Below are 226,256 nucleotides of genomic sequence, written 5' to 3'. Positions count from 1 at the left end.
ATCTAGGATGTGTTATCTTAGTGTTCACTTTGTTTTTTTGAGCAGTGAATATTATGTACTCAGATGCAGTCCACATACCCAGTGGTGCACATATCGATATGTACCCCTATTATGGTATATTCTGGTATAAAAAAAAAAACATATCCCATATGGGGCCCCGGGAGTCTGCAGGAAGGGGGCGTGTTTGGCCACCCCACAAAGCGGCGGCTCAATATATCTCTATGAGAGCTGGATTCGGTAGTCGCCGGCTATGCCATAGCGCTGCATTGAGGGTGTGTGTCGCCTGCCGCTTCGTGCGATGATTGACATGTGCTATTTTGATAGAGAGCCGAGGCCCCATACTGGAGATCCCTGGAGATCCCAGGACGGGACCAATTGCCCCATACAAGGGGAAAAATTCCTTCTTGTCTCCAAATTTTATAATTAGAATATATCAAACCCATCTCTTTAAAATCTTATACCGTGTAATTTATATTCTTCAAAAGAGGCATCCAGGACCCCATTGTTCAAATGATCTCTCAAGACACCTTTTTTGCTTATATAGTGCACATAGGCTATTATTAGAGAATGACGTAGAGGTTCTTGCGCATGCCTTGTGCATACCTGTTTTATCTGATGTGGCAGGCATGAGTTTTCAGCCATACTGATTCAATCACTGAAATTATTTTGCATTGCTGCCTACATTTTCCATGAATCCTCTGGCTTTGCAGAGAGGAGGAGAAGTCTCATCCCTGCAGCTGGTTTTCTTATTTAAACTGTGTTTTATTTAGAGAAATATTGCGATGAGGTGAAAGAGATTTGACCTATAATAACAATTGAGGCATTTATGAAGATTTTAAGTCTTAAAGCCCTTAGAATTTTTCAGCATTTTTTGCTGAAATTTTCAAAAAATAAAATAAAATAAATTATGTTTTTACAGTAATATAGTCCTAAAGTGGCATCTGTTTTATTTCAGCACATCTGCATCCATGCGTTTTATTACTGGAACTGGGTCATGGGATCACCAGTCCGACTCACAGAAAATGTTTATTGTGCCAATTGAATTGGTCCGTCCTGGGTCAGCTAAATTCTTGTGAACTAACTCCAGCTCTATCTGTATCTTGCTGCTATCTCTATGGGATCAGGATATATAGTAGTTGTACACCTTCCCTCCAGCTCTATCTGTACACTGCTGCTGTCTCTATGGGATCAGGATATATAGTAGTTATACACCTCCCCTCCAGCTCTATCTGTATACTGCTGCTATCTCTATGGGATCAGGATATATAGTAGTTATACACCTCCCCTCCAGCTCTATCTGTATACTGCTGCTATCTCTATGGGATCAGGATATATAGTAGTTATACACCCCCTCCAGCTCTATCTGTATACTGCTGCTATCTCTATGGGATCAGGATATATAGTAGTTGTACACCTTCCCTCCAGCTCTATCTGTACACTGCTGCTGTCTCTATGGGATCAGGATATATAGTAGTTATACACCTCCCCTCCAGCTCTATCTGTATACTGCTGCTATCTCTATGGGATCAGGATATATAGTAGTTATACACCTCCCCTCCAGCTCTATCTGTATACTGCTGCTATCTCTATGGGATCAGGATATATAGTAGTTATACACCCCCTCCAGCTCTATCTGTATACTGCTGCTATCTCTATGGGATCAGGATATATAGTAGTTGTACACCTTCCCTCCAGCTCTATCTGTATATTGCTGTTATCTCTATGGGATCAGGATATATAGTAGTTATACACCTGCCCTCCAGCTCTATCTGTATACTGCTGCTATCTCTATGGGATCAGGATATATAGTAGTTGTACACCTTCCCTCCAGCTCTATCTGTATACTGCTGCTATCTCTATGGGATCAGGATATATAGTAGTTATACACCTGCCCTCCAGCTCTATCTGTATATTGCTGCTATCTCTATGGGATCAGGATATATATTAGTTGTACACCTTCCCTCCAGCTCTATCTGTTTACTGCTGCTATCTCTATGGGATCAGGATATATAGTAGTTATACACCTGCCCTCCAGCTCTATCTGTATACTGCTGCTATCTCTATGGCATCAGGATATATAGTAGTTATACACCTCCCCTCCAGCTCTATCTGTATACTGCTGCTATCTCTATGGGATCAGGATATATAGTAGTTATACACCCCCTCCAGCTCTATCTGTACACTGCTGCTATTTCTATGGGATCAGGATATATGGTAGTTATACCCCTCCAGTAGGGCTGGGCGGTATACCGGTTCATACCGAATACCGAAATTTTTGGGCTGCACAATATGAATTTTTCCCATACCGCAATACCGGTTGGGCTCCTCCCCCTTGGGAATTAATTACATATGTCAACCGCAAGCACTGCCCTCCTCCTCTTTGTTGCGGGCCGACACCGGCGCTGGAACTCTATACTGTATGCCAGTGGTCTCCAACCTGCGGACCTCCAGATGTTGCAAAACTACAACTCCCAGCATGCCCGGACAGCCAACGCTGTCCGGGCATGCTGGGAGTTGTAGTTTTGCAACAGCTGGAGGTCCACAGGTTTGAGACCACTGCTGTACGCTGTATCCCTATGCCCGAGCTGCAAAAGATAAAGAAAATAAACTTTAACTTACCTACATCGGCCTTACGCTGGGGACGGGAACGTCGGACAGCCGTCAGCCTATCACTAGTGTTGCTCGCGAATATTCGTTTTTTTTTTCACAGTACACATCACAGTGATCATCCCTCTCTGCTTCCAGCTTGTGTGGTGTAAGAAGGCTCTAATACTACTGTGTGAGACTGGTGTGCGAATTTTCGCTTATGTTAATTTTTTTTATATGTTAATTTTCGCATACGCGAATTTTCGTATATGCGAAAATAAAACGGAATATTACGAATATGCGAATATTCGCGAATATATGACGAATATTCGTCGATATATTCGCAAATATTCGCGAATTCGAATATGGCCTATGCCGCTCAACACTACCTATCACCGGCCGGAGCGATGTCCCGCCCTGGCCAGTGATAGGCTGAGCCCACTGTCATGTAAGGAGCCGGCTTCTTATCTTTTGCAGCTCGGGCATAGGGATACAGTGTACAGCAGTGGTCTCAAACCTGCGGACCTCCAGATGTTTGTCCAGGCATGCTGGGAGTTGTAGTTTTGCAACATCTGGAGGTCCGCAGGTTGGAGACCACTGGCATACAGTATAGAGTTCTAGCGCTGGTGTCGGCCCGCAACAAAGAGGAGGAGGGCAGTGCTTGCGGGTGACATATGTGAGTAGTGCCCGGCTGGGCTGATAATTAATTGGGGGTGAGCAGAACAGCGCTGGCAGGTAACATGATTTGGTGGTGGTGGGGGGGGGGGGGAGCAGAACAGCGCTGGCGGGTAACATGATTTGGTGGTGGTGGTGGGGGGGGGGTGAGCAGAACAGCGCTGGCAGGTAACATGATTTGGTGGTGGTGGTGGGGGGGGGGGGGGAGCAGAACAGCGCTGGCGGGTAACATGATTTGGTGGTGGTGGTGGGGGGGTGAGCAGAACAGCGCTGGCAGGTAACATGATTTGGTGGTGGTGGTGGGGGGGGGGGGGGGTGAGCAGAACAGCGCTGGCGGGTAACATGATTTGGTGGTGGTGGTGGGGGGGGAGCAGAACAGCGCTGGCAGGTAACATGACTTGGTGGTGGTGGGGGGGGGGTGAGCAGAACAGCGCTGGCAGGTAACATGATTTGGTGGTGGTGGGGGGGGGGGTGAGCAGAACAGCGCTGGCAGGTAACATGATTTGGTGGTGGTGGGGGGGGGGGTGAGCAGAACAGCGCTGGCAGGTAACATGATTTGGTGGTGGTGGTGGGGGGGTGAGCAGAACAGCGCTGGCGGGTAACATGATTTGGTGGTGGTGGTGGTGGGGGGGTGAGCAGAACAGCGCTGGCAGGTAACATGATTTGGTGGTGGTGGTGGTGGGGGGGTGAGCAGAACAGCGCTGGCAGGTAACATGATTTGGTGGTGGTGGTGGTGGGGGGGTGAGCAGAACAGCGCTGGCAGGTAACATGATTCGGTGGTGGTGGTGGGGGGGGTGAGCAGAACAGCGCTGGCAGGTAACATGATTCGGTGGTGGTGGGGGGGGGGTGAGCAGAACAGCGCTGGCAGGTAACATGATTTGGTGGGGGGGGAGCAGAACAGCGCTCGAGGGTCACATGATTGGGGGGGGCTGGGGTGAAAGAAATACCGTTATATGCCGTGGAACCGCCATAAGTTACAAAAATACCGTGATACACATTTTTGGTCATACCGCCCAGCTCTACCCTCCAGCTCTATCTGTATACTGCTACTATCTCTATAGAATCAGGATATATAGTAGTTTTACACCTCCCCTCCAGCTCTATCTCTATACTGCTGCTATCTCTATGGGATCAGGATATATAGTAGTTATACACCTCCCCCCAGCTCTATCTGTATACTGCTGCTATCTATATGGGATCAGGATATATAGTAGTTATACTCCTCCCCTCCAAGCTCTATCTGTATACTGCTGCTACTATCTCTATATGATCATGATATATAGTAATTATACATCTCCCTCCCAGCTCTATCTGTATACTGCAGCTATCTCTATGGAATCAGACTATATAGTAGTTATACACCTCCCCTCCAGCTCTATCTGTATACTGCTGCTGCTCTTTATAGGATCCTGATATATAGCAGTTATGTGCCTCCATTGTGGCTATGTTCACATTCTTTTACTGAAATTACAAAGATCATTGTATTTTTTTTATAACAATTTTGGAAAGTCACAGCCAAAAAAACGTGTGAACATATGACTTCGAAAGACTTCTAAAAGCACAAGTGTGATTATGGGTCAATACACTTACAGCGCCATCCGTCTATGAATGGGATATCTGTAAGGATATAAGCGCGTCACTCACTGAGCGTCACCCCCCGCTCCCCGGATAGGGGTTTGTACATACCAGATGATGGCGGAGATCACAGGGGTCACCTCCTCATCTTCGCCCATCAGCTCCGTCTCGCTTCTTGCAGTCCCATGTCGTGCTGAGGCTGCAGGTCTGTTTACTGCATCTATGTGATGTCACAATTTACTGTAATATGAATAAACTGAGTGTAAGATCCTGCACTAACACCATGGTGGGGGGATTTATCATTGGTTTTACCCTTTTATTTATAGTGTTAAAGGGGTACTCCGCCCCAAGACATCTTATTCCCTATCCAATGGATAGTACGACACCCCTGCGGAACCTTGCGATCTCTGTGCAGCACCCGGAAAGCTGGGTATGGGCGGTGGGGATCGTGACATCACTGCCACCCCACCCCCCAGGTGATGTCACACCACGCCCCCTCAATGCAAGTCTATGGGAGGGGGCGTGGCATTCGCCACGCCCCCTCCCATACACTTGCATTGAGGGGGTGTGGCGTGATGGAACAAGGGGCACCCGCTCCAAGCATTCGGAATGTAGTGGAGTACCCCTTTAATTTGCCGCACTATTTGTCGCCGATGCTGTTTTAGATGCGACTTTTGCTCTGGATATGAATTTGTTATGTGCAACTTGTCGCGCAATTTGTCGCACGTACACATTACCACTACACAAATTAAACGTGTAAAAAATCGTTCATCTACATTACCCTTAATAACCCCCCTCCCCATAGCTTTATAAGGGGTCAAAGCTCCGTTTCCTGATACAGAGCTCCAAACCCCCTGCAGGGGCGGTTAAATGATGATACGTTTTTGCCTAGTTATATATTGTGTAACCATATCACATGGTCGTACCGGGACACAACTGCACACATGGCGGTCAACAACATACAAGAAATGTGCATTAGGCTTAAAGGGGTATTCCAGGCAAAAACTTTATTTATATATATCAACTGGCTCCGGAAAGTTAAACAGATTTGTAAATTACTTCTATTAAAAAATCTTAATCCTTCCAATAGTTATTAGCTTCTGAAGTTGAGTTGCTGTTTTCTGTCTAACTGCTTTCTGATGAAAGTCCCGGGAGCTGTCCAGCTCCTATGGGGATATTTTCCCATCATGCACAGCTCCCCGGACGTGACATCATCATTGACCAGTTAGACAGAAAACTTCAGAAGCTAATAACTATTGGAAGGATTAAGATTTTTTAATAGAAGTAATTTACAAATCTGTTTAACTTTCCGGAGCCAGTTGATATATATAAAAAAAGTTTTTGCCTGGAATACCCCTTTAACCTATAATTTCCAGCATTTCTTTCTTTATATTATACTCAGAATCTGAAAATTGTGCAACCATTCTAATTGTTACCATTCATCTAAAATAGTTTGCAAATAGTCTTTAATGAAAAAAAAAGTCTTCTGCCGTATTGTGTATGCAGCTTTCAGGCAGCCTAATGCTAATACATGTCTTAACCCAGTGTAGCCTAACCCTTTAGATTCCATCTTACTCTAATCCAATGTTTCCCAACTCCCAGAAAGACTTTACTTACTTTTTCTCCCTGCACTGTGGATGTTTACTCAATGTGCTCAGTAAAAGACACAAAAGGCTCAGCTGGGTGTGTGTTATTAGTTAGTTACATTGCTTTCTTGTTCAACATTTTAGAGAAACACAGTCAGACAATGTTATATTAGTAACCAATGCAAAAATTCCGGAGGGATTCCAAAGAGTTTGCTTACTTTTTCTCCCTGCACTGTGGATGTTTAAGCAAGGTGCTTGCTAAAAGACATAGATTGCACAACTGGATGTGTGTTATTAACTTAAAGGGGTTATCCAGGAAAAAAACTTTTTTTTTTTTTATATATCAACTGGCTCCAGAAAGTTAAACAGATTTGCAAATTACTTCTATTAAACAATCTTAATTCTTTCAGTACTTATGAGCTTCTGAAGTTAAGGTTGTTCTTTTCTGTTTAAGTGCTCTCTGATGACACGTGTCTCGGGAACCGCCCAGTTTAGAAGAGGTTTGCTATGGGGATTTTCTCCTAAACTGGGCGGTTCCCGAGACACGTGTCATCAGAGAGCACTTAGACAGAAAAGAACAACCTTAACTTCAGAAGCTCATAAGTACTGAAAGGATTAAGATTTTTTAATAGAAGTAATTTACAAATCTGTTTAACTTTCTGGAGCCAGTTGATATAAAAAATGTTTTCCCTGGATAACCCCTTTAACTGCTATACTTGTTTTAACGCTGCCAGTGTGTACTACATTCCGCTGCCTCCCTCTCCTCGCTGCAGGCTCCGGTCTGCTCCCTCCACACTGTCTCACCCAGCAACAGTGTCTGGTGCATCTAGCAGGGGCTGCACAAGGCCTGCCTCTTTAAGGGTTTGTGCGCATCTCTTACTCTATTCCCCCTCCAATCCATGACTGATGTCTCTTTTTTAGGGCGCTCCGACCTCGCCTTCTCACCTGAGCTACCAATTGGTTATCCATAGTAAAGGTTCCGTTGATTGTGCTGTTCTGCTGTATCCTGTGTTCCCAGACCTTTGCCTGTTTTGTGACACCGCCTCTTGCCTGACCCCATGATACCTTCCTCTCCTCGTACAGACTTCGGACTGCTGGACTACTTGCCTGTATCCTTGGTGCTTTGTACCAGGGTCCTCAGGCCTGCTTAGTGGAGACACATAGCTCTGCCTAGGAGCTGAATACACATAACGGGAGGAGTTTTTTTTCTATTAATTTTTTTCTTCAGAACTAATTACAAAGTCGCTTCACTTTTTTCATTTTAGGGGGGAAAACACACGATCAGGTTGCGTTGCGGTTGTATCGCAGTTTGTAACTGCATCCATGGAAGAATTTCATTGTGGTATTGGAAACTGCAACGCAACCTGTGCGTTTCCACCCTTAGTGGCATAGTAATAGCTGACTGCAAAAGCCCGTACACCCTTAAAGGGGTACTCCACTGCTCAGCGTTTGGAACAAACTGTCCCGAACGCTGGAGCGCTGGAGCCGCAGAGTACCCCTTTGAAGAATGACCATGGGACCATATATGGATCACCATATAAATTGTTATTAACCGGGAGATTATTCCATTTTAATGGTAATTATTTCCCCAATTTAGGCTAAGTTCACAAGGCATAACATTTCCAGAGGTATTTTATTTCATGTAATTTTTCCTTCGTAATTAGCAAAAGAAAAGAAAAAAGGTCATTTAGGAAATGTGCGTGTGAAATAAAATATGTCGGAATATTTTGCACAGTGAGAACTTAGCCTCATACGTTTTTTTTATAGGTATCAAAATAAATAAATAAATAAAAAAAACACCTGACTTAAAAATTTCTAAATTCCAACCACAGACTATTTTTGGTGATATATAGAGCGTATTTTAAGGTGTATGATTTCATTTATAAATGAAAAAAAAAATTATGTTTAAACAATATTCTGATTGAAAATACATAAATAAATAATAATAATAATAAAAAATAAAATAAATAAATAAATATAATAATAATAAGTATATATATATATATATATATATATATATATATATATATATATACACACATGATACATATCTATCTATATATATTTTGGCCCACAGTGTAAAACAACATATATCTCTATTTTTTTTTCTTTTACAAAATGACAGCTGTAAAATTGACTTTGAAATCTCGCAGAGACAAGTTATAAGCTTTGATCGAGACCTCCACTGATCAGGAGAACAGGCGAGGAGAGGTGCACTTCACTCCCCAGTTCTCAGCAATCTAGGTCTTCTCTGGACGGCCCCAGTGCAGAGAACGCTGAGAGCTGATTGCTGAGACCCGTTCCTTCTCCTGATCGGGGGATGGTGTTATTGGAGTCAAATCTTCCACGGAATGATCTCACAGTCAATACTTTTTACTCAAATTTCAAAAACTTCTTGTACCTCCCAACCAAAACTTTGGTATCTAGTCTGTCTCGGTCAAAACTTCATTATCTAGTCTCTCTCGATTAAAAATTGGTATCTCGTTTTTCTCAATCAAAACTTTGGTTTCTCGTCTCCCGCGATTAAAGCTCGACATGTCTCTGTTACTTGCCAAAAAGATTTTTTTTTCAATGACGCCCATTATAAGAAATGTTTTTTTTTTTGGCCTAATGCACACAATGTAATTACGGCTTTATTTAACCTCCAGGCCGCCATATACAACCCATAGAAGTCTACTTAATGCACATATTATGGCTTTGTAAACCCTCGTGGCCATCAAAGAAGTCTACTGGTTCCTCCTGTACCTCTGTATAGAATTGTGGTTGTTCCACAAAGTGCCGTATTGAGGAGCATAAGAATATTTTCATATGGAGCACTTTATGGCGGCACACTTATTTCGGGGCCATAGGGACTGAAAGGGGGTATTCCGGGTTTATACATCTTATCCACTATCCAAAGGATAGGGGTTAAGATTTATGATCGCAGGGGTCCCACCGTTGGGGACCCCCACAATCTCGGTGTAGCCCCCGACATTCTGTGTAGGGCGCTGCCTCCGAGACGGGGACATGACGTCACGGCCACGCCCCCTCCATTCATGTCTATGACAGGGGGCGTGGCATCATGTCCCTGTCTCAGAGGCAGCACCCGACACAGAATACTGGGGGCTGCACCGAGATTGTGGGGGTCCCCAGTGGTGGGACCCCTGTGTGTTCAAATGTTTTTATTGAATTTTTCAAGAATTTACAAATAACATAAATTACATATAACACAGGCCAATCCTCTATAGTGGATGAGATGTATAAACCCGGAATACCCCTTTAAGGTGCCTATGTACACAGTTCTGCTCTATGCATGTTGCCACCTGAGTGTATATGTTTTTCATACAAATTTATAGTAATTTTTCCAGACACATTTTTGAAGGACATTGAAAACAACTTCATGACGGAAACAGCATGGACCCCAATCTTCTGAGCCGCGTCTACTGGAGAAGCTTCACCGGTAGATGTCAGATACGTTATAATAGGTTATAACCATTGGTCTTATTGGGTGGTGACCCCCTCCATCCCAGACAAAAGACATCAGGTAAATACACACACAAAGAGACATGACTGTTTACTTCACAAAAACACATTAGGGTGAGGGGATTTTTCTGATGGTTTTTTTTTTTGTTCTTTTTTCCAGCAGCACAATAAAAAAACACAAAAAAACAACAAACAAAAACAAATAAAGACGACACACTTTTTTTTAAACCGAGAATTCAGATTATTTTTTTCTTCTCTTTTTCACGGTTTCTGCTGTAATTTTTTTTCACATTTTTGTAACATGCAAGCAGTTTTTTTTCAGAATTTTTTTCATTTTTTGTATATTTTTCAACCTTAAAACAACTTTTTTTTGTTTTTTTTTTTGTTTTTTTTGCAATTCACATTTTTTTTTCAACTGAGACGTTTTTAAACATCAAAAAATTTTCATACGGGAGGGAAGGGAGTAAAAGGGGAGGAGAGGAAGCGGAAGAATTGAACACCCTTGTCTTCTAGTTTAGGATGTACCGCAGGCTCCTCTGATTGGCGAGGGAGGAGCGGGAAGGCTTCATGTGCCACACGTCGTCTTCACCGGGGGAGTGCTTGGTATCCGCCCTCCCCCGGCTCACCAAGACTGTGGAGAGTTGGGTTTGGAGAGGGTTGGTCTCACTCTCTTAGAAGGTCAGCCATTTTTCTGAAGACATTTTGATGATCTTATTGGAGTCGAATCTTCCTGGCAATGATCTTAAAGTCAAGAATTTTTACCTCAATTTCAAACATTTTTTAATATCTTGCACTTTGGTATCTCGTCTCTTGGGAGCAATTATTTTGTACTGGGAGTAGTGGATTCCATGTTTTTCTTGGACAATACTGCATAAAGTCTATGTGACACCAGAGAAGCTTTGGATGGGGGGTCACATTTTTGTGGCTGACTCCTCCATACACTGTCATGGGTAGACAGCCCAACATACACCCCAGCTCTTGTCATGAAACACTGAACCCCTCCCTTCCTCCCACCCTGGGCTCTGCCGCTCCCTCTCTGCGCGATCCCCTCCTTAATACTCATTGCAATTTTCGATGATCCTCGCGACCAGAGACGCTCAATAAAATGAAACAAACATGCAAATTTCAAGGCCGCTAACGGAGAAAAAACATTTACAGCAAATCCAAAGACGAAAAAAGCCAATTAAGACACCCAGAGATCCAAGGGCACAACACACACAATGGGACCAGAGACGTTCATACAATATGGCTGCTGAGGGCGGCCATTTTGAAACTTGCTTCTCTACTGGACACTCTTATTTGAACATGCTTCTGTGTTCTCCAAACACATCATAGTAAATACACATTCATCACCTCTGTTCTCCAATTAACCTATACTAAAGAAGGAGGGAACACGGCCGGCGCCGAGCACCCCCGATAGAAGACACTGGTAACAAAAAAAAATTACAATAAAAAAATAAATAAAAATGATAAAAATAAAGAAAAATAAATATATAAGGCTTTGTAAGGAGAGGAACAAGTTCGGTTGTGATCTGCATATTAAAAAAATAAAAATAAAATCCATATACCACACACAAGAGGACGTTAACTTACCCCCCAGCTAGATCTAGAGGTCCCCTTAAAAAAAATAAAAATAAAAAACGAATAATAATAATTCAGTTGCCACGGTAGACATCAGACGATTCTCTGACACATCCCTGACATGAGACTGAATTGCTTGTTTCCTTAGATTTAATATATATATATATATTTTTAATTTAAATCTCTATATATTTATTTATATGAAATAATTCAATATTAAAGCTGAAGGCAGGACGGACCACATGTCACTGTGGTGTGTAAAAAACAAAACAAAAAAAAACACCCCAAAAACAATGAAATCTGCATAGATACAGTAAAGAAACCCTCTTCGTCTGCTGGGGCAGCCATTTTAATTTGTGACCTAAGCTACTCATGATGGCTGATGATGGCGGACAGGCGGGAGCAGCGGATGGGCTGGCTACCCTCTAGCGGATATATAAAGAAAAATTTTGAAAAAAAACTATCGGCTAACTACATTTGAGAAGTCACGGTCCGAACACAACACGCTGAGGTTTTTTGAGTTCAAAATGGCCGCCCCGGTTAAGTTCTTGGCCGGAGCTGTTGCGGTTCTTGCATGCACAGGAGAGGCTTAGCCTGTCCCTTTCTCCTCTCCTACTAGTGAAAAGGTTTAATTTTACTTTATTTTTTTTTTATTTTGTAATCGGGACAAAAAAGACTTGTAATATCCACAAGAGACGGGGGGGCTCGATTCATGCAAAAGGCGACGGAGTAGACGAACAGACGGAACGGAGGAAGAGCGCTGAAAGGGGCTGTGTGTGCTGCTGACATTTCATTGTAATATCTGCATTAAAGTTTGTACCACTCGGGAACGGGGAAACGATATGTGACGAGTGCCGTAAAGTAGATCTTGCTCATTGTAGCCCCCCCCCCCCCCACCCACTACATGTCTCTGTGCTATAACCTCAACACAGGTGACGGACATCTACACTATATGTTTGTGTGCACAACAAGCGTCGGGTCATTAAAAAAAAATAAAATCTTAATTATTAAATAAAAAATTTACATCACTCGAGCCCTGACCGGCGCACCACAATCCTCTTTTTTCTTTGATGCCCCGGACAGAACAGCTGTGAGGTCAGAGTACTTTATTGCTGTATGACGGGATGAGTATCTTACACGCACTCGCGCTGCCTGTTCATTTTTTGTTTTTTTTGCTGCTTACAGGGCCGGGGAGGGGGTGTAACATACACTAGTGGAGGGTCAGTGGAAGGAAAAATTGGAGATATCGCTGAACACAGTGAAAACAGGAACAAACTGTTTTTTTTTCCCCCAGAATAATTAGGATGAATTAGGAAAGCGACGAATGATCGGATTGTACGAAAATCGAAGACGATTGTTTCTTGCATATCTCAAGGGGGGTTCAAAGCTTTGCCCGTAGAGCAGTGCCATAGCCCGCCAATCTATTTGTTGGGACAGACTTTGTAGTATCAGACGCTGCCCGAGCTCCTCGCGGTGTATGTAAACTATTCCGGGAATCCATACAGGATGGCCCGAATACTGATTCATACAGGAGCAAACTAGAAAATCCTAAAAATGGGGGTTGTTATATAGGGGGCAAGGGATATATATATATACGAGTATATAGAGGAAGCAGACAAAGCCATTCTAATATACATGGCTGGCGGCTGCTGCTGGGACGGACGCAACATGGAGATCCCTGGGATAGGGATGATTCGCAGCTGCGCAGGTAAATGGGAGGATTTCCCGCACCGAGGATGGTTATGAAGGATGAGATGAAGGACGAGAGGCAGATCTCCTCGTCTTATTAGGAAAGAAGATGCGGCGATGCTTCCCCTGCCTATTGCTACGGCTGCAGAATACACAAGTACAACATAGTTTATTCGGAGCTCAGCCACGCGGTGTGTCACCTCAGGATGCTATTCACGTAGTATCCAGCCTTTTCCCCAGTCAGCGACCATCAACTAGAGGACACTGACTTCCCAAGATGGAAGCACGACTCACAGCTCACGTGCCCCACCTGCCCCCTTCGACACCGCCACCTAGCCCCCCCCCACTCATACATCACCACTTGATCGATAAGACAGAAGAGATATGAGCATAACACACAAAGACAGACAAACACACTCAGCCACCGGTCAAGAGAAAACGGACAATTCAAAGCGCCAGGTCGGACCCCTCTGTCCACTCTCCACACGTTCAGGGGTCCCCATGCAACACGTCCAGCAACGTCAAATACAAGTACGTTTTTTTTGTTTGTTTTTGACAGACAGGATAACAAAGAATAAAAATGACAAAAAAATAAAATAAAACAAAAAACGGGAAACAGACACAGAGGAGGAAAAAGAAATCCGGGAATTTTTGGCCCTTTTTTTCGCCCCCCAACTCCTGTGGGTGACAGGTTATAATTTGGCTTTAGGTTGACGTCAGTTAACACTGCTGAGGGGTAGAGTGACTCCAGAAATACGCGCCCCCGTAAGACTGAATTAGCTGATGGTAACCTAACTCCTGAGTGAAACCCACAGAGGCGAAAACGGGTCGGCCGCACTCACAGCTTCCTGATCTGTGCGTAAATTCCAATACTTATCGTGTACGTTAATATTGTATCTCTTTTTGTTTTTTTGTTTGTTTCTTTTTGTAATTCACTATTTTCTTTATCTTTCCTTTTTACTCTGCTTTGTGCATTTGTTTATTATTTCAGAAACCCAATGTCCCCCCGATAGAGGAGGCGAGAACGACACCCAGCACCACACAACAGATTATGATCATAATCTTCTTCTACATACCCAACGCCATCAGAATCGGAGGAAAAGCGAAGAGAACGGGAAAATGTGGCGGATGAAGAAGAGGAGGAAGAGACGTAAAAAGAGGTAAAAAATGGATAAGGGCAAAGGGAGAGGAGGAGGAGGGGAGAGCGGTGGGATAGAAAAGAAAGATGGATAAAGAATGGGGGAAAAGGGTAGAGAGAGGAGGGAATGGGTGTAAGGGAGAGATGGAAGAAGGCAGAGAAAAAAGAAGAGAAAATGGAAGAGAAATAAGGAAAATGTAGAGGGAAAAAGAAGACAAGAAATGGTGAAGGGAAAAGAAAGAAGGTAAAGGTAGAGAGAGAAAAAAGTAAGAAAAAGGTTGACAGAAAGGAAGAAATGAAATGGTGGAGGGAAAGGGAGTAAGTCAAGGGAAGAGGGAAAAAGTAAGGAAAAGAAACAAAAATGTAAAGGGAACAGAGGAAAGGAAAAGGTAGAAGGGCAGATAAAGGCATGGGGAGGGGGCAATGGGGGCAATTCAGGGATGGAACATAGAGAAACAAAAGATGCATCAATGGAAGGAAAGGGAAGGAAAGAGGAAGTCGTTGGGGGAAGGAGGAACAGCGGGAGGAGGGTGAAGGGTTGAAGGAGGCAAAAACACAAGCAAGGAGCGAAAAGTGCAAAAGTCAAGGGTTAGATGAAGAGTTCGGTACGGAGAGAAAAGGAAGATCAGAAGGAAAGAGACAAAGGGGAAAGATGTGGAGGAAGAAGAAGAAGGGAGAGAACAGAGAGAAGAAATCGTCAGCAGTGTTATAAAGACAGGGACAGACAATACAGAGCAGTAATACATTACAGTGGTCCCTCAGGTTACAATATTCATTGGTTCTCGGACGACCATTGTATGTTGAAACCATTGTATGTTGAGACCAGAACTCTATGGAAACCTGGTAATTGGTTCTAAAGGCACCAAAAATAAGGAAAAAAGTAGATAACTAATATAGATAAAGCAAATCCTTACATATAAAAGTAAGAAAGATCTGCTGGGAGCTGTAATCACTGTCTGTCAGTGTTTTCAGAGCAGGGAGCCTCCAGCTGTTGCAAAACTACAACTCCCAGCATGCCCGGACAGCCAAAGGCTGTCCGGGCATGATGGGAGTTGTATTTTGCAACAGCTGAGGGCACCCTGCTTGGGAAACACTGGTTTATGTAGAGGACAGGATCTTCTTCGGGTTCCTGTACAGTAGGGGCAATGTCCTAAAAAAGTAACATGAAGTCGCCCTCACCTGGTGTCCTAAGGGGCAGGTAACCCTGGTACAGGTAAAGAGTACAGAACATGTAATACCTCCCTGTACTGTAGGGGGCGCTACCAGACACCAGTCAGTGCATACACTTCAGTAATACAGGTAAAGAGTACAGAACATGTAATACCTCCCTGTACTGTAGGGGGCGCTACCAGACACCAGTCAGTGCATACACTTTAGTAATACAGGTAAAGAGTACAGAACATGTAATACCTCCCTGTACTGTAGGGGGCGCTACCAGACACCAGTCAGTGCATACACTTCAGTATTACAGGTAAAGAGTACAGAGCATGTAATACCTCCCTGTACTGTAGGGGGCGCTATCAGACACCAGTCAGTGCATGCACTTCAGGAATACTGGGGTTTTACCAGTAAAATGCCCATTCTGATTGGTCAGTTCTTCCAGCCATTGACGCGTTTCACAGATCTGGACTGTCTGTAGCATTGGATGTTGAGTCTGGTTTCAAGTTACATTGGTCCAGAAAAGACCATTGTATGTTGAAACTATTGTATGTTGAGGCCATTGTAAGTTGAGGGATCACTGTATATCAGTCCCCCCTGTGCTGCGGTCCGCTCTATATACTACACGTATGTGAGTCTGTCTGGGTCAATGCTCTTCTACCAGTCTGTCCGGTGATCAGTACAGGTCCAGTCAGATACTCACCCTCCGTGCTTTGCTCTGATATTTCACAGCTTTCTTGGTATCAGACACTGCTCGCTCCACATAGTCCACAGAGTGCTCCACATTATACTCAATGCGATCTATCATCTCCCCCTGGGAATGGACAAAACACCAGCAGGTTATTTGGCGTCCATGCTTTATAGGCTTGGCCCAGTGTGTGACCATGGGCTGGGCCCCCTCACCTGGCTCTCCACCAGCATAGCCATGTCTACAAACATGTCATGCAGCTCCCGGATGCTGGTCTCCAACTTGATGATCTCATTGTGTCGTGTTTCGATCTCGTTCAGGGCTTGTTTGGTCATCTGAGAGTCCATCTTGATCTGTATGAGGGGGAAAAAAAAGGTTGACACTTGGGCTTGAAGATACATTTCATGTTCCTCATGCTTTTTTTTTTAGGTGTTTACATCATCTGTGAATATGGCCAGCTTCCCGCTCTCCAGCATGTCTTCCAGCTCCTCGTTGGTTGTGGTTCTTCCAGCTGCCGGGAGAAAATAAAGAAGGGGGTCAGGACAATTCTCCTAAAACGACTCCTCCCTATCAATTCCAGAATACGTACTGATCTCCAGCTGTCGCTGGATACGGTCCTTGCAGCGGTCTCTGTATTTAGATTGCGTTGCGTTGTATTCTGTCATCACTTCCACAAATTTACGGGACAGAGTAGAATGCTGTGGAGGAGAAAGAACAGAGTGAGAGCCGAACAAGTAAACGGGTAGATGAGACGGATGAGTGAAACGCATGGGAACTGAAGGAAGGAACAGGGAGGATGATTACGGTGCCCATGATCTGCCATACGATGGTCTAAAGAACCCTTATGGGGTTATAACTATACTATGGTTGGGTTGCGTTTGCGTTTTAGCCTTCCGACTGTTAGGAGGACTCCTGATGTGGTGCATTCGTTGAATTTCTTGTGCTCCTATATACCCCATTTTCTGTTCCTCTGGTCGTAATCTTGTATTCGTCACCCACCTGTTTGAGCCGTGTGGCGGGGTCGGAGTATCGTGATGTCATGACTCTGCCCCCCGTGTGACGTCACCCCCCGCCCCCGCTATGCAAGTCTATGGGAGGGGGCGTGACGGCCGTCATGCCCCCTCCCATAGACTTGCATAGTGGGGGCAGGGGGTGACATGCCCGCCTCCCATAGACTTGCATAGCGGGGAGTGATGTCACACGGGGGCGGAGTCGTGACATCACGATACTGCGGCCCCGTGGTCGCCACCCGGCTGTTGGTGAGCTGGCACCGCGGCATGCAGCTCAAACAGGTGGGTGGCGAATACAAGATTGCGGGGGTCCTCAGCGGCGGGACATCTTATCCCCTATCCTTTGGATAGGGGATAAGATATCTCAGGGCCGGAGTACTCCTTTAAAGAGATACTCCGCCCCTAGACATCTTATCCCCTATACAAAGGATAGAGGATAAAATGTCTGACAGCGGGGTTCGGCCGCTGGGACCCCCTGCAATCTCCAGGCCACCACCCCAGCACTATGAACATTAAGTTCAGAGCGCAGGGTTTAGGGTGGTCGTAGTCGTGACATCACACGACGCCCCTTCCATTCATGTCTATGGGAGCGGAGGTGACGTAGGGGTGAAGGCCCAGAGATCACGGGGGTCCCCAGCGGCCAGACCCCTCGCGATCAGACATCTTATCCCCTTTCCCTTGGATAGGGAATATTATGTCTAGGGGCGGAGTGCCCCTATACTGGGCAGAGCAGCTGTCTTTCCTCTGTCTGACCATCACAGAGTCCACAGGATCCACTCAGTGACCATAACTGGATGTAATGTAGGATGAGACATTTCCCAGGTGGATTCCCATTAGCCCAGGCGCCTCCACTATTCTGCTCCTCGGGGCCCCCTACCTGTGTTTTCCGGATGCGCAGGTCGGCTGAGGAGCGGTTCATTCCCTCTTCCTGTTCGATGCTCTGCTCGATGGCTGTAAGGAAGGAGGGAGATCAGGCACAGGGCGCTAGTTATGAAAAAACATTGTGCAGATGTGGAATACACTAGAATGCCGAGAACCCACCTTTCAACTTGGAGCGCACTTTGTTGGCCGTTTTCTTGATGTCGGCCGTGAGATCCTCCAGCTCTTGCTTGGTTTCTAGAGAATGGAGACAAAGAGAAGGAAGTTATATCTAATAGACCACGTGCTCCAATTTCTCAATATTTTCTCTGCTTGTCGTTAAGAGGGTTATGCAAGATTAGAAAAACAGAGCTGGTTTATTTTGCAAACAGCGCCACACTGTCCTCAGGTTGTGTGTGGTATTACAACTTGGCTCTATTTACTCCATTGGAACTGAGCTGCAATACCATACACAATCTGAGGAGAGGGGTGGCGCTGTTTTTGGAACAAATTAACTTTATTTTTCAATTAATAGATAACACCTTTGGGGTACGGTAGCGTATTTGATGCGGCTGCGTATTTTCCTTCACACTGAAGCCAATGAGTAGCAAAATACGCAGCAGCAACAAATACACTATGTGGGACCGTACCCTTAGTGAGTGGACTGCATATGTTTGCACTGATACATTGTAACAAACATACGAGGCCCGGAGAGAGATCGGCATTGCTGAGGTGTTTAGCTCACCACACAGGACTGTGCTGTGCACTGATACACTGTAACAAATTATCAGCGCAGGTGAGGGGTTTGGATGTATGAAAGCCTCTTTAGGCCGGGTTCACATTCACCTAGCGATCCACCATAGTTTTCATGCAGTGTGGTAAGATGATCGCATCCACGAGTCTAGTGCCGTGCATCACATCAATTTATGGCGCACCAGACGGGAAGCAGTGGATATATATATATGAAGAAAAGGATAAAACATACACTCCCTGGCCACTTTAATAGCTGTACCTATCTAGTCTCGGGTCGGATCCCTTTATACTTTCTATAAGGTAATGGACATGCTCCTCAGAGATTTTGCTCCATACAGACATGATGACATCACACAGTTCCTCCATATGGACATGATGACATCACACAGTTCCTCCATATAGACATGATGACATCACACAGTTCCTCCATATAGACATGATGACATCACACAGTTCCTCTATACGGACATGATGACATCACACAGTTCCTCTATACGGACATGATGACATCACACAGTTGCTGTAGATTTGTCGGATCCATGATGAGAATCTCCGGTTCCACCACATCCCAGTGTCGATCTATTGGATGAGATCTGGTGACTGTGGAGGCCATTGGAGACATGTGACCTCATTGTTCTGTATGAGATGATGTCATGTGACCTCATTGTCCTGTATGAGATGATGTCATGTGACCTCATTGTCCTGTATGAGATGATGTCATGTGACCTCATTGTTCTGTATGAGATGATGTCATGTGACCTCATTGTCCTGTATGAGATGATGTCATGTGACCTCATTGTCCTGTAGGAGATGATGTCATGTGACCTCATTGTCCTGTAGGAGATGATGTCATGTGACCTCATTGTCCTGTATGAGATGATGTCATGTGACCTCATTGTCCTGTATGAGATGATGTCATGTGATCTCATTGTTCTGTATGAGATGATGTCATGTGACCTCATTGTCCTGTATGAGATGATGTCATGTGACCTCATTGTTCTGTATGAGATGATGCCATGTGATCTCATTGTCCTGTATGAGATGATGTCATGTGACCTCGTTGTCCTGTATGAGATGATGTCATGTGACCTCATTGTTCTGTATGAGATGATGCCATGTGACCTCATTGTCCTGTATGAGATGATGTCATGTGACCTCGTTGTCCTGTATGAGATGATGTCATGTGACCTCATTGTCCTGTATGAGATGATGTCATGTGATCTCATTGTCCTGTATGAGATTATGTCATGTGATCTCATTGTCCTGTATGAGATGATGTCATGTGATCTCATTGTCCTGTATGAGATGATGTCATGTGACCTCATTGTCCTGTATGAGATGATGTCATGTGATCTCATTGTTCTGTATGAGATGATGTCATGTGACCTCATTGTCCTGTATGAGATGATGTCATGTGACCTCATTGTTCTGTATGAGATGATGCCATGTGACCTCATTGTCCTGTATGAGATGATGTCATGTGACCTCGTTGTCCTGTATGAGATGATGTCATGTGACCTCATTGTTCTGTATGAGATGATGCCATGTGACCTCATTGTCCTGTATGAGATGATGTCATGTGACCTCATTGTCCTGTATGAGATGATGTCATGTGACCTCATTGTTCTGTATGAGATGATGCCATGTGACCTCATTGTCCTGTATGAGATGATGTCATGTGACCTCGTTGTCCTGTATGAGATGATGTCATGTGACCTCATTGTTCTGTATGAGATGATGCCATGTGACCTCATTGTCCTGTATGAGATGATGTCATGTGACCTCATTGTCCTGTATGAGATGATGTCATGTGATCTCATTGTCCTGTATGAGATGATGTCATGTGATCTCATTGTCCTGTATGAGATGATGTCATGTGATCTCATTGTTCTGTATGAGATGATGCCATGTGACCTCATTGTTCTGTATGAGATTATGTCATGTGACCTCATTGTCCTGTATGAGATGATGTCATGTGATCTCATTGTCCTGTATGAGATGATGTCATGTGATCTCATTGTCCTGTATGAGATGATGTCATGTGATCTCATTGTCCTGTATGAGATGATGTCATGTGATCTCATTGTCCTGTATGAGATGATGTCATGTGATCTCATTGTCCTGTATCAGATGATGTCATGTGATCTCATTGTCCTGTATCAGATGATGTCATGTGACATGGGGCATTATCCTGTAGGAAGTATCATCAGAAGATACAGGGTCCGCTGTGGTCATAAAGGGACGGACATGGTCAGTAACAATACTCAGGCAGGCTGACCCGCTGATACAAGGCAGGAGGGATCCAGGATTTATGTTGTTTATACCATATTCTGACCCTGTCATCTGATGTCACAGCTGGAATGGAGACTTCTCAGACCAGACAAGGTTCTTCCAGTCTCCAATGTGCAGTTTTGGTTCCTGTGTGAATTGTCGCCTCAGTTTCCTGTTCTTAGCTGACAGGAGGGGCCCCCGGTGTGGTCTTCGGCTGCTGTAGCCCATCTGCTTCAAGGTTGGGCATGTTGTGCGGTCAGAGATGGTTTTCTGCAGACCCTGGTTGTAACCAGTGGTTATTCTAGTTACTGTTGCCTTTCTGTCATCTCAAACCAGTCTCCCCATTCTCCTCTGATATTAACAAGGCATTTTTGTTTACATGTCTGCCACTCATTAGATATTTTCTCATTTTCGGACCGTTCTCTGTAAACCCTAGAGATATTTGTGCATGAAAATCCCAGAAATCTTCAGACCGGCCCGTCTGGCACCAACAACCATGCCACATTCACAGTCACTTAAATCCTCTTTCTTCCTAACTCTGATGCTCAGTTTGAACTTCAGCAAGTTGTATTGACCCCATCTACATGCCTAAATGCACTGAGCTGCAACCATGTCTGATTGGCTATCTGTGTTAACGAGCAATGGAACCAGTGTACCTAATAAAGTGGCCAGTGAGGGTTTATTGTAGAGGGAGCGAATACAAAAATAAAAAAACCTCCCCATTAGGACTCATAAGTGGGTTGTATAACTACTACAAATAACAGCGGTATACAGATAGAGATGGAGGGGAGATGTATAACTACTATATATCCTGATCCCATAGAGATAGCAGCAGTGTACAGATAGAGCTGGAGGGGAGGTGTACAACTACTATATATCCTGATCCCATAGAGATAACAGCAATATACAGATAGAGCTGGAGGGGAGGTGTACAACTACTATATATCCTGATCCCATAGAGATAGCAGCAGTATACAGATAGAGCTGGAGGGGAGGTGTATAACTACTATATATCCTGATCCCATAGAGATAGCAGCAGTATACAGATAGAGCTGGAGGGGAGGTGTATAACTACTATATATCCTGATCCCATAGAGATAGCAGCAGTATACAGATAGAGATGGAAGGGAGATGTATAACTACTATATATCCTGATCCCATAGAGATAGCAGCAGTGTACAGATAGAGCTGGAGGGGAGGTGTACAACTACTATATATCCTGATCCCATAGAGATAGCAGCAGTATACAGATAGCAATAGAGGGGAGGTGTATAACTACTATATATCCTGATCCCATAGAGATAGCAGCAGCAGTATACAGATAGAGATGGAGGGGAGATGTATAACTACTATATATCCTGATCCCATAGAGATAGCAGCAGTATACAGATAGAGATGGAGGGGAGATGTATAACTACTATATATCCTAGACCCATAGAGATAGCAGCAGTATACAGACAGAGCTGTAGGGGAGGTGTATAACTACTATATATCATGATCCCTTAGAGATAGCAGCAGTATACAGATAGAGCTGGAGGGGAGATGTATAACTACTATATATCCTGATCCCATAGAGATAGCAGCAGTATACAGATAGAGCTGGAGGGGAGGTGTATAACTACTATATATCATGATCCCATAGAGATAGCAGCAGTATACAGATAGAGCTGGAGGGGAGGTGTATATCTACTATATACCCTGATCTCATAGAGATAGCAGCAGTAGTATACAGATAGAGCTGGAGGGAAGGTGTATAACTACTATATATCCTGATCCCATAGAGATAGCAGCAGTATACAGATAGAGCTGGAGGGGGGGGTCTATAACTACTATATATCATGATCCCTTAGAGATAGCAGCAGTATACAGATAGAGCAGGAGAAGAGGTGTATAACTACTATATATCCTGATCCCTTAGAGATAGCAGCAGTATACAGATAGAGCAGGAGAAGAGGTGTATAACTACTATATATCCTGATCCCATAGAGATAGCAGCAGTATACAGATAGAGCTGGAGGGGAGGTGTATAACTACTATATATCCTGATCCTATAGAGATAGCAGCAGTATACAGATAGAGCTGGAGGGGAGGTGTATAACTACTATATATCCTGATCCTATAGAGATAGCAGAAGTATACAGATAGAGCTGGGAGAAGGGGTGTATAACTACTATATATCCTGATTCCATAGAGATAGCAGCAGTATACAGATAGAGCTGGAGGGGAGGGGAGAAGTATACCTACTATATATCCTGATCCCATAGAGATAGCAGCAGTATACAGATAGAGCTGGAGGGGAGGTGTATAACAACTATATATCCTGGTCCCATAGAGATAGCAGCAGCAGTATACAGATAGAGCTGGAGCGGAGGTGTATAACTACTATATATCCTGATCCTATAGAGATAGCAGCAGCAGTATACAGATAGAGCAGGAGGGGAGGTGTATAACTACTATATATCCTGATCCCATAGAGATAGCAGCAGTATACAGATAGAGCTGGAGGAGAGGTGTATAACTACTATATATCCTGATCCCATAGAGATAGCAGCAGCAGTATACAGATAGAGCTGGAGGGGAGGTGTATAACTACTATATATCCTGATCCCATAGAAATAACGGCAGATAAGTCAGACTGGCAATCACATGACCAAGTTACAGTAATGAAACGTTCAGATGCTGGAATAAAGCAAAATGGTGCTGTATGAATTGTGATTGCGTATGATATGGGGAACCTGGAAGGCTTCTTTAACAAGGAAAGAGAAGGGCCAGCGCGCCTTTGTGCATGTAGATCCGTGCATGGGCAAGGGGGGGAGCCACCCCATCAGAAAAAGTGCAACTTGAAGAAAAGGATCCAGCATGATTATCTTTAGTTAGTATCCTCTACATTGGTCATAAATGTAGAAGTCCCATACATACAGAGCGCTTGACGTGTTTCGACCTATGCGCTCCTAATCATAAGCAAATGATTAACACCGCATAGGTCAAAACACGTCAAGCGCTCTGTAAGTGGATATATGTGGTAATAAGTGGAATTGTGTATACATGATAAGAAAGGATTGAAGTCTTATTATCACCGCACTCAAGGGTCCCTGTGACATCACTGAGCAGCTCATGCACAGGGACAGGAAGTGTTGCCATAGGGACATAAGAGGTTGTACTTACTCTCATCAGGGTTGGGTGCTGCCAAAATGGCGCTATGCTGTTTCTTCACTTGTTCCACATCCTCTGAGAGCTTCTCGATGCATCCCCGGATCTCCTCCACCTGTGGAGGGAAAGGACAAGGCTCCATATATCAGAGTTCAGGGGAACAGGGGCCGCGTGCGCCGAGGGACGCGGATATTACCGGGAAAGTGCTCAGGGGATGAAATCTCTTTATTTACTCGACTTAAACAGTAATGACTTCCATTTGTCATACGGCAGCAACCGGTGACGTCCACAGCACCCGGAGCACAGCCGTCTGCGCGCGACACCAGAGCTGATTACTCCGCGCGCTGATTACCACACAATTAGGAGGAAACCGCCGGCGGTCATGGGTTGCTGCCGCTACTGAGGAAAATGGAGGCAGCATGCAAGGGAAGTCCTATAACTCCTGTTAAGTGTTTTTTATGGCGATTTCGATTCTGGGTAATTGTTCCTATAATGGGAAAATCCGCGTAAAATCCGACCTCACCTGCTCGAAGAATTCGTCCATAAAGTGGTCCCGGTCCACGTGTACGATCTCCTCATCGTCATCGCTATCTTTAGCCTGTGAGGTAGAAAATCAGAAACGGTGTTATACGCAACACAACGCCCACACGCACTGAGGCGAACGACTTCTGCTCCCCTGAATTGCGCCACAACACGTCTAATGTACGTGAATGGTTGGACACATTTCTACCCGCAAGTGGCTGTGAGGATGGACTCGGGGATGGGACCGCAGCCACTTGCTGGTTGCAACGTGACCCCATTCACCATTACTAGCGCGATTCAGGGAGCGCGGGATGGCAATGTTTGGCTGCGCAAAATCTGCGTCGTGGCCAAAGTCGCCGTTATAGCCCTGGCCTTACAGATACTGGCTCACTAAGCAATAGATCAGCACAATACATGGGGCAACTACAATTCCCTCGCTCACTAGTGTATATTGTAGTAGAATCGACTTGAGATTAGGCCCCGCCCCTTCTACACTAAATCCGCAAATATCGTACATTTTTGCACAAACTCTATAGACCAGTGTTTCCCAACCAGGGGGCCTCCAGCTGTTGCAAAACTACAACTCCCAGCATGCCCGGACAGCCTTTGGCTGTCCGGGCATGCTGGGAGTTGTAGTTTTGCGACAGCTGGAGGCACCCTGGTTGGGTAACACTGCGATAGACCATCATCTGCATGAATGTTGTCACACACATGAAGTACATATGGTTGTGAATGGTGGTGTGGATTCACACACGGTCTCCATGACAACGCTGCACATCACACGGATCACTGTCTCAGTGGTGCAGCCTCAGGCTCATAACAATGATCACACACACACACAGTCTCCATGACAACGCTGCACCTCACACGGATCACTGTCTCAGTGGTGCAGCCTCAGGCTCATAACAATGATCACACACACACAGTCTCCATGACAACACTGCACTTCACACGGATCACTGTCTCAGTGGTGCAGCCTCAGGCAGGCTCATAACAATGATCACACACACACAGTCTCCATGACAACACTGCACTTCACACGGATCCCTGTTTCAGTAGTGCAGCCTCAGGCTTATAACAATGATCACACACACACACACAGTCTCCATGACAACACTGCACCTCACACGGATCACTGTCTCAGTGGTGCAGCCTCAGGCTCATAACAATGATCACACGGTCTCCATGACAACACTGTGAATGACAGGGATCACTGTCTCAGTGGTGCAGCCTCAGGCTCATAACAATGATCACACACGCAAACAGTCTCCATGACAACACCGCACCTGACAGAGATCCCTGTCTCAGTAGTGCAGCCTCAGGCTCATAACAATGATCACACAAAATGGATTCCACCAGATGAGGAAGCATATGAGTATTTTAAAAGGTAAGCACATCCCTTTCGCAACCTCCATTATTGATAATATTCACTTAAAATGGCTCCATGTAGACTGAGAGGAAGAGTAGGCCTGGACACCCATAGCAACCAGTCAGCGTCCATTGTCCCACTGTGGGATAGAGACATTGGGGAGATTTATCAAAACCAGTGGAAAAGTTGCTAAGTTGCCCATAACAACCAATCAGATCGCTTCTTTCATTTCTGAAAAGGCCTCTGCAAAATGAAAGCAGCGATCTGATTGGTTGCTATGGGCAACTCAGTAACTTTTCCTCTGTACTGGTTTTGATGAATCTCCCCCAGAAAGCTGCAATCTGATTGGCTCATGTCTCTGTGGAGATTTGTCGCCGATTATCACGTCCCCATACGTATAACCGGAGACATGACCTCTAACATAACCCAGCTTCGTTACCACTCTGTCGCCATTACTCAGGGAGCCCCAGTGCTGTGTCAGGTGGTACATTAGAAGGACGCAGCGTCCGCCATAAATCAAAACTTGTTTTACTATGGCAGTGTTTCCCCACCAAAGTGCCTCCAGCTGTTACAAAACTTCAACTCCCAGCATGCCTGGAAAGCCTTTCGCTGTCCAGGCATGCTGGGGGTTGTAGTTTTGCAACGGTTCTCCGGTTCTGAGAAGGCAGAGTGACAACCAACAAACCTGTCTAGGTATTCAGCAATCAAGGAGAGCTAAAGGCGGCCATATTGGTTTTACCCAGCTTTTTTACAGTCCTGACTGACTAAATGTAAACTAATTAATCACGGAGTATGTGGGAATATTCGAAAAAAGAAAAAAGCTTCAATTCGCCCAACAATCCAATAATCCAACTTCAGGGAACGTATAACTCTCCGAGAGAACTTTATTGTCCAAAAAACAAGCGCTTTCCGAGCTCTTACGGCTCCTTCCTCAGGTTACAGGACTTCTGCCATATAGACAAAAAAACTTCCAATACAGTGATCCCCCGACCTACGATGGCCCCGACATACAATATATATACAGTGACCCCCCGACCTACGATGGCCCCGACATACCATATATATACAGTGACCCCCCGACCTACGATGGCCCTGACATACCATATATATACAGTGACCCCCCCGACCTACCATGGCCCCGACATACCATATATATACAGTGACCCCCGACCTACGATGGCCCCGACATACCATATATATATACAGTGACCCCCGACCTACGATGGCCCCGACATACCATATATATACAGTGACCCCCCGACCTACGATGGCCCCGACATACCATATATATACAGTGACCCCCCCGACCTACCATATATATACAGTGACCCCCCGACCTACGATGGCCCCAACATACCATATATTTACAGTGACCCCCCGACCTACGATGGCCCCGACATACCATAAATATACAGTGACCCCCCCGACCTACGATGGCCCCGACATACCATATATATACAGAGACCCCCCGACCTACGATGGCCCCAACATTCCATATATTTACAGTGACCCCCCGACCTACGATGGCCCGACATACCATATATATACAGAGACCCCCGACCTACGATGGCCCCAACATTCCATATATTTACAGTGACCCCCCGACCTACAATGGCCCCGACATACCATATATATACAGTGACCCCCCGACCTACAATGGCCCCGACATACCATATATTTACAGTGACCCCCCGACCTACGATGGCCCCAACATTCCATATATTTACAGTGACCCCCCGACCTACGATGGCCCCGACATACCATATATATACAGTGACCCCCCGACCTACGATGGCCCCGCCATACCATATATATACAGTGACCCCCCGACCTACGATGGCCCCGCCATACCATATATATACAGTGACCCCCCGACCTACGATGGCCCCAACATTCCATATATTTACAGTGACCCCCCGACCTACGATGGCACCGACATACCATATATATACAGTGACCCCCCGACCTACGATGGCCCCGACATACCATATATATACAGTGACCCCCGACCTACGATGGCCCCGACATACCATATATATACAGTGACCCCCACCGACCTACGATGGCCCCGACATACCATATATATACAGTGACCCCCCGACCTACGATGGCCCCGACATACCATATATATATATACAGTGACCCCCCGACCTACGATGGCCCCGACATACCATATATATACAGTGACCCCCCGACCTACGATGGCCCCGACAAACCATATATATATATACAGTGACCCCCGACCTACGATGGCCTCGACATACCATATATATATATACAGTGACCCCCGACCTACGATGGCCCCGACATACCATATATATACAGTGACCCCCCCCCCGACCTACGATGGCCCCGACATACGATATATATACAGTGACCCCCGACCTACGATGGCCCCGACATACCATATATATACAGTGACCCCCGACCTACGATGGCCCCGACATACCATATATATATACAGTGACCCCCTGACCTACGATGGCCCCGACATACCATATATATACAGTGACCCCTGACCTACGATGGCCCCGACATACCATATATACACAGTGACCCCCCGACCTACAATGGCCCCGACATACCATATATATACAGTGACCCCCCCGACATACGATGGCCCCGACATAAGATATATATACAGTGACCCCCCCGACCTACGATGGCCCCGACATACCATATATATACAGTGACCCCCCCCGACCTACGATGGCCCCGACATACGATCATTTCAGCATACGATCACTCTCAGAGTCCATCACATGGTGAAGGCAGCATCAACATACGATGCTTTTGTATGTCGGGGCCATCGCATAAACGGCTATCCGACAGCGCAGACTGCTTCACCTGCCACCGGATAGCCGTTTATGGTGCCACATGTGCTCCGGTGATGTCTCTTACCTGTCCTCGGGGCTCCGGCGCGTCCTCTTCGGGATCCTCTGCATCGTCTGCGCTCTCCATCGTCGTCATCATGTCGCAGCGCACGCCGTCCCGTCATCCGAAAGGAGCGGCGTGCGTAGCGACGTGATGGCGGCGACGGAGAGCGCGGATGCCGGGGAAGCAGAGGCCTTGCCGGAGCGTCGGGGACACCCCGGGGACGCGGCGACAGAGATGGATGGTGACATCCAGGGCAGCGGTGACGAGCGGTGACGGTCCGTAGCGGTGGGGACAGGTGAGTACAACTTCTTCTAACAGTGGTCTTCAACCTGCGGACCTTTAGATGTTGTAAAACTACATCACCCAGCATGCCCGGACAGCCAACGGCTGTCCGGGCATGCTGGGTGTTGTAGTTTTGCAGCATGTGGAGGTCCGCCGGTTGTAGACCACTGTCCTATACTTTACATTGCACGGATCCCTCAACATACGATGGTTTCAACAAACGATGGTCCATTTGGGACGGATTACCATCGTATGTTGAGGGACCACTGTATATGAAAAAGCGTTGGGATTAATATAATTGAAGTACCACCTTTAAAAAAACCATAGAAACATACAAATGTGTACAATAGCATTCAATATTAGTAAGTAATATAAGTAAGGAAGGAGCCATAAGAGCGCGTAAAGCGCTTGTCTTGTGGACAATAAAGTTCTCTTGGAGAGTTATACTTACCCTGAAGTTGGATTATTGGATTGCTGCGCAAATTGGAGCTTTTTTCTTTTTTTAATATTCCCACATACTCCACTGGCTTGGACGACATGTCTGGCCACATATAGCTCCTACGCTGCACATCCTGGCATGATGTGTTCTCCCCGGAGTGGGATTGATCTATCCTTCATAGTGTTGTAGCTTATCCACAAGCCCACCAGGTGACCACCCTGTTGCTGTACTGATAAGTAGAATAAGTTGAGCCGAAAAACGTTTTACCCCATGAAGCGCTCTGTGCTATTTTTTGTGCTTTATAATCACAGAGTAAATACACACTGCTCAAAAAACAAAGTGAACACTAAGATAACACATCCTAGATCTGACTGAACCAATCGTATGAAATACTTTCCTCTTTACATAGTTGAATGTGACAACAAAATCACAAAAAATATCAATAGAAATTAAATGTATGAACCCCTGGAGGTCTGGATATGGAGTCGCACTCAAAATCACAGTGGAAAACCGCACTACAGGCCGATCCAACTTTATGTAATGTCCTTAATACAAGTCCCAATGAGGCTCAGTAGTGTGTGTGGCCTCCACGTGCCCGTATGACCTCCCTACAATGCCTGGGCATGATCCTGATGAGGTGGAGGATGGTCTCCTGAGGGATGTCCTCTCAGACCTGGACTAAAGCATCCGCCAACTCCTGGACAGTCTGTGGTGGATGGAGCGAGACGTCCCAGATGTGCTCAATCGGATTCAGGGGAACGGGCGGCCAGTCCATAGCATCAATGCCTTCCTCTTGTAGGAACTGCTGACACACTCCAGACACATGAGGTCTAGCATTGTCTTGTATTAGGAGGAACCCAGGACCAACCGCACCAGCATATGGTCTCTCAAGGGGTCTGAGGATCTCATCTCGGTACCTAATGGCAGTCAGGCTACCTCTGGCAAGTACATGGAGGGCTGTGCGGCCCCCAAAGAAATGCCACCCCACACCATTACTGACCCACTGCCAAACCGGTCATACTGAAGGATTTTGCAGGCAGCAGAACATTCTCCACGGCGTCTCCAGACTGTCACATGTGCTCAGTGTGAACCTGCTTTCATCTGTGAAGAGCACAGGGCACCAGTGGTGAATTTGCCAATCTTGGTGTTCTCTGGCAAATGCCAAACGTCCTGCACGGTGTTGGGCTGTAAGCACAACCCCCACCTGTGGACGTCGGGCCCTCATACCACCCTCATGGAGTCTGTTTCTGACCGTTTGAGTGGACACATGCACATGGAGGTCATTTTGCAGGGCTCTGGCAGTGCTCCTCCTGCTCATCCTTGCACAAAGGCGGAGGTAGCGGTCCTGCTGCTGAGTTGTTGCCCTCCTACGGCCTCCTCCATGTCTCCTGATGTACTGGCCGGTCTCCTGGTACTCTGGACACTACACTGACACACAGCAAACCTTCTTGCCACAGCTTGCATTAATGTGCCATCCTGGATGAGCTGCACTACCTGAGCCACTTGTGTGGGTTGTAGACTCTGTCTCATGCTACCACTAGAGTGAAAGCACCGCCAGCATTCAAAAGTGACCAAAACATCAGCCAGGAAGCATAGGAACTGAGAAGTGGTCTGTGGTCACCACCTGCAGAACCACTCCTTTATTGGGGGTGTCTTGGTAATTGCCTATAATTTCCACCTGTTGTCTGTTCCATGTGAATTGATTGTCAATCAGTGTTCTTCCTGAGTGGACAGTGGGATCTCACACAAGTGTCAGTGATTTGGAGTTACATTGTGGTGTTTAGGTGTTCCCTTGTGTAGTAATAAATATAGCTATAACGCACCCTATAACAGCGGTCTCCAAACTGTGGACCCCCAGATGTTGCAGAACTAAAATTCCCAGCATGCTGGGAGTTGTAGTTGTGCAATGGATTAAAGAGCGTAATAAAAAAAAAAAAGACTTAATGAAAACAACGGCTTTCCGGGTATGCTGGGAGTTGTAGTGTTGCAACATCTGGAGGTCAACAGTTTGGAGACCACTGCGCTTCACCACTGGCTGTCTGGGTATGCTGGGAGTTGTAGTTGTGCGATAGATTAACGTCCATAGTAAAAAAAAATAAAAAAAAACTTTGATTGTTTAAAGACCATAGTAAAACAATGGCTGCCGGGGCATGTTGGGAGTTGTAGTTGTGTGATGGATTAAGGACCATTGTAAAATAAAACCTCTGTTTAAAGATTGTAAAAAAAACAATGGCTGTCCTGGCATGCTGAGAGTTGTAGTTCTGCAACATCTGGAGGTCCACCAGCATTATCCAGCGGTTGCAAAACTACAACTCCCAGCATGCCTAGAACACTTTGGGAGTTGTCCGGGCATGTTGGGAGTTGTTTTGCAACATCTTGAGGTCCAAAGTTTAGAAATCACTGCGTTACACTATAGGTTGTTGGCGATCGGGGCATGCTGGGAGTTGTAGTTTTGCGACATCCGCATGTATTGCATACACCGAGCGGGGCGAAGGATCAAACGGAGACATACGAGAGGGACATAAAGGGTTAACCCGGCCCGGACGGGGAGGGTATATTTAGTAACCCTGCTGATGCATCATAGGAGGAGACCACAGTCATCCCGACAAGGTCACCCGGACCTCGTGTAACACGAGCCTGCAAGAAGGAAGACGGCGAAAACAGGCGCAGAACGACGATAGGAGCAGACATGGGGGGCGAAACGGCTTCGACAGGAACAATACGGCGTCACGTGAAGTACAATGAATGTTACGTAAAAAAAAAAAAATATCCCAAAAATCAAAAGCGATGCTCAGAGTGTAATACCGTCCTCACCCTGAAGGTGTCACTGTTCTTTACCACTACAGACCTATAAGTCAGTGTTCGCCAAACAGCGCGGCTTCAGCAGTTGCAACAGCTGGAGGCACCCCTGGTTGGGAAACATTGACTTATACTATATACTACTAAATAGTCCAACATCCCCTGAGTTGTAGTTTTGCAACAGCTGGAGGCACCCTGGTTGGGAAACACTGACCTATACTATATACTACTATATAGTCCAACATGCTGGGAGTTGTAGTTTTCATTTGGGGCAGCTGCTGAGCCACAGGCTTTATCAGGGCATGCTGGGAGTTGTAGTTTTGCAAGTGTAATACCGTCCACATCCTGAAGGTGTCACTGTTCTTTACCAATACAGACCTAAGAATCAGTGTTCGCCAAACAGTGCAGCTCCAGCTGTTGCAAAACTAAAACTCCCAGCATGCCCGGACAGCCAATGGCTGTCCGGGCATGCTGGGAGTTGTAGTTTTGCAACAGCTGGAGGCACCCCTGGTTGGGAAACATTGACTTATACTATATTCTACTATATAGTCCAAAATTCTGGGAGTTGTAGTTTTGCGTGTGTAATACCGTCCACATCCTGAAGGTGTCACTGCTCTTTACCACTACAGACCTAAGAATCAGTGTTCGCCAAACAGCGTGGCTCCAGCTGTTGCAAAACTACAACTTCCAGCATGCTTCCAGAAGGTCGGAGTTGGTAGTTTTGTCATCCCGAAATGGTCACCCGAGCCTCATGTAACAAAAGCCTACAAGAATGAAGGCGGCGAAAAAACAGGCACGGACAAGGGGGCGGAATGGTTGCGACAGGAACGATTCGGGATCACGCTATTAGCACAATGAATGTTACATTAACAAAAAACGATCCCAAAAATCGAAACCGATGCTCAGAGTGTAATACCGTCCTCACCCTGAAGGTGTCACTGTTCTTTAGCACTACAGGCCTATAAGTCAGTGTTCGCCAAACAGCGCAGCTCCAGCTGTTGCAAAACTACAACTCCCAGCATGCCCGGACAGCCGTTGGCTGTCCGGGCATGCTGGGAGTTGTAGTTTTGCAACAATGGTTGAAAAATAGGCGCTTGATGTGCCGCTGTCTTAGGGTGCATGCACACCACGTTTTTGCTATACAGTTCCCTATACAGTTTCAAGGTAAAAACCGTATGGAAAACCGTTCGCATTGACTTAACATTTTAAACCGTATGTCAAACGCATCATCCGGTTTAGTCCATTTTGCGTCTTATGCGGTTTTGTCAGTTTTTTTTTTACCTGTACCTAAAACCGTAGACTACCACGTTTTTTGGTCCGGGTGAAAAACTGTATTAGGCGGCATTCACACCACGTTTTTGCAATACAGTTCCCGTAAAACTTTTAAATGTGAAAACCGTGCGGAACCGTATTGAAACCCGTATGCATTGACTCTCCGTTGAAAACCGTACGCCAAATGATGCATCCGTTTTGCATCCTGTACGGTTTTGTCAGTTTTTCTTCCCTTACCCAATACCGTAGCCTACCACGTTTTTTTGGTCCGGGTGAAAAACTGTATTAAACCATATACGTTTTTTATTTTTTTAACATGGGAGTCAATGGGAACCGTACAGAACTGTATGTGCGCACGGTTCCATCAGGTTTTCACTAGGGATCGACCGATATCGGTTTTTTAAGGCCGATAACGATAATCGGTGGAGGTTAGGGCCGATAGCCGATAACTTATACCGATATTCCGGTATAAGTTATCGGCTATTTATCCCCCCTCCCCCCCCCCCCCCCACCGCTGCAGATCATTGATTTAAAGCGGGCGCTTTAAATCAATGAACTGCAGCGGCTTTTGCGATGCCATAGACCGCCGCCGCCATCCGCTTCTCTCCCCCTACCTGTACGGGGGTCCTCCTGATTCCTATCATCGCCACCGCCCCCCACACCGCACCGCTCCGCGCCCCCCTACCGCCCCACCACACCGCCCCGGCCCCTTTGCCTCCCCCATCTGCGGTTTTACAATTACCTGTTCCCGGGGTCCACTCTACATCTGGCTCCGGTGGCGTCCTCCTGATCTGTCACTGTGGGCAATGACGGTGACGTCGCGTCACGTCACTCGTCATTGCGCACAGCGTAACGCAGGACGCAGCAGGAGCCAGAAGTAGCATTGACCCCGGGAACAGGTAATTATAAAACCGGGGATGGGGGAGGCAATGGGGCCGGTTACGGTACGGTGGGGGCGGGGCATTATCGGCATATCGGCAAGGTAATTGCTGATAATGCCCAAAATCGTGATTATCGGCCGATAATATCGGTCAAACCGATAATCGGTCGATCCCTAGTTTTCATCATACGGTTTTTGACTTTGCAGTTTTTTTTCTTGGAATTTCAATCAAACAAGTGAAACTTTATTCATAATGGAGTGAAAAGTTCAAAACGTATATGTTTTTTTTCTTAAAAAACGGACGCAACCGGACATCATTTTTCAAACCGTATACGGGTTGAAATTTGTCCACATGTTTTGATACAGTTTAGTCAGGTTTTGAGGAATCAGTTTTTCATCAAATACCTGATACAGGAACTGAATTGCAAAAACGTGGTGTGAATGCACCCTAAGGGGTTCAAGGTCATCTTGGAAGCCACTGTAGGGTGACACAATTCTGAACACCCGTCTGGGTGTTGTAGGGTTAATAATTCAGCAGATTCACGTTCAATCCCATGAAGGAGGGGGGGGGGGGGGGGAGAGTTACGACGGGTTTTGCCATACGTTATATTCTTATTCATATGCTGAACAATGGCCGCCCCCGACCTCCCGTAATATGGGGGGAGGACGCAGTACGGCCTCTATACGGTGTCAGGTGGTGTAGACTGTAATCAGAACGAGCGGCAGGAGGTGAAGGAACAAAGAGCCGCTCACATCTCGGAGGGAGCCCGGCCGCCACGCTCGTGCGTACTCACTCCGACTCATTCACGGCATCAATGGCCGCGGCACGTGACTCAGCCATCCCACCAGAAATGTCACCGTCTGCCCCCCCAGTCATTCCCCGCCCCCCCCCCCCCCCCCCCGCTATTCATCACTGGTGTATAATGTAAGCGGACGGCCATGATGTCATCGCTGCACACTTGTGTGTATCTAATCCTAGAACGTCTGATATTGTCTGCTGTATCTAAGCCTATGGTGTCCGACACTGTCTGCTAAGCTGCTGTATCTAAGCCTTTCATATTTGATACAGTCTGTTAGGCTACTGTATATAAGCCTAACATGCATGATACAGTCTGTGGTATCTAATCTTATCATGTCTGATACTCTCTGCTGTATCTAAACCTATTATGTGTAATACTGTCTGCTGAGTTGCTGTATCTAATTCTTGTTCGATGAGATTCTGCATCTAATCCTAACATGTGTGATACAGTCTGCGGTATCTAATTCTAACATGTCTGATACTGTCTGCTGTATCTAAACCTGTTTATATTTGATACAGTCTGATGTATCTAAGCCTATCATGTCCGATACTATCTGCTAAGCTGCTGTATCTAAGCCTAACATATTTGATACAGTCTGATAGGCTTCTGTATATAAGCCTAATATGCGCACTGTGATACAGTCTGCGGTATCTAAGCCTATCATGTCTGATACTCTCTGTTGTATCAAATCTCATCATGTTTGATACTGTCTGCTGTATCTAAATCTATCATGTGTGATACTGTCTGCTGAGCTGCTGTATCTAAGCCCATCGTGTGTGTGATACCGTCTGTGGTATCTAATCTTATGTCTGCTACTGTCTGCTGTATCTAATCTTATCATGCTTTATTCTGTTTTCTGTATCGAAACCTATCATGTGTGATACTGTCTGTGGAGCTGCTGTATCTAATCCTATCATATGTGAAACTGTCCGATGAGATTCTATATCTAAACCTATCCCATTTGATACTATCTGCAGTATCCAAATTATATGATGTCTGATACTGTCTGCTAAACTGCTGTACCTAAGCCTATCATGTGTGATACAGTCTGCTGGACTGTCGTATCTAAGCCTATCATGTGTGATACAGTCTGCTGGACTGTCGTATCTAAGCCTATCATGTGATATTGTCTGATGAGATTCTGCATCTAATCCTATCATATCTAATACTGTCTGCTGCATCTAATCCTATTATGTTTGATACCATCTGCTGAATCTAAGCCTATTATGTGTAACACTGTTGGCTGTATCTAATTCTTTCATGTCTGATACTGTCGGCTGTATCTAAGCATCTATTATATGTGATACTGTCTGCTAAACTACTGTGTCTATCCTGTCAGATAGTCTGATGAGCTACTGCATTTAATACTATGTGTGATACTGTCTGCTGTATCTAATCTTATCATGTGTGATACTTTCCGTTGAACTGTGTATCTAATCTCATCTTAAGTGATACTGTATGCTGAGCTGCGGTATCTAATTCTATCATGTGTGATACTAACGAGCTGCTGTATCTAGGTCTTTCTTGTATGATGTTGTCTACTGAGTCATGTATCTAATCCTGTCCTGTTTCATGTTACTACCTAATATACAGTTTATTCCACTTCTGTTCCCCCTCTAATAAACAGTATATATGGTGGTCGGGGATCGCCATATTTCCTTAAGGTACCTATTGTATATGGATATCCTGTTTCCGAAGGCAGTTATCCCTTCCAAGAAAAGCTGGGTAAGATATCAGAAATCCAGCAAAGAGTTAAATCTCCAGCCGACCACAGCTGCTAGGGATGTTGGTTCTCTTATCGGGCTTAGCTTTTTATGGGATGAAATGTAGGTTGGTAGTGGGGACTTTCATCACCTTCCTGGGCTAGTATAGTACAGTAGCCCAGATCAGCACAGGTACTGAAGACAGCTCCTCACTTGGCTTTATAACTAGGTTAGAGTCACTCTGTGCTATGAGGAACTGACACCACTGATGGGAGCTTCATTCCTGAAGACTGTGGCCTCAAAAAGGGGACACACACACATTGTGACCCATTTCTGGGGTGGTTGGTAGTAAGCCACCTGTATAGTCAGCCACAATGACTGTATAGTTACTGTCGGACAAGCAGATATTGTTTTGTGCCAGTGTGACTAAGGCTGTATATTTTCTATATACTGTTTTTGGACAGAAGAAGCCCTGAATAGGATCTGTGTCACTGACTCTGGCTGCTGTTTACTGCCATTTGCTTAGCTCTACAGAGCTATACTCCTACAATATATATATATATATATATATATATATATATATATATCTCAGGATCTCTAGTTCTCCTGTATCTCTGAGCAAAGATTGGTGTATACCACGCTCATAAAGTTCCTCATGTATTAAATTATTTCTTCTTGGAAAGCTTCAGCTCATAAACTTTTGAAGGTGAAATAGCAGAAATATCCAAACGTATCAGGCAAACAGCGACTGGGGGGGTAAGTTGGAAGCAACAAAAAGATATACAGACCCAATGTGCAGTAACCCTTCAGCCCCCAGTGCAGACAAATGAATGTGGGACCCCCAATGCTGAAAGCTAAATGTGGCTTTTCTAGTGCCAAAAGCTGAATGTGCGGCCTCTAGTGACAACAGCTGAATGTGAGGCCTCTAGTAACGACAGCTGAATGTGAGGCCTCTAGTGACGACAGCTAAATGTGAAGCCTCTAGTAACAACAGCTGTGTGAAGCCTTAAATGACAACAGCTGAATGTGAGGCTTCTAGTGACAACAGCTATGTGAGGCCTCAAATGACAACAGCTGAATGTGAGTCTTCTAGTGACGACAGCTGAATGTGAGGCCTCTAGTGACGAAAGCTGAATGTGAAGCCTATAATGACGACAGCTGAATGTGAGGCCTCTAGTGACAACAGCTGAATGTGAGGCCTCTAGTGACAACAGCTGAATGTGAGGCCTCTAGAGACGACAGCTGAATGTGAGGCCTCTAGTGACAACAGATGAATGTGAGGCCTCTAGTGACAACAGCTGAATGTGAGGCCTCTAGAGACGACAGCTGAATGTGAGGCCTCTAGTGACAACAGATGAATGTGAGGCCTCTAGTGACAACAGCTGAATGTGAGGCCTCTAGAGACGACAGCTGAATGTGAGGCCTCTAGAGACGACAGCTGAATGTGAAGCCTATAATGACGAAAGCTGAATGTGAGGCGTCTAGTGACGACAGCTGAATGTGAAGCCTCTAATGACGACAGCTGAATGTGAGGCCTATAATGACGACAGCTGAATGTGAAGCCTATAATGACGACAGCTGAATGTGAGGCATCTAGTGACGACAGCTGAATGTGAGGCGCCTAGTGATGACAGCTGAATGTGAGGCCTCTAGAGACGACAGCTGACTGTGAAGCCTCTAGTGACGACAGCTGAACGTGAGGCTTCTAGTGACGACAGCTAAATGTGAGGTCTCTAGTGATGACAGCTGAATGTGAGGCCTCTAGTGACGACAGCTGAATGTGAGGCCTCTAGTGACAACAGCTGAATTTGAGGCCTCTAGTTACAACAGCTGAATGTGAGGCCTCTAGTGACGACAGCTGAATGTGGGGCTCCATCAGTGACCCCCTCCCCAACATCGTTTCCTGCGCTTAGCTGCAGACAGAAGAACCTAAACCCTTAGATGAGCACATTTACCCCCTCGGATGCAGCAGAGCCCGGTTCGCTCACACACATATGGTGGACTACATAAAGCAATGGGGATTTCTGATGCTGTCACATCGGATCTTCAGACCCGGGGTGGCCCTGGAACTTGTGGCCTCATTACACTTGTGTGAAACTGGTTGATATCGGCCTTTGTGATTACCTGCTGACACCTGAAGGAACAAAGACAATTCTCCAAGGTTGTCACCAACCCTACCTGAAACTGACAGCATCCGCCATCTTAACTAGGTAGTCTGTGGTGAGTGATGGATGACGAGTCTTAGAAACCCTAGAAGATCCTCAGAAGTTTCCATAAACCTCATTCAGCAGTTTCTGGCCTCACCAGCTCCTATTATAACTGTAATAAACATGATCGGCTGTAGGTACCTGGAGACGTCTCCTGTAAGTTCTCCCCATCAGGCCTCCAGCAGTCGCACTTCCTTAAGCCGCACATTATGCCCTGTGATCGATGGAATGCGTCTCGTCATGACTGGTGCATTAGAAAACGTAAATATTTCATCAGTCTCCGGAGCCCCCGCTAATGGGTTATATTAACAAGAGCGAGGACGGCGAGTAATGTCACGTATGCACTGAGTACACCTGCACAGCGACTACAACACCGTGCTGCCGGATCCCCATAATATCCAACAGATTGCGCATTACACAACACATTCAGAAAGTTCTCACACCCAATCACTATATAAAATGTATACAGAAAGTCTTCACATCCAATCACTATATACAATGTATACAGAAAGTCTTCAACGCATTCATTAAGAATATCTTTGTACTTTGCTTTATTCAGCTTTTCCTCAACCCTGACCAGTCTCCCTGTCATCCAGCATGATGCTGTCCCCACCATGATCACTGTAGGGATAATATTGGGCAGGTGATGGGCAGTGCCTGGTTTCCCCCAGACATGATGATGCCCCCCCCCCATGATCACTGTAGGGATGGTATTGGGCAGGTAATGGGCAGTACCTGGTTTCCCCCAGACATGATGCTGCCCCCACCATGATCACTGTAGGGATGGTATTGGGCAGGTGATGGGCAGTGCCTGGTTTCCCCCAGACATGTTGCTGCCCCCACCATGATCACTGTAGGGATGGTATTGGGCAGGTGATTGGCAGGGCCTGGTTTCCACCAGGACATGATGCTACCCCCACCATGATCACTGTAGGGATGGTATTGGGCAGGTGATGGGCAATGCCTGGTTTCCTCCAGACATGATGCTGCCCCCCCATGATCACTGTAGGGATGGTATTGGGCAGGTGATGGACAGTGCCTGGTTTCCTCCAGACATGATGCTGCCCCCCCATGATCACTGTAGGGATGGTATTGGGCAGGTGATGGGCAGTGCCTGGTTTCCCCCAGACATGTTGCTGCCCCCACCATGATCACTGTAGGGATGGTATTGGGCAGGTGATTGGCAGGGCCTGGTTTCCACCAGGACATGATGCTACCCCCACCATGATCACTGTAGGGATGGTATTGGGCAGGTGATGGGCAATGCCTGGTTTCCTCCAGACATGATGCTGCCCCCCCATGATCACTGTAGGGATGGTATTGGGCAGGTGATGGACAGTGCCTGGTTTCCTCCAGACATGATGCTGCCCCCCCATGATCACTGTAGGGATGGTATTGGGCAGGTGATGGGCAGTGCCTGGTTTCCTCCAGACATGATGCTGCCCCCGCCATGATCACTGTAGGGATGGTATTGGGCAGGTGATGGGCAGTACCTGGTTTCCCCCAGACATGATGTTGCTCCCACCATGATCACTGTAGGGATGGTATTGGGCAGGTGATGGGCAGTGCCTGGTTTTCTCCAGACATGATGCTGCCCCCACCATGATCACTGTAGAGATGGTATTGGGCAGGTGATGGGCAGTGCCTGGTTTCCCCTAGACATGATGCTGCCCCCACCATGATCACTGTAGGAATGGTATTGGGCAGGTGATGGGCAGTTCCTGGTTTCCCCCAGACATGATGCTGCCCCCACCATGATCACTGTAGGGATGGTATTGGGCAGGTGATGGGCAGTACCTGGTTTCCTCCAGACATGATGCTGCCCCCACCATGATCACTGTAGGGATGGTATTGGGCAGGTGATGGGCAGTGCCTGGTTTCCCCCAGACATGATGCTGCCCCCACCATGATCACTGTAGGGATGGTATTGGGCATGTGATGGGCAGTACCTGGTTTCCTCCAGACATGATGCTGCCCCCACCATGATCACTGTAGGGATGGTATTGGGCAGGTGATGGGCAGTGCCTGGTTTCTTCCAGACAGATGGCTGTGTTGGGGTCTACTATTTCCTCGTTCACATCTCAGTATGAAAAGACCAGCAAAACATCTGCAGACAGAAGTAGCTGTGGTGGTAAGTCAAAGCTTGACTGATACCCCCTCCGATCATTAATTACAGCTGGATGAAGTGTACGTCAGTGGCTTGCCACTCAATCAAAGGTTTTGCAAGAGAAGGGCTTTATTATAGGTCTATGGAGCCACATGCTTCTCCCTGTTACATATAAGGATCAGAGGGGGTCTTAATACTGAGACCCCGACCTATCGAAATCTTTGACATCTCTGTCGACATGTGAAAAGTTTATTAAATGACAGTAACGCTTTAAACTAGAAGCTTTCAACTCAACAATTTTGTGTTTTTTATTTTTTGTTACTCTCTAGAGATGAGTGAACTTTCAGTAATTCGATTTGTCACGAACTTCTCGGCTCGGCGGTTGCTGACTTTATCCTGCATAAATTAGTTCAGCTTTCAGGTGCTCCGGTGAGCTGGAAAAGGTGTATACAGTCCTAAGAGAGAGTCTCCTGAAAGCTGAACTAATTTATGCAGGATAAAGTCAGAAACCGCCGAGAAGTACATGACGAATCGAATTACTGTAAGTTCGCTCATCTCTATTACTCTCCCTCACATCAAGCTTTGACTTTTGACCACAGCTGCTTCTGTCTGCAGCTGTTATGTCAGTCTATGCACAATGAGAGTCCCCTACCAGGCGTTCACCAACAAACATTACCCCGTGCAGCTCTGTCAGCTATGACATTTCACTACCTGTACAATATATATATATATTTATATATATATATATATATATATATATATATATATATATATATATAAACAAAAAATGCAGCAGCACTCCGTGATGGATGGAAAAAGAGGAGTTAGGCTTTTTTCATCAAATGCAAATACACGACGTTTCGACCGTCTCACATGGTCTTTGTCAATCCAGTCAGTAGATCCTTGTACATTATATATAATAACCCAGCGTTGATAGATTCTGATCCAGTCAGTAGATCCTTGTACATTATATATAATATGCAGTTAATAGATCCCTGTATATTATATATAATAACCCAGCTCCATAGACTCTGATCCAGTCCCTAGATCCCTGCACATTATGTCAGCTCTACCATTACGCAGAGATAATTCTATGAAAGAAAGCGAAGACCACTTAGAATAACAATGGGGAGTGTAGACCCCCGGGGCAGATCAGGGCCGGACAGATGGAGGGGCTCGTCTCTGCGCCCGCCCGCTACCATGCTCCTTTGTTTCTCTCTCGCCGGTGCTGTCCTCTCCTTTCTGCTCTTGTGTCATATCTGCATTCTGTCGGAGTATTCGTGTCCTCCAACGTGTGCACTGCACCAGGCTGAGAGCGAGAGAGGAATACCACCGGTGATCAGACTGATGATGTATGAGGAAAAAACAATAGAGAGAGGGAGAAGAGTCGGAGAAAGGAAGGAAAATCAGCCATCGACAAGGATGGACGGAGCGCGGGAAAGAAAAATGGTGACCGGTAGGAAGGACAGGTGACACCAGAGGAGCGGCCTCCATCACTCGGCAGCCCTGTGGTCACCGCTCGTCCTTCATTGTCCTTCTGTCCGGCATTAGCACAGATCTTCCCGTCCTGCCTTAGTGTGCATTCAACTGAGTCTCCAACCGGAACCCCCCCTCCCAAGGCATCCATCACTCCTAAAGGTCAAGGGGTCAGGCATGCTCTGCTTAATGCTGCGTTAATGACCCACAACCTCTGAGTGAATCAATACCTCTGCGGTTGTCATGCCAAAGGGGTGGGGGGTGATAGGTCCCCAGTGAACATCCACAGCTGATCAGTAATCGATACACACGGGTGGGGGGCGGTTATTACACCGTCACATCATGTCCGTGCACAGAGATTGCTTTAGCCGATGCTATCAATGACTTTTTTCCCCCTTTATTGATCTGTACGGTTCCTCTGAAGTAGACATCTGCTCCACCTGGCCAGGGATACGAGGGTCACTACTGATCTGATGTCACCAACCCCCATTGCCCCGATGGCTCTCTCTTTATGGAAATGACTCGAAATAGATTAACGGGCAAAAACCTTCTCTATATGTCCAGGGCAAAAGGCCATAAAAAGGGCTGGACGACTGCGACGGTCAAAACGTACTCCACACTTGGCGGTATGGCGGTCTGACGGTGTTAGATGATGTACATTTAGGATCTATTCACATGGTGCTGCCGATATTAGGGATTGACAGATTATCGGTTTGGCCGATATTATCGGCCGATATTCATGATTTTGGACGTTATCAGTATCGGCAATTACCTTGCTGATAATTCGATAATGATCCGGAAGAAATGGAACATTTAAATGGTAAAACCCCTCCCAGTATTACTGAAGTGTATGCACTGAATTCCTGTAATACCTCCCCTACAGTACAGGGAGGTATTACATGTTCTGTATGCTTTACCTGTATTACTGAAGTGTATGCACTGACTGGTGTCTGGTAGCGCCCCATACAGTATAGGGAGGTATTACATGTTCTGTATGCTTTACCTGTATTACTGAAGTGTATGCACTGACTGGTGTCTGGTAGCGCCCCATACAGTATAGGGAGGTATTACATGTTCTGTACTCTTTACCTGTATTACTGAAGTGTATGCACTGACTGGTGTCTGGTAGCGCCCCCTACAGTACAGGGAGGTATTACATGTTCTGTACTCTTTACCTGTATTACTGAAGTGTATGCACTGACTGGTGTCTGGTAGCGCCCCCTACAGTACAGGGAGTTATTACATGTTTTGAACTCTTTACCTGTATTACTGAAGTGTATGCACTGACTAATGTCTGGTAGCGCCTCCTACAGTACAGGGAGGTATTACATGTTCTGTACTCTTTACCTGTTCCAGGGTTAGCTGCTCCTTTGGACACCAGGTGAAGGCGGCTCCATGTTACTTTTTTAGGACACTGTTTACTGTACAGGACCCTGAAGACGTTCCTGTCCTCTACATAGACAGTGATTACAGCTCCCAGCAGATATTTATTACTTTTATATGTAAGGACTTGATTTATCTATATTAGTTATCTACTTATTTTTCTTTAATCCTCGCTTTTTCCTAATTTTGGATGACATTTTGGTGGCTTCAGAACCAATTACCAGGTTTCCATAGAGTTATGTTCTCAACATACAATGGTCGTCCTGGAACCAATAAATATTGTAACTTGAGGGACCACTATATACACAATCTCCAGAATTTCTGAGTCTCTGGTAGGAATGGAGTGGAGGTTATATGTGTGAAGTATACTGCCACTCCAGTCATATGCACACAATTGCTAAGTCTCTTGTAAGAATTGAGCAGAGAATCCACATGTGCACTGCTTCCATTCGTATACACATGAATGTACTGGAGGTCACACGTCCACAGCTTCAATTCATTGGCACAATTTCGATAAGTTCTGAGTTTCTCGTAGAAATAGAGCAGAGGTCACACGAGTGCACTGCTTCCATTCACATGCATACATTGCACACATTATCTTTGGAAGGAATGGAATGGAGGTCACATGTGTGCATATACACATAGGGAGAGATTTATCAAAACCTGTCCAGAGGTTGGCACTGCTTCCATTCATGTCAATATGATCTCAGGAAGAGTTTTAATTCTCCCGTAGGAATGGGGCAGAGGTCACACTGCTCTCATTTATATACACACAATCTCAAGATGTTCTAATTCTCCTGTAGGGATGAGGTGGAGGTCACAAGTGTGCACTGCTTCCATTCATATATACACATAATCTCGAGAAGTTCTGAGACACCTGAAGGAGTGGAGAGGCGGTCGTACGTGTGCACTGCTTCTACTCATGTTCACACAGCCAACTTGAGAACAAAGAGTCTACTGTTGGAATGGAGAGAGGGTCACACATGGGCACTGGTGCTCCATTCACATCCACACAATCTCGAGAACAGGGGTTGTGAGTCTACCTTCAGAATGGAGCGGAAGTAGCATGTGTGCACTGCCAATCCTTTTATATCCACATGATCTTGAGAACATGAGTTCTGAGTCTCTTGTAGGAATGGAGCAGAGGTTAAAGGGGTATTCCGGCCACAGACATCTTATAAAATGTGGCTGATTGGGGGGGTGCCGCTGGGACCCCCTGCAATCTCTGTGCAGCACTCGCACTCTATGCCGGGCTGCTGGTCCAGACTCGGAAACTTCTGTGCTTTCGGGACTGAAGATGTAACGTCACGCCCCCTCGTAACGTCACACCCCCTCATAACGTCACACCATTCCCCCTCCATTCATATCTATGGGAGGGGGCGTGGTGTGACGTCACGTCTCCAGTCCCGGAAACATAGAGGTTTTCAAGACTGGAGCAGCAGCCTGGCATAGAATGCGGGTGCTGCACAGGGATTGCAAGGGTTGCCACTGGCAGACCCCCCCCTCCCCCCCCCCCCGATCCTCCAACGGATAGGGGATAAGATGTATAGATAGATGCACGTGCACTGCCATTCCATTCATATACACACACAATCTGGAAAACAGGGGCTCTGAGGAGAGATTACGTGTATACTGCCCTCCATTCATATCCCCACAATCGTGAGAAAAGGGGTTCTGAAACTCCTGTCAAATAAAGTGGAGGCCACACATGTGCACTGCCCTCCATTCATATCCACCTCCCACACAATCTCCAAAAACCTTCTATATCCACGAAGGATCCAAACTGCTAAAAATAACAACGATCACATATATAATACAAAAATACATAAAGTTTTGTAATCTATAATGTCAGATGATAATCATGAAGCTGTCACGTCTTCTCTTCTCATGTCTGAGGCGTAACGGTAATCAACATGGCGGCCTCTCAGCTTTCCGTCATGTTATCCAGGTGCGCTTAAGATCCAGCACGCAGTCCATGGCGAGTCGATGCACATGATAGCTAAAGCCATGAGGTTTTTGTGGCTTACGTAACGCACAATAAGCGCTGAATGTGGCCTCCACTTATGTAATTTCATTGCGGCTGTTCAGAAAAGTCACATTAATTTTACGCTCTGTGACTCCGGGCGCGGGAGGAAGAATGGAGCTGGTGGAATAGATTTCGCCAGCCTTCCATTAGTGCGTGACGTTCAATTAATTAGCGAAACACCTTCATTTACCACCACCCGTTCCCCCCCTCCCCCCCCACATGTTGTAGTACGTCCTGGGAGGGCGCTAAGACTTGTGCCGTGAGCTGCTACTTCAGACTAAGACATTCGGGGCCCGGACCATCACATGACAATGATTTACCGTGCCTGTAATCCCACCGCGGTGACCTCTATCCTAGACGCAGCCTGCCGAAGAGACCCTGGTTATCAGACCGCTGCCAGCTGCAGAGACCACACGTCCCCTAAATACCACAATTACCGCTCGCCTCACCATCACCTGACATTAATCTTAGTACAGAAGACGTGAAATCACCGGCCAGCCTCAATACAGGTGGAGAGAGACGGCAAATCCATAAACACTGCACGTATACTTATATCTAATATGAAAAAAGATAATAGTAGCAGCATAATGCCAGCAACGATACACGTTGGTACCACGGCATCTATCAATCATTGGCTCAACAAGATGACATCAAGGGAATAAGGGAAAACAATTCAAAATGGCCGCCAAGTCAGCCATGTTATTTATGTTTCTCAACATACTAAAGGGTAACATAAAACAATTCCCAATACACAAAGGCCGAACGTAAAGCTTCTGGGCACCAAAAAACTGTATAAGGGCCCAAATCTCTGAAACCAATCACATGGATACAATGTACACAAATCACACAACCAATCAGCCTCCTGTATACAAATCACACAGCCAATCAGCCTCCTGTATACAAATCACACAACCAATCAGCCTCCTGTATACAAATCACACAACCAATCAGCCTCCTGTACACAAATCACACAGCCAATCAGCCTCCTGTATACAAATCACACAGCCAATCAGCCTCCTGTATACAAATCACACAGCCAATCAGCCTCCTGTATACAAATCACACAGCCAATCAACCTCCTGTATACAAATCACACAGCCAATCAGCCGCCTGTACACAAATCACACAGCCAATCAGCCGCTTGTGTACAAATCACACAGCCAATCAGCCTCCTGTACACAAATCACACAGCCAATCAGCCTCCTGTACACAAATCACACAGCCAATCAGCCTCCAGTACACAAATCACACAGCCAATCAGCCTCCTGTATACAAATCACACAGCCAATCAGCCTCCTGTATACAAATCACACAGCCAATCAGCCTCCTGTATACAAATCACACAGCCAATCAGCCTCCTGTATACAAATCACACAGCCAATCAGCCGCCTGTACACAAATCACACAGCCAATCAGCCGCCTGTACACAAATCACACAACCAATCAGCCTCCTGTACACAAATCACACAGCCAATCAGCCGCCTGTACACAAATCACACAGCCAATCAGACGCCTGTATACAAATCACACAGCCAATCAGCCGCCTGTATACAAATCACACAGCCAATCAGACGCCTGTATACAAATCACACAGCCAATCAGCCTCCTGTACACAAATCACACAGCCAATCAGCCTCCTGTACACAAATCACACAGCCAATCAGACGCCTGTACACAAATCACACAGCCAATCAGCCTCCTCTACACAAATCACACAGCCAATCAGCCTCCTGTATACAAATCGCACAGCCAATCAGCCTCCTGTATACAAATCACACAGCCAATCAGCCGCTTGTGTACAAATCACACAGCCAATCAGCCTCCTGTATACAAATCACAGCCAATCAGCCTCCTGTACACAAATCACACAGCCAATCAGCCGCCTGTACACAAATCACACAGCCAATCAGCCTCCTGTATACAAATCACACAGCCAATCAGCCTCCTGTATACAAATCACACAGCCAATCAGCCTCCTGTACATAAATCACACAGCCAATAAGCCTCCTGTACACAAATCACACAGCCAATCAGCCTCCTGTATACAAATCACACAGCCAATAAGCCTACTGTACAGAAATCACACAGCCAATAAGCCTTCTGTACACAAATCACACAGCCAATCAGCCTCCTGTATACAAATCACACAGCCAATCAGCCGCCTGTACACAAATCACACAGCCAATCAACCGCCTGTACACAAATCACACAGCCAATCAACCGCCTGTACACAAATCACACAGCCAATCAGCCGCCTGTACACAAATCACACAACCAATCAGCCGCCTGTATACAAATCACACAGCCAATCAGCCTTCTGTATACAAATCACACAGCCAGTCGCCTGTATACAAAGCACACAGCCAATCAGCCTCCTGTACACAAATCACACAGCCAATCAGCCTCCTGTACACAAATCACACAGCCAATCAGCCTCCTGTACACAAATCACACAGCCAATCAGCCTTCTGTATACAAATCACACAACCAATCAGCCTCCTGTATACAAATGACACAGCCAATCAGCCGCTTGTGTACAAATCACACAGCCAATCAGCCTCCTTTATACAAATGACACAGCCAATCAGCCGCTTGTGTACAAATCACACAGCCAATCAGCCTCCTGTACACAAATCACACAGCCAATCAGCCTCCTTTATACAAATCACACAGCCAATCAGCCTCCTGTACACAAATCACACAGCCAATCAGCCTCCTGTACACAAATCACACAGCCAATCAGCCTCCTGTATACAAATCACACAGCCAATCAGCCTCCTGTACACAAATCACACTGCCAATCAGCCTCCTGTATACAAATCACACAGCCAATCAGCCTCCTGTATACAAATCACACAGCCAATCAGCCTCCTGTACACAAATCACACAGCCAATCAGCCTTCTGTATACAAATCACACAGCCAATCAGCCTCCTGTACACAAATCACACAGCCAATCAGCCTTCTGTATACAAATCACACAGCCAATCAGCCTCCTGTACACAAATCACACTGCCAATCAGCTGCCTGTACACAAATCACACAGCCAATAAGCCTCCTGTACACAAATCACACAGCCAATAAGCCTCCTGTACACAAATCACACAGCCAATCAGCCTTCTGTATACAAATCACACAGCCAATCAGCCTCCTGTACACAAATCACACAGCCAATAAGCCTCCTGTACACAAATCACACAGCCAATAAGCCTCCTGTACACAAATCACACAGCCAATAAGCCTCCTGTACACAAATCACATAGCAGTAATGTGGCTGCAGTTAGCGGTAGTCGCCCAGGGTGGTTCAGTGACCCTAGTTGTATCTCGTCCTCCATGTGGCGGTGCACTTGTTTGGTGATTATGGGAATAAATATCCTTTCTGCAGCAATGGGGAAAAGCTGCAGTGAAACTCAATCTATGTCAGCTGGACACCATTTTATACTGCAATACGGATGACATCATGAGTCCCAGGGTGACTTCATGCTAAATTTACCAGATGGAGGATAACAGAGCTAAAACACTCGCTCATGGGGGCGGTATATATCCTGACGGGGTCCAGGAAGAATATTCTGCGATGGTTCAAAAGACTGGACCTGGAAGTACAGGCCGCTCCGCTCTATAATGTCAGTGACTCTCTCCGTCTATATAGGTTTCAGTGACCCTGTCTCAGTCTATATAGGTGTCAGTGACCCTGTCTCAGTCTATATAGGTGTCAGTGACCCTGTCTCAGTCTATATAGGTGTCAATGACTCTCTCCCTCTATATAGGTGTCAGTGACTCTCTCCCTCTATATAGGTGTCAGTGACCCTGCCTCAGTCTATATAGATGTCAGTGACTCTGTCTCAGTCTATATAGGTGTCAGTGACTCTGTCTCAGTCTATATAGGTGTCAGTGACTCTGTCTCAGTCTATATAGGTGTCAGTGACTCTCTCCCTCTATATAGGTGTCAGTGACCCTGCCTCAGTCTATATAGGTGTCAGTGACTCTGTCTCAGTCTATATAGGTGTCAGTGACTTTGTATCAGTCTATATAGGTGTCAGTGACCCTGTCTCAGTCTATATAGGTGTCAGTGACTCTGTCTCCGTCTATTTAGGTGTCAGTGACCCTGTCTCAGTCTATAGAGGTGTCAGTTACCCTGTCTCAGTCTATATAGGTGTCAGTGACTCTCTCCCTCTATATAGGTGTCAGTGACTCTCTCCCTCTATATAGGTGTCAGTGACCCTGCCTCAGTCTATATAGGTGTCAGTGACTCTGTCTCAGTCTATATAGGTGTCAGTGACCCTGTCTCAGTCTATATAGGTGTCAGTGACTCTGTCTCAGTCTATATAGGTGTCAGTGACTCTGTCTCAGTCTATATAGGTGTCAGTGACTCTCTCCCTCTATATAGGTGTCAGTGACCCTGCCTCAGTCTATATAGGTGTCAGTGACTCTGTCTCAGTCTATATAGGTGTCAGTGACTTTGTATCAGTCTATATAGGTGTCAGTGACCCTGTCTCAGTCTATATAGGTGTCAGTGACTCTGTATCAGTCTATATAGGTGTCAGTGACTCTGTATCAGTCTATATAGGTGTCAGTGACTGTCTCTGTCTATATAGGTGTCAGTGACCCTGTCTCAGTCTATATAGGTGTCAGTGACTCTCTCCCTCTATATAGGTGTCAGTGACTCTCTCCCTCTATATAGGTGTCAGTGACTCTCTCCCTCTATATAGGTGTCAGTGACTCTCTCCCTCTATATAGGTGTCAGTGACTCTCTCCCTCTATATAGGTGTCAGTGACTCTCTCCCTCTATATAGGTGTCAGTGACTCTCTCCCTCTATATAGGTGTCAGTGACTCTTTCCATCTACAGTGGGGCAAAAAAGTATTTAATCAGCCACCAATTGTGAAAATTCTCCCACTTAAAAAGATGAGAGGTTGTAATTTTCATCATAGGTTATAACCTCAACTATGAGAGACAGAATGAGAAAAAAAATCCATAAAATCACATTGTCTGATTTTTAAAGAATTTATTTGCAAATTATGGTGGAAAATAAGTATTTGGTCACCTACAAATAAACAAGATTTCTGCCTCTCACAGACCTATAACTTCTTCTTTCAGAGTCTCCTCTGTCCTCCACTCGTTACCTGTATTAATGGCTCCTGTTTGAACTTATCAGTATAAAAGACACCTGTCCACAACCTCAAACAGTCACATTCCAAACTCCACTATGGCCAAGACCAAAGAGCTGTCGAAGGACACCAGAAACAAGGCTGGGAAGACTGAATCTGCAACAGGCAAGCAGCTTGGTGTGAAGAAATCAACTGTGGGAGCAATTATTAGAAAATGGAAGACATACAAGACCACTGATAATCTCCCTTCATCTGGGGCTCCACGCAAGATCTCACCCCGTGGTGTCAAAATGATCATAAGAACGGTGAGAAAAAATCCCAGAACCACACAAGGGGGCCTAGTGAATTACCCGCAGAGAGCCCCCCAAAGTAACAAAGGCTACCATCAGTAACACACTACGCCGCCAGGAACTCAAATCATGCAGTGCCAGACGTGTCCCCCTGCTTAAGCCAGTACATGTCCGGGCCCGTCTGAAGTTTGCTATAGAGGATTCGGATGATCCAGAAGAGGATTGGCAGAATGTCATATGGTCAGATGAAACCAAAGTAGAACTTATCGGGTAAAACTAAACACGTCGCATTTGGAGGAGAAAGAATGTTGAGTTGCATCCAAAGAACACCTTACCTACTGTGAATCATGGGGGTGGAAACATCATGCTTTGGGGCTGTTTTTCAGCAAAGGGACCAGGACAACTGATCCGTGTAAAGGAAACAATGATAGGTGTCAGTGACTCTCTCCATCTATACAGGTATCAGTGACTCTCTCCATCCATATAGGTGTCAGTGACTCAGTTTCATCTATATAGGTGTCAGTGACTCAGTTTAATCTATATAGGAGTCAGTGACTCTCTCCATCTATATAGGTGCCAGTGACTCTCTCCATCTATATAGGTGCCAGTGACTCTCTCTCCATCTATATAGGTGCCAGTGACTCTCTCTCCATCTACATAGGTGCCAGTGACTCTCTCCATCTATATAGGTGCCAGTTACTCTCTGCATCTATATAGGTGCCAGTGACTCTCTCCATCTATATAGGTGCCAGTGACTCTCTCTCCGTCTATATAGGTGCCAGTGACTCTCTCCATCTACATAGGTGTCAGTGACTCTCTCCATCTATATAGGTGTCAGTGACTCTCTCCATCTACATAGGTGTCAGTGACTCTCTCAATCCTATATAGGTGTCAGTGACTCCCTCCATCTATATAGGTGTCTGTGACTCTCTCCATCTATATAGGCGTAAGTGACTCTTTCCATCTATATAGGTGCCAGTGACTTCCATCTATATAGAAATTGTTCTTTAAAAAACCTGCTGCTCTATAGTCTATACAGGTGTCATTGGGGGAGATTTAAAACCTGTCCATAGGAAAAATTGCTGAGTTGCCCATAGCAACCAATCAGATGTATTCTTTCATTTTTAACAAGGCCTCTGAAAAATGGGCAACTCAGCAACTTTTTCTCTGGACAGGTTTTGATAAATGTCCCCAATTGACACTAAAGGAGTCACAGACTCTATTGGTCTAAACAGGTGTCATTGAATCTATACATTTTATACAGGTGTCAGAGTCTCTATATGTTCTTTACAGGTGTCAGTTATACTCTGCAGACTGTGCAGGTGTCAGTGACTCTCTACAGGTTATACAGAGGTCAGTGATTCTACACATTCTTTACAAGTGTCAGTGATTTATTACATTATATACATGTATCAGTAATGATATATAATCTGTACAGTTGTCAGTGACTCTACAGTCTATACAGGTGCCAGTAACTCTCTTCAGACTGTACAGGTATCAGTACCGCTTTACAATCTATACAGGAATGAGTAACCCTATACAATCTATACAGGTGTCAGTGACTCTATACGATCTGTAAAGGTGAAGTGACTCTATACAGTCTGTACAGGTGTCAGTGACTCTCTACAGTCTGTACAGGTGTCAGTAACTCTAAATCTGTTCAGTTATCAGTGACTTTCTCACATTGATACAAGTGTCAGTGACTCTCTCCAAACTGTACAGGTATCAGTAATGCTGTCCAATCTGTACAGGAGTCAGTGAATCTTGATATTTTATACTTCCCTGATATTTTATACAAGGGTCAGTAACTCTATACAGTCTATACAGGTGTCAGTAACTCTCTACAATCTATACAGGTATCAATAGCACTATACAATCTGTACAGATGTTAGTCACTCTCTATAGTCTATACAGGTATCAATAGCACATTACAATCTGTACAGATGTTAGTCACTCTCTATAGTCTATTCAGGTGTCAGTAACTCTATACAGTCTATACAGGTGTTAGTCACTCTATACAGTCTATACAGGTGTCAATAGCACTATACAATCTGTACAGGTGTTAGTCACTCTATACAGTCTATACAGGTGTCAATAGCACTATACAATCTGTACAGGTGTTAGTCACTCTCTACAGTCTATACAGGTATCAATAGCACTATACAATCTGTACAGGTGTTAGTCACTCTATACAGTCTATACAGGTGTCAATAGCACTATACAATCTGTACAGGTGTTAGTCACTCTATACAGTCTATACAGGTGTCAATAGCACTATACAATCTGTACAGGTGTTAGTCACTCTCTACAGTCTATACAGGTATCAATAGCACTATACAATCTGTACAGGTGTTAGTCACTCTCTACAGTCTATTCAGGTGTCAGTAACTCTATACAGTCTATACAGGTGTCAGTAACTCTATACAGTCTATACAGGTGTCAGTAACTCTATACAGTCTATACAGGTATCAATAGCACTATACAATCTGTACAGGTGTTAGTCACTCTCTACAGTCTATTCAGGTGTCAGTAACTCTATACAGTCTATACAGGTGTCAGTAACTCTATACAGTCTATACAGGTGTCAATAGCACTATACAATCTGTACAGGTGTTAGTCACTCTCTATAGTCTATACAGGTATCAATAGCACATTACAATCTGTACAGGTGTTAGTCACTCTCTATAGTCTATACAGGTATCAATAGCACATTACAATCTGTACAGGTGTTAGTCACTCTCTATAGTCTATACAGGTATCAATAGCACATTACAATCTGTACAGGTGTTAGTCACTCTCTACAGTCTATACAGGTATTAATAGCACTATACAATCTGTACAGGTGTTAGTCACTCTCTACAGTCTATACAGGTATTAATAGCACTATACAATCTGTACAGGTGTTAGTCACTCTCTACAGTCTATACAGGTATCAATAGCACTATACAATCTGTACAGGTGTTAGTCACTCTCTACAGTCTATACAGGTATCAATAGCACTATACAATCTGTACAGGTGTCAGTAACTCTATACAGTCTATACAGGTATCAATAGCACATTACAATCTGTACAGGTGTTAGTCACTCTCTACAGTCTATACAGGTATCAATAGCACATTACAATCTGTACAGGTGTTAGTCACTCTACAGTCTATACAGGTATCAATAGCACTATACAATCTGTACAGATGTTAGTCACTCTCTACAGTCTATACAGGTATTAATAGCACTATACAATCTGTACAGGTGTTAGTCACTCTCTACAGTCTATACAGGTATCAATAGCACTATACAATCTGTACAGGTGTTAGTCACTCTCTACAGTCTATACAGGTATCAATAGCACTATACAATCTGTACAGGTGTTAGTCACTCTCTACAGTCTATACAGGTATCAATAGCACATTACAATCTATACAGGTGTTAGTCACTCTCTACAGTCTATACAGGTATCAATAGCACTATACAATCTGTACAGGTGTTAGTCACTCTCTACAGTCTATACAGGTATCAATAGCACATTACAATCTGTACAGGTGTTAGTCACTCTCTACAGTCTATTCAGGTGTCAGTAACTCTATACAGTCTATACAGGTATCAATAGCACTATACAATCTGTGCAGGTGTTAGTCACTCTCTACAGTCTATACAGGTAACAATAGCACTATACAATCTGTACAGATGTTAGTCACTCTCTACAGTCTATACAGGTGTCAATAGCACTATACAATCTGTACAGATGTTAGTCACTCTCTACAGTCTATTCAGGTGTCAGTAACTCTATACAGTCTATACAGGTATCAATAGCACTATACAATCTGTGCAGGTGTTAGTCACTCTCTACAGTCTATACAGGTAACAATAGCACTATACAATCTGTACAGATGTTAGTCACTCTCTACAGTCTATACAGGTGTCAATAGCACTATACAATCTGTACAGATGTTAGTCACTCTCTACAGTCTATACAGGTGTCAATAGCACATTACAATCTGTACAGATGTTAGTCACTCTCTACAGTCTATACAGGTATTAGAGACGCTATTCAATCTGTCCAGGTGTCAGTGACTCTTCACAGTCTATACAGGTATCAGTGACTCCTTTCAGCATACACAGGTGTCAATAACACTATACAGCAAATAAATATGTCAGTGACTATGAAATCTGTACATGTGTCAGTGACTCTCTACAGTAATACAGTATATGCCATAAGTGACTCCACCTCTCACATTATATATACAGTATATCCCATAAGTGACTCCACCCCTCACATTATATATACAGTATATCCCATAAGTGACTCCACTCCTCACATTATATACAGTATCTCCCATAAGTGACTCCACCCCTCACATTATATATACAGTATATCCCATAAGTGACTCCACCCCTCACATTATATACAGTATATCCCATAAGTGACTCCACCTCTCACATTATATATATACAGTATATCCCATAAGTGACTCCACCCCTCACATTATATATACAGTATATCCCATAAGTGACTCCACCCCTCATATTATATATACAGTATATCCCATAAGTGACTCCACTCCTCACATTATATACAGTATATCCCATAAGTGACTCCACCCCTCACATTATATATACAGTATATCCCATAAGTGAGTCCACCCCTCACATTATATATACAGTATATCCCATAAGTGACTCCACCCCTCACATTATATATACAGTATATCCCATAAGTGACTCCACCCCTCACATTATATATACAGTATATCCCATAAGTGACTCCACCCCTCACACTATATATACAGTATATCCCATAAGTGACTCCACCCCTCACATTATATATACAGTATATCCCATAAGTGACTCCACCCCTCACATTATATATACAGTATATCCCATAAGTGACTCCACCCCTCACATTATATATACAGTATATCCCATAAGTGACTCCACCCCTCACATTATATATACAGTATATCCCATAAGTGAGTCCACCCCTCACATTATATATACAGTATATCCCATAATTGACTCCACCCCTCACATTATATATACAGTATATCCCATAAGTGACTCCACCCCTCACATTATATATACAGTATATCCCATAAGTGACTCCACCCCTCACATTATATATACAGTATATCCCATAAGTGACTCCACCCCTCACATTATATATACAGTATATCCCATAAGTGACTCCACTCCTCACATTATATATACAGTATATCCCATAAGTGACTCCACCCCTCACATTATATATACAGTATATACCATAAGTGAGTCCACCCCTCACATTATATATACAGTATATCCCATAAGTGACTCCACCCCTCACATTATATTCAGTATCTCCCATAAGTGACTCCACCCCTCACATTATATATTCAGTATATCCCATAAGTGAGTCCACCCCTCACATTATATATACAGTATATCCCATAAGTGACTCCACCCCTCACATTATATATACAGTATATCCCATAAGTGACTCCACCCCTCACATTATATATACAGTATATCCCATAAGTGACTCCACCCCTCACATTATATCTAGTATATGCCATAAGTGACTCCACCCCTCACATTATATATACAGTATATTCCAAAAGTGACTCCACCCCTCACAGTATATACAGTATATCCCATAAGTGAGTCCACCCCTCACATTATATATACAGTATATCCCATAAGTGAGTCCACCCCTCACATTATATATACAGTATATCCCATAAGTGGCTCCACCCCTCACATTATATATACAGTATATCCCATAAGTGACTCCACCCCTCACATTATATATACAGTATATCCCATAAGTGACTCCACCCCTCACACTATATATACAGTATATCCCATAAGTGACTCCACCCCTCACATTATATATACAGTATATCCCATAAGTGACTCCACCCCTCACATTATATATACAGTATATCCCATAAGTGACTCCACCCCTCACATTATATATACAGTATATCCCATAAGTGACTCCACCCCTCACATTATATATACAGTATATCCCATAAATGAGTCCACCCCTCACATTATATATACAGTATATACCATAAGTGAGTCCACCCCTCACATTATATATACAGTATATCCCATAAGTGACTCCACCCCTCACATTATATATACAGTATATCCCATAAGTGACTCCACCCCTCACATTATATATACAGTATATCCCATAAGTGACTCCACCCCTCACATTATATATTCAGTATATCCCATAAGTGAGTCCACCCCTCACATTATATATACAGTATATCCCATAAGTGAGTCCACCCCTCACATTATATATACAGTATATCCCATAAGTGACTCCACCCCTCACATTATATATACAGTATATCCCATAAGTGACTCCACCCCTCACATTATATCTAGTATATGCCATAAGTGACTCCACCCCTCACATTATATATACAGTATATTCCAAAAGTGACTCCACCCCTCACATTATATACAGTATCTCCCATAAGTGAGTCCACCCCTCACATTATATATACCGTATATCCCATAAGTGACTCCACCCCTCACATTATATATACAGTATCTTCCATAAGTGAGTCCACCCCTCACATTATATACAGTATCTCCCATAAGTGACTCCACCCCTCACATTATATATACAGTATATCCCATAAGTGACTCCACCCCTCACATTGTATACAGTATATCCCATAAGTGAGTCCACCCCTCACATTATATATACAGTATCTCCCATTAGTGAGTCCACCCCTCACATTATATATACAGTATATCCCATAAGTGACTCCACCCCTCACATTATATACAGTATCTCCCATAAGTGACTCCACCCCTCACATTATATATACAGTATATCCCATAAGTGACTCCACCCCTCACATTATATATACAGTATATCCCATAAGTGAGTCCGTCCCTCACATTATATATACAGTATCTCCCATAAGTGACTCCACCCCTCACATTATATATACAGTATATCCCATAAGTGAGTCCGTCCCTCACATTATATATACAGTATCTCCCATAAGTGACTCCACCCCTCACATTATATACAGTATCTCCCATAAGTGACTCCACCCCTCACATTATATATACAGTATATCCCATAAGTGGCTCCACCCCTCACAGTATATACAATATATCCCATAAGTGACTCCACCCCTCACATTATATATACAGTATATCCCATAAGAGAGTCCACCCCTCACATTATATACAGTATATCCCATAAGTGACTCCACCCCTCACATTATATATACAGTATATCCCATAAGTGACTCCACCCCTCACATTATATACAGTATATCCCATAAGTGAGTCCGTCCCTCACATTATATATACAGTATCTCCCATAAGTGACTCCACCCCTCACATTATATATACGGTTTATCCCATAAGTGGCTCCACCCCTCACATTATATATACAGTATATCCCATAAGAGAGTCCACCCCTCACATTATATATACAGTATATCCCATAAGTGAGTCCGTCCCTCACATTATATATACAGTATCTCCCATAAGTGACTCCACCCCTCACATTATATATACAGTTTATCCCATAAGTGGCTCCACCCCTCACATTATTTATACAGTATATCCCATAAGAGAGTCCACCCCTCACATTATATACAGTATATCCCATAAGTGACTCCACCCCTCACATTATATATACAGTATATCCCATAAGTGACTCCACCCCTCACATTATATACAGTATATCCCATAAGTGACTCCACCCCTCACATTATATACAGTATATCCCATAAGTGACTCCACCCCTCACATTATATATACAGTATATCCCATAAGAGAGTCCACCCCTCACATTATATATACAGTATCTCCCATAAGTGACTCCACCCCTCACATTATATATACAGTATCTCCCATAAGTGACTCCACCCCTCACATTATATACACAGTATATCCCATAAGTGATTCCTCCCCTCACATTATATATACAGTATATCCCATAAGTGACTCCACCCCTCACATAATATATACAGTATCTCCCATAAGTGACTCCACCCCTCACATTATATATACAGTATATCCCATAAGTGAGTCCACCCCTCACATTATATACAGTATATCCCATAAGTGACTCCACTCCTCACATTATATATACAGTATATCCCATAAGTGACTCCACCCCTCACATTATATACAGTATATCCCATAAGTGACTCCACCCCTCACATTATATATACAGTATATCCCATAAGTGACTCCACCCCTCACATTATATATACAGTATCTCCCATAAGTGAGTCCACCCCTCACATTATATATACAGAATTAATGGTCAGGGCCTTCCAGTGCGTATGAAACGTAAGCCTACCTAATAACAAACAATAAGATAACATGACTACTCACCTAAACCTGTAACCGAGGATGCAAGAGACATAAATCTACTTCACCTAACATGCGGCTAGATTTGTGCCCAGGCCTCCGCTGGAGGGTACACCTTTAAGAGGGCAAAACAGCATACCTAGGGAAGTAATTTGTATACCCTTTACATAAGATAAGGACATCAGCTGCCAACCAGGCACTCCGTCCATGGCCCAAAACCCCCTCAAAGAATACCTTAGTAGCACTGAGGCCAACCCTGTCACTTCATTTATCGTACCAGATCCCATAGCTACCCCATAAACACTGCATGCATGTCCACACATAAACATAAACTCCCCATAGTAAGGAACCCGAACGACGTGAGATATGGAACATTACAGGAGTGCGGTACTTACTTGACGGAATATGTGTTGAATCAGTCACTATATGCGTGGAAGGAACAACTGAAACATGTCCCGCGTGTGAATATGTCACCGGCAGATAAGAAAGTTAGTGACAAACATGGCAGTCATGTCCTGAAAACGTGTCAGAAACATACGACTATGCAGTGCATCCCAGCTGAAAGCGTGATAGGCATAACAGGTATACAACTGCCTATGTGTAGTGAAGCCATTGCTCTAAAACGTGTCAGTAACACTAGCCAAGCGGTAAATCCCACCTGAGGATGTGTCAGGCATACCAGGTATATACCCCCTATGTGTCCTGTTGCAATTGCCTTGGAAAACGTGTCCCAGACAATAGCCCAGATAATGTACTCCCCTACGGACGTGGCAGGCAGGCTGAGATTACCCACAACCTGTAAGTATGACATGACCCACGGGTTGTATAATGGCATAAGTGCATGATGCCTAATGACCGTTATGTTAAAGCTTAAGTAACTAAATGTCTGTAACAATGGTAAACTAACCCGTTAAGTCCGAACGCTGAAATAAACCATAACCAACGCTGAATCATTATTCGCCAAACCTGCTAAGGTAATGTGACCTGCGATAGTAACGTGAGCCCAACAATGACTCTGAAACTACGTATGCTTAAGGATAAAAGAGTCAGACACATCAACTATGCAATGCACCCCACCCGGAACCATGATCGGCATCACAGGTATATAAGCGTCCGTGTGCCGTGGCACTATTGCTCTGAAGCTGTGTCAGCAGCAATAACCAAGCAGTGTATCCCACCTGCAAAATGTGACAGGCATGACAGGTATACAACCGCCTATGTGTTGTGAGACTATTGTTCTGAAAGCGTGTCGGCCACAATAACTGAGTGGTGTATCCCACCTGAGAACGTGACAGGCATCCCGGATATACCACCACCTATGTGTATGCGATACTACTGCTCTGAAACATATCAGCAGCAATAAGTGAGTAGTGTATACCACCTGAAAACGTGACAGGCATAACGGACGGGTATACAACAAGGTGTGTGTTGTGCTGCTATTGTTATGAGAACAGTCAGAAGTCGAGCCGGGCACACTCTGCATAACAGGCCATTATGAGAGATATACCATAATGGACAATAAATGTCTCATAAGTTTTAAAATCCAAGATAAACAACCTGCCCATGATAAGCTAAATACCAAGACCGTGAACAGTGACCATATCTAATTCAATAGAGTAGCACGTAATGATAACATAAGCATGGAGACCACGCCGTGTAATCTACCGTACCCTTTCCAACAAGTAAAAATGCCAAACCAACAAATACTATATTAACACAACATGCCATGATAACCCAACCCTCTGGAACAACATGTCATATCAACATAATTGCTATAGGCCACCCAAAGCTATGGTCCCGTATTCTGCGTAACACCAAAGTCTACTGAAAGCGTACAAGAAAAACTAAAATAATGCGTACTGAGAAACGTGTAGAGAAAATCTATAGGACCTGTTAACGTCACCTGAGTGTAGAAATAAACTATGGTAACACATGCGAAGCAACAAGAGCTGAGGCACCAATACTATGGTAACGTACCAACATCAAACTAGTAACTTTCAGAAGAATAACCACCGTACATGCTACAGTAACATCCGCATGCTAACCATGCTATAGTGTCGTATGGGTAGTACCAATGTTCAAGAAACGTGTCGTAGAACCGCTATAGCAGCAGCCACACTGCTGTTGTAATAAGCGTAGAGACGATATCACATGTACACATGTATGCAGAGACAATGCTACAGTAACAATGCTTAGTATACCATGCATAACCACAGTTACCATAGGCACATATGCTTACCACCGCATGCAACCATAAGCAGGTTATACTATATTCCGACAATCGTATTGCAGCATATGGAAGCCACGTGCGTGCTGTGCCATATAGACGGATCGTGTTAATCGTATGGGACATGTTGTTATGGCGTGTTGAACCGTATGAACACGTAATCGTATTATATCGTATGAAAAACAGAAGCCTGTACAACGTATGGACACATAAGCGTGTTATGTCCTATGGTAACGGGAGCGTTTTACACCATATAGAACATCCAAACACTGTATGCAAAATACATGAGCATACTATACAGTGCAGAAATGAGTGTGTAGACTGTATGGAAAATACGAGCGTGTAATACAGTATGGAAATACAAACATTTTATACTGTATGAAAAATACAACCTGTATGGAAAATACAAGCGTGTTGTACTGTAAGGAAAATACAAGCGTGTTATACTGTAAGGAAAATACAAGCGTGTTATACTGTATGAAAATCCAAGTGTGCTCTACTATATGAAAATATAAGCGTGTTCTACTGTATGAAAATACAAACGTGTTCAACTGTATGAAAATACAAACGTGTTCTACTGTATGAAAATACAAACGTGTTCTACTGTATGAAAATACAAACGTGTTCTACTGTATGAAAATCCAAGTGTGCTCTACTATATGAAAATATAAGCGTGTTCTACTGTATGAAAATACAAACGTGTTCTACTGTATGAAAATCCAAGCGTGTTCTACTGTATGAAAATACAAGCGTGTACCACTGTATGAAAATACAAACGTGTTCAACTGTATGAAAATACAAACCTGTTCTACTGTATGAAAATCCAAACGTGTTCTACTGTATGAAAATACAAACGTGTTCTACTGTATGAAAATACAAACGTGTTCTACTGTATGAAAATACAAACGTGTTCTACTGTATGAAAATACAAACGTGTTCTACTGTATGAAAATCCAACCGTGTTCTACTGTATGAAAATACAAACGTGTTCTACTGTATTTAAATCCAAGCGTGTTCTACTGTATGAAAATACAAACGTGTTCTACTGTATGAAAATACAAACGTGTTCTACTGTATTTAAATCCAAGCGTGTTCTACTGTATGAAAATCCAAGCGTGTTCTACTGTATGAAAATACAAACGTGTTCTACTGTATGAAAATACAAACGTGTTCTACTGTATGAAAATCCAAACGTGTTCTACTGTATGAAAATCCAAACGTGTTCTACTGTATGAAAATACAAGCGTGTTCTACTGTATGAAAATACAAGCGTGTTCTACTGTATGAAAATCCAAGCGTGTTCTACTGTATGAAAATCCAAGCGTGTTCTACTGTATGAAAATCCAAGCGTGTTCTACTGTATGAAAATACAAACGTGTACTACTGTATGAAAATCCAAGCGTGTTCTACTGTATGAAAATCCAACCGTGTTCTACTGTATGAAAATCCAACCGTGTTCTACTGTATGAAAATACAAACGTGTACTACTGTATGAAAATCCAAGCGTGTTCTACTGTATGAAAATCCAAGCGTGTTCTACTGTATGAAAATACAAACGTGTTCTACTGTATGAAAATCCAACCGTGTTCTACTGTATGAAAATACAAACGTGTTCTACTGTATGAAAATCCAAACGTGTTCTACTGTATGAAAATCCAAGCGTGTTCTACTGTATGAAAATCCAAGCGTGTTCTACTGTATGAAAATCCAACCGTGTTCTACTGTATGAAAATACAAACGTGTACTACTGTATGAAAATCCAAGCGTGTTCTACTGTATGAAAATCCAAGCGTGTTCTACTGTATGAAAATACAAACGTGTTCTACTGTATGAAAATACAAACGTGTTCTACTGTATGAAAATACAAACGTGTTCTACTGTATGAAAATACAAACGTGTTCTACTGTATGAAAATTCAAGCGTGTTCTACTGTATGAAAATCCAAACGTGTTCTACTGTATGAAAATCCAAACGTGTTCTACTGTAAGAAACACAGGCGTGTTGTACTGTATGAAAATACTATAGAAAATACAAGCGTGTGATACTGTATGGAAAAACGAGCGCGTATACTGTATGGAAAATATATGCATGTAAACTGTATGGAAAATGCAAACATACTCTACTGTATGGAGATACAAGCTTGTAATGCTGTATGAATATACAGGCATGTATACTGTATGAAAACACGATCGTGTATACTGTTATAAAAACAAGTGTGTATACTGTATGAACCGCAAGTGTGTAAGCCTATATGGAAACACTAGCGTGTATACTTAATGCAAATACCAGCGTGTATACTGTATGAAAATGCATGCGTGAATGCTGTATGAAAACAGGCATGTATACAAAACTACAATCGCGTGTACTGTATGAAAATACCAGTGTTACATTATAAACATTAACGCATTATAAACATTAACGCGACCCTAAAAAAGAACCGTATAAAACAACCGAATGAACAAATGCTAACCTGAAAGTATATACCTCGTTGTACCCAAGGGGCGGGACAAGCTCAGTAACAGATTTGCTGCTGACCTCAGAAGCGCTTATGCATACCGGAGCGTGGTACCAAAGGGGCGGGGCAAGCATCCTACATGCCCCAGATTATGCTATCCCTCCGAGCCACAAACCACCACCCGTATTTGAACGCTCCCGACAGAGGGACACAGCATAGTCGGCCCTGTACTGCCACAATAAGATGCTACAGGTCCTGTGCATCAAGTAAGCTGCCCCTCCCGCGCCCCGCTGGTGTGACCAGCCGACAGAAATTTGTGCCAAGAGCCCAATCTGTTACTGCTACGTGGCCTTCCGGTACCGTGAAAAAAGAACTCCCGTCAAACTGCAGCGATGTCGTCCCGAGACAGCGCCTCTCCACCGGTTGTCTCACTGGGAGTCCCGAATGCCGCCAACGGCCACGCAGGACCCCAGGTGGGTGAAGACTGTGCTGCAGATGGGCTGAGCGTAGACTGTACAGCAGACGGGAGTGCTCGCTCCGAGATCGGCTCCCCGCCTGCCTCCGATACCCCTTACCCGGCTTCTAGTGCACAGTACGGCCCCCTTAACAGGAAGGCCCTGTGAACCGCCACACTGCTTCCTCAATATCAATGGCCGGAACAGGAAAAACACAGTCTGCTTTGCGGGCGGCAGACCCAACACCCCCTCACATTATATACAGTATATCCCATAAGTGACTCCACCCCTCACATTATATATACAGTATATCCCATAAGTGAGTCCACCCCTCACATTATATATACAGTATATCCCATAAGTGAGTCCACCCCTCACATTATATATACAGTATATCCCATAAGTGACTCCACCCCTCACATTATATATAGTATATCCCATAAGTGAGTCCACCCCTCACATTATATATACAGTATATCCCATAAGTGACTCCACCCCTTACATTATATACAGTATATCCCATAAGTGACTCCACCCCTCACATTATATATACAGTATATCCCATAAGTGACTCCACCCCTCACATTATATATAGTATATCCCATAAGTGACTCCACCCCTCACATTATATATACAGTATATCCCATAAGTGACTCCACCCCTCACATTATATACAGTATATCCCATAAGTGACTCCACCCCTCACATTATATACAGTATATCCCATAAGTGACTCCACCCCTCACATTATATATACAGTATATCCCATAAGTGACTCCACCCCTCACATTATATATACAGTATATCCCATAAGTGACTCCACCCCTCACATTATATATACAGTATATCCCATAAGTGACTCCACCCCTCACATTATATACAGTAAATCCCATAAGTGATTCCACCCCTCACATTATGTATACAGTATCTCCCATAAGTGAGTCCACCCCTCACATTATATATACAGTATATCCCATAAGTAACTCCACCCCTCACATTATATATACAGTATATCCCCTAAGTGACTCCACCCCTCACATTATATATACAGTATATCCCATAAGTGAGTCCACCCCTCACATTATATATACAGTATATCCCATAAGTGACTCCACCCCTCACATTATATATACAGTATCTCCCATAAGTGACTCTACCCCTCACATTATATATACAGTATCTCCCATAAGTGACTCCACCCCTCACATTATATATACAGTATATTCCATAAGTGAGTCTACCCCTCACATTATATATACAGTATATCACATAAGTGACTCCACCCCTCACATTATATACACAGTATATCCCATAAGTGACTCCACCCCTCACATTATATATACAGTATATCCTATAAGTGACTCCACCCCTCACATTATATATACAGTATATCTCATAAGTGAGTCCACCCTTCACATTATATATACAGTATATCCCATAAGTGACTCCACCCCTCACATTATATATACAGTATCCCATAAGTGAGTCCACCCCTCACATTATATATACAGTATATCTCATAAGTGAGTCCACCCCTCACATTATATATACAGTATCTCCCATAAGTGACTCCACCCCTCACATTATATATACAGTATCTCCCATAAGTGGGTCCACCCCTCACATTATATATACAGTATATCCTATAAGTGACTCCACCCCTCACATTATATATACAGTATATCTCATAAGTGAGTCCACCCCTCACATTATATATACAGTATATCCCATAAGTGACTCCACCCCTCACATTATATATACAGTATCTCCCATAAGTGAGTCCACCCCTCACATTATATATACAGTATATCCCATAAGTGACTCCACCACTCACATTATATACAGTATCTCCCATAAGTGAGTCCACCCCTCACATTATATATACAGTAAATACCATAAGTAACTCCACCCCTCACATTATATATACAGTATATACCATAAGTGAGTCCACCCCTCACATTATATATACAGTATCTCCCATAAGAGAGTCCACCCCTCACATTATATATACAGTATATCCCATAAGTGACTCCACCCCTCACATTATATATACAGTATATCTCATAAGTGACTCCACCCCTCACATTATATACAGTATATCCCATAAGTGACTCCACCCCTCACATTATATATACAGTATCTCCCATAAGAGAGTCCACCCCTCACATTATATATACAGTATCTCCCATAAGTGACTTCACCCCTCACATTATATATACAGTAAATACCATAAGTAACTCCACCCCTCACATTATATATACAGTATATACCATAAGTGAGTCCACCCCTCACATTATATATACAGTATCTCCCATAAGAGAGTCCACCCCTCACATTATATATACAGTATATCCCATAAGTGACTCCACCCCTCACATTATATATACAGTATCTCCCATAAGTGACTTCACCCCTCACATTATACACAGTATATCCCATAAGTGACTCCACCCCTCACATTATATATACAGTATCTCCCATAAGAGAGTCCACCCCTCACATTATATATACAGTATATCCCATAAGTGACTCCACCCCTCACATTATATACAGTATCTCCCATAAGTGACTCCACCCCTCACATTATATACACAGTATCTCCCATAAGTGAGTCCACCCCTCACATTATATATACAGTATATCCCATAAGTGAGTCCACCCCTCACATTATATATACAGTATATCCCATAAGTGACTCCACCCCTAACATTATATATACAGTATATCCCATAAGTGACTCCACCCCTCACATTATATATATACAGTATATCTCATAAGTGACTCCTCCCCTCACATTATATACAGTATATCCCATAAGTGACTCCACCCCTCACATTATATATACAGTATCTCCCATAAGTGACTCCACCCCTCACATTATATATACAGTATCTCCCATAAGTGAGTCCACCCCTAACATTATATATACAGTATAAACCATAAGTGACTCCACCCCTCACATTATATATACAGTATATCTCATAAGTGACTCCTCCCCTCACATTATATATACAGTATATCTCATAAGTGACTCCTCCCCTCACATTATATACAGTATATCCCATAAGTGACTCCACCCCTCACATTATATATACAGTATATCCCATAAGTGACTCCACCCCTCACATTATATATACAGTATATCTCATAAGTGACTCCACCCCTCACATTATATATACAGTATCTCCCATAAGTGAGTCCACCCCTCACATTATATATACAGTATATCCCATAAGTGACTCCACCCCTCACATTATATATAGTATATCCCATAAGTGACTCCACCCCTAACATTATATATACAGTATATTCCACAAGTGACTCCACCCCTCACATTATATATACAGTATATCCCCTAAGTGACTCCACCCCTCACATTATATATACAGTATCTCCCATAAGTGAGTCCACTCCTCACATTATATATACATTATATCCCATAAGTGACTCCACCCCTCACATTATATACAGTATATCCCATAAGTGACTCCACCCCTCACATTATATATACAGTATATACCATAATTGACTCCACCCCTCACATTATATACAGTATATCCCATAAGTGACTCCACCCCTCACATTATATATACAGTATATCCCATAAGTGACTCCACCCCTCACATTATATATACAGTATATCTCATAAGTGAGTCCACCCCTCACATTATACACAGTATATCCCATAAGTGACTCCACCCTTCACATTATATATACAGTATATTCCCTAAGTGACTCCACCCCTCACATTATACACAGTATATCCCATAAGGGACTCAACCCCTCACATTATATATACAGTATCTCCCATAAGTGAGTCCACCCCTCACATTATATATACAGTATATCCCATAAGTGACTCCACCCCTCACATTATATACAGTATCTTCCATAAGTGACTCCACCCCTCACATTATATATACAGTATATCCCATAAGTGACTCCACCCCTCACATTATATATACAGTATATCCCATAAGTGACTCCACCCCTCACATTATATATACAGTATATCTCATAAGTGAGTCCACCCCTCACATTATACACAGTATATCCCATAAGTGACTCCACCCTTCACATTATATATACAGTATATCCCATAAGTGACTCCACCCCTCACATCATATACAGTATCTCCCATAAGTGAGTCCACCCCTCACATTATATATACAGTATATTCCATAAGTGACTCCACCCCTCACATTATATATACAGTATCTCCCATAAGTGACTCCACCCCTCACATTATATATACAGTATATCCCATAAGTGACTCCACCCCTCACATTATATATACAGTATATCCCATAAGTGACTCCACCCCTCACATTATATATACAGTATATCCCACAAGTGACTCCACCCCTCACATTATATATACAGTATATCCCATAAGTGACTCCACCCCTCACATTATATATACAGTATATCCCATAAGTGAGTCCACCCCTCACATTATATATACAGTATATCCCATAAGTGAGTCCACTCCTCACATTATATATACAGTATCTCCCGTAAGTGAGTCCACCCCTCACATTATATATACAGTATCTCCCATAAGTGAGTCCACCCCTCACATTATATATACAGTATATCCCATAAGTGACTCCACCGCTCACATTATATACAGTATATCCCATAAGTGAGTCCACCCCTCACATTATATATACAGTATATCCCATAAGTGAGTCCACCCCTCACATTATATATACAGTATATCCCATAAATGACTCCACCCCCCACATTATATATACAGTATCTCCCATAAGTGACTCCACCCCTCACATTATATATACAGTATATCCCATAAGTAACTCCACCCCTCACATTATATATACAGTATCTCCCATAAGTGAGTCCACCCCTCACATTATATATACAGTATATCCCATAATTGACTCCACCCCTCACATTATATATACAGTATCTCCCGTAAGTGAGTCCACCCCTCAAATTATATATACAGTATATCCTATAAGTGACTCCACCCCTCACATTATATATACAGTATCTCCCATAAGTGAGTCCACCCCTCACATTATATATACAGTATATCCCATAATTGACTCCACCCCTCACATTATATATACAGTATTTCCCATAAGTGACTCCACCCCTCACATTATATATACAGTATCTCCCATAAGTGACTCCACCCCTCACATTATATATACAGTATATCCCCTAAGTGACTCCACCCCTCACATTATATATACAGTATCTCCCATAAGTGAGTCCACCCCTCACATTATATACAGTATATCCCATAAGTGAGTCCACCCCTCACATTATATACAGTATATACCATAAGTGACTCCACCCCTCACATTATATATACAGTATATCCCCTAAGTGACTCCACCCCTCACATTATATATACAGTATATCCCATAGGTGACTCCACCCCTCACATTATATATACAGTATCTCCCATAAGTGAGTCCACCCCTCACATTATATATACAGTATATCCCATAAGTGACTCCACCCCTCACAGTATATACAGTATATCCCATAAGTGAGTCCACCCCTCACATTATATACAGTATATCCCATAAGTGAGTCCACCCCTCACATTATATACAGTATATACCATAAGTGACTCCACCCCTCACATTATATATACAGTATATCCCCTAAGTGACTCCACCCCTCACATTATATATACAGTATATCCCATAGGTGACTCCACCCCTCACATTATATATACAGTATCTCCCATAAGTGAGTCCACCCCTCACATTATATATACAGTATATCCCATAAGTGACTCCACCCCTCACAGTATATACAGTATATCCCATAAGTGAGTCCACCCCTCACATTATATACAGTATATCCCATAAGTGAGTCCACCCCTCACATTATATATACAGTATCTCCCATAAGTGACTCCACCCCTCACATTATATATACAGTATATCCCATAAGTGAGTCCACCCCTCACATTATATATACAGTATATCCCATAAGTGACTCCACCCCTCACATTATATATACAGTATATCCCATAAGAGAGTCCACCCCTCACACTTTATATACAGTATCTCCCATAAGTGACTCCACCCCTCATATTATATATACAGTATCTCCCATAAGTGAGTCCACCCCTCACATTATATACAGTATATCCCATAAATGACTCCACCCCTCATATTATATATACAGTATCTCCCATAAGTGAGTCCACCCCTCACATTATATACAGTATATCCCATAAGTGACTCCACCCCTCACATTATATATACAGTATATCTCATAAGTGAGTCCACCCCTCACATTATATATACAGTATATCCCATAAGTGACTCCACCCCTCACATTATATACAGTATATCCCATAAGTGACTCCACCCCTCACATTATATATACAGTATATCCCATAAGTGACTCCCCCCCTCACATTATATATACAGTATCTCCCATAAGTGACTCCACCCCTCACATTATATACAGTATATCCCATAAGTGAGTCCACCCCTCACATTATATACAGTATATCCCATAAGTGACTCCACCCCTCACATTATATACAGTATATCCCATAAGTGAGTCCACCCCTCACATTATATATACAGTATCTCCCATAAGTGACTCCACCCCTCACATTATATATACAGTATCTCCCATAAGTGACTCCACCCCTCACATTATATATACAGTATATCTCATAAGTGAGTCCACCCCTCACATTATATATACAGTATATCCCATAAGTGACTCCACCCCTCACATTATATACAGTATATCCCATAAGTGACTCCACCCCTCACATTATATATACAGTATATCCCATAAGTGACTCCACCCCTCACATTATATATACAGTATATCCCATAAGTGACTCCACCCCTCACATTATATATACAGTATCTCCCATAAGTGAGTCCACCCCTCACATTATATATACAGTATATCCCATAAGTGAGTCCACCCCTCACATTATATATACAGTATATCCCATAAGTGAGTCCACCCCTCATATTATATACAGTATATCCCATAAGTGACTCCACTCCTCACATTATATATACAGTATCTCCCATAAGTGAGTCCACCCCTCACATTATATATACAGTATCTTCCATAAGTGAGTCCACCCCTCACATTATATACAGTATATCCCATAAGTGAGTCCACCCCTCACATTATATATACAGTATATCCCCTAAGTGAGTCCACCCCTCACATTATATATACAGTATATCCCCTAAGTGAGTCCACCCCTCACATTATATATACAGTATATCCCCTAAGTGACTCCACCCCTCACATTATATATACAGTATATCCCATAAGTGAGTCCACCCCTCACATTATATATACAGTATATCCCCTAAGTGACTCCACCCCTCACATTATATATACAGTATCTCCCATAAGTGAGTCCACCCCTCACATTATATATACAGTATCTCCCATAAGTGACTCCACCCCTCACATTATATATACAGTATATCCCATAAGTGACTCCACCCCTCACATTATATATACAGTATCTCCCATAAGTGAGTCCACCCCTCACATTATATACAGTATATCCCATAAGTGAGTCCACCCCTCACATTATATATACAGTATCTCCCATAAGTGACTCCACCCCTCACATTATATATACAGTATCTCCCATAAGTGAGTCCACCCCTCACATTATATATACAGTATATCCCATAAGTGACTCCACCCCTCACATTATATATACAGTATATCCCATAAGAGAGTCCACCCCTCACATTATATATACAGTATATCCCATAAGAGAGTCCACCCCTCACACTATATATACAGTATCTCCCATAAGTGACTCCACCCCTCATATTATATATACAGTATCTCCCATAAGTGAGTCCACCCCTCACATTATATACAGTATATCCCATAAGTGAGTCCACCCCTCACATTATATATACAGTATATCTCATAAGTGAGTCCACCCCTCACATTATATATACAGTATATCCCATAAGTGACTCCACCCCTCACATTATATACAGTATATCCCATAAGTGACTCCACCCCTCACATTATATATACAGTATATCCCATAAGTGACTCCACCCCTCACATTATATATACAGTATATCCCATAAGTGACTCCCCCCCTCACATTATATATACAGTATCTCCCATAAGTGATTCCACCCCTCACATTATATATACAGTATATCCCCTAAGTGACTCCACCCCTCACATTATATATACAGTATCTCCCATAAGTGAGTCCACCCCTCACATTATATATACAGTATATCCCATAAGTGACTCCACCCCTCACATTATATATACAGTATCTCCCATAAGTGAATCCACCCCTTACATTATATATACAGTATCTTCCATAAGTGAGTCCACCCCTCACATTATATATACAGTATATCCCATAAGTGACTCCACTCCTCACATTATATACAGTATATCCCATAAGTGAGTCCACCCCTCACATTATATATACAGTATCTCCCATAAGTGACTCCACCCCTCACATTATATACAGTATCTCCCATAAGTGAGTCCCCCCTCACATTATATATACAGTATATCCCATAAGTGAATCCACCCCTCACATTATATATACAGTATATCCCATAAGTGACTCCACCCCTCACATTATATATACAGTATATCCCATAAGTGACTCCACCCCTCACATTATATACAGTATCCCCCATAAATGTGAATAAGCCCTTTCCATAATAAAAGACTAAAGGGGTACTCCACTGGAAAAAAAAATGTTTACCAAATGGTGCCAGAAACTGAAATAGATTTGTAAATGACTTTTATTTAAAAATCATAATACTTATCAGCTGCTGTATTTTCCACAGTAAGTTTATTTCTTTTTTTAATTTACTTTCAGTCTTACCACGGTGCTCTCTGCTGACACCTCTGTCCATATCAGGAACTGTCCAGAGTAGGAGCAAATCCCCATAGCAAACCTATCCTGTTCCGGGCAGTTTCTAAAATGGACAGAGGTGTCAGCAGAGAGCACTGTGGTCAGACAGAAAGGAAATTAAAAAAGAAATGAATTTCCTGTGGAGCATACAGCAGCTGATAAGTATTGGATTGGATTAAGATTTTTAAATAGAAGTAATTTACAAATCTATTAAATTTGTAAAAACGTAAAAGCAAGGTAATTTCCCAAGATGCAACGCATTTCGCTGCGGGAAAGCAGCTTCATCAGGCATCAGATGCCTGATGAAACTGCTTTTCCGCACCGAAACGCGTTGCATCTTGGGAAATAAACTATCTTGCTTTTACCTGATCTCCTTCCATTTGTATCCTGCGTCACGTGGACCGGCGTTCTCCCTGAAGTCAGACCGATGGATCACCATTGCCATGCCGGAAGGCTGCAGATAGCTTACCCTTTGATGTTTTTACCATTATTGTGTATGTGACTACATAACCACCTTTAGTGAGCGGCTTTCTTATTTTATCTTTACATTGAGGATCCCTCTTTTATTACACCAAGAAGCGTAAATACTACATCACCATTACTATAAATACTACAAATACTACATCACCATTACTATAAATACTACATCACCATTACTGTAAATACTACATCACCATTACTATAAATAGTACATCACCATTACTGTAAATACTACATCACCATTACTGTAAATACTACATCACCATTACTATAAATAGTACATCACCATTACTGTAAATACTACATCACCATTACTGTAAATACTACATCACCATTACTACATCACCATTACGGTAAATACATCACCATTACTATAAATAGGACATCACCATTACTGTAAATACTACATCACCATTACTACATCACCATTACTGTAAATACATCACCATTACTATAAATACTACATCACCATTACTGTAAATACTACATCACCATTACTACATCACCATTACTGTAAATACATCACCATTACTATAAATAGGACATCACCATTACTGTATATACTACATCACCATTACTATAAATACTACATCACCATTACTGTAAATACTACATCATTATTACTATAAATACTACATCACCATTACTGTAAATACTACATCACCATTACTATAAATGCTACATCACCATTACTGTAAATACTACATCACCATTACTATAAATACTACATCACCATTACTATAAATACTACATCACCATTATTGTAAATACTACATCACCATTACTATAAATACTACATCAGCATTACTATAAATACTACATTACCATTACTGTAAATACTAAATCCCCATTACTGTAAATACTACATCACCATTACTATAAATACTACATTACCATTACTATACATACACTACATCATCATTACTATAAATACTACATCACGATTACTGTAAATACGACATCATTGTTATTATAAATACAACATCACTATTACTGTAAATACTACATCACCATTACTATAAATACTACATCACCATTACTATAAATACTACATCACCATTACTGTAAATACTACATCACTATTACTTCAAATACTACATCACCATTACTGTAAATACTACATCACCATTACTATAAATACTACATCACTATTACTATAAATACTACATCACTATTACTATAAATACTACATCACCATTACTGTAAATACTACATCACAATTACTAAAAATACTACATCACCATTACTGTAAATACTACATCACTATTACTATAAATACAACATCACCATTACTATAAATACTACATCACCATTACTGTAATTACTAAATCACTATTACTATAAATACTACATCACCATTACTATAAATACTACATCACTATTACTATAAATACTACATCACCATTACTATAAATACTACATCACCATTACTATAAATACTACATTACCATTACTGTAAATACTACATCACCATTACTATAAATACTACATCACCATTACTATAAATACTACATCACCATTACTGTAAATACTACATCACCATTACTATAAATACTACCTCACCATTACTGTAAATACTACATCACCATTACTGTAAATACTACATCACAATTACTAAAAATACTACATCACCATTACTGTAAATACAACATCACCATTACTATAAATACAACATCACCATTACTATAAATACTACATCACCATTACTATAAATACTACATCACCATTACTGTAATTACTACATCACCATTACTATAAATACTACATCACCATTACTATAAATACTACATCACCATTACTATAAATACTACATCACCATTACTATAAATACTACATCACCATTACTATAAATACTACATCACCATTACTATAAATACTACATTACCATTACTGTAAATACTACATCACCATTACTATAAATACTACATCACCATTACTGTAAATACTACATCACCATTACTATAAATACTACATCACCATTACTATAAATACTACATTACCATTACTGTAAATACTACATCACCATTACTATAAATTCTACATTACCATTACTATATATACACTACATCATCATTACTATAAATACTACATCGCAATTACTGTAAATACGACATCACCGTTACTATAAATACAACATCGCCATTACTGTAAATACTACATCACCATTACTATAAATACTACATCACCATTACTATAAATACTACATCACCATTACTGTAAATACTACATCACTATTACTTCAAATACTACATCACCATTACTGTAAATACTACATCACCATTACTATAAATACTACATCACTATTACTATAAATACTACATCACCATTAATGTAAATACTACATCACTATCACTACAAAAACTACATAACCATTACTGTAAATACTACATCACTATTACTATAAATACTACATCACCATTGCTATAAATACTACATCACCATTACTGTAATTACTACATCACTATTACTAGAAATACTACATCACCATTACTATAAATACTACATCACCATTACTAGAAATACTACATCACTATTACTATAAATACTACATTACCATTGCTGTAAATACTACATCATCATTACTATAAATACTACATTACCATTACTATATATACACTACATCATCATAACTATAAATACTACATCACCATTACTATAAATACAACATTGCTATTACTGTAAATACTACATCACCATTACTATAAATACTACATCACCATTACTGTAAATACTACATCACCATTACTATAAATACTACATCACCATTACTGTAAATACTACATCACCATTACTGCAAATACTACATCACCATTACTGTAAATCCTACATCACCATTACTGTAAATACTACATCACCATTACTATAAATACTACATCACCATTACTGTAAATACTACATCACCATTACTATAAATACTACATCACCATTACTATAAATACTACATCACCATTACTATAAATACTACATCACCATTACTATAAATACTACATTACCATTACTGTAAATACTACATCACCATTACTATAAATACTACATCACCATTACTATAAATTCTACATTACCATTACTATATATACACTACATCATCATTACTATAAATACTACATTGCAATTACTGTAAATACTACATCACCATTACTGTAAATACTACATCACTATTACTATAAATACTACATCACCATTGCTATAAATACTACATCACTATTACTATAAATACTACATCACCATTACTATAAATACTACATCACCATTACTATAAATACTACATCACTATTACTATAAATACTACATTACCATTGCTGTAAATACTACATCATCATTACTATAAAAACTACATCACCATTACTATAAATACTACATCACCATTACTGTAAATACTACATCACCATTACTGTAAATACTACATCACCATTACTATTACTACATCACTTTTACTACAAATACGACATCACGATTACTGTAAATACTACATCACCATTACTATAAATACTACATCACTATTACTATAAATACTACATTACCATTACTGTAAATACTATAATCACCATTACTATATATACTACATCATCATTACTGTTAACCACTTAAGGACTCAGGGCGTACATGTACACCATACGTTTCTCCGGTCCCCGCCGCTTACCGGGCAAATAAGGGGGATTGGGGTTGTCCAAGACACCCCCGATCCCCCTGAAGGGATAGGAGTGAGGAGTGCCACCCCTCCTATCCCTTCTATTGGTCAGTCAGAAGCAACCGACCAATAGCAGATCGGGGGCTGGGGGGGGTTAACCTCTTAAGGACCCATGACGTATGCGTACGTCATGAGTCCCGGTCCTGCGATATAACGCGGGGTCACACGGTGACCCCGCATCATATCGCGGCGGGCCCGGCGTCATGGTGAAGCCAGGACCCGCCTCTAATAGCGCGCACTGATCGCTGTGCCGCGCACTATTAACCCTTTAGCCGCGCGCTCAAAGCTGAGCCGCGCAGCAAAAACGAAAGTAAAAGTGCCCGGCATTCCTATGGAGATGGATCAATCAGTGTAAAAGATCAGTACATGCAATGTTATAGCCCCCTATAGGAGCTGTAATATTGCATAAGAAAAGTGTAAAAAAAATCATTAACCCTTTCAATTATCCCTTCCCCTAATAAAAGTTTGAATCACCCGGCATTTCCAAAAATAAAAAAAACCATTATGTAAATAATAATAAAAATAAACATATGTGGTATCGCTGCGTGCGGAAATGTCCGAATTATAAAAATATACCACTTTTTAAACCCGCTCGTTCAATGGCGTACGCGCTAACAAATTCCAAAGTCCAAAATAGCGCCTTTTTGATCACTTTTTTTACCACAAAAAAGTGAATAAAAAGTGATTAAAAAGTCTGATCAGAACAAAAATGGTACTGCTAAAAACTTCAGATGACGGCGCAAAAAATGAGTCCTCAAAGCGCCCTGAACACAGAAAAATAAAAAAGTTATAGGGGTCAAAAGATTACCATTTTAAACGTATAAATTCTCCTGCATGTATTCATGATTTTTTCAGAAGTGATACAAATTCAAACCTATACAAGTAGGGGATCATTTTAACCGTATGGACCTACAGAATAAAGATAAGGTATCATTTTTGACTAAAAATGTACTGCGTAAAAACAGAAGCCCCCAAAACTTACAAAATAGTGTTTTTTCATCAATTTTGTCGCACATTGATTTTTTTTCCCGTTTCACCGTAGATTTTTGGGTAAAATGACTAATGTCATTACAAAGTAGAATTAGTGACGCAAAAATTAAGCCATTATATATAATTTTAGGTGAAAATTTTTAAGAGTTATGATTTTTTAAAGTTAAGGAGGAAAAATTGAAAATGAAAAAACGGAAAAAGCCCGGGTCCTTAAGGGGTTAAAGTTCGGTTCCACGCTCTGCCCACCCACTGTAGTCCTGGCAGAGCAGAGGCAGCGTGGTGTGACCGGCGCCAGAGGTCACTTACCGGCGGCGGGTGGCGATGACGTGCGGCTCCCTGGTGCGGCAATCCTACGGAAGCCGGTGAGTTGTTGCCTAGCAACATCTGGAGGGCTACAGTTTGGAGACCACTATACAGTGGTTTCTAAACTGTAGCCCTCCAGATGTTGAAAAACTACAACTCCCAGCATGCCCAGACGGCTGTTTGCTGTTTGGGCATGCTGTGATTTGTAGTTTTGCAACATCTGGAGGGTCACAGTTTAGAGATCACTGTGCGGTGGTTTCTAAACCGTGGCCCTCTAAATCTTGCAAAACTACAACTCCCAGCATGCATGAACAGCAAATGGCTGTCTCGACATGCTGGGAGTTGTAGCTGCGTACCTCCAGCTGTTGAATAACTACATCTCCCAGCATGCCCTTCGGCGATCAGTACATGCTGGGGGTTGTAGTTTTGCAGCAGCTGGGAGGCCCACTGGTTGGATACTGAGTTAGGTAACAAAATCTAACTGAAATTTTTCCAACCACCGTGCCTCCAGCTGTTACAAAAGTACAACTCCCAGCATGCACGGTCTGTCAGTACGGGAAACTTGCCGCAAACCCGCCCGTGTAAATGTACCCTAAAAACACTACACTAACACATAAGAAAGGGTAAAACACTACATATACACCCCCTTACACTGTCCCCTCCCCCCCCCAATAAAAATGAAAAACATTTCGTACCGCAGTGTTTCCAAAACGGAGCCTCCAGCTGTTGCAAAACTAAAACTCCCAGCATGTACTGACAGACCGTGCATGCTGGGGGTTGTAGTTTTGCAGCAGCTGGAGGCCCACTGGTTGGATAATGAGTTAGCTAACAGAAGCTAACTGAAGTTTTTCCAACCAGCGTGCCTCCAGCTGTTCCAAAAGTACAACTCCCAGCATGCACGGTCTGTCAGTACATGCTGGGAGTTGTAGTTTTGCAACAGCTGGAGGTTTGCCCCCCCACCCCATGTGAATGTACAGGGTACATTCACAAGGGCAGGTTTACAGTGAGTTTCCTGCTTCAAGTTTGAGCTGCGGTAAATTTTCCACTGCAGCGCAAACTCCTAGTGGGAAACTCGCCATAAACCCACCCTTGTAAATGTACACTAAAAACACTACACTACACTAACACATAATAAAGGGTAAAACACAACATATACACCCACTTACACTGCCCCCCCCCCTCCCAATAAAAATGAAAAACTTATCGTACGGCAGTGTTTCCAAAACGGAGCCTCCAGCTGTTGCAAAGCAACAACTCTCAGCATTTTCGGACAGCCACTGACTGTCCAGGCATCCTGGGAGTTTAGCAATAGCTTGAGGCACCCTGTTTGGGAATCACTGGTGTAGAATACCCCTATGCAATGCCTAATTTAGTCCTCAATGAGCATGGCGCTCTCTCACTTCGGAGCCCTGTCGTATTTCAAGGAAACAGTTTAGGGCCACATATGGGGTATTTCCTTACTCGGGAGCAATTGCGTTACACATTTTGTTTTGTTTTTCTCCTTTTACCCCTTATGAAAAGGAAAAGTTGGGAGTCTACACCAGCATGTTAGTGTAAAAAAAGAAAACATTTTACACTAACATGCTGGTGTTGCCCCAAAAAAGACCACCAAAATTTGTAACGCAGTTTCTCCTGAGTACGGATATACCCCATATGTGGGCGTAAAATGCTCTGCGGGCACGCACACAACAAGGCTCAGGAGTGAGAGCACACTATGTACATTTGAGGCCTAAATTGGTGATTTGCACAGGGGTGGCTGATTTTATAGCGGTTCTGACATAAACGCAAAAAAATACATACCCACGTGTGACCCCATTTTGGAAACTACACCCCTCATGGAACGTAACAAGGGGTATAGTGAGCCTTAACACCCCACAGGTGTTTGATGAATTTTCGTTAAAGTTGTATGGGAAAATGAAAAAAAAATGTTTTAACTTAAATACTGGTGTTACCCTAAATTTTTCATTTTCACAAGGGAAAACAGGAAAAAAAAGTAAGAACATACCCCATATGTGGATGTAAAGTGCTCTGCGGGCGAACTACAATGCTCAGAAGAGGAGGAGCGCCATTGGGCTTCTGGAGAGAAAATGTGTCCGGAATTGAAGGCCTTGTGTGTTTACAAAGCCCCCATAGTGCCAGCACAATGGACCCCCCCCCCCCCCACATGTGACTCCATTTTGGAAACTACACCACTCAAATAATGTAATAAGGGGTACAGTGAGCATTTACGCCCCACTGGTGTCTGATTTTTGGAACAGTGGTCCGTGAAAATTTATTTTGTCAAACACCTGTGGGGTGTTAAGGCTCACTGTACCCCCTTGTAATGCTCCTTGAGGGGTGTCCCTTCCAAAATAGTATGCCATGTGTTTTTTTTTTTTTTGTTTTTTTTTGCTGTTCTGGCACCATAGGGGCTTTCTAAATGCGACATGCCCCCCAAAAACCATTTCAGCATAATTTGCTTTCCAAAAGCCAAATGTGATTTCTCTTCTGAGCATAGTAGTGCGCCCAAAGTGCACTTGACGTCCATACATGGGGTATTTCTATACTCAGAAGAGATGGGATTACAATTTTTTTTTTTTTTTGGGGGGGGGGGGGGTATTTTCTCCTATTACCCTTGTAAAAGTGTAAAATTTGGGGAAAAAGCTGCATTTTAGTAAAAAAAAAAAAAAAAAAAAAAAATATATATATATATATATATATATATATATTAATTTACACATCCATCTATACCGAAGAGTCGTCAAACACCTGTGGGGTGTTAAGGCTCACTGTACCCCTTGAGTGGTGTAGTTTACAAAATAGAGTGCCATGTTGGGATTTTTTTTTGCTGTTCTGGCACGATAGGGGCTTGCTAAATGTGACATGCCCCCCAAAAACCATCTCAGAAAAACTCACTCTCCAAAATCCCATTGTCGCTCCTTCCATTCTGAGCCCTCTAGTGCACCCACAGAACACTTGACATTCACATACGAGGTATTTCCTTACTCAAGAGAAATTGAATTACAAATTTTAGGGTGATTTCTCTCCTTTTACCCCTTGTAAAAATTCTAAAACTGGGTCTACAAGAACATGCGAGTGTAAAAAATGAGGATTTAGAATTTTCTCCTTCACTTTGCTGCTATTCCTGTGAAACATCTAAAGGGTTAACAAATCTTCTGAATGTCATTTTGAATACTTTGAGGGGTGCAGTTTTTATAATGGGGTCATTTATGGGGTATTTCTAATATGAAGACCCTTCAAATCCACTTCAAACTGAACTGGTCCCTGAAAAATTCAGATTTTGAAAATGTTGTGAAAAATGTGAAAATTGCTGCTGAACTTTGAAGCCCTCTGGTGTCTTCCAAAAGTAAAAACTCATCAATTTTATGATGCAAACATAAAGTAGACATATTGTATATGTGAATTAATATATAATTTATTTGGTATGTCTATTTTCCTTATATGCAGAGAGTTTCAAATAAAAAAAAAAATGTCCTTAAGGTGAAAATGGGCTGAGTCCTTAAGGGGTTAATACATCACCATTACTATAAATACTACATCACCATTACTGTAAATCACCATTACTACAAATACTACATCAACATTACTATAAATACTACATCAACATTACTATAAATACTACATCACCATTACTGTTAATACTACATCACCATTACTGTAAATACTACATCTCCATTACTGTAAATACTACATCTCCATTACTGTAAATACTACATCACCATTCCTGTTATTACTACATCACTATTCCTGTTAATACTACATCACCATTCCTGTTATTACTACATCACCATTCCTGTTATTACTACATCACCGTTACCGTTAATACTACATCACCATTACTATAAATACTACATCACCATTACTGTTATTACCAAGCCACCATTACTGTTAATACTACATCACCATTACTGTATTTACTACATCACCATTACTGTAAATACTACATCACCATTACTATATTGCCATTACTGTTATTACTTTATCACCATTAATGTTATTACTACAACAGTATTACTGTTAATACTATATCACATTTCTGTTAATACTACTTCAACATTACTGTTATTACCAAGTCACCATTACTGTTATTACTATATCACCATTCCTGTTATTACTACATCACCATTCCTGTTATTACTACATTACCATTCCTGTTAATACTACATCACCATTACTGTTAACACTACATCACCATTACTGTAAATACTACATCACCTTTACTGTAAATACTACATCACCATTACTATAAATACTATATCACCCTTACTGTAAATAATACATCACCATTACTGTTATTACTATGCCAGTATTACTGTTAATACTATGTCACATTCCTATTAATAGAACTTCAACATTACTGTTATTAGTACGCCACCATTACTGTTAATACTATGTCACATTACTGCTAATACTATTTCACCATTACTGTTAATACTATGTCACATTACTGCTAATACTATTTCAACATTACTGTTATTACTACTTATACATTACTGTTATTACTAGTTTACCATTACTGTTTTGTACTATGTAACCATTACTGTTATTAGTACATCACCATTACTGTTATTAGTACGTCACCATTACTGTTATTACTACATCACCATTACTGTTATTAGTACGTCACCATTACTGTTATTAGTACGTCACCATTACTGTTATTAGTACGTCACCATTACGTCACCATTACTGTTAAACTACATCATTATTACTGTAATTACTACTTCACCATTACTGTTATTACTATGTAACCATTTCCGTTATTACTATGTCACCATTACTGTTATTAGGACATCCCCATTACTGTTAATACTACGCCATCATTTCTAACAATACTACAAAATACAGAAAAGAGGGAAGGCACACCTATAATGCGCTGTCCTGACCTGACTATCCGCCGGGATACACAAAGGAGGACTCCTAGGACGAGTGTGGGCAGGACCTGCACATACGAAGGTGAAGTATCATATAACTAGCAAACAACAAGAGGTGTAGTGCACTCACAGCTCGGTCCGTGATCAGCTGCTAACAAAGCCGGTCCAAGGTAACGGGATCACGCAGTGTTCCACGGAGCGCTCGGAGGCGATGCCGACATTTCGCGCATACAGACGAGCTTCGTCCGGCCTCTCCCTAATAATACTACATCACCATTATGGTAACTACTACATCACCATTACTGTTATTACTACATTAACATTACTATTATTACTACTTCACCATACAGTTACAGGGGTGTGGAAATTTAAAAAAAAACTACTTGTCCAAGGGACTAAAGCGGAACACAATCTACTTGTCCCTCAAGAAAATCTACTTGTCCTGGTAGATAAAATAATTTCAACAAAATAGTCTGATCCCCCCCACTAGACCACCAGGGATGGATATAAGATCCTTTAGACACTGCTGACAGCGGTGATCTAATGGTTTAATAGGCGATCGCAGTATGCCAGGATATTAGCGGCCGGAGAGCTGTAGCTAGATCCTCTTACCCCCGAGGGAAGCCCAGAAAAGTCTAGATATAACTTTTTGATCACCTTATAAAAAATTTCTAATATGAAGTGACCAAAAATGAGCAATTCTGGACTATTATTTACATTTACACCGTTCACCGTACGGTTTAATTAACATCATATTTTAATAGTCCGGACATTTCCACATGCAGCGATACCACTTATGTTTATTTTTGTACATTATTTTTATTTAAAGAAAATTGGAAACTTTTATTAGGAAAGGGGCTTATTCACATATATACGCACTTTTTAAAATATTGTAATCACTATTTTTCAGTCTCAATAGGAACTTATGTGTTACTGGGGGGGGGGGGGGTGTTCTGCTTCTCCAGTTTATATGGTGCATTTTGTGTCAGAAAATGCTGGAAGTTGCATTTAGTTAGTAGATAACTACAACTCCCAGCATGCCCTGATACAGCCTATGGTTGTGTGGGTGTTGCAGCATGTTGCACTGTATAGTACAGTTAAGGTTATTGTGTAACATGCTGGGAGTTGTAGTTTTGGTTTGTGTCAGCTGCAGAGCCATAGTCTGTGCCAAGGAATACTGGGAATTACAGTTAGTAACTACAACTCCCAGCATGCCCTGATGCAGCCTATAGCTCTGCAGCTGACCCGAACCAAAACTACAACTCCCAGCATGTTGCACTTTATAGTTCTACAGTTTAGGTTATTGTCCAACATGCTGGGAGTTGTAGTTTTGGTTCGGGCGTGTTTGTCTGCATCCGTGGGGCTCTTGGTCGTCGGGTGAGTATGAAGGGGGGGATTCTGGGGGTGCAATTTAGTGCGGGGGCCACTAAAAATAAATAAAATTAGATGGCACAACTGCCCTAATGCCCGACGTGACAGTCCGCTCCTATACAAAACATTCATGCATACACATCATACATACACCAGCCACTGCCCCCATATCATACATACACACACACACCCACCACTGCCCCCCACATCATACATTACATACACACATACACACACCCGCCGCTGCCCACCCCACATCATACATTACATACACATCACACATACACACATACACCCACACCATACATATCCACCAGTGTTTCCCAACCAGGGTGCCTCCAGCTGTTGCAAAACTACAACTCCCAGCATGCCCAGGGCTGGAGGCACCGTGGTTGGGAAACACTGATATACACCATACATATGCACACATCATACATACACCTGCCGCTGCCCCCCCATCATACATTACACACACACACATCACACATACACTCACACCCTACATATACAACCACCCTTCCTGCCGCCGCCTGTATTCTCGGTCTCCTCACCTGAGCCGCCATGAGTGGACACCAGAGCTGTAGTCCCGGCCGGTGTGAGGTGAGATTTCCGTCCTCCCCCTCCCCCTCCCCCGCTCTGTGTTTTCCCCGTGCAAACAAGCAACCGCCCCGTGGTGGATTAGGTCCTGTCTAGACAGAGCAGGGGAGGGGGAGGGATAGAGCAGGGGGAGGGGGAGCTGTGTGTGGGGGATGGAGCTGTGTGTGGGGGATGGAGCAGTGTGCGGGGGATGGAGCTGTGTGTGGGGGATGGAGCTGTCTACATCCTCTCTCTCACCCTGCTGTGTCTTCTGAGCTCCGTCCATCCTCCGGGAGGGGAGATAAGGGGGGGCTCTGCAGTCAGCTGGAGGCCGCCGCCCCCTCCATACACTCTGAGCGCCGGTGTGAGGTACAGACTGCGCCTCACACCGACATTAAAGAAAAATAAGGGGGAAGTCTGTCTGTCCCTGCCCGATACAGGGCTAAATCTATAAACAATTCACCTGCCCGAAGCCCAAAACTACTTGTCCCGGGCGTCGGGCTATAGGATTTCCACATCCCTGCAGTTATTACTATGTTACCATTACTGTTATTACTATGGCACCATTACTATTAATACTATAGTACCATACATCTATTATTACTATTATGTGATTATTACTGTTAATACTACACCACTATAACTATTAATACAACATCACCATTATGGTTAATACTACATTACCATATTTGTTATTACTACTGTTCCCATTATCATTACGTCACCATTACTGTAAATACTATTTCTACATTGCTGTTAATACTACGTGATAATTACAGTTATTAATAAGTCATCATTACTGTTAATACTACAACAATATTACCGTAAAAACCTAGGCCGCCATTACTGTACATACTACATTTCCATTGCTGTTAAAACTACATCACCGTAACTGTTACAACATGTCATTACTACTGTTAATACATCAACATTACCATTATTACTATGTCATCAATACTGTTAATACTACATCACTATTACTGTTATTACTGTTTACGTTTCAATTAATACAATATCACCAATAACGTTATTACTACAGCGCCATTATCGTTAATATTATGTCACCATTACCAGATAATACATCACCTTTACTGTAAATATTACGCATATTGCTGTTAATACTATGCCACCATTACTGCAAATACTATCTCAGCATCACCATTATTACTTTGTCACCATTACTATTAATAATAAATCATCATTACTGTTAATAACATATAACTATTACCATTAATACTACATCACTATTACCATTAATAACATATAACTATTAGGAAAAACACTTGGATGGCCGGCACTTCTAAAAAACTTCAATTTATTGAAGGTAAAAAACAGGAGACAAAAGCATAAAAGCAAACTTCCATGTAGCATAGAATAGCAAGATTACATATATAACTATTACCATTAATACAACATCACTTTTACTGTAAATACTATGTCCCTGTCACGATGCCGGCTGGCAGGTAGTGGATCCTCTGTGCCAGAGAGGGATTGGCGTGGACCGTGCTAGTGGATCGGTTCTAAGCCACTACTGGTTTTCACCAGAGCCCGCCGCAAAGCGGGATGGTCTTGCTGCGGCGGTAGTGACCAGGTCGTATCCACTAGCAACGGCTCACCTCTCTGGCTGCTGAAGATAGGCGCGGTACAAGGGAGTAGGCAGAAGCAAGGTCGGACGTAGCAGAAGGTCGGGGCAGGCAGCAAGGATCGTAGTCAGGGGCAACGGCAGAAGGTCTGGAAACACAGGCAAGGAACACACAAGGAACGCTTTCACTGGCACTAAGGCAACAAGATCCGGCAAGGGAGTGCAAGGGAAGTGAGGTAATATAGGGAAGTGCACAGGTGAAAACCCTAATAGGAACCACTGCGCCAATCAGCGGCGCAGTGGCCCTTTAAATCGCAGAGACCCGGCGCGCGCGCGCCCTAGGGAGCGGGGCCGCGCGCGCCGGGACAGAACAGACGGGGAGCGAGTCAGGTAGGGGAGCCGGGGTGCGCATCGCGAGCGGGCGCTACCCGCATCGCGAATCGCATCCCGGCTGGCAGCAGGATCGCAGCGCCCCGGGTCAGAGGACGTGACCGGAGCGCTGCAGCGGAGGGAGTGAAGCGAGCGCTCCGGGGAGGAGCGGGGACCCGGAGCGCTCGGCGTAACAGTACCCCCCCCCTTGGGTCTCCCCCTCTTCTTGGAGCCTGAGAACCTGAGGAGCAGACTTTTGTCAAGGATGTTGTCCTCAGGTTCCCAGGATCTCTCTTCAGGACCACAACCCTCCCAGTCTACTAAAAAAAAATTTTTCCCTCTGACCTTTTTGGCAGCCAAAATTTCCTTGACCGAGAAGACGTCCGAGGAGCCGGAAACAGGAGTGGGAGGAACAGATTTGGGAGAAAAACGGTTGAGGATGAGTGGTTTGAGAAGAGAGACGTGAAAGGCATTAGGGATACGAAGAGAAGGAGGAAGAAGAAGTTTATAAGAGACAGGATTAATTTGACACAAAATTTTGAAAGGACCAAGATAGCGTGGTCCCAACTTGTAGCTAGGGACACGGAAGCGGACATATTTAGCGGAGAGCCATACCTTGTCTCCAGGGGAAAAAACGGGGGGAGCTCTTCTTTTCTTATCCGCGAACCTCTTCATGCGTGAAGAAGCCTGTAAGAGAGAATTTTGGGTCTCTCTCCATATAATGGAAAGGTCACGAGAAATTTCATCCACAGCGGGCAGACCAGAGGGCAAGGGGGTAGGGAGGGGGGGAAGAGGGTGACGGCCGTACACCACGAAAAATGGGGATTTGGAGGAAGATTCAGAGACCCTGAAGTTATACGAAAATTCGGCCCATGGAAGGAGATCTGCCCAGTCATCCTGGCGGGAGGAAACAAAATGTCGCAAATAATCACCCAGGATCTGGTTAATTCTTTCTACTTGTCCATTGGACTGGGGATGATATGCAGAGGAAAAATTTAATTTAATCTTGAGTTGTTTACAGAGAGCCCTCCAGAATTTAGACACGAATTGGACCCCTCTATCCGAGACAATCTGCGTAGGCAACCCGTGAAGACGAAAAATGTGTACAAAAAATTGTTTAGCCAACTGAGGCGCAGAAGGAAGACCAGGAAGAGGGATGAAATGTGCCATTTTGGAGAATCGATCAACGACCACCCAAATAACGGTGTTGCCACGGGAAGGGGGTAAATCAGTAATAAAATCCATACCAATCAGAGACCAAGGCTGTTCGGGGACAGGCAGAGGATGAAGAAAACCAGCGGGCTTCTGGCGAGGAGTCTTATCCCGGGCACAGATAGTGCAGGCTCGCACAAAGTCCCCAACATCCGTCTCCAGAGTCGGCCACCAATAGAAGCGGGAGATGAGTTGCACAGATTTCTTGATGCCCGCATGACCTGCGAGATGGGAGGAGTGACCCCATTTGAGGATTCCGAGGCGTTGGCGTGGAGAAACAAAGGTCTTTCCTGGAGGAGTCTGCCTGATGGAGGCAGGAGAAGTGGAGATCAGGCAGTCAGGTGGAATGATGTGTTGCGGAGGGAGATCAACTTCCGAGGCATCCGAGGAACGAGAGAGAGCATCGGCCCTAATGTTCTTATCGGCAGGACGAAAGTGAATCTCAAAATTAAATCGGGCAAAGAACAGAGACCACCGGGCCTGGCGAGGATTCAGCCGTTGGGCCGACTGGAGGTAGGAGAGGTTCTTGTGGTCGGTGTAGATAATAACAGGAAATCTTGATCCCTCCAGCAGATGCCTCCATTCCTCAAGTGCTAATTTAATGGCTAGAAGCTCTCGATCCCCGATGGAGTAGTTCCTCTCCGCTGGAGAGAAGGTCCTAGAGAAAAAACCACAAGTGACAGCATGCCCGGAAGGATTTTTTTGTAGAAGAACAGCTCCAGCTCCTACTGAGGAGGCATCAACCTCCAATAGGAAGGGTTTGGAAGGGTCAGGTCTGGAGAGCACGGGAGCCGAAGAAAAGGCAGACTTGAGTCGTTTAAAGGAGTCTTCTGCTTGAGGAGGCCAGGACTTGGGATCAGCATTTTTCTTGGTTAAAGCCACGATAGGAGCCACAATGGTAGAAAAATGTGGAATAAATTGCCTGTAATAATTGGCGAACCCCAAAAAGCGTTGGATAGCACGGAGTCCGGAGGGGCGTGGCCAATTTAAGACGGCAGAGAGTTTGTCTGGATCCATCTGTAGTCCCTGGCCAGAGACCAAATATCCTAGAAAAGGAAGAGATTGGCATTCAAACAGACATTTCTCAATTTTGGCATAGAGTTGGTTGTCACGAAGTCTCTGAAGAACCATACGGACATGCTGGCGGTGTTCTTCTAGATTGGCAGAAAAAATTAGGATATCGTCCAGATATACCACAACACAGGAGTATAACAGATCACGAAAAATTTCATTGACAAAGTCTTGGAAGACGGCAGGGGCATTGCACAGTCCAAAGGGCATGACCAGATACTCAAAGTGTCCATCTCTGGTGTTAAATGCCGTTTTCCACTCGTCCCCCTCTCTGATGCGGATGAGGTTATAGGCGCCTCTTAAGTCCAATTTAGTGAAGATGTGGGCACCTTGGAGGCGATCAAAGAGTTCAGAGATGAGGGGTAAGGGGTAGCGGTTCTTAACCGTGATTTTATTAAGACCGCGGTAGTCAATGCAAGGACGTAGGGAGCCATCTTTTTTGGACACAAAGAAAAATCCGGCTCCGGCAGGAGAGGAGGATTTACGGATAAAGCCCTTTTTTAGATTCTCCTGGACGTATTCGGACATGGCAAGAGTCTCTGGGGCAGAGAGAGGATAAATTCTGCCCCGGGGTGGAGTAGTACCCGGGAGGAGGTCGATAGGGCAATCATAAGGCCTGTGAGGAGGTAGAGTCTCAGCTTGTTTTTTGCAGAAAACATCCGCGAAGTCCATATAGGCCTTAGGGAGACCGGTTACTGGAGGAACCACAGAGTTACGGCAAGGGTTACTGGGAACCGGTTTTAGACAGTTCTTGGAACAAGAGGACCCCCAACTCTTGATCTCCCCAGTGGACCAATCCAGGGTTGGGGAATGAAGTTGAAGCCAGGGAAGTCCAAGGAGAATCTCCGAGGTGCAATTGGGGAGGACCAAAAGTTCAATCCTCTCATGATGAGATCCGATGCTCATAAGAAGGGGCTCCGTGCGGAAACGTATGGTACAGTCCAATCTTTCATTATTTACACAATTGATGTAGAGGGGTCTGGCGAGACTGGTCACTGGGATGTTGAACCTGTTGACGAGAGAGGCCAAAATAAAATTTCCTGCAGATCCAGAGTCCAAGAAGGCCACTGTAGAGAAGGAGAAGGCAGAGGCAGACATCCGCACAGGCACAGTAAGACGTGGAGAAGCAGAGTAGACATCAAGGACTGTCTCACCTTTGTGCGGAGTCAGCGTACGTCTTTCCAGGCGGGGAGGACGGATAGGACAATCCCTCAGGAAGTGTTCGGTACTAGCACAGTACAGGCAGAGGTTCTCCATACGGCGTCGTGTCCTCTCTTGAGGTGTCAGGCGAGACCGGTCGACCTGCATAGCCTCCACGGCGGGAGGCACAGGAACAGATTGCAGGGGACCAGAGGAGAGAGGAGCCGAGGAGACGAAACGCCTCGTGCGAACAGAGTCCATATCTTGGCGGAGTTCCTGACGCCTTTCAGAAAAACGCATGTCAATGCGAGTGGCTAGGTGAATAAGTTCATGTAGATTAGCAGGAATTTCTCGTGCGGCCAGAACATCTTTAATGTTGCTGGATAGGCCTTTTTTGAAGGTCGCGCAGAGGGCCTCATTATTCCAGGACAATTCTGAAGCAAGTGTACGGAATTGTACGGCATACTCGCCAACGGAAGAATTACCCTGGACCAGGTTCAACAGGGCAGTCTCAGCAGAAGAGGCTCGGGCAGGTTCCTCAAAGACACTTCGGATTTCCGAGAAGAAGGAGTGTACAGAGGCAGTGACGGGGTCATTGCGGTCCCAGAGCGGTGTGGCCCATGACAGGGCTTTTCCGGACAGAAGACTGACTACGAAAGCCACCTTAGACCTTTCAGTGGGAAACAGGTCCGACATCATCTCCAGATGCAGGGAACATTGGGAAAGAAAGCCACGGCAAAACTTAGAGTCCCCATCAAATTTATCCGGCAAGGATAAGCGTATCCCAGGAGCGGCCACTCGCTGCGGAGGAGGTGCAGGAGCTGGCGGAGGAGATGACTGCTGAAGCTGTGGTAGCAACTGTTGTAGCATAACGGTCAGTTGAGACAGCTGTTGGCCTTGTTGCGCTATCTGTTGTGACTGCTGGGCGACCACCGTGGTGAGGTCAGCGACAACTGGCAGAGGAACTTCAGCGGGATCCATGGCCGGATCTACTGTCACGATGCCGGCTGGCAGGTAGTGGATCCTCTGTGCCAGAGAGGGATTGGCGTGGACCGTGCTAGTGGATCGGTTCTAAGCCACTACTGGTTTTCACCAGAGCCCGCCGCAAAGCGGGATGGTCTTGCTGCGGCGGTAGTGACCAGGTCGTATCCACTAGCAACGGCTCACCTCTCTGGCTGCTGAAGATAGGCGCGGTACAAGGGAGTAGGCAGAAGCAAGGTCGGACGTAGCAGAAGGTCGGGGCAGGCAGCAAGGATCGTAGTCAGGGGCAACGGCAGAAGGTCTGGAAACACAGGCAAGGAACACACAAGGAACGCTTTCACTGGCACTAAGGCAACAAGATCCGGCAAGGGAGTGCAAGGGAAGTGAGGTAATATAGGGAAGTGCACAGGTGAAAACCCTAATAGGAACCACTGCGCCAATCAGCGGCGCAGTGGCCCTTTAAATCGCAGAGACCCGGCGCGCGCGCGCCCTAGGGAGCGGGGCCGCGCGCGCCGGGACAGAACAGACGGGGAGCGAGTCAGGTAGGGGAGCCGGGGTGCGCATCGCGAGCGGGCGCTACCCGCATCGCGAATCGCATCCCGGCTGGCAGCAGGATCGCAGCGCCCCGGGTCAGAGGACGTGACCGGAGCGCTGCAGCGGAGGGAGTGAAGCGAGCGCTCCGGGGAGGAGCGGGGACCCGGAGCGCTCGGCGTAACAGTCCCCATTGCTGTTAATATTATACCATCATTACTGCAAATACTATCTCAGCATTACCTTTATTATTATGTCACCATTACTGTTAATACTACATCACCATTAATCCTATCTCACGATTACCATTAATACTACTTCATTATTACTGTTAGTACTATGTAATCACTACTGTTAACACTGGGTCATTGCTTTAATTGTACATCACCATTACAATTAATACTACGTCACCATTACTTTTAATAATACATCACCATTACCATTAATATTATGTCCCCATTACTTTTAATACTACATCCTCATTACAGTTAATTACCATTACTGTTATTACTATGTCACAATTACTTTTAATACTAAATAACCATTACAACAGATTACTATGTATACAGTGTTATTACCATGTTACCATTATTGTTACTTTTATGTCCCCATTACTGTTAATACTACAACAACATTTAATACAATACCCCTATTACCTTATTGCTCTGTCACCATTACTTTCAATACTATGTCAGCATCACTCAATAATTCAATGGTAACGGATAGACAAATTTATTACAAGTATGGCTTCACAACCTAATTCCAAAAAGTCATACAACCAGATCTCATGTATATAGACAGGTGCATATAGAACCAATCCAATCATAAAACCAAATCTCATGTATATAGGCAGGTGTATACAGAACCAATCATACAAGATCTCATGTATATAGGCAGATATATACACAACCAATCCAATCATACAACCAGATCTCATGTATATAGACGGGCATATACAAAAGCAATCCAATCATACAACCAGATCACATGTATATAGACTGTTATAAACAGAACCAATCCAATCATACAACCAGATCTACACACACATCCAGAGCGTACTACACACACGTCCAGAGCGCACTACACACACGTCCAGAGCCCACTACACACACGTCCAGAGCCCACTACACACACGTCCAGAGCCCACTACACACACGTCCAGAGCCCACTACACACACGTACAGAGGACACTACACATACGTACAGAGAACACTGCACACATGTACAGAGGAAACACTACACACATGTAAAGAGGAAACACTACACACATGTAAAGAGGAAACACTACACACATGTAAAGAGGAAACACTACACACATGTAAAGAGGAAACACTACACACATGTAAAGAGGAAACACTACACACATGTAAAGAGGAAACACTACACACACATAAAGAGGAAACACTACACACACGTCCAGAGGATACTACACACACGTACAGAGCACACTACACACATGTAAAGAGGAAACACTACACACGTCCAGAGCACACTACACACACGTCCAGAGCACACTACACACACGTACAGAGCACACTACACACACGTACAGAGCACACTACACACATGTACAGAGCACACTACACACACGTACAGAGCACACTACACACATGTACAGAGCCCACTACACACACGTACAGAGGACACTACACACACGTACAGAGGACACTACACACATGTAAAGAGGAAACACTACACACATGTACAGAGCACACGACACACATGTATAGAGGACACTACACACATGTACAGAGCGCACTACACACATGTACAGAGCACACTACACACATGTAAATAGGAAACACTACACACATGTACAGAGCATATATATAGACAGGTGTATATAGAACCAATACCGTCATACAACCAGATCTCCTGTATATAGACAGGTGTATACAGAACCAATCTAATCATAAAACCAAATCTCATGTATATAGGCAGGTGTATACAGAACCAATCATACAAGATCTCATGTATATAGGCAGATATATACACAAACAATCCAATCATACAACCAGATCTCATGTATATAGACGGGCATATACAAAAGCAATCCAATCATACAACCAGATCACATGTATATAGACTGTTATAAACAGAACCAATCCAATCATACAACCAGATCTACACACACGTCCAGAGCGTACTATACACACGTCCAGAGCGCACTACACACACGTCCAGAGCCCACTACACACACGTCCAGAGCCCACTACACACACGTCCAGAGCACACTACACACACGTACAGAGGACACTACACATGTACAGAGAACACTGCACACATGTACAGAGGAAACACTACACACATGTAAAGAGGAAACACTACACACACGTAAAGAGGAAACACTACACACACGTCCAAAGGACACTACACACACGTCCAGAGCACACTACACACATGTAAAGAGGAAACACTACACACATGTAAAGAGGAAACACTACACACACGTAAAGAGGAAACACTACACACACGTAAAGAGGAAACACTACACACACGTAAAGAGGAAACACTACACACACGTCCAGAGCACACTACACACACGTCCAGAGCGCACTACACACACGTCCAGAGCACACTACACACACATCCAGAGCACACTACACACACGTACAGAGCACACTACACACACGTACAGAGCCCACTACACACACGTACAGAGCACACTACACACACGTGCAGAGAGCACTACAGACATGTACAGAGAGCACTACAGACATGTACAGAGAGCACTAAACACATGTACAGAGAGCACTACACACATGTACTACGGCCTGGAGTCATCGATCTCCCTCTGGGATATGTGCTCCACAGCTGCCGGTCTGGCACACACACACATGAATGACCCAGAGTTATGAATGAAGGGAAGTAATGAATGAAGCCACGAGTACAAAAATAACCACACCAAAGTAGTGACCAAACAATGATACACTACATAGTCCAAGATACAGCACCACAAGCGGGCACACACACAGCAGTTACCTGTAGCAGCAGTGGGCACAAATACAGCAGTCATGTGTAGCAGGGGATGGGCACACAAGCAACAGTTACACATAGAGGGCAGGTGGTACACATGCAGCAGTCACACATAGCAGGCAGTGGGTACACAAGCAACAGTTACCCATAGTGGGCAGGGGGTACACAGGCAGCAGTCACACATAGCAGGCGGTGGGCATACAGGCAGCAGTCACACATAGCAGGCGGTGGGCATACAGACAGAAGTCACACATAGTGTGCAGGGAGTACACAGGCAGCAGTCACACATAGCAGGCGGTGGGCATACAGACAGAAGTCACACATAGTGTGCAGGGAGTACACAGCCAGCAGTCACACATAGCGGGCGGTGGGCACACAGGCAGCAGTCACACATAGCAGGTGGTGGGCACACACACACCAGTCACACATAGCGGGCACACATGCATCATTAAAATGTAGTGGGCGGTGGGCCAAGAAACAGTTTCACACGTAGCGGGCAGTGGGCACACAGGTAATGGTTACACCAAATGGTTGGTGTGCACATAGACATCAGTCACGCATAAAGGGTGGCAGGCACAGGCAGCGGACTAACGTAGCCGCCATACGTAGCAGGTGGTGGACACACACACAGTGGTCGCTTGTAGCAGGTGGTGGGCCCACAGGCAGCAGTCACTTGTAGCAGGCAGTGGGCACACAGCAGTAACATAATACAGGCAGTGGGCACACAAGCAGAAGTCAAACTTAGCAGGCAATGGGCACAAAAACAGTGGTCACACAGCGGGTGGCGAGCTCACAGGCAACAATCACACATAGCAGGTGGTCGGCACACAGGCAGCGATCACATGTAGCAGGTGGTGGGCATACATGCAGTGGTCACACATAGCGGGTGGTAGACACACAGGAAGTGTTCACACATAGCGGGTTCACAGACAGCAGTCACTTGTAGCGAGTGGCAGACACACACAGTGGTCACACGTAATGGGTGGCGGGCACACAGGCAGCGGTCCCTCTAGCAGGCACACATACAGCTTTCACACATAGCAGGTACATAGGCATGAGTTACATGTAGCAGTGGACACACAGTGGTGGTCACATGTTGCAAGTGGCGGGCACACAGTGGCCATATGTAGCGGGTGGTGGGCACACAGGCGGCGGTCACACATACAGTAGTAACATGTAACGGGTACACACACACAAAAGTCACTTGAAGCGGGTGGCGGGCACACACAGTGGTTACACAAAGTAGGCGGTGGGCACGCACACAGCTGTCACACATTGCCGACGATAGGAACACAACCATCGGTCACATATAATGTGGTCACTCATAGCTGGTACACACAGCAGTCACATTAGTGGGCGGTGGGCAACAATCCACAACGGTAACACGTAGTGGCCAATGGGTACATGTAGAGGGACGTGGGCACAGTAGTCACACACAGTGGTCACACATAGCGGGCAGTTGGCACACACACAATAGTCATAAGTCACACATAGTGGGTACACAGGCATCAGTCCCATGTAAGTGGTCACACGTAGCCAGAAGTGGGTACTCACATCGGTCACAAGTAGCAGGCGGCGGGCACACAGTGGTCACATGTAGCCAGAAATGGGCACTCACATCGGTCACAACTAGCAGGCGGCGGGCACACAGTGGTCACATGTAGCCAGAAATGGGCACTCACATCAGTCACAACTAGCAGGCAGCTGGTACACACACCACGGTCACACATAGTGCACGGTGCGCATACACAGAAGTCACACATAGCGGGCACACAAACAGTGGTCACTCGCAGTGGGCACACACCCAGCATTCACACATAGTGGGCACACAGTGGTCACAGATAGCGGGTGGTGGGCACACACAATGCAGTCATACGTAGCAGGCACACACACAGTAATCACATAGCAGGCGGGAGGCACACTGGAAGCGGTCAAACATAGCGCCCGATGGCCACACACACAGCGATTACACATAAAAGGCGGCGGGCCTACACACACAGGCCACAAGTAGCGGGCACACACAGTTATCACAAATAGCGGGCGGTAGGTACACACAGCAGTCACACGTAGCGGTCACACACACAGCAGTCACATGCAGCAGGCCGTGGGCACACAAACAACGGTCACAAGTAGAGGGCGGCGGGCACACACAGTGGTACACGAAGCTGGTGGTGGGCACTCACAGTGCTCACACTTTGTGGGAGGTGGGCACACATGCACAGCGATCACACTTTGCAGGCAAAGGGCACACACATCAGTCACGTGCAGACGGCACACACACACTGGTCACACATAATGGGCAGTGGGCACACACAGAGTGGTCATGCGTAGCAGGAGGCAAGCACACACACAGCGTCACACATAGTTGGAGGCGGGCACACACACACAGCCATTTCACATAGCAGGCAGTGGGCAGACAGCGGTCGCGCATAGCGAGCACACACACATAGCAGTCACACGTAGTGAGCATACACACAGTGCTCAAACGTTGCGGGCACACACAGACAGCGGTCACAAGTAGCGGCCATGGACAGTGGTCACACGTTGCAGGTGGATGGCACGCAGAACGATCAAACGTAGTGGTTGGTGGCCACTCAGCAGTCACATGTAGCGGGCGTTGGGCACACATCGGTCACAAGTAGTGGGCGGGCACACACACAGCTGTCACACATTGTCACACTTAGCGGGTGGTGGGCACACACAGCATACGCACATAGGGGGCAGTGGGAAAATAGCGGGCGTTGGGCACACATCGGTCAAAAGTAGTGGGCGGGCACACACACAGCTGTCACACATTGTGGATACACACACAGCGGTCACACGTAGCAGGTAGTGAGCACACACACAGCGGTCACACGGGTGGTGGGCACACACAGCGGTCACACAGGCGGTGGGCACAAACAGCGGTCACACGGGCGGTGGGCACACACAGCGGTCACACTGGCGGTGGGCACACACAGCGGTCACACGGGCGGTGGACAGACACAGCGCTCAAACGGGTGGGTGGTGGGCACACATACAGCGGTCACATGGGTGGAGGGCACACACAGCGGTCACACGGGTAGATGGTGGGCACACACAGCGGTCACACGGGTGGATGGTGGGCACACACAGCGGTCACACGGGTGGATGGTGGGCACACACAGCGGTCACATGGGTGGATGGTGGGCACACACAGCAGTCACACAGGCAGTGGGCACACAGGTCACACGGGTGGATGGTGGGCACACACACAGCGGTCACATGGGCAGTGGGCACACACAGCAGTCACACGGGTGGATGGTGGGGACACACACAGTAGTCACACGGGTGGATGGTGGGTACACACAGCGGTCACACGGGTGGATGGTGGGCACACACAGCGGTCACACAGGGTTAGAGGGCTTACACACAGCGGTCACAGGGGTGGTGGGCACACACACAGCAGTCACAGGGTTAGTGGGCACACACACACACACAGCGGTCACAGCATTGGTGGGCACACACAGCGGTCACAGCGTTGGTGGGCACACACAGCGGTCACAGGGTTGGTGGGCACACACACAGCAGTCACAGGGTTGGTGGGCACACACACAGCGGTCACAGGGTTGTTGGGCACACACACAGCGGTCACAGGGTTGGTGGGCACACACAGCAGTCACAGGGTTGGTGGGCACACAGTGGTCACAGGGTTGGTGGGCACACACAGCGATCACAGGGTTGGTGGGCACACACACAGCGGTCACACACAGCAGGCGGTGGGCACACACACAGCAGTCACAGGGTTGGTGGACAAACACAGTGGTCACATGGTTGGTGGGCACACACAGTGGTCACAGGGTTGGTGGGCACACACAGCGGTCACAGGGTTGGTGGGCACACACAGTGGTCACAGGGTTGGTGGGCACACACATACAGGTCACAGGGTTGGTGGGCACACACAGCGGTCACAGGGTTGATGGGCACACACATACAGGTCACAGGGTTGGTGGGCACACACAGCGGTCACAGGATTGGTGGGCACACACATACAGGTCACAGGGTTGGTGGGCACACACAGCGGTCACAGGGTTGGTGGGCACACACATACAGGTCACAGGGTTGGTGGGCGCACACACACAGCGGTCACAGGGTTGGTGGGCACACACAGCGGTCACAGGGTTGGTGGGCACACACACAGCGGTCACAGGGTTGGTGGGCACACACAGCGGTCACAGGGTTGGTGGGCACACACAGTGGACACAGGGTTGCTGGGCACACAGTGGTCACAGGGTTAGTGGGCACACACAGCGGTCACAGGGTTGGTGGGCACACACAGTGGACACAGGGTTGGTGGGCTCACACAGTGGTCACAGGGTTGGTGGGCACACACATACAGGTCACAGGGTTGGTGGGTACACACAGTGGTCACAGGGTTGGTGGGCTCACACAGTGGTCACAGGGTTGGTGGGCACACACAGTGGTCACAGGCTTGGTGGGCACACACAGTGGTCACAGGCTTGGTGGGCACACACACAGCGGTCACAGGGTTGATGGGCACACACACAGCGGTCACAGGGTTGGTGGGCACACACAGTGGTCACAGGGTTGGTGGGCACACACATACAGGTCACAGGGTTGGTGGGCACACACATACAGGTCACAGGGTTGGTGGGCACACACACAGTGGTCACAGGGTTGGTGGGCACACACAGTGGTCACAGGGTTGGTGGGCACACACATACAGGTCACAGGGTTGGTGGGCACACACATACAGGTCACAGGGTTGGTGGGCACACACACAGCGGTCACAGGGTTTGTGGGCACACATACAGGTCACAGGCTTGGTGGGCACACACATACAGGTCACAGGGTTGGTGGGCACACACACAGTGGTCACAGGGTTGGTGGGCACACACAGTGGTCACAGGGTTGGTGGGCACACACAGTGGACACAGGGTTGGTGGGCACACACAGTGGTCACAGGGTTGGTGGGCACACACATACAGGTCACAGGGTTGGTGGGCACACACAGTGGTCACAGGGTTGGTGGGCACACACAGTGGTCACAGGGTTGGTGGGCACACACAGTGGTCACAGGGTTGGTGGGCACACACACATACAGGTCACAGGGTTGGTGGGCACACACATACAGGTCACAGGGTTGGTGGGCACACACAGTGGTCACAGGGTTGGTGGGCACACACAGTGGTCACAGGGTTGGTGGGCACACACATACAGGTCACAGGGTTGGTGGGCACACACAGCGGTCACAGGGTTGGTGGGCACACACATACAGGTCACAGGGTTGGTGGGCCCACACAGCGGTCACAGGGTTGGTGGGCACACACATACAGGTCACAGGGTTGGTGGGCACACACAGTGGTCACAGGGTTGGTGGGCACACACACAGCGGTCACAGGGTTGGTGGGCACACACATACAGGTCACAGGGTTGGTGGGCACACACATACAGGTCACAGGGTTGGTGGGCAAACACAGGTCACAGGGTTGGTGGGCACACACACAGTGGTCACAGGGTTGGTGGGCACACATATACAGGTCACAGGGTTGGTGGGCACACACACAGTGGTCACAGGGTTGGTGGGCACACACAGTGGTCACAGGGTTGGTGGGCACACACAGTGGACACAGGGTTGGTGGGCACACACAGTGGTCACAGGGTTGGTGGGCACACACATACAGGTCACAGGGTTGGTGGGCACACACAGTGGTCACAGGGTTGGTGGGCACACACAGTGGTCACAGGGTTGGTGGGCACACACAGTGGTCACAGGGTTGGTGGGCACACACAGTGGTCACAGGGTTGGTGGGCACACACACATACAGGTCACAGGGTTGGTGGGCACACACATACAGGTCACAGGGTTGGTGGGCACACACAGTGGTCACAGGGTTGGTGGGCACACACAGCGGTCACAGGGTTGGTGGGCACACACAGCGGTCACAGGGTTGGTGGGCACACACAGTGGTCACAGGGTTGGTGGGCACACACAGCGGTCACAGGGTTGGTAGGCACACACATACAGGTCACAGGGTTGGTGGGCACACACACAGCGGTCACAGGGTTGGTGGGCACACACATACAGGTCACAGGGTTGGTGGGCACACACAGTGGTCACACACAGCGGGCGGTGGGCGCAGGATCCTGCACTGCTCGGCTCATAAATCAGTCAGACACAGACCCGCAATGCACCCTCCTCACCCACTCCCTCTCCGCCCTCCACTCCTCCTCCCCCCACCCCTCCCCCCGGGGGGCACAGATCGGGGTACGGGGGGTACAGCTTACACTCCTCAGCTCCTGGGTCCGGTCCTTCATGCTTCTTCCTTCCTGCGGGGATGAGATGTGACGAGTCCTCTCCTGTCAGGCTGCTCCCCCCTCTGCTGCAGAGTCCGGGGGGGGGGGGGGGTGATGCCGGGGACGGTGCGGGATACACGGGAGTCCGGGGACCGCGGAGCCGCAGGGGGGGAGGGGGCAGACCACAGCACCGGGCGGCGGGGGCAGCGGGAGATGCTCGGCGGGGAGGACGCAGCGGCTGCTCTCGGCTGCTCTGGTGCTGATGCTGCTGCAGACGAGGATGCGGGAGAAAGAGACAGAGCGGAGGTCCAGTGCGCAGGCGCCGAGTGCAGGGGCCCCGGGGGATCACGGGAGTTGTAGTCTCACCTGCCCCAGCATCTGCAAAGCATATGGCCAGGAATAGATCTCTGGGAGCTATGTATATCCAGGAGGAGGATAAATATATATATATATATATATATATATATATATATATATATACACATGCACAGGGGGGATAATTATAGGCACGATCAGCGCCCACACCCTGTACTGTCTACAGCAGGGGGCGCTATGGGGGGCAACACATCAGCACCCACCAGCCTCCTCAGAGAGAGGTCACCAGGGGGATCAGCACCCACCAGCCTCCTCAGAGAGAGGTCACCAGGGGGGATCAGCACCCACCAGCCTCCTCAGAGAGAGGTCACCAGGGGGGATCAGCACCCACCAGCCTCCTCAGAGAGAGGTCACCAGGGGGGGGGGGGGGGGGGATCAGCACCCACCAGCCTCCTCAGAGGTCACCAGGGGGGGATCAGCACCCACCAGCCTCCTCAGAGAGAGGTCACCAGGGGGGATCAGCACCCACCAGCCTCCTCAGAGAGAGGTCACCAGGGGGGGGGGGGGATCAGCACCCACCAGCCTCCTCAGAGAGAGGTCACCAGGGGGGGATCAGCACCCACCAGCCTCCTCAGAGAGAGGTCACCAGGGGGATCAGCACCCAACAGCCTCCTCAGAGAGAGGTCACCAGGGGGGATCAGCACCCACCAGCCTCCTCAGAGAGAGGTCACCAGGGGGGGGGATCAGCACCCACCAGCCTCCTCAGAGAGAGGTCACCAGGGGGGGATCAGCACCCACCAGCCTCCTGATATAGAGGTCACCTGGGGGATCAGCACCCAATAGCCTCCTTAGATGGAGGTCACCTGGTGGATCAGTACCCACCAGCCTCCTCAGATGGAGGTCACCTGGGGGGGGATCAGCACCCACCAGCCTCCTAATATAGAGGTCACCTGGGGGATCAGCACCCAATAGCCTCCTCAGATAGAGGTCACCTGGGGGGGGGGGGGATCAGCACCCACCAGCCTCCTAAAAAAGAGGTCACCTGGGGATCAGCACCCACCAGCCTCAAACAGAGGTCATCAGGGGGATCAGCACCCACAGGCCTCCTCAGATAGAGGTCACCAAGGGGATCAGCACCAACCAGCCTCCTGAAACAGAGGTCACCATGGGGATCGGCACCCACCAGCCTCCTGAGATGGAGGTCACCGGAGGGATCACACAAGAACTACACTTATGAAATCACCAGACACCGAGATCACTAGATATAAGATCACTAGATATTAACTAAATATGAGATCACTATGTATAAAATCATTAGATATGGAGATGACCAGATACGAGGTCACTAGATACAGTGGGTATAATAAGTATTGGACGTCACTAAATATATTTCCAGGTGCTACTGACTTGAAATTTCCCCAGATGTTTGTAACAACCCAAGTAACTCCTACATACAAAGAAACCAAAACTAATAAGATCAGAGATTATGTTGTATGTATAATAACATGAAATGACACAGGAAAAAAGTACTGAATGGGGTTTTCCACCATAAGGTGATTTTGTTACTTACCTGCCAGAACTGGGTATTTTCTTTTGGATTTTGTTCTCCAAACTTTACATCCCACAGTTCCATTCTTGAAAGTTTGAGATCATTTTCCTTCCTCCCACACATCAGCCACCCCACCCATTGAAACACAGTGTTTTCTAACCAGGGGGCCTACAGCTGTTGCAAAATTGAAGCAGGATAGGCTCCCTCTGATCACCTGACTAGTGATGTCAGGTCTCGACGCACTGCAACCTGAAAAATCCCGAGACATGAGTAATTTTGTAAAAATAAATATTGGGGTAATAATCACAGAAGAATTGTGAGACCACCATCACACACAGGTACAGACAATATATTATGTACTGCACTAACTTTAAAGCCCCTGTAGCATGGTCAAATAAAAATAAAAATCCTGAAATACCCCTTTAAACACATGAATAAAGGGAGGTGCAAAAGGGCCTGGAAAACCAAGACAACAGCTGAAATCTATCAGTAATTAAAAAGCAATCCAAGGCCTTGTCAGTGCAGTCCCAACTGATGGCTACAAAAAGGTCTCATTGCAAAGGAGTAACACAAGACTCTCATGATGGGGAAAAGCAAAGAGCCTTCTCCAGATCTTCACAACCTAATTGTAAAACAGAACAATGGCGTTGGTTACAGGTGCATTTCTAAGCTTCTGAATGTCCCAGTGAGCTCTGTTGGAAAGACAAATCATTTCACCATAAATTTGCCCCAACCAGGTGAGGAGTGAGAAGAATAATCAGAAGAGTTGTCCAAGAGCCGAGGACATGTGTGGAGAGCTTAAAAAAGACCTGGAGTTAGTAGGTACTGTGATTTTATTAAGAGGCAACGCACTATGGTCATAGCCCATTGCCTCTTGGTAAAGCCACAGTATGTGGTGAAACATCGAGGGGGGGCTTGTGCATTGCTTTTATTATGCATTTATTAATATGTAATGATTGAAAAAATTTATTTTTTTGTGACCACCTACGTGGTTATTTTTGTAGCCCTAAATATGGAGATCACTGCCTATAAGATCACAAAATATTTGAACAGTAGATATGAAGAACAATAGACATAAAATCACTAGATGCAGAGATTACTGGCTATAAAATCACTACATATATCACCAGTTTACTACATATGATGATCATTAGATATGGGGATCACTCTATATAACATTACTAGAAATTAAATCACTAGCTATGGAGATCACTGGATACAAGAACATTGGATATGGAGATCACTAGATATTAGACCACCAGATATGGAGATCCCTATAAGATACTGCAATTGAATTCAGCTAGATACAGGGATCACTAGATACAGAAATCGCCATATATAAAGCTCACTAGAACCGAAGATCGCTAGATACAGAGATCACTAGAATTGAAGATCACTTGATATGGGGATCATTAGATAGGAGATTACTAGCTATGGAGACAATAAAACATGTCTGAGAAAAGTGGTTGTCTATGGGGGTGGTCTTCTCAAAGACAATGGCCAATATGCAAAGTGTATGGTGAACTGAAAATCTGTCACATAAAATTTGCTCTGGATAAAGGGGGTGGTCTTCTCAAAAAGGTGGGTTCAATGTATATCAACAGATATAATAAGATGACTAGATTCAAAGATTACTAGATATGGAGATCACTAGATATAGAGGTTACTAAATATAGAGATCACTAGATATGGTGATCACCAAATGTTAGATCAGTAGATATGGAGATCACAAGACACATAAAACATTGGATATGGAGATCACTAGATATGGGATAACTCTTGCTCTATAAGATGTAGGGTGAGAGTTCTTTGGACTGTAGTTTGAAAAAGCTCTCAAGGTGGTTGAAGGTCATCTATGAATAAGATCCACTACATGTGACTGCACCAGGTTATTATAGGACGCAGTGTGCGTAGAATGCTCCAGACCTGCCAGATCTGCACATGAAGAACCTGCACTGCGGGAACAAACATTGTCCTTTAATATTAGTGTAAGCTTGTACTAGGGCTGGGCGGTATGACCAAATATGTGTATCACGGCATTTTTGTAACTTATGGAGGTTCCACGGTATATAACGGTATTCCCCCCCCCCCCCAATTGATTATCAGCCCAGTGCTGCGCTGTCCCCATCGTGGTAAATACTCACATATCACCTGCAATCGCTGCCCTCCTCGTCCTTCTGTTTGTTGCGGGCCGCCGGCGCTGACACTCTATACTGTACGCTGTATCCCCATGCTTGGGCTGCAAAAGATAAACAAAAACTTTAACGCACGTTCCTACGTCGGCCTCACGCTCTTCCTGGGGACGGGAGCGTCGGAGAGCCGTCAACCTATCACCGGCCGCAGTGATGTTCCGCCTCAGCCGGTGATAGGCTGAGCTCACTGTCATGTAAGAAGCCAGCCGGCATCAACGGCCGAGGCGGAACATTGTTGTGGCCGGTGATAGGCTGACTGCTGTCCAATGTTCCAGTCCCCAGGAAGCTGGTCCGGACCGACGGTGAAGGTGAGTTAAAGTTAAATTTTGTTTATCTTTTGCAGCCCGGGCATAGGGATATAGCGTACAGTATAGAGTGTCAGTGGCGGCGGCACACAACAAACAGAAGGACGAGAAGGGAAGCGCTTGCGGGTGATATGTGAGTATTTACCCAGATGGGGACAGCGCAGCGCTGGGCTGATAATTAATTGGGAGGGGGGGGGGGGGGGGAAACAGCACTTGCGGGTCACATATGACCAGTTCCCCGATGTGGGGACAGATGCTGGGTTGATAATTCATTAATTGCAGAGAGGGAGGGGCCAAACCGGTATTGCGGTATGGGGAAAAATTCATATAGTACAGTACAAAACTTTCAGTATTCAGTATGAACCGGTATACCGCCCAGCCCTAGCTTGTACGCCACAAGTAGTCTGACCACTTGTGACTCGGTAACAGGGCCACCCCTGAATGTGCACGCTTTGAGACAGGACAGTCCTATGACTTAGGTAAATTTATTTTTGGGGAAAATGGGAGAAACTGAATACAGATGCCATAATGTCTGTACTGTAGTCCAGACTGATAACATAAGGTTGTCTAGACTAGGTAGAATTGTATGTTCATGATGGTCTGAAAAGTGCAGGATACAAGTCATATAATTGCCAGAGATAACGCTGCTCCTCATGCACACATCCTGGACAGCTTATGCCGAAATGACCGACGCAATATGATGTCCAGGTGCACCTTCATGGGGGAGTCAGGTGATAGTTGTATGTCCATTTGTAGTGTTTCCCAAACAGGTGCCTCCAGAAAAACCACAACTCTATGTCCCGACAGCCTATGACTCCTCCGATTCATATTGGGGGTCGCACTATTAGGTTATTTTTTCTGTGGTCTCACTGGTGACATTGCAACAGATTGTCCTAAATGATTTTAAAGGAAAAGCGCAAAATATGACAATCGTTATCTGGCTATGGTGCAGCATCACATCTACAAGTCTCTACAATGGTGATACTGCTTGAATGCAGCCACAGCCGGACAATGTGAGGGCTACATAAGGACTACATATTCATGCAGTGGCGCCAACTAAAGAGGATACCCGCACAGGATGCGGCAGACTGATTAATGTTTCTTGTATATTGTATGGACTGAGTCACGTTACTTTCTTGTTACCCGTGAGTCAACGCCATCGATCTGATTCATTTAATGGGAATGTGCTGATAAAGCGTTCGCTCAGCCTGACGTGATAAAGCTGAACGTGACGGGTCCTCTGCCACTCGTCATTATTGTAAATCACTGGAAATGGATTGGGGGAGGAGGAGGCCAACGGGCATATGCAGCAATACATTCTCCGCTCATGTACTGATAGAAGAAATTTTCCACCCGGGAACGTGGGTCCTGGTTGACCCTGTGGGTCATTTCAGAAGTCGCATAATGATCTTTACTGGATATTTTTGTTTTGTGGCCCCTGAGCTCTCTACATATCTCTTTACAATGCAGAGTCCAGGATATAGTCAGATGTGGAGAGAGCTGTCATCACCGTTCACAGCCGACACGCAGAAAGCCCGGCCTATGATCCTATACTATAAGACCTGCCATTGGCTGCAGAACAACCTCATCACCAGCATTAGCATCCCTCTCCTATCACAGCTTTCAGCACAGCCAGAGGTGGACACCCCCTTTAAATCAGCAGCAGCTTCAGCTGTCATCTCCTCCATGCTGTCAGCACAGTACATAGAGGGACAAGACTGACCTCTAGTGTTAGCACAGTAAACTGCAAGATCCCCCACAGAAGGGAAAGAGAAACATTGTATCACTAAGAATCTGCACTGGATCAGGATTAAACTAAAGCACAGACTGGGTCTTAGCTACTATAAATATCCTCAGGGTTTATTCACACTAGTACAGCTATGAATATTAAAATACCCCTGCAAATGATTTTCCATGGTTTTACTGTTCATAGTTTTGGTATTTAAAAACATTTCTCCCAAACTGTATCACATATTCTATATACTGCTTGAAGGGTTTATGCCCCAGGTGCACTATCTTGGACTTATTAACATTAAATGTCAGTGTCCAGAGTTCTGACCATTGCTCTAGTTTACCCAAATCCTTTTCCATTTGGCGTATCCCTCCAGGAACATCAACCCTGTTACAAATCTTTGTGTCATCAGCAAAAAAGACCAATACCTTACCATCGAGGCCTATCACTGATGAAGATATGAAGCAAAATCAGTCCCAGTACAGACCCCTGAGGTACCCATTGCTAACAAGACCTTGCTCTGAATATTCTCCATTGACTACAACCCTCCGTTGTCTGTCACTCAGCCAATGCCTAATCCATTTAACAATATGGGAGGCCAAGCTTAAAGGGGTATTCCAGGCCAAAACTTTTTTTTATATATCAACTGGCTCCGGAAAGTTAAACGGATTTGTAAATTACTTCTATTAAAAAATCTTAATCCTTCCAATAGTTATTAGCTTCTGAAGTTGAGTTGATGTTTTCTGTCTAACTGCTCTCTGATGACTCACGTCCCGGGAGCTGTGCATTTCCTATGGGGATATTCTCCCATCATGCACAGCTCCCGGGACGTGACATCATCATTGAGCAGTTAGACAGAAAACTTCATAAGCTAATAACTATTGGAAGGATTAAGATTTTTAATAGAAGTAATTTACAAATCTGTTTAACTTTCCGGAGACAGTTGATATATATAAAAAAAAGGTTTTGCCTGGAATACCCCTTTAAAAAGACTGCAATTTATTCATAAGTCTTCTATGTGGGACATCCATTGTCCTTGTGATCAAATTCCACAGGTTTTAAAGTCTGGGGATTGAACTGGTCATGAAAGGTTCTTGATTCAGTGGTCCTCCATCCACACCTTGAACGACCTGGCTGTGTGGCATGGAGCATTGACCTGCTGGACAAAAAAAAATATTCTTATAGTATGGAAACATGGTCTGAGCAGAAGGAAACAGTTCTTCTAGGATAACCTTGCATTTGGCTAGATCTGCCCGACTCCAGCCTTGCTAAAGCAGCCCTATGTCATCACAGGTCCTTTGCCAAAGTTTACAGTGGGTGCAAGACACTGTGGCTTGTAGGCCCCTCCAGGTCTCTGTCTAAGAATGAGACGACTAAGTGTTGGGCAAAGCTGAAAATTTAACTCGTCAGAGGATGAATTTACTCCATTCCTAATGATCTTTTGCAAACTTCAGAATGGCTCTTCTCTCTAGTTATTTTTAATTAAAATAACCTTTTAGGTACTAATTGCACTGTTTTGACATTCAGCTGGTTCTGTTGCAAGAGGATAGTGATGACCACAGCAGTGGTTTTCACACTTTTTTTTGGAATGTAACAGACACTGGGAATGGAATGGCTGCTATAAATGTAGAGATGCTGATGCTGCTAAGTAAAATTAGGAGTGGTCTCTATTTTTCTTTAGACCTGTATGCTTTGGATTACTTTTCTGCCCATATCGGTAAATTGCAGAATATAGAGCCAATGTTATTGTATGGAGCTGTTCAATAAGTCCAATATTCTTTATGAAGGTCTTCCTGCATATTTACAGTCATGGCCGTAAATGTTGCCACCCCTGAAATTTTTCTAGAAAATTAACCCCTTAAGGACCGGGGGTTTTTCCATTTTCGTTTTTTGCTCCTTGCCTTTAAAAAATCATAACTCTCTCAATTTTGCACCTAAAAATCCATATGATGGCTTATTTTTTGCACCACCAATTCTACTTTGTAATGACGTCAGTCATTTTGCCATTTTGGAAAAAAAAAATCATTGTGCGACAAAATTGAAAAAAAAAACGCCATTTGGTAACTTTTGGGGGCTTCCGTTTCTACGTAGTAATTGTTCGGTAAAAATGACACCTTATCTTTATTCTGTAGGTCCAAACGATTAAAATGATACCCTACTTATATAGGTTTGATTTAACTACATGCAGGAAAATTAATACGTTTTAAATTGTCATCTTCTGACCCCTATAACTTTTTTATTTTTCGTGTATGGGGCGGTATGAAGGCTCATTTTTTGCGCCGTGATCTGAAGTTTTTAACGGTACCATTTTTGCATTGATAGGACTTATTGATTGCTTTTTATTCATTTTTAAATTATATAAAAAGTGACCAAAAATGCACTATTTTGGACTTTGGAATTTTTTTGCATGCACGCCATTGACCGAGCGGTTTAATTAATTATATATTTTATAATTCGGACATTTCCGCACGCGGTGATACCACATATGTTTATTTTTATTTACACTGGGTTTTTTTTATGGGAAAAGGGGGGTGATTCAAACTTTTAATAGGGGAGGGGTTAAATGATATTCATTCACTTTTTTTTTGCAGTGTTGTAGGTCCCATAGGGACCTATAACACTGCACACACTGATCATCATTGATCACTGGTTTCTCATAGGAAACCAGTGATCGACGATTCTGCCGCATGAAGGCTCATGCCTGGATCTCAGGCACTGAGTAGTCATTTGGCGATCGGACAGCGAGGAGGCAGGTAGGGGCCCTCCCGCTGTTCTGTAAGCTGTTCGGGATGCCGCAATTTAGCCGCGGCTATCCCGAACAGCCCACTGAGTTAACCGGCAGCTTTCACTTTCGGTTTTAGCCGCGCGGCTCAGCTCTGAGCGCGCGGCTAAAGGGTTAATAGCGCGTGGCGCCGCGCGCTATTAGCAGCGGGCCCCGGCTTCACTATTACGCTGGGCCCGCCGTGATATGATGCGGGGTTACCGTGTAACCCGCATTATATCAGGGGAGCAGGACCAAGGACGTACCAGTACGTCCTTGGTCCTTAAGGGGTTAAGTATTGATCACAGAAAAGGATTGCAGTAACAGGTTTTGCTATACACACGTTTATTCCCTGTGTGTATATAGCAAAAAAAGCTAAATTGGACATAATGTCACACCAAACTCCAAAAATGGGCTGGACAAAATTATTGGCACCCTTTCAAAATTGTGGAAAAATAAAGATTGTTTCAAGTATGTGATGCTCCTTTAAACTCACCTGGGGCAAGTAGCAGGTGTGGGCAATATAAAAATCACACCTGAAAGCAGATAAAAAAGAGAAAAGTTCACTTAGTCTTTGCATTGTGTGTCTGTGTGTGCCACACTAACCATGGAGAACAGAAAGAGGAGACGAGCACTGTGTGAGGGCTTGAGAACAAAAATTGTGGAAAAATATCAATAATCTCAAGGTACAAGTCCATCTCCAGAGATCTAATTTGCCTTTGTCCACAGTGCGCAACATTATCAAGAAGTTTGCAACATTTGGCACTGTAGCTAATCTCTCTGGGCATGGACGGAAGAGAAAAATTGATGAAAGGTGTCAAGGATAGTCTGGATGGTGGATAAGTAGCCCCAAACAAGTTCCAAAGATATTCAAGTTGTCCTTGAATATCTTTGGAACTTGTTTGGGGCTGAAATGAAACACTATGGCAGGAGACCCAGGAGGACCCCACTGCTGACTCAGACATGGAAAAGCAAGACTACATTAAGCCAAAATCCTTCTGGGAAAACATCTTGTGGACAGATGAGACCAAGATAGAGCTTTTTGGAAAAGCATATCATTCTACTGTTTACGGAAAATGGAATGAGGCCTACAAAGAAAAGAACACAGTACCTACAGTGAAATATGGTGGAGGGTCAATGATGGTTTGGGGTTTTGCTGCCTCTGGCACTGGGTGCCCTGAATGTGTGCAAGGAACAAAAGAGAAAAAGGGGATACGCGCCCCTAGTGTAATATGTCAAGGTTAAAAAACAATGCTATGATAAGTGATTTTACACTCACCATTTAGGGTTGTGCTGAGAGCACAACACCTCAGTAGACGTCTGATTTTATGAAGCTCTGATCTGCAGCCACAGCTTGTCCGGAATCAGGGGCACTGGCCCGGTGGAAAATGCTTGGAAAAGTAAAATTCAAGGTCTCAGGCGCTGAACAGATTGTAGTAGATAAGTCAGGACTCAAAGTTATTGTCCAAGAGAATAATTTATTAGCACAAACGTAACGTGTTTCCGGCCAGAATGGACCCTTCGTCAGACAGGTGCAATGTGTGCAAGGCACCATGAAATCTGAGGATTACCAATGGATTTTGAGTCGTATTGTACAGCCCAGTGTCAGAAAGCTGGGTTTGCGTCTGAGATCTTGGGTCTTCCAGCAGGACAATGACCCTGAACATACATCAAAAAGCACCCAGAAATAGATGGCAACAAAGTGCTGGAGAGTTCTGAAGTGGCAGCAATGAGTCCAGATCTAAATCCCATTGAACACCTGTGGAGGTGACAGCTTCCGTTCTCCGATCAGAACAGAACCCTGCACCCGCTGCTCACAAATCATTAATTTCTCGACGTGGGGAGGATGTGCAGCACTGCGGCTCACAGGAGGAGAAGAAGAGCCGTGCCTGAAGGGAACATATGATTACTAGAGCCTCCATTGTACAGTTATCCCACAATAAAGTTCTCCTTTCGCTATAACATTGCATTATCACTTCAATATAATATTGTATATCACTTGCATAGATCATCATTACAATCGCACATAGAAAATGTTATTCTATTCCAACTCCTTCTTGGTACATTATTCTTTTTTCTATATTCGGTAATATCACATCTATAACAACCAAAACTATAAAAATATTATGTGGTGTCCTGGTACCGTATTGCATCCAGTACCTAGTGTAGAGGTCCCCAAAGTCAGAGTTACTACGTTCAAGTAGGGTTCCTCAGGTGGGACAGCCGCTAGTCGCCTCTCCTTAAGTTTAACTTGTATATTAATAAATGTATATATTAGTAATTCTATTATATAGGAATGTATAGTACTTACCTTGTTCATCGTCGCAGGACCTTCGGTCATGTGACCAGGCTAGTAACCTCTATGGTATGTTGCAGGGCCGTAGGAGGTCCTTGGGTCACGTGTTACCCAGCATTCTCTGTAATGGTGATTGACATCCGTATGGACCAATTAGCTTTAGTCCAGCCCCTGCCCATATAAGGGAGCTGCGTCCAATTATCGCTCTCTTGGGTTGCTGCTCTCGTGGATGCTGGACTAACAGGACAGTGTGCTACGCAACTTTCAACGACACGCTAGACCTCAAAACCTACGGCCTCAGCAGAACCAAAAATCGTGAGTCTTATACTAATTCCTGCTAATACTAGCCTGACTACTGGACCGCAACTAATTCTCCAAATCCAGTGGAGCAGAGCAATAGTCTAGAGACTCTTAAAGCTAAAGTCCCAACCATTGTCAATCTCCAAAAGGAAGCTGTATTGATGAGAGTCTGTTATGTTGATGAAGTGTACAGAAAATCTTCAGTAAAGTTAACGCTGTTTACAGAAGCTTTCCGGTTGTGGACAATCCATTATTACTATCTACTTAAACTCAGTAACATCAACCTCGCTATTGTTCCTGGGAAGGGCGGCGGTAGGAAAAGCTTTATTGAGGAGCACTCACCCTGGCGTCACAAATAGCAAGGGTTAACAAACACCCTTTATTACCTGCACAGCTACACTCCCCATACCCTACACCCCCCCAAGCTACCACATAGCTTTTTGGCGTCTTACGAACAGGATACGGGTGTGTGCCTCCAGTTGTTGCCACCAAGTAAAGTGTACTCCCCCTAGGTGAAAGACTTTATTAAATGTAATGTGAATCTCCTGCAAAATACGGGACAGTGCTGCTGGTACGGTGTGCAGAAAGTGCGCAAGAAAAGTAAGGGGGAGGCGAAAAATACTGCAGAGACGCAATTTGCAGCGTTAAGGGCACAGCTAGTCCTTCCCGCACGCGCAATCCTGAAACTCTGCCCACCGAAGGCTAAACTAAAGTCCTGGTTGCACGATATTCAACTCCCGATCGTCGCACTCAAGTTGCAGATCAACACACTCAATTTCCAGATCGATGTTTTCAAGTTCGAGATCTACGCACTCAAGTTCCAGATCAGAGAACAGCTATGTCTCTTAAAGGGACTGACGTTCCCGAGCTCCCTTTAAAAGGGACAATCCCATTTGCCAAGATGTCGGATCCCACAGTGGCGGTACCACTTCCGGGACCTGCTCCACCACCGGACCCTGCTCCAGTGCCTGTCCCAGCGTCACCTGCACCCTCCACCCCCTAGTGGTGATGCTCCAGTGGTTTCCTCAGGGGAACCAGTACAGCCAGCAGGGCAGTCGCTGCTCTGACCTCCAGGGCACCTGCGGCTACTCCTTTATTTTTGGGGAACCCTGTTCTCCCACATTATAGCGGGGATCCGTTTACGCTGAGGGACTTCAAAGAGAAGGTATACAGCCTCTTCGCTTTTTATGCTTTCTCCCCTCATCTACAGGTGCAGTTACTTACTGGACAGTTGCAGGGACCTGCATTGGAGGAAGTACGCACATGGCCACCAGCCGACAAGGCTACAGTGGAGAAGATTTTTGAGGGGCTCTATCAAGTGTTCAAGTCTCACTCCCCCTCTGAGGTACATTTAAGATTGTACAGGCGACAACAGAAACCAGGTGAGACTCTTCGGGCCTATGCTGTGGCCCTGCAGAATGCATTAGAAGCGGTACAAAAGCTAGACGGCATCACTCTCGATCAGGGTAACCGGGTGTTGATGGACAGGTTCATAGACGGGGCCCAGAATAAGTGGGATAAGGCCCCACTCAGGATGCTGGCAGCTCAAAACCCCGATATGGCTTTTCCCGCCTTTAAGAGACTGACCATTAAGGTAACTGAATCCGGCCCGAAGCCGAAGAAGTTAGCTCCCTTTCTACTGACCCTTTGGGGGCCCCGGCCCCGTCCATAGCTACACCCCAACCTGCTGCCATGTCACCTCCCTCTAGTCCCTAGGCCAATGACTTCCAATACATCTGGCAAGACATTGACCAGTTAACTAAAGCTGTGAAAGAAATGGTGGGGAGGACCAATTCCCCGTCCTCCAAAGTGACTGCCCCTCATCCTGCCAGGCCGCCTAATCCCCCCCCCCCCGTGCAGCCCCCTGGGATTCAACGGCCTGTTTGTAGCCCTTGCAACAAGACTGGGCACTGGAAGAGCCAATGTTGGGCTTTAAAAGGGCATCCCCTGGGGGTCAAGGACAACACCCTGGGAGTAATCACAGAAGGTCCGGAATCAACCAGCACCAAAACAGGACTCTAACAGGACTATGTATGTTGCCCCTTGCCCTTATGTACAAATAGTAGTAGAAGGGGTTAAATTGCAAGCTTTAATTGACACTGGGTCCCAGGTGTCTACTATTCCTCGAGGGGTGTTTTACAAGTATTGGGGTCCTGAAATGTTGTGTAAGCCTCATGACGTAGATTTTCATGTAATGGCAGGGAACGGGAAACCAGTACCCAAGCATGGCTACTGGGAGCCCACAGTGCAAGTGGGGGAACCATGTTTTTAGGGGACAAGGTGTTATTGCAGATGAGTTTATTCTGGGAATGAACATCATGAGACACTGTTTTCATGACATAGTTAACTCTTTACAAGCTTCTATTCCCTACATGTCACCCTCTGGCCAGAAAGCCACGCAACACCACCTCAGGACACTCCAAGCTGAACGAAAGTTTGTCAATCCTCGCGGAGAGATCTGCCGGTTGAGAATTCAAGACATGCGGGCCGTCGCGCTGCAGCCACAGACAGAAACTATTATCTGGTGTCGAGCCCGACCAGGGGTGAAGAATCAAGAGTACCAGGCACTCCTGTAACCCATACAATTGGAAGACTACCCTTTGGTATATGCCGCAAGAAGCCTTGTCACTGTGCGGAATGGGAGAGTTCCGGTTCGAGTGGTCAACCTCTCTCCGGCTGTCACAAGACTGGCCAAGTATACCCCTGTTGCTCAGCTGCATCTGGACCCACGAGATGTGATGTCTAAACCTCAAGTGGCCAGACAGTGGACTGCTCAGATTGCCCCGGGGGCCGACAAGGACCGGAAGGACCCCTGGTGGACTCAGTTGCAGATAGGAGACGACCAAACTCCCCCGGACCAGGTTGGAGTCATTCGGGTGGCTAAACAGTTTCAAGAAGCCTTCAGCAAACACCCCACCGACTTTGGCAGGACTACGATGATCCAGCATTGGATTATAACTGGGGATAGTCCCCCCATCAAGGAGAGGCACCGGCCGGTTGCTCCTGCAATGTACCAGACTGTAAAAAAATTGCTGCAGGAAATGAAGGAAGCTGATGTAATCCGAGAGGCCACTCTTTTAGTCCTTGTTAAGAAAAAGGATGGAACTATCCGATTCTGTGTGGACTACAGGAAGTAAAATGACATCACCCATAAGGATGCATACCCTTTTCCTAGAATAGAAGAGTCCCACACCACTCTGGGATCCGCAGCTTACTTTTCTACACTGGACCTGACGAGTGGGTACTGGCAAGTCCCTATGGCCAAAGAGGATCAAGAAAAGACGGCATTTGTGACCCCGATGGGGCTCTTCGAGTTCAAGAGTATGCCATTTGGGCTTTCAAAGCCCCGGCTACCTTTCAGCAGTTGATGGAGAGATGCCTTGGGCACTTGAATTTTCAGAGTGTCCTTCTCTATCTGGATGACATCATCGTCTACTCTCGGACATACAAAGAGCATCTTGAACATCTCAGAGAAGTCTTCCAAGTCCTGATACAGCATGGCCTGAAAAAGCCCTCCAAATGCCACTTGCTGAAGCCCAAGGTTCACTATCTGGGGCATGTCGTCAGTGCTGAAGGTGTGCAACCCGATCTCGATAAAGTGAGTGCCGTGAAAGAGTGGCCTACGTCCAGAACTGTACGTGAAGTTCAAAGTTTCCTGGGGTTTGCCGGTTATTACAGACGGTTCATTCCTCATTTCACCCAGATTGCCGGGCCTCTGCCTACACTGTTATGGGGAATTGCCAAGGAGAACTATAATGGGAGAATCCCTATACAGTGGGGTGAAGACCAAGAAGTGGCTTTTCGGGCTCTGAAGCATCTCCTTACTGAGCCTCCTATCCTAGCCTACCCCGACTACAGCCAGCCATTCCGGTTATACACTGATGCCAGCTTTGAAGGATTGGGGGCTATTCTGTCGCAAGTGCAAGACGGTAAGGAGAGAGTCATTGCCTATGCTAGCCGACATCTTCGGGGGTGCCGAGAAGAATGATGCTAACTACAGTTCTTTTAAACTCAAACTCCTTTCTCTGGTCTGGGCAGTCACCGAGAAATTCAAGGACTATTTGGCAGCTACACCCTTCACGGTCTACACCAACAACAATCCATTGGCGCATCTGAACACTGCCAAGTTGGGGGCCATTGAGCAATGCTGGGCTTCCCGATTGGCCAACTATGATTTCAATATCAAATACCTCAGTGGAAAGAGTAATGTTAATGCAGATGTGCTCTCCTGTATTGCCCCTGGTGAGGAGCCCCCCATGGAGGATGTATGGGAAGATGTGGAGATGCTGCCTTTTTATCAGAGGTTCGGGAGCCAGAACACTCTAGCCACTCAAGAAGGTGATGACCCTGGGCCTCCTAACGTACCCAAAGACTTGTACACTTGGAGGACTCTGCAAGACGAGAGTAGGGTCATGGGAGACCTCTTGGACTACTTACTGCAAAAGAGAGTACTGACAAGGCTCTGCAAGGCGCAAAAGGACTTGGAATTGAAGCGGTTGTGGCGGCAAAGGAATCGTCTGTTCCTTCACAAAGGACTGCTATGTCGAAATCCCTTGGACCCAGTGTTTGGAGAAGGCCTGCATCAGATCTTGGTGCCGCGAAGGGATACCGCCATGGTTCTCAATGCTTATCACGACCAGTCGGGACACTTTGGTGTCCACAAGACCGAGGTCACTATCCGAAGAAGGTTCTACTAGGTAGGGATGCGTGGAGATAGAGAAGTGGTGTGCCAAATGCACTCTGTAATGTCACCAAGAATTCTCGCAAGGACGCAAGAGCTCCGTTGCATCCCATTCATACTGATAGGCCTATTCAACTGGTTGCCCTGGATCACGTGAAGTTAGCCCCAACGCGCTCAGGATACACCTATGCCTTGACTATGGTGGATCATTACTCCAAGTGAGTAGTTGTTGTGCCTGTCAAGGATCTTACTGCCAGGAAGGCCGCCCAGGTCTTCTACAGCCATTGGATCCAACCCCCTCGGGTGTCCTGAATCAGTCCTGACTGATCGAGGGACTGTGTTTGAAGCTCAACTGTTCCATGAACTCTGTCAGTTTCATGATTGTAGGAAGCTCAGGACCACTGCATATCACCCCCAAGGGAATGGGCTGTGCGAGAGAATTAATCAGGTGTTTATTCACATGCTAAGGGCAGCATCTGTTTTGAAGCACGAAGAGTGGCCTAGACTACTGCCTGAACTGTTGGAAATTTATAATAATACTGTCCACTGTTCCACCGGGTACACTCCATTCTTTTTGATGATGGGCCGACACGGTCAACTGCCTAAAGATAGAGCCTTCGGCTTGCACCTTTCAACAACTCTCCATTGGCCTCTCAAGATTGGGTCTCTGAGCACCAAAGAAGGATTGAAGAAGCCAAAGATATTGTAGAGAAGATGGGCAAGGCTCAGTACAGACAGCAAAACGACTACAACCGGCATGCATCCGCTGCAACTTGGGGATAGAGTCTGGCTCTGAAAGTTTGCTCGGTCGCATAAACTGGGGGAGACGGAGCCTTACACTATTACGGCCCTGCCATACCCCGACACGGGCGTTTATGAGGTACGGAAGGAGGGGTTCCAGCCACAGGTAGTCCACCGAAATAGACTAAAGCTGTGCAGGAAAGAAGACTTACCTGAGCCACCTCCTCCAGCACCCTCAGAGGCAAGGTCAACAAGAGAGCATGTTCCGGGAGAGGGAATCCACCCCACAATGGATGTTCCACTGTTCTCCTCCGCATCCTGCCATGTTCTTTGGGGTACAGTGCCGTCTGCAGTACAACCACCTTTGATCTCTTCGCCTGGCCCAGAGTGTCCTCCAGTAACAGCTCCAAGTAATCCCGTTCTTCTACCAAGTACTCCAGGACTTCCCTCACCAAGCCTAATGGATCCCGCCAGTCCTGTGGAGAGTATGACTCCTGTTGCACATTCACCAGAGGGTCCCACCGGGATTGAAGTTGTCAGAGAATTGTCCTTCGGAGAAGTCCCTGAGATTCAGGAAGTGGTGTTGCGTCAGTCTCAAAGGTCCACTCAAGGGAAACTGCCCTTAAAGGGGTACTCCGGTGAAAACCTTTTTTCTTTTAAATCAACTGGTGGCAGAAAGTTAAACATATTTGTAAATTGCTTCTATTAAAAAATCTTAATCCTTCCTGTACTTATTAGCTGCTGAATGCTAGAGGAAATTCCTTTCTTTTTGGAACTCTGATGACATCACGAACACAGTGCTCTCTGCTAACATCTCTGTCCATTTTTAGCAACCATGCATAGCAGATGCATAGCAGATGCATGCTATGTGCAGCATGGTGGCTCAGTGGTTAGCACTGCTGCCTTTCAGTGCTGGGACTTGGGTTCAAATCCCACTAAGGACAACAATAAATAAAGCGTTATTCTTATAATAATGTCAGCAGAGAGAACTGTGGTCGTGATGTCATCAGAGAGCATTCCAAAAAGAAAAGAACTTCCTCTGTAGTATTCAGCAGCTAATAAGTACAGGAAGGTTAAAGATTTTTTAATAGAAGTAATTTACAAATATATTTAACTTTCTGCCACCAGTTGATTTAAAAGAAAAAAGGTTTTCACCGGAGTACCCCTTTAAGATATCAAGACTGACCTACCTCACACAGTACTAAACACATAGTACTTCACAAAACAATCACTTAAGTGTACTTACTTCACTTAAATTTAGTACACCAAACAAAAATGGATCACACACTAAAGTAAGTGCCTTGGGAATTGTAGCTAATGTTATTTTTCCAATTCCTGCCACTGTCATGTACACTAATTCTCTGTTCTTATACGTGTGCGCGATGTTCTGCCTGGCCAGTAGATACTCTTGCTAGCTTAAAGGTAATGCACGTACTTAAAAGGTAACCTAGATAAGGTTTATCTGTTGTGTTCTAGGGATAGGAGCGTGTAGCCAATAGACCCTAGTAGCCACCCTTATTGGTAGAAAGCCTCGGGCAAGCCAATATACTTCCAGTGTACTAAACAGGTAGCTAATATGGCACAAATGTATAGTGAGATTTCAATTGTCTAGGGAGCTAGAGAAAAGAAAATGCTAAGGAGGATGTATCTCATGTGACTAATATCATCCTGTTACTAAATTAATGAACTAACCAACCTTGTTCGTGAGTTTACCCAAACCAATTTATGTACACCAAAAATAAATGTTAAGTAGGTTTTATAGGTTGTACCAGACCTTCACTTCTTTCCCTGTGTCTTAGGGGACTGACGACGAGGCCGACTTATCTTTAAGTAAGGAGGTTTGTGGTGTCCCGGTACCGTATTGCATCCAGTACCTAGTGTAGAGGTCCCCAAAGTCAGTAACTACGTTCAGGTAGGGTTCCTCAGGTGGGACAGCCCCTAGTCACCTCTCCTTAAGTTTAACTTGTATATTAATAAGTGTATATATTAGTAATTCTATCTATATTATATAGGAAAGTATAGTTCTTACCTTGTTCAGCGTCACAGGACCTTCGGTCATGTGACCAAGCTAGTAACCTCTATGGTATGTTGCAGGACCTTAGGAGGTCCTTGGGTCACGTGTTACCCAGCATTCTCTGTAATGGTGATTGACATCCGTATGGACCAATTAGCTTTGGTCTAGCCCCTGCCCATATAAGGAAGCTGCGTCCAATTATCGCTCTCTTGGGTTGCTGCTCTCGTGGATGCCGAACTAACAGGACGGGGTGCCACGCAACTTTCAACGACACGCTAGGCCTCAAACCCTACGGCCTCAGCTGAACCAAAAATCGTGAGTCTTATACTAATTCCTGCGAATACTAGCCTGACTACTGGACCGCAACTAATTCTCCAAATTCAGTGGAGCAGAGCAATAGTCTAGAGACTCTTAAAGCTAAAGTCCCAACCATTGTCAATCTCCAAAAGGAAGCTGTATTGATGAGAGACTGTTATGTTGATGAAGTGTACAGAAAATCTTCAGTAAAGTTAACACTGTTTACAAGAAGCTTTCCGATTGTGGACAATCCATTATTACTATCTACTTAAACTCAGTATCATCTACCTCCCTATTGTTCCTGGGAAGGGCGGTGTGAGGTGTTTTTTTGCACCCCCGTAGATCCATGCGTCCGCTCCTCCCCCAGCTCTCCGAACATTTCCAAAGCTAGAGCTCGGGGAGGGCAGAGCAGGGGGGGGGGGGGGGAGGTTTACGCCCCCTCCCTGAGCTCAGCTGGATGCAGATCTCTACGGCACGCCCCCTCCCTGAGGACATAGATCGCCACGGCAGGTCCCCTTCCTCATCTCTCCTCCCTGAGGACATAGAGCAGTGCTCCCAATGAGCTCTATGTGTAAAGGGGGACATACTGCACGGGCTAAATGTCCCCCTTTAGCCCGTGCAGTATGTCCCCCTTTACACATAGAGCTCATTGGGAGCACTGCTCTATGTCCTCAGGGAGGGGAGATGAGGGAGGGGACCTGCCGTGGAGATTTACATCCTCAGCTCGGGGAGATGAGGGAGGGACCTGCCGTGGCGATCTATGTCCTCAGGGAGGGGGCGTGCCATAGAGATCTGCGTCCAGCCGAGCTCAGGGAGGGGGCCTGGACCTTCTCTCTCCCCTTGCTCTGCCCTCCCCCAGTTCTAGCTTCGGAAATGTTCGGAGAGCTGGGGGAGGAGCGGACGCATGGATCTACGGGGGCGCAAAAAACCACCTCACACCGGCAGTAAGAAAAGCTATTGAGGAGCACTCACCCTGGCCTCACGAACAGCAAGGGTTAACAAACACTCTTTATTACCTGCACAGCTACACTCCCCATACCCTACACCCCCCCCCCCCCCCCCCCCAAGCTACCACAATTATAATATTCAATCACTACAGGAAAAAAAATAGTCAGAAATTACATTTGTTTTTTTCCACCAAAAGTAGACCAGTGTGCACAAAGTCTTATGCACCCCATCGAGGTACAGATAAAGACATGCCGCCCCCCCCCCCCCCAAAAAAGAAACAAAAAAAAAACAAGACCAATCCCTAACAGCTGAGCGTGCTTCATACCCATGGGTCCCATTTGCTGTTCGCACCCAAGGCTAATGCTAGACAGTCAGTTTGGTTGATGTCTGGCAATAACCCATTAGACGCTGCAATAAAAGTTGATCATAGCTTCTAAAACAGATTAAAAAAAACTAGTGCTGTTAGTTCAGGGAGCTAATGGAAACCACTGTTGCAAAATTGCAGGGTCTTGATCAGCTAAGAGGACAGGCTTCAGCAGCCTGTAGTAATGCCGATAACATTGATCAATGCTGTGCTATGGCACAGCATCATTCATTGTATGTAAGCGAAATATTCCATGTAGAAGTTCCCCATGGGCAATTTAAAAAAATAAATAAAATGTCAATGAAATGTTAATAGATTTGAAGCCAAGCTAAAGGCGCCCAATAGGGTACTAGAGCCTCCATTGTACAGTTTTCCCCGATATAATGTTAATGAAACTGTATAGCCAATGGCATGAAGATAAAAAAAAATATTTGTCCAGAATTGCTTACTTTAGGTCACTTCATATACCAGATTTTTTTTTTTTTTTAAAGCAATCAAAAACTCCCATCAAAACAAAAAGCTGTACCCATAAAAACTACAGACCACGGCAAAAAAAATTATATATATCTTTAAAATAAATAATGGCCCACTTATCAGAGAGTTAGACAGAAGAGGAAGACATTCTGAAGCACTCCTTTTTATTGAAAAAATAACTTTTTTAAAGTGGTAAAACATCCCATATAAAACTGGGTATTGTTGTAATCATTTAGACCTACAAAATTAACATAAAGTGTCATTTGGACCGAAGAGTGCACTGCGTATAAACTGGAGCCAAGTTTTTTAGTTATTTTTTTTAATTCCACCCTAACTAAAGTTATTTTCTTTGTGGTTTCTCAATACATTTTATGGTAAAATGCATAAAGTCATTACCAAGTACAATAAGGCCTCATAAGTCTGTAAGCGTTATGGCTATTAGAAGGCGAGGTGGAAAAAAAACTAAAGGGCAAAAATCTCTTCGTCCTTAAAGGGGGTTCTCCCACAGAAATTTTTTTTTCTAATCAACTGGTACCAGAAAGTTACAGATTTGTAAATTACTTCTATTATTTTATTTTTTTTAATCCTTCCAGTACTTATTAGCTATTGAATATTACAGAGGAAATGTTTTCTTTTTGGAACACGTAGCTCTCTGCTGACATCTGTCCATTTTAAGAACTGTCCAGAGGAGAAAATCCCCATAGCAAACATATGCTGCTCTGGACAGTTCCTAAAATGGACAGAGATGTCAGCAGAGAGCACTGTAGTCATGACATCAGCAGAGAGCTGTGTTTCAAAAAGAAAACCATTTCCTCTGTAGTATTCAGCAGCTAATAAGTACTGGAAGGATTAAGATTTTTCTCAATAGAAGTAATTTACAAACCTGAGACTTTCTGGCACCAGTCAATTTAAAAAATAAAAATAAGTTTTCCATGGTAGTACCCCTTTAAGGAGTGTTATCCAACCAGGGTGCTTTCAGCTGTTACAACTACAACTCCCAGCATGCCCAGACAGCCAAAGGCTGTCCAGGCATGCTGAGAGTCGTAGTTTTGTAACAGCTGGAGGCAACCTGGTTGGTAAACACTGGAGTAAAAAGTAGAAAAATGGTTAAAACAAAACCTCAGTAATCAGATCAACCTGCAGATAAAGGTAACGTGTCATTTATATCCTAAAGTGCGCCATAGAAACAAAACCCCTTCAAACTGCAAAGTTGTATTTCATCAATTGTAAATGTGCAGAGCTTGTGACATCATGAGGTAAAATTGGTGGCACAAAAAATAAGGAAGGGGTTAAAACACTAAAATAAGACATCAGAAGGTTTTCAGAACCTTTAAAAGTTAATGTTATGTACCCAAAAAGGCGCCAATATAAGACTAAACAGAACTCCTGTAGATACCAATCCCTCATACAGATCTGCTGACAGGAAAATCAAAGAAAGGCTCTCGGAAAGGCAAAAAAAAAGTTTAGTTAAGGGTTAACCTGTCCCTTGATGACATGAATGTAATCGATAATCGAGAACAGGAGTAATAAACCCCAAAAAATCGCGCCTCCAGCTCCCACCACCTCACCCTGCATCCCTATACACACTCCCGCGCAGTAGGAGCGCGCGCTACCTTATATACCCGGGACCTCCCATCCGCCAGTATCCCAACATGCCCCGCGCCGCCCCGCCCCTCCTGCCCGTCTCCGGTCTCCTCTATGGCGTTTCTTGCCGCAGGAAGGGTGCAGTAGGCGTGGCCGGGGCGGAGCATGCGCAGTGTGAGTGGAAGTGGAGGAAAGTTGTGAGAAGTGGGTTTTTAGGGGAATTTTTTGGAAGACTGAACGAAAACCGGGCGGAATAATGAGGGACCGGACCAAGGAGCTAAACACGGTGAGTGCTATGGGGGGGGGGGGGGGGGGGGGGGGACTACAAGTGACAGCAAGCCAAGACAGCCCCCCATGACTGCCTGGACTGATCAACAGGCCAGTAGCCTTACTAAAGTGTCTGAGAACTACATGTCCCAGCATAGCCTTCTCTGGTGTTATAGGACTACATGTCCCAGCATAGCCTTCTCTGGTGTTATAGGACTACATGTCCCAGCATAGCCTTCTCTGGTGTTATAGGACTACATGTCCCAGCATAGCCTTCTCTGGTGTTATAGGACTACATGTCCCAGCATAACCTTCTCTGGTGTTATAGGACTACATGTCCCAGCATAGCCTTCTCTGGTGTTATAGGACTACATGTCCCAGCATAACCTTCTCTGGTGTTATAGGACTACATGTCCCAGCATAACCTTCTCTGGTGTTATAGGACTACATGTCCCAGCATAGTCTTCTCTGGTGTTATAGGACTACATGTCCCAGCATAGTCTTCTCTGGTGTTATAGGACTACATGTCTCAGCATAGTCTTCTCTGGTGTTATAGGACTACATGTCCCAGCATAACCTTCTCTGGTGTTATAGGACTACATGTCCCAGCATAGCCTTCTCTGGTGTTATAGGACTACATGTCCCAGCATAGCCTTCTCTGGTGTTATAGGACTACATGTCCCAGCATAGTCTTCTCTGGTGTTATAGGACTACATGTCCCAGCATAGCCTTCTCTGGTGTTATAGGACTACATGTCCCAGCATAGCCTTCTCTGGTGTTATAGGACTACATGTCTCAGCATAGTCTTCTCTGGTGTTATAGGACTACATGTCCCAGCATAGCCTTCTCTGGTGTTATAGGACTACATGTCCCAGCATAGCCTTCTCTGGTGTTATAGGACTACATGTCTCAGCATAGTCTTCTCTGGTGTTATAGGACTACATGTCTCAGCATAGCCTTCTCTGGTGTTATAGGACTACATGTCTCAGCATAGCCTTCTCTGGTGTTATAGGACTACATGTCCCAGCATAGCCTTCTCTGGTGTTATAGGACTACATGTCCCAGCATAGCCTTCTCTGGTGTTATAGGACTACATGTCCCAGCATAGCCTTCTCTGGTGTTATAGGACTACATGTCCCAGCATAACCTTCTCTGGTGTTATAGGACTACATGTCCCAGCATAGCCTTCTCTGGTGTTATAGGACTACATGTCCCAGCATAGCCTTCTCTGGTGTTATAGGACTACATGTCCCAGCATAACCTTCTCTGGTGTTATAGGACTACATGTCCCAGCATAGCCTTCTCTGGTGTTATAGGACTACATGTCCCAGCATAACCTTCTCTGGTGTTATAGGACTACATGTCCCAGCATAACCTTCTCTGGTGTTATAGGACTACATGTCCCAGCATAGTCTTCTCTGGTGTTATAGGACTACATGTCCCAGCATAGTCTTCTCTGGTGTTATAGGACTACATGTCTCAGCATAGTCTTCTCTGGTGTTATAGGACTACATGTCCCAGCATAACCTTCTCTGGTGTTATAGGACTACATGTCCCAGCATAGCCTTCTCTGGTGTTATAGGACTACATGTCCCAGCATAGCCTTCTCTGGTGTTATAGGACTACATGTCCCAGCATAGTCTTCTCTGGTGTTATAGGACTACATGTCCCAGCATAGCCTTCTCTGGTGTTATAGGACTACATGTCCCAGCATAGCCTTCTCTGGTGTTATAGGACTACATGTCTCAGCATAGTCTTCTCTGGTGTTATAGGACTACATGTCCCAGCATAGCCTTCTCTGGTGTTATAGGACTACATGTCCCAGCATAGCCTTCTCTGGTGTTATAGGACTACATGTCTCAGCATAGTCTTCTCTGGTGTTATAGGACTACATGTCTCAGCATAGCCTTCTCTGGTGTTATAGGACTACATGTCTCAGCATAGCCTTCTCTGGTGTTATAGGACTACATGTCCCAGCATAGCCTTCTCTGGTGTTATAGGACTACATGTCCCAGCATAGCCTTCTCTGGTGTTATAGGACTACATGTCCCAGCATAGCCTTCTCTGGTGTTATAGGACTACATGTCCCAGCATAGCCTTCTCTGGTGTTATAGGACTACATGTCTCAGCATAGTCTTCTCTGGTGTTATAGGACTACATGTCCCAGCATAGTCTTCTCTGGTGTTATAGGACTACATGTCCCAGCATAGCCTTCTCTGGTGTTATAGGACTACATGTCCCAGCATAGCCTTCTCTGGTGTTATAGGACTACATGTCCCAGCATAGCCTTCTCTGGTGTTATAGGACTACATGTCCCAGCATAGTCTTCTCTGGTGTTATAGGACTACATGTCCCAGCATAGTCTTCTCTGGTGTTATAGGACTACATGTCCCAGCATAGCCTTCTCTGGTGTTATAGGACTACATGTCCCAGCATAGCCTTCTCTGGTGTTATAGGACTACATGTCCCAGCATAGCCTTCTCTGGTGTTATAGGACTACATGTCCCAGCATAGCCTTCTCTGGTGTTATAGGACTACATGTCCCAGCATAGCCTTCTCTGGTGTTATAGGACTACATGTCCCAGCATAGCCTTCTCTGGTGATTATAGGACTACATGTCCCAGCATAGCCTTCTCTGGTGTTATAGGACTACATGTCCCAGCATAGCCTTCTCTGGTGTTATAGGACTACATGTCCCAGCATAGCCTTCTCTGGTGTTATAGGACTACATGTCCCAGCATAGCCTTCTCTGGTGTTATAGGACTACATGTCCCAGCATAGCCTTCTCTGGTGTTATAGGACTACATGTCCCAGCATAGCCTTCTCTGGTGTTATAGGACTACATGTCCCAGCATAGTCTTCTCTGGTGTTATAGGACTACATGTCCCAGCATAGTCTTCTCTGGTGTTATAGGACTACATGTCCCAGCATAGTCTTCTCTGGTGTTATAGGACTACATGTCCCAGCATAGCCTTCTCTGGTGTTATAGGACTACATGTCCCAGTGCAGTGGAGTATGGACTATAAAATAGTGGGCGAAGCCTGCAGAAAGCACCAAGCAGTGCCCATAGTGTCCTGTAGTAGAGAGGGCACCACTGGGGGGGGGGGGGTTTAGTGGTTATTGCTGAGGTTTCAGCCCCCCAGCCCTTGTGTTTGTTGTTTTCCCCGTTTTTGGCCACATTGACCCCTCTCTTTGTTTCAGGGGGACAGTGACTCAGAGGGTGATGAGCAAAAAGTCTTCATCCCGATTACGAATGGCGGCAGCGATGAATCTGAGACTGACTACCAGTTCTTCAAGATGGTAACGTGGGCTGCAGTCCTTCCTGTTATATACTGACCAGCAGGGGGCGCCTGTCCTGTCCTCACTCATACATTGCCTTTCATTGTCTGTGTCTTGTCAGACTCGTGAGATCCGGGAAGCGATGGTCATCCTTAGTAACAAAGTAACCGAGCTGGAAGTGAGTCAGGTGAAGATCCTCAGCCAATCGCTGCCCGACGAGAGTAAGTGACCAACCAGACCACTGCTATGACAACTACTGACTACAGTGACCATCCGGACCGCAGCTATGACAACCACTGACTACAGGGACCCACCAGACCGTACCTATGGCGACCACTGACTACAATGACTAACCGGACCACAGCTGTGACGACCACTGACTACAGTGACCAACCGGACCGCAGCTATGACAACCACTGACTACAGTGACCAACCGGACCGCAGCTATGACAACCACTGACTACAGGGACCAACCGGACCGCAGCTATGACAACCACTGACTACAGTGACCAACCGGACCGCAGCTATGACAACCACTGACTACAGGGACCAACCGGACCGCAGCTATGACAACCACTGACTACAGGGACCCACCAGACCGTACCTATGGCGACCACTGACTACAGTAAACAACTGGACCACTGACTACAGTGACCAACCGGACCGCAGCTATGACAACCACTGACTACAGTGACCAACCGGACCGCAGCTATGACAACCACTGACTACAGTGACCAACCGGACCGCAGCTATGACAACCACTGACTACAGGGACCAACCGGACCGCAGCTATGACAACCACTGACTACAGGGACCCACCAGACCGTACCTATGACGACCACTGACTACAATGACTAACCGGACCACAGCTATGATGACCACTGACTACAATGACTAACTGGACTACGGCTATGACGACCACTGACTACAATGACTAACTGGACTACGGCTATGATGACCACTGACTACAATGACTAACCGGATCACAGCTATGATGACCACTGACTGCAATGACTAAGGCTGGGTTCACACCACGTTTTTGCCTGCGGTCGGGAAACCGCTTACGGCCGAAAACTAAGCCGACCGGAGGCTGCGGTTCACTCCGGTCGGCTCATAGACTTGCATTAAATACGGTTCCCGAATACGGCTGAGTGCGGGCGCCGCGATTAAGCCCAGCCCCCCTCCTCCCAACCGTATACGGGAACCGTATTTAAGAAAACGTGGTGTGAACCCAGCCTAACAGGGCCACTGATCATCTAAACATCTGGTTCTCTGTTGTGACGTCTGTTCTCAGATTCGAAGAAGGATTTACAGTCTCTGCGGGAGGAGATCAAACGCTTAGCAAAGGAAATCCGCACCAAACTAAAGTGTGAGTGCACTACAGGGGACATTGTTGGTGGGGCCCATGGGGGTTAGGGGAGGTTCTTTAGAACCCATTTTTAGTGCCCATGGGGTTTGGCTTAAGGAAACACACCAGATTTTTTTTTTTTTTTTTTATTTCTTTTGCACACTCTGAATCCCTAGTCCTGTATCGCCATCTATTTCTTTCCAGCACGGCAGCATCCACATGCTTCATTACTGTAACTGGGTCATGATATCACTGGTGTGGCTCAGTGCTAAGTATTTTACAGGAAGTGGTCAGCTGACTTCCTATGAACTACAGAATGAAATCATCGACTCTGTGGTCGTTAAGGGGTTAAAAGTGCAATGTCTTATCACAGATCACAGCCTGAAGACTTCAGATCTTCATAAAAACACCTTAATTGTGATTCTATGTCAATTCACTTTTACCTCATCACAATATGAGTAAAAATAATTAGCATTAAAACTGCAACTAATGTGAACTGACCCCAACCCACTTATGACTCTAATCAGTCAAGAAACTCTATCTTATTCTCTTATAATAGCCTATGCTGTACTATGTAAGCAAAAAACAATCTTCCTGGAGTGGTTCTCTAAAGGGGTACTCCGGTGAAAACCTGTTTTCTTTTAAATCAACTGGTGCCAGAAAATTAAACAGATTTGTAAATTACTTCTATTAAAAAATCTTAATCCTTCCTGTACTTATTAGCTGCTGAATACTACAGAAGAAATTCTCTTCTTTTTGGATTTCTCTCTGATGACATCACGAGCACAGTGCTCTTTGCTGACGTCATTATAATAACTCTTTATTTATTGTTAACCTTAGTGGGATTTGAGTGCTAACCACTGAGCCACCATGCTGCCCTTAGAATACATCTGATATTCATGGTTGCTAAAATGAACAGAGATGTCAGCAGAGAGCACTCTGCTCGTGATGTCATCAGTGTTCCAAAAAGAAAGTAATTTCCTCTGAAGTATTAAGCAGCTAATAAGTACTGGAAGGATAAAGATTTTTTAATAGAAGTCATTTACAAATATGTTTAACTTTCTGGCACCAGTTGATTTAAAAGAAAAAAGGTTTTCACCGGAGTACCCCTTTAAGGAATGGTCCTTGAGGCAGGTAAGGGGGTTAGAGCTGGTAATTTGGGCTCCCAACGGTCTGAGCTTAATGGGGTACTCCCCTGCTTAGCGTTTGGAACAAACTGTTCCGAACGCTGGAGCCGGGAGCTCGTGATGTCATAGCCCCGGCCCTCCTGATGTCACTCCCCACCCCCTCAATGCAAGTCTATGGGAGGGGGCTTGAAGCCCCCTCCCATAGACTTGCATTGAGGGGGCGGGGCATTAAGTAATTAGGCCGGGGCTATGACATCACGAGCTCCCGGCTCCAGCGTTCGGAACAGTTTGTTCCAAACGCTGAGCAGCGGAGTACCCCTTTTAAAGGGCATATCCGATTAGGCAATAGGGGCCAATGGGGAGGTCAGGGTCGGTGGTTGGGTCCGGCTCTCACCGTGGTTCCTGTTTTTATTACAGTAATTGAGATTAAGGACGAGGATGAAGAGGTGAAGGGGTCGGTCCACCTGCGGATGAAGAGGACTCAGGTATATTAGTAATGAAATCTACTTGGAGCTCTGGTTTGGGTGGGAGAAAGGTACCTGCTCCCTAAATCTCCTTCATATAACAATCTCAGTATGTACCCCAAGGGGAGTTTCATCTTTGTCCTGTGTCTCCTCTGCAGCATTCGGTTCTCTCCAAGCAATTCATCGAAATCCTAAACCGGTGTAACCTGCTACAGACTGAGTACAGAGAGAAGAACGTGAAGAGGATCAAGCGGCAGCTCCAGATCAGTGAGTGATAGTGTCCAGTGGGGGTAGTAGTAGTTATGGCTGAATATTCGTGTTAAGATGCTCGGGGACTGGTGTGAGGGGTCGACAACACCAAAAATGTTTTCTTTGTTTCACAGCCGGACAAAATGTCACTGACGAAAAGTTTGATGAGATGCTGGAGAGTGGACAGACAGACGTGTTTACCTGCAATGTAAGAGGGGATGCGGCACTGGAGCGGGTGGCGGTGGAGGATTTGGGCACTAAAGGGGGTGTTGGGGATTGGCAGAGGATGTGGGCACTAGGGGGGAGTGATTGGTGGAGGATGTGGGCACTGGGCAGGCGGGGTTGGGGATTGGCGGAGGATGTGGGCATTAGGGGGACAGGGTTGATGATTGACGGAGGATGTGGGCACTGGGGGTGTTGGTGATTGGCGGAGGATGTGGGCACTGGGGGTGTTGGTGATTGGCGGAGGATGTGGGCACTGGGGGTGTTGGTGATTGGCGGAGGATGTGGGCACTGGGGGTGTTGGTGATTGGCGGAGGATGTGGGCACTGGGGGTGTTGGTGATTGGCGGAGGATGTGGGCACTAGGGGAGGGTGATTGGTGGAGGATGTGGGCACTAGGGGAGGGTGATTGACGGAGAATTTGGGCACTAGAGGGGAGGGTGATTGGTGGAGGATATGGCCACTGGGGGGGGGGGGGGTGGAGGATGTGGGCACAGGGGGGAGGGGTTGGTGATTGGCGGAGAATGCAGGCCCAAGCAGGGGGGTGTTGGTGATTGGTGGAGAATCCAAGCACTAGGTGGGTTTTAGTGGAGGATGTGGGTTCTTGAGGAGGTGTAGGCCCAAGTGGGGGTGTTAGTGATTGCTGAAGGATACGGGTGCTAGAGGGAGTATTGGTGATTGGTGGAAGATGTGGGCACTAGAGGGGGTGTTAATGATTGGAGAAGGATACGGGGCTAGAAGGATGCAGGGGCTAGTGACGGGTGTTGGTGATAATATAGAGTATGATGGGGAGAGCGGGAGTTGTTTGGTGTTAAATGGCATGTAGTTCACTGGACGTTGCGGTGCGTCTTGTTTGGGGGGGTATTTCATAGAAAAGGCGGTGTGACCAGCGAGCTTCTCTCCACAGATCCTGAAGGACACACAGATCACTAAACAAGCTCTGAACGAGATTGAAGCTCGACACGAGGAGATCCTGAAACTTGAGAAGAGCATCATAGAGCTTCACGATATGTTCATGTATCTCGCCATGGAGGTGGAGGCACAGGTGATGCGCGCATCCATATATGTGGCTAAAAACCAGGACAGAGGCACGACACCTATGGGGAGGTGGGATAGGGCCAGCTTGGTGCCAGCTGTCCAAGTGTCCTTCTTGGGGGAAGGTTCAATATAGGGATATGTCGGCAGTTCCGTGGAATCTGCAGTGGTGCATGAGGTTGGGTAAAACCACAGGTAGAAGAAAGATGATACCCGGCACTCACCAGTAATGCACAGTGAAGATTTATTATGCCACAGTGTAGTCCTTATACTCCAGTATGGCATACTAAATCTTCACTGTGCATTACTGGTGAGTGCCGGGTATCATCTTTCTTCTTGGGGGAAGGTTCCTCCGCATTTGACATTGTCCCGACTTCTCTCTATCTCAGGGGGAGACAATAGACAGCATCGAGAAGAACATTTTACATTCCACAGATTACGTGGAAAAAGCAAAGAAACAGCTGGACCAGGCGGTGGATAACCGGCAAAAGGCCCGAAAGGTGAGAGAACGGGCCTAACCCCTTTGTCATACCTTGAGTCACCGACGCGTTTTACTCATTCGTTCCTTCTCCCTGCAGAAGAAGCTCTACATCGCCATCTGCTTGTCCATTTCCATCATCGTCATCGCCCTCATCATCACTGTGTCCCTCACGACCTGAAAAGGTGATGAACAGATGATGGCCTCTTCACTGCCCCCATATATCTCTGACAGCAATACCGTCCTGAGCCCTGCAGCCAACACCGGTGAAAAGGCTCTTTACCAGTTGACTGGTCCCTCTTCTGAATACAGGACCAGTGGATTAGGGCTGGAGGGGGGTGAGGAGGATAACCCTAACCCCGTCACTGTGTGCGTGTTCTCCATGTGTGCCTTATACTTTACTATATAGATGTCATATAGCGTTATCTGCGCGAGGGATGCTGCCTCCATCACTGTTTGTACATAGACACGATCGCCCGGCTCCGACTTGCTGCATTTTATCTCATTGTCTGGAGCTCGGGTCCCTGAACTGCCCCCCATCCCTGCTGGTGCCTGGGCCTCTATGACGGTCTCTGAAATCATGTGTTTTGTTTTAGTTTTTTTTTTGTTTTCCTGTGTAATTGTGATATGAATGGGAAATTTACAATGGATGTTGTCGGGAGGTCTCCTTACAATGGAGGGAGTCAGGTGTCGTCCTCCTACATCAGCTATACGTGTTCGCTCACACACTGCTTTATGTTTTTCCTAAGATTTAATATAATTTGTATGATTATGACTTGGTGGCACTTTTTAATGTTATTTTACTTGTTAACCCAGTGTTTTCAAACCAGTTTGCTTCCGGTTGTTGCAAAACGGCAACTCCCAGCATGCCCGGACAGCCGAAGGCTGAGAGTTGTCATTTGCAATGGCTGGTGGCATACTGGTTGGAAAACACTGGGTTAAAGGGGTATCAGCTGGCTCCAGAAAGTTAAACAGATTTGTAAATTACTTCTATAACAAAAATCTTAAAGGGGTACTCCACTGGAAAACCTTTTATTTTTTTTTAAATCAACTGCCCAAATTTCCTGACCTGGACAGAGGTGTCAGCAGAGAGCACTGTGGTCAGACTGAAAAAGAGCAGCAACTTCAGCAGCTGATAAGTACTGTTAGGATTAAAAGGGGTACTCCACTGGAAAACATTTTTTAATTTTTTTTGTTTTTTTAATCAACTGGTGCCAGAAAGTTAAACAGATTTGTTAAATGACTTCTATTAAAAAAAATCTTAATCCTTCCAGTACTTGTCAGCTGCTCTATGATCTACAGGAAGTTCTTTTCTTTTTGAATTTCCTTTCTGTCTGACCACAGTGCTCTCTGCGGACACCTCTGTCCATTTTAGGAACTGTCCAGAGTTGGAGCAAATCCCCATAGAAAACCTATTCTGTCCTGGACTGTTCCTAAAATGGACAGAGGTGTCAGCAGAGAGCACTGTGGTCAGACAGAAAGGAAATTCAAAAAGAAAAGAACTTCCTGTGGATCATACTGCAGCTAAGTACTGGAAGGATTAGGGTTTTTTTTTAATAGAAGTCATTTGCAAATCTATTTAACTTTCTGGTGCTAATTGATTTAAAAAAAAAAAAAAAAATGTTTTCCAGTGGAGTACCCCTTAATCCTACCAGTACTTAGCAGCTGCTGAAGTTGCTGTTCTTTTTCAGTCTGACCACAGTGCTATCTGCTGACACCTCTGTCCATGTCAGGAAATGTCCAGCAGAGTCGGAGAGGTTTGCTATGGGGATTTGGGCAGTTCCTGAGACAGACAGAGGTGCCAGCAGAGAGCACTGTGGTCAGACTAAAAAAGAACAGCAACTTAAGCAGCTGGTAAGTACTGGTAGGATTAAGATTTTTTAATAGAAGTAATTTACAAATCCGTTTAACTTTCTTGAGCCAGTAACTATTAGAGTTCGACACATCCCTTACAGCACTGATGCCAGAATGCACTGCATTGTGGGTAATGTAGTGTTCTATACCTTCCACTACTGTACGTTGCGCTTGGTATTAACACTATACTTCCCACCGCCAGCTCTTACATAGACTTGGAACCAACAGAATTCTGAATGCAGCTCCGGCGGTGCCCAGACCATCTGCAGTCTGCTGTGCACTCCTACCGACCGTAGACCGCGGCAAACCACATCACCAGCGAGGAGATTGCACTTTGTCATGACCCCACAGATAGCGAGAGGTGAGACGAGGGCTCCGGGCCCATGGCTGCCTTCACGGTTAATGCTGGACTTGTCACGTGTCTGTGCAGCGTGGCCCTCGTACTGACCGCGCTCCGCTCAGTGTTCTTTTTTTATATATATGTAAAGTTCTTGTATTAAATAAACTATTAATAAAATTTAAATCGAAGTCTTGTCTGCCGTGAAGTAGCATTTCAAGATGGCGGGTTATGGTAAGTGCACGAGACAACTTCACTTATACAAGAGAAATCTAGAACGCGTGGGCCATCTGGTCAAATACACACTCGCTGGCCACTTTATTAGGCACACCTGTTCCATTGCTCGTTATCACAAAAAGCTAATCAGCCAATCACACGGCAGGAGATCAATGCATTTAGGCATGTAGACTTGGTCAAGACGACTTAAAGTTAAAAGAGAGCATCCGAACAGAGAAAAAAGGGGATTTAAGTGACTTTGAACTTGACATAGTTGTTGGTGCCAGACGGGCTGGTCAGGGGATTTTTTGTTTTTTCTTCACCCACCACCATCTCTAGAGTTTACAGAAAATGGTGAGAGAAAAAAAGAAAATGTTAAGAGAAGCAGCTGTAGTGTGGATGAAAACGTCTTGTTGATGTCAGAGGAGAATGGGTAGACTGGTTTGAGATGACCAAAAGGGTAGCAGTAGCTCAAATAACCACTGGTTACAACCAAGGTCTGAAGAATACCATCTCTGACCGCACAACATGTTGAACCTTGAAGCAGATGGGCTACAGCAGCAGGAGACCACACCGGGGGCCACTCATGTCAGCTAAGAACAGGAAACTGAGGCTAAAAGGGACCAAAATTGGACAATGGAAGAATGTTGTCTGAGTCTTCATTCCAGCTGTGACATCAGATGACAGGGTCAGAATATGGTGTAAACAACATAAAGCCTGGATCCCTCCTGCCTTGGGACATTTTCTGGGCACTTTGGGCCCTTTAATATTAATATAGATCCCACACCCTGCCTGAGTATTGTTACTGACCATGTCCGTCCCTTTATGACCACAGTGGACCCCGTATCTTCTGATGATACTTCCAGCAGGATAATGCCCCATGTCACATGACATCATCTCATACAGGACAATGAGGTCACATGACAATCTCCTACAGGACAATGAGGTCACATGACATCTCATACAGAACAATGAGGTCACATGACATCATCTCATACAGGATAATGAGGTCACATGACATCATCTCATACAGGACAATGAGGTCACATGACATCTCATACAGGACAATGAGGTCACATGACTCCAATGGCTTCCACAGTCACCAGATCTCATCCAATAGATCACCGCTGAGATGTGGTGGAACCGGAGATTCTCATCATGGATCCGACAAATCTGCAGCAACTGTGTGATGTCATCATGTCCGTATAGAGGAACTGTGTGATGTCATCATGTCCGTATAGAGGAACTGTGTGATGTCATCATGTCCGTATAGAGGAACTGTGTGATGTCATCATGTCTGTATAGAGGAACTGTGTGATGTCATCATGTCCGTATAGAGGAACTGTGTGATGTCATCATGTCTATATGGAGGAACTGTGTGATGTCATCATGTCCATATGGAGAAACTGTGTGATGTCATCATGTCCATATGATGGAACTGTGTGATGTCATCATGTCCATATGGAGGAACTGTGTGATGTCATCATGTCCATTGGGAGGAACTGTGTGATGTCATCATGTCCATATGGAGGAACTGTGTAATGTCATGTCCATATGGAGGAACTGTGTGATGTCATCATGTCCATATGGAGGAATTGTGTGATGTCATCATGTCCATATGGAGGAACTGTGTGATGTCATCATGTCCATATAGAGGAACTGTGTGATGTCATCATGTCCATATGGAGGAACTGTGTGATGTCATCATGTCCATATGGAGGAACTGTGTGATGTCATCATGTCCATATGGAGGAACTGTGTGATGTCATCATGTCTATATGGAGGAACTGTGTGATGTCATCGTGTCTTCATGGAGGAACTGTGTGATGTCATCATGTCCATATGGAGGAACTGTGTGATGTCATCATGTCCATATGGAGGAACTGTGTGATGTCATCATGTCCATATGGAGGAACTGTGTGATGTCATCATGTCTATATGGAGGAACTGTGTGATGTCATCATGTCCATATGGAGGAACTGTGTGATGTCATCGTGTCTATATGGAGGAACTGTGTGATGTCATCGTGTCTTCATGGAGGAACTGTGTGATGTCATCGTGTCTATATGGAGGAACTGTGTGATGTCATCGTGTCTTCATGGAGGAACTGTGTGATGTCATCATGTCTATATGGAGGAACTGTGTGATGTCATCGTGTCCATATGGAGGAACTGTTTGGTGTCATCATGTCCATATGGAAGAACTGTGTGATGTCATCGTGTCCATATGGAGGAACTGTGTGATGTCATCGTGTCCATATGGAGGAACTGTGTGATGTCATCGTGTCCATATGGAGGAACTGTGTGATGTCATCGTGTCCATATGGAGGAACTGTGTGATGTCATCGTGTCCATATGGAGGAACTGTGTGATGTCATCATGTCTATATGGAGGAACTGTGTGATGTCATCATGTCTATATGGAGGAACTGTTTGGTGTCATCGTGTCTATATGGAGGAACTGTGTGATGTCATCATGTCCATATGGAGGAGCTGTGTGATGTCATCATGTCTATATGGAGGGACTGTGTGATGTCATCATCAAGTGTACGTCCTTCGATACCTCATGAATATGCAGGAACAAAAACTCCCTAAATACATTATCCACAGAAAACAAATGTCAGTAAGGCTCTGTTCACACGGTGGAATTTCTGTGCTTCTGCTTCCATTCCTTTCTGCCAAGCTGGCAGCTGATTTTTTTGCAGTTTTGCAGATTCTGTGCGGAATTTATGCAGAATTTCTTACACTTAACCCACAGATTCCCGACAGAATTCAGAGCGCCATTGATTTCAATGAATTCTGAAAAAACTATAAACAGGTTCAATGTTTTTTTCAGAATCCGGAATGTAGAATTTCCACAATGATCGATCTGCCGTGTGGATGGGACAGTGGGGATTCCATTCTCCATAATAACTTCATGTAGAAACATTTCCACGCTGAATCTTTCCTCTGGATTCTGCATGGAAATTCTGTGAACATAGCCTCATGTCATTATAACGTCTTACGCTTTTTTAGAGAAATATTGCCACAACGAGAAGTGATAGAATTATGAATTTGTCTGTATTTTTTGCACACTTTTTTTTTTACAACAATTTTCCAGAATTGCTGCAAAAATTATGGAGATTTATCATTGAATTTAGAGCTGCTTTGTTCTTATATTTGTCGCATGCACGCTTGTCACATGACAAGCCAGCTTGTCGTAATAGACACCAGGTCACAGGTCCTGCCACTGGGCTACTTCAGGGCTACTGTATTTTTCGCCCTATAGGACGCTCCGGCATATAAGATGCATCCAATTTTAAATGAGGAAAATCTAGAATACAATATAAAGTATAGGTCACAGTCATCTTCAACCAGCGGACCTCCAGATATTAAAAAACTACAACTCCCAGCATGCCCGGACAGCCGTTGGCTGTCCGGGCATGCTGGGAGTTGTAGTTTTGCAACATTTGGAAGTCCGCAGGTTGAAGACCACTGGATAGGAGGTAATACAGTGACCCCCCGACCTACGATGGCCCTGACATACCATATATATACAGTGACCCCCCGACCTACGATGGCCCTGACATACCATATATATACAGTGACCCCCCGACCTACGATGGCCCCGACATACGATCATTTCAGCATACGATCACTCTCAGAGGACATCACATGGTGAAGGCAGCATCAACCTACGATGCTTTTGTATGTCGGGGCCATCGCATAAACGGCTATCCTGCAGCGCAGACTGCTTCAGCTACCACCGGATAACCGTTTACGGTGCCCCGTGTGGTCCGCTGACGATCACTTACCTGTCCCCGGCGCTCCGGCGCGTCCTCTTCGGGATCCCCTGCATCGTTGGCGCTCTCCATCGTCGTCATCACGTCGCTGTCCCGTCATCCAATAGGAGCGGCGTGCGTAGCGACGTGATGGCGGTGACGGAGAGCGAGGATGCCGGGGAAGCAGAGGCCTTGCTGGAGCGTCGGGGACACGGCGGCAGAGATGGACAGCGACATCCAGGGCAGCGGTGACGGTCCGGAGCAGCGGGGACAGGTGAGTACAACTTCCTCTAACAGTGGTCTACAACCTGCGGACCTCCAGTTGTTGCAAAACTACAACACCCAGCATGCCCGGACAGCCATTGGCTGTCTGGGCATGCTGGGTGTTGTAGTTTTGCAACATCTGGAGGTCCGCAGGTTGTAGACCACTGTCCTATACTTTACATTGCAGGGATCCCTCAACAACCCCCAACGATGGTTTCAACAAACGATGGTCCGTTTACCATCGTATGTTGAGGGACCACTGTACTCACCTGTCCCCGCCGCTCCGGACCCGTCACCACTTGTCACCGCTGCCCTGGATGTCGCCCTCCATTGCTGTCGCCGCGTCCCCGGGGTGTCCCCGTCGCTCTGGAACGTCTCTGCTGCCCGGTATCCTCGCTCTCCGTTGCCGCCATCACGTCGCTATGCGCGCCGCTCCTATTGGATGACGGGACGGCGTGTGCGACAACGTGATGACGACGAAGGAGAGCGCCGGCCATGCAGGGGATCCCGGCACAGAGCAGACACCGAGGAGGTAGGTAAGGTCCCTCCCGGTGCAGCCGGGTTAGTGTCACTTTCGCTTCAGACGCGGCGGTCAGCTTTGATCGCAGCGTCTGAAGGGTTAATACAGGGCATCATTGCAATCGGTGATGTCCTGTATTAGCCGTGGGTCCCGGCCATTGATGGCTGCAGGGACCGCAGCGATAGGTGTGTATTCGCCGAATACTTCCCCCCCAGTTTTGGGGAAGAAAAAGTGCGTCTTATATGGCGAAAAATACGATCATTTGGCATACGGTCAGAGACAGCACCATTCAACCTGAAGTTTGTGCCCCCTCCCATTAATTATGGCATGACTGGTCGGCACCAACTGACCAATCACTGCTCCTGGCGAGAAATAAATGACTTCAAAACTCACTTTCTAAAGACAACAATGATAAATGTCCCTCAATGTCTTACAGACAAATACAGTGATTTGCAAAATTGCTGTAAAACAGAGAAAGAAAGGAAAGACAGCAAAAATGCAACATGATAAAACAACCCCAGGGAGCTGTATAAATATGATATATGCTGATCCTGTAGACATAGCAGCAGTATACAGATAGAGCTGGAGCTGAGGTGTATAACTACTATATATTCTGATCCCATAGACATAGCAGCAGTATACAGATAGAGCTGGGGGGGGGAGAGGTATTTAACTACTATATATTCTGAATCTAAAGATATATATACAGATAGCGCTGGAGGGTAGGTATATAACTTAGAAAAATAGGAAGGGAAGGAGTCCAGTGCAGCAACTTCAAACATGAGTATGGCTGGGTGCTACTGGCCGAAACGCGTCACCTCCATGCCTGTCCTGTGTACATGATACAATAAACCGCATATCTGTTTGAAGTTGCTGCGCTGGACTCCTTCCTTTCCCTTTTTGCCTGTTGGTGAGATCCGCACCGTCCATGCCGCACCAGGTCAACGCCGGGGGAGCTGATCCTACCTAAAAAAAAAAATTTATATATATATATATATATATATATATATATATATATATATGAGAAACACCAAGGATGCAGGTTTGGGTGCTGGCACCATAACTACAATATTTTTAAGAGTGCTGCAATTATTTTTCTATTGGTATATATATATATATATATACTAATCACAAAGATTATTATTAAGTATTAAGACAGGGCTTGCATAAAAAGTTGGAGCAAATTTGTCATAAATATATAAGAATGTGACGTGCACGGAACCTTAGAGGTCCTTTACCCTGCATGCGGCTGCTGCAGGGAGATCGCAGGGGGTCCCAGCAGTGCCCCCCCGCGATCAGACATCTTATCCCCTATCCTATGGATAGAGGATAAAAAATTACAACCTGTCCCACTAAAAAAAAAAAAAATAAGCACTCACACGTCTATGTCGACAAAAGGAATGCGGGGATATAAAAAACAAAAAGAAAGCGTAGAAAACTGTTTGGGTGATGAGGCACAAGTTGGCATGGTCACTAAGGGGTTAAACGGGAAGGGTGGCGGCATTATTAAAGGAGAACTCCAGAGAATATATTTGTTTTTATCCCTTAGGCCCAGGCAGCAGGATTTACAATAATAAACATTAACTTACCTTCTGCTGCTCCCCCGATATTCCGGCAGACCGGGCATAAGAAATAGAAAAAAACTAAATGCTTTCACTGGGGTTCTCCTTTAATGTACGCGTAATTGTAAAACGATAATGGATGAGCTATTACCTTTGTGTGTTCCTGCAAGTTTGACTAATTCTGTCTGATCTGTAAGGACTGGTGATGCAGCGGTTGCTATGGTTACGGTGACTTCCTGCAAGATCCACTAGTCCCGTCTGATCTGTGAGGATTGGTGATGTAGCTGTTGCTATGGTTACAGCGACTTCCTGCAAAGTCAACTAGTCCTGTCTGCGCTGTAAGAACTTGTGATAAGGTGATCGCTATGGTTACAGCGACTTCCTGCAGGATGGACTACGGAGATTTATCAAAACTTGTGCCCATAGCAACAAGAAGCGATCTGATTGGTTGCTATGGGCAACAAGGCAAGTTTTCCTCTGCACAGGTTTTAATAAATCTCCCCCTACATGCTGTAACAGTTGCTATGGTTACAGTGACTTCCCGCAGAGTCAACTAGTCCTGTCTATGTTGTATGGACTGGTGATACAGCAGTTGTTATGGTTACAGTGACTGGTGACAGATCTGTATGGACTGGTGATACAGCAGTTGCTATGGTTACAGTGACTGGTGACAGATCTGTATGGACTGGTGATACAGCAGTTGTTATGGTTACAGTGACTGGTGACAGATCTGTATGGACTGGTGATACAGCAGTTGCTATGGTTACAGTGACCTCCTGCAGGATGGAATAGTCGTGTCTGCTCTGTATGGACCAGTGATGTAGCAGTTGCTATGGTTACAGTGACCTCCTGCAGGATGGAATAGTCGTGTCTGCTCTGTATGGACCGGTGATGTAGCAGTTGCTATGGTTACAGTGACCTCCTGCAGGATGGAATAGTCGTGTCTGCTCTGTATGGACCGGTGATGTAGCAGTTGCTATGGTTACAGTGACCTCCTGCAGGATGGAATAGTCGTGTCTGCTCTGTATGGACCGGTGATGTAGCAGTTGCTATGGTTACAGTGACATCCTGCAGGATGGACTAGTCGTGTCTGCTCTGTATGGACCAGTGATGTAGCAGTTGCTATGGTTACAGTGACCTCCTGCAGGATGGACTAGTCGTGTCTGCTCTGTATGGACCGGTGATGTAGCAGTTGCTATGGTTACAGTGACCTCCTGCAGGATGGACTAGTCGTGTCTGCTCTGTATGGACCAGTGATGTAGCAGTTGCTATGGTTACAGTGACCTCCTGCAGGATGGAATAGTCGTGTCTGCTCTGTATGGACCAGTGATGTAGCAGTTGCTATGGTTACAGTGACCTCCTGCAGGATGGAATAGTCGTGTCTGCTCTGTATGGACCGGTGATGTAGCAGTTGCTATGGTTACAGTGACCTCATGCAGGATGGAATAGTCGTGTCTGCTCTGTATGGACCAGTGATGTAGCAGTTGCTATGGTTACAGTGACCTCCTGCAGGATGGAATAGTCGTGTCTGCTCTGTATGGACCAGTGATGTAGCAGTTGCTATGGTTACAGTGACCTCCTGCAGGATGGAATAGTCGTGTCTGCTCTGTATGGACCAGTGATGTAGCAGTTGCTATGGTTACAGTGACCTCCTGCAGGATGGACTAGTCGTGTCTGCTCTGTATGGACCGGTGATGTAGCAGTTGCTATGGTTACAGTGACCTCCTGCAGGATGGACTAGTCGTGTCTGCTCTGTATGGACTGGTGATGTAGCAGTTGCTATGGTTACAGTGACCTCCTGCAGGATGGAATAGTCGTGTCTGCTCTGTATGGACCAGTGATGTAGCAGTTGCTATGGTTACAGTGACCTCCTGCAGGATGGACTAGTCGTGTCTGCTCTGTATGGACCAGTGATGTAGCAGTTGCTATGGTTACAGTGACCTCCTGCAGGATGGAATAGTCGTGTCTGCTCTGTATGGACCAGTGATGTAGCAGTTGCTATGGTTACAGTGACCTCCTGCAGGATGGAATAGTCGTGTCTGCTCTGTATGGTCCGGTGATGTAGCAGTTGCTATGGTTACAGTGACCTCCTGCAGGATGGAATAGTCGTGTCTGCTCTGTATGGTCCGGTGATGTAGCAGTTGCTATGGTTACAGTGACCTCCTGCAGGATGGAATAGTCGTGTCTGCTCTGTATGGACCAGTGATGTAGCAGTTGCTATGGTTACAGTGACCTCCTGCAGGATGGAATAGTCGTGTCTGCTCTGTATGGACCAGTGATGTAGCAGTTGCTATGGTTACAGTGACCTCCTGCAGGATGGAATAGTCGTGTCTGCTCTGTATGGACCAGTGATGTAGCAGTTGCTATGGTTACAGTGACCTCCTGCAGGATGGAATAGTCGTGTCTGCTCTGTATGGACCAGTGATGTAGCAGTTGCTATGGTTACAGTGACCTCCTGCAGGATGGAATAGTCGTGTCTGCTCTGTATGGACCAGTGATGTAGCAGTTGCTATGGTTACAGTGACCTCCTGCAGGATGGACTAGTCGTGTCTGCTCTGTATGGACTGGTGATGTAGCAGTTGCTATGGTTACAGTGACCTCCTGCAGGATGGAATAGTCGTGTCTGCTCTGTATGGACTGGTGATGTAGCAGTTGCTATGGTTACAGTGACCTCCTGCAGGATGGACTAGTCGTGTCTGCTCTGTATGGACTGGTGATGTAGCAGTTGCTATGGTTACAGTGACCTCCTGCAGGATGGACTAGTCGTGTCTGCTCTGTATGGACTGGTGATGTAGCAGTTGCTATGGTTACAGTGACCTCCTGCAGGATGGACTAGTCGTGTCTGCTCTGTATGGACTGGTGATGTAGCAGTTGCTATGGTTACAGTGACCTCCTGCAGGATGGAATAGTCGTGTCTGCTCTGTATGGACTGGTGATGTAGCAGTTGCTATGGTTACAGTGACCTCATGCAGGATGGAATAGTCGTGTCTGATCTGTATGGACTGGTGATGTCTGGGGCTCTCAGTGGATGTACAGAGCAGACATGACCAATCAATCATGATGTGATCAAAATCTAAAGCCCCCTAAATTAACCTTCTGTGGCTCAGGCTATGTGCCAGTCAGCAGACGTGGGGGGCGCTCTCACCCTATTCCTATATCCATGGCCTCCTGGATCTCCCCCATAATGATAATTCTCCTCACGTAGGTTAATGAAGGCAATATCTTTATTATTTTACGGAAAAAAATACTTATTCTCATTCCAATCACATGACTTCCGCGTATCATGGGGCTCTGCGTGTGCAAATCTCTGCTTCACATTCCTCTTCAGGCCCACAGGGTGTTTTATGAACCCCCCCGCAGACACACAGCCATGTAAACACCAATTTTGCTAAATGGCCACTGACCTCACATGGCAATAATTCTCATTTACGCATGTCTTGGCTTTCCCAGAAAATACATTGTATACCTGGGACTTGTTGACGTAATGGGGTTTGGTGGGAAATTCATCTGTTAGTAGACGCTTTGAGGCAGCCATCTTGGGACATGTACCTATCAAACACCCACAAGTCACTTCCTTTTAAATTAGGAAGAGTAGTAAGGTGCAGAGTCCCTCCAAACTATTAGAATGAGGGTTAATGTAACAAAGATGGCCGCCTCCTGTGTTGGAGACAGTCACATAGTGTCGCTCGTTTGGATGGAGAACATTCAGCTGGATGTGGGTGATGGTTCTATCACCTCCATGTTTCCCTCAGCTACTTTTTCTAAGAAGGAGACCAGAGGATCAAAGAGAGGCTGAGACTCTACAGAGGCTGGATGAAGGGTCAAGGTGGTGATTCCCTCCTCTTCCTCTTTTTCTTTGACCTTGGCCTCCTTGGCATGTGTCCTCTGATGCTTTCGAAGGTCAGAGGGGACATGGAAGCCCTTGCCACACTGCTGGCACGTATGGGGGCGCACGTCACTGTGTATCCTTTGGTGCTTTTTCAGTCCGGACTTGTCCACAAAGCCCTTGTAGCATTGGTCACAATGAAAGGGCCTGAGTTCTGGATGGGTCCTCTGATGGTTTCTCAGGTCCATCACGCTTTGGAACGTTAGTGAGCACTTGTCACATGTGGTGGACTCTTCCTTCTTCTTGTTGGTTTCCTGTTCGGGCTTCATGTGGGTACGCTCGTGTTTCCGGAGACTCGAGGACACGATGAACGTCTTCCCACACTCCTCGCACTTGAAAGGTCTTTCTCCGCTGTGGGAACGTTGGTGTTTGCTAAGTCCAGAGCGTTCGGCGAAGCCTTTGCCGCACTCTATGCACTGAAAAGGCCGCTCCGTGCTGTGCGACAACCGGTGCCTCTTCAAGTCCCAAGATGCTACAAACGTCTTGTCGCAGTCCAGGCATCGGAAGGGCCTTTCGCCTGTGTGGATACGCTGGTGCATGGCCAGATCAGCTGGCTGCCGGAATGGTTTGCCACACTTGTCGCATCGATACGGCTTGACGCCCTGGTGAGCTCGCTGGTGCCGCCGAAAACTAGATGGGTCGGAGAACATACGGCCGCACTGGGGGCACAGGAAAGGCTTCTCCCCAGAGTGTGTGCGTTGGTGGCTCTGATAGGAAGACAGCTGGGTAAAGTCTTTGTTGCATATGGGGCACTTGTACGGTTTCTCGGTGGCGTGGATTCGCTGGTGACAAGTGAGAGAGGATGCACGGGAGAACGCCTTGCCACAATCGGAACACAGGAAAGGCTTCTCCCCTGTGTGGCTTCGTTCATGATTTTTTAGGTCCTTCAGCTCGCTATAGGACTTCTGGCACAGCTGGCACTGATAGGGACGCAGCCCGGCATGGCTCCGCCTGTGCTTGCGAAAAACTGATGGGTCTGCAAACCCTTTCCCACAGTCAGGGCATGAAAACGGGCGTTCGCCAGTGTGCAGCCGCTCGTGAATTCGTAACTTTGAGGGAGTAGCGTAGGCTTTTCCACACTGACTGCACTGAAAAGGGAGCTGCCCGGTGTGTGTGGCCATGTGTACCCGCAGGCATATCGGCTGCATGAAGGAGCGGCCGCACTCTTTACAAATGAATGGCTTCTCCCCCGTGTGGCTGCGCACATGGCTCTTCAGCAATGAGGCAGTCTTATAGGACTTGTCGCAGTACACACACTGGTGGCGCTGTTCGATCTTTAGTCCAGGAGTCTTGGGTGTTGCAGGTGCAGAATCATCTGCCGGGAGGTGTGCAAGGCAGTGGCGCTTAGCACGGGGCAGGTTGGGGAACGTTTTACAGCAGGTTAAACAGCGGAAGCGTCGGCCACACTGCACGAATCCTGGAGAGTCCTGAGGCTCCTGCTCGATGGAGACCTCGATCTCTCCTACAGGCTCCTCCTGCTCTGAAGACATCATGGAAGGGCCTGGAAAATAAAAAAACAAAAAACATTAAGGATTAATTGTAGAACCGGCCTGACCCAAGATTAACTGTAAAACTGCCCTAATACCAACTCAAGATCAAGTCTAGAACTGCCTTAATATCATTAATTCTAGACTCCTTAAAATACATTCTAGAATCATCATAATCCTAACCAAGGATCAGTTCTAGAACCACCTAATCATAAACAGGATGAATTCTCAAACCATCCAGAATTTGGCCGCATGTTAATTGTAAATTACCCTAATCCTAACCTGGGATCATATCTAAAACCACCCTAACCTTGGATTAATTCTAGAATCACCCTAATCCGTATAATCTAGAACCAGCCTATCCAATGATTAATTCTAGAACCACTTTACCCCTAATCAGCCATAAATTCTAGCACCATTCTTAGCCAGGATCAATACCAAAACAAGTTTAGTCCAGAAGAATCATCTTAATTGTAACCTGCCATCAATTCTAGAACCATTTTAAATCTAACCTGAGGTCACGTTTAGAACCCCACCCCAAACCTGAAAACAAATATTAACAATATAGAATTATCCTAAACCCAAATCAATTCTCCTGCCAAAATGAGGATAAATTCTCAAACCAGACTAGCCTAGAACAATTCTAAACCCACCATAACCCAGGATTAGATTATAGTTAGGGTGGCTCTAGAACTAACATTAATTCATACCTTACCATACATACTTAAAATAAATTCTAGAATCATCCTAATCTTAACCAGGGAAGAATTCTAGAATTACCCCAATCATAACCCAGCACGATTTCTAAAACCACCCTAAATTAAACCCTGGATCAATTTTAAACCCCCCCTAAACCAGGATTAATTAAAAAGCTACCCTATTCCATGATTTAGAACTAGCCTAGCCAAGCATCAATTCTAAAACCACCCTTATTTTAATCAGGAATTAATTATGAAACCACCCTAATCCACTGTTAGTTATAAAGCCAGCCTAACCTAGGATCAATTCCGGAACTAGTTTAGCCCAAGATCAATTCTAGAATAACCCTAATCCAATGCAAATTCCAGAACTTTACTAATCCTAACTGGGAATAGAGCCACCCCAATACGAACCTGGGAACAACCATCCTAATCCATCATGTATTCTACAACCAGCCTAGGCCCGGATCAATACTAGGACCACCCTAACCCTAATTAATCAATTCTAGAAAAAGCCTTACACAGGATCAATTCTAGAAACACTCTAATCACAAACCAGGAGCCATTTTAGAACCAGTCTGACTGAAGAGTAATTCTAAAGTCACCTTGATTCATCATGAATTCTACAACCAGCCTAGGCCAGGATCAATACTAGAGCCACCCTAATCCTAGCATGAGAAGAATTATAGATCCATCCTAACCCCAGATTAATTCTAGAAAAAGCATAACTAATTCTAGAACCAGCCTAATTCTAACCCATGAGCAATTCTAGAACCAGCCCAACTGAAGAGCAATTCTAGAACCAGCCTAATTCTAACCAATGAGCAATTCTAGAACCAGCCTAACTGAAGAGCAATTCTAGAACCAGCCTAATTCTAACCAATGAGCAATTCTAGAACCAGCCTAACTGAAGAGCAATTCTAGAACCAGCCTAACTGAAGAGCAATTCTAGAACCAGCCTAATTCTAACCAATGAGCAATTCTAGAACCAGCCTAACTGAAGAGCAATTCTAGAACCATCCTAATTCTAACCAATGAGCAATTCTAGAACCAGCCTAATTCTAACCAATGCGCAATTCTAGAACCAGCCTAACTGAAGAGCAATTCTAGAACCAGCCTAATTCTAACCAATGGGCAATTCTAGAACCAGCCTAATTCTAACCAATGCGCAATTCTAGAACCAGCCTAATTCTAAGCAATGCGCAATTCTAGAACCAGCCTAACTGAAGAGCCATTCTACAGACACCCTGATCCATTGTTAATTCTTAAACCAGGCTAGTATCAATACTATAGCCATCCTAATCTTAATTCCAGATTAATTCTAGATCCATCCTAATCCTAACTTAAGATCAATTTTAGAACCACCCTAACGGAAGAGCAAATTTAGAACCAGCCTAACAGAAGAGTAATTGGAGAACCAGCCCAATTGAAGAGCAATTCAAGAGCCATCCTGATCCATCGTTAATTCATGAACCAGCCTGGGACACCCTAATCCTAACCCCCTCTGATTCTAGAACCACCCTTATAGTTTCTAGAAAAAGGTCCTACCCAGAGTCAATTCTAGAAACACACTAATTCTAACCCATGAGCCATTCTAGAACCAACCTAAACCATGATTAATTCTAGATCCAGCCTAACTGAAAAGCAATTCTAGAGCCACCATGATCCATCATTAATTCTTGAACCAGCCTAGGCCAGGATCAATTCTAGAGCCACCTTAATCCTACATCATTTTAGAACCATCCTGATCCTAACTCACGATCAATTTGAAAACGATCCTAATCCAGTGGCTTCCAAACAGTGCGTCTCCAGCTGTTGCAAAACTACAACTTCCAGCATGCCCGGACAGCCAACGGCTGTCCGGGCATGCTGGGAGTTGTAGTTTTGCAACAGCTGGAGACACACTCGTTTGGAAAACACTGCCCTAATCCATCAATAATTTTAGGACCAGCCTATTCCAGGATCAGTTCTATATATATATATATATATATATATATCTTATATATTATATACACAGTTTCGATGACCTCCCTCGGTCGGCGCAGGGGATGCCTCGGCTCGCACCGCCATGTCTTCCGATAAACCGGCATCTACCTATTACACCAGATTGTCAAACTGATGTAATTCCCCCGTATACTGTATATAAATACATATATGTGCAGTCTGTATACATGGTATATACACAGTACATAGGGTTAGAATACACAAAACACTGCTGTGTATACACCAGTATCTGACGTCACAGCAGGGCTGTACACAGGGAAGACACACAGGGCACCTACCTGAGGGCAGATAAAAGGGGAGCCCACCCTCTGCGCCCCACAGCTATCAGCAGCAGACAAAGATGAACATAACCGGACCTAGGACCCTGGGGGCTGAGGGAGGAGCAGATGCCGGAAGTGCACAGTGCTTCAATATAAAGCTTCCCCCTGCGAGACCTGTGAAGTCGGATCGGAGACGCACAGTGCAACCTACATGAGAAGCCGAGGACATGGCGACCACCCCGGCCTCAGTATCCCCCGGCCCCGCTTTTACCGCGTACACTGAGCGCCCGTCACCCGAGCGGAACTCTTTACAGCGTCTACTGTTTACGAGGGGAAGACACGAATACGGCGCACAGGGAGACTCTGCCCCTCCCCTCTCACCAGATTGGACCGTCCGCATAACCACGCCCTGACGTCGCCCAGCAGCCAATCCAGCGCCAGGCTGCTCCATTCTTGTTGGCTGCCGCTCCGCCATCTTTGGAGCTGGAAGCCTTTCAGCCACCATATTAGAGACGGGCACCGGAATGAGAGGAACCGAAATAAGCAGAGAATGCTGGGGAGGAAGGTAATGCTCAGTGCACACTTCCTGTTTCCTAGCAACAAAAGGAAGTGTTTGTTGTGAAGGGAGATGATATAAATGATCTGGGGCTGATTCCTCGGGCTGTGCCCCTCACCCGCAGGCCCCGGGCGTCTCATACAGGGAGAGGAGCGGGGCCCCCGGATGTCATAAGGGCCCCACAAACCGGCCGCGTCCTACAAGCTTACACACTCACTGGCCCCTCACATACAGGCACTGGGGCCCCACACATCCCCGGAGCCGGCACCGCTGTAACCGGACCCATGGTGAGTGACGTCATAACTGGACTAATATAGGATGGATCCCATCATTATAACTGGACGGATCAGATGATTATAACTGGACTATTATAGGATCAGATTATATAACGACTATTATAGGATCAGTATAACTGGACTATTATAGGATCAGATCATATAACGACTATTATAGGATCAGATCATATAACGACTATTATACGATCAGTATAACTGGACTATTATAGGATCGGATCATATAACTGGACTATTATAGGATCGGATCAGTATAAATGGACTATTATAGGATCAGATCATATAAATGGACTATTATAGGATCGGATCAGTATAACTGGACTATTATAGGATCGGATCAGTATAACTGGACTATTATAGGATCAGATCAGTATAAATGGACTATTATATGATCAGTATAACTGGACTATTATAGGATCAGATCAGTATAAATGGACTATTATATGATCAGTATAACTGGACTATTATAGGATCAGATCATATAACTGGACTATTATAGGATCAGATCATATAACTGGACTATTATAGGATCAGATCATATAACTGGACTATTATAGGATCAGATCAGTATAAATGGACTATTATAGGATCGGATCAGATCATATAACTGGACTATTATAGGATCAGATCATATAACTGGACTATTATAGGATCAGATCAGTATAAATGGACTATTATATGATCAGTATAACTGGACTATTATAGGATCAGATCAGTATAACTGGACTATTATAGGATCGGATCAGTATAACTGGACTATTATAGGATCGGATCAGTATAACTGGACTATTATAGGATCGGATCATATAACTGGACTATTATAGGATCAGATCAGTATAACTGGACTATTATAGGATCAGATCATATAACTGGACTCTTATAGGATCAGATCATATAACGAGACTATTATAGGATCAGATCATATAACGAGACTATTATAGGATCAGATCATATAACTGAACTATTATAGGATCAGATCATATAACTGAACTATTATAGAATCAGATCATATAACTGGACTATTATAGGATCAGATCATATAACTGAACTATTATAGGATCAGATCATATAACTGAACTATTATAGGATCAGATCATATAACTGGACTATTATAGGATCAGATCATATAACTGGACTATTATAGGATCAGATCATATAACTGGACTATTATAGGATCAGATCATATAACTGGACTATTATAGGATCAGATCATATAACTGGACTATTATAGGATCAGATCATATAACTGGACTATTATAGGATCAGATCATATAACTGGACTATTATAGGATCAGATCATATAACTGGACTATTATAGGATCAGATCATATAACTGGACTATTATAGGATCAGATCATATAACTGGACTATTATAGGATCAGATCAGTATAAATGGACTATTATATGATCAGATCATATAACTGGACTATCATAGGATCAGATCATATAACTGGACTATTATAGGATCAGATCAGTATAACTGGACTATTATAGGATCAGATCAGTATAACTGGACTATTATAGGATCGGATCAGTATAACTGGACTATTATAGGATCGGATCAGTATAACTGGACTATTATAGGATCGGATCAGTATAACTGGACTATTATAGGATCAGATCAGTATAACTGGACTATTATAGGATCGGATCAGTATAACTGGACTATTATAGGATCGGATCAGTATAACTGGACTATTATAGGATCGGATCAGTATAACTGGACTATTATAGGATCAGATCATATAACTGGACTATTATAGGATCAGATCAGTATAACTGGACTATTATAGGATCAGATCATATAACTGGACTCTTATAGGATCAGATCATATAACGAGACTATTATAGGATCAGATCATATAACGAGACTATTATAGGATCAGATCATATAACGAGACTATTATAGGATCAGATCATATAACTGAACTATTATAGGATCAGATCATATAACTGAACTATTATAGGATCAGATCATATAACTGGACTATTATAGAATCAGATCATATAACTGGACTATTATAGGATCAGATCATATAACTGGACTATTATAGGATCAGATCATATAACTGGACTATTATAGGATCAGATCATATAACTGGACTATTATAGGATCAGATCATATAACTGGACTATTATAGGATCAGATCATATAACTGGACTATTATAGGATCAGATCATATAACTGGACTATTATAGGATCAGATCAGTATAAATGGACTATTATATGATCAGATCATATAACTGGACTATCATAGGATCAGATCATATAACTGGACTATTATAGGATCAGATCATATAACTGGACTATTATAGGATCAGATCATATAACTGGACTATTATAGGATCAGATCATATAACTGGACTATTATAGGATCAGATCATATAACTGGACTATTATAGGATCAGATCATATAACTGGACTATTATAGGATCAGATCATATAACTGGACTATTATAGGATCAGATCATATAACTGGACTATTATAGGATCAGATCATATAACTGGACTATTATAGGATCAGATCATATAACTGGACTATTATAGGATCAGATCATATAACTGGACTATTATAGGATCAGATCATATAACTGGACTATTATAGGATCAGATCAGTATAAATGGACTATTATATGATCAGATCATATAACTGGACTATCATAGGATCAGATCATATAACTGGACTATTATAGGATCAGATCATATAACTGGACTATTATAGGATCAGATCAGTATAACTGGACTATTGTAGGATCGGATCAGTATAACGGGACTATTGTAGGATCGGATCAGTATAACTGGACTATTATAGGATCAGATGATTATAACTGGACTATTATAGGATCAGATGAGTATAACTGGACTATTATAGGATCAGATCATATAACTGGACTATTATAGGATCGGATGAGTATAACTGGACTATTATAGGATCATTATAACTGGACTATTATAGGATCGGATCAGTATAACTGGACTATTATAGGATTGGATCAGTATAACTGGACTATTATAGGATTGGATCAGTATAACTGGACTATTATAGGATCGGATCAGTATGATTGGACTATTATAGGATCGGATCAGTATGATTGGACTATTATAGGATCGGATCAGTATAACGGGACTATTATAGGATCGGATCAGTATAACGGGACTATTATAGGATCGGATCAGTATAACGGGACTATTATAGGATCGGATCAGTATAACGGGACTATTATAGGATCGGATCAGTATAACGGGACTATTATAGGATCGGATCAGTATAACGGGACTATTAGTGAAGGCCATTGTGTTATGCTTGATCAGACTTGTTGTTCGCTTTTTATTTAGTATTTTCTGGGATGTATTTTAGCATTTGGTTCACGTGCAGGATAAATATCATATTCCATGGCAACCCTACGAGTATATAGTATATAGACAGTGTCCTGGCCATATGTACTTGGTGCCCACCTCTGAAGGTCCCTTATGGTAAAGAGAGAATGCCAGCGCTGGGGGCGGGGCCAGAGGGAAGGTTGGTTGTGATGTCACTGACATGGGAGCAGATACTAGTGCAGTGTTTCCCAACCAGGGTTCCTCCAGCTGTTGCGAAACTACAACTCTGTCCGGGCATGCTGGGAGTTGTAGTTTCGCAACAGCTGAAGGCATCCTGGTTGGGAAACACTGCACTAGAGGCTGTGTTGCCTGTTCTTTTTAAAGTAGAATGTACGATTGGTGACAATTAATTAAATCCCACAATAATTAGATGATTTGACTTCTCATATGATGGGTGGGATCAGTAGATCTGCGGAGGGGTCACCAGCGTGTCCATTGCCTTAGTGGTGTCTTGGACTTTTGTAGGGGAGACTTGGGAGGCCTCCATATATATTAGATGTGTTGTCTCCAGACTGTGGACCTCCAGATGTTGCAATAACGGTGCAGTTCCACAATTTGGAGACCACATTAGCTGATCGGCCAGTCCCACTGCTGACACATCTAATATCTAAGGGGACCTTTAGGGTCTGTCCACAAATTAAAGGGGCACTCTGGTCGGGCTGGGCGGAATACCGGTTCTTACCGAAATTTTTGTGCTGCACGATATGAATTTTTCCCGTACTGCAATACTGTTGGGCCCCTCCCCCTTGGGAATGAATGAATTATCAGCTCTCCCCCCAAAATCATGTTACCCGCCAGCGCTGTTCTGCTCCCCCCCGTAATTATCAGCCCAGCGGGGTACTACTCACATGCGTCACCCGCAAGCACAGCCTCCTCCTCTTTGTTGCAGGGCGCTGGAACTCCACTGTACACCAGTGGTCTCCAACCTGCGGACCTGCAGATGTTGCAAAACTACAACTCCCAGCATGCCCGGACAGCCAACGGCTGTCCGGGCATGCTGGGAGTTGTAGTTTTGCAACAGCTGGAGGTCTGCAGGTTTGAGACCACTGCTGTACGCTGTATCCCTATGCCCGGGCTGCAAAAAATAAACAAAATAAACTTTAACTTACCTACGTCGGCCTCACGCTGTTCCTGGGGACTGGAACGTCGGAGAGCCGTCAGCCTATCGCCGGCCGCAGTGATGTCCCGCCCCGGCCAGTGATAGGTTAAACGATAGGTTAAAGAAGCCGGCTTCTTACATGACAGTGGGCTCAGCCTATCACTGGCAAGGGGGGAACATCGCTTGGAGAATTTAGATTCTACAACTTTCTGGCCACAAATCAATGAATCCCTAATCTCCTCGGTGCGGGGAGGTGTTCCCGTCCTCCCCTTGGGCTCACGTTACATAATGTTCTCTTGTGAGGCCACTCTTGTCTGTCAGTATCCACCGCCTGAGGGCAGGAGAATTCCGGAGCCAGGAATGTGTCGTGAGAACGTGAGAAGGCACTGAGTGATCTCCACCGAGGCCTCGGGCCAAGAAGAATCTCCTCGTGACTCCATTGACAGATCCTTCACAGGTGGTTTAGGAGAAATATTTACTTGTCTACATCAGCTGGAGGTAGAAGAACGGCGGTCAGCCGGCTCGTGTTGGAGGACCACCATGTGTAGAAGGATGTTACAAAGCTGTATTGGGATGGGCTTGTTGTGCCGGCAGATAGGTAGAAAAATACTCAAGGATTGCGGCCAGTAGCAAATTTCTTTTGGGTGACTACGCGGCTTCTGGGGTCTGACCAGCCCTGACTTTACCGATGTCTCGAGTGACCAATAGACCAGGTCTATTGAGTGGACATTGGCCCAATGTTTTTGAAGATTTTCTCCCTCATTACAAATGATGGGTATATTGGACTATAGGGCTGTCAGAAAAAATCGATTCTGTCAAATATCGTGATATTCCATTAGACAATACTAGTATCGATTCAAAATATGTTCGAATCAATCTTTTATAAACTGGCACTCTGACGTCAGCGCCGCTCGTCCGCAGCGCTGCCCAGCTCATCAATTTTCCTCCCCTCCCTCCACCTATTGGGGGGATAGGTTAAACTTAAGCCACCATATACTTTTAGGTTTCTTTCACACTGCCATTGTGCCCCGCCTGAAAATGGCAGTTATCGGGACGGGCCACAATGGGCAACAACGGGTCCCGATGGATCCCATTGACTATAATTGGGTCCGTCGGGCGCCGTTGTTTTCTATCGGGAGTAGCGGGAAAAAAAGACGTTGCATGCTGTTATTTTTCTCCTGCTATTCTTCCCTCCTTTTTCTAACGTCTGTTGCCTGCCGGGTCACAACGGGGCCTTAGATAGCTGTTGAGTGAGCTGTAGCTGGGGAATTCTGAATGGGGAGGGGAGCTGCTGCCAGATCCAGCTTCTGATATCCAGCAGGCCCAGTCATTCTCTTTTCTGAAATGTGTCCTGAGGCCTAATCAAATCCTAACCCCAGGGCCGTAGCCGAGGGGAAAAAAAACCCTATAAGGCTTCCCTTTTAAAAAATTTTTTTTTAAATTAAGGTCGCATTAAAGATCCCCAAAACAAACAAACGATAAAAACAGTGGAGTGCACGTATCTTGTCGTAGCTACAGGGACTACCATGTCATATAAATGTGAGCGGCGCTGCAGTACACCGTATTAACACTGACACAGTGATGTTCAAATATAACTAGCTTGCCTACCGCGAAATGTTTTGCCATAACAACGGCGTTGTCAAGAGGATGTTGAGGAAATAGCCTCTTGACAATGCCGTTGTGACGGCGAAACATGTCGAGGGAGGCATGCTAGATATATTTTAACATCAATGACCCTGATTTACTAAGTGTTGAGTAGTTTTCTGTGGGGTTTTCCTCAGCTCAAATTCGCCACATTTTCTGTGGAAACCGTAGTAAATCTGTTGGGTTTTTATGAAAATGTCGGGAACACGCCCCTTTACCCGATGGCCACGCCCCTTTACTTGACGGCCACGCCCCCTTTTTTGGGGGGGGGGGGGTCTCAGTAAAATGGAGAGTTTGTCGGGTTTTTCTCAATTCTGGCGCAAAATCTGTAGCAAAGAATCTGGCGCACAACCCGACAAAACATGCCGGGTTTGCAATGGTAAATGAGGGCCACTGTGTCAGAGTGTTAATACGGTGTACTGCAGCGCCGCTCGCATTTATTTAACAGGGTAGTCCTTGTAACTTACGACAAGATACGTGCACTCTGCCACTCCACTGTATTTATAGTTTGTTTGTTTTTGGGGAGCTTTTATTTGACCTTAATAAAAGTTAAATTTTAAGGGAAGCCTAATAGGGTTTTTGTTTTTTTACCCTGGGCTACGGCCCTGGGGTTAGGACTTGATTGCATAAGGGCCCATGCCCCGTGGGGCATCTCTTGCTTGTTTTCTGAGGCCCCATACACATTAGGAACCTTTCACACTACAGGTATCGTCCTGCTTTTTACTGCCGTTATCGTACAATAACGGATGAAATAAAAACGGAAGCAATAACTGGTAATAATGGACGATAACTGACGACCATCATCCGTTGTTTTTAATGGGTTTTTTCATAAATAAACCTGAAGTGGTTCATCTGTTATCATCCGTTATTACCAGTTACATCAGTTTTGTGTTTTGTTTTTTTTTAAACCTTTTTTGTAAAGCTGTACTTTACAAAAACTGATATTAATAAACCTGACAATAACTGATAACGGGTGTCTTTTTTGAACATCCGGTTCCCATAGACTTCAATGTTAAATTTTAACGTCCGTTTTTTCACCTTTTTTGCCGGACCAAAAATTAGTGCATGCAGCGTCTTTTGTGCTGGCAAAAATAACTGACATTAGTTAAAACGGACATAACTGATACAAAAGGATGGTCAAAAAATCACATTGACATGAACTTTTTGCCGGGAGTAATAACGGAGGTTTTTTTTACAGGATGATACCTGTAGTGTGTAGGGGCCTTAGTTGGTTGGCCAATCTTTTTGAAGTCGGGAGGTTTTACCAACATTAGTCTAATGTATATTTAACTATGCAGGTGTGGACCCAGCTGTGTAGTCCTCGGCTCTCCAGTATAGGATGTGTACTCAGATCAGCTGAACGTGTCGTCTCTCCGGTGAATCACCTACAGCAGTCACCTCTTCACATCCTCTTGTCCCCTCCAGTTGTTTACTGTGAATGGTTCCTTGAGTCAGTCTGTTGACATGGAACCTTCATAGTAGGGTGCGACGTGAAAGAGGAGTTTCAGGAAAAAGTAAAACTGGCCATATACATCAAAGTCAACCAAACCTGGTATCTTCACTGACCATCTATCCCAGTGTTTCCCAACCAGGATGCCTCCAGGTGTTGCAAAACAAGTTTTGCAACATCTGGAGGCACCCTGGTTGGGAAACACTGATCTATCCTGTATGGGGCCTCGTAACTCTGCTACCCTGACATTTACCATTTGGGGAAAAAGGGTCCGGTATGTTTGATTCTCACATGCCCAATCCTTTTTTTTATTTATTTTTTTATTACCTGCCCTATATCACGCACGCAGGGGCTAGGCAGCCGTCGAAATTGAAATGCGAAGTCAGTGTTTCCAAACCAGAGTGCCTCCAGTTGTTGCAAAACCACAACTTCTAGCATGCTGGGAGTTTGAGTTTTGCAACTGCTGGCTGGAGGAACCCTGGTTGGGGAAACACTGTCCTAAGTAATAATAGGGGTGCGGGGGAAACATAAAATAAATATCTGATGCTCACCTAACCCTGGTCCCTGTAGGTCTGCCGAAGATCCTGTTCGTCTCCTTGTGGTCCCCCTGTCTTTGTGCTCACAACAACCAGCTGGTTCCTGGACCTTTCCCAATCAGTGGCCGCAGTGTCATGTCTCAGGCCAGTGATTGGCTGAGCATGAAGGCCCTGTAACTCCCATAAGACATGGGGGCAGACATGAAATTGGGGGATAAAATGGGGGGGGGGGGGGTCTTGTACATGAAATTGGAGGATTACACAATTAGTTTATTATCACAATATTTACCTTCGTTATTGCAATCCCACATTTTGACAAAATTGTGCAGCCCTACTGTGCACCGAGAGGTGATCAGATGTTCTCTATACGCTTTTATTGACCATCATGTGTATTCTACTTTGAGCCTCACTAAGTCATCACTTTGTCGCACCTAAAAGACTGTAGAGGAGATGAAAACATTAAGAGGAGTCTGCCCATTGTTAGAGATTACTTTTCCCTCGTAAAGTGAGTGGCTTCCCCATCCTGCCCTTGTTTTCCTGCATGCCAGTTCTTGAAGGCGATTTACTTTGGTACAGCTGGCTACACGTTCACTAGGAATGCAGGTGCCTTCACGCCAGATTCTATACCTTGGGTGTGTCTTTTCCTCCATGAGGTGATGTGTTCCCACTAGCAGTAGAGAACTTTGATTCATTGGGATGTATAGATTGGGTGGGGTCCAGACTTACTGCATTAATCCAGTAATCTCAAAGATCACAGAAAATGTGCAGATGGGAAATCGCATGGGGAACAAACTTGCGGGAGAGAACTTGGAGGAATATAGTAGCTGAATCCATTACCTGTGGGTATGAAGTATCTGAAATGGTAGGGAAACAAAGAATTTCCTAATATTCCCTGCCGCTGGTCAGGCTTTACTATAGTGACCCTGTTTAGAGATTAACCCATCAAAGCCAATTTTTTCTACAGTACTATTAAAGGGATTTGCCTGTGAAAGGCGTTCATCCTCTCTCTCCTCAGGGTAGGGAATGGGGGTCTGAATTGATGAGGGTCTAACGGATAAGACCTCAATCGATCAAGAGTACCTCCACTTTGCGTAGAGGGACAATTGCACATGTGCTCTGCCACTTCCCTTGGCTCTATGGGCAGGAGGAATATAAAGTAGTTCAGAACTCCTACTCCAGTTCACCAGTTCATTTTTCACAGAGTAGTTCCAACACCAATGACAAAAATACATCTAAAATAGTGCCCATGGTGCTAGTTTTGTGAACAGTGTATTTATCTGTAAACTCAGTTTTCCTTTTTAGTTCCTTTAGTAAACATTTATAACGAATATGTTGAATCGTGACCTTTTTTATTTTTTAATCTTTACAGGATGAAGATTTAGGAAGTGCCAGTGACCAGACTCTGCCTGGACATGAAAGATATGCCTTTGCCTTGAGACGACACCACAGTTCGACGTGATCTCTTGAAAATGTAGCTTGAGCCTGCTGATCCCTTGCTTTGGAAGACCTTATACATTCCAGAATGAACATGGATGATGGGAATGACCAAAGCTATGGTTCCTCAAACCAGAATCTGAACTATGACCAGAGTCATATGTCTTTCTCGCATTCGACAGAGTTAGAAAGTCACCAGGAAAGCCACAAGGAAGAAAGACCATATAAATGTAATTTGTGTGATAAGAGTTACCGGCATGCCGGCAGCTTAGTCAACCATAAGAAGACTCATCAAATTGGACTCTACACCTGTCTGATCTGTCAGAAAGAGTACTCTAACCCCATGGGCTTGAAAAGTCACTTGCGCATTCACTCCGAGGAGAAACGCTTTAAGTGTGAACAGTGCGGAGAAGCTTTTCGGATGTCACAGCAGCTATACAATCATCGCAAGTCTTTACATGGATATTATTCTACAACCAATGGTGAAAAAATTACAAGAAACTCAAAGTTTGAAGTGCAATCCCCAGTATTAGTGGAAAGCAGTAATTTAATGAGTAACTTGGAGAATTATATTGCTGAATCCATGTTGCCCGTGGACTTCCCTCAGATTGTCTCAAAATACTACCCAGATGAAAAGGCAGAAGATGAGGACCCCACAAAAGAGGATGTTGAAGGACATGAAACATTTAAAGATGAGAAAGATCAGACAAATGACAGTAACATTGAGGAGTATCGCTACAAGTGTACTCAGTGCGGGAAAGCTTATAAACATGCGGGAAGCCTAGCCAACCACAGACAGAGTCATATGGTTGGCATATACCAGTGTGCCGTCTGTTACAAGGAATTCTCTAACCTTATGGCAATGAAAAACCATTGTCGTCTCCATTCAGACTCTAGAGCACGACGCAGTTGTAAATCACCTCGATCCTCTGGAAGGAGTTCTGGTGTCCATAGACCTGAACAACAGCAGTTTTCTGAAGATAGATCTGATCTACCACAGATAAAAGTGTTACAGTCAATGGAGAAGGAACTCGATTCCCCTAGTTTACCTGAATTATCAAAGACTATCAAATCTGAAGATGATGATGAAGCCGTCCTTATACCTCACACCCATCAACAAGACGAGCATGCCTCTTCAATAAGTCCTCCTACCAAGCCTAACAATATTTTGACTGATAATCCATTTAGTTCAGATTCAGTGGTTGAGAATATAATGGAAGATGAAGCAAAGGAAAAGGCAAATGACTTTTTAGCTGAACAACCAGAATATGATGATTCACATGAAGACGAAACAAAGTCTGGAGATAGACCTTATAAGTGTCAGGAGTGTGGAAAGACCTACAGGCATGCAGGGAGCCTTATAAATCACAAAAAAACTCACCAAACAGGTGTGTACAGTTGTTCCTTGTGTTCAAAACAAATGTTCAATATGGCTGCCTTAAAAAACCATGTTCGTGCTCATTTCAAATGTAAAGCAGGGAAGAGGCTGGGAGAAAGCTACTTCTCTTCTCTTGGCCTGTCTGATGAACTCTATCAAAACCAAGAAGACTCTTATCAATATGGAGTTGGTGATAAGGTTTCTTATAATGAAAGTGACTTTCTACAACATCAGTTACTTCACCAGAAGCAAGAAATACAAGAAATGTCTAATGATAAACTAGTTGAGAATGTTCCTGAGGCTGGCACATGGCAAGAGACTCCTCAAGGTGGTAGTGATGACTCTGCTTATTCCAGTGGTCCTGGTTTTCCAGATGTCAAGATAGAAATGGACAACCTAGCCCTTCAGCAGTGGAATCAAGATGATTCCTTAGCAACCCCACATAAAGTTAAGCTTGAAAATGGAGATGATGATGTCCAAAATGCTGAAACAACTAGTTTTGAGCAATCTTGTCCTGAACCAGTTGCTTGCCAAGATCCTGAATCTACTGAAATGGAAGAACACCAACAAGTAACAGATGATCGGCCACATAAGTGTGACCTCTGCGGCAGAACGTATAGGCACAAAAGTAGCTTAATTAATCATAAGCTAACTCACAAGACTGGAGTGTACCAGTGCTCGCTCTGTCCAAAGCAATACTCTAATTTAATGGCCCTAAGAAATCATGTCCGTTTCCACAGTAGATCATATGCAGGAAGGAGAGGTATAGCATCTAGACGAAGTCGACAGTTTTTTCGGAACAAGCCTCGATTTTTGCAAAACCGGAACAGCCACTCCCTGGCTGACACTACAAAGTTAAGTAATGAAATACCCCATGAAACAACCACCAGTAATGGAGGTGTTGAACGTTTGGATGAGTCCCAAAATTGTTGCACGTGTGGAAAGTCATTTGACTGTTCAGAGCATTTTCAAACACACAGAATGAGCTGTCCAAGCGCAATAACAGTATCTCCTGCAAATACACTCACAAATGTTCAGTGTGAAATTTCTATATCAACAAGTACAGAAAAAGATCTTTCCAAAGTAAAGGAACCTGTAGAACCACAAGAGAAGGTTGTAGAAAGCTCCGAAAACTACGGAAAGAGAGTGTATGAATGTGACCTTTGCAACAAGTCATATAGACATTCGGGAAGCCTAATCAATCACAAAAGAACACACCAAACCGGTGACTACATGTGCCCTTATTGCTCCAAACATGTTCTTAACATGGCTGCCTTAAAAAATCATATTCGAATTCACCACAAAGCTAAGAAAGGACAACAGGGAGAATTGCATGTTGATCATGCTCTTCTTTATTCAGATGTTTCTTATCCACCTGCTGGTAAAGGCCTATACAGTTGTGTCAGCTGTGAAGAAATGTTTCAGACTGAAAGTGATTTGGTGGCACACCAAATGTTGCATATTTCCTTGGAGGGAAATCAGTGGGATTACGAGGGCCCCAGAACCAGCTCACCAGAAATGAATAAAGAAACATTGTTTAGAGGTATTGGGGACTCTGACTGGGACCATTCCAATAACCGGGATTACCAAGATGACCATAAACACCTTAACTCGGAAGATGAAGAAAAACCCTCTGAATACACATGTGTAGAATGTGGGGAAGTGTATGACCATTTAGATGATTTAACTGACCATAAGCGTAGCCATCAGGCGGGTATATACCAGTGCTCATTTTGCCCCAAAGAATACCCAAACCTTCTTGCTCTGAGAAGTCATTTTGAGACCCACACAAAGCCTCAAACTCTCAGGAATACAAGCTTAGATGGCTCTGAAGGGAAGGGATTTGTGGACAACACTCTCCTGGTGGATAACCATTATGACTGTGGTCATTGCGGCCTGATTTTTTCTAATGAAGGTGACTTCCATCAACATCAGGTGGCACACGAGAAACAGGTAATAGATGAATCCCTTCCAGGACTTCATAGTGAAGAACAAGTGCCAGAATTCTTCTCAATGCATTCCTCAGAAAAAGAACTATTAAGTAGAATAAAAAGTGAGATAGAGGAAACGGAGCACAGTGAAGCCAATGATGGCGGTTCCCTACTCTCCCACATCTGTGGGTTCTGTGGCAAAACCTATGATGATCTAGAAAGCTTGCAGGTTCACAGCTTTAGTCACAGTAATGAAGAAGCTTCTGCAGATGAAAACCTCCATCATGAAACAGATCTAGAGGAGAATCCTCAACAGCATAGTTCAATATTAAAGCAAGGTGAAGGTTCTGGATCAACCGGTAAAAATGAAGGAAGTCCAGAGAGCCGGCCTTATACGTGCAAGCAATGTGGTAAGACGTATCGTCATGGTGGAAGTTTGGTAAATCATAAAAAGACTCACTTGGTTGGCAACTTCCAGTGTGTTGCTTGTTCTAGACGTTATCATAACCTGGCAGCCTATAGAACCCACTTCAGACATCACCCAAAGTGTAGGCAGCCAGCAGCTTTCAACAATCAGCATGAGCGACTAGCTTTACAAGACAGTATATACCCTAGTGGAGATGAGAAACCATTGACTTTTTCTATATCTTCCAGTGACCCTGTGCCTCATGGCTCTGATGGTCAACCCGATGACTTTAACAAAATTGAAGATTTCACATCTAAAGAAGCTTGTCTCACTTCTCAATATTACAGCCAAATGACGAAGAATAAAAATTCAAGGAGAAGGTTTTCTAGACAAATTGGCAGGGTTCGCAAAGTCCAGACAAGCAAACCGACTTCTTTAGGTTCTAAGAGTTGTGCTCTTGATATATCTGATGTGGAAGTTAAAAAGGTTCAGGTCTGTGAGTTCTGTGGTAAGACGTTTGGGGTAAAAGAACTAGCACTTCATCTTTCTGGTCATTGTGGCGGTCACTCAGCTAAGGTTAGTGGCACCCTAATTGAACGTAAAGAAGAGGTTCAGAATATTCCAATCTTGCCTGACTCCGCTTTGTCACAAAATGAACGAGAGACTGGATTTTATTGGCGCCCTTTTCGTTGTGAAGTGTGTGGCAGGTCCTATAGGCATGCAGGGAGTCTTATTAACCATAAACAGACTCATAAGACTGGAATATTTCGCTGTTCAATCTGCCAGAAACGTTTCTTCAATCTAATGGCGATGAAGAATCACAACCGCATCCATTTTGAGCTGAAGAGGCACAAGTGCCTAGATTGCGGTAAAGCTTTCCGGCTGCGGAAACAACTAGATACTCACCAAAGAATACACCGGCAAAGGACCTCAGCCAGAAAGCTAGGAAGGCGCAACCGTAAAAGTAGATACAGAAGATTTGCTCAAGGGCGTCATCAAAAGTCACTAATGCAAGTGTCAAGTGATGGTTCTTCTTTAGATGATAAAAGCTCTGATTGTCGAGTAAAAAAGGAAAAGGATCCAGATGCTCGTCCATACCAGTGTGAGGAGTGTGGAAGATCCTACAGACATGCTGGAAGCCTGTTTAATCATAAGAAAAGCCACAAAACGGGTCAGTACCATTGTTCAATCTGTGACAAAACCTATTCCAATCTAATGGCCCTAAAGAACCATCAGCGCACCCACTATGAAGCCAAAAGACATTCTTGTTCTCAGTGCGGCAAGACCTTTAAGTGGAAGAGACAACTTTTGAGGCACCAACTTGTTCATGTTCAAGAAGGGTCCCAGCTTGACTCTCAAGTACCCTTCAGAATGGAGGAAGTAAAGATCATAGACGGTCACCAACAGGGGAACTCCACTGTTGCTCGTGAAGCATCCATCACTAATAAGGAGGATATCTCCAGTGGTGCAAATATGATCATCCGTGACAGTAGTGAATCTACTTCCCAGCCCCAACCTGTATGTGTAACTTGTGGAATATCATTTACAAATTATGAGGAGTTGGCGCACCATGCATGCAGAAGAAACAGCATAGATACATTGGCCTCAGAGGGCACTGGCACAGGAGAGTCTACACAGTTTGAACACAAAGATGATCGACCCCATCGATGTGACATATGCAACCGTACTTATCGCCATGCTAGCAGTTTGCACACTCACAAGAGCACACACAAACGAGGAAATTACAAGTGCTCTATTTGTCACAAAGAGTTTCTCAACCCCATCTCAATGAAGGCCCATCTGCGTACTCACAAAGTTCAAAAGCGCTTTCAGTGTGGGGATTGCGGGCAAACCTTTCGGTCTTCCCAGCAGCTGATAAGTCACAAAACAGTCCACACTGGAGATAAACCCTTACTCTGTACAATCTGTAACCGAGGGTTCAGCTGTCAAGTAACCCTTAGACATCACCAACGGACTCATAAACCATTGTCTTCTCCTGCTCGGTCTTCCTCAATAGTTTTACCATCACAGACTCCAAACAGTGGAAAAATTGCATCCCAATCCGGTGAGAAGTTTCACAAAGACCAAGCGGGCCAAGGTGATCGTAAATACAAATGCAAGCAATGCAGCCGTTCTTACCTCCATGCTGCCAGCTTGTTTAACCACCAGAAAACTCATAACATCGGGGTCTACAAGTGCCCAAACTGCTTCAAGGTATACTCCAACCTACTCGCCTTTAAGAATCACCTCCGCATCCACAGATACAGCTGCAAGGAGTGTGGAAAAGCCTTCCGTAACTCTACTGACTTGGCAACACATTCAAAGATCCACGAAGAAGGATCCTTCACTTGTTCTCTCTGCGATAAACATTTTCTTTGCCGTTCCAGTCTCAAACGACATCAGCAGATCCACAGTAACCAGGCCAGCGATATCTTAGACCCTCAGCCCGTGTCTCATAATTTTATGGTTGAAGTAACATGACTGTTGTGATGGTGCTCGCAGTCACCACGTGTAGCATGAAGCCTACACACCAAATAATGACAAGACTTTTATGGATTCCAATTTTTTAAAATTATTCTAGCAACCTCAGCAGTGTGCCATTAACCCTCCACGAGCCTGTCCAGATGTAGATAATAACTTAATTATGGGCAGGCCTACAGAACTGACATGGTACAGGCTCCTATTCTGTTACGTTGCCTTTTTATTTTTCACACACAGGACGAAGAGGGGTTACTTTTCCCTTTTACAAATGCACTTCTGTTGGAATATAATGGTGCTTTAATCAAACTCTTGACACCGGGGTGTCTATTACAGCAACGTGATGTTGCAGCTAGCCCTGTAGCTAGATTATCTGTTTTACTTCCTCCGCACCATTCCAGGGGAGGAGATTAGGAATGGATAGGACTGAGGTATGTTCTAAGCAATTTGGGGTGGGCTACATGTTGGGGCTCGAAACGGGTTTACACATCTGCCAAGCTGTTATCTTCCCTCGAAGCCCAGCACTGTCTAGCAGATGGGCCTTATTAATTTATATTGTACAGGGTTCCTTGAACCTGCACGCGGACCGTGTTGAATGGGGAATATACAGATAAAATAATTTAGAAATGTTCTGTTTGTGTTGTCTTTATTTTGGAAGTGACAAGACCTATAGAATCACTTTCATTTGGGGTCCCTGGCCTCCACTTTGAAGGGGTTGTCCCGCAAAATGTATTTTACTACTGGGCCCATACTGCCTACTAAAACCTTAAAAACTTTCCCTCGCCTGCCTTACTCCGCTCAGCCACTCAATGGCCACAGTGGTGTCTCGCCTCAGCAAGTGATTAGCAGCTCTGGGGAAAGCTGAGTTACCGGCCACAGCCGGAGTGCCCTAATTCCGGAGGCTACAAGGAAGCGAGGAAAGTCAATGAAAGTTTGTTCTATTAGGCAATCTGGGCACCGTAGTAAAATAAAAAATATTCACCTGACAACCTCTTTATAGAAGCACTCCATGAATTTATTTGTGTTTTATAGTGCTTATAGGTTATTAGAGAATAATGTAGAGGTTCTTTGTGTATGCCTTGTGCTTACCTGTTTTACCATATGTGGCAGGCATTGGGTTTCAGCCATGTTCACACTGAACATGAAATTGCAGAAAGTGTGTTGTCAGTTCACAATATGTGCAGTTTTTATGCATTTACTTATTTAGGATACATTTACACGTTAAAGGAGTAGTCCAGTAGTGAACAAGTGGTGAACAACTTATCCCCTCTCCTAAGGATAGGGGATAAGTTGCAGATCGCGGGGGGTCTGACCGCTGGGGCCCCCCGCGATCTCCTGTACGGGGCCCCGGCAGCCTGCGCGAAGGGGGCGTGTTGACCCCCGCACGAAGCGGCGGCCGACACGCCCCCTCAATACAACTCTATGGCAGAGCCGGAGCACTGCCTTCGGCAATCTCCGGCTCTGCCATAGCGATGTATTGAGGGGGCGTGTCGACACCCGATATCTGGCCGGAGAGCCTGGCCCCCGTACAGAGAGATCGCAGGGGGCCCCAGCGGTCGGACTTCCCGCAATCTCAAACTTATCCCCTATCCTTAGGATAGGGGATATGTTTTTCACCACTGGACTACCCCTTTAAGATACTCCTAACAGGAAATCCACAGAGTTTTGTTATAATTCACTTTAATGGGTCCATGGAAAATCCATGATAGTGGCAGATTTGAAGATTGCCGAAGGACCCATTAAAGTGAGTGTTCCTGAAACACGAATTATCGTGAAAGTGAATTGTTTAGATAAATATTGCCATGGTGAAAGTGACTTTACCTATAATCACAAATGAGGTGTTATATGACCATTTAAATCCTTAAAGGGGTACTCCGGCCCTAGACATCTTATCCCCTATGCAAAGTATAGGGGATAAGATGTCTGATCGCGGGGGTCCCGCCGCTGGGGATTCCCTGCAATCTCTCATGCAGCACCCCTATAATCAGCCTCACTGAGCGAAGACCACTCTGTGTCTGACTTGCGATCCTGGGGCCGGAGTATCGTGACGTCACCACTGACAAAGTTGTATTAGGGCTTCTTATTTGCAGGACGAGTTGTACTTTTCATTGGCGTACTTTATTTTATCATATGATGTATTATGGAGCCACTTTTGCATATAAACTTTTTGATCACTTTTTTTTCATTTATTTTTTATTTTTTTTGGCGCTTACACCTTTTTACCGAGCAGCATCAGGAACATCATTATTTAATAGACAATTACGCTTGTGGCGATACTAAATGTTTTTCTTTTTTTACAGTGTTGTCTTTGAACAATGAGAAAAGGGGGGGGGGGGTGATTTTTTAAATATATTAAACTTTATTTATTTTTACACATTTTTCAGCCCCCCCCAGGGGCCTATCATAAGCCATCATTAGATGGCCTACATAGATCTGTTTTCAGTGATTGATTGATTAGGGCTGCCTAAGGCAGCCTTAAGCTATAGTCTATCCACGAAGCATCAGGAAGGACGGGTAAGTCCCCGTTCTGCCGTGACCCATCTGCAGCCGTGATTACATTCCGGAGCTGCAGATGGGTCCCCTAGACCCCAGGGATTACCGGCATTTAATGTTGATCACGGCATTTTACCATTTCAATGACCTCTCCGATGTCAATCATTACAAGCAGATGTCAGCCGCTCATAGCAGCGGGGATCTGCCGTTATGACGCGTACCCGACCCACGGGCCTACGTCCTGTTCATCTCCCCCATCCCATGATGTACTGATCGGGAAGGCGTTAAGGCTATGTTGACATGTTGCATTTTTACAGCATTTTGTAGTTGTTTTTTTAATATATTTTTTTCTGTTTTCCCACTTTTTAAATAAACATATGGTACCGGCGCGTGCTTAAATGTCCAATCTATTAAAATATAGGGTTAGCTTTACCGCATGGTCGATGACGTACATGTAAAAAAAAAAATACCAAATTCCCAAATTGTGCATTTTTGGTCACTTCATATACGAAGCGATCAAAAGGTCCCATCAAAATAGAATGGTACTGATAAATACCTACCGTATATATACTCGAGTATAAGCAGAGTTTTTCAGCACGATTTTTCGTGCTGAAAACGCCCCCCTCGGCTTATACTCGAGTGAACTATCCACCTGTCAATCCCTTCATCAGTGGTCTTCAACCTGCAGATCTCAAGATATTGCAAAACTACAACTCCCAGCAAGCCCGCACAGCCAACGGCTGTCCGGGCATGCTGGGTGTTGTAGTTTTGAAACCTCTGGAGGTCCGCAGGTTGAAGACCACTGCGGCCTTCGTCATCATCCAGCCCCCCCTTTTGTTTTGTACTCTCCTCCCCTCGGCGGGAAGTTAGGGTGAGCTGGTCCGGGCCATCTATGCTGCAGGGACCGTCCGGTGTGGATGGTTAGTCGGTGTGGCTGTCCATTTTCACCGGGGGGCTTCTTCTTCGCTCATCGAGCCCGGCCCTGGAGTAGTGACGTTGCTTTGACGACGCACAGGGATGTTCATGCGCAACGTCCCTGTGCGTCGTCGTCAAGGCAACGTGACTAGTCCGGGCCCGAAGCGCGGAGAAGAGTCCCACCCCCCCCGGTTAAAATGGACAGCCCGCAATGACGAACCATCCCCACCGGACGGTCCATGCAGCATAGATGGTTCGGACCAGCTCACCCTAACTTCCCGCCGAGGGGAGGTGAGTACAAAACAAAAGGGGGGCTGGATGATGACGAAGGCCGCAGTGGTCTTCAACCTGCGGACCTCCAGAGGTTTCAAAACTACAACACCCAGCATACTGGGAGTTGTAGTTTTGCAACATCTGGAGGTCCGCAGGTTAAAGACCACTGATGAAGGGATTGACAGGCGGTGATGATGAAGGGGGGGGATGATGACATGGGGGCGATGATGTATTTCCCACCCTAGGCTTATAGTCGAGTCAATAACTTTTCCTGGGTTTTTGGATAAAATAAGGGGCCTCGGCTTATATTCAGTGGGCTTATACTCTAGTATATACGGTACATAAATTAGGTGACACATAAGGTGTAATTTTTACCGAAAAGTGCACTGCATAAAAACTAGCCCCGAAAAGTTACAAAATGTTTTTTTCCAATTTCGCCTAATAAGTTTATTTTTATTTTTTTTTCACCGCAGATTGTTCTAAAGTAAGTGATGTCATTACAAAGTACAACTGGTGATGTTATAAACAAGTCCTTATAGGGGGACTGTAGGGGCAAAATTGAAAAGCGAAAAAACGAAAGAATGCAAAAAAACTAAAAATTGGCCTGTTCCTGCCAAAATGGGCTTGGTCCTCAAGGGGTTAACGTGTCGCCCTGCTGGTTCAGGGCCTGTATAGATCGTGCTTTAGTTTAATGCAGTAAACAGCGTTCTACCACACACACAGATGAACAGAGTCATCGTAAAGATCTCATAGTCTATGGAAATGTAAACCCTGTATGATGTTTAGAAGTCATGGTGGGAGTTGTGGGGTGACGTTCTAGTGTAGTATTTATCGGTCTCTCCAATGCCCATTGGCCCCGGCCTCTCTACCATTATTGCATTTTCTAAGAACCATAAATCACAGGACTGAGAATATTTTGTCGATGTAAATTTTTATTAAATACAGCTATAAAATATACCCAAACAAGTCAGGCAGTTGGCAGATCACTGCATGATGAAACAATGCCCCAAAGTGCCTGAAATAATACTCAGAAATCGATACTAGAGATGAGCGAACTTACAGTAAATTCGATTTGTCACGAACTTCCCGGCTCGGCAGTTGATGACTTTTCCTGCATAAATTAGTTCAGCTTTCCGGTGCTCCGGTGGGCTGGAAAAGGTGGATACATTCCTAGGAAACAGTCTCCTAGGACTGTATCCACCTTTTCCAGCCCAAGGGAGCACATGCCTCACACCCCTGATGATGTGACTGGTGTCACGAAACATGTAGGGGAGGCAGTGTGTGTATGGTTTTAATATACAGCAGAGTGTCTTCAGCACAGGTCCTGTAGCACTGCAGGCACGGGACAGTATCTTATCTGTATCACCAAACAGAATAACACAAACAGATGGTTGACAACGAACTTACAGTAAATTCGATTCGTCACAAACTTTTCGGCTCAGCAGTTGATAACTTATCCTGCATAAATTAATTCAGCTCTCAGGAGGTCCGGTGGGCTGGAAAAGATGGATACAGTCCTAGGACTGTATCCACCTTTTCCAGCCCACCGGAGCACCTGAAAGCTGAACTAATTTATGCAGGATAAGTCATCAATTACCGCACCGAGAAGTTCGTGACGAATTAAATCTATATCTAGTTGACAAGATCTGCTGGGTTTTTAAACCTTTTTTGTTATACCCCAATATTTTAACATGAATATATAATAAAAGTGAAGTTTTAGGGAGGGTGCTTTTTGTAGGGTCCTTGTACCCCTACCTGGAGTGCAACTCTAGGTCTGGGGTTTAGTTGTAGTTTTATGGAGGACCATGTGACACACGTCCCTCTGCTTCCTCCGTAACGTTGCGCAGGGGAGGAGGTGGAGTGATGTGTATGTCACATGGTCCTCCATAGGACAACGTGATGCGGACGGGAGAACGGGGCAGCGGAGCGGCAGCACCCGACAGAGAACAGCTGCAGGTGAGCTGTCTACAAGGGTGGAGCTGCTGCCACCGCCCAACATCTGCCCACTGCTGCCTTGCTCCTAGCGCACCGCCGGGACAGGTCTATTCTCTGCTGCTCATTTCTGTACCCGACTGAGATGAGCAGCAGAGAATATACATTTCCCGGCGGAGTACTGATTGCACTAGGAGCAGAGCAGTGGCGGAGACATGTCGGCTTAATTCATTCACTACCGCCATCATCATTCACTACCGCCATTGACGGCAGACAACGAATCGGGCGATTATTCGATAACTGGATTCGTCGACAACGAATCCCGTTATTGATTTTAATCAATTACATGGCTTAATCGTTGCAGCCCTAATACCATGTATGTGCAAGAAATAAAGCCAGATTAATCAAGAATCTGTACCAAGGAAGCACTTGTGACTCCTGAGTGATCAGTTACCTCAACACTTCATATCCTGACGTGTTTCAAGTCCCCTGATGAAATAATAGGATTCATCAGGGGACTTGAACAGGATCATGCATCAAAGATCTTAAATACCAAAGGAAACATGCAGGTAACATGACATACTGAGGCAACGAGAGATACCATACAAAATAGTGGTAAATACTACAATCCTAGAAAGGACCACTGACCATCTGACATTCTACAGTGAAATCTATTTTCTAAGAACTGGCACAAAAGTCATAGTCACAGAGTAATAATCTGTCTTTGCCTGTTCTGTGACCTAAAGATCCTTAAACCTAGATGGGGCAGTATTGTCGAATATTTTAATGTATTTATCTTGAACAATTGCTCTCCCACTTTGGGACCTACATTCGTGTGACGATAGCTAGAGTGTGGACGGTGCTCTTAAAGAGTACTTCCAGTGATTGTCCTGGCAGCAGGATACAGTCATGGCCGTAAATGTTGGCACCCCTGAAATTTTTCACCGAAAAGGATTGCAGTAACACATGTTTTGCTATACACATGTTTATTCCCTTTGTGTGTATTGGAACTAAACCGAAAAAGGGAGGAAAAAAGATAATTGGACATAATGTCACCAAACTCCAAAAATGGTCTGGACAAAATTATTGGCCCCTTTCAAAATTGTGGAAAAATAAGATTGTTTCTAGCATGTGATGTTCCTTTATACTCACCTGGGGCAAGTAACAGGTGGGGGCAATATAAAAATCCCACCTGAAAGCAGATAAAAAGGAGAGAAGTTCACTTAGTCTCTGCATTGTGTGTCTGTGTGCGCCACACTAAGCATGGACAACAGAAAGAGGAGAAGAGAACTGTCTGAGGACTTGGGAACCAAAATTGTGGAAAAATATCAACAATCTCAAGGTTATAAGTCCATCTCCAGAGATCTAGATTTGCCTTTGTCCACAGTGCGCAACATTATCAAGAAGTTTACAACCCATGGCAATGTAGCTAATCTCCCTCAGGTTCACTGACAGTTCTGGTCTGGACGTCCAGTCGGGTGACTGTGCCGCCGCGGAAGCACAGTCACCTGACAGGACGTCCAGACCAGAACTGTCAGTGAACCTGAGGAAAGCATTAGCGAATGCCGAAATATGTTGTCCTGATTATCTTAACAATATTCATTGTCTTGTGCTGCTCGTGTCTTGCCTTGTCGCTTAATAATCTGTGCAGTGCCTCCCAAACTGTTTATTTATTTATTTTTTAACTCTACTGCCCTCCTGCCATTGTATTCAGGAGATGGATTTGCAAGAAGTCCAATAGACTTGCATAGGACTTCTGGCAATTACGTCTCATAATCGCGATTGTCTCTGGGCTCCAAAGTTGCAGCAAAATGTAAGCATATCCTGCCAATAGTGACAATGTTGTGCAGCTTTTGGCCAATGCATGTGGGCTCAATTTCATCTGGATTGGCAGCCGCAATGGTAGAAGGTTCCTAGCTGCAGTATTAACTCCTAAGGATTTTGTTGTCCCGTTGCTGCTATATGGGCGAGTAATCTCCATGTGTATTTGAATAAGACTTATAAAACGTAAACTTTATAAAGAGAAAGCTGCCATAACTTAAAATATTTGTTGACTAAAGGCTAATTTGGCAAATTTGCCCAACTCTGCCATGCCCATTCAGGCTTGGCCGAATATTCATGCATTTTAGATATGTTTAAAAATTAAGACTTTAAAGGAAAACTGTCACCAAGTTCACCCACACTAAACACAATACACTGGGTTATAGTGTGGGTGAACAGGAGTCCGTACATGGGTCACTTACTTTTTTTTTTAATGCTTTCTTGTTGAGTTGTCATCCGCTAAAGTTCTGCGATTTGCCCTTCACTTGCACTCTGAAGGTGGGTCTCCCACCAGCAGCCTTGCTTTGGGTCCCGGAGGAAGGGGCCTTAGTCTGCCCACCCCCTTGTTCGCATATTAATTTCCCTCCTGAGCGCAGCGCGTCGGGAGAGCGCTCAGCAGTGTAACTACGCATGCGACGGTCCCTTGCTACACCCGGCAGAACCTCTTTCTGAAGTCTTGCTACTTCCGACTTCTGGGTATAGTAAGGGACCGGTGCATGCACATTTACACTGCACAGAGTGCTCCCCCGACGTGCTGCGCTCAGGGGCAAAATGGATATGCGAACAAAGGGGGGGGGGGGGCTAAGGACCCTTCCCCCCCCCTGGGACCCAAAGCAAGGCTGCCGGCGGGGGACCCACCTTCAGAGTGTAAGTGAAGGGCAAATAGCAGAACTTTAGTGGATGCCAAGAAAGCATACGAAAGTAAGTGACCCATGTATGGACTTCTGTTCACCCACACTATAACCCTGTGCATTGGTTTTAGGGTGGGTGAACTTGAGGACAGTTTCCTGCCAGGAGAGAGGGTGGAGCTGAATAGACAACACCACACTGACTATGAGAGAACTACACAACTTTCTGTCTGGAGAGAAGATGGAGCCTGGGAGCTGCTGAGATATTCCTATACGGACAATGAGAGGACTACAAAACTTGCTCTCAGGAGAGAGGATGGAGCCTGGGCGCTGAGGAGACAACACCACAGTGACAATATGAGGACTACATAGCTTCCTGTCAGGAGAGAGGGAAAAGCTGAGGAGCTGCTGAGACAACAAAAACACACAACAGAAGTGCTATACAACTTCCTGTGTGGACAGAGGGAGGAGCCAGGGAGCTGCTGCGACAACACACTATGCGAGAACTACACCACATTCTGTCATGGCGCAAACATGCTGAAGCTAGTAACACACTATATTACTAAGTTATATATTTTGGGGTGATACCAGAATATTCCTTCAATCACGTCCTAGTTATTTTTCGGTATAGTCTCTAGGAATGGAGCCGGCATCTGACTTATTGGCCCAGAATTTTCAGTTTGTGACACAAATAGATCTGATTTTTTTTTCTGACAGATCGCAACCAATAACAACTCAGCTTTTTTTTTTTTATCAGACTGGTTTGAGAATCAAAAAATTTCCTGTGGTTGGTAACGATCTGTCGGAGACCAAAATCAGACCAGTTTATAAATCTGGGTCATTGTTTATAGATGACTAGAGACCAGAAGAAGTTTCAATGCCATACGGATCCGATCATATCTCCTACATGTTGTAACCTGTTCTCATTGTGTTCCCTACCGAGCGTTCTCTGGCACCGAATCGGAAAATTAATAAAGGGTTTCGAAAAGCACAATTATACTTAAGGTCACAAGAACTAGACAAAAATCAGCGACCAACAGAACAGTGGAGAATAAATACACATGACATATTGGATAGAGCCGACACTTCTATCCAAATTCTCATCATGGAGGTGCAGCCCACAAATCTGCAGCAAGTGCGAGATGCCGTCATGTCCATATGGGCCAAAATCTCTTAGGAATGTTTCCAGCACCTTGTAGAAAGTATAAAGAGTGTCCAACCCGGGATTAGAGAGGCGTACCTAATAAAGTGCCCAGTGAGTGTACATGTACAGCAAGAACAAGGTGGAAAAGGCTTCTGTGCTGGCCACTTCCCAATGTACATTGAGAAATGAAATACACTGGGGAGAGAGGAAATAGTCCTAATAGATGATTAACAAATATCCACTGTGACAAAGTCACAATATGCCCTAAGGTTACAAGCATCAAAGACAAATGTCTTCAAAAAGAAACATCCCCACTCAACCAACTCAGCTCAAATACCACACGTCTCGTACCCCAAATATTGAGGGTCTCCGTGTTTTCTCCGATGTGTTTTCCCATCTCATATATGCAGGTTTATCAGGGAACCATAAAGCCGTAACAGACCAATAGTTCCTAAAATAGTGTCAGACAAAGCGTAAAGAAATCCTAACAAAATGATGTAATAATGACTCCCCATCACTTTCCTGTGCTGTCCACCATTCCAGGTGTCACCACTAGAGGTCACAGGAAGACCAGGGAGTTCCCAAGGGAAGGAATGTCGGCAATAGCTGGTGTGAAAATCCTGGCATACTCGGTAATGGCTCTGGGCTGCGTTATGTGGAATCTGACATTTCTAAAGAATCTGCGGCCTTTAAATCAACAAAGGATAAAAGTCTTAGATTGAGTTGAGGAGCCCAAACCTAGGAGGCTAAATACCCCAGAGCAGTAACATGGACATAAGGCCAGAGACTGGAACAAGCCTAAGAAGAAATGACAGAAAATCATCATTATGTTTACATTTTTTTTATTTTAATAGTTTTGTATATGTTGCTCTCTCTATAATATTGTAAATTTCGCATTGAACCCTTCCTATAGGTTGATAGTTTCAGTTTATGTTGTGTTTGCTGGGGGCAGGGTCAGCAGACATCTCAATAAAGGGGTAATCCAGGATTAGAAAAAAAATGCTACTTTCTTCCAAATACTGTGCCACACCTGTCCTCAGGCTTTGCAGAGCAGGGATAGTACATTTCCTGGCCTTCTAGGCACAGAGCGTGGAGAGTACATGTCCTGGACACAGCAGGGAGAAGACATGTCCTAGTCTTATAGGCACAGAGCAGGGAGAGGACATGTCTTGGTCTGCTACACAGAGCGGGGAGAGGACATGTCCTAGTCTCCTGGACACAGAGCAGGGAGAATACATGTCCTGGTCATCTAGGCACAGAGTGGGGAGAGGACATGTCCTGGTCCCATAGACACAGAGCGGGGAGAGGACATGTCCTGCTCTTCTAGACAGAGAGCGGGGAGAGGACATTTCATGGTCTCATAGACACACAGCGGGGAGAGGACATGTTCTGGTCTCATAGACACAGAGCGGGGAGAGGACATGTCCTGGTCTCATGGACACAGAACGGGGAGAGGACATGTCCTGGTCTCCTGGACACAGAGCGAGGAGAAGACATGTCCTGGTCTCATAGACACAGAGCAGGGAGAGGACATGTCCTGGTCTCATAGACACAGAGCGGGGAGAGGACATGTCCTGGTCTCATAGACACAGAGCGGGGAGAGGACATGTCCTGGTCTCATGGACACAGAGTGAGGAGAAGACATGTCCTGGACTCCTGGACACAGAGTGGGAAGAGGACATGTCCTGGACACAGAGCAGGGCGAGAACATGTCCTGGTCTCAGACACAGAGTGGGGAGAGGACATGTCCTGGTCTTATAGATACAGAGCGGGGAGAGGACATGTCCTGGTCTCATAGACACAGAACAAGGAGAGGAAATGTCCTGGTCTCATAGACACAGAGCGAGGAGAGGACATGTCCTGGTCTCATAGACACAGATCAGGGCGAGGACATGTCCTGGTCTTATAGACACAGAGCGGGGAGAGGACATGTCCTGGTCTTCTAGACACAGAGCGGGGAGAGAACATGTCCTGGTCTCATAGACACAGAGCGGGGAGAGGACATGTCCTGGTCTTCTAGGCACAGAGTGGGGAGAGGACATGTCCTGGTCTCATAGACACAGAGCGGGGAGAGGACATGTCCTGGTCTCATAGACACAGAGCAGGGAGAGGACATGTCCTGGTCTCATGGACACAGAGCGGGGAGAGGACATGTCCTGGTCTCATGGACACAGAGCGGGGAGAGGACATGTCCTGGTCTCCTGGACACAGAGCGGGGAGAGGACATGTCCTGGTCTTATAGGCACAGAGCAGGGAGAGGACATGTCCTGGTCTCAGACACAGATCAGGGAAAGGACATGTCCTGGTCTTATAGACACAGTAGGGAGAGGACATGTCCTGGTCTCATGGACACAGTAGGGAGAGGACATGTCCTGGTCAGACACAGAGCAGGGAGAGAACATACATTTCTGTCAATGTCGACTAATTCGGTGCCTGATGCACACGGAATGTCTGCTTGGAATTTCTCCGGATATTCTGCTATGTGAATGGGCCCTAATTGTCAGGTTAGGATTTTTCTTCTTTGATAAGATCTTCAGTCATTGTCTACCAATGTTTCCTTCCATCAGTCACATCATGTGAAGCATCAGCAGAATATACATCAAACCTAGAGAACAGCTGAAAACGGGTTTAATGGGTTTTACAGCTTCAATAAGGAATTCATCTGTAACAAGTTCTCACGGTTTTCAATATCACTGCTTGCTGTCTGTCAGCAAAGAACCTTGTTTAGGTCATTTCATATTAAAGGTGGGATTCAGGAATAGGGAAAAAACTGTTTAAAAAATTTCCAAAAACACCACAGTGTGTCATACAAGTGCAGAGAGGAAAGAGGGTACTGCCCGACAGCGGGTTATTGTAGCACGGAGGCTTTTGAATGTTTTAGACGTGGGTGAGAATCTTATGTGCTGTGGTAGGTAGTTACAGAGTAAGGGAAACCAAAGGGGAAATGTTTCTATTTGAGGAGATCGTCATAAAGACATGTAGAGATTTATAGGCCATTTATGCTCCACTGGGAATTTTGAAGAGAAAGGATATGCTAAGCAGCTCTGTCACACCACCTTTCCATGGATCTTTCCCTTAACACCTTAAGGACCTAGAGCGTACAGATACGCCCTGGCTCCCTGGTACTTAAGGACCCAGGGTGTACCTGTACCATGGGAATTTCGGTCCCCGCAGCACTCCAGGCGGGGACAGGAACGGGATGCCTGCTGATATCATTCAGCAGGCATTCCATGACAACTTTGAGGGGGGTCCCGAGATCCCCCCATGTTGACGATTTGCAGCGATTCCAGTCATATGAGTCACGTGTGACCCAATGACGCGGAATTAGAAGGCGATTGGTGGTGTACTATACACCGCCAATCACCTCCTGTTGTTGGGGGGATGTGGCGATCCTGTCACCTGCCCAGGAGCGCTGCTATTGGTTGGACGATCATCTGACCAATAGCAGCCAGCAGAGGAGGGGTTAATGTCCCGTTCTCTCAGCTCTCCTCGCCCACCGAGCTCAGTGAGTGGGCAGAGCTGAGAGAAAGAGCCAGGGACCCCTTTGCCAAGATCTGTGCCCCTCAGGGCTGAAGAATAGCTGTGTAGTGCAGGGTGAGCTTCATTGTACAGGGACAGGTAGGAGGTGAAAAATAAAAGTAAAAAAAAAAATTTTTTTTTTTTGGCCACAGCGTTTTTTTAAAATAACGGTGTGTGATTTCTAACCACACACCGTTTTATATATAAGTACACCAAGCACATACACTACACACTTCTCCACCTACCCCTCAAAACCCCCCCCCCGCCACCGTAGAAAAAAGGTGATGGCCCGCCGGGCATTTTCGGTGTAGGTGGCATACGCTTTACTTTTCTCCAACTCCGAATCTGCCAGTGAGGACGAGGAAGGTTCTACTTTTTTGTGGTCTTCCTCGACCTCCTCATCAACTAGTTCTGATGATGAGTCCTCCAGAAGGCGAGGCCACCCCTACCCCCATGATAATGACCCAGTGGCCGACACTAGTACGAGCGTCCATGCCGCTCGTAATAGGAGTCCGACCCCAAGACAAGTGTACCGGAGCTCCCTTCCGGTGAACCTGTCTGGAGACCCCCAGAGGCTTATCAGTCACGGATTCCTGAGTTTGTTGGCAACTCAGGAATCCGGATTGACACGGCCGGATACACTGAAATAGACTATTTTAGTTATTTTTTCAGTGACGACTTTGTCAATCTAATGGTGGAGCAACTCCCAACAGTTCATTGACCACCACCCAACAGTTCATTGACCACCACCCTGATTCGTTTTTGGCTAGGTCCAATGAATGGTACGCCATCAATGCAGACAAAATGAGGACATTTTGGGGCCTCGTGCTGGCCTTGATCCTAGTAAAAAAATCAAGTGTCAGGCAGTACTGGAGCGGGGACGTCCTCTACCAGACCCCATTCTACAGTATGGCCATAGCACGGAAGTGGTTCAAGGCCATTCAGAAATACTTGCCTATGAGTGATCCTGCCTATGACCGGCTTTACAAAGTGAGGCCGGTCATAGATCACTTTGGGGCCAAATTTTTGGAGGCCTATGTACCGCTCAGGGAGCTCTCGATAAATGAGTCTCATCAGTTTTAAGGGGAGACTCCTCTTCCGCCAGTATATTCCCTCGAAGCGGGCGCGGTATGGCGTGAAGCTCTACAAACTTTGTGAGAGTACCTCTGGGTACACTTGCAAGTTTAGAGTGTATGAGGGACAGGATTCCCACATTGAACCCCTAGAATGTCCCCTTACTCTGGGTGTTAGCGGGAAAATCATTTGGGACCTTGTGCACCCATTGCTGGATAAGGGTTACCACGTGTACATGGACAACTTTTATACCAGCATCCCTCTATTCACATCCCTTGCTGCCAGATCCACGTCCACTTGTGGGACTGTGCGGAAGAACCAGAGAGGCCTCCCTCTAAATTTACTCCAGACACCTATGCCCAAGGGTGAGTCCCGTGCCCTTACCCATGAAAACCACTGTACCCCACTGTAGTAACTTAGTGTACCCCATGTAACACTCCTTGAGGGGGGGGGGGGGTCCTGCTGTGGTGGATTGGAGACCACAGAGAAGAATGTTACAATAGTCCAGGTAGGAGATGATTAGATTATACACCAGAACTTTTTTTTTGTCAGTGGTTAAGGAAAGTGCGGATGTTGAAAGGGGTACTCCAGCCCCAAGACCTCTTATCCCCTATAGGGTATAAGATGTCTGATCGCGGGGGTCCCGCCTCTGGGGTTCCCCACAATCCAGCATGCAGCAGCCACCTATGAGCACTGCATGCACCCACCTTCCTACCATCAACCTTCCCGTAACAAAATACACAGACTCTATTGTTGGGTGAAAGGGCCACAGCGGCCATTTTATTAAATAACACCAAACATTACTTGAAAATAACCATCATCATAAATAACAGTGCAAAATTAGTGCAAAACATATTTTTATCTCATTCCAAAAGGAGGGGGAATTAGAGGCAACATGACATTCTGATCTCCTACTTTGCCCTGGGTCGTCCATAAACTTAACCCCAGGACACCACCTTCAGAGACCTTCTCCTCCCTTTGGGACCATGCCCGCAGGGGTTTTCCAAGCCTAGCTGGGTACCGCCCCAGTTACACAATACCATCACCACACCTCCTTCTCCTTCAATACCTCCTCTTCCCCCTCCATCTTCAGCCGCCGTGACAATTACAAACCCCAAACCTTAGGGCGGGCGGACAAACTTCTCCTCTGCTCCGGATTGGCTTTTCCCGCCACACTTGCCCCTTATAACACCTCCTCCTTGGGCCGCCCCTTCACCTTCCCCTGACCCCTCCACCTCTCACTGACCTCCCCTTGTCTCACCATTAACCCTCTCCTTGCTTCCCTTACTCCCTCTGTCATGCCGGCCTTCCACTCCCATGCTATCCACTCCTGTCCTCTCTGGAAGCGCTGGAGGCTCCAAGTCTTATGCTTCCCGACCATGGGGACGGAGTATCGTGATGTCATGACTCCGCCCCCGTGTGACATTACGCCCCGCCCGCTCAATGCAAGTCCATGGGAGGAGGCGTGGCGGCCGTCACGCCCCCTCCCATAAACTTGCATTGAGGGGGCAGGGCATGGGGCGGAGTTGTGATGTCACTATACTCCGTCCCTGTGTCAGGAAGCATAAGACTTGGAGCCATCATGCCCCCTCCCATAGACTTGCATTGAGGGGTGGGGCATGACATCACACGGGGCGGAGTCCTGACATCAAGATACTCCGTCCCCATGATCGGGAGGCATAAGACTTGGAGCCGTCACGCCCCCTCCCATAGACTTGCATTGAGGGGGAGGAGTCATGATGTCACAATACTCTGTCCCCATAGTCGGGAGGCATAAGACTTGGAGCCCCTACGCTTCCTGCAGTGCTCACAGGTGAGTGCTGCATGCTAGATTGCGGGGAACCCCAGCGATCAGACACCTTTGAATAGGGGATAAGATGTCTTGGGGCTGGAGTACCCCTTTAAGTCACGGCCTGGATGTCCGGATTGAAAGATGCGGGTGAAATGTCTGACTAGTCTTGTGGGACTGGGGAAAGGGTGTAGTCAGTGACTGCAATGAATAGATTTAGGAGGGGGATCAGCGAGTTGGTGTAAAGATCATGAATTCAGTTTTCTCCGTATTGTGTTTCGGATAGTTGGAGGAGAAGGAGCCTAGAGCCGATAGTCTGGAATCCTGGATAGAAAAAAGGAAACATTTAGGCCCCATACAATAACGTGCGTTATCTTTGTCTTGTATATGGGTGACAGATCCTGTGCCACAACCACTGATGGTTCCCAGTGCCACCCAGCATTCCACACAGCCCAAATGGCATATATATGCTGGTTATGTTAACCCTAGATGAACAGAACTATAGTACCTATCCTATAGCGGGGGCACAGAGCTACTAGATCCCCTTACCGCCCCATCAGCGACCTCGTAGTTTTATGGTTTACATAACACATAAGCTTAGTTGAGGTCAGAGCATCTTCCCGGCTCCTGCATAGTAACATCATATCACCGCACAACACTTGTGGTTTGGCGGTATTCATGACTGAACAGAGGGCACTGAGCCAACTCCTCTGGGACATCCTGGCACCAGTTATTTTAGGTTTCTTACAGTCAGTGACAGATCCAGTACTGGAAGAGCCCCATGAAGACGACCCTGCGCACGACCAAGGGCTGACACCTGATGTTCTGGACCCCCCGCTCCTCTGAACCAAACATGGCGGCTGACTGCATTATTCGTACTATTAAAATTCTCATTTTGTTGGAGTTGTCTGAGATTTGTGGTATAACTGTCCAGTTATACATTATAAATGGGGCAGAGGCTTCTGGGAAACTGTCCTTCAAATCTGCTTCAGAGGTTCCACTACAGAACTTCCATAGTGTGCACGGCTGCAAGCGGATTCCACTTAAAATTAAAGGGGTATTCCATGAAAAAAAAAATTCTACATAAACTGGCTCCAGAAAGTTAAACAGATTTGTAAATTACTTCTATTAAAAAATCTTAAACCTTCCAGTACTTATCAGCTGCTGAAGTTGAGTTGTTTTTTGTCTGACCATGGTGCTCTCTGCTAACACCTCTGTTTGTCTCAGGAACTGTCCAGAGTAGGAGTGAATCCCCATAGCAAATCCCCATAGCAACTTTTAGTTTATTTCAGAAAGGACGACGCGTTTCAGCACTTAAATGGGCACTCTCATTAAAACAAATTTTTGCTAATATACTCCTTACAGTAAATAAAAAATCTTTCTTATGTACTTTGTTTTCTATGTTTTGTGTTTAAAATAGTTGCCACTAGGTTTCTCCCTACTTGTCCAGAGCACATTTTCCCCCATCTTTTGCACAGACTTTGGACTCCTGCTGGCCTGGCAGAAGTCCAAAATCAGGAAATGCAGTCTGGAGTGCTGAGGGAAGGGGAGTGCAGCCTTAGCCAATCATAGATCATCTCACCCTGAACTGCTCTGGGCTGTGTGTGTAGCAGAGTGAGGGAGGAAGTTCTCCCCTGTATGGCTTCAGATGATGTCACGCCTGCTGGGTAACGCCTCTTCCCAGTCTGTGGAGCTCACTGAGAGTGAGCAGAAAATACAGAGGAATATGAAGGTAGAAAACTAACAAATAATAAAAAATAAAGGCCGGGGTGGTTTATTATGGTGGGGGCAGTGACCTGGGAGTATTATACAATATAACAAGATCATGAGAGGTACTCTTTAACTCATGCCTTCTTCAGGCCCCAAAAAAGGTACCCCAGAAAGGGGAGTATACAGAGTGGGGTACTGGTCCAGAGGTCCTGTGGTCTCAGCGTGCTGCCACGGCAGCACGCTGATACCACAGGACCTCCGGACCAGTACCCCACTCTGTATACTCCACTTTCTGTTTTTTTCTCTCCCGATACTCTCATGTAATAGACTGGACTCTTCTGGTGGTAAGAATGGCGCTCTGTGCAGCGAGGCCCCTGGGAGAATTCCTGTACGGAGACCCTGGACGGCGGACGCTGATCGTTCCAGGATTCCTTCATGTATCTGGTTTACTGGATCCTCCTCACAAGGTTCACACTGCAGACAAGTTCCACCCCAGGCAGTGACCTAGTATCAGGGTTCACTATGACAAACCATCCTTCCAGCCGGTGACCATTTTATAGGAGGGCAGGGAACATCAATATTACCACCTCCACCCTCTCAGATACTTTCTCATCCCTCAGTAACACCCAGTCCTATATTCCAGCTTGGTGAGGAACACGCTGCATTTATTGTTTCTGATGATTTATGCAATTCTAACGGGACTGGGCAGCAGACCATTATAATAGGACTTACAGGCAGAAAGCTTAAAGAGTACCTGTCACCAAATAACACTTTTAATACAGTGTTCCTTGTGTAATTAGCAGACACTTTCCCATTCACTTGCTTTTAAAATTATCAACATAAATATGTTTAAAATATAATAGAAAAAACGGCCACTAGGTGGCTCTGGTGTGGTCCCTGCTGCAATTAATACAGTGAGTTTGGTCTCCTCCTGGCCTGGCAGGAGACCAAACTCAGGAAGTGTTTCTCTGCACTGAGCTTGATTGACAGCTGCAAATAGCCTCACTGAAACATGCACAGAGCCTCACTGAAACATGCATAGAGCCTCACTGAAACATGCACAGAGCCTCACTGAAACATGGACAGAGCCTCACTGAAAGATGCATAGAGCCTCACTTAAAGATACATAGAGCCTCAGTGAAACATGCATAGAGCCTCACTAAAAGATGCATAGAGCCTCACTGAAAGATGCATAGAGCCTCACTGAAAGATGCATAGAGCCTCACTGAAACATCCACAGTGCCTGAGGTCTTCTATTCATCACAGCACTGTAACAACGTGTGGGCGGAAGTGGTCCCCCAGCACTGATGTCATACCTGCTGGGAAACGCCCACTTTCTCCTGCTGGGAGATTGCACGTGAGCAAGAATAAAGGTAACATACAGAGCTCTTTAAAGCTCTGATTTTTTTTTATGGGTGGGAGGGGTGTTAGGAGTAGTTAAGGAACATAGCCTGAGTTAGTTTAGAAAAGTTTATTTGGCGACAGGTACTTTTTAATGAATGGAGTCACTAGATGACTCTGGTCAGACCACTAAATATATGTCACCCGCTGCTGTCCTCTTTAGTATATGTCAGCATCATGTTCTTGGCAGGAACAAATAGCGGCACTAAGTTCTTATAGGGTATAGTTCTGAGACAAGTACAGGGTGGAAGTGAGCACCGGGGAGCAGAGGTTGGACCTTATGTGACAACCCCTCTAATTTGTATGGTGTTGTGTATTAGATATGAACTCTGGAATACGTCAATCTTTACTGTTCTTTTCCAGGGATGAAGCCTTAATGTGGATTTCAGGCCCAGAGAGAGCAATGATGGCGGATCTGCTGGCACTGACTATTCCATGATAACAGACCAATCTGAATGGGGCACTCCTCCCTCTCCAAGACAAGACAGAAGTGGGTGCTTAAATGGGTACTCCACTGCCCCAGCGTCAGGAACATTTTGTTCCGAACGCTGGGTGCAGGCTGTGGGGCCGTGATTCCATGGCCACGCCTCCTCAATGCAAGTCTATTGGAGGGGGCATGACAGCTGCCATGGCATCACGACCCTGCAGCCCACACCCAGTTCTGGACGCTGGGGCAGTGGAGTACGCCTTTAAAGTTTAGACAGACTTACTGTATATTCATACATTCGCTTACGCTCAAGCACAGGCCATTGAATATATATAAAAGACAGACGATCGTCTCAGAGGAAACACCATCAAAGAAAACCATACACCACTTCACAGCCAGGAGGCAACATTTACACAACAGACAGTCGGGAGACAACCTGAAGCTTCTCTATAGGAACAAAGATCTTATCACGTCTGTTCCCATCACAAGATCATGTAGATTGTGACTATGAAAGACACCGGATGAAACCTCCTGGAACATTAGTATGTATGTAGTATGTACATTGGTCCCTCAAGTTACAATATTAATCAGGTCCAGGATGACCATTGTAGGTTAAAACTATTGTATGTTGAGGCTAGAGTTGAGCGAACTTACAGTAAATTGGCTTGTAGTGAACCTCGCAGCTCAGCTGTTGATTACTTTAGTCTGCGTAAATTAGTTCAGCTTTCCAAGGGCTCCAGTTGCCTGGAAAAGGTGGATACAGATCTAGGAGACCTAAGACTGTCATACCAGACTTTTCCAGGCATCCAGAGCCCTTGGAAAGCTGAACTAATTTACGCAGACTAAAGTAATCAACAGCCGAGCTGTGAGGTTCGTTACGAGCCAATTTACTAATTCGCTCAACTCTACTTGAGACCATAACTCTATGGAAACCTGGCAATTGGTTCTGAAGCCAACAAAAGGTCATCCAAAAATAGGGAAAAAAAAGTGAGGATTAAAAGGAAAATAAGTAGATAACTAATATATAAAGCAAGTCCTTACATATAAAAGTAATAAAGATCTGCTGGGAGCTGTAATCACTGTCTATGTAGAGGACAGGAACGTCTTCAGGGTCCTGTACAGTACACAAAATGTACTAAAAAGGTAACATGGATCCTCCCTCACCTGGTGTCCTAAGGGGCAGCTAACCCAAATGATGAATTACTGACTAAAGTTGAAATCACACACAGGACCGTGTGATTTTCAGAAAGTTGTAAAAATGACAGTGGAGAAGATGCTCCAAACTTTGGCGCAAAAAGACACTGCGCCAAAGTATTGCGCCAAAGTTACATTAAAAAAGACACATAAATCCTTTGATAAATACCCCCCAAAGACCAGGAAGCTACTAGTATATTATAATATAACATAAAGGTGGAATCAAATAAAGGGGGTGAAGCTAACATGATCATTAAGTCCATTCGGATGTAAGGTTCTGAGCCGATAGATCCAGCGGATCTCCAATTGTGCCAATTGAATTTTCCAATTCCCTCCTCTTTGCCCAATAAATACACGGTCAATACCTCTAACTAGGAATCCGTCAGGGTCACTATTGTGGTGTGTTTTAAAATGGCGGGGTACTGTGGTCAGCTGAGTAAGATCAGTTTCATGTTTGGCAGCCAGGATTCTGAGCACATGTTCCCTCACTCTCTTTTTGAATTCTCTCGTGGTCATGCCCACATATATGAGGCCTCACGGGCATGTGGCATGATATATAATGCCGATTGTATCGCAAGATATAGTGTTTAAATGTTCTAGATCTGTCTGAATTTGTAAATGTGTCGGCATTGCAGATGTTTGGACACGCAACACACTTATTGCAGGGTCGACAAATTGTTGTCTGTTTATTGGCTACTTTGTAGTGACTGCGTACCAAAGTGTCACGGAGATTGGGTGCTCTCCTAAAAGTGATGGAGGGATTTTCAGGAAGATGTAATTTTAACAACGGATCCATGGTAAGGAGTTTTCAATACTTGGATAAGATTTTATACAATTCATGTGTTTGTCCATGATAGGTAGTAATTAACCTAACCTGATTGTCCGTTTGGGTCCGAGGTTTTGATTGTAGTAAGACTCCTCTTTTTGCATGTTTGGCCCACAAATATGTGCGGCAAATCCATTGTTCTCGGTATCCTCTGTCTCTGAACCGATCCATTAGTTCCATTGCTCTGGTCTCAAACGCCGAATCTGTAGAACACACACATCTGAGTCTCAGGAATTGCCCCATTGGAATACCCTTAATGAGACTCTGTGGGTGTGAGGACCGTGCATGAAGCAGAGAATTTGTGGATGTGGATTTGCGAAAGAGATCCGATTGAACGAATCCATCATTATCAACAGAAAAAGATACATCCAAGAAATCCATGTCCTACCCACCTTGAATGTAAATTTGATGTTTTGATCATTGTCATTCAGACTATTCATGAAGGTAATTAGTTCTTCCAAACTCCCTTTCCATACAAATATCACGTCATCTATAAAATGCCCCCACATTTGGACCCTGTCAATAAGATGCACGGGGTCAGTGAGAAAAATGGATCGCTCCCATGCCCCTAAAAACAAGTTTGCATATGCTGGCGCACATGTTGCACCCATTGCGGTGCCTTGTAGTTGTAAATAATATTTTTCTTTAAATAGGAAAAAATTATGTTTCAATGCAAACTCAAGTAAGATTAATATAAACTCACCTTGATTGGGTTCCAGTTCAGACATATACAAAAATTACTGTACTGCACGGAGTCCATCTTCATGACGTATGGATGTGTACAATGATTCAACGTCAGCTGTAACTATAAGCATATCGGGGTCCAGTTGTAGGGATTCCATCCGCCGAAGTACATCAGTAGTATCTTTAATAAAAGATGGTATAGTTTCAACTATTGATTTCAAACGATGGTCAATAAATTTACATAAATGCTCACACAAGCTGTTTCGTCCCGACACAATGGGCCTACCTGGTGGTGTGGAGGCTTCTTTATGAACTTTGGGCAATAGATAAAGCGTAGCAATGGTCGAATTCTCAATAATTAATGATGCCCTCTGTTTCGATGTAATCAATCCTGTGGTGGCCTGTAATAGAATACATGAGAGTTCCTCTTTAAATTATTTAGTGGATTGTATGTCAATTTTTTGTAACATTTTTCGTCCCTTAGTTGTCTGAACACTTCTTTTTCGTATAGCGTAGTGGGCCAGACGACAATATTGCCGCCCTTATCTGAGGGCTTAATCACAATATTTTCCAGTTTTTTCAATTGGACAATAGCTTCTTGTTCCTCTTTTGAACAATTGTGATTAAACACTTTGGGGGGCAATTGCTCTAATTTGGCAGATACTAGTTGGACAAAGAGATCAACATTAGGAATAGTGGATAAAGGGGGAAACTTACAGGATTTAGGGAGCAGCGTGCTTGGGAACCAGTTGTCCATAATGGGTTCCTGTTCCTCCTGTAAATCCTGTAAGGCCTGAAGGGCTACCATCTCATTACGTGATGTACAAAAAGAGGAGTCTGACTGGTTGTGATAGATTTCCTTGAAATTAAGCTTTCTGGCAAAGAGGTGGAGATCCTTAATGATACCAAAGTGGTCAGAGCTGGACATAGGGGAGAAAGATAAACCTAAGCTCCTAAATTTTCAACTGTGCATTTGTAAGTTCAATATCAGACAGGTTAATTACCTTCATAGTATTGCGTTGATGATCATACTGATGGGATCTATCAGCCCTTCTCCTAGTGGTCGGTCCGCCATAGGGTTCCTGCATCCTCCTATGTGTTTGTCGTCTAGATCAGCGTTTCCCAACCAGGGTGCCTCCAGATGTTGCAAAACTACAACTCCCAGGATGCCTGGACAGCCAAAGGCTGTCCAGGCATGCTGGGAGTTGTAGTTTTGCAACACCTGGAGGCACCCTGGTTGGGAAACACTGGTCTAGATGATCGAGGTGCAGATTATCTGCTAGAGGGGGTGTCTTGTGATGTCTGTGATGTCAAGGACGCACTTCTTGATCTGACCTCTCTATTCGTTAGTTCGAATGACATGTTCTGTACTCTTTACCTGTATTACAGAAGTGTATGCACTGACTGGTGTCTGGTAGCGCCCCGTACAGTACAGGGAGGTATTACATGTTCTGTACTCTACCTGTATTACTGAAGTGTATGCACTCACTGGTAGCGCCCCCTACAGTACAGGGAGGTATTACATGTTCTGTACTCTTTACCTGTATTACTGAAGTGTATGCACTGAATTCCAGTCTGGTAGCACCCCCTACAGTACAGGGAGGTATTACATGTTCTGTACTCTTTACCTGTATTACTGAAGTGTATGCACTGACTGGTGTCTGGTAGCGCCTCTTACAGTACAGGGAGGTATAACATGTTCTGTACTCTGGTAACAGGTGTGGAATGGTGCGGATACATCCAGTGGATAGCAACATTAAAGAACAAAAGATTCCAGCACGGCGCTTTCCCTCACAACGCTGGGCTTTATTGTTTATAATCCAATGACACATCAGACAGGGAACACGGTGACACGTTTCGGTCCGATGTGTCATTGTATTATAAACAATAAAGCCCAGCGTTGTGAGGGAAAGCGCCGTGCTGGAATCTTTTGTTCTTTCATGTTCTGTACCAGGGTTAGCTGCTCCTTTGGATACCAGGTGAGGGCGGCTCCATTACTTTTTTAGGACATTGGGGGAGATTTATCAAAACCTATCCAGAGGAACAGTTGCTGTGTTGCCCATAGCAACCAATCAGATCGCTTCTTTCATTTCTCAGAGGCCTTTTCAAAAATGAAAGCAGCGATCTGATTGGTTGCTATGGGCAACTCTGCCACTTTCCCTCTGGACAGGTTGATACCTAGTGATTACATCTCCCAGCAGATCTTTATTCCTTTACATATAAAAGTACTTAAAGGGGGACTCCGGTGGAAGACAAATGCTTTCAAATCAACTGATCTCAGAAGGAATTTACAAATGTGTTTTTAGCTTTCTATTTAATTATCCTAACTATTCCACTACCTAGCTGCTATATGCTCTAAAGGAAGTTGTGTAGTTCTTTCCAGTCTGACCACAGTGCTCTCTAACTTTTGTTTGTGTCAGGAACTGTCCAGAGTAAAAGCAAATCCCCATAGCAAACCTCTCCTGCTCTGGAAAGTTCCTGACATTGACAGAGGTGGCAGCAGAGAGCACTGTGGTCAGACTGGAAATAACTACACAACTTCCTGTGGAGCATACAGCAGCTGATAACCCTTCCAGTACTTAAGATTTTTATATAAAAGTAAATTTACAAATCTGTTTAACTTTCTGGCACCCGTTGGTATGAAAAACCATTTGTCCTCCACCAGCGTACCCCTTTACTAATAAAGATATAGTGCCCACAGATTCCACAGCGCAGTACGCTCAATCTGGTCCCTGTACCCATTGGGGCTCACTATCTAAAATTATCTTAATCGCAACCTTTGTAACCTGCTAAATGAAACGTACATGTGCGGGAAACTGCCCTAAGACATAATGACGACAATTTCCAGGCCATTAAACTGACTGATCCTGCCGGCCTTACATGTTGGCAACATACTGGGGGAGATTTATCAAAACCTGTGCAGAGGAAGAGTGGTGCAGTTGCCCATAGCAACCAATCAGATCGCTTCTTTCATTTTCCACAGGCCTCTTTAGAGGCCTGTGGAAAAAGAAAGAAGCGATCTGATTGGTTGCTATGGGCAACTACACCACGTGCGCCTACACACCGGCCAAGTTACTCAGGTCCCTTATTTCCTATATTTGGGGAGGGAAGGGCACAGAGATGGCGCAGGCTATGGGCATCTAAGTTACTGATGTTTCCCAAGAAGACGCTGCAGGGGGGAATTTTTACAGCTTTATAGGGCAATAAACATCCATATGGGGGGGGGGGGGGGTTGCATTTATGGAGAGAATGGGGCAGCATAGTCTACGGGTGCATGGCATAAGGCTATGTTCACATGGCAGAATTTCCCCCGCAAAGTTCCACAAAATTTAGTGCCCATTATCCTCAATGGGGATTTCACTGTCCCATTTCCCATTCACACAGCGGAATTCTAATTCCAAAGGTCAAAATGTAAATTTTATTTATTTATTTTAAGTCATCTGGTGCCAGAAAGTTACAGATATGCAAGTTATGTAAAAGTTATATAAAAATCTTAATCCTTCCAGTACTTAGCTGCTATATGAAACAGAGTATGAAGGAAAAAGGAGGAGAAAAAAAAATAAAAAATAAACCACAACAACATGGCGCTCACTGGTGTAGTTTTTTTTTTTTTTTGTTTTTTTTTAGAAAAATGGATGATGAAAATACCTGCCCCCAACACCCAAGCCCACCCGCAGGAACTCTGGCCAGAACTACACAAATTTGTGATTGTGGACCTGAGGAAGGCACGAGTGAGTGCCGAAACGCGTTGTCCTGTTTTACCTTTTGACTTCTTTTTCTAATAGAAGTTAGCCCTGCGTAAGTGCTGGCTCATACCTCTGTTTCATTTGACCCCCGTCGCCACACAGTAGCGCTCAAAAAAAAAAAAAAAAAATTTCACTCTTCATACTGGTATGATCCAGAGGAAGTTGTAAAGTACTGGAACACCCCCTCCACCGGACTACCCCTTTAGCATTCACTTTGCTCCCAGAAGTAGTTTTGGGGCACCGAAGATTCTATCCAGCACACAGTGCTGTGCTGTGGGAAAAAAAAATAAATAAAAATAAAAAAGGGGCCGCCGCAGTTATCCTCTGTATCTACCTCTGACCAGTTGCTTCTAAAACACAACCTAGCACACCGAGACGTGTGTAAAGAGATGGTGCTCCACTGTATGAGGTTCTCAGCCCATTAAATCACATGAAAAGTTAAGAATCCAATCTTTATTCAATGGATGCCAGCATGTTCACTGAGTGGTTACAGCTGTTTCGTGCGTAGCACGAAACAGCTGTAACCACTCAGTGAACATGCTGGCATCCTGGCCAGAAGCAGCCAAATTACTGTACAATGACTTGAATAAAGATTTTGACTCTGCTTTCAAATATATAAAGACTTTGACTCTGCTTTCGAATAGATCAGGATTTATAGGACTATGGCTTTAAGATGCTTTCAACAAAAGGGCACCACACATAAGATTTTAAAAATTTTATAAAAAAGTCTATTAAACAATATAAAACCTTCTAAGTTACAGCAGATGTAAAAATATTATAAATTATTAGTATCTAAACAGCCTGGTTATTGCAGATAGGTACGGGCTCAGCTCTATCAGTCGCACAGTCCCTAGAGTTGCGGGAAGATTAGTGATGACCAAGCCAAGAACCACCAATGCCAAGAACAACAAATAAAGTCTCAATCCAGGGTTAAGTCCTCACAGATGGTCAGATACAAGTCACCTGGTCCAGGTTTAGTGTAGAGTTTCATGTACCCTCCATTGTTCCTAGTTGCAAAAACCAGAAACAGCAGTCACTCCTAGCTATATGGGGCTAGTGACCCAATTGTGAGCCATGCAGATCTGTACAAATGATGAGAATTGCAGGAGTCTACACAATATCCATTTCATTGTGACTTGCCCATTTGGACCAAAGACTTTTTAGAACCCAAATTTACCCGATTTGGGAGTTGAACTACAGTTCTGGAAGTTTATATAGAAGAAGAATCATAAAGGAGATCCAATACAGGATCTAAACCTTAGAACTTTCTGCTACAAGAGGAACAACTGCTGAAGATGCTCCAGGGTTAGATAAGACGCTCTTCCAAAAAGATGGTCATTGCAAGGTGTTGGAATTTGACAACTTTCCTCTTGGGGGGGGGGGGGGGGGGGGGGGGTCAGGGTCAGTAGACTTCATCCTCTCATGTGTGTTGTACTGGTAACCTGGGGCCAGTGGTACCTTATATAAATCATGGTACTACCACAGTGATTTCAGCAGTCAGTCATTGGAATGGGAAGAGATCCTCACCATTGGCCCCTCCACCCCTGGACCTTGGCTTCTTCATAGCATAGAAATGGTCTAACTGCTCGATTGGCCAGTCAACATCTGAAGCCCCAGCACAAAAGGAAGCAAAATATGTAAGTCGTGTCCTCACCGAGGTAGGCATGTCTAAGTAGAATTGTCTTAAGAAGGGTTGGTTGAGGATGATGTCATCTGAGTAGGCCTCTGAGGAGTACTACACGGAGCTCTCTACGACAAGGATCAGCAGGTCCCTTTCGGTTAGGCTGAGCCACTCATAATAACTCTTACACACCAGGTACCCAGCCACCTTCTTCTTCATGGTGGTGGAAGGACTTGTAATAGAAGGAGCAGAGATATCTCCCCTACCCAGGAGTGTGGCCAGGTTGGAGCTGATGGCTCTGGAATTATTCTCAGCGATTTCCAGTAGGCGAAGAAGCTCCCAAGCTTTATGGTTGAGATCATTCTGCCAGAGATGGACTAGAGCCAACCATTCACTCAGAGACGAGAAGGCCTGAAGGCCATCATCCAGACGCTTCCAAGGAGATGATGGGAGGTCGTTGTTAGCCAGGGTCGGTATACCGTCTATCTTCACTTGTGGAAGGGCAGCTCCATTGTCTGAGAATGGAGGCCCCTGGTGACTGAGCTGTAAAGGAGACAGAAGAGAAGTTACTGGAGGAGACAGATTATTTTAAGAAGATGAAATCAGCGCCTGGAAACATGACACACAGGTTGGTGGCGGAGCGGACAGACAAGCTAAAAATACTGTGTCAACAAAAACGAGAGCCGGAACAAGGATTCAGAAGAATAGAGAAGATTCACTGTATGGGGCAAAGTTAACGGGGTATGAAGGTTTATTCACACGTCGCAACAGGACCACAATGTGTGAATAGACACTTTACACTCCAGTCACAGCGAGAGCTGCAATCACAATACTGCTGGCCTTCCAACTCTATTCTGTGTAAAGAACAATCTCATCTTTTATCAGGGTTTTTCTTTAACAGCAAAGTGTCAGATCACGGGGGATCCAACCATTGGGACTTCCCGTGATCTCCTGTACGGGACCCTGACTCCTCCCAAATGGAGTGTCGACCACAGCACACAGCGATGGCCGAAACGTCCCCTCAATGCAGCTCTATGGAAGAGCCAGAGCGCTCCACTCAGGAATCTCCCGCTCTCAGAGCTGCATGGAGGGGGCGTGTCGGCCATCGCTTCGGGTAGTGGTCAACATGCTCCATTTAGAAAGAATGGGGGCCCTGTACAGGAGATCATGGGGTTCCAGCAGTCAGACCCTCCGCAATCTGACACCTATCCTCAGAAAAGGTAATATGTTTTTATATCCCGGAGTACTACTTTAAAAGGGGTACTCCATCCCTAGGACATCTTATCCCCTATCCAAAAGGATAGGCAATAAGAGGTCTGATCGTGGGGTTCTCGCTGCTAGGGACCCCTGCGATCTCTGCTGCGGCACCCCAGACATCCGGTGCATGGAGCAAAGTTTTCTCCATGCCAGATGACTGGAGATGCAGGGTGGAGGCTCGTGATTTCACGGCCATGCCCCCTTAATGCAAGTCTTTGGAGGGGACATGACGGTTGTCACACCCCCTCCCATGGACTTGCATTGAGGGGGCGTGGCTGCGAAATCACAAGCAGGGAACGCCTCTGGCGCTGCAACCGACACTAAACAAATGCAGGAAGGAGCAGGGAGATCTCCAGTAGCGGGACCCCCGCGATCATACATCTTATCCCCTATCCTTTGGATAGGGTATAAGATGTCTACGGGCAGAGTAGCCCTTTAAGTTTAATTGTCACCAAGCTGAGGATCATCACTGAAGAGGTTGAACTTTCTAGGAACTGAATTACAGGCTGTGGAGACCCAGAACAATGCGCCAGACAGGATGTTGCACCTTTTGTAGTCACTGGTTCCTCAACGTGGAGGGAAACCTTTCCATCCCAAGTGAAGGTGCTGCTCAGGAGCAGGCGAGTCAGTCGTGTAGCTTTCCAAATCCCCACCCATGTCCCCAGATGCCACTTACATAGTCCTCCACCAGTCTGCCAGCCTGAGTCTTTGCCATGGAGACCAGTAGTAGCGCCTGCCGCTTGGCCTCCTTCCCATCTTGCTCTTGCGAGAGGCTCAGAATTCCAGCCAGATGTTCTGCTGACAAGAAAAGGAGATTGGCATCACATGAGAAGGAAACGGCAGCCGAGAAGCGGCCCCAGACAGATCCTACACTTCAAGGAACAACAGGGAGAGTCCCTTTAAAAAGAAGCGAGACACAATAAATAATTCACTGTACAGCCAAGCCTGTGCCGAGGAGGAAGAGCGGCATAAATAAGGAGGCGCTGACAGACAATGGCCCCATTATTGTGCAGATTCCTCAGAAGTATCACCCACAACCAACCACTGGTATCAGCCCCCCCTCCATTCCTTCCATCAAGAAGAACCAGTTCCTCCAAATAGATGGATAACAAACAAGAGAATGCAGAGAAATAACATGTGTGGGGGGGGGGGGGGGTACAAGAGAACAGAAAGGGGCAACAAAACACATGGAATAATAGGACAGTGCCACCTACAGGTCAGAAAATACTCCATAGTGAAGTCCTTCACGGCATAATACAGTCCAAGGGCAATGTTGAAGAGCTGCCGTTCGTAAACCCATTAGTAGGCCCCGTACTAAACTTTTACCAGAGGCTGTCATTGTCTGTCCCTGATCTGATACGGTCTACTGCAGGGGCAGTCATGGAGAAGTCCGTGTTACCAGTGGGGACCACGGGGGGGTTTGCAGTCTTGGAGAAGTCCATGTTGCCAGGGGAGACCACGGGGCAGTATTGGAGAAGTCAGTGTTACTAGTGAGAACCACAGGGGGCAGTATTTGAGAAGTCAGTGTTACTAGTAGTGTTGAGCGGCATAGGCCATATTCGAATTCGCGAATATATGGATGAATATTCGTCATATATTCGCAAATATTCGCGTTTATTTTCGCATATGCAAATATTGGCGTATGCGAAAATTAACATATGTGAAAATTTGCATATACGAAAACCTGTGCAAGCAAAAATTCGTCTATGCAAAAATTAGCATATGCAAATTTTCGCATATGCGAAAATTCGCACACCAGTCTCACACAGTAGTATTAGAGCCTTCTTTACACCACACAAGCTGGAAGCAGAGAGGGATGATCACTGAAAAAAAAAAGCTAATATTCGTAATTATGAATATAAAGTGCTATATTCGCGAATATGCGATATTCACGAATAAAATTCGTATTGTGAATATTCGCGAGCAACACTAGTTACTAGTGAGGACCACAGGGGGACAGTGTTTCTGGTGAAGACCACACTGGCGCAGTAGTGGAGGGGTTTCTGTAACTAGGGGAGACAACAGGGGCAGTATTTAAAGGAGGTCACAGTTACTAGTGGAAACTACAGGGGGCAGTATTGGGTTCTCTTACATATTGAATAATGACCTTTTAGAGTCATTACAGAGTAAAGTTTAATTGTTTGCAGGTGATTTATACCTAAACCATGACAAGGGGGGGGGGGCCCTCCTCTGAGTTAGTGGTCTCCAAACTGTGAACCTCAAGCAACATCTGGAACAGTGAGACTATGGAAATCTCTGCCACCTGATGGAGGATTTTTTACTGTAAGAGCAGTGACACTATGGAGATCTTGAATACATGATGATGTGATGGAGGATTTTTTACTGTAAGAGCAGTGACACTATGGAGATCTATCCACATGATGCTGTGATTGTTGATTCACCGTATCTTAATCCCCACATCGGGAGTAAATCGGAGTTACAGTAAAGTAACCCGTGGCGCTCTGCTCTTACCGTAAAGCTCATTCACGTTTATGGGATTTACGGAAACAATGAGGATCATCCACTCTGCGGTTGTTGGTAATCCCGTCTGCCACAACAGGCCGGACGGGGTCGTGGGGGGGGACAGGGGGGGGTTGTTGGCCAGTGCTGGTCCCAGAGAGGACATTTATCATGTGTGGTGTGCCCTGTGGATGCTTCGTATTCTATAGGGCACCACAACTGTTACGTGTAGGGCACCACAACTGTTACGCGTAGGGCACCACAACCTATAAGGCACACCCATACTACTAGATTACGCACCCCGCAAAATACTGACACCCCAGCACCAGGGAGAAGCTTTAGTATTAGTGTATATACGGGACTGTTATACGGTCTCTACATGCGGATCCAGATCTACATTCCATGCATAGCGCTCGTCCGCCTCTGCTATTCCAAGCGCGTGTCTCCACACACCCCCTCGGATACCAGCAGGTCAATGTCAGGCCCTATCTACAGCACCACCTCAGGGCATGCTGGTACTTCTAGTCCCACAACTGGAGTCATGTCCAGTGTTATATGCAGCATCATACATAGCAGTGGTCTCCAAACTGCACCTCCAGCTGTTGCAAAACTACAACTTCCAGCATGCCCGGACAGCCAACGGCTGTCCGGGCATGCTGGTAGTTGTAGTTTTGCAACAGCTGGAGGAACAGTGTCCCAGAGCAAGACTGGTGTATACATGGGCTTCAATTCAATCTATTGTTCTGTTATCAGGGGTACTGGCCCTTTAAGACAGCCATGTTATAACCCTGGCATTAAAAACTGGTTACGGTCAGATATAAACATGCTGAGAGTTGTAGTTCTACAACACTATATTACACTCCTGTATCTGGCTGGGAGTTGTAGTCAGTTCACACGTACTGTCACAGTCAGGCATAAGTTGCAGTAGAAGTGTTGTAGTGAGCCGGTGTCTGGCCATGTTGGGAGTAGTAGTTGTCCCACATTCTACTTTTAGATATACATCGCAGTTAAAGAGTTCTCGCGATTAGGAGTCTGGTAATGCTGAGAGTTGTAGTCATAAAAGTGTTATGGTGGACAAGTATCTTGTCACGTTGGGAGTTGTAGTCAGTTCACAATGTCGCAGTCAGGCATTATTTGCAGTTAAGTGTTATGGCGATCACGTGTCTGGTCATGCTGAGAGTTGTAGTCAGTTCACGTACTGTCAGGTATAGGCTGTAGTTGAGAAGTGTTAGAATGGTCAGGGGTCTAGTCATACTGGGAGTTGTAGTCAGTTCACTCAGTGTGTCACAGTCAGGCATGAGCATTATCGTATTCAGGTATCGGTCATGTTGGGGGTTGTAGTTAGTTCACACTAGCAGTTAGGCATACGTTGCGGTTAAAGTGTTATAATGAGCAAGTATCTGGTCACGTTGGGGGTTATCAGTTTGCATACGTAAAAGTGTTCTGGTGAGCAGGTGTCTGGTCATGCTGAGAGTTGTAGTCAGTTCGCTCAGTCAGGCATAAGCATTATAATGACCTGGTATTTGCACATGCTGGGAGTTGTAGTCAGTTCACACAGTCAGGACGATCAGGTGTCTGGTCACGCTGAGAGTTGTAGTCAGTTTACTCACAGTGTCTCAGTCATGAATAAGCGTTATGATCAGATTTCTGCCATGTTGGGGGTTGTAGTTCACATTTTAGGTATACACTGCAGTTATAATGAGCAGGTATCAGGTCACGCTGGGAGTTGTCCATCCAAAGGCACGGTCATGGTCAGACAGAAGATGCAGTTACAAAGGGTTATGGTTGTCTGGTCACGGTGGGAGTTGTAGTCAGTTCACTCTCACCGTCAGGTATACATTGGCATTAAAAAGAGTTACTGTGATCAGGATAGGCTTACGCTGGGAGTTGTAGTCAGTTCACACCGTCACAGTTGGGCATTAGTTGAAGGGTCTGGTCACGCTGAGAGTTGTAGTCAGTTAGCTCAGTGTTGCAGTCAGGCATATGGATTACAGTGATCAGGTATCTGTCATATTGGGAGTTGTAGTCAGTTCACACTCATTGTCAGGTATACATTGGCATTAAAAAGGGTTATGGTGATCAGGTGTCTGGTCACGGTGGGAATTGTAGTCCGTTCACACCGGCACAGTCAGGAATTAGTTGCCGTTGAAGTGTCTGGTCACGCTGAGAGTTGTAGTCAGTGTCGCAGTCAGGCATACAGATTACACTGATCAGGTATCTGCCATATTGGGAGTTGTAGTTAGTTCACAGTGTCGCAGTCAGGCATTCGTTGCAGTTAAAGTGTTATAAAGAGAAGATATCTGGTCACGCTGGGAGTTGTAGTCCCTCGCACGCTCCTACCTGTGATGACCTCCATCCCAGCTGCAGGCTCCACAAGTGTCTGTTCCCTTGTTGTGAGGCTGCAGCTGCACCTCCCTCCTTTATCCTTCCACACGTCTCCTCCCTCTTCTGGCCCACACACACAAGTTCCCTGGAAGTTCTCCTCCATGTGATGTCAGCGAATACCTCCCCCATCCCCCCTCCGCCTGCTGCTCGCTAAGCCACCTGTAGCTCATTACCCTCACAAGATGGCGCTGTGCCCGAGGAGGGGGGGAACCATCTGACTGACCCCCAAGTCACAAGGAGAGCAGGGGGTGAATAAAAGAACCAAGTATCACCAAGTATCACCTGCCATATATTAATCTTGCACAAAAAAGTGCGCCGTAGTCTGCGACGAGCACATGGCGGGACTTTCCTCCATGTTTGTAAAACATTAAAATGACACACAAAAAAAAATTACGTAAAAAAGAAAATTGAATTGTACATAGTATAAAGCAAAAATGAAAAAAAAATAAAAATAAAAAAAATAATATATACGGTATACGGTATATATATATATATATATATATATATATATATATATAAAGAAATACATTCCAAATCGCACACAGCATTATATCCTGATCTTGCACAAAATTGCACCGTAGCCTGCAGATTTTTCGTGAAAAAATTGTAAAATTGCAAAAAAATAAATAAATAAATTGCGGAAACATTTACACTGAATTGTACATATATATATATATATATATATATATATATATATATATATATATATATAAAATAATAATATATAAAAATTGTACATATAAAAAAATATATATATATTAATAATATATAAAAAAATTTAAATACTTTACAAATTGCAGACAACCCCATATCCCGATCTTGCACAAAATTGCACAGTAGCCTGGAGATTTTTCGTGAAAAGTTTTTAAAATTGCAAAAAAATAAATAAATAAATTGCGGAAAAATTTACACTGAATTGTACATATAAAAAAATAAATCAAATATTAATCATATATAAAAAATTGGAATACTTTACGAATTGAACACGACCCCATATCCTGATCTTGCCCGAACCAGCACCGTAGCCGGCAACAAGCACGCAACAATTTTCCTCCATGCGGTAAAAATATAAAAATTCCATGAAAATTGAAATGGAATTGAACATAGTAAAAAAAAAAATAATAAAAAAAAAAAAAAAAAAAACAATAAAAAATAGGAATATGTTACAAGTTGCGAAGCGATCACCATATTACGCTGCTTTCACCGTATGGTCCTTGCGCACTAGATTGTATTGCGAGATTATTTCACGTTGGGGTGGGCTTGGGGAGGCGGGGCGAGAGGGTCGTTGCTTCGTGTGTCACATGTGTCCTAACCTGGTAAAGGATCATAGCTAAAAGTATATATGGGCCAAAAAAAAAAAAAAACGAAGAAAAAAATGGCGCAAACCCCGAATTTTCGTCTCCGTTTCACTGTTTTCCTCACCGTATGTTTAAAGGTTTACTCAGAGGAATTGAATGTATCCCCTATTCACAGGATAAGGCAGTGTTTTCCAAGCAGGGTGCCTCCAGCTGTTGCAAAACTACAACTCCCAGCATGCTCGGACAGCCAACGGCTGTCCGTGCATGCTGGGAGTTGTAGTTTTGCAACAGCTGAAGGTGTCCCGCTTGGAAAACACTGGGATGAGGGATAGATTGACTTCAATGGTGCCAAGTAGAGATGAGCGAATTTACAGTAAATTCGATTCGTCAAGAACTTCTCGGCTCGGCAGTTGATGACTTATCCTGCATAAATTAGTTCAGGTGCTCCGGTGGGTTGGAAAAGGTGGATACAGTCCTAGGAAAGAGTCTCCTAGGACTGTATCCACCTTTTCCAGCCAACGGGAGCACCGGAAAGCTGAACTAATTTATGCAGGATAAGTCATCAACTGCCGAGCCGAGAAGTTTGTGACAAATCGAATTTACTGTATCATCTCTAGTGCAAAGCTGCAATACCGGACACAAGCCTTGGACAGGAGTGGCGCTGTTTTTGCCTGAAAAAGGGGGGGAAAAACCTAGACGAAGACAGATGCTGCTGTATACTATATGGTAGAATACGTTCCGCGTTGACTAAGGGGCTCGTTCACACTACACAATGTCCGCCCTAGGACCATGGGGGGAGATTTATCAAAACCTGTGCAGAGGAAAATATTACCAGTTGCCCCTAGCAACCAATCAGATCGCTTCTTTCATTTTCAAAAGGGCCTCTGGAAAATGAAAGAAGCGATTTGATTGGTTGCTAGGGGCAACTGGTCACCTTTACCTCTATACAGGTTTTGATAAATCTCCCCCTTTGGGTTGTGATACCACAGAATGGCGGCTGGAGGACGGAGCCTTATGGGTGACTTGTCCTTTAACTCAGCCAGAATGGCGTCCACGATCACGTTTTAGTCTGGAACTTTGCGCCATTTTTTATGGTTGTGGAAGCAATTAAATTCCTTGAGCCTCTAATAACTTTTAGTGACGTCGTGGTGGAGCGGCCATGTTTCCTGGCCTAGGACGTAGCAGGAAGGGAGCTCCTCTTATCAGGCGGCAGTGTCTGCTCGTAGTCAGGCAGGATATGTCTCATCTCCGCCCACTTTCCAGTCATGGCCAATGGTCAGTGTTACGAAGAAACATGGAGGCCCAAAGAAAAATAGACATTCCAAGAAGTGGGCAGAGCTGAGGATGAATATGGCGCCATGACGTGTGGGCCCAGTTCTAGGGAACCAGATGCATGATGGGGAGTCTGAGGGCACCACAAAGTCCCAGTAGATGACGGCCCAGCTGGAGGAGACTTTGGGGTCGCTGGGGTTTATATCTTATTGATTAATTCAGTAATAACCTATTTAATCTTATTTATGATCTGAAACATTACAATAAACTTATAGTGGAGAAATACTTGTTCTGTAACAAAGAGGCCCCTCATAGTCTTCCCTCATAGTCATAGTAACATAGTCCTCTCCTCATAGTCCTCCCCTCATAGTCCTCTCCTCATAGTCCTCTCCTCATAGTCCTCCCCTCATAGTCATAGTAACATAGTCCTCTCCTCATAGTCTTCCCCTCATAGTCCTCTCCTCATAGTCCTCTCCTCATAGTCCTCTCCTCATAGTCCTCTCCTCATAGTCCTCTCCTCATAGTCCTCTCCTCATAGTCCTCCCCTCATAGTCCTCTCCTCATAGTCCTCTCCTCATAGTCCTCTCCTCATAGTCCTCTCCTCATAGTCCTCTCCTCATAGTCCTCTCCTCATAGTCCTCTCCTCATAGTCCTCTCCTCATAGTCTTCCCCTCATAGTCCTCTCCTCATAGTCATAGTAACATAGTCCTCTCCTCATAGTCCTCTCCTCATAGTCATAGTAACATAGTCCTCTCCTCATAGTCCTCTCCTCATAGTCCTCCCCTCATAGTCATAGTAACATAGTCCTCTCCTCATAGTCCTCTCCTCATAGTCATAGTAACATAGTCCTCTCCTCATAGTCCTCTCCTCATAGTCCTCCCCTCATAGTCATAGTAACATAGTCCTCTCCTCATAGTCCTCTCCTCATAGTCATAGTAACATAGTCCTCTCCTCATAGTCCTCTCCTCATAGTCCTCCCCTCATAGTCATAGTAACATAGTCCTCTCCTCATAGTCCTCTCCTCATAGTCATAGTAACATAGTCCTCTCCTCATAGTCCTCTCCTCATAGTCCTCCCCTCATAGTCATAGTAACATAGTCCTCTCCTCATAGTCCTCTCCTCATAGTCATAGTAACATAGTCCTCCCCTCATAGTCCTCTCCTCATAGTCATAGTAACATAGTCCTCTCCTCATAGTCCTCCCCTCATAGTCATAGTAACATAGTCCTCTCCTCATAGTCCTCCCCTCATAGTCATAGTAACATAGTCCTCTCCTCATAGTCATCTCCTCATAGTCATCTCCTCTTAGTCCTCATAGTCATCTCCTCATAGTCCTCATAGTCCTCTCCTCATAGTCCTCTCCTCATAGTCATCTCCTCATAGTCATCTCCTCATAGTCCTCTCCTCATAGTCATCCCCTCATAGTCCTCTCCTCATAGTCCTCTCCTCATAGTCCTCTCCTCATAGTCATCCCCTCATAGTCCTCATTGTCCTCTCCTCATAGTCCTCTCCTCATAGTCATCTCCTCATAGTCCTCTCCTCATAGTCCTCTCCTCATAGTCATCCCCTCATAGTCCTCATTGTCCTCTCCTCATAGTCATCTCCTCATAGTCATCTCCTCATAGTCCTCTCCTCATAGTCCTCTCCTCATAGTCATCTCCTCATAGTCATCTCCTCATAGTCATCTCCTCATAGTCCTCTCCTCATAGTCATCTCCTCATAGTCATCTCCTCATAGCCATCTCCTCATAGTCATTCCCTCATAGTCATCCCCTCATAGTCCTCTCCTCATAGTCCTCTCCTCATAGTCATCTCCTCATAGTCATCTCCTCATAGTCCTCTCCTCATAGTCCTCTCCTCATAGTCATCCCCTCATAGTCCTCTCCTCATAGTCCTCTCCTCATAGTCATCCCCTCATAGTCATTCCCTCATAGTCATCCCCTCATAGTCATCTCCTCATAGTCATCCCCTCATAATCATCTCCTCATAGTCCTCTCCTCATAGTCCTCTCCTCATAGTCATCCCCTCATAGTCATCCCCTCATAGTCATTTCCTCATAGTCAACCCCTCATAGTCATCTCCTCATAGTCATCTCCTCATAGTCATCCCCTCATGGTCCTCCTCTCATGGTCCTCTCCTCATAGTCCTCTCCTCATAGTCATCTCCTCATAGTCCTCTCCTCATAGTCATCCCCTCATAGTCCTCTCCTCATAGTCATCTCCTCATAGTCCTCTCCTCATAGTCATCTCCTCATAGTCATCCCCTCATAGTCCTCTCCTCATAGTCATCTCCTCATAGTCCTCTCCTCATAGTCATCCCCTCATAGTCCTCCCCTCATAGTCCTCTCCTCATAGTCCTCTCCTCATAGTCATCTCCTCAGTCATATCCTCATAGTCATCCCCTCATAGTCCTCTCCTCATAGTCATCTCCTCATAGTCCTCTCCTCATAGTCATCTCCTCATAGTAATCCCCTCATAGTCATCTCCTCATAGTCATCCCCTCATAGTCCTCTCCTCATAGTCATCTCCTCATAGTCCTCCCCTCATAGTCCTCCCCTCATAGTCCTCCCCTCATAGTCCTCCCCTCATATTCATCTCCTCATAGTCCTCTCCTCATAGTCCTCTCCTCATAGTCCTCTCCTCATAGTTCTCTCCTCATAGTCATCTCCTCATAGTCCTCCCCTCATAGTCCTCCCCTCATAGTCCTCCCCTCATAGTCATCTCCTCATAGTCCTCTCCTCATAGTCCTCTCCTCATAGTCCTCTCCTCATAGTCCTCCCCTCATAGTCCTCCCCTCATAGTCCTCTCCTCATAGTCCTCTCCTCATAGTCATCCCCTCATAGTCATCCCCTCATAGTCCTCCCCTCATAGTCATCCCCTCATAGTCATCCCCTCATAGTCCTCCCCTCATAGTCATCTCCTCATAGTCCTCCCCTCATAGTCCTCCCCTCATAGTCCTCCCCTCATATTCATCTCCTCATAGTCCTCTCCTCATAGTCCTCTCCTCATAGTCCTCTCCTCATAGTTCTCTCCTCATAGTCATCTCCTCATAGTCCTCCCCTCATAGTCCTCCCCTCATAGTCCTCCCCTCATAGTCATCTCCTCATAGTCCTCTCCTCATAGTCCTCTCCTCATAGTCCTCTCCTCATAGTCCTCCCCTCATAGTCCTCTCCTCATAGTCCTCTCCTCATAGTCATCCCCTCATAGTCATCCCCTCATAGTCCTCCCCTCATAGTCATCCCCTCATAGTCATTGTCACGATGCCGGCTGGCAGGAGGTGGATCCTCTGTGCCAGAGAGGGATAGCGAGGACCGTGCTAGTGGACCGGTTCTAAGACACTACAGGTATACACCAGAGCCCGCCGCAAAGCGGGATGGTCTTGCTGCGGCGGTAGTGACCAGGTCGTATCCACTAGCAACGGCTCACCTCTCTGGCTGCTGAAGATGCTGAAGATAGGCGAGGTACAAGGGAGTAGGCAGAAGCAAGGTCGGACGTAGCAGAAGGTCGAGGCAGGCAGCAAGGATCGTAGTCAGGGGCAACGGCAGGAGGTCAGGAACACGGGCTAGGAACAGACTAGGGAACGCTTTCACTAGGCACTAAGGCAACAAGATCCGGCAAGGGAGTGCAAGGGAAGTGAGGTAATATAGGGAAGTGCACAGGTGATTACCCTAATTGGAACCACTGCGCCAATCAGCGGCGCAGTGGCCCTTTAAATCGCAGAGACCCGGCGCGCGCGCGCCCTAGGGAGCGGGGCCGCGCGCGCCGGGACAGAACAGACGGGGAGCGAGTCAGGTAGGGGAGCCGGGGTGCGCATCGCGAGCGGGCGCTACCCGCATCGCGAATCGCATCCCGGCTGGCAGCGGGATCGCAGCGCCCCGGGTCAGAGGACGTGACCGGAGCGCTGCAGCAGAGAGAGAGAAGCGAGCGCTCCGGGGAGGAGCGGGGACCCGGAGCGCTCGGCGTAACAGTACCCCCCCCCTTGGGTCTCCCCCTCTTTTTGGGGCCAAAGAACCTGAGGAAAAAAAAAAACTCAATTTTTCCGTGAAGAGGTCCGATGCAAATTAGGAGGGGTTCTGTGTGGAAACGTACGAGACAGTCCAATCTTTTATTGTAAAAACAATAGATGTAGAGGGGTCTGGCGAGACTGGTCACAGGAACGTAGAACCTGTTGATGAGAGAGGCCAAAAAAAATTTTCCTGCACATCCGGAATCCAAGAAGAGCATAGTAGAGAAGGAGAAGGTAGAGGCAGATATCCGCACAGGCACAGTAAGGCGTGGAGAAGCAGAGTTGACATCAAGAACTGTGTCACCTTTGTGCGGAGTCAGCGTACGTCTTTCCAGGCGGGGAGGACGGATAGGACAATCCTTCAGGAAGTGTTCGGTACCGGCATAGTACAGGCAAAGATTCTCCATGCGGCGTCGTGTCCTCTCTTGAGGTGTCAAGCAAGACCGGTCAACTTGCATAGCCTCCGCGGCGGGAAGCACAGGAACAGATTGCAGAGGACCAGAGGAGAGAGGAGCCGGAGAGAAAAAACGCTTCGTGCGAACAAAGTCCATATCCAGGCGGAGCTCCAGACGCCATCCGGAAGAACGCATGTCAATGCGAGTGGCTAGATGAATGAGTTCATGTAGGTCAGCAGGAGTCTCTCGTGCGGCCAGAACATCTTTAATGTTGCTGGATAGGCCTTTTTTAAAGGTCGCGCAGAGAATCTCACTATTCCAGGACAACTCGTAAGCAAGAGCACGGAACTGAATGGCGTACTCGCCAACGGAAGAAACACCCTGGGCCAGGTTCAGCAGGGCAATCTCGGCTGAAGAAGCTCGGGCAGGTTCCTCAAAGACACTTCGAATTTCCGAGAAGAAGGAGTGTACAGAGGCAGTGACGGGGTCATTGCGGTCCCAGAGCGGTGCGGCCCATGACAGGGCTTTTCCAGACAGAAGGCAGAACACGAAAGCCACCTTAGACCTTTCAGTAGGAAACTGGTCCGACATCATCTCCAAGTGCTGGGAACATTGCGAAAGAAAGCCACGGCAATACTTAGAGTCCCCATTAAATTTGTCCGGCAAGGACAGGCGGAGGCTAGGAGTGGCCACTCGCTGCGGAGGAGGTGCAGGAGCTGGCGGAGGAGAAGATTGCTGGAGAAGTTGCGACTGAAGTTGGTGCGAAATGGTGGACATTTCCGACAGCTGACGGGTTAGAAGGGCGATCTGTCGGGCTTGCTGGGCGGCCACCGTGGTGAGGTCAGCGACAACTGGCAGAGGAACTTCAGCGGGATCCATGGCCGGATCTACTGTCACGATGCCGGCTGGCAGGAGGTGGATCCTCTGTGCCAGAGAGGGATAGCGAGGACCGTGCTAGTGGACCGGTTCTAAGACACTACAGGTATACACCAGAGCCCGCCGCAAAGCGGGATGGTCTTGCTGCGGCGGTAGTGACCAGGTCGTATCCACTAGCAACGGCTCACCTCTCTGGCTGCTGAAGATGCTGAAGATAGGCGAGGTACAAGGGAGTAGGCAGAAGCAAGGTCGGACGTAGCAGAAGGTCGAGGCAGGCAGCAAGGATCGTAGTCAGGGGCAACGGCAGGAGGTCAGGAACACGGGCTAGGAACAGACTAGGGAACGCTTTCACTAGGCACTAAGGCAACAAGATCCGGCAAGGGAGTGCAAGGGAAGTGAGGTAATATAGGGAAGTGCACAGGTGATTACCCTAATTGGAACCACTGCGCCAATCAGCGGCGCAGTGGCCCTTTAAATCGCAGAGACCCGGCGCGCGCGCGCCCTAGGGAGCGGGGCCGCGCGCGCCGGGACAGAACAGACGGGGAGCGAGTCAGGTAGGGGAGCCGGGGTGCGCATCGCGAGCGGGCGCTACCCGCATCGCGAATCGCATCCCGGCTGGCAGCGGGATCGCAGCGCCCCGGGTCAGAGGACGTGACCGGAGCGCTGCAGCAGAGAGAGAGAAGCGAGCGCTCCGGGGAGGAGCGGGGACCCGGAGCGCTCGGCGTAACAGTCATCCCCTCATAGTCATCCCCTCATAGTCATCTCCTCATAGTCCTCTCCTCATAGTCCTCTCCTCATAGTCATCCCCTCATAGTCCTCCCCTCATAGTCCTCTCCTCATAGTCATCCCCTCATAGTCATCTCCTCATAGTCCTCTCCTCATAGTCATCCCCTCATAGTCCTCCCCTCATGGTCCTCTCCTCATAGTCCTCTCCTCATAGTCATCTCCTCATAGTCCTCTCCTCATAGTCATCTCCTCATAGTCATCCCCTCATAGTCCTCTCCTCATAGTCATCTCCTCATAGTCCTCTCCTCATAGTCATCTCCTCATAGTCATCCCCTCATAGTCCTCTCTTCATAGTCATCTCCTCATAGTCCTCTCCTCATAGTCATCCCCTCATAGTCCTCCCCTCATAGTCCTCTCCTCATAGTCCTCTCCTCATAGTCATCTCCTCAGTCATATCCTCATAGTCATCCCCTCATAGTCCTCTCCTCATAGTCATCTCCTCATAGTCCTCTCCTCATAGTCATCTCCTCATAGTAATCCCCTCATAGTCATCTCCTCATAGTCATCCCCTCATAGTCCTCCCCTCATAGTCATCTCCTCATAGTCATCCCCTCATAGTCCTCCCCTCATAGTCCTCCCCTCATAGTCCTCCCCTCATATTCATCTCCTTATAGTCCTCTCCTCATAGTCCTCTCCTCATAGTCCTCTCCTCATAGTTCTCTCCTCATAGTCATCTCCTCATAGTCCTCCCCTCATAGTCCTCCCCTCATAGTCCTCCCCTCATAGTCCTCTCCTCATAGTCCTCTCCTCATAGTCCTCTCCTCATAGTCCTCTCCTCATAGTCCTCCCCTCATAGTCCTCCCCTCATAGTCATCTCCTCATAGTCCTCTCCTCATAGTCATCCCCTCATAGTCATCCCCTCATAGTCCTCCCCTCATAGTCATCCCCTCATAGTCATCCCCTCATAGTCATCCCCTCATAGTCATCTCCTCATAGTCCTCTCCTCATAGTCCTCTCCTCATAGTCATCCCCTCATAGTCCTCCCCTCATAGTCCTCTCCTCATAGTCATCCCCTCATAGTGATCTCCTCATAGTCCTCTCCTCATAGTCCTCTCCTCATAGTCATCCCCTCATAGTCCTCTCCTCATAGTCATCCCCTCATAGTCATCTCCTCATAGTCATCTCCTCATAGTCATCCCCTCATAGTCATCTCCTCATAGTCCTCTCCTCATAGTCCTCTCCTCATAGTCATCCCCTCATAGTCCTCTCTTCATAGTCATCTCCTCATAGTCCTCTCCTCATAGTCATCCCCTCATAGTCCTCCCCTCATAGTCCTCTCCTCATAGTCCTCCCCTCATAGTCATAGTAACATAGTCCTCTCCTCATAGTCCTCTCCTCATAGTCATAGTAACATAGTCCTCTCCTCATAGTCCTCTCCTCATAGTCCTCCCCTCATAGTCATAGTAACATAGTCCTCTCCTCATAGTCCTCTCCTCATAGTCATAGTAACATAGTCCTCTCCTCATAGTCCTCTCCTCATAGTCCTCCCCTCATAGTCATAGTAACATAGTCCTCTCCTCATAGTCCTCTCCTCATAGTCATAGTAACATAGTCCTCTCCTCATAGTCCTCTCCTCATAGTCCTCCCCTCATAGTCATAGTAACATAGTCCTCTCCTCATAGTCCTCTCCTCATAGTCATAGTAACATAGTCCTCCCCTCATAGTCCTCTCCTCATAGTCATAGTAACATAGTCCTCTCCTCATAGTCCTCCCCTCATAGTCATAGTAACATAGTCCTCTCCTCATAGTCCTCCCCTCATAGTCATAGTAACATAGTCCTGTCCTCATAGTCATCTCCTCATAGTCATCTCCTCTTAGTCCTCATAGTCATCTCCTCATAGTCCTCATAGTCCTCTCCTCATAGTCCTCTCCTCATAGTCATCTCCTCATAGTCATCTCCTCATAGTCCTCTCCTCATAGTCATCCCCTCATAGTCCTCTCCTCATAGTCCTCTCCTCATAGTCCTCTCCTCATAGTCATCCCCTCATAGTCCTCATTGTCCTCTCCTCATAGTCCTCTCCTCATAGTCATCTCCTCATAGTCCTCTCCTCATAGTCCTCTCCTCATAGTCATCCCCTCATAGTCCTCATTGTCCTCTCCTCATAGTCATCTCCTCATAGTCATCTCCTCATAGTCCTCTCCTCATAGTCCTCTCCTCATAGTCATCTCCTCATAGTCATCTCCTCATAGTCATCTCCTCATAGTCCTCTCCTCATAGTCATCTCCTCATAGTCATCTCCTCATAGCCATCTCCTCATAGTCATTCCCTCATAGTCATCCCCTCATAGTCCTCTCCTCATAGTCCTCTCCTCATAGTCCTCTCCTCATAGTCATCCCCTCATAGTCATCCCCTCATAGTCATCTCCTCATAGTCCTCCCCTCATAGTCCTCATTGTCCTCTCCTCATAGTCCTCTCCTCATAGTCATCTCCTCATAGTCCTCTCCTCATAGTCCTCTCCTCATAGTCATCCCCTCATAGTCCTCATTGTCCTCTCCTCATAGTCATCTCCTCATAGTCATCTCCTCATAGTCCTCTCCTCATAGTCCTCTCCTCATAGTCATCTCCTCATAGTCATCTCCTCATAGTCATCTCCTCATAGTCCTCTCCTCATAGTCATCTCCTCATAGTCATCTCCTCATAGCCATCTCCTCATAGTCATTCCCTCATAGTCATCCCCTCATAGTCCTCTCCTCATAGTCCTCTCCTCATAGTCATCTCCTCATAGTCATCTCCTCATAGTCCTCTCCTCATAGTCCTCTCCTCATAGTCCTCTCCTCATAGTCATCCCCTCATAGTCATTCCCTCATAGTCATCCCCTCATAGTCATCCCCTCATAGTCATCCCCTCATAGTCATCTCCTCATAGTCCTCTCCTCATAGTCCTCTCCTCATAGTCATCCCCTCATAGTCCTCCCCTCATAGTCCTCTCCTCATAGTCAACCCCTCATAGTCATCTCCTCATAGTCATCTCCTCATAGTCATCCCCTCATAGTCCTCCCCTCATGGTCCTCTCCTCATAGTCCTCTCCTCATAGTCATCTCCTCATAGTCCTCTCCTCATAGTCATCCCCTCATAGTCCTCTCCTCATAGTCATCTCCTCATAGTCCTCTCCTCATAGTCATCTCCTCATAGTCATCCCCTCATAGTCCTCTCCTCATAGTCATCTCCTCATAGTCCTCTCCTCATAGTCATCCCCTCATAGTCCTCCCCTCATAGTCCTCTCCTCATAGTCCTCTCCTCATAGTCATCTCCTCAGTCATATCCTCATAGTCATCCCCTCATAGTCCTCTCCTCATAGTCATCTCCTCATAGTCCTCTCCTCATAGTCATCTCCTCATAGTAATCCCCTCATAGTCATCTCCTCATAGTCATCCCCTCATAGTCCTCTCCTCATAGTCATCTCCTCATAGTCCTCCCCTCATAGTCCTCCCCTCATAGTCCTCCCCTCATAGTCCTCCCCTCATATTCATCTCCTCATAGTCCGCTCCTCATAGTCCTCTCCTCATAGTCCTCTCCTCATAGTTCTCTCCTCATAGTCATCTCCTCATAGTCCTCCCCTCATAGTCCTCCCCTCATAGTCCTCCCCTCATAGTCCTCCCCTCATAGTCATCCCCTCATAGTCATCCCCTCATAGTCATCTCCTCATAGTCCTCCCCTCATAGTCCTCCCCTCATAGTCCTCCCCTCATATTCATCTCCTCATAGTCCTCTCCTCATAGTCCTCTCCTCATAGTCCTCTCCTCATAGTTCTCTCCTCATAGTCATCTCCTCATAGTCCTCCCCTCATAGTCCTCCCCTCATAGTCATCTCCTCATAGTCCTCTCCTCATAGTCCTCTCCTCATAGTCCTCTCCTCATAGTCCTCCCCTCATAGTCCTCCCCTCATAGTCCTCTCCTCATAGTCCTCTCCTCATAGTCATCCCCTCATAGTCATCCCCTCATAGTCCTCCCCTCATAGTCATCCCCTCATAGTCATCCCCTCATAGTCATCCCCTCATAGTCATCTCCTCATAGTCCTCTCCTCATAGTCCTCTCCTCATAGTCATCCCCTCATAGTCATCCCCTCATAGTCCTCCCCTCATAGTCCTCTCCTCATAGTCATCCCCTCATAGTCATCTCCTCATAGTCCTCTCCTCATAGTCATCCCCTCATAGTCCTCCCCTCATGGTCCTCTCCTCATAGTCCTCTCCTCATAGTCATCTCCTCATAGTCCTCTCCTCATAGTCATCTCCTCATAGTCATCCCCTCATAGTCCTCTCCTCATAGTCATCTCCTCATAGTCATCTCCTCATAGTCATCCCCTCATAGTCCTCTCTTCATAGTCATCTCCTCATAGTCCTCTCCTCATAGTCATCCCCTCATAGTCCTCCCCTCATAGTCCTCTCCTCATAGTCCTCTCCTCATAGTCATCTCCTCAGTCATATCCTCATAGTCATCCCCTCATAGTCCTCTCCTCATAGTCATCTCCTCATAGTCCTCTCCTCATAGTCATCTCCTCATAGTAATCCCCTCATAGTCATCTCCTCATAGTCATCCCCTCATAGTCCTCCCCTCATAGTCATCTCCTCATAGTCATCCCCTCATAGTCCTCCCCTCATAGTCCTCCCCTCATAGTCCTCCCCTCATATTCATCTCCTTATAGTCCTCTCCTCATAGTCCTCTCCTCATAGTCCTCTCCTCATAGTTCTCTCCTCATAGTCATCTCCTCATAGTCCTCCCCTCATAGTCCTCCCCTCATAGTCCTCCCCTCATAGTCCTCTCCTCATAGTCCTCTCCTCATAGTCCTCTCCTCATAGTCCTCTCCTCATAGTCCTCCCCTCATAGTCCTCCCCTCATAGTCCTCTCCTCATAGTCCTCTCCTCATAGTCATCCCCTCATAGTCATCCCCTCATAGTCCTCCCCTCATAGTCATCCCCTCATAGTCATCCCCTCATAGTCATCCCCTCATAGTCATCTCCTCATAGTCCTCTCCTCATAGTCCTCTCCTCATAGTCATCCCCTCATAGTCCTCCCCTCATAGTCCTCTCCTCATAGTCATCCCCTCATAGTGATCTCCTCATAGTCCTCTCCTCATAGTCCTCTCCTCATAGTCATCCCCTCATAGTCCTCTCCTCATAGTCATCCCCTCATAGTCATCTCCTCATAGTCATCTCCTCATAGTCATCCCCTCATAGTCATCTCCTCATAGTCCTCTCCTCATAGTCCTCTCCTCATAGTCATCCCCTCATAGTCCTCTCTTCATAGTCATCTCCTCATAGTCCTCTCCTCATAGTCATCCCCTCATAGTCCTCCCCTCATAGTCCTCTCCTCATAGTCCTCTCCTCATAGTCATCTCCTCAGTCATATCCTCATAGTCATCCCCTCATAGTCCTCTCCTCATAGTCATCTCCTCATAGTCCTCTCCTCATAGTCATCTCCTCATAGTAATCCCCTCATAGTCATCTCCTCATAGTCATCCCCTCATAGTCCTCCCCTCATAGTCATCTCCTCATAGTCCTCCCCTCATAGTCCTCCCCTCATAGTCCTCCCCTCATATTCATCTCCTTATAGTCCTCTCCTCATAGTCCTCTCCTCATAGTCCTCTCCTCATAGTTCTCTCCTCATAGTCATCTCCTCATAGTCCTCCCCTCATAGTCCTCCCCTCATAGTCCTCCCCTCATAGTCATCTCCTCATAGTCCTCTCCTCATAGTCCTCTCCTCATAGTCCTCTCCTCATAGTCCTCCCCTCATAGTCCTACCCTCATAGTCCTCTCCTCATAGTCCTCTCCTCATAGTCATCCCCTCATAGTCATCCCCTCATAGTCCTCCCCTCATAGTCATCCCCTCATAGTCATCCCCTCATAGTCATCCCCTCATAGTCATCTCCTCATAGTCCTCTCCTCATAGTCCTCTCCTCATAGTCATCCCCTCATAGTCCTCCCCTCATAGTCCTCTCCTCATAGTCATCCCCTCATAGTCATCTCCTCATAGTCCTCTCCTCATAGTCATCCCCTCATAGTCCTCTCCTCATAGTCATCTCCTCATAGTCCTCTCCTCATAGTCATCTCCTCATAGTAATCCCCTCATAGTCATCTCCTCATAGTCATCCCCTCATAGTCCTCCCCTCATAGTCATCTCCTCATAGTCATCCCCTCATAGTCCTCCCCTCATAGTCCTCCCCTCATAGTCCTCCCCTCATATTCATCTCCTTATAGTCCTCTCCTCATAGTCCTCTCCTCATAGTCCTCTCCTCATAGTTCTCTCCTCATAGTCATCTCCTCATAGTCCTCCCCTCATAGTCCTCCCCTCATAGTCCTCCCCTCATAGTCCTCTCCTCATAGTCCTCTCCTCATAGTCCTCTCCTCATAGTCCTCTCCTCATAGTCCTCCCCTCATAGTCCTCCCCTCATAGTCCTCTCCTCATAGTCCTCTCCTCATAGTCATCCCCTCATAGTCATCCCCTCATAGTCCTCCCCTCATAGTCATCCCCTCATCCCCTCATAGTCATCCCCTCATAGTCATCTCCTCATAGTCCTCTCCTCATAGTCCTCTCCTCATAGTCATCCCCTCATAGTCCTCCCCTCATAGTCCTCTCCTCATAGTCATCCCCTCATAGTGATCTCCTCATAGTCCTCTCCTCATAGTCCTCTCCTCATAGTCATCCCCTCATAGTCCTCTCCTCATAGTCATCCCCTCATAGTCATCTCCTCATAGTCATCTCCTCATAGTCATCCCCTCATAGTCATCTCCTCATAGTCCTCTCCTCATAGTCCTCTCCTCATAGTCATCCCCTCATAGTCCTCTCTTCATAGTCATCTCCTCATAGTCCTCTCCTCATAGTCATCCCCTCATAGTCCTCCCCTCATAGTCCTCTCCTCATAGTCCTCTCCTCATAGTCATCTCCTCAGTCATATCCTCATAGTCATCCCCTCATAGTCCTCTCCTCATAGTCATCTCCTCATAGTCCTCTCCTCATAGTCATCTCCTCATAGTAATCCCCTCATAGTCATCTCCTCATAGTCATCCCCTCATAGTCCTCCCCTCATAGTCATCTCCTCATAGTCATCCCCTCATAGTCCTCCCCTCATAGTCCTCCCCTCATAGTCCTCCCCTCATATTCATCTCCTTATAGTCCTCTCCTCATAGTCCTCTCCTCATAGTCCTCTCCTCATAGTTCTCTCCTCATAGTCATCTCCTCATAGTCCTCCCCTCATAGTCCTCCCCTCATAGTCCTCCCCTCATAGTCATCTCCTCATAGTCCTCTCCTCATAGTCCTCTCCTCATAGTCCTCTCCTCATAGTCCTCCCCTCATAGTCCTCCCCTCATAGTCCTCTCCTCATAGTCCTCTCCTCATAGTCATCCCCTCATAGTCATCCCCTCATAGTCCTCCCCTCATAGTCATCCCCTCATAGTCATCCCCTCATAGTCATCCCCTCATAGTCATCTCCTCATAGTCCTCTCCTCATAGTCCTCTCCTCATAGTCATCCCCTCATAGTCCTCCCCTCATAGTCCTCTCCTCATAGTCATCCCCTCATAGTCATCTCCTCATAGTCCTCTCCTCATAGTCCTCTCCTCATAGTCATCCCCTCATAGTCCTCTCCTCATAGTCATCCCCTCATAGTCATCTCCTCATAGTCATCTCCTCATAGTCATCCCCTCATAGTCATCTCCTCATAGTCCTCTCCTCATAGTCCTCTCCTCATAGTCATCCCCTCATAGTCCTCTCCTCATAGTCATCCCCTCATAGTCATCTCCTCATAGTCCTCTTGGTGGCAGTAATGCTGGGTCTCTAGGATCTAAGTTCCCTGTAGGAATGTGGATTGTCACACTGCGTGGTCCTCGTCTGTACACAGTAACCTCTTCTGTCCATAGCTGAGATTCCTGGCATCGGCGTCTAGGCTTTGGCTCTGGCCAATCATGACCTTATCAGCTAAAAATCCTCATGTACTGTAAACATCAAACACGGACTGGAAATCATGATGAACCTTGGGGGGTGTCAGAGACGGGGGTGTGAACGAGCTGACACTATTTATCATATTGGTGGGTGCCATTGTTCATTTACTGGAATCTAGTTTGTCCTAAGGGCCGGAGACCTCCAGGGCAGGAATGTGCAGATCTCATGGGGGATAACTGGTGCCTCACAGCAGCACAGAGAGTTTCAGGAGATTGGGCAGTAACTGGTCGTCTCCATTGATAACCGTGAGACCGGGGACTGAAGAGGACATGAAGGACCATGATGTGAGGAGGGGGACCGGAGACATAGCCCAATCCTCTCCTCCCTGCCTGGCCTGTTTATGGCGCCCCCTAGTGTAATATACTATTTCTTTGGGCCCAAAAAAATTATATGATAGAGAAACAATAGCACAAGGGAGTAAGATGGGGGGGGGGGGGGGGGGGGGGAGGGATAATGGCAAAAGGGGATCAGAGGGAGGGGGGGGGGGGGTAATGGCACAAGGGGATTAATAATCCCCTTGTGCCATTATTTACCCCTCCCTCTGATCCTCTTGCGCCATTCCCCCCCCCCCCCCCCCCATCTTAATCCCCTTGTGCTATTATACCCCCTCCCTCTGATTCCCTTTTGCCATATCGGATAATAATGGCAAAAGGGGATCAGAGGGAGGGGGGGAAATGGCAAAAGGGGATTATGTATCGCATTAGTATAAAGGTAAGCACACGCCTTTTGTCCATGGGTACCCCTCGCGTGTAAATTCCGCGCAAATTGAGGCACAAGGGGTACCCGCGGACATACTTTCAGCCTTTGGAGATACAGTCGCCAAAAAAGGTTGAGAACCACTGCTCCAGAGCACCCCTATAAGGGAAGATTCATCACAACTTGTATAAAAGAAAAGTTGCCCATAGCAACCAATCAGATCGCTGCTTTCATTTTTGAAAAGGTCTCTGAAGAATAAAAATAAAAGTGATCTGATTGGTTGCTATGGGCAACTGGTCACTCAACTGGTCAACTTTTCCTCAGCACAGGTCTTGATGGATCTCCCCCAAAATTCCTGGAAAAGTTGCCTTGTTGCCCATAGCAACCAATCAGATCGCTGCTTTCATTTTCAAGAGGGCCTCTGAAAAATGAAAGCAGCGATCTTATTGGTTGCTATGGGTAACTGGTCACCTTTTCCTCTGCACAGGTTACGATAAATCTCCCCCCAGGGTCCTAGTGCCGATTAGTCTGTCGACGCCTGAAATTTCTCCGGGGGCGGACATTTTATTGTGTGAACGAGCCCTTAGTCAATGGCGAACGTATTGTACCGTATAGTATACAGCAGCATCTGCTAGGGGGCGCCCGTTTATAGCGCCCCCTAGTGTAATATATAGCGCCCCCTAGTGTAATATATAGCGCCCCCTAGTGTAATATATAGCGCCCCCTAGTGTAATATATGGCGCCCCCTAGTGTAATATATAGCGCCCCCTAGTGTAATATATAGCGCCCCCTAGTGTAATATATAGCGCCTCCTAGTGTAATATATAGCGCCCCCAAATGTAATATATAGCACCCCCTAGTGTAATATATAGCGCCCCCTAGTGTAATATATAGCGCCCCCTAGTGTAATATATAGCGCCCCCTAGTGTAATATATAGCGCCCCCTAGTGTAATATATAGCGCCCCCTAGTGTAATATATAGCGCCCCCTAGTGTAATATATAGCGCCCCCTAGTGTAATATATAGCGCCTCCTAGTGTAATATATAGCGCCCCCAAATGTAATATATAGCGCCCCCTAGTGTAATATATAGCACCCCCTAGTGTAATATATAGCGCCCCCAAATGTAATATATAGCGCCCCCTAGTGTAATATATAGCGCCCCCTAGTGTAATATATAGCGCCCCCTAGTGTAATATATAGCACCCCCTAGTGTAATATATAGCGCCCCCAAGTGTAATATATAGCGCCCCGAAGTGTAATATATAGCGCCCCCTAGTGTAATATATAGCGCCCCCAAGTGTAATATATAGCGCCCCCTAGTGTAATATATAGCGCCCCCTAGTGTAATATATAGCGCCCCCTAGTGTAATATATAGCGCCCCCTAGTGTAATATATAGCGCCCCCAAGTGTAATATATAGCGCCCCCTAGTGTAATATATAGCGCCCCCAAGTGTAATATATAGTGCCCCCTAGTGTAATATATAGCGCCCCCAAGTGTAATATATAGCGCCCCCTAGTGTAATATATAGCGCCCCCTAGTGTAATATATAGCGCCCCCTAGTGTAATATATAGCGCCCCCTAGTGTAATATATAGCGCCCCCTAGTGTAATATATAGCGCCCCGAAGTGTAATATATAGCACCCCCTAGTGTAATATATAGCACCCCCTAGTGTAATATATAGCGCCCCCAAGTGTAATATATAGCGCCCCCTAGTGTAATATATAGCGCCCCCTAGTGTAATATATAGCGCCCCCTAGTGTAATATATAGCGCCCCCAAGTGTAATATATAGCGCCCCCTAGTGTAATATATAGCGCCCCCTAGTGTAATATATAGCGCCCCCTAGTGTAATATATAGCGCCCCCAAGTGTAATATATAGCGCCCCCTAGTGTAATATATAGCGCCCCCTAGTGTAATATATAGCGCCCCCTAGTGTAATATATAGCGCCCCCTAGTGTAATATATAGCGCCCCCTAGTGTAATATATAGCGCCCCCTAGTGTAATATATAGCGCCCCGAAGTGTAATATATAGCACCCCCTAGTGTAATATATAGCACCCCCTAGTGTAATATATAGCGCCCCCAAGTGTAATATATAGCGCCCCCTAGTGTAATATATAGCGCCCCCTAGTGTAATATATAGCGCCCCCTAGTGTAATATATAGCGCCCCCAAGTGTAATATATAGCGCCCCCTAGTGTAATATATAGCGCCCCCTAGTGTAATATATAGCGCCCCCTAGTGTAATATATAGCGCCCCCCTAGTGTAATATATAGCGCCCCCAAGTGTAATATATAGCGCCCCCTAGTGTAAAATATAGCGCCCCCTAGTGTAATATACAGCACCCCCTAGTGTAATATATAGCGCCCCCTAGTGTAATATATAGCACCCCCTAGTGTAATATATAGCGCCCCCAAGTGTAATATATAGCGCCCCCTAGTGTAATATATAGCGCCCCCTAGTGTAATATATAGCGCCCCCTAGTGTAATATATAGCGCCCCCTAGTGTAATATATAGCGCCCCCTAGTGTAATATATAGCGCCCCCAAGTGTAATATATAGCGCCCCCTAGTGTAATATATAGCACCCCCTAGTGTAATATATAACGCCCCCTAGTGTAATATATAGCGCCCCCAAGTGTAATATATAGCGCCCCCTAGTGTAATATATAGCGCCCCCTAGTGTAATATATAGCGCCCCTAGTGTAATATATAGCGCCCCCTAGTGTAATATATAGCGCCCCCTAGTGTAATATAAAGCGCCCCCTAGTGTAATATATAGCGCCCCCTAGTGTAATATATAGCGCCCCCAAGTGTAATATATAGCGCCCCCTAGTGTAATATATAGCGCCCCCTAGTGTAATATATAGCGCCCCCTAGTGTAATATATAGCGCCCCCTAGTGTAATATATAGCGCCCCCTAGTGTAATATATGGCGCCCCCTAGTGTAATATATAGCGCCCCCTAGTGTAATATATAGCGCCCCCTAGTGTAATATATAGCCGCCCCTAGTGTAATATATAGCGCCCCCTAGTGTAATATATAGCGCCCCCTAGTGTAATATATAGCGCCCCCTAGTGTAATATATAGCGCCCCCTAGTGTAATATATACGCGCCCCCTAGTGTAATATATGGCGCCCCCTAGTGTAATATATAGCGCCCCTAGTGTAATATATAGCGCCCCCTAGTGTAATATATAGCGCCCCAAGTGTAATATATAGGCGCCCCCTAGTGTAATATATAGCGCCCCTAGTGTAATATATAGCGCCCTCAGAGTACTCAGGCCCCTAGTTGTAATATATAGCGCCCCCTAGTGTAATATAGCGCCCCCTAGTGTAATATATGGCGCCCCCTAGTGTAATATATAGCGCCCCTAGTGTAATATATAGCGCCCCCTAGTGTAATATATAGCGCCCCTAGTGTAATATATAGCGCCCCCTAGTGTAATATATAGCGCCCCCTAGTGTAATATATAGCGCCCCCTAGTGTAATATATAGCGCCCCCTAGTGTAATATATAGCGCCCCCTAGTGTAATATATAGCGCCCCCTAGTGTAATATATAGCGCCCCCTAGTGTAATATATAGCGCCCCCTAGTGTAATATATAGCGCCCCCCTAGTGTAATATATAGCGCCCCCAAGTGTAATATATAGCGCCCCCTAGTGTAAAATATAGCGCCCCCTAGTGTAATATATAGCGCCCCCTAGTGTATATATAGCGCCCCCTAGTGTAATATATAGCGCCCCTAGTGTAATATATAGCGCCCCCTAGTGTAATATATAGTGCCCCCTAGTGTAATATATAGCGCCCCCTAGTGTAATATATAGCACCCCCTAGTGTAATATATAGCGCCCCCTAGTGTAATATATAGCGCCCCCTAGTGTAATATATAGCGCCCCCCTAGTGTAATATATAGCGCCCCCTAGTGTAATATATAGCGCCCCCTAGTGTAATATATAGCGCCCCCTAATGTAATATATAGCACCCCCTAGTGTAATATATAGCGCCCCCTAGTGTAATATATAGCGCCCCCTAGTGTAATATATAGCGCCCCTAGTGTAATATATAGCGCCCCCTAGTGTAATATATAGTGCCCCCTAGTGTAATATATAGCGCCCCCAAGTGTAATATATAGCGCCGCCTAGTGTAATATATAGCGCCCCCTAGTGTAATATATAGCGCCCCCTAGTGTAATATATAGCGCCCCCTAGTGTAATATATAGCGCCCCCTAGTGTAATATATAGCGCCCCCTAGTGTAATATATAGCGCCCCCTAGTGTAATATATAGCGCCCCCCTAGTGTAATATATAGTGCCCCCTAGTGTAAATATATAGCGCCCCCTAGTGTAATATATAGCGCCCCCAAGTGTAATATATAGCGCCCCCTAGTGTAATATATAGCGCCCCCTAGTGTAATATATAGCGCCCCCTAGTGTAATATATAGCGCCCCCTAGTGTAATATATAGCGCCCCCAAGTGTAATATATAGCGCCCCGAAGTGTAATATATAGCGCCCCCTAGTGTAATATATAGCGCCCCCCTAGTGTAATATATAGCACCCCCTAGTGTAATATAGCGCCCCCTAGTGTAATATATAGCGCCCCCAAGTGTAATATATAGCGCCCCCTAGTGTAATATATAGCGCCCCCTAGTGTAATATATAGCGCCCCCTAGTGTAATATATAGCGCCCCCTAGTGTAATTATATAGCGCCCCCTAGTGTAATATTTAGCGCCCCTAGTGTAATATATAGCGCCCCCTAGTGTAATATATAGCGCCCCCTAGTGTAATATATAGCGCCCCCTAGTGTAATATATAGCGCCCCCTAGTGTAATATATAGCGCCCCCAAGTGTAATATATAGCGCCCCCTAGTGTAATATATAGCACCCCCCTAGTGTAATATATAGCGCCCCCTAGTGTAATATATAGCGCCCCCTAGTGTAATATATAGCGCCCCCTAGTGTAATATATAGCGCCCCCTAGTGTAATATATAGCGCCCCCTAGTGTAATATATAGCACCCCCTAGTGTAATATATAGCGCCCCCTAGTGTAATATATAGCGCCCCCTAGTGTAATATATAGCGCCCCCTAGTGTAATATATAGCGCCCCCTAGTGTAATATATAGCGCCCCCTAGTGTAATATATAGCGCCCCCTAGTGTAATATATAGCGCCCCCTAGTGTAATATATAGCACCCCCTAGTGTAATATATAGCGCCCCCTAGTGTAATATATAGCGCCCCCTAGTGTAATATATAGTGCCCCCTAGTGTAATATATAGCGCCCCCTAGTGTAATATATAGCACCCCCTAGTGTAATATATAGCGCCCCCTAGTGTAATATATAGCGCCCCCTAGTGTAATATATAGCGCCCCCTAGTGTAATATATAGCGCCCCCTAGTGTAATATATAGCGCCCCCTAGTGTAATATATAGCACCCCCTAGTGTAATATATAGCGCCCCCTAGTGTAATATATAGCGCCCCCTAGTGTAATATATAGTGCCCCCTAGTGTAATATATAGCGCCCCCTAGTGTAATATATAGCACCCCCTAGTGTAATATATAGCGCCCCCTAGTGTAATATATAGCGCCCCCTAGTGTAATATATAGCGCCCCCACGTGTGTATATAGTAAGTTGCGGGCAGATGTTAGCTGGGAGTCAATAGGGCAGTGTTTTCCAACCAGTGTGCCTCCAGCTGTTGCAAAACTACAACTCCCAGCATGCCCGGACAGCCAACGGCTGGCTGCCAAATATAAAACGCCAGACCTACATGTTATCTTTTTTATTGCACTTTTTTCTTCTTCAACCCTTTATTGGTGTTTTATTCCTCCCATAGACTACGGGGGTGGGGGTCATCCATTAACCCCTTGCAGGCACAGCCAATTAAAATGTTAGCATTTTTTCGTATTTTTTTTCCTCCTCTTCTATTTTTTTCCTCCACAGACCCGTATGAGGACTTGTTGTTGTTTTTTGCGCAGCCAATTGTGCTTTGTAATGACACCTTTTATTATTCCAAAACATATACAGCGCAACGGGGAAAAAAATATAATAATAATAATAATAATAAATATATATATAAATATATATATATTAGTGGTGAGAAATTTAAAATAAAAATGCAATTTGGCAAGTCTTGGGGGTTTTGTTTTCACGCGATGCACTTTACGGTAAAAACAGACATTTTGGGCCAATGTGGTTAAAACGATACCGATGTTTACACGTTTTCCTATTATTGTACTTTTAAATTAAGGTACACTTTTTTTTATTTACAAAATCAGTATGTTTAAAATCGACCTATTCTGACCCCTATAACTTTCTTATCTTTCCGTATACGGGGCTCTAGGAGGGTCATTTTTTGTGCCATTTGATCTGCCATTTTTATCTGTACAACTCTTGTGTATATGGGACTTTTTGATCACTTTTTATTCAATTTTTTCTGGGATGTGATGTGACTAGAGATGAGCGAACTTACAGTAAATTTGATTCGTCACGAACTTCTCGGCTCGGCAGTTGATGACTTTTCCTGCATAAATTAGTTCAGCTTTCTGGTGCTCCGGTGGGCAGGAAAAGGTGGATACAGTCCTAGGAAAGAGTCTCCTAGGAATGTATCCACCTTTTCCAGCCCACGGGAGCACCTGAAAGCTGAACTAATTTATGCAGGAAAAGTCATCAACTGCCGAGCCGAGAAGTTCGTGACGAATCGAATTTACTGTAAGTTCGCTCATCTCTAGTTTGGATTTCCGACAGGTATTTTTTCCACTCTACAGGGGTCCCTCAACATACGATGGTAATCCGTTCCAAATGGACCATCGTTTGTTGAAACCATCGTATGTTGAGGGATCCGTGCAATGTAAAGTATAGGACAGTGGTCTACAACCTGCGGACCTCCAGATGTTGCAAAACTACAACACCCAGCATGCCCGGACAGCCAATGGCAACATTTGGAGGTCCGCAGGTTGTAGACCACTGGTATTGGAAGTTATACTCACCGATCCCCGACGCTCCGGATCTTCACCGCTCGTCACCGCTGCCCTAGATGTCGCCGTCCATCGCTGTCGCCGCGTCCCCGACGCTCCGGACGTCTCTGCTTCCCAAGGATCCTCGCTCTCCGTGACCACCATCACGTCGTTACACACGCCGCTCCTATTGGATGACGGGACAGCGTGCGCAGCGACATGATGACGACGATGGAGGGGATCCCGAAGAGGACGCGCCGGAGCCCCGAGGACAGGTAAGTGATCGTCAGCGGACCACACGGGGCACCGTAAACGACTATCCGGTGGTAGCTGAAGCAGTTTGCGCTGGAGGATAGCCGCTTATGCGATGGCCCCGACATACAAAAGCATCGTGTGTTGGTGCTGCATTCACCATGTGATGTCTGAGAGTGATCGTATGCTGAAATGATCGTATGTCGGGGCCATCGTAGGTCGGGGGGTCACTGTATATATATGGTAGGTCGGGGGGGGGGTCACTGTATATATATGGTATGTCGGGGCCATCGTAGGTCGGGGGTCACTGTATATATATGGTAGGTCGGGGGGGGGTCACTGTATATATATGGTATGTCGGGGCCATCGTAGGTCAGGGGTCACTGTATATATATAGTATGTCGGGGCCATCGTAGGTTGGGGGGGTCACTGTATATATATGGTAGGTCGGGGGGGGGTCACTGTATATATATGGTATGTCGGGGCCATCGTAGATCGGGGGGTCACTGTATATATATGGTATGTCGGGGCCATCGTAGGTCAGGGGTCACTGTATATATATGGTATGTCGGGGCCATCGTAGGTTGGGGGGGTCACTGTATATATATGGTATGTCGGGGCCATCGTAGGTCGGGGGGGTCACTGTATATATATGGTATGTCGGGGCCATCGTAGGTCGGGGGGTCACTGTATATATATGGTATATCGGGGCCATCGTAGGTCGGGGGGTCACTGTATATATATGGTATGTCGGGGACATCGTAGGTCGGGGGGGTCACTGTATATATATGGTATGTCGGGGCCATCGTAGGTCGGGGGGGTCACTGTATATATATGGTATGTCGGGGCCATCCTAGGTCGGGGGGGGGTCACTGTATATATATGGTATGTCGGGGCCATCCTAGGTCGGGGGGGGGTCACTGTATATATATGGTATGTCGGGGCCATGGTAGGTCGGGGGGGGTCACTGTATATATATGGTATGTCGGGGCCATGGTAGGTCGGGGGGGTCACTGTATATATATGGTATGTCGGGCCATCGTAGGTCGGGGGGTTCACTGTATATATATGGTATGTCGGGGCCATCGTAGGTCGGGGGGGTCACTGTATATATATGGTATGTCGGGGCCATGGTTGGTCGGGGGGGGGGTCACTGTATATATATGGTATGTCGGGGCTATCGTAGGTCGGGGGGGTCACTGTGTATATATGGTATGTCAGGGCCATCGTAGGTCGGGGGGTCACTGTATATATATGGTATGTCGGGGCCATCGTAGGTCGGGGGGGTCACTGTATATATATGGTATGTCGG

General features: G+C 45.4%; 5 protein-coding genes across 13 annotated transcripts; 2 read left to right on the top strand and 3 right to left on the bottom strand.

Moving 5' to 3' along the window:
- Positions 1–5,057: 5,057 nt before the first annotated feature.
- STX1B (syntaxin 1B) lies at positions 5,058–124,980 on the bottom strand. 5 transcript variants are annotated; one of them, XM_056536243.1, is made up of 10 exons: positions 102,494–102,777; positions 24,704–24,778; positions 24,196–24,295; positions 18,190–18,264; positions 18,026–18,099; positions 16,728–16,836; positions 16,576–16,649; positions 16,354–16,491; positions 16,154–16,264; positions 5,058–5,076 (listed from the first exon to the last, which is right to left on the bottom strand). In XM_056536243.1, exons 1-10 carry the CDS (start codon positions 102,521–102,523, stop codon positions 5,074–5,076), a joined length of 789 nt encoding a protein of 262 aa, XP_056392218.1. In that variant the 5' UTR covers positions 102,524–102,777; the 3' UTR covers positions 5,058–5,073. The 5 variants fall into 5 exon arrangements, with proteins under 5 accessions (XP_056392218.1, XP_056392220.1, XP_056392217.1 ...); XM_056536245.1 differs by lacking the exons at positions 5,058–5,076; positions 102,494–102,777 and adding exons at positions 9,959–14,222; positions 124,823–124,980; XM_056536242.1 differs by lacking the exon at positions 5,058–5,076 and adding an exon at positions 9,959–10,625.
- Positions 124,981–125,188: 208 nt separating this feature from the next.
- STX4 (syntaxin 4) lies at positions 125,189–135,899 on the top strand. Of its 2 annotated transcripts, XM_056536238.1 has the most exons (11): positions 125,189–125,341; positions 128,524–128,622; positions 128,723–128,822; positions 129,896–129,970; positions 131,494–131,561; positions 131,699–131,807; positions 131,924–131,997; positions 132,918–133,055; positions 133,435–133,545; positions 133,624–133,708; positions 135,580–135,899. In XM_056536238.1, the coding sequence occupies exons 1-10, from the start codon at positions 125,312–125,314 to the stop codon at positions 133,702–133,704; spliced, it is 885 nt and encodes a 294-aa protein (XP_056392213.1). In that variant the 5' UTR covers positions 125,189–125,311; the 3' UTR covers positions 133,705–133,708; positions 135,580–135,899. The 2 variants fall into 2 exon arrangements, with proteins under 2 accessions (XP_056392213.1, XP_056392212.1); XM_056536237.1 differs by having other exon boundaries at positions 133,624–135,899.
- Positions 135,900–145,249: 9,350 nt separating this feature from the next.
- Positions 145,250–150,925, bottom strand: ZNF668 (zinc finger protein 668). 2 transcript variants are annotated; one of them, XM_056534202.1, is made up of 2 exons: positions 150,752–150,925; positions 145,250–147,422 (listed from the first exon to the last, which is right to left on the bottom strand). In XM_056534202.1, exons 1-2 carry the CDS (start codon positions 150,873–150,875, stop codon positions 145,741–145,743), a joined length of 1,806 nt encoding a protein of 601 aa, XP_056390177.1. In that variant the 5' UTR covers positions 150,876–150,925; the 3' UTR covers positions 145,250–145,740. The 2 variants fall into 2 exon arrangements, with proteins under 2 accessions (XP_056390177.1, XP_056390178.1); XM_056534203.1 differs by lacking the exon at positions 150,752–150,925 and adding an exon at positions 150,389–150,727.
- Positions 150,798–167,585, top strand: LOC130284145 (zinc finger protein 646-like). 2 transcript variants are annotated; one of them, XM_056534201.1, is made up of 2 exons: positions 150,798–150,935; positions 160,697–167,585. In XM_056534201.1, the coding sequence occupies exon 2, from the start codon at positions 160,850–160,852 to the stop codon at positions 166,955–166,957; it is 6,108 nt and encodes a 2,035-aa protein (XP_056390176.1). In that variant the 5' UTR covers positions 150,798–150,935; positions 160,697–160,849; the 3' UTR covers positions 166,958–167,585. The 2 variants fall into 2 exon arrangements, with proteins under 2 accessions (XP_056390176.1, XP_056390175.1); XM_056534200.1 differs by lacking the exon at positions 150,798–150,935 and adding an exon at positions 150,946–151,213.
- A 25,771-nt stretch (positions 167,586–193,356) lies between these two features.
- Positions 193,357–200,896, bottom strand: LOC130284262 (cardiotrophin-2-like). 2 transcript variants are annotated; one of them, XM_056534448.1, is made up of 3 exons: positions 200,429–200,896; positions 196,305–196,426; positions 193,357–194,914 (listed from the first exon to the last, which is right to left on the bottom strand). In XM_056534448.1, the coding sequence occupies exons 1-3, from the start codon at positions 200,574–200,576 to the stop codon at positions 194,486–194,488; spliced, it is 699 nt and encodes a 232-aa protein (XP_056390423.1). In that variant the 5' UTR covers positions 200,577–200,896; the 3' UTR covers positions 193,357–194,485. The 2 variants fall into 2 exon arrangements, with proteins under 2 accessions (XP_056390423.1, XP_056390424.1); XM_056534449.1 differs by having other exon boundaries at positions 193,367–194,914; positions 196,305–196,423; positions 200,429–200,894.
- Positions 200,897–226,256: the final 25,360 nt, after the last annotated feature.

This window comes from Hyla sarda, chromosome 8 (genome assembly GCF_029499605.1).
Source record: "Hyla sarda isolate aHylSar1 chromosome 8, aHylSar1.hap1, whole genome shotgun sequence".
Taxonomy (NCBI): Eukaryota; Metazoa; Chordata; class Amphibia; order Anura; family Hylidae; genus Hyla; species Hyla sarda.
Note: the sequence above shows the minus strand (reverse complement) of the source record. Positions and strands in the feature narration are given on the sequence as shown.

What these genes read in the sequence shown, in the direction of transcription:
- LOC130284262 (XM_056534448.1), bottom strand. Translation starts at nt 200,576, where the DNA reads ATGGAGGAGAACTTCCAGGGAACTTGTGTGTGTGGGCCAGAAGAGGGA. An exon ending in TGGGATGGAGGTCATCACAG is followed by an intron (nt 196,427 to 200,428) that starts GTAGGAGCGTGC and finishes TTTTCTTGTCAG; the next exon opens with CAGAACATCTGGCTGGAATT. An exon ending in GCAGACTGGTGGAGGACTAT is followed by an intron (nt 194,915 to 196,304) that starts GTAAGTGGCATC and finishes TCTCCTTTACAG; the next exon opens with CTCAGTCACCAGGGGCCTCC.
- STX1B (XM_056536240.1), bottom strand. Translation starts at nt 102,523, where the DNA reads ATGAAGGACCGGACCCAGGAGCTGAGGAGT. An exon ending in CCAGCGACAGCTGGAGATCA is followed by an intron (nt 16,650 to 16,727) that starts GTACGTATTCTG and finishes TTCTCCCGGCAG; the next exon opens with CTGGAAGAACCACAACCAAC. An exon ending in ATCAGAGCAAAGCACGGAGG is followed by an intron (nt 14,223 to 16,153) that starts GTGAGTATCTGA and finishes TTGGGTATGTAG; the next exon opens with AAGAAGATTATGATCATAAT.
- LOC130284145 (XM_056534201.1), top strand. Translation starts at nt 160,850, where the DNA reads ATGAACATGGATGATGGGAATGACCAAAGCTATGGTTCCTCAAACCAG.
- ZNF668 (XM_056534202.1), bottom strand. Translation starts at nt 150,875, where the DNA reads ATGGTGGCTGAAAGGCTTCCAGCTCCAAAGATGGCGGAGCGGCAGCCA. An exon ending in TATGCGGACGGTCCAATCTG is followed by an intron (nt 147,423 to 150,751) that starts GTGAGAGGGGAG and finishes TTTATTTTCCAG; the next exon opens with GCCCTTCCATGATGTCTTCA.
- STX4 (XM_056536238.1), top strand. Translation starts at nt 125,312, where the DNA reads ATGAGGGACCGGACCAAGGAGCTAAACACG. An exon ending in CAGACGTGTTTACCTGCAAT is followed by an intron (nt 131,998 to 132,917) that starts GTAAGAGGGGAT and finishes TTCTCTCCACAG; the next exon opens with ATCCTGAAGGACACACAGAT. An exon ending in ACCGGCAAAAGGCCCGAAAG is followed by an intron (nt 133,546 to 133,623) that starts GTGAGAGAACGG and finishes TTCTCCCTGCAG; the next exon opens with AAGAAGCTCTACATCGCCAT.